This window comes from Thalassophryne amazonica, chromosome 9, assembly GCF_902500255.1.
Source record: "Thalassophryne amazonica chromosome 9, fThaAma1.1, whole genome shotgun sequence".
NCBI classification, from domain to species: Eukaryota; Metazoa; Chordata; class Actinopteri; order Batrachoidiformes; family Batrachoididae; genus Thalassophryne; species Thalassophryne amazonica.
This window is the reverse complement of record NC_047111.1, coordinates 81,994,677-82,283,034: the sequence shown is the minus strand read 5'-3', so window position 1 is coordinate 82,283,034 and position 288,358 is coordinate 81,994,677. Positions and strand designations below refer to the sequence as shown.

The 288,358-nt window shown below is 41.8% G+C and overlaps 2 protein-coding genes and 2 long non-coding RNA genes across 8 annotated transcripts in view; 1 reads left to right on the top strand and 3 right to left on the bottom strand.

The window, feature by feature from the left end:
* The first annotated feature begins 43,034 nt into the window (after window positions 1-43,034).
* LOC117517523 lies at window positions 43,035-56,650 on the top strand. The gene is made up of 3 exons (XR_004562750.1): window positions 43,035-43,045; window positions 48,389-48,394; window positions 56,572-56,650. It is a non-coding gene; the product is annotated as an uncharacterized LOC117517523 (long non-coding RNA).
* Window positions 56,651-67,865: 11,215 nt separating this feature from the next.
* Window positions 67,866-229,789, bottom strand: ltbp3 (latent transforming growth factor beta binding protein 3). 5 transcript variants are annotated; one of them, XM_034178557.1, is made up of 29 exons: window positions 229,244-229,789; window positions 154,750-155,016; window positions 154,482-154,645; window positions 154,283-154,388; window positions 141,461-141,547; window positions 141,190-141,306; window positions 140,898-141,047; window positions 136,958-137,071; window positions 136,818-136,831; window positions 132,519-132,585; window positions 132,229-132,306; window positions 128,335-128,463; window positions 127,851-127,982; window positions 127,635-127,763; window positions 125,262-125,381; window positions 95,051-95,173; window positions 93,882-94,004; window positions 93,459-93,578; window positions 89,421-89,549; window positions 85,586-85,762; window positions 82,056-82,136; window positions 81,736-81,864; window positions 81,506-81,643; window positions 81,284-81,424; window positions 77,589-77,717; window positions 73,428-73,589; window positions 73,255-73,344; window positions 70,504-70,632; window positions 67,866-70,365 (listed from the first exon to the last, which is right to left on the bottom strand). In XM_034178557.1, the coding sequence occupies exons 1-29, from the start codon at window positions 229,479-229,481 to the stop codon at window positions 70,214-70,216; spliced, it is 3,735 nt and encodes a 1,244-aa protein (XP_034034448.1). In that variant the 5' UTR covers window positions 229,482-229,789; the 3' UTR covers window positions 67,866-70,213. The 5 variants fall into 5 exon arrangements, with proteins under 5 accessions (XP_034034448.1, XP_034034449.1, XP_034034453.1 ...); XM_034178558.1 differs by having other exon boundaries at window positions 128,335-128,460; XM_034178562.1 differs by lacking the exon at window positions 77,589-77,717.
* LOC117517520 lies at window positions 194,589-216,325 on the bottom strand. The gene is made up of 4 exons (XR_004562747.1): window positions 216,205-216,325; window positions 201,668-201,677; window positions 199,087-199,091; window positions 194,589-194,599 (listed from the first exon to the last, which is right to left on the bottom strand). It is a non-coding gene; the product is annotated as an uncharacterized LOC117517520 (long non-coding RNA).
* Window positions 229,790-284,583: 54,794 nt separating the features above from the next.
* si:ch1073-224n8.1 (zinc finger protein with KRAB and SCAN domains 8) overlaps window positions 284,584-288,358 on the bottom strand; it is an 18,645-nt gene continuing 14,870 nt past the window's right edge. Inside the window, exon 3 of the transcript XR_004562746.1 lies at window positions 284,584-284,596. The gene's annotated coding sequence lies outside the window, so the exon portion shown is untranslated. The remainder of the gene's footprint in view (window positions 284,597-288,358) is intronic.

Genomic DNA, 288,358 nt, shown 5'->3' with positions numbered 1-288,358 from the left:
TGAATTACAATAGTCCAGCCTAGAGGAAATAAATGCATGAATTAGTTTTTCAGCATCACTCTGAGACAAGACCTTTCTGATTTTAGAGATATTGCGTAAATGCAAAAAAGCAGTCCTACATATTTGTTTAATATGCGCTTTGAATGACATATCCTGATCAAAAATGACTCCAAGATTTCTCACAGTATTACTAGAGGTCAGGGTAATGCCATCCAGAGTAAGGATCTGGTTAGACACCATGTTTCTAAGATTTGTGGGGCCAAGTACAATAACTTCAGTTTTATCTGAGTTTAAAAGCAGGAAATTAGAGGTCATCCATGTCTTTATGTCTGTAAGACATCCTGCAGTTTAGCTAATTGGTGTGTGTCGTCTGGCTTCATGGATAGATAAAGCTGGGTATCATCTGCGTAACAATGAAAATTTAAGCAATACCGTCTAATAATACTGCCTAAGGGAAGCATATATAAAGTGAATAAAATTGGTCCTAGCACAGAACCTTGTGGAACTCCATAATTAACTTTAGTCTGTGAAGAAGATTCCCCATTTACATGAACAAATTGTAATCTATTAGACAAATATGATTCAAACCACCGCAGCGCAGTGCCTTTAATACCTATGGCATGCTCTAATCTCTGTAATAAAATTTTATGGTCAACAGTATCAAAAGCAGCACTGAGGTCTAACAGAACAAGCACAGAGATGAGTCCACTGTCCGAGGCCATAAGAAGATCATTTGTACCTTCACTAATGCTGTTTTCTGTACTATGATGAATTCTAAAACCTGACTGAAACTCTTCAAATAGACCATTCCTCTGCAGATGATCAGTTAGCTGTTTTACAACTACCCTTCAAGAATTTTGAGAGAAAAGGAAGGTTGGAGATTGGCCTATAATTAGCTAAGATAGCTGGGTCAGTGATGGCTTTTTAAGTAATGGTTTAATTACTGCCACCTTAAAAGCCTGTGGTACATAGCCAACTAACAAAGATAGATTGATCATAGTTAAGATCGAAGCATTAAATAATGGTAGGGCTTCCTTGAGCAGCCTGGTAGGAATGGGGTCTAATAAACATGTTGATGGGTTTGGATGAAGTAACTATGAAAATAACTCAGACAGAACAATCGGAGAGAAAGAGTCTAACCAAATACCGGCATCACTGAAAGCAGCCAAAGATAACGATACGTCTTTGGGATGGTTATGAGTAATTTTTTACTCATACTCTTGGGCTCCAAGAACCATCACAGGAACCACTACGAATGTTGTCACGTTCTATTAAGGATCAATACTCATCAAGACGGATCAATACGCTCAGTTGCGACCTCCACGACGTGAGACGAAATGAGGATGGTGTGTGACATTCGTGGAAGATTTTTTGACAGGCAAAAACATGCTCAATGAATATCAAGAATATCACGCACCAACACGCACTATTAAGAAACCTATTCAGATGTGTTAAGTCACATTAAGAATGTCAGGAATGTGTCACGAATGACAGAAAAATGACATTCGTAACATGTCTTGCTTATGTGTAAACGCACCTTAAGGCTGGGTTTCAACTCTTTCACAAAGAATGCCTCCTTGACCCCTCTCTCAAACCATTTCTTCTCTCTGGCTAAGCTTTTAACTTCCTTGTCCTCAAACATGTGGTTAGTGTCTTTAAGGTGGAGATGAACTGTAGACTGAGGTCCACTGGCGCCCTCTCTGCAGTGCTGGTATAGCCTATTGTGTAAAGGTTGCTTAGTCTCACCTATTTAGTGTTCGTTACAGTTTTCCTGACATCTGATAGATGGATAGGAAAACTGTCTCAGCTCAGTCTCTCCAGTAACTGGACCAAACTATAGACCGTATATACAGTGGGGTAAAAAAGTATTTAGTCAGTCCCTGATTGTGTAAGTTCTCCTACTTAGAAAGGATGAGAGAGGTCTGTAATTTTCATCTTAGGTACACTTCAACTATGAGAGACAAAATGAGTCAAAAAAATCCAGGAAATCAAATTGTAGAATTTTTAAAGAATTTATTTGTAAATTATGGTGGAAAATAAGTATTTGGTCACCCACAAACAAGATTTCTGGCTCTCACAGACCTGTAACTTCTTCTTTAAGAAGCTCTTCTGTCTTCCACCTGTTACCTGTATTAATGGCATCTGTTGGAACTCGTTACCTGTACAAAAGACACCTATCCACAGCCTCAAACAGTCAAACTCCAAACTCAACCACAGCCAAGACCAAAGAGCTGTCGAAGGACACCAGGAAGAAAATTGTAGATGCGCACCAGGCTGGGAAGAGTGAATCTACAATAGTCAAGCAGGTTGGTGTGAATAAATCAACTGTGGGAGCAATTGTAAGAAAATAGAAGACATAGAAGACCACTGATAATCTTCCTCGATTTGGGGCTCCACGCAAGATGTCATCCCGTGGGGTCAAAATGATCATGAGAACGTTGAACAAAAACCCCAGAACTACACGGAGGGACCTGATGGATGACCTGCAGAGAGCTGGGACCAAAGTAACAAAGGTTACACACTATGCTGAGAGCAACTCATGCCATGCAGTGCCAGGCGTGTCCCCCTCATTAAGCCAGTATGTGTCCAGGTCCATCTGAAGTGTGCCAGAGAGCATATGGATGATCCAGAAGAGGATTGGGAGAATATCATGCGGTCAGATAAAACCAAAATAAAACATTTTAGTAAAAACTCAACTCGTTGTGTTTGGAGGAAGAAGAATGCTGAGTTGCATCCCAAGAACCCCATACCCACTGTGAAGCATGGGGTGGAAACATCATGCTTTGGGACTGTTCTTCTGCAAAGGGAACAGGGGCGACTGATCTGTGTTAAGGGAAGAATGAACGGGGCCATGTATCATGCACACACCGCTCGGGCAAACGAAGGAGTGGCTCTGTAAAAGCATTTCAAGGTCCTGGAGTGGCCAAGAAGTTCGAAGAACCCCCCCCCCAGGTGAAGGTGTCATGACATCTATCTATAGAGGCCAAAAACAGTTTTTTTGTACCAGGCTGTACTGTTTTATTTATTTATTTATTTACTTCCTCTAAGTACAATATTTTAACAGGAAATGTGCTCACTTTGGAGCCAAACTCAAATGACCAGTCAAGGAACTGCAGCTTTTTCTTCTTCTGGGTATGCCTCATTTGAGACCATAGTAGCTTTAGAACCACTTGGCTCAAACAAACAATTGCCTGACCTACGACAATACAACCTACCATACTTCCTCCCACATATAACAGTGTGGCATGAAATCACAATGCAGGGGAGCTGACATGAACCAATGCATCCAAAACATTCCTCACACATGCATCCAATACACCCACTCAGGATGTAACCATGGAGTCTGCCAGTGATCAGCACAGAAAGGGTCGATTCAACACCCACAATCAACCTGAGTGATACAATTTTTCTTTCCCTTAGTTCAAAAAGAAATTCAGCCATAAACGAGAGGAAAAAAAAAAATTATAGAGTACAAAGGCATAAGAACACCAAGTATTTTCACAAGGAGAAATCTTCTGAAGACATTAAATGTCTGGTACAAAGCTACTGCAATGCAACTTCCAGCTATATATCAAACATAGGAAAAAAGAAGCAAGCAGAGACACAGTTGTGTGCATACAGTGGGGTGCATGCAAAGAGCTTCATGAAAGAATATCCCCCCTTTCATGATAATCCACAAATACGTAGCAAAGGAAACACATTAATGTAATGAAAGAATAGGATTCTCTCATGCTTCCTTTATATTTCAACATACCTGTGAAAAAACTGTTCTTTTGAATACTATATCAAAGTGAATGACTTGTGTTATAAATCACTGCAAAAACTGTGGAACTCAAATCAATCCTACTGGACTCATGATGAGTGTAGTAAAAACTAGACTTACAGAAACTGTATTGATGCAACAGTGCTGCAAATAATGACTGTTTTCATGTTGATCAACTAACTGGTTAATGGACTAATAACTGGGCAGCGTAGTCTCGGTTGAGGGCAGGCGCTAAAGGGGTAAAATATGACGCATATGCACTCTGCTTCCGGGGACAAAAACACACCATTTTCTCTGAGTTTTTGGGCAAACTACATGCAAACAAAGTGAAAATGCAAAGACAAGGTGACAATGCAGTGGGAAAGTGGACATGTGTTGCAGTTTGTTTTAGGGATGCACCAATCCATAATTTTTCACTTCGGATCCGATTCCGATAACTGAATTTGGATATCTGTCGATATGTCGTTCTCCTATTCAATACCAGAGCTCTATTTGCTTTAATATTATTTTATCATTATTGTTGATTTTATATGAGGATTTTCTTAAAAAGGAGACCTGAAAGTTCAGCTATAATTTGCCAGAAGGTGCATCTAAGATGAAAGACTAGATTTGATGTTTTGGTGAAAGAATTAAGTTTTTTTCTTTTACTTTTTTAAAAGACTTTTATGGCCTTATTTTTATAGACTTACAGAGAAAAGACAGCACTCTGTCTCTCCTTCTCATTTTTCAATTTCAATGGAGCTTTACTGATATGGGAGACATGTTTACATTGTCAAAGCAAGTGTTACAGAGTAAAAATTAAGTCATCTGTCTGCCTGTCTGTCTCCCTCTTTCTCATGTGCTCTCTCTCTCTCTCTCTCTCTCTCTGTTTCTCATTTGCTCTCTCTCTCTTTCTCTCTCTCACTCGCTTTTGCTCTCCCTCCTTCTCTCTCTCTCTCTCTCTCTCTCTATGTATTCGTGCTGCGTGAACTTTTGGAAACACAAAGGCTTTCAACTGTAAAATTAGTGTATCATCATCGACGCTCACAAGCAGGATTTTAATGGAGATTTTTTCCCTGTCAGCGGACAGAATCTCTGTTCAGCTCCTCCTCGGCTGCACACTGAGCTGGCTTTTCAAAAAAAAAAAAAAAAAAAAAAAAGGACAATATATATTTTGACATTCATTACTTCATCCAATCAAATCGTTTGTTACTTCTATGACTTTTTTATTGCATAAAAAAATTGGTGTTTTGGGACCTGTCAGATTTCATTCATTTTCAGCCACATCTTGGTAAGTACATTAATATTATGTTAAATAAGAGGTAAATGTACTAATTTGGATTTCTACATAAATAGTAATTTGCCAAATTATGCAATTTCCCTTCACATGGAAACATGAGTTTTATGAGCTAGCAAACATAGCTGATCTCATGCTAACACACCTAGCCCTGTTAATGGTACTCTGCCACAAGAACAAAGGTTGTCAGCTACACATATTAAGCATTTTGTTATTCATTTAACATTGATATTTCGATGAATGCATCATAAATTGTTCTGTGGAGCTGATTAATTTAAAAATGAACTTTTTTTCATACGTGGGCTTAAATGGTACATTCCATCAAAATGCATGCAAACTACAGTGAGCCATTTTAACATTAACATTGAACAAATTTTCAAAAATTCATAAACATTTCTTTCATATTTGAGAGCATTCTGTGGGATGGTATCCTTTATCGACTGATCGGTGTCTCAGGCTAAACGGTCCCCCTAAAAATTGGTCCGCCCTGCCTTCACTGCGCATGCATTATTTGGAACCACAGCAGCTCGTCTGAGACAGAATCTCTACACCCAAAGCGATCAAAGGGAATAATGTGATTATTAACCATCAGATGACAAGGTAAAACCTCTTAAATAATTCTAAAATCAGTTTTAAGCAGAAATGAAGCCGTTTTAAGCAGAAACGAGGCGATAATCGGTGAGATGCTACTGATGCTTTGAAATGACAGAGGCGCAGTGAACGGCGTTCTGATCGCTTCTTCCATCTTTCATGAAGAAATAATGCTGAATTTATGTGGAAATGATTGTTATACAAAAGCTTCAGATATCTGTCGCTGAGCTAGATGATGACTGGAGTGTAGTTTTAAGCAGAAACAAGGTGATAATCGGCAAAATGCTGGTGATGCTCAGAAATGACGCATGCGCAGTGAAGGCGGGGCTGACCAATTTTTAAGGGGGACCGTTGGGTCAGAAACACCAGATCTGATCCGGATTACAGATTTTGTGGCTATTTAAATTTAACACTGGAAACCTCATTTAATGTATATTTTACATTTTATTTTAATGAAACATCCCCGAATCACTCTCATATTTGAAAGTGAGGTGCAGACTGGCACTCACTATAGCCTGACAAAGTTTGATCTGGAATGTGAATTTGTGGACTGAAAAGCCCATTGGTGTACATTTTGCATTACATCTCAATCAAAAGTGCCTCACTCTCATTTTTCTGTTATGGATTAACCTACACCCCCCAAATTAGATGGAGGGTCCAATTTTATGCCTGTTTGCCTATCTTCCAGTTATTAGTTGGAAACCAAGTGCCAAAAAAGCAACAACAAATTGTACAGAGCAGAGACAACCAATGTTCTGTGAAAATTATCTGAAAAAATTCAGAAACCAAAAAAGTCGGAAAAAAAAAAAACCTGACAACATCACAAACAAACTGATTCAAGTGCATAAACAAAATATATACTCCTGACATTTGACCACATCTAATTTAGCTTATGAAAAGTCACTTCTAATAGGACTTTCACCTTGAATTTTTTTCAAAGTACAATTTTGTGTAATTGGAAACTAGTGTTGGCGGAAGGTTGTGGTCTATGAGCGCGGTGCTCTAGTCCTTGAGATGTTTCTACAGCTTAATTGGAGTCCACCTATACATATAAGGTCCCACCGTTGACAGTACATGTCAGAGCACAAACCAAGCATGAAGTCAAAGGAATTGTCTGTAGGCCTCAGAGACAGTATCGTCTCAAGGCACAAATCTGGGGAAGGGTACAGAAACAGTTCTGCTGCTTTGAAGGTCCCCTGAGCACAGTGACCTCCATCATCACATAAAAGAAAGAAATTCAGATCCACCAGGACTCTTCCTAGAGCTGGCCGCCCGTCTAAACTGAATGATCAGGAGAGAAGGTCCTTAGTCAGGGAGGTGACCAGGAATCATCTTGGATGAAAACCTGCTCCAGAGCGCTCTTGACCTCAGACTGGGGCGACAGTTCATCTTTGTGTGCTTAGGGACAATAACCCCAAGCACATGTAGCCAAGATATCAAAGGAGTGGCTTCAGGACAACTCTGTGAATGTCCTGGAGTGTGTTATGTGTCGGACGCAGGACGGAGAACCGACCAGCGTTTGAAGGACCCAGTATGAAATAAGCAGAGCACGGTACAAAGGATAACTGAATTTAATAACATAACAGTGATGTGATAAATACAACAAATGAGTGCGCGGTCTGGTGAGGTGGTAATACGGTGCGCTCCAGGCAGCACAAACGGTCCGGAGCCAGAAATAGTTCGGACCCAAGGACCCCGCCGACACCCCCCAGGTGGCCGCGACAACCGAGTCTGTGAAAGAAGAAACCATCATGTGAGTCCACACTCCACACACAGAGAGACCACTCAAAGGTGTACATAAACAGCAAACACTTCCTGGCTTAATCATTAATCAGCTTCCCACCCTGCAGGCATGGAACACCCAGTTCACATTCTCAACTGCAGTGGAAGCTGATTAAACGACTAACATAACAGCTCAATATAATAAGGTGTGAGGGACACCAGATTTACTGACTGTACTAATGTTAGTCACAAAACCTAATGTACCTCAGGAAGTGTGCTGATGAGCGTGAGACCTCACCCCCTCCTCTTTCACAGACCATAGCTTCAAACCTGGACGGTCTCTGCATCCATGATGATGAGATGGCTCTCAAGACGACGATCTCACCCGTGTGGTCACAAGGTCGAGTCTCTGGCAAATACACACTGTGTACTCCAGACTTAAATGCCACCATGCCCCAATCCATGTAGATGCACCACAGCTGTGAGTCCTGACGAGCTGCACATGACCAGCCTCAGGTGATCAGGGTGAGGTCCTGATAGCTCAGCCACACAGCCACTCAGTCCTGAATGCAAGCCACCTGGAAGGAAAAACAAAAGACAGAAACAAAAGGCAGCCAGGCACCCCCAGCCATACAACAGAGTGGCCCAGCCAGACCTGCATCCCACTGAACGTCTCTGGAGAGATCTGAAATGTCCTGGAGTGGCCTAGCCAGACCTGCATCCCACTGAACATATCTAGAGAGATCTGAAAATGGCTGTGCACCGATGCTCCCCATCCGACCTGATTGAGCTTGAGAGGTTCTGCAAAGAGGAATGGACAAAACTGCCCAAAGATAGGTGCACCACGATTGTGGCATCATATTCAAGAAAACGTGAAGCTGAAATTGCTGCCAAAGGTGCATCAACAAAGTACTGAGCAAAGGGTGTGAATACTTATGTACGTGTGATTTCAATTCAATTTAATTTTTTTTATTTTATTTTCCTTTATATAGCGCCAAATCACAACAGAGTTGCCTCAAGGCGCTTCACACAGGTAAGGTCTAACCTTACCAACCCCCAGAGCAACAGTGGTAAGGAAAAACTCCCTCTGAGGAAGAAACCTCAAACAGACCAGACTCAAAGGGGTGACCCTCTGCTTGGGCCATGCTACAAACATAAATTACAGTACAATTCACAGAACAATTCACGGACAAATATACAAGAATTGCTGTTGGTGCACAGGACAGGAGGGTCGCCAACACAAATACAACTCCCATCTCTGGATGGAGCTGAACCTTAAACAGAGAAAAAACAGAATCAGGCATCAGAAAGACAAAAAGTACGGTATAATTTGCCAGCATTAATCAACAAGAAAAACAGAAGAAATACTAAGGGGATTGCCGGCCGCTAGCCCTAAGCTTCACTAAAAGACACAGACTTTAGGTAAAGTTGAGGCCGCGGCCCGCTGCAATTACTAATAACATGAATTAAAAAATTAAAAAGCGTAAAACAAAACTGTACCAGTATGCTAGCCATATGAAAGGGAAAAGAAGTGTGTCTTAAGTCTGGACTTGAAAGTCTCCACAGAATCTGATTGTTTTATTGAGGCAGGGAGACCATTCCACAGAACAGGGGCACGATAAGAGAAAGCTCTGTGACCCGCAGACTTCTTATTCACCCTAGGAACACAAAGTAGTCCTGCACCCTAAGAGCATAAAGCCCGGGCCGGTACGTAAGGTTTAATTAGGTCAGCTGGGTAGGGAGGTGCCAGCCCATGAATAATTTTATAGGTTAGTAGCAGAACCTTAAAATCTGATCTCACTGGGACAGGAAGCCAGTAAAGAGACACCAAAATGGGTGTAATGTGGTTGAACTTTCTGCTTTGTGTCAAAAGTCTGGCTGCAGCATTTTGAATCAATTGGAGAGCCCTAATGCTAGACTGCGGTAAACCAGAAAATAGAACATTGCAGTAGTCCAATCTAGAAGAGATGAACGCATGGATCAGGGTCTCAGCATCAGCTATAGACAGGATGGGACGAATCTTCACTATATTTTGCAGATGGAAGAAAGCAGTCCTAGTAATATTTCTAATATGGAGGCCAAAGGACAATGAAGGATCAAAAATTACCCCAAGGTTCCTCACTTTGTCAGTGTGATGTATGACACACAAGCCTAGGCTGAGTGTTAACTGGTCAAATTGATGCCGATGTCTCACTGGACCAAGAACCATCATTTCAGTGTTATCAGAGTTTAAAAGTAGGAAGTTCCTAGACATCCAACTTCTCACTGCTGCAAGGCAATCTTCTAAGGATTTTATGTGAACTAAGATTTCTTAGTTTTTTTTATTTTTAATAAATTAGCAAAAATTTCAAAAAGAAAACTTTTTTCATGTTGTCATTATCGGGTGTTGTGAGGAGAATTTTGAAAGAAAAAATGAATTTACTTCATTTTGGAATAAGGCTGTAACATAAAATGTGGAAAAGCTGAAGCACTGTGAATACTTTCTGGATACACAGTACACCTTGCAGATGGTGATGGATGCAGATCACACAATAAAGCAATTCTCCATCTCATAAAATAGACCCCACATACCTTGGTGATTCAAAATATCTCAATTGTTATTTCCATAAGAGCCACGTAAAGAAAAGAATGGCAGAGAAAAACTGTAAACAAGCCAGTGTACTGAGTTTGTGTACTGTTAATCCAGGCAGTCTGCTCCCTGGAGTGACGTTACGCACTTGCTGACCTACGCTGCACCAACTGCTGGTAAGCAGAGAGCAGGCGGTACTTTTAAAATGTTTCCCAACAGGTAACAATGCTTTATCTGTGTTTTTATCTCCTTGCATCCTCAAAGAAAAGCATTAGTATTTTTTTAAACACTGCAGGTGTGTTGCTCTGTTTTTCACTGCTGCCATTTTAGCCATGCTAATACAGCCAGAGGACAAGCAGACTTTGAAAGAATCAAGCAATATTTAATTAATTTAATCAGCTTATAATGCGCCAAATCACAGCAAAAGCCGTCTCAAGGTGCCTTACATTAAACAAGTCAACATAAAATTGAATAAATAATTAAAAATGAATAAAAAAAAATTCAAATACATAAATAAAAACAGAAGTAAAAGAATAAAACAAATAAAAATAAAACTATCCATAAGAAAAAGAATAAAAATAGGTTTTGAGTCTTGACTTAAAAATGTCCATGGACTCAGACTGCCTCACGGTCGCAGGAAGACTGTTCCACAGGGTGGGTGCATGATATGAAAAGGCTCTTTGACCTGCTGACTTCTTCACCCTGGGAACACAGAGAAGTCCCGCATCCTGCAACCGCAAAGCCTGGGCCGGCACGTGCAGTTCCACCAGATCAGCCAGATAAGATGGCGCCAGTCCATGAACAACCTTATAAGTCAATAACAAAACCTTAAAATCTGCTCTCACAGAGACAGGGAGCCAGTGGAAAGATGCCAAAATGGGTGTGATATGTTCAGATCTTCTGCTACGTGTCAGAAGTCTGGCGGCAGCGTTCTGAAGCAGCTGAAGACCCCTAATGCTGGACTGTGGTAACCCTGAAAATATAACATTACAATAATCTAGTCTAGAAGAAACAAAAGCATGAATCAGGAATTTTACAAACAATATGTTTGTAAAATTCAGAGTGGATGTTGGGTGTTTGTTTCATTGCCACCACACTGAGACACAGAGAAAGGACACAAACAGTTTTTTCCAACTCTGAGATGCTGCACAAAACAGCGGACTAACGGCTCATAACATAAAGCGCAGATATATCGGAAATACCAGTACATGTACTAAATGACTTATACCACTATTTCAATAATACTGTGATCCCTAATGCTCACAAGTTAATCAAACCTAATGAAACAGTGGGAACAAATTATATGTCGCGCCCACACAATAGCATGTTGAGTGCTATAGGTTTTTCCTATGTTTTCAGGGTGCAACAAAGCTTAAGAAGGTATGGGTGAAGTACTCAATCCACAGGTTATCTCAGTGTGGTATTACTCTCTTTACTCACTAGTCCTGACAATTTCCAAATTTCTCAATCAAATAAAAGACAAAGTAAATTATAATTCAATTCAATGAATTTATATAGCACTAAATCACAACACACGAGGTCTGTCAATAAAGTATAGGTCCTTTTTATTTTTTTCCAAACCTATATGGCTTTCATTCATATGTTTTTACGTCAGACATGCTTGAACCCTCGTGCGCATGCGTGAGTTTTTCCACACCTGTCGGTGACGTCATTCGTCTGTGAGCACTCCTTGTGGGAGGAGTCGTCCAGCCCCTCGTTGGAATTCCTTTGTCTGAGAAGTTGCTGAGAGACTGGCGCTTTGTTTGATCAAAATTTTTTCTAAACCTGTGAGACACATCGAAGTGGACATGGTTCGAAAAATTAAGCTGGTTTTCGGTAAAAATTTTAACAGCTGATGAGAGATTTTGAGGTGATACTGTCGCTTTAAGGACTTCCCACGGTGCGAGACGTCGCACAACGCTCTCAGGCGCCGTCGTCAGCCTGTTTCAAGCTTAAAACCTCCACATTTCAGGCTCTATTGATCCAGGACGTCGTGAGAGAACAGAGAAGTTTCAGAAGAAGTCGGTTTCAGCATTTTATCCGGATATTCCACTGTTAAAGGAGATTTCTTTTAATGAAAGATGTGCGGACGGGTCCGCGCGTCGGGATGCAACCGACGTGGTGCGGCGGCACAGGAAAAACACCTCCGTGTTGATAACCATTTGTAAAATCCAGGCGGCCTTTGATGGCTTTCAGTGGAGTGAGTATATGAGAAATTGTTTAACAGCTGGACATGTTCCAACTTGTCCTTAAGGCTTCCAACAGAGGTGTTTTTCCTGTGGCGGAGCGTCGCAGCGGCTGCGAGCCGACGCTGCAATCTGCCCGCATGTCTTTCATTAAAAAAATCTCCTTTAACAGTGGAATATCCGGATAAAATGCTGAAACCGACTTCTTCTGAAACTTCTCTGTTCTCTCACGACGTCCTGGATCAATAGAGCCTGAAATGTGGAGGTTTTAAGCTTGAAACAGGCTGACGATGGCGCCTGAGAGCGCTGCACGACGTCTCGCACCGTGGGAAGTCCTTAAAGCGACAGTATCACCTCAAAATCTCTCATCAGCTGTTAAAATTTTTACCGAAAACCAGCTTAATTTTTCGAACCATGTCCACTTCGATGTGTCTCACAGGTTTAGAAAAAATTTTGATCAAACAAAGCGCCAGTCTCTCAGCAACTTCTCAGACAAAGGAATTCCGACGAGGGGCTGGACGACTCCTCCCACAAGGAGTGCTCACAGGTGAATGACGTCACCGACAGGCGTGGAAAAACTCACGCATGCGCACGAGGGTTCAAGCATGTCTGACGTAAAAACATATGAATGAAATCCATATAGTTTTTGAAAAAAAATAAAAAGGACCTATACTTTATGGACAGCCCTCGTACTTCAGGTTTCATAACTGTTCACATTTAACCAGGATTCCATTTTGCAGGTCCATGATGCATATCTATTGACACAGCAGATATGTGTCCTTTCCACATACGGCAACATTATATATTTTTCAAACTCCAAAATGGAAAGTAAGCATGATGGTTGAGAATAGCCCCAACTAAAGTAGTAATATATGCAGGGGACAGAAGAATACCTTTAAGCTAAATCTCATGTAGTGTCTGACAGAGCATCAACACGAGGCCATCACTCACAATATAGACAGCAGCATGTAAGGAGGGCAAAGCCAGCAGCATGACAGCCAGAGCCACCACCTCCTCGTCTCATTCTCCTCCCATCCTTCCTTCCCTCACACCCAGTTGGTCTATTTTTTACTATACCAGCTCATCAGAGAGAGACACAGAGAGAGAGAGAGCCCACAATTGTTCCCCACAGGGAATTAGGCTTGTGCACATTAGACAGCCACTGCACACAGGGAAATGGGTTACAATCACCCATATACACCACTTACTAGAAGACTAGACAAAGAACATATTAGATATCTACTGCTTCCACCCAAAGCAGTCACAAAAAAACTGGCTACCTTTTGTAAGTATAAAACAGTAAATAATTAAAACTAAATCTGTTTTTCTCTTTCTTCTGCAAATCATCTGTGGAAGAGTGGTAAAGAAAGTCAACATTGCTTGACTTCACGTCATCACCACTTCTAATTTGTGCTTAAATTTGTAAAAACATAAAAGCCCTTCACTGTATTATATTTGCCAGGGTGACATTAACATGGCAACTTAATGATGCCTCAAAGTCGGTTTATTCGGATGAGCCAGGGGACAGGGGAGTGGGGAGTGGGGAGTGAGACCACAAAAGGCAGCGCATAAAGCGTGCTGCTCCAAACTGGCTGTGTACAATGGAGGAGTCAGGGGACAGATGGGGCCATCAGTGGGAGCCTTTCCTGTTTGCACAGATGAGGCAGCCAGTGGGACATATGCATCAGAGGCCTGTCGGTGGGCTGCTGATCCTGGCCTGAATGCTCTGCTGAATAGGACAGCAGAGGTCCTTTGTTGACCTGTAGCATCCCATTCATCAAACACTTATGCGATGTATATGCCCGTCGCACATACAGTATATAGACATGGAACATCAATTTTGGGCAATTCGATACTCAAAGCAATGTTAGAATAAAGATTAACTATAAGAATAATTTAATCTAATTTCAAACTGAGATACAGTACAATACTAAATGCATAATTTTAATCTGTTTATTAATTTTTTTCCGTAACCAAGAAATGCAATTGCACCACAGTTGAATATCATATGTGAATTAAAATTAGTAAGTATTTGTGGTACATTTACCGTACTTTCCAGGGGTTGCACTGTAGTATAAGTCCCACCTTTTTCTTTATTATATCAACTCTTTAATTTGGGATTTTCGTACATTGGTGTAGTGTACTTATTATTGGCATTTATTCTTTTATTATGGGAGTTTATTTTGTTTAGTGCTTTGATTCTTGTGAAAGTCATATAAATACTTACTATAATTATTATTATGAATAACAATCATGATTTTTCAGTATATAAGTCACACAAGAGTAAAAGTTGCAGTGCCTCCCAAAGTAGTTAAAAAAAACAGCAACTTATCTGTGAGCAAGTTCACAAAATCGATTCACCCCCACACTCTATGCCATACTAATTTGCTTGCTATATATATATATATATATATATATATATATATATATATACACACGAGGTCTATTAGAAAAGTAGCCGACCTTATTATTTTTTTCAAAAACCATATGGATTTGAATCACGTGATTACATCAGACACCCTTGAACCCTCGTGGGCATGCAAGAGTTTTTTCACGCCTGTCGGTTACGTCATTCGCCAGTGGGTGAGGAGTGGCCCACCCTCTCGTCGATTTTTTCAATGTTTAGGAATGGCTCAGAGACTGCTGCTTTGTTTGATCAAAATTTTTTCAAAAATGTAAGGCACAACTGAGTGGACACCATTCGATAAATTCAGCTGGTTTTCGGTAAAAATTTTAACGGCTGATGAGAGATTTTGGTCTGGTAGTGTCGCTTTAAGGACGGCCCACGGCGCCTGATGGCGATCTGCACTTCGAGGCGGCAGCGTCTCGCCGTTTCAAGTTGAAAGCTTCCACATTTCAGGCTCTGTTGACCCAGTAAGTCGTCAGAGAACTTTCAGAAGAAGTCGGCATGAGGAGTTTATTCGGACATTCCACTGTTAATGGACATTCTGTATATATATATATATATATATATATATATATATATATATATATATATATACACACACAGCCAGTTTGAGCAACGGAACTAAAGTTGTCTGAACTGAGTAATAAAATATGACATAGTACACCCCTGAACAGTTAATATTTATCAGCTAATGGTTAGTTTAGCCTTTAGCTGCCAAATCACTCAGTCAAGCTAAGTGAATGTTTTATATATGTAAATTGTTTGATCTATTTTTACTTTTACCAAATAAATCCACACAATAGTTTTTCTTATATTGTTACTGATGTGACGACAAGAACAGTTTCAACTGTATATAACTGACTTCAAAAAATACATAAAAAATCTGTCTAGTAATCAGACCTTAAAGAAAACAGCAGAGTGCTGTTTTATGTTTCTTTATATTTTAAGAAATATATTTCTTTACTTGTCCCACATCAGGAACATTTCAACATTTGCTGTGCAGAGAACCTTGTAAATACAGAAGCACTTCAAATACTTCCAGTAATGGAGCTGAACACCAAAACCTGACATCCAGAAGGAACAAAAGAACATCTCTGCTCTTCAAAATGTGAGGAAGTTGTCTCCAAAACTCCACCAAGAGAGGCTGCAGAGGAGAACACAAAATTGGTTTGGTAAGCTCAATGACCCTTGACCTCCTTACACAGCTGAATCCAATCATGAGAAAGGGTACAATCCCAATTCCAATGAAGTTGGGACGTTGTGTAAAATGTAAATAAAAACAGAATACAATGATTTGCAAATCCTCTTCAACCTATTTTCAATTGAATACACCACAAAGACAAGATATTTAATGTTCAAACTGACAAACTTTATTGTTTTTGTGCAAATATTTGCTCATTTTGAAATGGATGCCTGCAACACATTTCAAAAAAGCTGGGACAGTGGTATGTTTACCACTGTGTTACATCACCTTTCCTTCTAACAACACTCAAGCGTTGGGGAACTGAGGACATTAATTGTTAAAGCTTTGTAGGTGGAATTCTTTCCTATTCTTGCTTGATGTACGACTTCAGTTGTTCAAATTCAGATTCAGTGGGCTCACAGAACCCCTCCTTTTAAGCCAAAGCCAGATGACTGACCCAGGGCAATAGTGGTAAATTTTCTGGAATTTGAAATGAAAGAAAGGATTCTGAAGAAAGCCTGGGAGAAGAAAATCTATATGGCCGACAAGTCAATTTTCTTTGATCACGACTACCCCACGGAAATAGTACAGAAACAACGCTCCTATACTGCCATTAAGAAAGTGCTGAAAGAGATGGCCATTTGGTTCAAGACCCCCTACACCAGGATGCAGATTGTTTGGAGCAACAGCACCCAAATCTACAACAGTGCCACGGAGGCTGCACTAGATTTGAGAGCGAGGGACTACGACGTGAGCCTACTGGAGGAGATGGACGGAGGCATTAAAACAACAACAGGATGGCAGCGAGCAAGCGGTGGAGGACCCGGCGCGCACGGAAGAAGTTACATGAATACCAGAGATCTTAATAAGAGTTATCCCTTTTGACTTCTAAGGTAATGTGCCTCCTATGGGAGAACCCCTTGAAAAGGGAATTAATTTGGGCTAATAGATATATTCAGCGTTAATTTTTATCTTACATTATAACGAGGGATATTGCCACTAACAGGCCAATGTAAACATAAATGCCGACATGGGGAGTGACAGAGAATATATGTTGAACATTTCTAGACCAATGAACCCGGGAGGAGGAGGGTTTGACATGTCTAGAGGCGGGCCCTCACTAACTGTGGGAACTACCTGCCCACCCACCAACGGGGGGAACAGGAGTGGCTCAGAAACATCTCCATTTTGGAAGTCACATGCTCACTGTTCGGTTTGTTCAATTTTTCATGTTCTGTTTTTTGTACAGGTTATGCTGGGTACACAACAATTTATTCAATTTCAATTATATGCCTGCTTTAAACATTGTTTCACTGAATGTGAATGGCCTAACCACCCCAAGAAAGAGAGGGAAAGTAATTCAAAAAATAAAAAGAAAAAATTTATTTGGCTTTATTACAAGAGACACTTAAAAAATTGGGATTCAGAAATACTTACTACAGTTCATTTAAACAAGGATGGAAGAGACGTCTGGCAATTTTGGTTTCTAACGTTACTAAGTTCGACATCAAAAAGGAAATTAAAGAAAAAGAGGGCTGATATGTGATTGTAAAGGGATGGAGGATGAGATGATTACAATAGTGAATGTTTATGCCCCCCCCATGCAAGTGACAAACAATTTTTTTAAATCCATGTTTAGTGTTATAGCAACTGAAACAGAAGGAACATTAATATGCGGAGAGGACTTTAACATAGTTTTGAACCATAAATTAGACACAAGTACTCAACAAAATAAAAAGCTTTTAGCCAGATTTGTGAAGTTGTCATTGGAAGAACTTGGCCTAATAGACATATACCATTTAAGAAGGACTTCACCCACTATTCCTCCAGTCATAATGTTCGCTCATGGATAGATTATTTCTTTATAACCAAATTGGATGTACATAAAGTAAATGAATGTAAAATTGGTTGTGCAGATGTGTCAGATTACAAAGCGGTATACTTAAAAATGGACATTTCTACTAAGAAAAACTATAACCTATGGAAATTAAATGTGGGGATTTTGAACAATGAAGCAATCGTACATGACATTAAAGAAGAAATCAAACATTATATTGACCAAAATGATAATAGTGAGGCAAACGGCAACAGTAGCGTGGGATGCTCTCAAAGCAGTTATATGAGGAAAATTGATATCTAAAACAACCTGGTTGAGGAAAAATAAAATAAAAACATACAAGGACTATTCTGGAAAACTTAAAAAATTAGAGCAGCAATTCTTGGAAACAAAATTTCAGGAATTCATCAGCACTTGGTGACAGTGGGAAGGAAAAACTCCCTTTTAACAGGAAGAAACCTCCAGCAGAACCAGGCTCAGGGAGGGGCAGTCTTTTGCTGGGACTGGTTGGGGCTGAGGGAGAAAACCAGGAAAAAGACATGCTGTGGAGGGGAGCAGAGCTCAATCACTAATGATTAAATGCAGTGCATACAGAGCAAAAAGAGAAAGAAACACTCAGTGCATCATGGGAACCCCCCAGCAGTCTAAGTCTATAGCAGCATAACTAAGGGATGGTTCAGGGACCTGATTATTCAAAACCTTATAAGTAAGAAGAAGAATTTTAAATTCTATTCTAGAATTAACAGGAAGCCAATGAAGAGAGGCCAATATGGGTGAGATATGCTCTCTCCTTCTAGTCCCTGTCAGCACTCTAGCTGCAGCATTTTGAATTAACTGAAGGCTTTTCAGGGAACTTTTAGGACAACCTGATAATAATGAATTACAATAGTCCAGCCTAGAGGAAATAAATGCATGAATTAGTTTTTCAGCATCACTCTGAGACAAGACTTTTCTAATTTTAGAGATATTGCGCAAATGCAAAAAAGCAGTCCTACATATTTGTTTAATATGCGCACTGAATGACATATCCTGATCAAAAATGACTCCAAGATTTCTCACAGTATTACTAGAGCTCAGGGTAATGCCATCCAGAGTAAGGATCTGGTTAGACACCATGTTTCTAAGATTTGTGGGGCCAAGTACAATAACTTCAGTTTTATCTGAGTTTAAAAGCAGGAAAATAGAGGTCATCCATGTCTTTATGTCTGTAAGACAATTCAGCAGTTTAGCTAATTGGTGTGTGTCCTCTGGCTTCATGGATAGATAAAGCTGGGTATCATCTGCGTAACAATGAAAATTTAAGCAATGCTGTCTAATAATACTGCCTAAGGGAAACATGTATAAAGTGAATAAAATTGGTCCTAGCACAGAACCTTGTGGAACTCCATAATTAACCTTAGTCTGTGAAGAAGATTCCCCATTTACATGAACAAATTGTAATCTATTAGATAAATATGATTCAAACCACCGCAGCACAGTGCCTTTAATACCTATGGCATGCTCTAATCTCTGTAATAAAATTTTATGGTCAACAGTATCAAAAGCAGCACTGAGGTCTAACAGAACAAGCACAGAGATGAGTCCACTGTCTGAGGCCATAAGAAGATCATTTGTAACCTTCACTAATGCTGTTTCTGTACTATGATGAATTCTAAACCCTGACTGAAACTCTTCAAATAGACCATTCCTCTGCAGATGATCAGTTAGCTGTTTTACAACTACCCTTTCAAGAATTTTTGAGAGAAAAGGAAGGTTGGAGATTGGCCTATAATTAGCTAAGACAGCTGGGTCAAGTGATGGCTTTTTAAGTAATGGTTTAATTACTGCCACCTTAAAAGCCTGTGGTACATAGCCAACTAATAAAGATAGATTGATCATATTTAAGATCGAAGCATTAATTAATGGTAGGGCTTCCTTGAGCAGCCTGGTAGGAATGGGGTCTAATAGACATGTTGATGGTTTGGAGGAAGTAACTAATGAAAATAACTCAGACAGAACAATCTGAGAGAAAGAGTCTAACCAAATACCGGCAGCAATGAAAGCAGCCAAAGAGAACGATATGTCTTTGGGATGGTTATGAGTAATTTTTTCTCTAATAGTTAAAATTTTATTAGCAAAGAAACTCATGAAGCCATTACTAGTTAAAGGAATACTCGGCTCAATAGAGCTCTGACTCTTTGTCAGCCTGGCTACAGTGCTGAAAAGAAACCTGGCGTTGTTCTTATTTTCTTCAATTAGTGATGAGTAGTAAGATGTCCTAGCTTTACGGAGGGCTTTTTTTATAGAGGAACAGACTCTTTTTCCAGGCTAAGTGAAGATCTTCTAAATTAGTGAGACGCCATTTCCTCTCCAGCTTACGGGTTATCTGCTTTAAGCTGCGAGTTTGTGAGTTATACCACGGAGTCAGGCACTTCTGATTTAAGGCTCTCTTTTTCAGAGGAGCTACAGCATCCAAAGTTGTCCTCAATGAGGATATAAAACTACTGACGAGATAATCTATCTCACTCACAGAGTTTAGGTAGCTACTCTGCCCTGTGTTGGTATATGGCATTGGAGAACATAAAGAAGGAATCATATCCTTAAACCTAGTTACAGCGCTTTCTGAAAGACTTCTACTGTAATGAAACTTATTCTCCACTGCTGGGTAGTCCATCAGAGTAAATGTAAATGTTATTAAGAAATGATCAGACAGAAGGGGGTTTTCAGAGAATACTGTTAAGTCTTCAATTTCCATACCATAAGTCAGAACAAGATCTAAGGTATGATTAAAGTGGTGGGTGGACTGATTTACATTTTGAGAAAAGCCAATCGAGTCTAACAATAGATTAAATGCAGTGTTGAGGCTGTTATTCTCAGCATTTGTGTGGATGTTAAAATCGCCCACTATAATTATCTTATCTGAGCTAAGCAATAAGTCAGACAAAAGGTCCAAAAATTCACAGAGAAACTCACAGTAATAACAAGGTGGACGATAGATAACAACAAATAAAACTGGTTTTTGGGACTTCCAATTTGGATGGACAAGACTAAGAGTCAAGCTTTCAAATGAATTAAAGCTCTGTCTGGGTTTTTGATTAATTAATAAGATGGAGTGGAAGATTGCTGCTAATCCTCCGCCTCGACCCGTGCTACGACCGTTCTGGCAGTTAGTGTGACTCGGGGGTGTTGACTCATTTAAACTAACATATTCATCCTGCTGTAACCAGGTTTCTGTAAGGCAGAATAAATCAATATGTTGATCAATTATTATATCATTTACTAACAGGGACTTAGAAGAGAGAGATCTAATGTTTAATAGACCACATTTAACTGTTTTAGTCTGTGGTGCAGTTGAAGGTGCTATATTATTTTTTCTTTTTGGATTTTTATCCTTAAATAGATTTTTGCTGGTTGTTGGTGGTCTGGGAGCAGGAACCGTCTCTACGGGGATGGGGTAATGAGGGGATGACAGGGGGAGAGAAGCTGCAGAGAGGTGTGTAAGACTACAACTCTGCTTCCTGGTCCCAACCCTGGATAGTCATGGTTTGGAGCATTTAAGAAAATTGGCCAGATTTCTAGAAATGAGAGCTGCTCCATCCAAAGTGGGATGGATGCCGTCTCTCCTAACAAGACCAGGTTTTCCCCAGAAGCTTTGCCAATTATCTATGAAGCCAACCTCATTTTTTGGACACCACTCAGACAGCCAGCAATTCAGGGAGAACATACGGCTAAACATGTCACTTCTGGACCGATTGGGGAGGGGCCCAGAGAAAACTACAGAGTCCGACATTGTTTTTTGCAAAGTTACACACCGATTCAATGTTAATTTTAGTGACCTCAGATTGGCGTAACAGGGTGTCATTACTGCCGATGTGAATTACAATCTTACCAAATTTACACTTAGCCTTAGCCAGCAGTTTCAAATTTCCTTCAATGTCGCCTGCTCTGGCCCCCGGAAGACAACTGACTATGGTTGCTGGGGTCGCTAACTTCACATTTCTCAAAACAGAGTCGCCAATAACCAGAGTTTGTTCCTCGGCGGGTGTGTCACCGAGTGGGGAAAAACGGTTAGAGATGTGAACGGGTTGGCGGTGTACATGGGGCTTCTGTTTAGGACTACGCTTCCTCCTCACAGTCACCCAGTCGGCCTGCTTTCCCGGCTGCTCAGGATCTACCGGAGGGGAACTAACGGCGGCTAAGCTACCTTGGTCCGCACCGACTACAGGGGCCTGGCTAGCTGTAGGATTTTCCAAGGTGCGAAGCCGAGTCTCCAATTCGCCCAGCCTGGCCTCCAAAGCTACGAATAAGCTACACTTATTACAAGCACCATTACTGCTAAAGGAGGCCGAGGAATAACTAAACATTTCACACCCAGAGCAGAGAAGTGCGGGAGAGACAGGAGAAGCCGCCATGCTAAACCGGCTAAGAGCTAGTAGCTGCGCTAAGCTAGCGGATTCCTAAAAACACACAAAGTGAATAATGTGTAAATAATTTAGAGGTGATTCAGCAGAGGGAGTGCTTTAGTTAAGGCACGTGAAGATTACACTGTGAAACAAATCGTTATCTAGTTAACTAGATCAATCTAACTGCGCAGATTAAACAGCTAACAGATACAGCGAAACACGGCTGTGCTGCGGAACAGGAAGTGATACAATACCGCAGTGAGAGCCAACCACCAGTAGGCCAGTCAAGCCAGGTCTCAAATATAAAATAATAAAGAATAAAACAGTTTATAATAAAGAACAAAAATAATTATTCCAAATGGCATTGCTTTATCAAAGTGCTGAGTTGCAACATTGAAACATATAAATGTTGTAAAATATATGGTGAAAAAAAAGAGGTATTTTTGTTGCTGCAAATGAGCAATTAGCATAACCAGTTAACTATAAAACCTAAATCAAAAACTGTAGCCTGACTCATTATATGTTCAACATTCTCTGTATAACTTGTAAACTATGTGGTCATTTCACAATGACACACGTGACTCGTGTCTCTTTCTCTAAAATTGTACTGTAGTATTATTAGTTATTATTACTATTATTATTGTTGCTATTATTAATATATAAATAAAAATAAATTAAAAAATATTATAATTTGTAATACATTTGACTCTTTTACAATAAACGCTGAGCCATTAATTATTATACAGAAAACAAATGCACAAACATGCTGAAATGCCAGCAGCTAAATGCTAACTTTAACATTGAAAATGCCATAGACACGCTAACGCGTTAGCATAAAATACATCTATCAACTGTTTCAGAAGACCATAACAGGTCAGTTTAACATAAAAAAGGTAAATATTCCTCACAGACATATGCTCTTTAGAGCTTTAGTGGGGAAAAATTAAGATTAAGCGAAATAAAACAAATAACGACGCAGCAACGAAGCAGCAGCTTGAAGCACTCCTTCATTGGTTCAAGATTCAAAGCAAAGCTCGGTTGATGATATGGAAGAAAAATTTGCGGTAAAACAATGTTATTTAGCAACTAATCGATGACTAAATTAATTGACAACTATTTTAATAATCGATTAACTCGATTAGTTGTTTCAGCTCTACAGTGAACATGATACTGAACAGCGCAGGTGCTAATACACAGCCCTGTTTTACACCATTTGTGACAGGAAAAGAATCAGACAATGTGTCATTGTCCTGTACCTGGGCCTGCATTCCATCATGGAACGGTTTTATCAGGGCAATGAACTTCTGAGGGCATCCATATTTGGCCATGATCTGCCAAAGACCTTCCCTACACAAGGAATCAAATGCCTTGATCAGATCAACATATGTAGAGAACAAGGCAGCGTTCTGCTCCTGACACTTTTCTTGCAGCTGTCTGGCAGCAAAGATCATGTCAGTGGTTCCTCTGTCTTTCCTAAAGCCACACTGACTTTCTGGTAACAGTCCTTGGTCGAGATGTGCTATAAGGCGTTTAAGAAGAATCCTGGCAAGTATCTCACCCGCTACAGAGAGAAGAGATATGCCTCTATGGTTGTTGCAATCCTGTCATTTGCCTTTGCGCTTGCACAGATGTATGACTGTTGCATCTTTAAAAGTCCTGAGGAATTGTCTCTTGTTCGCACATGATGGTGAACAGTTGATGAAGCTTATCAGTCACAGCTGTACCACCTTCCTTGTAGACCTCGGCAGGAATAGAGTCCTGACCGGGTGCTTTCCCACTTGAGAGCTGGCTTATGGCCTTTTGTGTCTCTAATAGAATTGGAGGAGCTGCAAGATTCTCATTGATGGGCGCTTGAGGTAGGCGATCTATTGCTTCTTCATTAATTGATGAGGAACGATTTAAAACATTGTTAAAGTGTTCCACCCATCGCTTCAACATATCTTCCTTATCATAGATTAATGTGCTTCCATTGGCACTAAGGAGAGGGGACAGACCTATTGATGAGGGTCCATAGCTTTCTTTCAAACCATCATAAAATTTCTTCAGATCGTGTTTGTCTGCATAGCCCTGGATTTCATCTGCTTTGTTCCTCAGCCATGTGTCTTGCATCTCTCGCAGCTTTCCCTGTACTGTATTTCATATGGTAGTATACGCATCTTTCTTGGATGTATCACTTGGATCACCAATATACAGTAGTGTTCAGAATAATAGTAGTGCTATGTGACTAAAAAGATTAATCCAGGTTTTGAGTATATTTCTTATTGTTACATGGGAAACAAGCTACCAGTAGATTCAGTAGATTCTCACAAATCCAACAAGACCAAGCATTCATGATATGCATACTCTTAAGGCTATAAAATTGGGCTATTAGTAAAAAAAACAAAAAGTAGAAAAGGGGGTGTTCACAATAATAGTAGTGTGGCATTCAGTCAGTGAGTTTGTCAATTTTGTGGAACAAACAGGTGTGAATCAGGTGTCCCCTATTTAAGGATGAAGCCAGCACTTGTTGAACATGCTTTTCTCTATGAAAGCCTGAGGAAAATGGGACGTTCAAGGCATTGTTCAGAAGAACAGCGTAGTTTGATTAAAAAGTTGATTGGAGAGGGGAAAACTTATACGCAGGTGCAAGAAATTATAGGCTGTTCATCTACAATGATCTCCAATGTTTTAAAATGGACAAAAAAACAGAAGAGTGGAAGAAAATGGAAAACAACCATCAAAATGGATAGAAGAATAACCAGAATGGCAAAGGCTCACCCATTGATCAGCTCCAGGATGATCAAAGATAGTCTGGAGTTACCTGTAAGTGCTGTGACAGTTAGAAGACGCCTGTGTGAAGCTAATTGAAGTGAAAAATGAAGCAAGAATCCCCCGCAAAGTCCCTCTGTTAAATAAAAGATGTGCAGAAGAGGTTACAATTTGCCAAAGAACACATCAACTGGCCTAAAGAGAAATGGAGGAATATTTTGTGGACTGATGAGACTAAAATTGTTCTTTTTGGGTCCAAGGGCTGCAGACAGTTTGTGAGATGACCCCCAAACTCTGAATTCAAGCCAAAGTTCACAGTGAAGACAGTGAAGCATGGTGGTGCAAGCATCATGATGTGGGCATGTTTCTCCTACTATGGTGTTGGGCCTATATATCGCATACCAGGTATCATGGATCAGTTTGGATATGTCAAAATACTTGAAGAGGTCATGTTGCCTTATGCTGAAGAGGACATGCCCTTGAAATGGGTGTTTCAACAAGACAATGACCCCAAGCACACTAGTAAACGAGCAAAATCTTGGTTCCAAACCAACAAAATTAATGCCTCACAGATGTGAAGAAATCATGAAAAGCTGTGGTTATACAAATAAATACTAGTTTAGTGATTCACAGGATTGCTAAAAAAGCAGTTTGAACATAATAGTTTTGAGTTTGTAGTGTCAACAGCAGATGCTACTATTAATGTGAACACCCTCTTTTCTACTTTTTTTTTTTTTTTACTAATAGCACAATTTCATAGCCTTAAGAGTGTGCATATCATGAATGCTTGGTCTTGTTGGATTTGTGAGAATCTACTGAATCTACTGGTACCTTGTTTCCCATGTAACAATAAGAAATATACTCAAAACCTGGATTAATCTTTTTAGTCACATAGCACTACTATTATTCTGAACAGTACTGTATGCTCTATGCAGTCTGTGTTTCTCATTTAACATCTGTTGGATCTCGTCGCAGTTTTCATCAAACCAATCCTTATGGTTTCTGCATGCTGGTCCCAGAGTTTCCACAGCAGTGCTATGGATGACACTTCGGAATATTTCCCAGCTGGATTCTACATTTTTGTCATCAAGTGAGGTGGAACAGCGGTGATGACAGAGTTAAGATTCTCATAGAATTCATCTTTCACTGCATCTGGGTTAGTCATGGTTGGGGCATAAGCACTCACACTAGTGATGTTAGCGCTCACGGCCAAACCCTTCCCGGATATTAGAGGGCGTTTCAATGTCATCAGCCTGTTGTTTACACCTTTTGGGAGACCTGCTAGCTTTCCTACCAAAGTTGTTTTCACAGCAAAGCCTACTCTTGCCTCACGTCTCTCTTCACTATCTCTTCCACTCCAGAAGAAGGTGTAGCCAGAACCCCTTTCACAAAGCTCTCCTCCTCCAGCTCGTCATGTCTCACTGAGTGCTGCAATATCAATATTGTAGCGGTCAAGTTCCTTTCCAATGAGAGCTGTCCTTCTTTGGGGTCTATCCGAGTCCTCTTTATCCAGTAGTGTACGAACATTCCATGCACCAAGAATAAGTGGAACAGTCCTTGTTTTCTTTTTCATTGTGCTTCGACCACTAGGATAGGGTTCCCTCCAGCCGCGACTTGCTGGTTGGGATTGTATGGAGCAGGCAATTTTTAGTGCACCTTTTCTAGCCCCTTCCTCAGGCTTCAGAGGTGAGCAGTGCTGTCCTGAAAAGGGCTGCTCAGACACCCAGACGGCTGCCGAATTCCACATCTGCTCCATTTCTGTGAAAAGCGACCACAAGGTCTGGGCTGCCCGTGTGCAGGTCTGCCGCTATGGCTTCCAGTGCACCCACACCTGCCATTTTGCGCTCGCCCATCGCCACGGGTACTTTACAGACATTGAAACAAATGGATGACAAAGCGACTTGCGCAGCAGGACTTGGTTTATAGTGTGGAGGAGTTGCACATGTCATCGACCACACTCTCTCGTCCGAAAACCATCTTTGTCCAGTAGCAAGACAATGTCAAGATGGCTGGAGACGGAGTCGGATGCAGTGGTTGGCCATGAGTTCCTTTTGTGTCTCATCATGCCCTATGCACTCCAAAGTGCATTGCTGGATCTCGCCTTCATGCCCACTGAGCCAACATATGACTTCATCCGCGCATTCTGCCAAAGACCAGACTTCACACGCTGGGACAGACATATCACTGTTTCACCGGGAGGTTGACAACCCACCCGGCTACCCTCACCCAGCTCGCCTGCCAAGGCGGTTGCCCGGGGTGAGGCCGCTGCGCATGCTACAGCTTCTAGGACCACAGGTGAGAGCTGGGTATAAAGTGGGAGCCAAAGCAGGATGAGCTACCCTACGGGCTAATGTTATTACCCAGTAGGGCATGGCAAGCCCCCCCATGCAGAGGTACTGACCCTACTTAACACCCCATACACCATATTCATATGGTCTGTCTACATATTCATTGTTGACAGAGTTATTATGAAATGGGCCCAAGATCAACAAAAGTTTTAGCTAAAAGGTTAAGAAACAACAAGCATTAAATACGATCCTTAAAATTAGAGATCCACAAATGAGAGTTACGAATGTAACTACGGTTCTATGAATTCCGGATGACCGCCAGAGGGCGGTGCTTTAGCACCTGGATAACTACATGTGCGCAGCACAGAGGTCGAGAATATATACCAACAAAGTCACGCCATTGGATGTGATCTGGGTGATGTCACTGGTTGGCTTTATATGCCAGACGCACCCAGCGCTTGCTTCTTTTCGGAATGAACTTGCAAGACTCTGAGTGACAAGCAACTCTGGCGGTCATCCGGAATTCACAGAACCGTAGTTACATTTGTAACTCTCATTCTATTTCATTCCTCCTAACCGCCAGAGGGTGGTGCTTTAATACCAACAAGGTCACGAAGAGTCACACTCACCTCGCATCAGCAGTGGGGAGTGGAGGCAGACAACACCACCGAAGTCACCGCAGGAGAAGTCACATTCAGTCTGTAATAGCAGGCGAAGGTACAGGACGAAGCCCACATAGCACCAGCACAAATATCACTCAAAGGGACACCTCTCAGTGCAGGCCAGGAGGTGGACACCCCTCTGGTGGAATGGCACGTAACCTTAGGAGGCTGAAGACCTCTGGACCTGTATACTTGTAAAATGGCATCCACGACCCAATGCGAGAGTCGCTGCTTTGAGACAGCACAGCCTCTTTTGTGATCACCATAACACACAAACAGGGCATCCGTTTTCCGGATCCCGGCAGTCGCACTAATGTACTGCTTCAACATTCGGACATGACACAGGGAACCTGAAACAGATAATCCTGGATCAGAATGCGGGGCATACACAGCCAAGGAAACTGGCTGGTTAACATGAAAGGTTGAAATTCTCTTGGGTAAAAAGGACAGATTAGGCCACAGCGTAACCCCAGGGCCATCAGAATTCCATTGCAAACAGTCCCCAGAGACTGATAGGGCATGGAGCTCTCCCACCTGCTTAGCTGAAGACAGTGCAAGTAGAAAGGCAGTCTTCACTGACACCCATTTAAGATCAGCACTTTCAACTGGTTCGAAAGGGGATAAGATTAAACCCTCCAGGACTAGAGGAAGGTCCCATGAAGGTACGCGTGCAAGCCTTGGAGGCCGCAAACATAGAGCACCTTTCAGAAAAACGACACACTAAGAGATGTGAACCCACTGACCGGCCATCAACTGTAGACGTGCCGGGCAGAGATTGCAGCAACATAAACCTTCAAGGTAGCGACAGAAAGTCCTTTCTCCAGCAGTTCTTGTAAATATTTGAGGAGAATAGGCACAGGGCAATGCTCCGGGTCTAACTTTTGGTTCTCACACTACCGCACAAACAGCTTCCATCTATTGTCATACAAAGCCCTGGTAGGAGCAGCATGTGACTTAAAGATAGTCTGAACAACAGCCTGGTCACAAGAACTTAACATGGAGTCCGGCCCCTCAATGGCCACACATACATTTGAAGGCGTTCTGGGTGAGGGTGCCAAATCCTCCCCTGTAGCTGTGACAACAAATCCTTCCTCTCCGGGAGAGCCCAAGGTTCCCCCTCGAGGAGTCTGTAAATCATGGGAAACCAAACCCTCCCCGGCCAGAACGGAGCAACCAGCAGCACCCTGTGGCTGCTCTGGTCTATCCTGTGCAGTGTCAACATTAGCAGCGGGAGAGGAGGGAAGGCATAAAGGAGGCAATCCGGCCACGGGTGAGTCAATGTATCCTGCCCCAGCGAAATGTCTGGTTCTGAGAGGGAGTACCACCGTGGGCAATGTGTCCAGGTGCTTGAAGTGAAAAGGTCCACTTCTGCTACACCATACTTCTGCCAGATCATCTGGACCACAATCGGGTTCAGTCTCCACTGTCCTGGTGGTGGTTTCTGTCTGGAGAGTAAATCCGCAGCACTGTTCGACATCTGAACTGAATTCTGGAACCCTCGAACAAGGCTGAAATAACCCATGGGTCTTGAACTTGGCAGATGAACTGCTCTGACACTTTGAAGGCAAGGCAATACCCATAAGAGAAGCCTCCGAGTTTCTGCCAATGAGTGATTGGACCTGGTGCCCCCGTGATGGTTTATGTGATAGACTGTTGACGTGTTGTCCGACCAGACAAGAACATGTCTTCCTCTCAGGGCCGGGAGGAAATGCTTGAGAGCCAGTTGCACAGCGCAAAGCTCCAGCACGTTTATGTGTTGGAGTCTCTCCTGAGGACTCCAGACACCCCTCACCATCCTGTGATTCCACACGCCCCCCCAACCTTTGAGTGATGCATCTGTAGCAACCACCTCTCGGTGAGAAGGGACGGAGCCTAGAGGGACACCCTTGCAGATGAAGTCCACGTTCCCCCAGGGTCTGAGGTGCAGAAGGCACTGGTTGGAGAGTCGTACAAGCCTGTGCTAATGCAACTCTGAGTTGAGGCCGAGGTTGTTGATCCAAATCTGTAGGGGACGTAAGACCAGAAGTCCCAAAGGTACCACTAGCGACACTGCAGTCAATTTGCCCATCAACTGGAGCAGCAAACCAAAAGGCAGCGTCACAGCCCGTTGAATGTGTGACGAGACGAATTACATCGTCCACTCTCTGCGAGGATGGCGATGCAGTCATAGTCAGGGAGTTGATGGCAATGCCGATGAAGGTCTTTTTTTGACTGGGAACAAGAGAACTGTTTGCAAAGTTCACTGTGAGTCCTAACAGAGACATAGTTTGGTAGGAGAGCTGTGGCATTGTGCGCCTGCTCCTGAGTCGGAGCGCAGACAAGCCAATCATCTAAGTAGGGTAGGATTCTTAATCCAAGAGCTTGCAGTGGGGCTAGTGCTGCAGCCATACATCTGGTAAATGTATGAGGGGTGAGAGAGAGGCAAAAAGGAAGCACCCTGAACTGGTAGAAAAAACAAGCTCTGCGTGTGTGTGCAACTGGGCACAGCTGACATTTGCCGTTTGGTATGCTTTTGTATTTTGGGGCAAGGATGAATGGCGCCAAAACAGAACATTGATGGGACTAATATTTTTGGAGAAACTATAGATATTAGCTAATGTTGATAATTACATTATGGACTAACACACCATTCCAGCAGGAGACAGTAAATCATCTTTATATTAAAAGCATGAGTGAGTGTATGCATGCGATTTTATTTAGTAAATTCAATGTAAGTACATAATATAATAGTAAATATGTTAAAAATACATGGATGACAAGAAAATTTTAAAACATATTTCCACTGTGGTCCATTTAAAAATCAAATGACAAAATAGATGTAATAATAATAATAGTGTGTATATGACATCAAGAACCTAAACAATTTATAAAATCATTAATATAGTAAATTAACATAAAAAACTGACATAATTAACAATAAATAAAAGAGCTGATTTCTCTTTCTAAAAACTGTTGAGGTCTAAGGTTCTAAAAACATTCTGGACTCACACGCCATTCCAACTCATTATAGAAATTTTGCTTAATTTATTACCACCCTTGAAAAATGTCAGCTACCTATTTTATAAACAATCCTGAAGATCATGGGTTCAAATCCCCGCCTGACTGGAAAATCACTAAGGGCCTTTAATCCCCTATTGCTCCTGGTATGTATTGAGCGCCTTGTATGGCAGCACCCAGACATCGGTGTGAATGTGAGGCATAATTGTAAAGCGCTTTGAGCATCTGATGCAGATGGCAAAGCGCTATATAAATGCAGTCCATTTACTACCCAATCTAGAGCCGTGGATCCCCACGGGCAACACGCTAGTTGATTTTAACAGTTTAAAGGCAACACATTATTTAAAAAAAAAAAAAAAAAAGGAAAGAAAGAAAAAAAAAAAAAACACAGGCATCACTGTTAGAGGCACACAAACCAATGGCTTTGCCTTCAAATTTGCAATAAACCAAAGTAACCACTAATACTACACTGTGCACTGTACACTGAGATACTCCAAACCTAGCAGGAAATGTTAAATGAACAGCAGAGAGCAGTGGCAGTTACACAAGCCATAAGCTGGGTTAATGATATGGTTCACTGCAGCACAATGACAGCATGAATGGCAGGGACTGAAAAGAAAGCTTGTTTGGAAGGTATTTTGAGAATCAGCACTACAGGGGGGGCATATTCAAACTCCTATGCCATTGTTAAATGCTGTTAATCTCTGCAGCATTTATCAGCAAAGCAACCATTCTTCCTCTGTGTATCCCTGCAACCCATTTGTGTCACCAACAGGGGGTTGTGCAGCCAGTTATTTTAACCCCTCAGTTGGAAACATCAAAACTAGGTATGAGGTCACAAGGATATTTTGAGGAGAATTACAAGGAGTAAATATCTTTAAATATCTACAGCATTAAAAGTCCATCCATCTGTTATTCAAAATTGCTAATTCCACTTAATGGTCATGGTGGAGTGAGGCTATTCCAGCAGTCATCGGGCGACAAGCGAGGTACAGCCTCGACAGGATGCCAGTCTATTGCAAAGCCAACACATGGCTAAAGTGCCATTTCCTATTTTAATTCAATGAAAACATAAATGTCATCAAACATTGCATAATGACAGCAAAATACAGCAATACACAACTTCACTCACATAGAGCGATAGAGTTAGTGCTAATAAGTAACTGAAAAAAAAGACATTCCAGTATTCACTGCTATACATACAGAAACCAGTTTCAAAGTTCTATCGAGTATATCTTCACAAAGCATTTTCAATCAATCAATCAATCAATTTTATTTATATAGCGCCAAATCACAACAAACACTTGCCCCAAGGCGCTTTATATTGTAAGGGAAGGCCATACAATAATTACGTAAAAACCCCAATGGTCAAAACGACCCCCTGTGAGCAAGCACTTGGCGACAGTGGGAAGGAAAAACTCCCTTTTAACAGGAAGAAACCTCCAGCAGAACCAGGCTCAGGGAGGGGCAGTCTTCTGCTGGAACTGGTTGGGGCTGAGGGAGAGAACCAGGAAAAAGACATGCTGTGGAGGGGAGCAGAGATCAATCACTAATGATTAAATGCAGAGTGGTGCATACAGAGCAAAAAGAGAAAGAAACACTCAGTGCATTATGGGAACCCCCCAGCAGTCTAAGTCTATAGCAGCATAACTAAGGGATGGTTCAGGGTCACCTGATCCAGCCCTAACTATAAGCTTTAGCAAAAAGGAAAGTTTTAAGCCTAATCTTAAAAGTAGAGAGGGTGTCTGTCTCCCTGATCCGAATTGGGAGCTGGTTCCACAGGAGAGGAGCCTGAAAGCTGAAGGCTCTGCCTCCCATTCTACTCTTACAAACCCTAGGAACTACAAGTAAGCCTGCAGTCAGAGAGAAGCGCTCTATTGGGCTGATATGGTACTATGAGGTCCCTAAAATAAGAAGGGACCTGATTATTCAAAACCTTATAAGTAAGAAGAATAATTTTAAATTCTATTCTAGAATTAACAGGAAGCCAATGAAAAGAGGCCAATATGGGTGAGATATGCTCTCTCCTTCTAGTCCCCGTCAGTACTCTAGCTGCAGCATTTTGAATTAACTGAAGGCTTTTCAGGGAACGTTTAGGACAACCTGATAATAATGAATTACAATAGTCCAGCCTAGAGGAAATAAATGCATGAATTAGTTTTTCAGCATCACTCTGAGACAAGACCTTTCTAATTTTAGAGATATTGCGTAAATGCAAAAAAGCAGTCTTACATATTTGTTTAATATGCACTTTGAATGACATATCCTGATCAAAATGAGTCCAAGATTTCTCACAGTATTACTAGAGGTCAGGGTAATGCCATCCAGAGTAAGGATCTGGTTAGACACCATGTTTCTAAGATTTGTGGGGCCAAGTACAATAACTTCAGTTTTATCTGAGTTTAAAAGCAGGAAATTAGAGGTCATCCATGTCCTTATGTCTGTAAGACAATCCTGCAGTTTAGCTAATTGGTGTGTGTCCTCTGGCTTCATGGATAGATAAAGCTGGGTATCATCTGCGTAACAATGAAAATTTAAGCAATGCCGTCTAATAATACTGCCTAAGGCAGTGATTTTCAACCTTTTTTGAGCCACGGCACCCTTTTTATATTTACAAAATCCTGCGGCACACCACTGTCATGTGTCACGCACCACTAACTCGACTGTCTCTACACGGTGCGTTAGCACGTTAGCAACACGTGCGGTACAGATATGACATAACATAGTATACTATAGTCATGGAGCTGTATATAAGAACTAGAGAGCGCAGTCCCAATGCTGCACACTAAACGAAAAGGTCCCTTCATGGACAGCGACATGACGCCTCCTAACCGGGCAAAATATTGATGAAGTACCCGGATGTTAATGCATTTTCATTGGAGATTCGCGACTGAACACACTCAGAAAAATGCTCGCAAAATACGTGTTAAAATGCCATTTTGTCCTGGATATCGAGCCAGTAAAATTAAATTACATTATATTATGTCAGGAAAGTATTAAACTTACTCTGACACACACACACACACATTCACAAATATTAGTGTTGAAAGTTACACGGATCTGCGCTGATAAGCTGAGCTGCTGCTGTGTTCAACGCAGCGCGGCTCCTAAAACCATTACATTTATACACTCAACAAAAATATAAACGCAACACTTTTGGTTTTGATCCCATTTTGTATGAGATGAACTCAAAGATCTAAAACTTTTTCCACATACACAATATCACCATTTCCCTCAAATATTGTTCACAAACCAGTCTAAATCTGTGATAGTGAGCACTTCTCCTTTGCTGAGATAATCCATCCCACCTCACAGGTGTGCCATATCAAGATGCTGATTAGACACCATGATTAGTGCACAGGTGTGCCTTAGACTGCCCACAATAAAAGGCCACTCAGAAAGGTGCAGTTTTATCACACAGCACAATGCCACAGATGTCGCAAGATTTGAGGGAGCGTGCAATTGGCATGCTGACAGCAGGAACGTCAGCCAGAGCTGTTGCTCGTGTATTGAATGTTCATTTCTCTACCATAAGCCATCTCCAAAGGCGTTTCAGAGAATTTGGCAGTACATCCAACCAGCCTCACAACCGCAGACCACGTGTAACCACTCCAGCCCAGGACCTCCACATCCAGCATGTTCACCTCCAAGATCGTCTGAGACCAGCCACTCGGACAGCTGCTGAAACAATCGGTTTGCATAACCAAAGAATTTCTGCACAAACTGTCAGAAACCGTCTCAGGGAAGCTCATCTGCATGCTCGTCGTCCTTATCGGGGTCTTGACCTGACTCCAGTTTGTCGTCGTAACCGACTTGAGTGGGCAAATGCTCACATTCGCTGGTGTTTGGCATGTTGGAGAGGTGTTCTCTTCATGGATGAATCCCGGTTCACACTGTTCAGGGCAGATGGCAGACAGCGTGTGTGGCGTTGTGTGGGTGAGCGGTTTTCTGATGTCAATGTTGTGGATCGAGTGGCCCATGGTGGCGGTGGGGTTATGGTATGGGCAGGCGTCTGTTATGGATGAAGAACACAGGTGCATTTTATTGATTGCATTTTTAATGCACAGAGATACCGTGACGAGATCCTGAGGCCCATTGTTGTGCCATACATCCAAGAACATCACCTCATGTTGCAGCAGGATAATGCACGTTGCAAGGATCTGTACACAATTCTTGGAAGCTGAAAATGTCCCAGTTCTTGCATGGCCGGCATACTCACCGGACATGTCACCCATTGACCATGTTTGGGATGCTCTGGACCGGCGTATACGACAGCGTGTACAAGTTCCTGCCAATATCCAGCAACTTCGCACAGCCATTGAAGAGGAGTGGACCAACATTCCACAGGCCACAACTGACAACCTGATCAACTCTATGCGAAGGAGATGTGTTGCACTGCATGAGGCAAATGGTGGTCACACCAGATACTGACTGGTATCCCCCCCCAATAAAACAAAACTGCACCTTTCAGAGTGGCCTTTTATTGTGGACAGTCTAAGGCACACCTGTGCACTAATCAGCATCTTGATATGGCACACCTGTGAGGTGGGATGGATTATCTCAGCAAAGGAGAAGTGCTCACTATCACAGATTTAGACTGGTTTGTGAACAATATTTGAGGGAAATGGTGATATTGTGTATGTGGAAAAATTTTTAGATCTTTGAGTTCATCTCATACAAAATGGGAGAAAAACCAAAAGTGTTGCGTTTATGTTTTTGTTGAGTGTATATATTATATTTTTACACAATTATCCTTTATTGACCGAGTTTCATTCATGAAGTCAGCGGTGTGTGTGTGCACATCTCTGTGTGTGGCAGCACAGCGCGGGTCATTAATCTCATTATTTTAAGGTGCAAAAAAAAAAAAAAAACTCCCCAGTCTTGTCGAACAATTTTTAGTCACTAACGACAAGTATTTTAACTAGAAATTGGTCTAGCAGTGGAAAATATCAACTAGACATAAGTGAAATTAATGATCCGTGTCATCGGGTGACACAGGTACGGCAGGAGACATACAGCTGTTTTATCATCCAAATATCACGGTCAAAGTGACAACAATAACCAAAACCACTTACTTATGGAAGGAAATATTGTCTCCCTTGTTCCTCCGTTTGTGACTTTGCCAACATGCGCAGTATTCCGGCATATTCCACCTGTTTCTTGACGAGACTAAGTGAACTTCTATGCACACAAATCACTAACTTGCCCGGAATTAAAATGGCGATCACGCCTCCTTGTCAGCACACGGCTCAGCGCTACTGCGCGCTTTGCTGCCATCTACTGGAATAAAAGAGCATTACACCATTTGCCACACTATTACAGCACATACACCCGATAATGGTGATATTTGATAATTGCCCACGGTACCCCTGGCGATCAATCACGGCACCCTAGGGTGCCGCGGCACCCCGGTTGAGAATCACTGGCCTAAGGGAAGCATGTATAAAGTGAATAAAATTGGTCCTAGCACAGAACCTTGTGGAACTCCATAATTAACCTTAGTCTGTGAAGAAGATTCCCCATTTACATGAACAAATTGTAATCTATTAGATAAATATGATTCAAACCACCGCAGCGCAGTGCCTTTAATACCCATGGCATGCTCTAATCTCTGTAATAAAGTTTTATGGTCAACAGTATCAAAAGCAGCACTGAGGTCTAACAGAACAAGCACAGAGATGAGTCCACTGTCTGAGGCCATAAGAAGATCATTTGTAACCTTCACTAATGCTGTTTCTGTACTATGATGAATTCTAAAACCTGACTGAAACTCTTCAAATAGACCATTCCTCTGCAGATGATCAGTTAGCTGTTTTACAACTACCCTTTCAAGAATTTTTGAGAGAAAAGGAAGGTTGGAGATTGGCCTATAATTAGCTAATATAGCTGGGTCAAGTGATGGCTTTTTAAGTAATAGTTTAATTACTGCCACCTTAAAAGCCTGTGGTACATAGCCAACTAATAAAGATAGATTGATCATATTTAAGATCGAAGCATTAAATAATGGTAGGGCTTCCTTGAGCAGCCTGGTAGGAATGGGATCTAATAGACATGTTGATGGTTTGGAGGAAGTAACTAATGAAAATAACTCAGACAGAACAATCGGAGAGAAAGAGTCTAACCAAATACCGGTTTAAATTTTAACCCATAAACTAAAACTGTTTACGTGTTGACATGTATGACTGTGTATATGTTTATTCAGTTTCAAGCTTGTGAGTTTGACAACAAAAATCTCCAGGAAAACTAAATTCACAGTTGCGTTTTGTGTTCATGTTTAAATTAGTAGAAAATGAATATACAGTACAACTCACATATACCGAAATTTCCAGACTATAGCGTGCACCTGAATATTAGCCGCAGCCACCAATTTAAAAAGAGAAAAGAAATTGTACATAAATAAGCCGCACTTGTCTATAAGTCGCGGGTCTCCACATTGTAACATGAGATATTTACACAGAAAGATGTTAGAAAGATTTTTTAAATTTTAATTAAATATGTACCTTAAACGCTTTTTTCCCTGAAGTGTTACACGTAAGTATAGACGCACACATCATTCAGCGCTTGCGCACGTCTCCGCTTCACATGGAGAACTGAGTAATCTTAAGATTTCATCGCATGCAGCCGGGATCGGATGGAGTCTGTGGTAAATGAGACGTTAATGAGGCACTGTGACTTTTTCGACTTGTTGCGCCGACAGAGAACCGGTCTGGAAGGGTGGGGGAGAAGGCTTCGCTCCACTAACTGATCTGACGGCGTAACTTGGACACAAAGTGCAGGAGAGGGACTTTTCTTCACTAAAACAAACAGGTAAGACCTTATATTTACACTGTGTGTGAATTTACACCGCATGAGGCGCGCAGCTTTCAGGAAATCAACTGACGGCATCAACTGACGTATTTCAACTTGTGAAAAAGCCTGTAAAATCCATAAATTAGCCACATTATTGTAAAAGCTGCAGTGTTCAAAATGTGTGAAAAAAGTAGTGGCTTATAGTCCGGAAATTACGGTAATAGATTCAGGTGGACCACTGAATTTTGTCCGTTATAATCGAAATCCGCTATATGTATGTAACAGGTGAGTTACAGTCAGGAGGCACCGAACAATCTCAAATCGTTGTTGCCGCTACCGTTTCTGTATGACAACGTTGCTTTTTGTGCCACACATGGACGAGTCATCAGCAATACAAGGACGTTACGTGCAGCTCGTCAGAGCTTTAGTTATTGATCCGTTCAGATATCGTCAACGTTCGTGCAAGACGTCAGACTTGGGAAGTTGGACAAAGTTGGACGACAGTCAAACACAATGCTGATGTTGCGGGAACTATGCAAATGATGAGGATCCGTCAAGACAGAAAGCAAAATGAAATACGGACGAATTGAGGTTGTCGTTGGGATTCTTCATATTTTTTAACAGTTTAAAAACTCTGTTGAAGCGTCAGTTACAGGAACAAAGAACCAGCTACAGGAACGAAGCTGGATGACGGTTAAACAATTTATTTCGTTTTGGCTTCAGTGTCCTTCATTAAGGCCCCTTCACATATAGTGCGAATTTGGTCAAATTACGGCGAAACAGCGCAAAACAATTCGAATAAGCGCACCACGAAATATCACGCTGACGGGTAGGCATGCACTATCCTGGGGCACCGGTTTGCGCACGCGACTGTCTTTCAAGCAGGAACACAGTGCAAGCTGCTGCAGCTGCTCGCGCTGTGGGACGAGCTGCACCTCATCGCACTGCTGATGTGGAGGAAAATAAAAATAAAAACCAGCTGTATAGTTAGTGAATATGAGATCTGTTACAAAAGTATCGGACCTTTTAATTTTTTGCAAAAACCTGTTGGATTTGAATCACGTGTGCTTGCATGAGCAAACCTTGAACCTTCGTGTGCATGTGTGAACTTTTTCACGCCTGTCGATTGCATCATTTGCTGGTAAGCAGCCTTTGTGTGAGGACATGTGCAGCGCGCTCGGTGGATTTTCATTTCAAGGAAAAAGACGGAACGACTGGAGCAGTGCCGCATCAAATTTTGCCAGAAACTGGGCGACAGCCAGGTGGAAACCATTCGGATGATTCACACGGCTTGAGGTGAGTTTTCAGTCGGAAGAGTGGAAGAGGTGGGCATGTCACAGCATGTCCCGTGAGACTTCAACAGGAAGGCGCTTTTCTCCGCCGTCAGAAGCAGCATGAATTTCACAGCCACTCTTTTCATGGCCAAATCTTCTGTCTTCTACAGTGGAAATCTTCTACAGTGGAATGTACTGAAAAAGTGCTGATGTCCACCTCTTCCGCAATTTCTCGGACAGTCACACGACGGCCCTGCATCACCACAGCGTTCACTTTGAAATGATCTGGTCATTTCAGCATGTTGATGGCCGACCGGAGAGTGGCTCGCTCTCCACCGTTGTGCGGACGTCTTTAAACCGGTTGTACCACTCCTTAATCTCTGTGATGTCCATAGCATCGTCACCGAAAGCCAAATTTCAAAAAGGAAAAGTCGCTTTCCTGTAATTTCACTATTATTTTGAAAAGATCAGCTCAGAAGTTCTCTTAAAACTTCAAAAGACTTGACGCACCTTAAAGCGTCAGGTTAAAACTTTGTTAGGTTTTTCGAAGAATAAAGGATGAATGAATGAAGCCACGTGGTAGCTTTAGCTAGCTTAGCTTAGCATGGGGCCTTATTGACCCAAAAATAAAAATTAAGCGTTTAAGAAAGGAAGAGAGAAGAGGAAGCTGGAAGAGCCAAAAGAGAAGAGGAGAGGCATGAGAGCGGAACAGCACTCTGTTCTAACTTTTTAAGGGGGACTGACGTCATCAAACTCTGCCCATTTAGGGTGTGTAATCTCACAGAAACTTCACGTGTTCAGAGGGCAGACCCAAATGATTCAACTATTTAAACACATTCACTATTTTGGTATAATATTGTTCTAAGACACTCGAATGGATACACATTATTAATCGTCACTTAAACACATCCTTTGGATAAACAGAATAATTCACCATCAACATAGTGATAATGCAGAAAGATCACATTTAAACACACATCAGTTACAGGAACACATGACAATAAAATGGAATGATTATATGCAAAGCATTTTGTTTGATTAATCAATATAAACACCATTAGAAGTCTTTATATATGTGAATCAAAGAATACTGATACAATTATTTTATTTTAAAAGAATGTTTTTCTTCACTTGGACCTACAGATAATAGCTATTATCAAGACAAAGGTTTATGGTCATGTGCTGTGGAAGGGATATCGTCTTGCAGTCTTGAGAGGGTCTGGCCTTGGCGTGAGGTCATAAAATTTGGGTTCTCCTGGCCTGGAGAAGGTCAGATTCTGACGTGAAGCCATTACAATGTCATGTAATTCATAATGACCGAAAATTCACTGATAAAAAGGCAAGGGGTCCCCTTTGAAGAACTTTGAATTACAGTTTTGTTTTGCTGTGAATCACAGTGTTGGCCCATGGGGCTTGTCTCCAAGCTTATCTTAAGTTCACGAGATGACTTAAGAATTTCTCAACTGAGAGTGAGGGCACCGTCTCTGTCTGCAGTTCAAAACTCAGGTTTTTGTGGAGACAGCATTAATGTATTTATTTAATTGGGACAAATCGAGGCCATGCGCTACATTACAGTGCATGCAGCAAGCAGACTTTTGTTAATAACCGCCAGCCTTGAATTGCAGCCTGCCTCATTCAGGCACTGGGTCTGAGCATAGTTTGAAAAAATAAATGCCCAGCTTTTTTTAAATCAAGGAAATACAGTACCCACTTTCCTTGGCGAGTGTCAGTGCTGAACTTCATTTCATACCTCGGTTATTGGGCACGTCCAGACTGCTCTGTCTTGTATAGAGTGGGGCCAAAAAGTATTTAGTCAGCCCCTGATTGTGCAAGTTCTTAGAAAGATGAGAGAGGTCTGTAATTTTCATCATAGGTACACTTCAATTATGAGAGACAAAATGAGAAAAAAAAATTCAAATTGTAGGATTTTTAAAGAATTTATTTGTAAATTATGGTGGAAAATAAGTATTTGGTCACCCATAAACAAACAAGATTTCTGGCTCTCACAGACCTGCAGCTTCTTCTTTAAGAAGCTCTTCTGTCCTCCACCTGTTACCTGTATTAATGGCACCTGTTTGAACTCATTATCTATATAAAAGACACCTGCCCACAGCCTCAAACAGTCAGATTCCAAACTCAACCATGGCCAAGACCAAAGCTGTTGAAGGACACCAGGAAGAAAACTGTAGATGTGCACCAGGATGGGAAGAGTGAATCTACAATAGTCAAGCAGGTTGGTGTGAATAAATCGACTGTGGCAGCAACTGTAAGAAAATAGAAGACATACAAGACCATTGATAATCTCCCCTGATCTGGGGCTCCATGCAAGATGTCATCCTGTGTGGTCAAAATGATTATGAGAGCGATGAATAAAAATCCCAGAACTACATGGAGGGACCTGATGAATGACCCGCAGAGAGCTGGATCCAAAGCAACAAAGGCTATACACTACACACAGAGGGACTCAAATCTTGCAGCGCCAGGCGTGTCCCCCTGCTTAAGACAGTACGTATCCAGGCCCGTCTGAAGTTTGCCAGAAAGCATATGGATGATCCAGATGAGGATTGGGAGAATATGATGTGAATATCATGAATATCATGAAACCAAAATAGAACATTTTGGTAAAAACTCAACTCGTTGTGTCTGGAGGAAGAAGAATGCTGAGTTGCATTCCAAGAACACCATATCTACTGTGAAGCATGGGGGTGGAAACATCATGCTTTGGGGCTGTTTTTATGCAAAGGGGACAGGACAACTGATGTGTGTTAAGGGAAGAATGAATGTAGCCATGTATCATGAGATTTTAAGCCAAAACCTCCTTCAATCAGTGACAGCATAGAAGATGCAACGTGGCTGGGTCTTCCAGCATGACAACACACCACTCAGGCAATGAAGGAGTGGCTCAGTAAAAAGCATTTCAAGGTCCTGGAGTGGCTTAGCCAGTCTCCAGAGCTCAACCTCAAAGAAAATTTGTGGAAGGAGTTGAAAGTCCGTGTTGCCCAGCGACAGCCCCAAAACATTACTGGTCTAGAGGAGATCTGCATGGAGGAATGGGCCAAAATACCAGCTACAGTGTGTGAAGACTTACAGGAAATGTTTGACCTCTGTCATTGGGGAAAAAAGATTATGTTACAAAGTACTGAGTTTAATTTTTGTTATTGACCAAAAACTTATTTTCCACCATAATTTACAAAGAAATTCTTTAAAAATCCTACAATGCGATTTCCTGGATTTTTTTTTCTCATTTTGTCTCTCATAGTTGAAGTGTACCGATGATTAAAATTATGGACCTCTCTCATCTTTCTAAGTAGGAGAACTTGTACAATCAGGGGCTGACTGAATACTTTTTTACCCCACTATATGTGAGGGGTTTTTAAATGAAATTCATTGTGATGGGACAGGACGTTTTGTCTGATGTGAGTGAAAAGCCGTTATACAAAATCTGGTATATACAGTGTTTATTACATGAAAAACCATACAAAATCTTTGGGACTTTTGCTTTTGTCCGGTGAGCACAAATATCCGGTTTATACAAGGATGGTTAAGGCGAGTTACACTGTATAAGCAAAAAGCCAATTTCGACTTTATTCAGATAATTTCTGAAACAATATTGCTGAGCAAAGAAGACAAAAACTACACATTGGTAAAAGTTACAGTGCTAAAAATAATAAGTCCATCAAAAATGTTTTGATGTGAATTCTTTTCTGTTATTTTTCTTATGAAATTAACTCAGCCATATAGGGTATGCAGCCAGTACATTCTGAGTGCTGGGTCCAAGCCCGGATAAATGAGGAGGGCAGAAGGAGGAAGGGCATTAATCTTAAAGTTTGTCAAATCTCAGTCACGTTACTACAATGAGTAGGGTTGTGTCAGGAACGGCATCTGGCATGAAACAAGCCAAAATAAAGATACAGAGCATAAATCCACACCAGAGTACAAATCAAATTTCCATATTGGATCGGCCGAGGCCCGGGTCAACAACGACTGGTACCGTTGCCCAACACAGTGCTGGTGGAAATTGGGCTGCTGCTGGGCAAAGAAGAAGAAGAAGAGGAGGAGAACATATCCTGAGACAACGGGACAAGAGGAAATCTAGAAAGGTGGAAGTGAGAGACAGAACTTTGAATTGGCAGTATGACTGGTAAAGGGAGAGAGGTAGCTAACATAATGCAGAGGAGAAAGGTAGACACATTGTGGGTGAAGAGATCAAGTAGAAGGGAAGTAAGCACATGAGCAAGTGGGTTCAACTTGATGTATCATGGTGAGGATAGGAAGAGAAATGGTGTTGGGGTCATCTTAAAGGAAGAGTATGTTAAGAGTGTGTTGGAGGTTAAGGGAGTGTCTGTCAGGGCCCCTTCACACATAACATGAGTGAGGCAGAATGGCACACGAAGGAGGATACGAATGGCAGCTGTGGAAAATCAGAGGCGCACTCAAACGCTTCATACAGCAGTCGCCACATCCATTCGGGCACAGCACATACACTCTACATTCGCGTGCTGCTCGCGCCGGAAACCTATTCAAACGGCAACACAGGAACGTGGCCAAATTGCACAATTGAGGCAGCCTTCACACCAGCAGCCAAATGTCAGTGAATACCAGACGACTTGCCATTTAACCCACTCTCAGCCAGAGTCGGCCAGAGTCCAGGTACCACCCACAAACATCCAACACCACTCACGGAGCACTTAGAAAAGGCGGGGCCATTCGTGCTGTCAGCACGAAAATAGAGAGCAAGCGACCGCTTTCGAGCTGGCTGTGCAAATGGCCCCACGAGTGTGTTACCAAGCAACACAAATGGCATGCAAGTGTGTGTGTGCTCCCCCCACCATCACAAATGGCATGCGAGTGTGCAGTCTGTGTCCCCCCCAACAAAAATGGGATGCGCGTGTGCGGTGTGCCTCCCCCCCCCCCCCCCCCGCAACACAAATGGCGTGAAAATGTGTTGCCCCCCCACACACACACCATGATGTACTCACAACTCACAGCTGGAGAACACATATCGTTCCATGGCCCTCTACACTCCATGCAATGCACATTTGTGGGCAAGCTCTCATGCTTTCATGACATGCTGATAATTACATACAGACAAGATCACATGAGGACCAGCCAGCCACATCTCAGCACGCATGTCACGGTGTTAAGTTTGCCATCAGCCGGCCGGCCAGACTAGTGTATGTCACTTCCACCACGTAAATTGTAGTCCACATGACAGACAGAAAGAGTGTAAAATAAGTAAAAACATATATACAATAAGGGGAAAGGTGTGATCTCATTCATGTGTGATCACTTTGCTCATACCGCTATGGACACAGTGGGCGTGTCAGTTGACTGAAGGCCAGCAACTCACTGACAGCTGGAACTGACAGAGTGCACACAACGTGTTAAATTAAAACACAGAGAACAGAGAGAAGGAGGGCAAATAAAAACATACTACAATAACTACATACATATTTACATAACAAATATAAAATAAATTAGCACAGAACAAAGGGACAGATGGTGAGACTTTTTCTGTGAGCTATGAGTTGGTCCAGTCAGGTGGGCGTGTCAGCGGCTGCAGCAGCTGCTCAGTGCTGTGTCCTCACAACTCACAGCTGGGGAACACATACAGTGTCATGACCACCAGCACCTCTCAACACCCCACCCCCACCCCATGTGTCAGCATGCTATCCTCAAGTGGTAATAAATAAAAACACATATCATCTTTGCAACGCAGTCAGCAGCAAGCGCATCTCTTTGATATCAGTCTAATCGTGTGGGCTGCAAATTTTATTCCTTTATTGTTATTGTCCAATATAAGGTCAGCTTTTCAAAGATGGGCTAATTTACCAGTGTCTCTTTTAGGTAGGATTAATAGAGTGAAAATGAATGTCTTGCCAAAGGCTTATACCTTTTTCAGTGTATTCAGTGTATTCCTCTATTCTTGCCTAATCCTTTTTTGAAATCTATTGATCAAATGATTTCCTCATTTATAAGTAAATCATTATTATGAAAATGTCAGCATAGTGGAGCTCTATCACTGGGAAGCTAACATTCAAAAATACATTTACTGGTTGAAAGATCCCCATACAACTAGGTGTCAGTTAGAAGCTCAGTAGTGTTTATCTACCTCTCTCCCAGCCTTATTATTATTCAACTTCACTTCAAATGTGTTTCTGCTTCTGCTCTTGGTCCTCTATGTATAATCACCTCTTTCCTCCTTCCTTCTTAGACACTGCATTTCATTTATGGGGTAAGAGCAGTAAATGTTTGTGATCTTTTTAAGAATAATACTTTTCTTAATTTTAAAGATATGTCATGAGAGCACCTGACTGAGGTGCTCCACTGAGAGATTGAAGAACTCTTTTGTCCCTCATGCCATCAGGCTGTATGATGCAGCCACTTCAGGCAGGAACAGGAGAAGTGAGCTGGAAATGTCCCAAACAGACTTTCCCTAATTCAATTTAAAAGTAGTATATAGGCTGCATTTATCAAAGTCAAAGTTATCCAAAATTTATCCTAATATTTCTGATCTGAGTGATACATACAACTCCTCTCCCTGTGATTTAAGTCATGTTTTTTTTTTTGCCCCAAACTTCAACCAAGTGGATTTCATCTTTTGATGTTATTGCTCATGTTCTTGGATTCACGCTCGAGCCTTGTCCGCTGAGCGCTATTTTTGGAATTCCTGGAATGTGCGTAAAAAGTTACAGTAGCTGACAAATCATTCTTGCCACTGTTGTTTCTGTATGACAACATTGCTTTTCGTCCTTTACTAAGTCACAGGTGGATATAATTGCCTTTACCCCACTGCTAGTACAACACAGAATATTATTATCCTGGAAAGCTCCACATCCCCCCATCCATTTGGTTATGGTTGGAATATCTCATTAAAACTTGAAAAAAAAAATCAAGTTTAAACTCAGGGCTGATGGGTTTCTAAAACTGTGGCAACCTTGTATTTCTTATCTTAGATTGTTGAAACCTTTTGGACCTGATTGTCATGGGTGTGCTGCAAGGGTGTGGGGGGCTTTTTTATTATTAGTGTATTATTATTATTAACTCAGCCACATGGGGTGTGCAGCCAGTACATTCTGAGTGCCAGTTCCAAGCCTGGATAAATGAGGAGGGTTGCGTCAGGAAGGGCATCCGGCGTAAAACAAGCCAACCCAATTTTGCAGACTAAGAATCGATACCGGATCGGTCAAGGCCCGGGTTAACAACGTCTGTCACCGGTGCTGTTACCCAACAGGGTGCCGGTGGAAATTGGGCTACTGCTAAGAGAAGACGACAAAGAAGAGGAGGAGAATGTTTCCACAAACCGCGGGAGAAGAAGAAAACTAGAAGGGTGGAAATGAGAGTGGGGACTTTGAATGTTGGTAGTATGACTGGTAAAGGAAGAGAGCTGGCTGATATGATGGACAGGAGAAAGGTAGACATATTGGGCCTCATGTATCAACGTGCGTACGGTGATATTTGAGCGTACATGGGGTGTACACCAAAACGGCCGCGTCACTTGGCATTTATCAATGTGGTCGTTGGTGTACGCTGTGCTGAAAATATACACCAGGTCGAGAGGTGGTGTAAATTATACGCCAAATGAACCAGCACTGGAATCCACATAAAAATGAATATGATCGGCCTGATAAACAGTGCCATTATACAAATCAATGCATATGTTACATAAATAACACTTTCCTGATTATACTACATAATAATCAATACAAATCCCGCTTTTGCGGGATTGCTGGTCTATCGAGCACAATCCGTGGCCACAGCGCTGACTGCAAAGAAAGCGCTGCGCGCCTTTTTCTCCAGACTTCAAGCCTGGAGCCAGAGCAGCGCTGAGCTTAACTTTATGTGGTGTGATCGTTTTAGACAATGAAATTGATAATTACAACTGTAGTGTTGTCATTCCCTTTGCCCATGCTGCAATCAGGTTGTGTCATCTCCATTCGTTTGTCACAATAAAATAAAGAAATACATTTTAAGAATAAAGAAATCTGAAAAATTAGGCGTCTTATTAATTGAGTGAGCAAATATCCACATGTCAAGAATTATTGACATGTGAAAAGAGAATACAGTGGTCCCTCGCTATAACGCGGTTCACCTTTCGCGGCCTCGTTGTTTCGCGGAGTTTTTAGTCCAATTTTGCATGCCTTTTTTTTTTTTTTTTTACAGTGCATTGTGGTCTGCGTGTCTGTTTATAAGAATCTTCTCGCCCAGAAGAAAAAAGAGCGCCAGCAACTACTCATAACTGTGTTTGTTACTCGGAAACAGACACCTGCAGCCAGGTGAGAGTGGAAAAAGGCGCGGCATCAGGACGCAGAGGTGCGATCTGTGAAATACTGGTCAGTCACTATTAATAATTTCTTGTGTCCAACCTCGTAGGTTGATCGTTAAAATTAAATTCGTTAGTTCTAAAAGCCATCATAATTATTTATAGGAAAACGTTCTATTTTTATTTCTCAAACAAATGTTTGGGCCTGAAAACAGTTTGGTCTTATTTTTCTACTAAGGTTTGAACTTTGAGAGTGTTTACACACGAGAGAAAAGTGAGAAAATGTTCATGCCTGATTGAGAAAGTGTATAAAGTGGTTTTACAGGGTTTTTACAGCTTTAAAACGTCTATAATAATTGTAAAAAATAATGCTGACTACGTTGCGGTTTCGCGTATTACGGGCTATTTTTAGAACGTAACTCCCGCGATAAACGAGGGACCACTGTAACACTTTTTTGATTATACTACAAAACAATTAATACGACGGCCGCTTTTGACGCTCTATTGGCACGCGTCATGATTGGTGGAGTTCTTTTTCTTTGCCGTCTTCCTGGCTTCCATGTCGTAAAATGAGGGTGTGTCTGAAGCAGAGTCTGAATATTTATGGGCGTGTTTATTATAATTACGATTGTTTTCACCCGCCGCATTTATCAAGGTCACGTCAGGCGTACGCCGGAAATAGGCAGGTGCGCACTGCTTGATACATGTCACGGCAACTTTGGTGTACTTCAAATTTACACCGTAAATGTATGCCACAAGTGCGCAACTTTGATACATGAGGCCCATTGTGTGTGCAAGAGACCAAGTGGAAGGGAAGTAAGAGCAGGAGCATCGGTGGTGGGTACAAGTTGTTGTATAATGGTGAGGACAGGAAGAAAAATGGTGGGGTCATTTTAAAGGAAAAGCATGTTAAAAGTGTGTTGGAGTGTTAAGCGAGTGTCTGACAGGGTGATGAGTTCCAGTACGGAAGGTTCCCGGTTCAAGGCTACACCTATCTGTTCTCCATGTAGTGTGGCGTTGCATCAGAAAGGGCATCCGACGTAAAACTTACACTAAATCAACATGCAGATCCCCCTCGGATCTGCTCCGGAAAATGTGGTAATCATCTTTGCGTCACAGTCGGGTGAAATGTGGTCATCCGCTTTGGCTTCTTGAGCCGCTGTGGTCCTCAACACCAAGGCACCTGCAAGCTAGATCATGCCCAAGGAACCTCCTCACGTTGCAAAAATGTCATTGCTGACATCTATTTACACTAATCAAAGTTTTTTCAGTAATTAATATAAATGAACACTGCAGAATGTAAATTTTAAGGGTAATTATATTAAAATCTGCTGAACGGTGTGAAAATGAAAGCACTTTTGTGTGTGGAAATAAAAGTAATTGGACAATTAACGACTGAGCTATTTTATGAGTAGATTGTGTGACTCCTTCATTTCATTTACAACTAACAGAAAAAGGTCCAGTGTTAAATACTGATTTCAAATAATCTCTGCATTGTTTCACAAATACATTTATAAATTACTGTTACAAGCAGGCAGGTGTGTGTTTTAAAGACTTCATTCATAAAATTATTTTTCCCAACTATGCAATTTTTAGGGGCAGACCATTCGGTCTGCAACACCGGCATCCATTCTTAGCGGGCAAATGCTGTCATGGTGAATTACTGTTATCTCATCAGTCAGACAAAGAGACAGACCTGCATTATTACAGACTACCCTAGGTGATAAGGAATCGGGGCAAAGTTTTGAAAAAGAAAGTAAATGGTGACATTCCACAATATGACATCTTTAATAGGGATGGGTATCACGAACCGGTTCCTTTCGGGTATCGTTAAGAAATGATTCGATCCACCGACATCAATAAGCTTTGTGCTTAACAATTCTGTTATCGGTCCTTCAGGGTGGCCGTTGTTTTTGGGGGTGTTTGTCAGGAAAATGATCATTTCTCTACATTGATTACAGACCTTGCAGTGGGTCCGTAATCAACTTTTCTGCAGCGCGGCTTTGCTTTGAACCTTGAACCAATCGAAGCAGTGGTTCGCAGATTGAAGCAATGCTTTGATCTATTGCTTCGTTTATTCTTTCTTTCTTTCGCTTAATTTTCCCCTGCTAAAACCCTAAAGAGCATACGTCTGAGTATTATTTACCTTTTCTATGTTAAACCGACCTATTATGGTCTTCTGAAACAGTTGATAGGTGTATTTTATAACTTAAAAACGGGAGCGATGCTAACGCGTTAGCACGTCTATGGCTTTTTCAATGTTAAAAGTTAGCATTAAGCAGTTACAGCTGTCATCACGTTCAGGTGCATTTGTTTTCAAATTGTAATATTTCTTAATTTTTTTTTTGTTTATATATTAATAATCTAATGATTATTATATACAATTTTAAAGAAAGAGACAAAAAGAACCCGAATAGAAACACAACAGAAAATATAAAAGCAACTAACAATGAACATAAATAAATAAATAAATACATACAGAAATAAATAAGTGTTTCCTGTGAACACCTAGTGACTCTTACACCTCCATTTCATCCCTGTCTTATTTAAGTTTAATGACAATTTGTTTTGGTCAAACCATATTTTCAATATGTTAATTTCTTCAGTGATTCAGTGAACCAGCTCCCAATTCGGATCAGGGAGACAGACACCCTCTCTACTTTTAAGATTAAGCTTAAAACTTTCCTTTTTGCTAAAGCTTATAGTTAGGGCTGGATCAGGTGACCCTGAACCATCCCTTAGTTATGCTGCTATAGACTTAGACTGCTGGGGGCTCCCATGATGCACTGAGTGTTTCTTTTTATTCACCTCTTTTTCCTCTGTATGCACCACTCTGCATTTAATCATTAGTGATTAATCTCTGCTCTCTTCCACAGCATGTCTTTTTCCTGATTCTCTCCCCTCAGCCCCAACCAGTCCCAGCAGAAGACCGCCCCTCCTTGAGCCTGGTTCTGCTGGAGGTTTCTTCCTGTTAAAAGGGAGTTTTTCCTTCCCACTGTCACCAAGTGCTTGCTCATAGGGGGTCGTTTTGTCCGTTGGGGTTTTTCTGTAATTATTGTATGGCTTTTGCCTTACAATATAAAGCGCCTTGGGGCAACTGTTGTGATTTTGCGCTATATAAATAAAATTGATTTGATTTGATTTCCTCCAGAACTATCTGCCAAACTAGAAAACTGCTGCATCCTAGTAAGAGTAGAATACTACTGGAATGAATTTGAATAAGGAAAGTTTTTTTTTTCTCACCTAAATGGATGCTGCACTCACTCCAGTTTATCATCTGGAATAGTCCCAGATTGCATTTCAGAGCTTCTAGAATTCAAACATTTTCGTGCGGATAGTGCTGGGTGGTAATTTTGGGTTTTAGCTTTTTTTGTTTTTCACCACTTTCATCCCTGAATATGTCAATCATGAGTCACGTTTGTGCGGATTAAAGTCACTAACTGGGACTCCTGTCTTGTGAGAAAGAAACAAGAATCGTCCTCCGTTCTGTTCACACAGATCCAAACGCTGCGCGGCTCTCTGACAAGTCAAGTTAGAACGATAGAATCCAGTCTGAATTAATAACTTCAAAGTGAAACACCGTTTTGTTTATTTTTATTTACGTCCAGAGATCAAGGGTACAGTGACCAATTTCATATTTACTTTAAGACTCAATGAAATACATAGAAAACCTGTAAAGCCTACTTTTAGTACAAAATTCATGAGGTATCGATAAGGGAATTGATAAGGAATCGGATCGATAAGCAGAATCGATAATGGCATTGACAGATAAAATCTTATCAATACCCAGCCCCACTCTTTAATAATTATCTTATTAGATCCAAGATCATTTCATTTTTAAATCTGTCCATTAACATTAAAACCTAATTAAAAACACCATGAATCAAACGTTTTTAAACTGTTTTAAACCTGTCGGCACTCCATTACACTGTTAATTAATCTTTAAAGCCAAACAGAGTGTGACTGTCAGTAAAGCACAAATCCCCACATGAGATTTAACAATGACAGTTATTAAAGCAAGTTAACTTTATTATGAAAATAATTTCTCATGTATCTTACCTGCATGTGTCTCAGAGCAGCACGAAACATTACAACAACAATGATAATCCGAACACTGTGGATGTGCTGGTAGCATTAATTTTCCACTTGTCCTTCATGATCAGTGACATTTTCTCTCAGACCCCAGCCACAAACAAACTGGTTATAGACATCCAAGTTTTTGTAGTTTTTCCAAGTTCTCTAACTGGGCTAGGTGAAAATAATAAATAAGTCAACATATCTATTTATGCAAGTGAACTCACTCTCTGACCAGCAGATGATGGAAATTCACATAGATCTTCATCACCAATTAATTTCATCTTCATCTCATAGCGTGATCGAGCTTCACTGCTGAGACCATCTCTATATCTCACGGCTCACAATTTTTTTTGCAAACTTTCGCCATCAGAGAGTGTAACATACGTTTCTGCTATTTCTTTTTACTCACCAATGCCGCCAAAACGGCTGGCACACCCATAACTCTGACATCAGTGAAAACACTCTATTAAGCACTGTTTTCCCAACTCATCATCTTTGTTAGCATCTTGTTGTTACTGTCATTGTCCGTTTTGAATTTGGCAATTGTATTTAGTGTTTGTTTAGCTCTGTCTTCCTTTATATTGTAATTGTGTCTTGTAATGTGGGCTAGGCACCTTGTAGTACGTGACAGTTTGGGGGAGGGGGGGTTGAAAGATCAATCACTGTTTGGCTAATGGTTCTTTTGTGTGTTACCTCCTTAATTCATGAGGAAACAAGTTTGCAGTAAATCACTGCTGCAGCACTAAAATGATATATCCATATATCCCTAATGGTATAAGCCAGCTGTGACCGACATATGCAGACGAGGAGGAAAAATATCTTCCCAAAATACTTTGGAGTGCCACTGTTCAAAAAACTAAACTGATATATCTCTAGACTGTTTCAGACACATCCACAATACAGAAGATTAAGGCATATTGCGTAAACACTTTTAATTTGGAGGAATGCAAGATGACAGCATTATTTTTTTTTTTTGGAGTCATCCTGTTAAACTCGAGGGGATGGACTCATTCATCCATCTGTTTTTATCCGTCTACCCATTCATTTACTCACATTGAAGGTTACATGTCTACACTTTGGAAAAGCCTTGGAATAATCACGTGTTAGCCGGCATCCACAGTTTAAAATTTCAAACAGCCCTAAGTTTATGATGTTTGCTACATTATTAGGCACACTGGGATTTTTTTAAAGGCTGTTTATTTTTCTGGGCTCTGAAAACAGTTTTTTCTGCACGTGGCGTCTTCAGTCTCAGTTTAATGTCACATTTTCACCTGAAGCACGCAAAGTACAAACCAAACAGGCAATGAATCTCAGTCCTGTCAAAACACAAACCCACAACGTCGAAAACAAACATAGTTAATAAGATGTCAGCAGTAGACTGTGTAATAAGGTGTCTGGTGTGGAGACAATGAAGCCGCTGAGGTTCTAGTAAATCGGTGCTTATTGTCCACAACACGCAGATAAAATGTGGCTGCGTTTCTTGACACCGACTCAAACAAAGACAACACACATTCAGTGGTCCAGACGCTGCAGTCACACACACATTTCTCCGCCCTGCATCTCACACACAACACAATTACATCTTTTAATCGAGTAAAACAGCCCGACAAACGGAATTAGCTGCCGTTCAGTATACATTGTTAGCTTGGCGGGCTAGCGAGGGTAAGCTAACACCTGAATAACTGAGCCGCTCATTAGCTTTGTTGTTGAAGCTACTGGACATAAAGAAAGGAAAAACAAAAACATAGGCTTACCTCTTATTTCCAAAAGAAGCTATCGCTATATATCTGGCGGTCCGCTACGTGACTGAGCTCATTCAAATATTAACGGTATTAAAAACAGAATTAAAAAATCCCAGGTGGCACTGATATCTTTCCCTTTAAATCCGCATCCTCCGAACCGATTTTTCTTCTTTCTTCCAGTGCAGCGTGTTATGAAACCAAGTTTTTTTTTTTTTTTTCTTTATCGTCCTATCAGCAACGAAAAGAGCTCGTTGTTGCTGTTGTTTTCCTTCAAGCAGGCAGCAGACGGACATCCGCAGCAGCTGAGCATCCAGAGGGCTGAAGCTCTCTGTGTCCAGCAGGGGGGAGGGGGAGGGGAGGTGTTGTGGTTGGGAGTGGGTGTTCGCGTGGGTGGCTGCTGCTGCTGACCCTTTCATCCACAGCAGACACGCTGTGGAGCACAATAACAATGCATTGTGTCTGGTGCTGTCCCTGGTGCTAAAACTCAAAGTCAGTCATTATTTGTTTCTTCTGTGTCAATTTAGGCTGTTTAAAATGAATGTATTTATTTATTTAGATTTTTTAAAATGTATTTAGTCTGTATTTATTTTTATATTGTTAATTTTTATGTAGGGGCAGCACGGTGCCTTAGTGGTTAGCACTGTTGCCTCACAGCAAGAAGGTCATGGGTTCAATTCTCACCTGTGGCCTTTCTGTGTGGAGTTTGCATGTTCTCCCCGTGTTTGAGTGGGTTTCCTCCGGGTGCTCCGGTTTCCTCCCACATCCAAAGACATGCGGGTTAGGTGGAATGGAATCTTTAAAATTGTCCGTAGGTGTGTGTGTGTGGGTGTGTCTGTGTTTGTTTGTCTATTTGTGGCCCTGCGACAGACTGGCATTCTGTCCTGGGTGTACCCCGCCTCGCGCTCTATGACTGCTGGGATAGGCTCCAGCCCCCACAACCCGTAATTGGACAAAGCGGTAGAAGATGAATGAATGAATTTTTATGTATTTATTTAGCCTGTATTGCATTCATTCATTCATTTTGTCTGCATTTGTATTTATTTATCTATTTTTTTTCTACCTGCAACATATTTATGGTTATGTAATCTATTTATTTTTTATTTTGTCATTTTATCTGCATTTATTTAACCAGCTTTTATTTTACAAATACATTAATTTTGTCTGTATTTGTATTTAGTTATGTATTTATTTATTTCTGCAATTATATTTGTGTTTATTTAGTTTGTATTTGTTATTTATTATGCTTTTCTTTTTTCTTTTTACTTAGCCACATGAGGTGTATAGCCAGTGCCTTCTGTTTGCCCATCACAAGCATGGGTAAATGAGGAGAGTACCCGGAAATTATTTACAACGCTTCACTTTTTACACATTTTATGTTACAGCCTTATTCCAAAATGGAGTAAATTAATTTTATTCCCTCAAAATTCTACACACAACACCCCATAATGATAACATAAAAAAGTTTTTTGTAATTTTTTGCAAATTTACTAAAAATAAAAACTACAAAATCACACGTGCATAAGTATTCACAAACTTTGCTTACTTTGCTGATGCACCTATGCCAGCAATTATAGCCTCAAGTCTTCTTGAATATGTTGCCACAAGCTTGGCGCACTTATCTTTGGGCAGTTTTGCCCATTTCTCTTTGCAGCACCTCTCAAGCTCCGTCAGGTTGGACGGGGAGTGTTGGTGCACAGCCATTTTCAGATCTCTCCAGAGGATTCAGGTCTGGGCTCTGGCTGGGCCAATCAAGGACATTCACAGAGTTGTGCTGAAGCCACTCCTTTGATATCTTGGCTGTGTGCTTAGGGTCATTGTCCTGCTGAAAGATGAACCGTTGCCCCAGTCTGAGGTCAAGAGCGCTCTGGAACAGGTTTTCATCCAGGATGTCTCTGTACATTGCTCCATTCATATTTCTCTCAATTCTGACTAGTCTCCCAATTCCCACTGCTGAAAAACATCCCTATAGCGTGATGCTGCCACCACCATGCTTTGCTGTAGGGATGGTGCCTGGTTTCCTCCAAACATGACGCCTGGCATTCACACCAAAGAGTTCAATCTTTATGTCATCAGACCAGAGAATTTTGTTTCTCATGGTCTGAAAGCACTTCAGGTGTCTTTCAGAAAACTCCAGGCGGCTGCCATGTGCCTTTTACTAAGGAGTAGCTTCTGTCTGGCCACTCTGCAGCAGTCCACTAACCAGGCCTGTATAGTAGAGGTGGTTGTCCTTCTGGAAGATGTTCCTCTATCCGCAGATGAATGCTGGCACCCTGAGAGAGTGACCATCGTGTTCTTGGTCACCTCCCCGACTAAGGCCCTTCTCCCCTGATTGCTCAGTTTAGACTGGCGGCTAGCTCAAGAAAGAGTCCTGGTGGATCAGAACGTCTTCCATTTACGGATAATGGAGGCCATCTGTGCTCACTGGGATCTTCAAAGCGGCAGAAATGTTTCTGTACCCTTCCCCAGATTTGTGCCTCAAGACAATCCTGTCTTGGAGGTCGACAGATAATTCCTTTGACTTCATGTTTGGTTTGTGCTCTGACATGCACTGTCAACTGTGGGACTTTATATGTAGACAAGTGTGTACCTTTCCAAATGATGTTCAGTCACTGAATTTACCACAGGTGGACTCTGATTAAGCTGTGGAAACATCTCAGAGATGATCAGTGGAAACATGATGCATCTGAGCTCAAGTTTGAGCTTCATGGAAAAGCCCATGAATATTTACGTATATGTGATTTCTCAGTTTTTTTATTTTTAATAAATTTGCAAAAATCTCAAAACACTTTTTTCACACTGTCATTATAGGGTATTATATGTATTGTATGTAGAATTTTGAGGAAAAAATGAATTTCATCCATTTTGGAATAAGGCTTTAACATGTGGAAAGAGTGAAGTGTGAATACTTTCCGGATGCACCGTACATCATATGTTAGCCAAGAGTGCTGGTGGAAACTGAGCAACTTGTGCAAAGAAGAAGTGAGAATGTGTCTGGTGGCAGCAGGAGATGAGGAAAGTTAGAAGGGCCGAAGTGAGAGTGCGGCCTTTGAATGGTGGTAGTATGACTGGTAAAGGGAGAGAGTTAGTTGATATGATGGAGAAAAGAAAGGTAGATGCACTATGTGCACAAGAGACCAAGTGGAAGGGAAGTAAGGGCAGGAGCATGTGAGATGTGTTGGTGGTTAAGCAAGTGTCTGACAGGGTGATGAATGTGAAGTTGGAAATTGAAGGGGTGATGATGAATGTCATCAGCATATAGGCCCTACAGGTAGGTTGTAAGATGGAGAGAGAAGATTTATGGAGTGGGATAGATGAAATGGTCGAGAGTCTGCCCCAATCACTACCCTTGTGGTAACTGGGGTGCACTACAATGGGCATGTTGGTGAAGCGAACAGAGGTAATGAGGAAGTAATGGGTAGACATGGTATCAAGGAGAGGAATGTGGAAGTACAGATATTGGAAGATTTTTAAAATAATGAAGGAGGAGTAGTGGAGGAAAGTGCACATAGGTAGACTACATTCTGTGTAGGAGATCTAACCTTAAAAAATTGGATACTGTAAGGTGGTGATGGGAGAGAGTGTAGCCACACACCATTGGATAGTGGTTTGCAGGATGAAGGAGGAAGACTATCATGTGAAATTTATTGAGGTGGTAAGACAAGCCCTGGATGAATGTGAAGTGATTTTAGACAACTGGACAAAGGAAGACAAAGAGGCGTTGAAGATGTTCAGGAAGGTGTAAGCAGAAAGAGATTGGTGTAAAAGAATTGGGATAGTCAGAGAGAGATGATGCAAGTGTACAAGAGCACAACGAGATGTGGCAAAGGCTAAGGAAAGGGTATATAGTGAGCTGTACATGAAGCTGAACACTAACGAAGGAGAAAAGGACATATACTGTTTAACCAGTCAGACAAAGGGACTGAGGTAGAAAGGATGTACAGCAGGTGGCAAGTGAAAAGACTGTGTTGAGAATGTGGAGGGAGTATGCTGAGGTATGTTCAATAAAGAGAATCAGATTGAGAAAAAGATGGATGATAAAAAGAGAGCAAATTGGGCACTGGAAGTCATTCGTAAGGATGAAGTGAGGGCAGCTATGAAGAGGATGAAGAGTGAAAAAGGAATTGTTCCAGATGACATACCAGACAAAATGTTTAGGGGAGATGGCAGTGAAGTTTTAAACAGACTGTTTCATAAAATTTCGAAAGAAGATGTGTTCTGGCTCAGATTTTTAGGAATAAGGGTGATCTGCAGAGCTGCAGTGACTATAGAGGCATAAAGTTGATCGATCAGAGCATGACGTTATGGGAAAGAGGAGTTGAAGCTAGGCTTAGAAAACAGGCAAAGATCTGCAAGACGCAATATAGTTTCATGCTGAGAAAGAGCACCACAGATGCAATGTTTGCTCTGAGAGTGCTGATGGAGAAGTATAGGGAAGGCCAAAAGGAAATCAGTTTTTTATGTTGGTAAGAACCAAATAATTTGCAGTTTACCAAGATTTAAAAAAAAAACTTGATTTAGAAAAATTAGATTTAGAAGCGTTAGATAATTTCTGATTTTACATGTTTGAATGCTTCTTTCTAGATTTAACTAACTTAATTCAAGACGTCTTATCAAGTGAAATTATCTGTCCATGCAGCAAGATAATTTCCCTCAGATTTAGTGTTTTTATCTTGTTTTTAGACACCATCACCAAACATCAATTTATCAATTTCCAGGGACCTCCTCAGCTTATATGGTTTCTATAGCCGCAAACTGGCCAATCACGCTATCATGTTAACTGTTAAAAAACAAAACAAAAAAAAAACAGAAACATTCTGGCAGCTGTAGTTACCAGGAGAATTCTGCAAAAATTACGATGAATATGGAAATGGTTTTTTTTTTTTTAACATAAAATGTGTCAATTTTACAGTGTAAACCTGTTGTCATTTTATTGCCTATTTAGAAAATAGAATCTCTGCAAAACGGTCACCTTATGTTTAATTATCCTCAAAATGTAGTTTCAACAGACATATCACCTCTTTTTCCAAACCTGTAATCATCAGTATTTTCCTGTATTTGTGAAAATTCTCATCTGTAAAATCTAACTGTATTGTACAGTTTTTGGTATTAGGGTTTTTCTGAGTTTAAACTAGTCATTTGTAAATTCTACAATGATATATGATTATCTTAACATATTTGTACTGTTAAATTCACAGTTCAGTTTCGTTCCACATTTTACACATTACTGCTGTAAATTGAAGATTACGTCATTATTTTTTCCAGTTTTTTAATGTCGTGATTTCACAGGATTTCACAGTTAATTTCAGACTTTTCTTACCGTGTTTGTCACAACTGGTGTATTTCATTTTGAATATAAGTAACCTTTTAATGTTACAGCAGACATGCGTGTGTGTGTGTGTGTGTTTGTGGTAGAAACTTGTAGAGGTTGAAGTTCAGTGTCCCTCCCATCTTATTTGACCTTGCTTGCAGAAAAGCCGGCACTGTTTGAAGGGAACTACGTGAGCTCCTGTTTAATGACCAATAAAAGTCTCAGTCAGTTGTCATCATTTGGAGGGTTTTTGTTATCTTTACTGATTGACTGACAAAGGTTTAGAGCTACAGAAGCTGTGAGAGCGGGCGTATTTTTGTCTTTGTGGAGAAACTGTTGAAGGAAATTTGCCACACTGATTAATAGAAAGCCGTAGAAGCATATTTGGACCCATCATTATTGCATTTTGTTCCTGAGAAGCTGTGACCCAGTCGGTCGCTGTGCACAGAGAAGTGGCACGCAGTCAGACACTGAAGAAGACAAACTCCAAAGCACAGACAAATGGACCACATAACCAAAGTGATAATGTAGCTGATCTTCCTTCACAATGCAGTGCAAGTGATAGTTCTTATCTGATTCTTCTCAGTGGAGGGGTGCAGTCCACACGCTGTTCACCATGAGATCAAGGCGTGAATCAACACGGACCAAGGAGTCTAACGTGCACGTGAGTTGAGTGGTGGCGCGAACCCTGTGGCGCAATGAAAGTGAGGGCCAGCGTGTGCCGGCTGAGGTGGGATCCCGGTGGGAGGGGAGCCGTCTCAGCGGATCCCAACCACCGGCCCGTCTCACCCGCGCTGTTGAGGAGGTGGAGCATGAGTGCGTGTGATAGGACCTGAAAGATGGTGAACTATGCTTGGGCAGGGCGAAGCCAGAGGAAACTCTGGTGGAGGCCCGCAGCAGTCCTGATGTGTAAATCGGTCATCCAAACTGGGAAATGGGACGAAAGACTCAAACCATCTCATAGCTGGTTCCCTCCAAAGTTTCCTTTAAGATAGCTGGCACTCCCACTCGCAGTTTTATCGGGTAAAGCAAATGACTAGAGGTCTTGGGGCCAAAACGATCTCAGCCTATTCTCAAACTTGAAATGGGTAAGAAGCTTGGCTCGCTGTCTTGGAGCCTGGTGTGGAATGCAAGCTGCCTAGTAGACCACTTTTGGTGAGCAGAACAGGCACTGTGGGATAAACTGATTAAGGCAGACGGGACGAGTTCATCAATGAAATCACCTGGTGGAGTTGGTGGTTACAAAAAACGGCACTCTCTTTGCCCTTTCTGGAGTCAGGTTGACACCTATGAAAGTGTACAGGCACTTTCTCATATTGACACTGGTAATTTTGTTGTGTATTATCAAGGACACTATTTTCACCTTCGGTCACTGGTTAGCGTCTGAGTCTCACAACCATACAGTAAGACAGGAAGCACCAGCACCCTAAAGACATTCTTTCGTTCTGGAAATTTATCAGCATCACCAAACACCTCTGTTCAGTGACCTCATGACTCCATGAGCTCTTAGCAGGTGCCTCTCAAGCTCAAAGACAGAGGTCCCACAGACATCATTGTCCCTACAGAGATCAATGAATGTCTCTTGAAGTGTGATCATTTCATACAGATACACGTCTGATCAGCAAGTCCAGGAAGCCATTGTAAGCCTGGATTTTCATCTTGATCCATGAAACCCAGACCCTCTGACTCCTCACTCAGCTTCTCAAGTGTGTCAATCAGGGCATCCATTGATCCTCCAAGGATCACCGTGTGTTTTCCAAGGATTGATTGTGAATTCAAAGCCAGTAAAGTTTTCTTTTAAGACACTCTTAAACCACTGAACCTATTTTTTCCCTTATTAAATGATGTCACAAGATCCTATGTTAATTCAGATGAACATGTGGAAGTGTTAAAAAAAATTAAACACTACTATAGACCATAGATTTGATATCTGCTTGGACCCCCGAGGTAGAATGACTCCTACCATGAACAGTTGAAATTCCTGGATGTGCACAGGTTCTGCCCAGTATGGGAAGGTGGGCCAAACTGGAAAATTACGTGCTTCCAACACAGGCTGGCACTTCTGGAAGAATGCTGCACTCTTCTGGATTTTGCACACAGCTCTAAAGTGATGTCTCATTCTTTCGAATGGTTTATGTTTAGATTCAACATTCAGGTTTTATTTCTCTGATATCCATCAAAAGTTAGGACATTTGAACAACAGTTCAGCGGAATTACAATATGGTCAAGGCCCTTCTGGAAGTTCCCACCATCCCATATTGTGTGGATCACTTTGTGATTAATTTCTGCATTTGCTCTGTTTCCCGTTCGATATTTACGAATATTTCCTGTTATTCCAGAAGCTACGTTAGTGAATCTGTCCACTGTTCCCCAAGTGTTCTCACCCGGCCCTGTCACGTGACCTTCATATTATTCTGCTGATTACCCCACAGACTGACAGTTCTAGCGATTGCAGCCTCACCTCATTAGTAGCGTGCACGGCTGTTCCTCAGTTTTATTCCTGCTTCACAGCTGCATCTGGTTCAGTGTTTCACTTCTGAATCATGTCTTTTTTTTTTATTTGTACAGCACGTCACATTTACTTCACTATCCAAGTTGGGTGCATATATAAGTATGTCAGTATTGACTGCACACACATAGAACCTGTTTACGCCCTGTCCTCTCCCCCATGAGCAGACCTGCTCCCCAGCGGAGGGTTCAACACAATCCACTGTGACAAAGGGAAAGGCTGAGTGCAGGATATAAAGCTGCCAGACCGAGTCCAACACACTGCTTTCTGCAGATTGCAGCAGTTTGTGATGAACCCCTCTCTGTCTGCTCGCTATTGATGGGACCTGGGCTTGTGCTGGTTTTGGGGAGGTCAACATTAGTACATCCAGCAACCATAGCAGGGATAGGGTGTTTTGAGTGGCAAACAAGGTGTGGCCTTTTCTATGACCAAAATTCACAAAATCTACTGCCGTCTTAGAAGAGTGTCTGCGCCTCCGCCAGAGGAAACCAGTTTACTTTGCGCAGTGCCAAATGCAAACAGGTGGCCTGGAATTTAGCTTTGCACTGGTATGATTTGGCCTCTTTGGATTGTTGACATGAAATGTTCATCTTTACATCGATCTTGTTTGTCGCTCTCACATGAATCACATTTTTATGCCCCCACTTTTTGCATTTATTAACAACAATGCTGATGCCTCTAAAGTCTTTAAATGATCACAAAATAAGGCTACAGTTGTTTGTGCCTGTATTTGTTGAGGCAGGGCATATAGCATCCGGGTTGTCTGCCCGTCCGTCTGTCCGGCCACAATTCGTTCCCCGCAACGTAGCTTGGCACCTACTGCTCGCAGAAACTTCATATTTGCTGGGTGCATGCCTTGGAGGAGAACTTCGCATGGGTTCGAAGGCCAGTGACCTTGACCTGCTTTTCAAGGTCACCGATGGCCACAAGTGTCCAATCGTTTGCCACAACGTAGCTCGGCACCTTTTGCTTGTAGAAACTTCATACTTGGTGGGTACATGCCTTGGAGGAGTACTTTGCATGGGTTTGAAGGCCGGTGACCTTGACCTACTTTTCAAGGTCACCAATGGTCACAACTGTCAAATCCTTTGCCACAACGTAGCTTGGCACCTTTTGCTCGTAGAAACTTCATACTTGGTGGGTACATGCTTTGGAGGAGTACTTCACGTGTTCGAAGGCCGGTGACCTGGACCTCCATTTCAAGGTCACCAGTGGTTGCATTTTTTTTGAAGGCTGGCGACCGTGACCGACTTTTTATGGTCACTGTTTGTCACATCCTCTAAATAAATATTATGCCAATCTCCACTTTTTTTCATTGTATATCCCATTTTACATCAAACACATAAAGCTTCAACCAAATACCCACCCCATACAAGTACATGGGTGATTCTTAGACTACGGGCACTTATGTCCTTTGATCATATTATATGAAAAACAGAAAAAAAGCGGAAATTTCACACTTTTATAGTTATCTTTACAATGAAAGTGTTTTAAGAAATTTGTTCTAGTAGTCTATGATGACTTTTCACCTTTTTTCAGCATCATTATATGCAAATATTACCATTTTGTGCTTGTCCCACACCCAGACCTTTGATCTTCAATGATAAAAATGAATGGTAAAAAAACATTTTTTCTAATGTTTTAAAATATCTCTGAATAAAATATAAGTAAAATAATCAAAACATAATTGGGGTATTCAATGTCATACAACTGCTGTGATTTTTTTAAACAAAATGTAGTTGTCCCGCACTATTGCCGTAATTTCCACCACAACACTGTAATGTCCCTTTAAACAGTTTGTATGAAAGAAGGTTTGGGTTGTTTCTATGGAGATAAAGTGACATCAGAGCACATGTATATAGCGCCAAATCACAACAAACAGTTGCCCCAAGGCGCTTTATATTGTAAGGCAATGGTGTGGTGGAAATTACAAGGCCAATAGTGCCCGTAGTTAAAGAATCACCCACATATTACTGCACTTTGCATGGAAAATAATACTGCACGCGGGGCATTTTGTGATAAATGTCTAGTTTTTTTTTCCTGCAGTTTGAATTTTCCCCAGTTGATCCATTTCACTTGAATGGTGAAAACTAAAAATAAAAACAAACCTTTTGTAGCCTCAGGGCAGATGATGGCTTGTCTGTCTGGGTGTAACCAGTGTTTTTCCAGGCCGTATTTCCTGTACTGTGACATGTACAGATTCCAAACTCTGTCTGGATACTTTCTGGGATAGTGTCATTTTAGACCTCTTCATAGAAATCACCCATGAGGGTCATGCTTCATTTTTGTAAGGCTGCAAATGTTACCCTGTCATATTATTTCAGGGTTAATCTCATAACAAGAGGGCTACAAATAAATGGGAACAATTACTGATAAGTTTGACAATTCACAGAATACAAACATTAAAACCTTTTTGTGTCAGGGAAGAGTTGCTTCAATTCTGAGAGTTACATATCTCCTTCAAAATATTTTAACTTTTCCCCGTATTTAAAAAAAAAAAAAAAAAAAAAAAAAAAAAAAAAAAAAAAAAAACTGGACTTATGATATCTACTTATGTCACAAAGACCTACAGGATCAGGTGTAAAACTCTTCTGATATAACAATAACAGGTGGTCATTATTTAGCAAAGGTACATAATCTAGTTCACATCTTTCAAGATTTTTGTGAACCAGCCTTTAGTTATTTGTACCATGTTTATCACATGATTTTCACTACTTCTTGTAGTCAGTTTTACAGCTTTAGCAGGTTCCATCCCTTTGTTTTGCATTTCAGTTGACAGGCTTGATATATGTATCTTGGACTGTCATGTTACGAATCAAACTGTGCAATGACATCACACCCTGCACTGCTAAGTGTTGGACTTGGGCAGCAAAAATACAAGAGTGGGTTAGTCCAGTCCAGTCAGATGATAACTCAAACATTATATTGTCTTGTAACTCACCAAATTCAAAAGGATGACCTGATTAGTTCCTAGTTAATTCTGATGCACCAGATTAATCCAAAAGCAACCTATTTTTGCCATAGATGTGTTTCCAAAGCCTTGCACGTCGGCATCAGTTAACGAGTGGAGTTAAACTAGCAGCCACTAGCAAAACATGATGATCTGGAGCTGGCCAAATTCAAGACAAAATATACAACAGAACAGGAAAGTAAATCCGGAATTAAAGAAGAGAGAGAATGTGCATTTTGTTGTTACTGCAAATAACAGGGTACATTGTTTCAAATTACTTTGAAACCTTTGAAACACCTGTGTTTTGAACATTTTTCCAAAGTCTGCAAGACAAAACAAACCATAAGGGGAAAGCAAAAATTGCAATTATGTACATTAACGCTGTGTTGTTCTGTGTTACTGATGATACACTTCCTCTGTACAGAACCCACTTTTTGCATTTATTAACAACAATGCAGATGCCTCTGAAGTCTTTAAATGATCACAAAATAAGGCTACAATTGTTTGTGCCTCTATTTGTTGAATAATGATTATTATAGGTATATACAGTAGTATTTGGTTGGCCATCATATTCCCAAAGTCTGTCTTTATACTCGCCCTATTACCACTTCAAGCTGCAGTTTTTCTCCATCAAGGATTGTATTGAAAAGCTGAAATAAACAAGGCATATTGCTGATTATGTAATGCTAAAAAAATAAAATAAAATAATAGCAGGCTGCATGGGATACCAGCTGATATGGCATCAATGAGCACAGCGTCATTAGTAGTCAGGATTATGTGACCCAGGATTGGCTGACATCTGTTCACACCTGCTGAAGCTGAATGTCACTAAAAGAGCAAAGCTTGAAAACTTCAGTGTTCAGGCACCAGCAGCCGGTCAGGGCGACCTACTAAAATCTATTTATACTCACTCACCACTCTATGAGAGTCGTCTACCAAGGTCAGCTCTGCTATTTCTGTCGTGGTTCTTGCTCATACTGAGTCCCTCCTGTTCCGTTTCTTATCTCTCTTGTGCTATAAACTAGTTGCTAGGGGGTCACCCTGCTGCTCCATTTTAAAATTCTATAATATTGGACAGAATGAAACCAGGACAGTGAAGAGCGATGGAGCAACAGCAACATGACTCATCAAGCTCACAGGCTGAGGACAACAGTTCTGATCAGAGAATCGTCTCAGAGGAAGATGCAGATTTGTAAGATGCAACACTTTTGTGTTTATCTGCAAATTAGCTGATGATGTTCTCAACAGATACAGTGGGGCAAAAAAGTATTTAGTCAGTCCTTGACTGTGTAAGTTCTCCTACTTAAAAAGATGAGAGAGGTCTGTAATTTTCATCATAGGTACACTTCAGCTGTGAGAGACAAAATGAGAAAAAAAATCCAGAAAATCACATTGTAGGATTTTTAAAGAATTTATTTGTATGTTATGGTGGAAAATAAGTATTTGGTTATCCACAAACAAGATATCTGGCTTTCACAGACCTGTAACTTCTTTAAGAAGCTCTTCTGTCCTCCACCTGTTACCTGTATTAATGGCATCTGTTGGAACTCGTTATCTGTATAAAAGACACCTGTCCACAGCCTCAGACAGTCAGACTCCAAACTCAACCACAGCCAAGACCAAAGAACTGTCAAAGGACACCACGAAGAACATTGTAGACCTACATCAGACTGGGAAGAGTGAGTCTACAATAGTCAAGCAAGTCAATTGTAAGAAAATGGAAGACATACAAGACCATTGATTATCTCCTTCGATCTGGGGCTCCACGCAAGATGTCATCCTGTGGGGTCAAAATGATCATGAGAACGGTGAGCAAAAATCCCAGAACTACACGGGACCAAAGCTGGGACCAAAGTAACAAAGGCTACACACTACACACAGAGGGACTCAAATTCTGCAGTGCCAAGTGTGTCCCCCTGCTTAAGTCAGTACATGTCCAGGCCCGTCTGAAGTTTGCCAGAGAGCATATGGATGATCCAGAAGAGGATTGAGAGAATATCATGTGGTCAGACGAAACCATAACAGAACATTTTGGTAAAAACTCAACTCGTTGTGTTCGGAGGAAGAAGAATGCTGAGTTGCATTCCAAGAACACCATACTTACTGTGAAGCATGGGGGTGGAAACATCATGCTTTGGAGCTGTTTTTCTGCAAAGGGGACAGGACAACTGATCTGTGTTAAGGGAAGAATGAACAGAGCCATGTATCGTGAGATTTTAAGCCAAAACCTCCCTTCCATCATTGAGAGCATCAAAGAGGCAACGTGTCTGGGTCTTCCAGCATGACAATGATCCCAAACACACCGCTCAGGCAATTAAGGAGTGGCTCTGTAAAAAGCATTTCAAGGTCCTGGAGTGGCCTAGCCAGTCTCCAGACCTCAACCCCATAGAAAATTTGTGGAGGGAGTTGAAAGTCCATGTTGCCCAGCAACAGCCGAAAAACATCACTGCTCTAGAGGAGATCTGCATGAAGGAATGGGCCAAAATACCAGCTAGTGTGTGCAAACCTGCTGAAGACTTACAGGAAACGTTTGACCTCTGTCATTGCCAACAAAGATTATGTTACAAAATATTGAGCTGAACTTTTGTTATTGACCAAATACTTATTTTCTTATTTAACAATTCTACAATTTGATTTAATGGATTTTTTTCTCATTTTGTCTCTCATAGTTTAAATGTACCTATGTTGAAAATTACAGACCTCTCTCATCTTTCTAAGTAGGAGAACTTGCACCATCAGGGACTAAATAGTTCTTTGCTCCACTGTATCAACCAACACATTTTTTTACATCTGTATGTTGGTATGTACATCCTACAAGCATTTCCATTCCTGACTTTACCAGAAAAGAGTGTGTGGCTGATAATCACAGACATCTGGAGTCCAAAACACATGGTCAAGTCTGGGAGTATGTACTGGTGTTGCTATCTTGGTTCCTGGATGTCAACCTTCCAGACAGACAACTGGACCATCTACATGACTCCATCAGTCTGAAAAGTGGGTCTCCCCTTGGCCTTCTCCTGGTGCTGGGGTCCTGAATATTGAGGAACCTACTTCCTCAATCATGCCCAGAAAAATGGCAACATGGGTCTTATGGCCAAAATGTCATAGATGGCATTCCTTCAAAATGCAAGTCTCAAGTGGACTGTTTGTTTGGCACAGTTATTCCAGTGGTGCCCAAAAGTTTAAGAAAATATTGCGTATTTGCACGCACATTCACAATGTGAGATTTTAACACCAAATATCTTGAAAATACAATTAAGACAAAGCTACAGATTTTTCAAAAACTTGTTTGAAGTTATATTTCATGGGGTCACCATCTTTTCTGCAAGTTAATAAAAACAGATAATGTATTAAAGTTTGCAGCAAAATAAATAAATAAAAATAAAAACACAAGAACAGATGATGATCCTAAAATTACTCTGCTTTCAATTCTCTAAGAAATTACTACTATAATAATAATTACAATATATATATATATATATATATATATATATATATATATATATATATATATATATATATACACACACACACACACATTTATTATTTACATTAATTATTAAGATGTTATTGTCTTACATACAATTTGCAGCCTGCAGTTTAGCTTGTGTTTCGACGTTTCAGTGAGACGACAGATTTATTGGTGGATAATGTATGTACTTTTCCCCCCAAATAAATAAGGACAGCCATCATTATTAGAAGCAATTAGTTTTCTGGGGAATGTTTTGTTTTGGCATTTTTGAGTTCACAATGCACTGCTATTGTAGTGTTTCTAGTTTTCTGAAACACTGGATTATTTTTTGAAGTAGTCTTTTGGTTATGTTGGATAGTGGTGGTCTGTAGGCTTGACCCCAGAGGATCCTAAATTCTACTCCATGACAGACAGGACACTCAGTTAGGTGTTAGGAGTAAGGTTCTTAATATCCTAGTTGCTCCCGTTGTGCAGTTTAGTGCCTTGCAAAGCAGCACGTTGATAGTATGAATGGGTGAATGTGAGGCATCATTGTAAAGCACTCTGGTCATTTGCATCAGATGGAAAAGTGCAACAGAAATGCAATTTCTCATGTCCAAGAGGCTATTTGATTTCATACAGTGTAAATTTTGACCTGAGGAATGTCCTTAAAGGGGTTTGCCTTTAATACCTTTTGTGACTCTCAGTACTGTCATTTCACAGAATGAAATGCCAATTGCTGAAGTTCCATAACATGCCACACGAGGGCGATATCTGACACATAAATCCTATGTATTACCAGTTTTCAGGAAATGCTTTACTACAACTAGGGCTACATGGTAATCAACATTTTTGTTCCCATGATGCCATCATACACAACAACAAGAGTGACATCTTTAAAAAAAATTTATTATTAAAATCTTTTTCTCAACAGCATCTTTGGTTTTGTAAATACTTGATTGCAGCAGTTAGGGTAATAGACGCTGAATGCTGTTGATTTTCTGGAAATGCTACATTTATCAAATATTGCTGCTATATTCACTGCTAAGTGTGTGACCTTTTTAATCTAACTTAAAGTCCACTTAGGTGAGCATGTCAACTTATTTGGGTTTTTAATAATATCCAACAAGCTGAAACACAGGCATCAATCTTTCAGAACACATTACTTCACTGAACAAACTGTACAACAAAATTATCTTGGTTACTTTAAAAAAATCCACATCAACGCAAACTTAAATAGAAATTTTACGGCCAATGCTGTCAAATTTCAAGGTTTTTAGTGCAGTGTCCAGCCCTGTTGGAATGGGATAAGATTCATATGGGGAGGTGGAGTAATGCAATTATTACCAAAGATTCTCAGTGACTGTTCATGTCAGTTACAAATCTGGCAACTTTTGTAAACAACCTCGTGGATAATGATCTGTACAAATACTTGTAATTCACAATTCAGTGCACCACCTATCAGTTGGTACTGACAAGTGAAAATACGTAGAACATTAAGGGTGTGAATATGAGAATCCACCATGTTGCTGTGTTTACTGTGTACAGAAAAGGTAAACAACTCACCACACTTACAGATAAGCAAAGACATGATGACAAGTCACTCATGTCCCCATTTTCTTTCTCAATTTGCCAGCGTTTCCTTTCTGATTCTTTGTGGTCACGGTGTTCAGTTTCCTTAGTTGTCTCATGTGTTCTGTACCAATTCTACCTTTCCTCCACAAAGCATACCAGGATCATTAATATTTTTTTTAATGCATCTATTTGCATTTATTGCTCATCTACTCTCTCTATCTGTGCAACCCATGCTAATTTCGATGTCAACACAGGAAGTGGGAAATTTACCTCCCACATGCAACTGCTAGCTGTGAATTATATTGTGAATACAGAAAATTACTTCAGATTATATTAATCCAATGTGAATGCATATGTCAGTATCTTCCATCACATCCAGTGGAAAAGGACTTTTACACTGTGTGTATGTAAGATGGAGATGCTTGAAGAGGCATTTGGAAAACAGCCTAGCAAAAGCATCGATTTGACATTCACACTTCAATCGTATTTACATTGAATTTTTGTATCAATCTGTTGTCATGTCGGTGAAACCGCTCTGATATCTGTGCATCTGCAAATGCAGATTAAAAATATACAGACACATTAAATACAAAATCAGCGAGATGGGACATGTTTGCTTTATGCTTGTATGAAAGGTCTTCTGACCACAGGCTCTACTTTGACACAGACAGCACCTATCCATAGTGCGCACACAGGCAAAACAACTTACAACAGGTGAGGCCAACACATAGTTTATGATTATAGTGTGCTTGTCAAGGTGCATCCATTCTGTCCCAAAAAAGGAAAATGCAAAGAAGCCTGGTAATTTTCTTTCTACTGTTCTGAGAGATGATGGCAGTGCATCAGGCTTGTTTATAGAGTAGCCACTCCTATCACCATCATTTATACAAAGATTCCTGAACCCCTGCGAATCAGCAATAAATATTGCAGATGTCGTGTGGTAAAATTCCATTAATCCACCTCTGCATATAAAGCAAATCGTGGCCGAATATGTCTTAATAAATATTTAAAAAGACTTGTTTCAGACAATTTAAAAACAGAGAAGAAATACTCAGTTTGATAGCCTAATGTAGAGCAATTTAGAGTAGATATGGCATTTAAGTCCCATTTAGGAAATAATCAAAACATTTTCAGATATTACAAACCTTCTCAACTGAATCAGCAATGATCCTTCAGCGCTGATGAAATCTGATTTCTATCTGGTGGTAACAGAGAACTTTACATTTTAGAATTCTCTGTGTTCTACCTTTACGACTTCTAAAGTCAAGTTTGAAATGTTTACAAACAACGGAACTACCGGACAAATGTGTAAATCCGTGTGCTACTTTTAAAAATACATATTTCCTCCTTAAAACAATGATGAAAGACTGAAAGATCATTGCAGCAGCAATGGCAATAATACCACAAAATGCACATTATAATATTAACAACAACAAAATAATAATTACAAACAAACAAACCCACACTCAACAAGCAAAACTATCACTGCTTGTCATGACTGATCTTTTAAATGAAGGATGATGTGTGGACATTTCCCGAGCTATTCCTGTCACTCGGCTCTCAGCACAAACTTGTGTTTCTTTAATTATGATGCATGGTATATGTACAGCATGTGCGTGCACGTTTGTGTGAGCTGCATAGATAAACAAAGAGGCACACAGAGGTTACCGAGCTCTGCGGCGGACACACATATTTGGCCTGCGTGCAGCCACAAAGCCGGGTTTGCAGAAGCACTTGTATGAGCCAATGGTGTTCACGCAACGAGCGTTCTTGCACGGACTAAGACGAACTCCTAGTTCAGCACATTCATCAATGTCTGTGAAAACACACAAAGAACAGGCAATAGTATGATGGTTCAGTGATAAATACGAATCCTACGGTACTTGATAAAATGTAAGAATTACAATAAAAAACAGTATCAAATTTATTAAGAGACACGTGCGTAACAACTAACCTGTACAGCGGGTGCGGGTGTGGTCCAGTCTAAACCCTGGGTTGCATTCGCACATCGTGCCCAGGTAGGAGCGGACGCAACGGCCGTTTGCACAGGTACATTCATCCGAATCCTCCTCTGAACTGTCACCTTTGAAGGACAAACAAGAGCAGCACAAAAAACATTTAGACAGATAAAACAAAAGTGGGAGGAAACTGAAATAAACTCAAGTCAAGTGGTGTGGATGACTTTCCAACACCTGATTAAAAAAAAAAAAAATCTCAAATTGAATACCTGCTCAAATATCCTGGAGTGACTGAAGTTGCCAGCTGAGGTGGTTTGGGCATCCAGGGAGGATGCCACCTGGTTGTCTCCCTAGGGAGGTTTTCCAGGCATGTCCAACTGGGAGGAGGCCCTGGGGAAGTCCCAGGACATGCTATATTTCCCAGATTGCTTGGGAATGCCTGGGATCCCTCTTTCAGAGTTAGAGGACCTGACCAAGGTTAAGCAACTGTGGGATGAGCTGCTTGGTCAAATGCCACCGTGACGTGGCAGATAAGTGGACCCAGAGAAATGAATGAATGTGTTGTATGTATAATCATCTGGTTTTTGGTTTGTGTTTTCAGTCCTTTGTATTTTACTTTGTGACATAATTTTTGGTTTGCATTGCCTCCGGTGGTCGTGTGTGTGGATGTATGCTGTTCTCATGTCCCTGACGCGTGTGGACGTGTCCTCTTTCGTCTCGTGTGGGTGCCCTCTTAGGGTCTTGTGTATGTGGGTGTGTGTTGGCTTTGTGCCTCTGTTTTGTGTGGGTGTTCATCCCTTGTCTATTATGTGTGTATCCCCACTCAGTGTCTTGTGTGTGTGTTTGTGCGTATTATATTTTGCTACCTATGTTCTGCCCATTATGCCCTGTCACTGCTGAGATCCTGTATTTGTTCTTTGCCATTTCATGCGCACTAAGTATCCCTTATTCCTCACTGCCTTGTGGATGTAGTTTGTATTCACTGTTTAACTCTAATACTCTTTTGTGTTCGGATCACCATCTGATTTTGTTCTTGGTTACTGTGTTTGTTTCTACCCTGTTGCTTACTTTCACTCCCAAGGTTCACGTTTCTTTCTGTATTATCATTTCTCCTCTTCTGTGGTTATGTTTGGTTCTTGGTATTATTTATTTTCCACTCACCCTTGATGTCCATTATGTTATGCTTCTGGCAGTTGTCTTATTAGTTTTTGCTACCTTGTATTCTGTTCCTTTCCACGTGCATTGTTGTTTCCCATTCTCATTTCCGCGCGCCTGTTATGATTTGCATTTAAGCACTCGCCCCTCCCCTGCTCAATGCCAGTCGCTTCCATCTCTCGTGTGGTTCATCCGTGAGTATGTTCGTGAGTTCTGATATTGTTTCGTCATTTTGTTGTTCGTGTGTTGATCATTTATGTTTCACCCTACCAGTTAGTGTCCCTTATTGATTATTCACTGGAGTTTGCTTTTTCGGGTCACATTCACATTGTCGGCTGTTTTGGAACTTTGGGATTTTTTGGGAAGTTCAACAAATCACCTTGTTTTTGAACCTCCCATCAGCTTCTGTTTCCGCTTGCATTATTGGGTTTAACAGTGACAAATGAATTTTCCAGAGGATGACAAGACATGAAAAATATGGGTTTTAGCATGAAAGCGATCTTATGTTATTGCACCAGAATTTGTAGTTGACACTTCGTATCAGGTAAGACAGAAGGTTTCTAAGGCAAGAGGTGAGATGTAGTTTGGCATTAATGATACAGAAAATTAGTGCAGTGCCACACGAGTGGCAGGAGTATTGGTGTACAAACAACACCCTGGCACTTAATGACCAAAACATTCACTCTTTCATTTTCTTAGTCCAGCTTCTAAATATCAATTACATGTGCTGGTTATTACAAAGAATGTTCCAGGGACAGAGGTGTGTGGTGATGTCGATATCTCCACAGGAGAACGAAGGATCTATGTTGCTGCATCCATCACACCATGGAACCATCTTGGATCCTGGATGGCAACCACCAAGGCAAGACAACAGATCCATCCCCCACCTCTCAAAAGTAACCATCCATCTGCAGAAGCCAGTTGAAATGTGGGGGTCATCTCGGTCTTCTCCAGCCATTTGGTGCCTCAACACTGAGGCACCTACATTCTGGATAATGCACATAAAAACATGCACAGTGTCACAGCTGATGCTCCCTCAAATTGTGAGCCTCCCAAAGTCATTCCAGTGGTATCCAAGGATCCCCCAAGGAGACGGTACCAAAAACATCCAGTCTGCACTTTATGTCACTCATTAGCCATCAAGCAACCTCATGATTTCTTAAGCTCTTCCAAGATGTTTCTCGATTTCAAACACTGAGCACCCAGAGATGTGAATGTGACTGCTGATAGCTGAATGTTTCTACAAATTCAGCATGATGAAATGTCCTCACTATACTCAGCCCAGTCTCACGTTTTTGTTTTCGTGCTCCCGTCACGAAATGAGTCGAATTTTCATGACGGGGCTTTTTTTTTAAACTCACTATTACTAACCCTACTCCTACCCCTAACCATAACCATAACCTAACCCTACTCCTTCCCCCACCCTAACCATAACCACCCTCGACACCCCCCACATGGCATCATGTGACAACAAAACCAAAACTATACAGCTTGTCCAGAATTCTTCTTCAGAGGTGGTATAGAATGTAATGGGTCAAACTCACACACCACAGGAACATCTGGTGAGTGGTGGGCACAGTGTGGAGTTTTACCTGGGTTGTAGTTGGCAAAACTTGCCCGTATATCTTGCTCCCCATCAGATTCAGTTTCCAGATGCAGCTCACACAGACGAGTGAACATCTCTGACAACAACGAGGAATTAACAGACTGTCAGCTAAAAACACAGTCAGAGGCTGCTGTGCAAACTGAGGGGTGTGTTTGTCACCTGAGTTTCTCGGGGGACAGGTGTTACACTCGGGTCCCCAGCCACGGCCGTAGTGACAGCAGCACTCCGAGTAGGTGACCACAATGTCATTCCTGGGCTCGCTACAGATCAAACCTTCATGTACTTGCAGGAAACACACGTCCCTGTGGGCAGCGGTGCGATCTGGGTGACAAAAAAAAAAAAAGAGTAAGAGAGACAGGTGTGATACCCACTACACTTCAATGATTAACAGTGAAAGGGCATATCTAGCATCATGGTTTCAAATCAAATCCCTCCCTCAACATCAAATTCCTCCCTTTGCTATATTGCATTCATTCAAGTAAATTATTTTTTTAATAACTGAGCCTCGCACACTATAACAGTTGTGTTTTGCATTTGACTTTAAGGAAAATCGTAGAGAAGCTTGAATCTTTGACTGGACTGGGTTGCTTGATGCGAGGACGTTTTGCTTCAAATCGCAGAAGTTTCCTCAGCTAAAATTCTTGCTCTTATGGAGAAGAATAAACACCCTAAGGGCAGGATCCCTAGTTGCAAACAGAGCAATGTAGTGTATTCTATCAGATGTCAGGAAAACTGTAACGAACACTACATAGGTGAGACTAAGCAACCTTTACACAAAAGGCTATACCAGCACCGCAGAGAGGGCACCAGTGGACCTCAGTCTGCAGTTCATCTCCACCTTAAAGACACTAACCACACATCTGAGGACAAGGAAGTTAAAATCTTAGCCAGAGAGAAGAAATGGTTTGAGAGGGGGGTCAAGGAGGCATTCTATGTGAAACAGTTGAAACCCAGCCTTAACCGGGGAGGGGGTCTGAGACACGCTTTGTCCCCTGTTTACAATGGGGTACTCAGGTCAAAGCAGTTTCAGTCTTTTGTTCATGGTAATGAGTCATTCACGTCATCAGGAGAGTCATCAAGGGAGCCATCAGGAGAGGCGTCTGTCCCATCATTAGGAGGGACAGCTGCCCTGTCATTAGGAGGGTGCTAACTAGAGCACAATAGGTGCTAATTAGAGCTACTGTTTAGTCACTAGCCTACAGCAGTCTGCCTCTCGGTGGGAGGGGTCTGGTTAGATTTAAAACTCCAGCTTTTGTGGCTTCTGTTTATTCTTTTATACAAGAGTCAAGACAGAAGTCAGACTACCAGAGCAAGAATTTTAGCTGAGGAAGCTTCTGCGATTTGAAGTGAAACATCCTCGCGTCAAGCAACCCAGTCCAGTCGAAGATTCAAGCTTCTCTACTATGGAAACCACCTGGACAACTGAGAGCCTTCATAGAAACTTTAAGGAAAATCATTACTTTGCCTTTTCAGCAGGAGGGAATAACTGGGTGTACTGTAGCTCAATAACTTTAATGTCATGAAATAAAATTCTAATACATTTCCATGGAAATGTATAGTTACAAATAAATTAGAAAAACACAAACATAAAAGATGTATAAAAAAAAGGTGTGTCGGATCAAAAGAGAGACATATCATAACCAAAAATCCACGAAACCTGAACACTCCCATGCAAAAAGCTGGCACACCTGCATATGTACTGAAACTTATTACTGATTCCCATCACCTGGCAAACAATCTAATAAGAAAATAAAAAGATAAAAAATCTTGTGGTTATCAGTTGGAAACCATCATATAGTATTATAATGTTATCTGGATATTGATCATATACAAGTATTTCTAGAAGCGATGCAATGAGCACCACAGCCAAACTACCTACAATGATAAAACCACAATTATAAAAATCATAAAAAACACAATTATAAAATGGTGTATGTCAGAGCACAACCCAAGCATGAAGTCAAAGCAATTGTCTGTAGACCTCTGAGACATGACTGTCATAGGCACAAATCTGGGGAAGTGTACAGAAAGATTTCTGCTGCTTTGAAGGTCCCAATGAGTACAGTGGCCTCAATCATCTGTAAATGGAAGAAGACTGGACCCACCAGGACTCCAGCCTTCCTCTGTGGAGAGAGGAGAACCTTCCAGGAGAACAACCATCACTGCAGCAATCCACCAATCAGGCCTGTATGGTAAAGTGGCCAGATGGAAGCCACTCCTTAAGGTGCGTTTACACATAACGACAACAAGTCATGAATGCCACAAAGTACACATTCTTGGTCGCTGATCACGAATGTGATGATTCGGGGCAGAGGTGTCAGGTGTCCTCAGGAACGGCTGCAACCTGTTACCACGCGTTATGATTAATGGCATGTGCTGCTGGAGAATTATTAGGAACCATTACGCACAGTCAAGAATAAGTTTCCGCGTTGTTGTGCGCGGTTGCGCGCCATCACACGTAACAGCGCATTGTTAAGTTCTGTCACGTTGTGAATGAGGCGAATTGTCTCCACACACACTCCACAGCAGAAGAACTTTGTGACTGCATGCTTAGTTGGGCTCTGTGCCATTGAGTGGCGCAGAGAGGAGGAGGTGACGGACAGAACCAGAAGTGTGGCTTCACGCAACTCTCGTCTCACTCATTTTCCCAAACATCAGACACATACAGCAGGTGGCACACCTGCAGGAGCACGCTGAGGAGCATTGGAACGAAACTTTTAGCCGACTTGGCATCACTGTACTCCTTCAGTATACTGCAGCAATGAAACTGAATGCGGTGCAGCAGGGTTTGATTGTGTGCACATCAGAGAAGAACGCTGTCACGCTCTAATAAGGATCACCACTCATCAAGACAAATCAATACGCTCAGTTGCGACCTCCATGACATGAGGCAAATGATGGTGGTGCGTGACATTCGTGGAAGATTTTTTTGACAGCCAAAAACATGCTCCACGAAAATCACGCACCAACACAAACTATTAACAAACCTATTCAGATGCATTACATCATGTTAAGAATGTTAGGAAAGTGCCAAGAATGACGCAAATATGACATTTGTAAAGTGTCTTGTCTATGTGTAAATGCAGCATTAGTAAAAGGCACATGGCAGTCTCAGACCAAGATTGAACTCTTTGGTGTGAATGCCAGGCGTTGCGTTTGGAGGAAACCAGGCACCATCCCTACAATGAAGCATGGTGGTGGCAGAATCATGCTGTGGAGATGTTTTTCAGTGGCAGGAACTGGGAGACTAGTCAGGATTGAGGGAAAGATGAATGCAGCAATGTACAGAGACATCCAAGATGAAAACCTGCTCCAGAGGTTTTCTGAGGTTTCTCCAGATCTCTCCTGAACATATCTGGAGAGATCTGAAATGGCTGTGCACCGACACTCCCCATCTAACCTGATGGAGCTTGAGAGGTGCTGTAAAGAGGAATGGGCAAAACTGCGCAAAGATAGGCGCACCAAGCTTGTGGCGACAGGCTGTAATTGGTGCCAAAGGTGCATCAACAAAGTATTGAGCAAAGGGTGTGAATACTTATGTACGTGTGATTTCTTAGTTTTTTTTTATATGTAATAAATTTACAAAAATATAAAAAATAAAACTTGTTTCATGCTGTTATTATGGGGTATTGTGAGTACAATTTCGAAGACAAAAATTAATTTACTCCATTTTGGCATAAGGCTGTAACATAAAATGTGGAAAAATGAAGCACTGGGAATACTTTCTGGTTGCACTGTAAATTAGAGCCTCTGTGGTGGTTTTATCTCGTGTCAACACTTGGAATTATTTGCTGTATAATGCGATGCAAAAATCAATAGTTGTGATATCTAACAGAACAGAATAATTGTATGTGTACTTAATGTGTTGATACATAATCAAATGTCAGTCCACTGCCATTAAATAGCTGATCCACAAAATAATAACTGCCTGTGGATTAGTGCGATCACTTTAACACACAGTACGTGTGTCTGGTATAGTGGCAATAAAATCACTACCTGTCTGTGAAATACAAGCCTTTTAAACTATCACTGAACTGTGTACTATATATTCCAAAAAGATGTCACTTTAAATTTCCTTGAAAATAAAAAAGATAAAACAGTGTGCATGAATATATACAATGAATGTGTATCCATAGTAACTATACAAAGTGGTGAGATTCTCAGAATGGCAAACTGCATAAAATGGGTAAGAGGGAGAAGTGTGATGGGACACAAACTGGGAGGACCTAGTAAGAGCAACATGAGTGGCAGATGTGGAGGTAAGCCAAATCTCATTTTGACAGGTCAGGCTCAGGTGAGCTGACGCACATTTTTACCCACCGTCATAGACGCACTGTTTGAGCGCTGCACTGAAGGTGAGGGGAGGGTCGCAAAAACAGTGAAAGGAGCCGGGCGTGTTCTCACACCTCCCATTCTTACAGTACAAGGGGTCCTGGCACTCATCCACATCTGAAAAGGGCACCACAGACACTGGTTACAGTATGAACTTCTGCTTGGGGCCAGCTCTTATCTACATGTGGCGAGCATAGTAGCAAGCGCACTCGTGCAACAATTTAACATTCCTGCAATGAATAGTCTGTGTACGAAGCTTGCAATGTAGCCATGAACCCATGAAGCCTAAAGTACAACATTATCATCCACAAACAACAGCAATGCCACAGAAAGTGAAACCAACCCGGATAATCTCCAGACCTCAACTCAGACCTGATCCGTGATCACAACTACCTAGAGAGGTGACAAGGTGCATCTTTGTTGGGGCACACTGAAACTTGATTGAGTGCAACAACAGTTAACCAGTTCTGACTTGGGAGTACACATACAAAATATGACCACAATATTAACAAGAGAAGGATTTAGTACAACAGACCAAATCTAGGCTCTAGTCTCCGATGTACCTGCTGCAAACATTAATCAAAATTTCACAACTTTATGAAAACCCTTCTCTGTTCCATGCTACCATGAAGCTGTGTAACTGGTGATGCAACAAAAAAAGCTGCACTGTGCAGCTTCTCCAATCACAACCACAGAAGCCTACAATTCCTTTGTGGTTGTTGTGGATGTTTTGGTGGCTTCCTTCAGTCTACTTCCTACATGGTCACTCAGTTTTTGAGAACTGCCTGCTCCAGACAGATTTACCATCCTGTATGTATTTCATGTCTAATGTGTATATATAGTCCAAGACATATTTAGTGACTTTGAGATGTTCATGTATCCATCCCGTGATTTGTCTGAAGTCAACTGGCTGTAAATGTGGTGATTTGTATGAAAAGTACTGTTTATATTGAAAAAGTACAGGTTGTGTATAACAAGAGACTCGTGGGCAAGCCCACAACATAATGGCGCCACAGTACTAGTAGCTTGCATGTATTATGTGCGTAGCAGTCAGTGGTATTAAATCTTAAACTGATCAACCTCTGTACATGTTATTGACAAAGATCATCCAACTATGACGACAGACCATAAATGTAGATGTCAGACCATAAATATTTGCTTTCATACACATCTTCACATGGTGTGCTACCACACAAGGAATGGGCAGGGGTGGCCTTGAACCGGGAACCTTCTGCATGGGAAACAAGTGCACTTAACCACTTGGTCACCACCCCCCACCCATTCAGGCTAATAATAAGAATTTATATTTTATTAATTCCCTTAGGGAACTTGTGTCTGCATTTATCCCTTCCTAATCACAGACATTTTTCAAAGCAATCTGCTCACACTAGGAGCAGTGGACAGCCACTGAGTGGGGCCCAAGGACCAACTCCATGTCTTCACACACTTTATCAAGTCAGGTGAAGAGACATGACCTCTACTGCTTCATAACAGCGCCACAATGCACATTTTAAAAACGATTTGTTAGTCTCCTCTAAATAAGCAACAAACCTTTTGACAAGAAGCAGAAAGTCTACACCGAATTTGGCCTCCCTTCATTGGCTTCCTGTCTCTGTGAGATCTGATTTTATTCATGGGTTAGCACAGGGGTGGGCAATCATGTGCCATGAAGGGCCAAGACACTGCAGGTTTTCCTTGTAACCAATCACCTCAGCAGGTGCTTTAATTAATGATCAGGTGTCTCAGCGGAGGATTTCATTGATGATCAGGTGTTTATGATCAGGGGAGAAGCTCACCAGCAACCCACATCCTGAGGTGACTGGTTGCAAGGTCAACCTGCAGTGTCTCCGCCCTCACTGCCCACTCCTGGGTTCGCACCTCCCTATTTAGCTGACCTAATTAAATCCTACATACCAACCCGAGCTCTGCGTTCCCAGGGCGCAGGACTACTGTGTTTCCCTAAGGTGACTACAAAGTCTGCAGGCCACAGAGCTTTCGCTTATCGTGTCCCTGTTTTGTGGAATGATCTCCCTACGGAGATAAAACAGATTGACTGATTTCATAGAAACATTCAAGTCCAGACTAAAGATGCATCTTTTCTCCCTCTCGTATGGCTACTATACTGGCATAGTATGGAACTATGCTTCCTCTCCTTTTAATTCATCTTATAAGCAATGGAACAGGTCGTAGCCTCACTTCATCTAAATTCTGGGTCTGTTAGTGAAGCTTAGGGGCTAGCAGCCGGTGATCACCTTAGTATTCTCTCTGCTTCCCTGTTCAATTAATGTTGGTGAACTCATGCCTTAGGTGCAGTTATTTCAGAATGACTGATTCTGCTCTTTTTCTCTCTGTCCGAGGCACTGATGAGACGTCCTGCAGATGATGACTATGCACTCCAGGATCCTGGACTGACCACAAGATGCCCTGGCTGAAGTTGATGCAGCGGTCATGGACCACCTTGCTGAGGGTGACCTCTCTGAGCCTTTGCAGTCTGCATTTGAAATACAGTCTTCCATGAAGACAGCTTTTACTCCCTAAGCAGTGGGTCACTCCTCTGAATCTGGTCTGCTTGAGGTTTCTTCCTCAGTATCATTAGAGGAGGTTTTTCATTAGCACTGTCACCTGTGTGCTTGCACAGAGGGGTTGGTAAGGTTAGACCTTACTCATGTAAAGCACCTTGAGGCAGCTTTATTGGGATTTGGCACTGTATAAATAAATTTAATTGAAACCTAATTTTTTACTCACACAGATCAGCATTGTGTGTCAGTCTCCCTCTGATGAACACAAAGCGGTTAAGAGATGGCACTCACAGTTGACACAGAGAGTTTCATAACATATTTCACATAATTTCAAATACACACCAAGTCTGTTTCTGGTGAACAGTACGTGTGGCATAATCTTCCTCATGGTCAGTCGGGTAGTGATTTCCTCACAATAATAAACGAGTTGTTCCCATTCCTCATTGTTGAAGGTGAGTAGATAGGACTGCTCAGAGTGTTCCAGTTTTACTATTACCAAATCTGTTTACTTAATAAATAAATTAATACAAACATTAAGGAGCAGCTTGGACTGAATGTGTTTTTTTATTCTTAATACATGGTGGAGCTGTAAAGTGAGTGTAATTGTAATATTGAGGAAAATACAAATATCAGATCGGGACTCGGTATCTGCAGATACTCAGTATTAAATAACTCAGAAAAGGATTGAGGGGGGAAAAAGTCTTGATCGTGACATTCATACCAAAAGCAGTTGTAGACACAGAGATGATGCATTTTCAGATGTAAGAAACAACTTGTTTCTTTAAATGTTGCTTTAACTGGAAAGAAGTTGCTGTGATGCCTTCAGAAAGAAGGCATCTCTCTTCCTCCCCCAGATTATGTGGCTATGTCACACGGGTCACAGAGCAAACAGGAATCCAGTGAATTTAGACACTGACTTTTTTGGAGGGTGGCGGGGTGTCTATGAAAAGCTACAGACTTGTGGGACATTCAAATGAAACACCAACCATACTGAATGCAGAGACATATATATATATTTTTTTTACATTATAAGCACTTCATGCAAACAAAAAAACAAAAAACAAAACAAAACATAAAAACCATGTGATTTCTTAATTTCCCTTCTTACAAACTAAAGTACTGCTGGATACTAATACCTTGTGAATTTGCGTCTGCTGTACTCACCGGCCTGCTCCTCAGGAGTCACACAACTGTTACGGTCTGTGGCCAGAGCCCAGGGTGGGGAGCAGATGCAGTAATATGATCCTGGTGTGTCCACACAGTGGCCGTTCTTACAGTTGGCTGGGTCCTGACACTCGTTCACATCTGTACAAGGACAAAGACAGAATAATATGCAGGAGCCTTCTCTTCCCCCTGCAGCTCAGGACAGACTGTATTTCTGTTCACCTGCTACAGTTGTCATCACACATTTCTTCTTGTTGGCATCTGGAGTCCATGGTGGGTTACAGCTGCAGAAGAAGGAGCCTTCTGTGTTGAAGCATCGACCGTTAGTACAAAGAGACTCGTCGTGACACTCGTTCACGTCTGAAGGAGGACATATCGGTTATGAAGAAGCGTCAACAGAAACAATGCAGGGTCACGTGTTGCAGTAATTTCTGTTGAGTGTCCGTAGATACCGATGCACTCGAGGAGGTTGCTGTCATAGTAGAAGCCTTGCTGGCAGTAGCACTCGTAGCCTGGCAGCGTGTTTGCACAGCGGCCTTTCTTGCAGATTTCATCAGCAAACAAAGAACATTCATCAATATCTGCAGGCAGGGATAAAAAGGTTTTCTCAGTAATAGACAAAAGGATGCAGAATAATTGAAACATGCTGTGATATACGTTTCACGAAAAGTCCACTGTAACTATTTTATAACACAGGATGGGAGATTTTGCATACATACTACAGTAGTTCTAACTTGTGAGTTCATAATCAGTCAGTTTCCATTATATCTACCATGGAAGGCTGGCAGGCTGTACTGGAGACCTTCTTCATAGTAGAGACCTTGACCATTTGGACACAGGGAGTGGAACTCAGCTGGGTGGAGAAAACAGGGTATTGTTTAAACCAACAATGAACAGGATGTTATGGAGATGATATAGGATATGACTGTGTTTCTACAACCCCTGGCAAAAATTATGGAATCACCGGCCTCAGAGGATGTTCATTCAGTTGTTTAATTTTGTAGAAAAAAAGCAGATCACAGACATGACACAAAACTAAAGTCATTTCAAATGGCAACTTTCTGGCTTTAAGAAACACTATAAGAAATCAAGAAAAAAAGATTGTGGCAGTCAGTAACGGTTACTTTTTTAGACCAAGCAGAGGAAAAAAAATATGGAATCACTCAATTCTGAGGAAAAAATTATGGAATCACCCTGTAAATTTTCATCCCCAAAACTAACACCTGCATCATATCAGATCTGCTTGTTAGTCTGCATCTAAAAAGGAGTGAACACACCTTGGAGCGCTGTTGCACCAAGTGGACTGACATGAATCATGGCTCCAACACGAGAGATGTCAATTGAAACAAAGGAGAGTATTATCAAACTCTTAAGAGAGAGTAAATCATCACGCAATGTTGCAAAAGATGTTGGTTGTTCACAGTCAGCTGTGTCTAAACTCTGGACCAAATACAAACAACATGGGAAGGTTGTTAAAGGCAAACATACTGGTAGAGCAAGGAAGACATCAAAGCGTCAAGACAGAAAACTTAAAGCAATATGTCTCAAAAATTGAAAAATGTACAACAAAACAAATGAGGAGCGAATGGGAGGAAACTGGAGTCAACGTCTGTGACCAACTGTAAGAAACCGCCTAAAGGAAATGGGATTTACATACAGAAAAGCTAAACGAAAGCCATTATTAACACCTAAACAGAAAAAAACAAGGTTACAATGGGCTAAGGAAAAGCAATTGTGGACTGTGGATGACTGGATGAAAGTCATATTCAGTGATGAATCTCAAATCTGCATTGGGCAAGGTGATGATGCTGGAACTTTTGTTTGGTGCCTTTCCAATGAGATTTATAAAGATGACTGCCTGAAGAGAACATGTAAATTTCCACAGTCATTGATGATATGGGGCTGTATGTCAGGTAAAGGCACTGGGGAGATGGCTGTCATTACATCATCAATAAATGCACAAGTTTATGTTGATATTTTGGACAATTGAAAGGATGTTTGGGGATGATGAAATCATTTATCAAGATGATAATGCATCTTGCCATAGAGCAAAAACTGCAAAAACATTCCTTGCAAAAAGACACATAGGGTCAATGTCATGGCATAGGGTCAATGTCAATGAGCAGATCTGATTTGATGCAGGTGTTAATTTGGGGGATGAAAATTTACAGGGTGATTCCATATTTTTTTCCTCTGCTTGGTCTAAAAAAGTAACCGTTACTGACTGCCACAATTTTTTTTCCTGATTTCTTATAGTGTTTCTTAAAGCCAGAAAGTTGCCATTTGAAATGACTTTAGTTTTGTGTCATGTCTGTGATCTGCTTTTTTTCTACAAAATTAAACAACTGAATGAACATCCTCTGAGGCCGGTGATTCCATAATTTTTGCCAGGGGTTGTATGTAGTGCACAATTTTAACCAAATACACGTGTTTATCGCCTGTAAAAAACAGGAACTGAACCTCCTCCAGCATTCAGTGAAACAACACAAGAAATAACATGTAGATACATGTTATTCCTTGTGTTGTTTAGATTAGTGTTGAGGACCCCAGTGGCTGGACAAGGCCAAGAGGACTGCTACATTTCACTTGAATGTGGCAGACAGATGGCTACTGTTGAGAAGCAGGAATGGGCCTTTTGTCTGCCTGGGTGGTTGCCATCCAGCAAATGATGTGGTTCTGCGGTGTTGCTGATGTGGCGAGATTAGCGGATGCTCCCAGGCTTTACGTCACTGAATTTTAAGAAATAAGATGAAACAAAAAATTAAAGGACTGTTGCACTCTCATTTATAATAATAATAATGACTTGGATTTACAGAGCGCTTTTCAAGACACCCAAAGCGCTTTACAAGTTGCATTATTCATTCACTCACACAGTCACACATTGGTGGTGGTAAGTTACTAATGTAGTCACAGCTGCCCTGTCATGCCAGAAGCGTGGCTGCCATTCTGCACCTACAGCCCCTCCGTCCACCACCTCATTCATACACAAGCAAAGTGGGTTAAGTAAGGACACAACGGCAATATGCAGATTTTTATGCAGATGCAGATTTGTGCAGATTTTTACACAATATGCAGATATTTGACTGGTTGGGAGCTGGACTTGAACCACTGACCATTCGGTAATAAGACGGCTCGCTCCACCAACTGAGCTATTGCCACCCACTTCTACCTTACACTCCGTTTACACCAAGTCCACGACGAAGGTGCGGTTGAAAAATGGCCTCTGCTCGCTGTCACTCTCACTGACTCCCACTGGGGTTGCAGGTTGGTCACAATGGGGTGTCCATGGTCGGAAAAAAGGTCGCATTTGGTCGCAATCACTCCCCATCGGTCTCCAACAGGTGCGCGACTGTACTGAACTGTTTAAAAACACTCGCACAAGTTGTGCGACCAGTTAACAGATACATGGGTCTCATAATTGGTCTTGATAAACTCTCACATGGCACAACTCACTCTCAGCATGATCCTATGGGTGGTAATAGACTCTCAACGGCCTCTACATGGGGTTGCATCAATGATCGCGGATAAAGATATTTTTCGCTCACAAAATGACGCAATGCAGGCCTGGTGTACACGCAAATAACAGATCACAACGGAGACCAGCCAACAACTGTGAGAGTCAACAAAATGTCATTATCTTGTAGGTCTTATATAGGTCTCAGTCTGGTGTAAACAGGGTGTCACAGACCGAACGGTCGCCCCTAAAAATTGGTCCGCCCTGCCTCCACTGCACATGCGTGAGTTCAGAGCTCAGCAGCTCGTCTGAGTCTGACTCTTTTCACCCAAAGCGATCATATGGATTAATGTGATTATTAACCATCAGATGACAAAGTAAAACCTCTTAAGTCATTCTAAAGCCAGTTTTAAGCAGAAACAAGGCCGTTTTAAGCAGAAACGAGGCAATAATCAGTGACACTTTGAAATGACGGAGGCGCACAGAACGCAGCAGGTAGGAGCTCATGTAGGTGCGGCGCTCTGATCGCTTCCTCCTATCTTTTATAATGAAATAATGTTGAATTTATGTTTAAATGATTGTTGTACAAAAGCTTCAGATATCGGTTGCTGAGATAAATGATGACTGGAGTGCAGTTTTAAGCAGAAACAAGGTGATAATCGGTGAACCACGGCTAATGACGCATGTGCAGTGAGGGCAGGGTGGACCAATTTTAGGGGTGGCCACTCGGTCGCCGACAGGGGCATTAGCAACATGCTGTATTCAGCACACAAAGCTACTGACCTACCAGTAACCCATGTGCATGGATGGTTTGGCTCAATGTGAGTGTACATGCACTATAAACGTACCTGAATGTGAGACAGGACAGGGATAAATCTCACAGTGATCTCCCCATCCAACCCCAATGGAGCAGCAGCACTCCTGCTTGGTGACGTTGGTGGCCAAGACGCTGTCGCAGAACACAGTATCATCCAGGTTCAGGTAGCACTCCTTTTTCTCGTCCATCCAACCGACAATCCGAACTGCTGCAAGAACAAACAAGGTTAACATTAGGAATCACAGGATTTGGAGAACAAACATATTGCATCTTGAATGGGATTGTAAAACTGTTTTCAGCTTTCGTTTCATGCTCTCTGTCTGAAGTTCAAACTATATGCAGTAACCTACAAATACAGTTGTATGGAAAAGTTTGGGCACCCCTGACAATTTCCATGATTTTCCTTTATAAATCATTGGTTGTCTGGATCAGAAATTTCAGTTAAATATATCATATTGCACATTGCACACATTGCACATTGCACACATTGCACATTGCACACATTGACATTTGATAAGTGAAATGAAGTTTCTAGTACAACCCCTGGCAAAAATTATGGAATCACCGGCCTCAGAGGATGTTCATTCAGTTGTTTAATTTTGTAGAAAAAAAGCAGATCACAGACATGACACAAAACTAAAGTCATTTCAAATGGCAACTTTCTGGCTTTAAGAAACACTATAAGAAATCAAGAAAAAAAAGATTGTGGCAGTCAGTAACGGTTCCTTTTTTTAGACCAAGCAGAGGAAAAAAATATCGAATCCCCAACCATCCTTTCAATTGTCCAAAATATCAACATAAACTTGTGCATTTATTGATGATGTAATGACAGCCATCTCCCCAGTGCCTTTACCTGACATGCAGCCCTATATCATCAATGACTGGAAATTTACATGTTCTCTTCAGGCAGTCATCTTTATAAATCTCATTGGAAAGGCACCAAACAAAAGTTCCAGCATCATCACCTTGCCCAATGCAGATTCGAGATTCATCACTGAATATGACTTTCATCCAGTCATCCACAGTCCACAATTGCTTTTCCTTAGCCCACTGTAACCTTGTTTTTTTCTGTTTAGGTGTTAATGATGCCTTTCGTTTAGCTTTTCTGTATGTAAATCCCATTTCCTTTAGGCGGTTTCTTACAGTTCGGTCACAGACGTTGACTCCAGTTTCCTCCCATTCGTTCCTCATTTGTTTTGTTGTACATTTTTCGATTTTTGAGACATATTGCTTTAAGTTTTCTGTCTTGACGCTTTGATGTCTTCCTTGGTCTACCAGTATGTTTGCCTTTAACAACCTTCCCATGTTGTTTGTATTTGGTCCAGAGTTTAGACACAGCTGACTGTGAACAACCAACATCTTTTGCAACATTGCGTGATGATTTACTCTCTTTTAAGAGTTTGATAATCCTCTCCTTTGTTTCAACTGACATCTCTCATGTTGGAGCCATGATTCATGTCAGTCCACTTGGTGCAAACAGCTCTCCAAGGTGTGTTCACTCCTTTTTAGATGCAGACTAACAAGCAGATCTGATATGATGCAGGTGTTAGTTTTGGGGATGAAAATTTACAGGGTGGTTCCATAATTTTTTCCTCAGAATTGAGTGATTCCATATTTTTTTCCTCTGCTTGGTCTAAAAAAGTAACCGTTACTGACTGCCACAATCTTTTTTTCTTGATTTCTTATAGTGTTTCTTAAAGCCAGAAAGTTGCCATTTGAAATGACTTTAGTTTTGTGTCATGTGTGTGATCTGCTTTTTTTCTACAAAATTAAACAACTGAATGAACATCCTCCGAGGCCGGTGATTCCATAATTTTTGCCAGGGGTTGTATTTACAGAAAGTGTGCAATAATTATTTAAACAAAATTGGGCAGGTGCATAAATGTGGGCACCCTTGTCATTTTATTGATTTGAATACATTTAGCACTAATTATTGGAACACAAAATTGGTTTGGTAAGTTCACTGACCCTTGACCTCCTTACACAGGTGAATCCAATCATGAGAAAGGGTATTGAAGGTGGCTATTTGCAAATGTTTCCCCTCTTTGCATCTCTTCTAATGAGTAGCAACATGGGAGCCTCTAAACAACTCTGAAATGACCTGAGAACAAAGACTGTTCAACTTCATGGTTTAGGCGAAGGATACAAAAAGCTATCTCAGAGATTTCAGCTGTCAGTTTCCACTGTGAGGAACATAGTGAGGAAATGGAAGTGTTTCTGTGCATCGTTCAACTATACAGCGCACTTTGCACAAAGAGATGCTGTATGATGCTGTAATGCAGAGAAAGTCTTTTCTACATACACACCACAAACAGAGTCGCTTGAGGTATGCTAAAACACATTTGGATAAGCCAGCTTCATTTCAGAATAAGGTGCTGTGGACTGATGAAACTAAAACTGAGTTATGTGGACATAACAAGGGGCAGTATGCATGACTAAGAAATAACACAGCATTCCAAGAAAAACACTTGCTATCCGCAGTACAATTTGGAGGTAGTTCCATCATGCTGTGGGGCTGTGTGACCAGTGCAGGTACTGGGAATCTTGTTAAAGTTGGGGGTCACATGGATTTCAGTCAATATTCGCAGATTCTTGAGAACAATGTTCATGAATCAGTGACAAAGTTGAAGCTGCGGTGGGGCTGGATCTTTCAACAAGACAACGACCATAAACACTGCTCAAAATCTACTAAGGCATTCATGTAGAAGAACAAGTACAATGTTCTGGAATGGCCATCTCAGTCCCCAGACCTGAATATTTTGGAAACTACGGAGCTCGCCTAGGGACATGGTGGTTAATTTTTTTGGCCCATATTATTGCATTCCTTCGCAATAGTTTTTACGTTCCCTCGCAATAACCTAATATCATATTAAAGGTCATGCCTATCAGAGCACACAGTGAGTGGAATCAGGTGGGGGGAGACTAAACGCATATGCATGCACACACACACACACACACACAGCAACAGGATTCACGAGAAAATGTATAACTCGGTAGCCATGCAGGCTTCCAGAGCCTTGGAGTTCCCCTCGAATAAAGTGTACGACATCTTATAATGCATCATATCTCCGCTGAAACAGACCGTTTTTCTTTAAAATACGCTTCACAGTCTTCATGCACATAATCACATTGTGTCTCACAGACAAAGCCTCCAGTATATTGTTGTATGTGAGCCCCAGGTTAAAGTAAAACTTAATCAAGTTCTGGTTATCCATGATGTGCAATTCATCCAAACGATTCAACAGACCTGTTGCCAAGCTGGAAATATGGACTCAAAAGTTATTGCGAGGGAACGCAATAATATTGCTAGGGAACCCAAAAGTATTGCGAGGGAACACAATAATCTGGGCCAAAAAATATTAACCACCATGTCCCTAGGCGGCTCCGTAGGAAGCTATAGGAAGTGTTTAGAGGCTGTTATTTCTGCAAAAGGAGGATCTACTAAATACTGATGTATTTTTTCTGTTGGGGTGCCCAAATTTATGCACCTGCTTAATTTTGTTTAAAGAATTATTGCACACTTTCTGTAAATCCTATAAACTTCATTTCACTTCTCAAATATCACTGTGTTTGTCTGCTATATGATATATTTAACTGAAATTGCTGATCCAAACAACCAACGATTTATAAAGGTAAACCATGGAAATTATCAGGGGTGCCCAAACTTTTACATACAATTGTACTTGCAAAATGTTATTTATGACATAATTGGCTTTCAGGGTCTCAGATTAGTTTTGGGTTTGGAATGAAATGTTGTGGTTGTGGGCTTGGCATGGATTACTTTGGCAAGCCTGGATAAATCTCTCCAGATAAATCTGGTTCAACAAGGGTCTAGAGTAAAGCAGGAGGTATCAGAGGAGGCTTACCCTCACAGCTGTGTTTGTCCTCCGACAGGACATAACCATGATTGCAGTCGCAGACATATGAGCCTGGTCTGTTTTCACATGAGCCGTACGGCTGGCAAAGACTCCTGTCTACAGCACACTCGTCTATATCTGGAAGGAGCGCAAACACAGGCTGCTTTAAGGAATTAGCTTAAAACCAAGCACCATCTGACACGTGCATAAATTGATTTTTAATTATCTTTTTTTGGAACCAAAACACTGCCATTAAAAATCACACACAATATAACTAAACCTACCTCACTTCATAAGATCTTTCCAGTCATGCAAACATGTTACACACACACACAAAAAAAACTGTCCCTCTTTCTCAATCTTCACAATTTTAGTCTTTAACAGGAGTACATTATGCCAGTTACCATATTTTCCAGCGTATAAGTTGTACTAGAGTATGAGTTACATCTGTAAAAAAATTCATTTTGAAGAGGAAAAAACAAACAAACATATAAGTCACATTTTTTTTCTGTATTTGGAACTCACTTTGTAACACAGGGTTTCCCTAAGGACAAGTTTAACAACCTACAGGAACTCAGTGTACCAAATTACACAAAAACCAGCACAAAGGAGAAGCGGAAGCTGATCCAAGAGGAGGTACGTGCTGAGGTGGAGGAAGCTCGCTTGAGCAGAATGGTGGGCATGTCTAAGCAGGGGGCCTGGACCAAATGGGAGCATTCAGCTGGCCAGAAAATCACATGGGCAGAACTCTGGAAGATGGAGTCACATGACTTCAAGTTCCTAGTCCAGCCAGCGTATGACGTCCTCCTGAGCCCTGTCAACCTGTTCACCTGGGGCCTGGTGGCCTCACCGACCTGCCAACTCTGCCAGAAAAGGGCATGAGTAAAGCACATCCTCAGCTGCTGCTCAAAGTCCATGGGTCATTATCATTGGCGCCAAGACCAGGTTCTGCAGGCAATAGCAGACACCATCTGCAGTGGCATTATCAACAGCAAGCGGCAACATTCCTCCAAGTGTGCCATCACCTTTGTTTGTGTAGGCGAGAAGCCCCAGCCCCCCAAAAAGACCCAGGGGGGCCTGCTTGCTAAAGCAAGGGACTGGCAACTACTGGTTGACCCTGGGAGACAGCTGAGGTTCCCGGGCATCATTGCGGCAACACCACTACAGCCAGACATGGTGTTGATGTCCGGGGCAAGCAAGCAGCTGGTGCAACTGGAGCTAACTGTCCCCTGGGAAGATGGGATGGAGGAAGTTCAGGAGCGGAGGAGGGCCAAGTATGCTGACCTCATGGCTGAGTGTCGTAGGAATAGATGGAAGGCCCACTGCGAGCCCACTGAAGTGGGTTGCAAGGGCTTTGCAGGCCAGTATCAACATCGGGTCCTGGATCTGTGGACTGCATAGGCAAGGAGCCTTGAAAGACATCATGGAAGCAGCTAAAAAGGCTTCACATTGGATCTGGCTGAGGGGAAGGGATGCGTGGCATAGTGCACTACCTGAACACAAGTCGGGGCTGGGTCACCCGGGTGCGGGTGTCTGATGTAAGACTCGAAACACCTGGTGACCCCAGCTACATCACTGAAGATGTGTCCAGGTTGCATAACAAGGTGTACCTCAGTACTAGCACATGTGCAAATCATACCCTGTGCTATTACTTAACATGGAAATTCAAAAATAAGCAATATTATATAACGGCTGAGTGGATCCTTGTCATTTGATTGGTGCTTTGTATGTCACATGACATGGATTAATTCATCCCATTTGTGTTTCATTGCATTTAGAGTGCGGCTTTGTTCCATTTAGAGTGCAAATTTGGTTCCATACGTTTAGTACCATTGCACTCTACACATGCATGTGCACATGTCCTCGTGCACACGCAGCCTTGTGCACACATGCTCATGCACGCGCGCCCACACGTGCATGTGCGCGCACAAAATAAATCCACTGTGCTGCCTGGAGGTTGTGTAGTGCAGCAGATACAAGAATATTTAGAGCAGAATCCTGCAAATGGTGATAAAAGCATCAAATTAGTCAGAAATAGTCTTCAGACAATCCTCTTTTGAAAAAAACAATTGGTCACTTGAATTTTCAGTTGGTGTTCAGGTAGAGGTCAATTGAAGAATTACACAGGAGTCAAAATTAAAAGATGCTCCAATCATATTGAAACCTCTACCACATTATTTGCCTGATCATAAAGGTTCCAAAAATGTATGGTTTGGACGGCCTGTAACTGAATTCTATGGAGTTATGGGATAAAAACAGCAAGAATGGTGACAAAGGTCAGTGTCGGTTTGTACAGGGGTCAAAAGTTAAAGTTGCTCCAATTTTGGTAAAAAGTGATGCAAATTACTAGTTAACACGGTTTTAAAAAGGAATAGTTTGGACCATGTATCATCCTTACTTATGTTACGGGGTAACATATGTCACATGCCATAGAATCCAATAGACGTAGACCTTGTTTGACCTTTACTTTGGAGACCAAGCATTCAACACTGTCAAAACTATTCCATTTATTAATCCTATTAGCTCAACCAATAATTTGCATCACTTTTTACCAAAATTGGAGCAACTTTAACTTTTGACCCATGTACAGAATGAAACTGAGCTTTGTCACCATTCTTGCTGTTTTTATCCCATAACTCCATAGAATTCATTCACAGATAGTCCAAACTATACCTTTTTGGAATCTTTATGATCAGGCAAATAATGTGGAATATTTTTCAATATGATTGGAGCATCTTTTATTTTTGACCTCTGTGTAATTCTTCAATTGACCCCTACCTGACCACCGACTGAAAAGTCAAGTGGCCAATCGGTTTTTTCAAAAGAGGAGTGTCTAAGGAGTATTTCTACTGAATTTGATGCTTTTATCACCATTTGCATGATTGTTTCAGTTATCTGCTGCACTAATGAGCAGGAAGAGAGAGGAAAAAAAAGCTGGACTAATTTCTGACGTGATTTTTATTTTTTGCTGCACTGAGGACGTACGCAGTCTTTCTTTGGGAGTGCACGCACAAGCGCCGACCAGGCTGCATGTGTGTGCACGCGCACTGGGGGCAACGACACGATGATATGATTGAGCTAACTGACGCTGCCACACACACACACACACACACACACACACACACACACACACACACACACACACACACACACACACACACACACACACACACACACACACACACACACACACACACACACACACACACAAAAATCCACTCCGCTGTAAGCCGTCTGGATGCATGAAGACCTGTTCACATGAAACACTGATGTGATTTTGGCTGGACTGAGGAACTACACAAAGTCTTTTTTTTTAATGGAAGTCCGAAGCAAGTGCACAGCATCACTGGACTACACATTACAATTTGGACTTTAGCAGCAGTGGAACACCAAAATGTAAGTCACTTTTCTGTTGTTTATAAATTAATAAAATATCAAATGACAAGGATCTATTTTAGCCCTTTTATAAAAAAAAATAATGAATGTTTTTACATTCTTTCAATGGAATGAATATTTAATTCGGTGAAAGCTGGAACATACCATTGAACTCGGCTTCACCTCATTGAATGGTATGTTCCAGCTTTCACCTCATGAAATATTCATACCATTGAACTCACAAACATTCATTATTTATATATTGACAAATAAATGTGTGATGGACAACACAATGGTGGTTATTTGGACAAAAACATTCTGTAGACACCTGGCTCAGTGTTGGAAACTACAATAAAAATGCGAGTATTTGATTTTTTTTAACCAGCTCTTTAATTTAGGTTTTTTGTGCCTTGTTGTAGTGTACTTTTATTATTGGCATTTATTCTTTTATTACCAGAGTTTCTTTTGTTTAGTGCTTTGATTCCTGGGAAAACTCTATATAAATGCATATTTTTAATAATGATCATGTGATTTTTTTGGTCTACAGTACAAACTGCACCACACTAAAAGACACAGAACCTCCCAAACTAGGAAGAAAGGAACAAACAAACATGACTTCTACTCCGGAAAATAAGGTAATCGTTAGATCTGGTTTGTGATCAGCACACTGACCTTGGCATCTCCTGCCTCCAACCAGCATGTAGCCCTTCTGACACTCACATTGGTATGAGCCCATGTTATTGATACAGCGCCCCCTTTGACAATTTGATGGCCTTTCACACTCATTTATATCTGAAGAGAAGTGAAAAGACAAGTAGCTGAATGCTTAAACATGTGTGTGCTTTTTAAATTCATCTCTGAACAGCTCACAAACAAAACTTTTATTTTGAAAATCGCTACTGACTCTAATTGATTGAAATACGTTGATGTGCAACATGTACTGAAGGGGCTTCTCATTTCACTCATTTCATTTGTTTTCTCAATCATCAGCACAGGTGAATCACCAGTGCCTTCATGGAATTTGAGTGGCCACCAAAAAAAGTCTCATTTGACTGAACACAAAACACACTTTCTGTCATGTGGAATGTATCCTGCCTTCACAGTGGCTGCCCTCCTGTGTCCGCTGGTATCCCGGGTAACACTGGCAGTGGAAGGAGCCGTCTGTATTGATGCAGTGGCCGTAGGCGCACAGCCTGTCATCCTCACACTCATCAATGTCTGTTTGGAAGAAACGGCATGCAGTCTGGGTACATCTGCAAAATCCACCTGCATCACTAACACCTTAAAGTTGACATTATACTACTTTTCAGCAAGCAATACACTGTAGGCCACCATGTGTCTTCAAAACTGATGTAAAAGTGTGTAGTCAACACCTTCCACCTCTATTTCCTGCAGCAGATAAACAATCCTTCAAATGGTGATACAAGCACCAAATTCAGCACAAATACTCCTTAGACATTACACCTTTGAAAAAAACCTCATTGGCTACTTTAATTTTCAATAAGCGGCCACGGAGGGGTCGATTGAAGAATTACACGGGTCAAAATTAAAAGATTCCCCAAGCATATTGAAAAATATACCACAGTATTTGTTTGATCATAAATATCCCCAAAAGATATAGTTTGGAATATCCGTGACTGAATGTTTTGGAGTTATGGGGTGAAAATAGCAAGAATGGTGACAAATTCAGTTTGGACACACACACACACAAAAAAAAAAAAAAATTCAGTTTGTACAGGGGTCAAAAGTTAAAGTTGCTCAATTTTGGTAAAAAGTGATGCAAATTATTGGTTGAGTTAACAGGATTTTAAAAAGGAATAGTTTGCACCATGTGTCATGCTTAGTTATCACGTGACGGGGCAACATATGTCACATGTCATAGAATTCAATGGATGTTGACAATGTTTGACCTTTACATTGGAGACCAAACATTCAACACAGTCAAAACTATTCCATTTATTAATCATATTAGCTCAACCTATAATTTGCACCATGTTTTACCAAAATTGAAGCAACTTTAATTTTTGGTCAAGTGGGCAATTGGTTTTTTTCAAAGAGTAATATCTTAAGAGTATTTGTGGTGAATTTGGTACTTGTATCAACATTTGCAGGATTCCTTTGTAAATATTCTGTTATCTGCTGCACTCATTAAGAGGGAATTCACTCACACAGTGGTGACCTCATTAAACACTACATGGTCAGTGATTCAACATGCCATAATGTCATTAAATTCACCCATGTAAAGGAAATGTTTGCTTACTAACCGCTGCAGCCTTTGCTGTCTGCAGTAGGAATAAAGCCCTCATTGCACAGGCAGCGGTAGGTACCAGGTAGGTTCTCACAGCGCCCATTAGGACACACACCAGGCTTCTGACACTCATTGATGTCTGGGTAAACACATACATAGACACATTTAAATCAAGCAATGAAATGACTTGTTTGGAGGCAATACACACAAAATACATACAACTACAAAATAAAGATATTTTGAGGATTAAACAAGAATTAATGCCATTTGTTGTTAGAGACACAAATGACAAATTGACATTTGTTATTGAAATCGTAATTTCTTTGGTAATTTGATACCAATTCTGAATGTTTAGTGGCTCATTAAGCCATAACTTAAGTAGTGTATTATGCAGAAATATAGAGTGGTGCTTTGTGCAGTTAGTCAAGTAGTATATATAGTGCCCTAAGTGAAAAAGGTGTATTATGAAGTGCAGGTAAATTACACAGTGTATTATAAGTACAGGTAAATTACATGGTGCATTATGAAGTACAGGTAAATTACACGGTATATTATGAATTACATGTAAGTTACATGGTGTATTATGAAGTACAGGTAAATTACACAGTATATTATGAAGTACAGGTAAGTTACATGGTGTATTATGAAGTACAGGTAAATTACACAGTGTATTATGAAGTACAGGTAAATTACACTGTATTATGAAGTACAGGTAAGTTACACGGTGTATTATTAAGTAGAGGTAAGTTACACGGTGTATTATGAAGTACAGGTAAATTACACAGTATTATGAAGTACAGGTAAGTTACATGGTATATTATGAAGTACATGTAAATTACACGGTGTATTATGAAGTACAGGTAAATTACAGAGTATATTATGAAGTACAGTTAAATTACACAGTATATTATGAAGTACAGTTAAGTTACATGGTGTATTATGAAGTACAGGTAAGTTACATGGTGTATTATGAAGTACAGGTAAATTACATGGTGTATTATGAAGTACTGGTAAGTTACACGCTGTATTATAAAGTACTGGTAAGTTACACGCTGTATTATGAAGTACAGCTAAGTTCCACGGTGTATTATGAAGTACAGGTAAATTACACGGTGTATTACAAAGTACTGGGAAGTCACATGGTGCATTATGCAGTAAGCTAAGCAGTGCATTATGACATAAGTTCAAAAGGCACTTTTATGTCACAGATCACATCTGTGGTGTTTTTAGTGCGTTTTCTCAGTTACTGTTTCTTGTGAATGATCTTCTGTCCCAGTTTCTTTGGTGTTTGAGCACCTAGTAAATTCTCTTTTAAGCAGGGGTGAAAGTAAGATTAAATCCTTGCAGGAACTGTGCTACTCAAAAAAATTTTTGGGGGGTTGCTCGCTTCGCATTAAAGGACATCCTTGAGTGCGTGATGTATGTAATGTAATTTATTTATATTCAGGTAAAGTGTAAACATCATTATTTTGGAAAATAACATCAGAACAACAACAGAACAACTTCAACATCATTACACAATACAAACAATCTGTTCTTTTTTCTGAAAATAACAAAGGGAAAATGCACTGCCACCTGCTGGTGGCACAGAGTAATGCTATTGCAGGCTTTTTGATTGCTTCTAGGGTCCCGCTGATGCTTTTTATCTGAACACCAGTCCCGCCGTCAACAGGGGGCATGAGGGGGTGTAGTATGTTGTATTTTTTTAAATTATTATTTGTTTGCGGTCTACAATGTGTTAAAAACAACAGAAAACTTCCCTGACTTCTTCAAACCAAAATGCAGAGTTGTGCAGATCCAAATTTCCGAGTTTCCAGTTGTCCTTGAACCATCACGCAGTTTACGTTATGTCGTCAGCCGTCAGTGCGTCATCAAGAGGAAAAAAACAACAAAGTAGGCGGAATCTAGCAGCTGAATTTTAATTGAGAAAAATGTACATTCACAAATGGCTGAAAAAGCCAGGCAGCAGCAGCAGCTCCGGATAACCTGAGGAGCACCTGTCAAGGAGGCCAAATTTGGAGGAGGAGCAGCAGGTTCAGCTGCGCAGTGAGGAGAGTGAACCGCCCGCCAGCACGCCGGCACCCTCAGCCTCTGAGCCGGGTTCACCGGGAGCAGAGAGCCCGCCATCGCACTCGCAGCAGCAGTGTGGATTACCAGGGGAGCTCAGAGTTGACAAGCCAGTTCAAGTTTGTCTCAAGCAGTTTCCAAAGAAACAACAGCATAATAGTGACTGTAAATGGTCGTTTTTGGCCAGCTGGTATGAGAGAGACTGGCTTGAATATTCGCAACAAGCAGATGCAGCCTTTTGTTTTCCTTGCAGGAAGTTTGGAGGTAGTGACTCTGTTTTCACAAGAACTGAGTGTACTAATTGGAACCATGCTAACGATAAGGTGAAAGGATTTAGCAGGCATAGTAACAGCAAAAAGCATCAAGCTTGCATGGCTAGCTGGAAAGAGAAGGAAATGCGATGCAACACAGACAGTGAAATTTCAACCATGGTCAACATTCATCAGCTTGCACAAAACCACCTGTATGTGTCTGCAGTTGTAGACATAATTGAATTTCTTGTCTCAAGCGAACTGCCACTGTGGGGTGAAGTGGATTCAGTTGATATCAGAGATGAAGCAGGCAGCGGCCTGTTTCTCTCTGTGGGAACCACAGTAAGTAGATGTGAATATGTGAACAGATGTGTGAATAGAGGACACCCCTCATTTTCATACCACTCATTTTCATTTGTTATTTTGTCACCCTCATTTCGCATTTATTTTTATTGTGACGATGTAATATTTACTGTCACTTATTGTCTGTTGGTGCACGTTGGCAGCAGCTTTCTGATGTATTTTCGGGTAGGCATGATAGTTGCCATAAGTTAATGAGACAGGCACCTGAAGGGCAGCTGAGAGTGCGGCAGAGAAGGGTCCTGCGGAGAGAAGCGAGAAGCGCAGCAGCAAGTGTTACAAAGAAATAAAGTTTTGTTGTTTTGAAAAACCAACGCACGCTTGAAAAGTCCCATTTATTTGGTCCAAGTGTGCAACAAACTTGGAGGCACTGCTGGGATGATTAACGTCGGGCTCTGTGTGACTTCAGTGCGGACGGGCACTGCTTTTGATTGACAGCGGGGACGCGGCTACAACACACACAATGGATTTGGAAGAGTTAGCGGAGACTGTATTTCAGAGACTTTGGCTTCTGCAACTGGCTCAACTGAAGGAGGTGTGTGTTGAAGCTAATGGCCCAGTCACACAGCACACGACGATTCCTGAACGAAGGGAAAAAGTATAAAACGTCACAATTCGTTGAGAAAAGGTGGACGAAAGAGCTTCTATCATCGAACAGTCTGCGAAGCAAGAACGCAAAAGGCACGAAAGAGGAAATTAACAAAACTGAAGCTCACGATCTCGTCGAAACGCACCTGGAGCCACAGCTGCAGCAGTGTGTGTCTGCATCTCTGCATTCCAGGACTCAACACTGGGACAGAGCTCAGAGCGCTTGAGTCCTGGAGAAACTGCAAAAAGAAGCTGTGAAGATCTGTGCGCATGGTGGACCACCTGTTCTAGTTCCTCGTCCAGAACAAAAGAGGGATCATCTCCATCATTATAAGAATCCTCACTGTCTGCCGACACGCTGCGCGCTCCGTCTTCCTCCAATTAAAAAAAAAAAAGTGTGCTGTGGTCACTGCTGTATCGTAGTATTATGTTCTAAGCCATATATATTGATTTATTTATAACAGAAAACTGTCAAAAGGGAGAATAAATATAAGTATAAGTGTAAAGATGATTAAATATATCAGAGCAGTAAATTAATGTGCGTGAACGCGCGCATTAACTCACATGTGTCATTGTCATTCCTACGCTCATATTGTTATATATAATACAAAATAATAAGCGCACGCAGCAGCTGCTGCTGCCGCTGATGCTGCATTCAAGTACCGTCGGAAATTACACTACTTTTTAGTTGTTTCAAATTCAACAGTTGCTTGTGGCAAAATAATTAATTATATCCACACAAAAGATTAATTCTGGCCTATGTAAGGTGCATGAGCTCATTGAAGCTGTCCCCCCACACAGATAAAAAAAATCCAAGCAAGCAGGCTGAGTTTGCCCTGTAATTTCCAACGATACATGAAGCAGCAGCATCCTCCGTGCTCACAAACCGGTTTCTGCACTGTGTGAAAACATTCAGCTGCTCCAACAAAGTCAAATTAAACAATAACGTGAGAAAAACTAAACAAACAATTAAAAACGTCAAGAACAACAGCAAAACGAAACACAGACGAATTGAGGTTTTCGTTGCCCTTCGTTCAAATTTTTCAACAGTTTAAAAATCCTGACGTAGCGCCAGCTGCAGGAACGAGGCTGCGCGAAAGTTAAACGATGTCAGTGACAGTCAACGAAAGTTCAGATTTTTTTGTTTTGTCAGGGCCTCGCCACCCTTCGTTAAGTGCCGTGTGACTGGGCCTTAAGATCCAACCGGGAAATGTCACAACAAGACGAGCGTTAATCAGAATAATTACTGAATCTATTGACAGTGTGATTAGTGATGAAGAGCAGGACGTTGCATCACATCATCAGAGGACAATGTTGAAATTGGTGGAGCGAATCACAGAAAAGACTGGAAACACATGTAATGTGGAGCCAGCAGGGAACACAGCACAATCCAGTCCAAACACGGCTGAAGAGATGAGCTTAGCTGAAAAATACTCACAGTTACAGCAAAACAGTCAAGCTCTGCAGGATGAAGTCAGGAGGCTGAGTGAAAGAGTGAACAGTACAGCTCTAAGTCACGCCTCAGCTCCTCAAAATGTGCTGCCTACAGCTGTGAACAGGCTCCCAGAAGTGACAATAAGGAGAGAATTTAAGACTTGCGGTCAGATTGGGGAAAGGGGACAGAAGGACAAACTCTCATACACAAACCTGATGCACCAGATTGACAGGGGCCTGAGAAGGGGTCACAGTGAGGCCGAAGTTGTAGAAGCAGTGGTGAGGTCAATTAGTCCAGGTTTGGATATTTGTGATATGCTTGAGATAAAACGTTACCTTACCCTTTCCCAGCTGAAGACAGTATTAAAGGGGCATTTCAAAGAGGACAGTTCTACTGATCTGTACCACAGGCTTGTTAATGTAACACAAGACAGTCATGAGTCCCCTCAAAACCTCCTCTTTAGAGCAACTGAGTTAAAGGAAAGGCTTTTACTTGCTTCTAGAGAAGTAGGGTCAGATGAGCAGTACAGTCCTGAACTCATTCAGAAAAATTTTTTGAGGTCAGTTAGTACTCAAGTTCCAGCTTAAGCCTTATCTCCATGATCAGAGAGTGACAGATGAAGTACTCATCGACAGGATGAATGAAGCAGCTAGTGTCGAGTCGCAGAGACAGTCCAAGAAGAGAAAGAACAGAGTACCAAAAGTAAATGAACTACAGACAGAAATGCAGATCAGCCATCAGGGTCAGGGGTCATCTGAAGCCAGGGTGGGTGTTCAGGAGCAGTCAGCTCAAGTGGTTAAGCCTAAGAGTCGTAAGACACCTGTGACCACTAGCTCAAAAGATTCAGAGCTTTACGAAGTAGTCAGGCTGCTAAGAAGAGATGGCAGAGATTAGGAAAACCATAACCAATCCAGCAGGGTCCACCCGCCAGTTAAAAATGAGTGTCAGGAGAGGATGTAAAGCATGTCAGGAGCAGGATATAGATGAACAGTGTGAACACTGTTTCAAGTGTGGACAGACAGGGCATTTCTCTAGGGGCTGTAGAGGGCAGAGAAAGGTTGCAGGGAAGTCTGATGGCATTAAGACCACAATTCAGACAGTTGTATCCCCAAAATCACTAGCTCCAAGCCAAGCTGAACCAGATGACATGCATGAGACCCTTTGTCAAAGAATTAAGCAGCTGGAGGCAGAGTTGGAGAGTGGGAAGGTTGAACAGACTGTGGGTGCTACATGTGCCAGCCACCTCTCTCTGTGTCATCAAGCCCAGTTGAAAGCTCTCATCGGGAAGAAATGCATAGTGGATTGCTTCTTTGAGGGAGTAGCAACACAAGCACTATGGGACACAGGCTCACAGGTCACCATTATCAATGAAAACTGGAGGAAATCTTACCTCCCACAGATTCGGTTGAGAAGCACGAGTGAATTCCTGGAAGAGAATGAGACCATCACCGGTGAGGCAGCAAACCAGACACCTATACCGTTTGCAGGCTGGGTTGAACTGAGATTCAAGCTACGATCAAGTAAAGGCTCACAACCAGAGATACTTGTCTCTAAGGAGCCAGGAGTAGCAGAACCACCAATCATTGGCTACAATGTGATTGAGCGGCTGGTAATGAATGGGATGGAACAGAACCCAGAAATTACAAACACCGTGGTAAAGGATGCTTTCTCTATTGACTGTAAAAAGGCAAACATACTGATCCACATAGTACAGAGCAGTGACACAGATGAGAAAGAGGGTGTGGTCAAAGTAGGAAAATTAAAAACTGCGATTCCAGCAGGACAAACTAGAAATGTTAAGTGTAGTGTGAGAACAGGTCCCATCACCGCAAGACAAGAAGTCCTTTTTGAACTGTACGAGATACCAAAGTGGCCAGAGGGGCTGACCATTTCTGAAACAGTCATCTGTCTGCAAAAGGGAAATTGGTCTAAGGCAGGGGTCGGGAACCTATGGCTCGCGAGCCACATGTGGCTCTTTTGGAAACTGCATCTGGCTCGCGGACAAACCTGACATTTGTTTACACAATAAGTCATGAATAATTTTGGTACTGTATCAAAGTAAAAATAGACCTACTGAAATCAAAATGTTAAAATAATGTTCGAAATATAAAATATGATCACGTATTTTAATCCATCCCAGATCGCAATGCGTCAGATCAGCCAATCACAGCCCTTCGGTGTACTGTACAGAAGGGTGACTCCAGGTCAGACATGAAAAACGCGGTTTTTATTGGACAATGCCGTGCCCGTGGGGTCATGTGAGGTAACATTCCATCCGCTAATGCTTTACTTAAAAATTTCAGCTAGCTAGCTGTTGTATGCAGAACAAAGAAAATGGCGAGAGGGGAGAGAGGAGGCTCTGCTGTGTGTCTCATATGCAATGACAAAATCGCATTGATGAAACGGTCGAATATAAAGCGCCACTTTGAGACAGGACACACTGCGTTTGCAACCAAATATCCAGCGGGGGACAGCAGAAAGAAAGCGTGCGAAGCGCTCCAGAGGAAAGTCCAGGCTAGTCAGCAGCAACTCCGTGTATGGACCAGACAAGGTGACTTTAATTCGGCTAGCTTTGCTGGCTCTTTAGCAATCGTGAGGAACGGAAAGCCTTTCACTGATGGCGAGTATGCCAAAACATTCATGCTTGATGTGGCTAATGAACTTTTTGATGACTTCACGGATAAAGAGAAGATAATCAAACGCATACAAGACATGCCTCTGTCAGCAAGAACCGTTCACGATCATGCCATTATGATGGCAAATCAAGTGGAGGAAACACAAGTGAGGGACATAAATGCAGCGCTGTACTTCTCCCTCGCTTTGGATGAATCAACTAAATGTAAGTCATGTATCCCAGTTCAGTGTGACTGCGAGATATGTTGCCGGTGACACGCTGCGTGAGGAAAGTCTTGCTGTTTTGCCAATGAAGGGATCAACGAGAAGTGAGGATTTATTCAAGGTGTTCATGGAGTTCACCAAGGAAAAAAAAAAATCTACCAATGGATAAACTTATTTCGGTGTGTACCGATGGTGCTCCATGTGTGGTGGGGAAAAAGAGAGGATTTGTGGCGCTTCTTCGTCAACATGAGAACAGACCTATCCTCAGCCTTCACTGCGTTCTACATCAGGAGGCGCTTTGTGCGCAAATGTGTGGCGAGCAACTTGGTGAGGTGATGTCGCTGATCATTCGGGTGGTCAACTTCATTGTTGCTAGAGCTTTACATGATCGCCAGTTCAAAACACTGCTGGATGAAGTTGGGAATACTTACCCTGGTCTGGTTCTGCACAGCAATGTCCGGTGGCTGTCAAGAGGGAAGGTGCTCAGCCGGTTCGCGGCTTGCCTGAGCGAAATCCGGACTTTTCTGGAAATGAAAGGTGTCGAGCATCCTGAGCTAGCCAACACTGAGTGGCTTCTGAAGTTTTACTACCTTGTAGACATGACTGCACATCTAAACCAACTCAATGTGAAAATCATTGGAAATACAGTCGCATCCCTTCAACAAGCAGTGTTCGCATTTGAGAACAAGCTGGAGCTCTTCATTGCGGATATTGAAACGGGCCGTTTACTGCACTTTGAAAAACTGAGGGAGTTTAAAGATGCCTGCACAGCAAGTGACATGTTGATATTCAGCAGCTAGCTGGCATGACATCTAATCTCCTGCAGTCGTTCAAAGCACGTTTTGGACATTTTCGTGAGCACAGTCGTCTTTTTCAATTCATCACTCATCCACACGAGTGCATACTGGACGCAGCGGAGCTGAGTTACATTCCTGGTGTGTCTATCGGAGAGTTTGAGCTTGAGGTTGCTGATCTGAAGGCCTCAGACGTGGGTGAATAAGTTCAAGTCACCGACAGAAGATTTGGAAAGACTTGCACGACAACAAGCAGAGCTGGCCAGCCAACACAAGTGGACAGAAATGAAAAATCTTCCACACGCAGACAAGCTGATTGTCAAAACATGGAACACACTTCTAGTCACATACCGCACACTGCAGCGAGTGAGCATTGCTGTATTGACCATGTTTGGATCTACGTATACATGTGAGAAGTCCTTCTCTCATCTAAAACACATCAAGACCAACCTAAGATCACGTTTGACTGATGAAAGCCTCAACGCCTGCATGAAGCTTAACCTCACCGCGTATCAACCAGACTACAAAGCCATCAGCAAAACGATGCAGCACCAGAAGTCTCATTAATGGTGAGAAGTGTTTGTTTTTTTGTAAGCTTCAAAATAACAACGTGGGAGGGTGGGAGAGAGGTGCTTGGTTCTCTGTACTGGACCAGGGAAAAGCGTATCATCATCAGGGCTTTCTGGAGGAGAGCAGCAGACCACTCACAGCCTTTATAACACCGTGGGGTTTGTATGAGTGGGTGCGGATCCCCTTCGGCCTATCCTCAGCTCCAGCAGAGTTTCAGCGCAGCATGGAGGAGTGTCTGGTGGGTTTGAGGGATGAAACATGTCAGCTGTATTTGGATGACAATCTTGCCCACAGTAAGTCTTTTGAAGACCATCTGCATGATATGAGAGAGGTGTTATGCTGCTACCAAGCACATGGTGTAAAGCTGACACCAAAAAAGTGTGAAGTGTTCAAAGACAAGGTGAAATTTTTGGGGAAGATTGTGTCCAAAAATGGCCCATTGCATGGATCCTGCTGAGATCGCACCAGTACAAGCACTCAAAGAGAAATCTGAGATTGTGGGAGCCCTAAGGAGCATGCTAGGATTCCTGTCCTACTACCGTCCATACATTCCAAATTTCTCTCGCATTGCAAAGCCTTTGTATGCTTTGTTATCTACTGAGAAAACACAAGGAAGTGAAGTCCAAGGGTCCAATGTAAATAAGGGCAAGGGGAAACGCAGGAAATCAAACCAGTTATCCTCCAGCCAGCTGATCATGTGGACAGAACAACACCAGCAAGTGCTCTGCCAGCTCATAGAACATCTGCTACATCCACCAGTCCTGGGTTATCCTGACTTTGACAAGCTGTTTGTGTTGCACTGCGATGCCTCGCAGGAGGGTCTTGGCGCAGTACTGTACCAGAGACAGCAAGACCAGTTGGTTGTCATTGGTTATGGGTCGAGAACATTAACTGCTCCAGAAAAGAACTACCACCTTCATTCTGGGAAGTTGGAGTTCTTGGCAATGAAGTGGGCAATCTGTGAGAGGTTTCGTGAGTTTTTGTATTATGCACCTGCATTCACAGTCTACACGGATGGCGCTCGGCATGGAACAGCACATGCACACATGCTCACAGGAAATGGATCCAGAGGTAATCACAGCTGTCACACAGACACACCAACTTCAATCTCAGGAACAGGAGCCCTGGATGTGTCCAATCACTATCGCTGCAGCTTGTGCTGATGTAGAACAAGAACGAGTGACATCCCCAGTGCCACAAATCGCCACAGACAACTTAAAGAAAGCACAAAAAGATGATCCAGTCATTGGCAAAGTTTGTGAATATGTCATGTCAGGACAGTGGCCCCAAATAAGAGGAAAAGATCGTGGTGATTATTATGTCTCTCCTAGCAAGGGAGAAAAACAAGCTAGGTCTGTAGAAAACTATCCGACTTTTTTATTTTTTGCAAAAACCATATGGATTTGAATTACGTGTGATTGCATCAGCCAAGCTTGAACCTTCATGCGCATGCGTGAGTTTTTTTCACGCCTGTCGGTTGCGTCATTCGCCTGTGAGCACGCTTTGTGGGAGGAGTGGTCCAGCCCCCTCGGTGGATTTTCATTGTCAGGAAAATGGCTGAGCGATTGCCGCTTTGCTGCATCAAAATTTTTTCAGAAACTGTGAGAGACAGCCAGGTGGAAACCATTCGGAAAATTCAGATGGCTTTCGGTGAAGATCTTATGGGCATCACGCAGATTAAGGAGCATTACAACCGGATTAAAGACGGCCCACAGTGGCTGAGGGCGCGCCGCGCTTTGAGCGGCCATCAACAGGCTGAAACGACCAGATCATTTCCAAAGTGAAGGCTGTGTTGATCCGGGACGTCGTCTGACTACCAGAGAAATGGCAAGAGAGGTGGACATAGCACTTTTTCAGCACATTACACTGTTACAGGAGATTTTGTAATGAAAGACGTGCGGCGGAATTCGCGCGTCAGGATGGGAGCTGCGTAATGGCGCAGAACAAAAAGCACCTCCGTGTTGGAAGTCTCACGGGACATGCCCAGCTCTTCCACCACTCGGAAGATTTAGACGGCTTTGGGTGGCTTTTCAGTCGAGTGAGTATCTGAGAAATTGTCGAAGATCTGGGCATGCCACAACATGTCCTGTGAGACCAACACGGAGGTGCTTTCATTCTGCGCCATTAGCGGCTCCGTGGCGAATTCCTCCGCTCCTGTTTTCATGACAAAATCTTCTTTAACAGTGGAATGTCCCGGAAAAATGCTATGTCCACCTTTTCTTTTTTTTTGTGAATATGAATATTTTTTTTTTCTCTGGACCCCTCCCCAATCGGACCGGGAGTGACATGTTTAGCCGCATGTTCTCCTTGAATTGCTGGCTGTCTGAGTGGTGTCCAAAAAAATGAGGTGGGCTTCATAGATAATTGGCAAAGCTTCTGGGGAAAACCTGGTCTTGTTAGGAGAGACGGCATCCATCCCACTTTGGATGGAGCAGCTCTCATTTCTAGAAATCTGGCCAATTTTCTTAAATCCTCCAAACCGTGACTATCCAGGGTTGGGACCAGGAAGCAGAGTTGTAGTCTTACACACCTCTCTGCAGCTTCTCTCCCCCTGCCATCCCCTCATTACCCCATCCCCGTAGAGACGGTGCCTGCTCCCAGACTACCAATAACCAGCAAAAATCTATTTAAGCATAAAAATTCAAAAAGAAAAAATAATATAGCACCTTCAACTGCACCACAGACTAAAACAGTTAAATGTGGTCTATTAAACATTAGGTCTCTCTCTTCTAAGTCCCTGTTGGTAAATGATATAATAATTGATCAACATATTGATTTATTCTGCCTAACAGAAACCTGGTTACAGCAGGATGAATATGTTAGTTTAAATGAGTCAACACCCCCGAGTCACACTAACTGTCAGAATGCTCGTAGCACGGGCCGGGGCGGAGGATTAGCAGCAATCTTCCATTCCAGCTTATTAATTAATCAAAAACCCAGACAGAGCTTTAATTCATTTGAAAGCTTGTCTCTTAGTCTTGTCCATCCAAATTGGAAGTCCCCAAAACCAGTTTTATTTGTTATTATCTATCGTCCACCTGGTCGTTACTGTGAGTTTCTCTGTGAATTTTCAGACCTTTTGTCTGACTTAGTGCTTAGCTCAGATAAGATAATTATAGTGGGCGATTTTAACATCCACACAGATGCTGAGAATGACAGCCTCAACACTGCATTTAATCTATTATTAGACTCTATTGGCTTTGCTCAAAAAGTAAACGAGTCCACCCACCACTTTAATCATATCTTAGATCTTGTTCTGACTTATGGTATGGAAATAGAAGACTTAACAGTATTCCCTGAAAACTCCCTTCTGTCTGATCATTTCTTAATAACATTTACATTTACTCTGATAGACTACCCAGCAGTGGGGAATAAGTTTCATTACACTAGAAGTCTTTCAGAAAGCGCTGTAACTAGGTTTAAGGATATGATTCCTTCTTTATGTTCTCTAATGCCATATACCAACACAGTGCAGAGTAGCTACCTAAACTCTGTAAGGGAGATAGAGTATCTCGTCAATAGTTTTACATCCTCATTGAAGACAACTTTGGATGCTGTAGCTCCTCTGAAAAAGAGAGCTTTAAATCAGAAGTGTCTGACTCCGTGGTATAACTCACAAACTCGTAGCTTAAAGCAGATAACCCGTAAGTTGGAGAGGAAATGGCGTCTCACTAATTTAGAAGATCTTCACTTAGCCTGGAAAAAGAGTCTGTTGCTCTATAAAAAAGCCCTCCGTAAAGCTAGGACATCTTTCTACTCATCACTAATTGAAGAAAATAAGAACAACCCCAGGTTTCTTTTCAGCACTGTAGCCAGGCTGACAAAGAGTCAGAGCTCTATTGAGCTGAGTATTCCATTAACTTTAACTAGTAATGACTTCATGACTTTCTTTGCTAACAAAATTTTAACTATTAGAGAAAAAATTACTCATAACCATCCCAAAGACGTATCGTTATCTTTGGCTGCTTTCAGTGATGCCGGTATTTGGTTAGACTCTTTCTCTCCGATTGTTCTGTCTGAGTTATTTTCATTAGTTACTTCATCCAAACCATCAACATGTTTATTAGACCCCATTCCTACCAGGCTGCTCAAGGAAGCCCTACCATTATTTAATGCTTCGATCTTAAATATGATCAATCTATCTTTGTTAGTTGGCTATGTACCACAGGCTTTTAAGGTGGCAGTAATTAAACCATTACTTAAAAAGCCATCACTTGACCCAGCTATCTTAGCTAATTATAGGCCAATCTCCAACCTTCCTTTTCTCTCAAAAATTCTTGAAAGGGTAGTTGTAAAACAGCTAACTGATCATCTGCAGAGGAATGGTCTATTTGAAGAGTTTCAGTCAGGTTTTAGAATTCATCATAGTACAGAAACAGCATTAGTGAAGGTTACAAATTATCTTCTTATGGCCTCGGACAGTGGACTCATCTCTGTGCTTGTTCTGTTAGACCTCAGTGCTGCTTTTGATACTGTTGACCATAAAATTTTATTACAGAGATTAGAGCATGCCATAGGTATTAAAGGCACTGCGCTGCGGTGGTTTGAATCATATTTGTCTAATAGATTACAATTTGTTCATGTAAATGGGGAATCTTCTTCACAGACTAAAGTTAATTATGGAGTTCCACAAGGTTCTGTGCTAGGACCAATTTTATTCACTTTATACATGCTTCCCTTAGGCAGTATTATTAGACGGTATCGCTTAAATTTTCATTGTTACGCAGATGATACCCAGCTTTATCTATCCATGAAGCCAGAGGACACACACCAATTAGCTAAACTGCAGGATTGTCTTACAGACATAAAGACATGGATGACCTCTAATTTCCTGCTTTTAAACTCAGATAAAACTGAAGTTATTGTACTTGGCCCCACAAATCTTAGAAACATGGTGTCTAACCAGATCCTTACTCTGGATGGCATTACCCTGACCTCTAGTAATACTGTGAGAAATCTTGGAGTCATTTTTGATCAGGATATGTCATTCAAAGCGCATATTAAACAAATATGTAGGACTGCTTTTTTGCATTTACGCAATATCTCTAAAATCAGAAAGGTCTTGTCTCAGAGTGATGCTGAAAAACTAATTCATGCATTTATTTCCTCTAGGCTGGACTATTGTAATTCATTATTATCAGGTTGTCCTAAAAGTTCCCTAAAAAGCCTTCAGTTAATTCAAAATGCTGCAGCTAGAGTGCTGACGGGGACTAGAAGGAGAGAGCATATCTCACCCATATTGGCCTCTCTTCATTGGCTTCCTGTTAATTCTAGAATAGAATTTAAAATTCTTCTTCTTACTTATAAGGTTTTGAATAATCAGGTCCCATCTTATCTTAGGGACCTCGTAGTACCATATCACCCCAATAGAGCGCTTCGCTCTCAGACTGCAGGCTTACTTGTAGTTCCTAGGGTTTGTAAGAGTAGAATGGGAGGCAGAGCCTTCAGCTTTCAGGCTCCTCTCCTGTGGAACCAGCTCCCAATTCAGATCAGGGAGACAGACACCCTCTCTACTTTTAAGATTAGGCTTAAAACTTTCCTTTTTGCTAAAGCTTATAGTTAGGGCTGGATCAGGTGACCCTGAACCATCCCTTAGTTATGCTGCTATAGACGTAGACTGCTGGGGGGTTCCCATGATGCACTGTTTCTTTCTCTTTTTGCTCTGTATGCACCACTCTGCATTTAATCATTAGTGATCGATCTCTGCTCCCCTCCACAGCATGTCTGTTTCCTGGTTCTCTCCCTCAGCCCCAACCAGTCCCAGCAGAAGACTGCCCCTCCCTGAGCCTGGTTCTGCTGGAGGTTTCTTCCTGTTGAAAGGGAGTTTTTCCTTCCCACTGTAGCCAAGTGCTTGCTCACAGGGGGTCGTTTTGACCGTTGGGGTTTTACATAATTATTGTATGGCCTTGCCTTACAATATAAGGCGCCTTGGGGCAACTGTTTGTTGTGATTTGGCGCTATATAAAAAAAATTGATTGATTGATTGATTTCTGCCATTTCTCTGTTAGTCGGACGACGTCCCGGATCAACACAGCATTCAGTTTGAAAATGATCTGGTCGTTTCAGCCTGTGGATCGCCGCTCGGAGTGCGGCACGTCCTCCGCCATTGTGCGCCGTCTTTAAACCAGCTGTAATCTGTGTAATGCCCAAAAAATCGTCCCTGAAAGCCATCTGAATTTTCCGAATGGTGTCCACTTGGCTGTCTCTCACAGTTTCTGGAAAAATTTGATGCATTGCTGCTCCAGCCGTTCAGACATTTTCCTTACAATGAAAATCCGACGAGGGGGGAGGACCAGTGCTCACTCAAAGCCTGCTCACAGGCGAATGACGCAACCGACAGGCATGAAAAAACTCACGCATGCACACGAAGGTTCAAGCTTGGCTGATGCAATCACACGTGATTCAAATCCATATGGTTTTTGCAAAAAATAAAAAGGTTGGATAGTCTAACAGACCTCATATGTCAATAAAGAGGGTGCCCTGTACAGGAAAACAGCAGTTCAGGATCAGTTAGTATTACCAAAAACATTTCATCAGCTCATCTTCAGGGAGTTACATGATGAGATGGGACATCTGGGAGTTGAGCGGACACTCAGCTTGATTCGTGATCGATTCTATGATTCTATTGGCCTCATATGCAAAAGGATGTGGACAACTATGTAACAAAGAGTGCAGCTGTCTGAAACGAGAGCAGCCAAACAAGCCGACCAAGGCACCACTAGTTAATACAGTCACCACATACCCGTTTGAGATGGTGTCGATCGACTTCCTACACCTAGAAAGCTGCAAAGGAGGATATGAGTATATTCTAGTGGTCATGGATCACTTCACTCGCTTTGCTCAGGCGTATGCATGTACCAACAAGTCAGCAAAAACAGCTGCTGAAAAGATCTTTGGAGACTTTGTGCTAAGCTTTGGCTTTCCTGCTAAGTTGCATCATGACCAAGGCATGAAAAGGTTCGAAAACAAGCTGTTTTCCAGGCTGGAACAGTATTCTGGGATCCAGGGGTCACATACAACACCCTATCATGCAGCTGGAAACGGTCAGGTTGAGAGATTTAATCGTACCCTCCTGTCAATGCTGAGAAGCCTGACACAGGAAGCCAAGTCAGATTGGAAGAGCTCTTTAGTCAAAGTTGTGCATGCATACAACTGTACGCGCAGTGAAGCAACCGGTTATGCCCCATACTACCTTCTCTATGGCAGAAACCCCCAACTACCTGTAGATCTTATGTTCAGCCTGACACCAAGTGAAGAAAGTACTTCACATAGTGAGTACGCAATCAAGTGGAGAAAGTGTATGCAAGAGGCATACAGGTTGGCATCAGAGACTGCTCAAAGAGAGCAAAAGCGAGTAAAGAAGCACTATGACCAAAAGACCTATGGAGCTGAACTACAGCCAGGGTGCAGAGTGTTGGTACGAAATGTCAGGGACAAGGGAGGACCAGGGAAGCTCAGGTCCTACTGGGAGGAGCAAATTCACATTGTACCTGAGAGAAAATACAAAGACGGTCCTGTCTATGTGGTACGACCTGAGAGGGGCCCAGGAAAGACCAGAGTCCTGCACAGGAACCTGTTACTGCCCTGTGACTTCTTGCCTATATGGAAGAGGAAATACAAGTGACAAAGACAACTGTAATGAGAAAGCCTGCCACAGACAGGAAGAGGAGAAGGCAGGAAAAACACAAAGAAAGAGACTCAGAGTAGTTCAGAGGATGAAAGTGATTGGAGGTTCATCACCACACGACCAGCAGAGTCATTCAACCAGGTCAACAGCCGGGTGAGAGTGGAAGCAGAGGAATTCAGACCCCAAGCAGCTGACAGACACCTGGAGCGAGGAAGTGACAAAGAGGAGTGTCCGGAGCAAGGCGAATGGAACCAGAAGTGGAGGATGACGAAACAGCAGAGGATGAGCAGGAGACGTCTGATGAAGCAGACAAGAGGCAGCCTGAGGCGCAGTCATCTGACACAAGAATGTATCCTTTCCGACAAAGAAATCCACCCAAAACACTCACATACAACACCTTAGGTCAACCATCATTCATGTACAGACACAAGTAATGGTTACAACTAAAGTTGAAGATATGAGTTCATAGTCACATGTTGAATGTATTGTTGTGACTTTAACAAAGAGGAAAAAAATGAGTTCATAGTTCATAACATCTTAGATTTGTTTTAAAAGGCAAAGTTAAGCATGACAAATGCTTTCATTTTTTTGTTAATGAGGAGAGTACCAGAATTCAGACCACTGACACATTGAACTGTACTGGGACACGTGGCACATGCAGTATTATTTGTGGGTCTGTAGACAGAGTTAAGGGGCAGAATTAGGGTCAAACCTTTCAGTCTGAGACACTTAGCCCGCTAAAGGAGCGGAGTATCACCTCAGATATCGCCTGGCCAGTGGTGTCTGTTGCAGGCACATGACATAAAGAGGGAGATAGATGTCATGTCAAAAACTGTTGGTACAGAGGAAGTATCTCAAAGACCGACTCCCAAACACCTTGCACCTTTAATTCACAGGTTGAAGACATGACCTGTCGGGGAAATCCGTAATGTCGGGACGACATTTATTTTGGAGGGGAGAGTGTGGGAACCACAGTAGATGTGAATATGTGAACAGATATGTGAATAGAGGACACCCCTCATTTTCATACCGTGAATACAGGACACCCCTCATTTTCATACCGTGAATAGAGGACACCCCTCATTTTCATACCGTGAATAGAGGACACCCCTCATTTTCATACCGTGAATACAGGACACCCCTCATTTTCATACCACTCATTTTCATTTGTTATTTTGTCACCCTCATTTCTCATTTACTTTTACTGCGATGATGTAATATTTACTGTCACTTATTGTCTGTTGGTGCATGTTGGCAGCAGCTTTCTGATGTATTTTTGGGTAGGCATGATAGTTGCCATAAGTTAATGAGACAGGCACCTGAAGGGCAGCTGAGAGCGCGGCAGAGAAGGGTCCTGCGGAGAGAAGCGAGAAGCGCAGCAGCAAGTGTTACGAAGAAATAAAGTTTTGTTGTTTTTAAAAACCAGCGCACGCTTGAAAAGTCCCGTTTATTTGGTCCAAGTGTGCAACATCTCACTGTTTGACTACACGCTGAGGCAAAACCAAGAGCTTGCAAATGCTTTTAGTACAATTCCAAAAAAACGCAACTTACACATCACATGATACTCAAAATCACATCACTGAACTGATGAGCATGACGGTAATGGAGCAAATTGTTAAAGATGTTGGGGAGTCATGGTTTACACTCAAGGTGGATGGAACTAAAGACCCAACAGGCAGTGAAAATGTATCTGTCGTTGTGCGTTACGTGGACAAGGACTATAAAATACAAGAGAGGCTGTTATCAATGCAGACAACAGACAAGTGTGATGCCCAGTCACTCATTAATGTTGTGCTTGATGAACTGTTTAAAGCTTGTCTTGACGCAAACAAAATTCTTAGTGTTATGACGGAGCAAGCGTCATGTCGGGAAGAGAGGGAGGCATGCAAAAGCTTATTCAAGAGAAGTTAAACCTTACAGTGGCTTGCAAAAGTATTCAGCCCCTTGATATTTCACACATTTTAATTTGTTTATGGCATTTCAAATGCAAAAAGTAAATCAGGCTTCTCAATATAAAACATTTTAAAATTATCTTCCTTAGACTCAAACTGAAAGTAAATTGAAGTGGTGTAGAGGAGGATTTTATTAAAAAGAAGACCTGAAACTTCAGCTACAATTTGCCATTAGGTACATCTGAGATGTAAGCCTAGATCTGATGTTTTGGTGAAAGAAAACCCACCTCTGTCCCACTTTATCATGAAGCTGTATAACTGGGGATACAAAATACAAACCATGCACTATACAAAATTTCTCCAATCACAGCAACAGAAGCCTGTAACTTCTTCTGGGTTGTCTGGATGTCTTGGTGGCTTTCCTCACTCTTCTCCTTCTTGCAGTCACTCAGTTTTTGAGAACTGTCTCCTCCACACAGATTTACCAAAGAGTGCCATATTGTTTGTATTTCTTCATAACAGATGTAAATAAAGTTCAAGACATATTCAGTGACTTCGAAATGTTCATGTATACATCCCCTGAATTGTCTGAAGAAAACTGGCAATTAAACTGATTATTTACAGGTATTATACCAAAGGACCTGATTACTTATGCAACCCATCATCTTGGCTTTTATATTTTTACTTAATTTATATCAACTTGTAGAGACATACTTTCAGTTTGAGTCTAAGGAAGATCATTTTTGAAATTTTTGTATATTGAGAAGCCTGATTAACCTTTTGTATCTGAAATGCCATAAACAAATTAAACTGCATGGAATACCAAGGGGCTGAATACTTTTGCAAGCCACTGTAAGATGCTTTTATTATGTACCACCTAGGGATGGGTATTGCTAAGATTTTATCGATATCGATGCCATTATCGATTATTCTTATCGATCCGATTCCTTAGCGATTCCCTTATCGATACCTCTTGTGGATTTTCTGTAGACTAAAAGTAGGCGTTACAGGTTTTCTATGTCAATAACATTTTATTGAGTCTTAAAGTAAATAAATATGAAATTGGTCACTGGATCCTTGATCTCTGGACATAAATAGAAATAAACAAAATCTGTAGTTTGTCAAAAGCATTAACTTTCAGACGGCTGCTGGAGTCTGCAGGTCTGCAGTCATACTGTCTTGGGCTGCTGCACGTCAGTGCAGGACGTCTCATTTTGGGAGGAAAAACTTTTTTTTTTTATTTATTGTTTGCATTACAGTGTTTGGAACGAGGTTTCAATTGATTTAAATGGTGATTCGCTTTGAAGTTTTTAATTCTGAGTGGACTCTATCTTTCTAACTTGACTCAGTAGAGAGCGGCGCAGCATTTGGGGCAAGACAGGAGTCCCAGTTAGTCACTTGAATCTGCACAAAAGTGACTCACGATTGACATATTTTAATGGCTTTGAGAGGGGTTAAGAAGCGGGGTCGCTGCTTCTGAAGAGAAGCGAAACAAAGAACCAACAAAGCAGGGGATCAGAGCACTGCTACATTGGTTCAAGGTTCAAAGCAGATCCGTGCTGCAGAAACGGTTGATTACAGACCCGCTGCAGGGTCTGTAATCAACGTAGAAAAATGATCATTTTCCCGACAAACACCCTCAAAAACAACGGCCGCTCTGAAGGACTGATAAGGTAATCGTTAAGCAAAAAGGCTACCGATGTTGGTGGATCGAATCATTTCTTATGGCCCAGTCACACGGCACTTAACGAATGGCAACGAAGCCCTGACAAAACAAGAAATCTGGACTTTCGTTGACTGTCGGCATCATTTTACCTTCGCGCAGCTTCGTTCCTGCAGCTGGCGCTTCGTCACGATTTTTAAACTGTTGAAAAATTTGAACAAAGGGCAATGAAAACCTCAATTCGTCTGTGTTTCGTTTTGCTGTCGTTCTTGACATTTTTTAATCGTTCGTTTAGTTTTTGTAACGTTATTGTTTAATTTGACTTCGTTGGAGCAGCTGAATGTTTTCACACAGTGCAGAAGCCGGTTTGTGAGCGCTGAGGCTGCTGCTGCTTCATGTACTTTCGGAAATTACAGGGCAAACTCAGCCTGCTTGCTTGGATTTTTTTTTTATCTGTGTGGTGGTTCAGCTTCAATGGGCTCAGGCACCTCACATAGGACAGAATTAATTTTTTGTGTGGATATAATTAATTATTTTGCCACAAGCAACTGATGAATTTGAAACAACAAAAAAGTTGTGTAATTTCCGACGGTACATGAATGCAGCATTAGCAGCAGCAGAAGCTGCTGCGTGCGCTTATTATTTTGTATTAAATATAACAATATGAGAGTAGAAATGATAATCCAGTCCTTCTGTACATGTGACAACAGGTAGATGAATCAAAATGATTATATAAAGAGCTGTTCTGGAAGACAGAATTCACGTTGTGGATCAGTGATCAGCTGGTGGAATAACGCACGTGAGTCAATGCGCGCGTTCACACGCACTGATTAATTTACTGCTCTGATATATTCAATCATCTTTACACTTATATTTATTTCCCCTTTTGACAGTTTTCTGTTATAAATCAATATATATGGCTTAGAACATAATACAGTGATACAGCAGTGACCACAGCACACTTTTTTTTTTTTAAATTGGAGCAAGACGGAGCGCGCAGCGTGTCAACAGACAGTGAGGATTCTGATGATGATGGAGATGATCCCTCTTTTGTTCTGGATGAGGAACCAGAGCAGGTGGTCCACCAACGTGCGCACAGATCTCCACAGATTCTGTTTGCAGTTTCTCCAGGACTCAGCGCCGAGTCCTGGAACTCATAGATGCAGACACACACTGCTCCAGCTGTGGCTCCAGGCGCGTTTCGCTTAAAGCAGCGAGATCGTGAGCTTCGAGTTTGTTAATTTCCTCTTTTGTCCCTTTTGCGCTCTTGCTTCGCAGGCTGTTCGGTAATAAAGGTAATAAAGCTCTTTCGTCCACCACCTCAATGAATTGTGAATTTTTTTTTTACTTTTTCCCTTCGTTCAGGAATCGTCGTGTGCCGTGTGACTGGGCCATTAACGATACTCAAAAAGAACGGGTTCTTGATACCCAACCCTAGTAACACCTAAGTCTTATTTGTTTTTTTACCTTTACTTTGTATTCATGGGCACTCAGGTTTCTACTTCACGTGCGTGCTCATGTCCCGGTTTAGTGTATCATGCACTATTTAACAGCACTTAGCCTGACACTCCAGCGCCAGAACATCTAGTTCCCGTAGTAGACTTCTCATGCTTATTTTCCATGTTTGACCTCCTGTTGCCAACTCTTCTGCTTTCCTCGTGTTTAATAATTTTTGCCTGTCAGTGTTGGATTCTGTTACATGGTGTGTTTGCCATCTGTGTTTGGACTCTGCTTTATTTCTTGGACTGCCTCTCTGCTCATTCCCACAAGGACACTTTTGCCCTGTAGACTGCTTTAGTTGGGTACTCAGACCTATCACCTACTTTACTAGATGACTCACTTGCTCCTGTGGACTGATCTTTTGCAGTTTAGCATTTATCTCCAGTAGTCAGGGCTTAATTTGAGGGGGAGCAAGCCGGAGCGCGCTCCGGAACCTCTGACGTTGGCTCCGCCAGCTTTTTATACTGGATCCGGTGATCTGCCACCTCTCTTGACTAACAAAATATATATATATATATATATATATATATATATATATATATATATATATATATATATATATATATATATATATATATAAAATCACTGCGATTGCTCTCACTGCCACTCATACCGCCCTCCTGTCTGCTGTGCGGAATTGCGCCAAATCTGGCAACAGGTCCAGAGGCTACACTCACTGTTTTGATCCAGATGTCGACCGTAGCCGCAGAGCTCCGTGGCCACCGAGAGATGGATTGGATCCGTACCCCCGGAGGCAGTGAGCGAAGGGAGAGCCGCGCATTGTGTTCTGCATGTGTCTGTTTATAATCTTCACGCACAGAAGAAAAAAGAGAGTGTTTACACAAGAGAGAAAAGTGAGAAAATGTGACGGATTTCGTTTATCGCGGGTTATTTTTAGAACGTAACTCCCACGATAAACGAGGGACCACTGTACATCATTAAACAGGAATTTGTACTCTATCCGGATTTGGTGTGACTAGTGTTATTAGGCCTACAATACATGCCCAGTTTATTTTTGGTGTGGCGCAAAGCGTTGTTCGCAAGCCCACCCCCGCCCTTCTTTTTTTTTCTGCACCGGAGCCACCCATCCTCTGCACTCCGGGACCTCCCACTTTACAAATTAAGCACTGCCAGTAGTGTAAATAAAGACTTTGAATTTTACATACTGGTGCTGTTCTCTGCAGTGGGGTCTCCTGCTGTGCTATTGTCTTCACAATTATGCAGTAAATTGAACTGTATATTCAGCAGTAATTTACAGTGTTGCAATATGCAGTTGTCAGGCTTTGGGTTCTGTTTGTTGCTTTCTTGGTTTTGGTTTCATTGTTCTGTTTTATTTTATTGCTTACTGGGGTTTTTCCTGCTTGGGCCTGTCTATCTCTTTCTATCTTGTCTGTCTCTGTTGCCTCTTGGTGGTGGGTGTTTCCTTCTTTCTGGCCACGCCCTCTTTCTGGAGCATTCCAAGCACACCTGCTCACATCATCACCGGGGTGTTTATAAGCTCTTCTGTTTACACCGGTTCTTCGCCAGATTGATGCGCCTAGTGCCTTCACTCCAGCTCTGTATTGTGTATTCTCGACCTGCCTGCCTCACGTGTGTTATGACTACCTGCCTGTATCCTCGACCATGCCTTCTGCCTGATGTTTCTGATTTTATTACTCTTGTTGGACTGCCTTTCGGTGTACTGCACCTCGTTTACTGTCTCAGTAAACTGCTTTTACTTACAGAGCTTGTTGTCTGAGTCCTGCATTTGCATCCTGCCAAATCTGTCATTCAGACCTGACAGCAGTAAGTTAAGTAGTACACTATTACATAAGATAAGAAAGATGCACTGTGAAGTACAGTTAAGTTACATGGTGTTTTAATGAGTAATTTACAGTGGTGCATTATGCAGTAAGTCAAGTAGCGCATTATGCCATAAGTTAAATACCATACATGCATATTGAAGTAAAGTACGCAGTGTATTATATAGTAATGTCATCCAGTGAGTTAAGTATTGCATTACGTATCGTGTTAAAATTGTGCATTAAGTAGTAATGCAGAACTCAGCAACATGGGGTGTCCAGCCAATACATTCTGAGTGCTGGTCCCAAGCCTCGATAAATGAGGCGCGTGTTTGCTGTAAATTTTGTGAAATCTCCACTACATGGGGTGTACAGCCAGTACATTCTGAGTGCCGGTCCCAAGCCTGTATAAATGCAGATCAAAAGTCAAATTTCCATCCTGGATTGGTTGAAGTCTGGGTTAATAATAACTGCTACCACTGCTGTTGTCCAACAGGGTGCCAGCAGAAACTGGGCAACTGTTGGGTGAAGAACAAGAAGTGGTGGGGAACTTGTCCAGAGGCAATGAAAGAGGAGGAAAGTCAGAAGTGTGGAAGTAAGAGTTGGGACTTTGAATGCTGGCAGTGGCTGATATGATAGAGAGAAGAAAGGTAGATACACAGTACAAGAAACCAAGTGGAAGGAAAGTGAGGCCAGGAGCATGTGAGGTGGGTTTGAACTTGTAATATGGTGTGTATTGGAGGAGAAATGGTGTTGGGTCATTAAAAGTGTGTTGGAGGTTAAGTCTGACAGGGTGATGAGTGTGAAGATGGAAAGTGAAAGGGTGATGGATGAATATGCTCCACAGATACACTGTGAGATGAAGAAGATTTCTCCTGCGAGTAAGATGAGGTGGCAAAGAGTGGACCGCATTACAAAAGAGTGGTGTTTGGAGTGATCAATAGGCATGTTGGTAAAAGATGGACGAGGCTGCCTTGGATTCTTATTTTTAAGAAGGAGGAGCACAGGGCGATATATGAGTGGAGGAAGGTGCACACAGGTGGACTACATTGTTGTATGGCTGGGGGGCCTGGCTGCCTTTTTGTTTCTGTCTTTTGTTTTTCCTTCCAGGTGGCTTGCATTTGGAACTGAGTGGCTGTGTTGCTGAGTTTATCAGGACCTCACCCTGATCACCTGAGGCTGATCACCTGCGGCTCATCAGGACTCACAGCTGTGGTGCATCTGCATGGATTGGAACATGGTGGCATTTAAGACTGGAGTGCACAGTGTGTATTTGCCAGAGACTCGACCTTGTGACCAGACGGGTGAGATTGTCGTCTCGGGAGCCATCTCATCATCAGTGGATGCAGAGAACGTCCAGGTTTGATGCACGGTCTGTGAAAGAGGAGGGGGTGAGGTCTCACGCTCGTCAGCACACTTCCTGAGGTACGTTAGATTTTGTGACTAACATTTATACAGTCAGTAAATGTGGTGTCCCTCACACCTTTTTATATTGAGCTGTATGTTAGTCATGTATCGGCTTCCACTGCAGTGGAGTTTTGTGAACTGGATGTTCCATGCCTGCAGGTTGGGAAGTTGATTAGTAATCAAGCCAGGAAGTGTTTGCTGTTTGTACACCTTTAAGTGTTCTCTCTGTGTGTAGAGTGTGGACTCACATAATGGTTCCTTCTTTCACAGACTCGGTTTGTTGCGGCCACCTGGGGGGTGTCGGCGGGGTCCTTGGGTCCGAACAGCTTCTGGCTCCGGACCGTTAGCGCTGCTGGGAGCGCACCACGCCAGACCGCACTTTGTTATTTTTGTATCACTGTTATGTATTAAATTCAGTTAGCCTTTGTACCGTGCTCTGCTTATTTCATACTGGGTCCTTCAAACGCTGGTCGGTTCTCCGAGCTGCGTCCGACACATAACACTACATTCTATGTCAGAGATTCAAACTCAGAAAACTGGAGACTGTAAGGTGGTGGCAGGGGAGAGTGTCACTACACACCATCAGATTGTGGTTTGCAGAATAACTTTGCAGGTGAAGAAGAGGACGACAATGAGAGCTGAAGCAATGATCAGATGGTGGAAGATGAAGGAGGAAGACTGTTGTGAGAAATTCAGAAAGGAAGTGAGACAGGGACTGGAAGAAGGTGAAGTGATTTTGAACAACTGGAAAATACTCCAGATGCGGTAAAGGAAACAGCTAGGAAGGTGCTGGGTGTGACATCTGCACAGAGGATGAAAGATAAGGAGATTTTGTGGTGGGATGAAGATGTTCAGGAAAGTATAATTAAGAGGTTGGCAAAAACAACCGGGATAGTCCAAGAGAAACCTAGATTTGAAGAATATTCTCTCACTATTAGGCTATGAGTGTCAGGATAGGTGATCACATGGCACAGAAGGTGGGTGGACACAAATTCCAACTCTCAGACAATGTGTAGGAGGTAAAAGAAGCTTTATCTTATAATCAGGCCAGCGTCCAGTACACAGCAAGGCAGGCAGCGTGGCAAAGGTACAGATAAGTATAAGGCAAAAATGCAAGGTCAAAAAAAGGCTGGGATCAAAAAGGCACAGAGAGACACGATTTCATGGGCTGAGGTAAAAGGCAAAATCCAAGTAAACAGAGCGAGGTCAAAACACTGAGGCAAACAAGACAAAAGGAAGGCTGGAATGAGAATGGAAAGATCATAGTGAGGAAAGTGAAGGGTTTAAATAATAGGTGATGTAATTAGTGTAACAGGACACAGGTGTTAGCGATGGTTCTGGAAGGAGGTGTAGTCTGGTGAAGCAAAGAAGCATGAAGAGAGGCAGGAAAGTGAGTAAGTAAACAACAAAGCAGAACAAAAGCAAGAGGAGTCAGTGACAGAAAAAAAAACAGTGAAAATATAACGTGCCCAAAGACCAACAAAAGGAAACGTGAACAAAATAAAAGTACAAACTAGGAAGTAGAGTGACAGACCTAAAAGGAGAACAAGAACAATAGAAGGCTACAACCAAAACTGGAACAGAACATGACTGAAGTATAAATATTATAACAAATTCAGAAAATAAAATAGAAAAGACTAAAACCAAAGCTAGAACAGAACTGAACATGACTGAAGTATAAATGCTATAACAAACTCAGAAAATAAAATAGCAAAACATACTATGGATTGACCAGAAAATGACGAACAGAAACAAAACCAGAGCCTACAGTAAAACATGAAATGCAATAATGACCAAACACAAGATAAACGATAACTAAGAACAACACAAATGATAACAGGAACATAACCAGCTAATAAAATATTAAAGATAAACAAAACCAGAGAATAACATAACACAACCCTCTCAAAACCAATGGGCCAAAAGAGGGGCATAGAAAGGGAGACAGATAAAAATGGGGGATGAATCCATAAAGTGGACCTGGGCGGGGCAAAACCTGACAATGATTGATGATGCAAAATGCAAAATTGCTCTCTGCACATTGCACAATTTCTCCAGTCACAGCCACAGAACCCTATAACTCTTCAAGGCTGTCTGTGTCTTTGTGGCTTTCCTCACTCATGTCCTTCTTGTACGGTTCCCTAGTTTTTGAGAATTGATTTACCATGGAGTACCATACTGTTTGTATTTATTCATAACTGATGTAAATAAAACCCAAGACCTAATCAGTGTCTTGGAAATGTTCATACATCCATCCCCAGACTTGTTGGAAGAGTGGATGTAAAAGTGATGGTGTATATGTGCTATACTAAAGAGTGCACTTAAAATCAAGCATGTAAAAGCTCAAGGTTGCAGAAACCTTTTCACAGCACTGTAGCCAGAGTCAAAAGGCAATTAGGCCAGATGACATTCCAGTGGATGCATGGCAATGTTAAGAGATATGACATCAGAGTTTTTAACCAGATTGCTCAACAAAACCTTGGAAAGCGAGAGGATGCCTGAGTAGTGGAGAACAAGTGTGGTATTCTGAATTTTAAGAGCAAGGGTGAAGTGTAGAGTTGCAGTAACTACAGAGGCATAAAGTTGATCAGCCACAGCATGAAGTTATGGGAAAGAGTAGTGAAAGCTAGGCTTTGAAAACAGACAGGTGAAGATCTAAGAGCAACAATATGAGTTCATGTTGAGAAAGAGCACTACAGATGCAATGTTTGCTCTGAGAGTACTGATGGAGAACTATAGAGAAGGCCAGAAGGAGTTACACTGTTTGTGGATTTAGGGAAAGCTTATGACAGGGTGCTAAGAGAAGAGGTAAGGATCTTGAGTGGCAAAGAAGTGCAGTATGTGAGGGTGGGGCAGGATATGCACAAGGACAGTGTGACAGCAGTGAGATGTGCAGTAGGAATGATAGACTCTTTCAAGGTGGAGGTGGGATTAAATCAAGAATTGGTTCTGAACCACTTCTTGTTTGCAATAGTGGGTGACAGATGAGATCGAACAGGAGTCTCCATGGACTATAACATGCGCTAATGACAATATGATCTGTAGTGAGAGAAGAGAGCAGGTTGAGACTAACCTGGAGAGGTAGAGATACACTCTGGTAAGAAGGGGAATGAAACTCCGTGAGAGCAAGACCAAGTACATGTGTTTGAATAAGAGGGAACCCAGTGGAATAGTGCAGTTACAAGTAGTAGGGTGATGAAGGTAGATTAGTTTAAATACTTTAGGTCAATTATCTAATTTAATGGAGAGTGTTGCACAACCTCAATTCCGATGAAATTGGGACATTGTGTAAAATGTAAATAAAAAAGAATACAACTAGAAGCACTCAGAGTGTGAAAACCTCCGCCAAGGCCATGGGGTCACTGATGCCATAACATCTACACGCCGTGGAATCACTGAACCTAAAAAAGTCTAACGATGTTTGCTCAGTAGTAAAAAAGTTTCATCTGCTGTGACTGGATAGCATATATCCTTAGCGCTTGGCATCACAGTTTATTGCAACTTGCACCTTTCCCAGAAGCTACTGTCATCTGAGCACTGATATTGATATTGCATGTGCTTATAGACAAAAACAAATGAGACAAAAATTCAATTTATTATTCAACTAAACTACAAATATATGAATTTTTTAACATTTATGAAACACTTCTCTAAACAAGGCCATAGGGTCACTGACCCTAAAGAGATTCCCTCCTTGGCACAGTGATCTATTTCTTTTTGTCTCTTTCTCTAAAATTGTATATAATAATCATTAGATTATTAATATATAAACAAAAATAAATTTAAGAAATATTACAATTTGAAAACAAATGCACCCGAACGTGATGACAGCTGCAACTGCTTAATGCTAACTTTTAACATTGAAAATGCCATAGACACGCTAACGCGTTAGCATCAGGATCCGGCTCGTGATCCGGATCACCACTAAAATTTAATCACTTGTTCCTCTTGTAATTTCCAACCACTCCACAAAATTTCATCAAAATCCGTTCAAAACCTTTTGAGTTATCCTGCTGACAAACAGACAGACAAACAAACAAACAAACGCGACCGAAAACATAACCTCCTTGGCGGAGGTAATGATTTTCAAACCCTCTTCAACCTATATTCAATTGAATACACCACAAACACAAGATATTTATTGTTCAAACTGATAAACATTGTTTTTGTGCAAATATTTGCTCATTTTGAAATGGATGCCTGCAACACATTTCAAAAAAGCTGGGACAGTGGTATGTTTACCACTGTGTTACATCACCTTTCCTTCTCTGAGCTTGGGCCCAGAGAAGGCGGCGGCATTTCTGGATGTTGTTGATCTATGGCTTTCACTTTGCATGAGAGAGTTTTAACTTGTACTTGTAGATTTAGCGACAAACTGTGTAAACTGACAATGGTTTTCTGAAGTGTTCCTGAGCCCACGCAGTATGCTGTCAGTTTTTAATGCAGTGCCACCTGAGTGATCGAAGTTCTCAGGCATTCAATGTTGGTTTTCAACCTTGCCGCTTACGTGTAGAAAGTTCTCCAGATTCTCTGAATCTTCTGATTATATTATGGACTGTAGATGATGGAATCGCTAAATTCCTTGCAACTGAACATTGAGAAACATTGTTCTTAAACTGTTATTTTTCACGCAGTTGTTCACAAAGTGGTGATCCTCGCCCCATCTTTGCTTGCAAACGGCTGAGCCTTTTGTGGATGTTCCTTTTATACTCAATCATGCACTCACCTGTTTCCAATCAGGTGTTCTTTGAGCATTCATCAACTTTTCCAGTCTTTTATTATTGAATATAGGTTGAAGAGGATATGCAAATCATTGTATTCTGTTTTTATTTACATTTTACACAACTTCCCAACTTCATTGGAATTGGGGTTGTAGAAAGGACAAGAAGAGTTTGCAGTCAGGGTGTAGTGGTTGAAGAAATGTGGCAGGAGTGATTTGTGACTGAAGGATAGCTACAAGAGTGAAATGAGTTTACAAGATGGTAATGAGACCAGCTATGTTGTACGGTTAGAGGCAGTGGTACTAACAAAAAGACAGGAAGCAGAACTGGAGGTGGCAGGGTTGAAGATGCTAGGACTGAAAGGATTAGGAATGAACATATTGTGACAGCACAGGCAGGACAGTTTGGTGGTAAAGTCAGACAGGTGAGACTGAGATGGTATGGAGACATGTGAGACTGAGATGGTTTGGACATCTGCAGAGAAGGGACCCAGGGTATAGATTGAGAAAGATGCTGAGCATGGAAACACCAGGCAGGAGGAGAAGAGGGAGGCCAAAGGGGAGGTTTATGTATGTTGTGAGGGAGGACATGGAGGTGGTTGGTGTTTGATGTGACAGAGGAAGATACAGAGGACAGGGTGAGATGGAAATGGATGATCTGCTGTGACGACCTCTAATGCTCCCATTAGCCGAAAGAAGAAGATGATTGTGTAATAATACAGAGTTGCTCTCACCGTAGCAGATGCCAGAACGGGCCTCATGACCAGGCAAGCAAGGAACACACTCATAGGAGCCTAGTGTGTTTTCACATTGCTCATTGGGGCATGTTTCAGGATTCAAGCACTCATTTATGTCTGGAACACAGGAGAAAAACTTTTACACCCTCAGATTTTGGAGATTTGAGGAAAAGACTCAATCTAGACTGGAGCAGAGGCAATGTTATTTTGGGGGCAGAGCCCAGCAAGGGCTATAATCTAACTATTACCCTTCTTTTTAAAACTATTTATAATTAACTGGTAATTGCCAATGAAGTGGATAGGGAAAGTGACTTGAATCTTCTTGCGTGTAAAAGAACAATCCAGCATGGAGACATTTTATCCAACTTAGTAAAGGAAAAGGTGAATGGCTGGATTTGACCAGAGCAGTCTAGCTTCGTGCCCAAGATGTCATGGTAATCACACGGTGGTACTTCTTTTGCAAAGTGTTGTTTGAACCACTACATGGGACATCCTGAGCTTCACCCTGGAAGCTTTGCAAAATCTCAGTTTTCAGTGAACTAAAATGCAATGCGCCTGCAGACAAAGGGCCAAAATGCATAGAAAAAACTAATGGTGTATAATAGTTTTAATAACTTCTTGGATTTAGCCATCAGATGTGTATCTGTATGTGGTGAAAGTGTTGAACATGTTGAGAGATTTACTAATCTCAGCAGTGGCATGCATCATTCATATTTATAGGACCCGTGCCTCTGAGGACAAGAATCACTTGGGAAGTGATTATGGAGTCATAAGGTCTCTAGATAGAGGTGTCTGGTGACGCCGCTATCATTGCAGGAGAAGAAAAGTTCAAGTGTTTGGGGTCGTGATGCTTCCTGTCTTACTGTATAGCTGTGATACCAGTAACCAAAGGCAGTGACAGAAGATTTTTGGTCCTATAGAGCTGTGGCCAGAGGGTGAAAAAAAGTGGTCTACTCCTCCCCATCTTATAACTATATGAAACCTGTTTTGTTTGATGCATTTATATGCCTACTAATAGAAAATTATGTTTGTATGTTTTTTAAATGTGCACAAATAGTGAATTAACCCCTTCATTGCACTACATCTGAAAATTGTGAAATCAGTACAGAAGCCATATTCTATGATTTTCTGAGCTTAAAGGAACAAAATGGATATCTAATCCATGATATTTGTAGAAAATACACATTAGCATGATATTTGCAGTCACCTCTGTGGAAAAAGTATGATCCTGTGATAATCTTAACCCTTTGTTCCTGTAATTTTGTGCAATTTTTGTTAGGGACAGATTTGCAAAATTTGCTTTCTAGGAGAGCTTTCTTGAAGCAGGGAATATCCTGCTTGGAATACTAAGGACCGATTGGGAAGCAGACTTTCTGCTAGACTTGGATGCTGTGATGGAAACAGTTCCTTTTTTGATACTTGCAGGACGAGTGAACTACGCTCGGTATACACCAGTGTATATCGCTGAAACAAAAGAGCTGAAAGCTAGCCATCCAGCTGCTAAACTGCTAAGTGAAGTGCTAAGCAGTTTGTATGGGTCTGTAAATGCCAATAAAGCCAGTTAACAAAACAAAGGTGGATAGTTGATGACAACAATTAACACTACAGTGTTTGCTTTAAACAAAACTGTAAACAAAACTGTCCCGCGTTGGAGCCATCTCTTGGCAACAGTACACACAAGGCCGTTATGCCCGTGAAAACTGACGACTCATGTAAGACGGCCAGTCTACAAGTTTAGCCATCAATGAGAAAAGGTGCTTAGACGGATAATGTTGGGCAACTAACTACAGTTGACTAAGTAAGTTTAGTAGCCTGAAAGATTAGACTACTTTATAGAACTGGGCCCTGGTTGTGACAGACAGATGTTTACTTTCAGAGTGTGCAGAGTGACTGCATAGGTTGTTCTGTTGTACATTTTCAGGTGATTCTCTGTGTACATATAACATGCTTTAAAGGTTTTCATTATTTCTTCCAACGCATCATTTTCCAAAATCATGCATATTAACGTATAGCTCAACAAAATGTGATTAGTCCACTGTCCCACATTTGTTTAAGCACTAAGCTGATGAAGAGCCCTTGAATGCTTAAACTATGAATTCCTATTTTTTTTTTTTGTAAATGATGATTAATTCCCTTGTGGTATTCTATACATAAGTTTCCCCAGTTCTCATTCTCTATTATATTATTTCACCCCAACCTAAATCCTGCTGGATTTTCTGTCATGTCTAATAACGACCTGTGCATGATTTGTGTAGGAGACAATAATAAAATGTTTTTCACTCGATCTTGCTACTGACATATTTTACATCTCAATGAAAAAGATTTCCACCGATATTTGTGTTGCGACAGTTGCAAGTGTTGCTGTTGTACCTTCACAGGCTGGATTACGATATAACTTGCTCCTGAAGCCGGTGTGACATTCACATTTATAAGAGCCAGGCAGGTTCACACACTGACCTCCTACACCGCAGATGTCTTGCTTAGAGCACTCGTTCATATCTGCCAAACATAACATTTGCACACAAATAAAGAGCTGACAAACATTCAGAAAACAAGTTTTTTAACTTGCCAATTACTCTAACTCACCTACACATTTGAGCCTTCCATGCTGCACCAAGTGTTTATAGCCTTGACGACACAGGCATTGGTAGGATCCTTCTGTGTTGATGCAAATGCCTCTGCCGTAGGCACACGGGTCTGACTCACATTCATTGTCATCTGAGGAGTGAAGATGAGGAAATAAATGCGTATACATGATAAACATCTGTTTACACAGGATCGCAGAGCTGAAGGGACACAGTTTAGCAGTTCACTCAGAGCTCCATCAAGTTTCACATAATCTAAATCATGCATGTAATTCATGCATTAACTGTATAGTTGTATTGTAGCTGCAGCTACACTCACATGCAGGGCATTCCTGCAAATGTTAATGGAAACATGACTGTAGACGTGCCATGTATAAAATGAAGTAAATGTGCTCCTGAACCACAGTTACTGTAGTTTCCACTCAAACCTGAATTTTGTTATCATTCACGCCATCATTCATGCACCTCATGCACCTGTGTCTTACCCTCACACATGTTCTTCTGTGGGTTGAGATGGTAACCAGAGAAACAGTGACAGATGTGGCCGTTCAGGATATTTTCACACTCTCCACGGCCGCAAATGTTCCGGCTTTGTCTGCATTTATCTGTCTCTACTTGAAGAGGGAACACAGACCATTCACGTGGTCATGATGGACATACATGAGCTACAGCAGTGATGAGACTGAGCAAATCAGCAGCAGCTTGTATTGACAAATTCTCCATATTGCATATAGGCAAAAATAAATCAAAATTGCAGTTCATCTGCATTCGGTGTTTCTTTTTTGTTACCTCCATCAATGAAGTTGGGTAGTTGTTATGTTTTCGCTCCTGTTTGTTTGATTCTGAACAGTCTGGAGCCCACAATTTTTCATATATTGTTATGAAATTTTTTTACAGAGGATCTGTCCTAATAGGCAAGAACTGATTAAATTTTCAAGGTCATAGGTCAAAATCAGGAAAAACCCCTAACTTTAACATTTAATGAATCTTTAAAAAATTATACCTCTGTCAAAAAAGATCAAATTTCTTTCATATTTGGCAGTGTTATGCAGGATGGTATCCTTTATCCCTGACAAAGTTTGATCCAGATCTGATCCAGATTACAGATTTTGTGGCCATTTAAATTTAACATTGAAAACCCCATTTAATGTATATTTTACATTATATCGTAATCAAATCTTTATCTTTATCCAACCCACCACCAGTCTTGATGTCTCTTTGGGATCATTGTCCTGTTGGAACACCCAATTGTAGCCATGTTTCAACTGTCTAGCTGTTGATTTGATGCGACACTGAAGAATTTGGAAGTAGTCCTCTTTCTTCATTATTCCGTTCACTTTGTGCAATGCACAAGTACCACTGTGGATGCTGGTGTTCCAGCAGTTTCCAGTTCATGGCAGACCTGAGCCTCGGTGGTTCCTTGGTGGTTACTAAACATCCTAACCAATTTAATCTCATCTGAGGGTGACAGTTTGGGCCTTCATCCAGACTTTTGCAAAGTGGTGATACATTCGACTAACTTGTAATTATGTACAATTGTGATGATCTTGGAATATGCAGTTGTTTAGAAATGGCTCCAAGAGACCTTTCCAACTTGTATAAATCTGCAGTTCTTCTCCTTATCTCTTCCCTGTGTTCCTTGGACTTCGCCATTGTTCTGAGTATTGGTCAGTCCAATGAGTGCTGTCAAACACATCCTCTTATGCTGGCAAAGAGAAACTATTAGTTGTTGTCAATCATGATCACGAACGAGGAGTTAATAGGCAAATAAGTATTTGAACACCCTGCGATTTTGCAAGATCTCCCACTTAGAAATCATGGAGGGGTCTGAAATTTTCATCTTAGGTGCACATCCACTGTGAGAGACATAATCTAAAAAAAAAAAAAATAAAAAAAAAAATCCGGAAATCACAATGTATGATTTTTTAAATAATTTATTTATATGTTACTGCTGCAAATAAGTATTTCAACACCTGTGAAAATCAATGTTAATATTTGCTACAGTAGCCTTTGTTTGCAATTACAGAGCTCAAATGTTTCCTGTAGTTTTTCCACCAGGTTTGCACACACTGCAGAAGGGATTTTGGCCCATTCCTCCACACAGATCTTCTCTAGATCAACCAGGTTATTGGGCTGTCCCTGAGAAACACGGAGTTTGAGCTCCCTCCAAAGATTTTCTATTGGGTTTAGGTCTGGAGACTGGCTAGGCCACTCCAGAACCTTGATATGCTTCTTACAGAGCCACTCCTTGGTTATTCTGGCTGTGTGCTTCGGGTCATTGTCATGTTGGAAGACACATTCAGGACCCATCTTCAATGCTCTAACTGAGGGAAGGAGGTTGTTCCCCAAAATCTTGCAATACGTGGCCTTAATACAGTGCAGTCGTCCTGTCCCATGTGGAGAAAAACACCCCCAAATCATGATGCTTCCACCCCCATGCTTCACATTAGGGATGGTGTTTTTGGGATGGTACTCAGCATTCTTCTTCCTCCAAATACGGCGAGTGGAATTAAGACCAAAAAGTTCTATTTTGGTCTCATTTGACCACATAACTTTGTCCCATGACTCCTCTGGATCATCCAAATGGTCATGGGCAAACTTAAGAGGGGCCTGGACATGTGCTGATTTAAGCAGGGGAACCTTCCGTGCCATGCATGATTATAACCCATGACGTCTTAGTGTATTACCCACAGTAACCTTGGAAACAGTGGTGCCAGCTCTCTTCAGGTCATTGACCAGCTCCTCCTGTGCAGTTCTGGGCTGATTCCTCACCTTTCTTAGGATCACTGATATGCCACGGGGTGGGATCTTGCATGGAGCCCCAGTCCAAGGGAGACTGACAGTCATGTTTAGCTTCTTCCATTTTCTAATAATTGCTCCAACAGTTGATCTTTTTTCACCAAGCTGCTTGGCAATTGCCCTGTAGCCCTTTCCAGCCCTGTGGAGGTCTACAATTTTGTCTCTGGTGTCTTTGGACAGCTCTTTGGTCTTAGCCATGTTAGTAGTTGGAGTCTTATTGATTGTGTGGGGTGGACAGGTGTCTTTATGCAGCTAACGACCTCAAATAGTTGCTTGTAATTTGGAATAATAAGTGGAGTGGAGGTGGACTTTTTAGAGGCGGACTAACAGGTCTTTGAGGGCCAGAATTTTTCCTGATTGGCAGGTGTTCAAATACTTATTTGCAGCAGTAACATGCAAATAAATTATAAAAAAAAAAATCATAAATTGCGATTTCCGGATTGTTTTTTTTTGGGATTATGTCTCTCACAGTGGACATATATATATATATATATATATATATATATACATACATATATATATATATACATATATATATATATATACACACATATATATATACATATACACACATATATATATACATATATATATATACACACACACACACATATATAGCCTGTGTGGATTTGAGAAAATCCAAAATAAATTCAAACTTGTGCATCCAATTCTTGTTTTTTTTAAAGTCATTAATGATGTATACTGTATAATCATTCCACCCTGATAAAAGAACACTTCAAGGGCATCATTTACAGCCCAAAATTACCATGACATTCATGTCCATGTACACTTCCGACCACAACTGTATTTTTAACATTGTGCCTATCGAGTATGGCTGAGTGTAATTCTCAGCAAAATAAGGCAATAATAATAATAGTGTGCTCCCTAGGGTGGCTTGTAGGTGACTATATGCAATAGGGAGAAGTGCAAGATTGCACTGGACACAGAAGTATATACTGTGTACATATGATGAGGTACACAGATGCCATGTTCACAGTGACTCAGATTATGACAGAAAATCTTCCACAAGCCAGAATGAAAATCAGAAAGCGATAATGACAGAAAGTCATTCTTCAGTGTCTGTATGCATCAACAGGCCAATTTTAGACCGTCTCCAACAGATTTATTTTCAAAATGCTGCTTTTACTCATAATTAAACATGCATCATCTGAATTCTTATGTATAATAGTGTGAACATGGCCTCATAACTGGTTCATGCTTCATGGTTAAATCAACACAACACAAACTATTCAAGCCACTAATTTACTGTTGAAGAGACATGAATCTAAACAAATTTAGCCAAGCGGTCTAATCCCTCACTGTAGGTGCCAGGCACTCGTCGTTGAAGAGCTGAAATTGCTTTCACTTGATGTAGTAGTTGGTGAAACACATGGAGAAAGTCAACATGTCATTTGTGAGTGATGGATCCAAAGCTCACCACAATGTTTGCTCTTACTGGAGAATGTGGAGAGTCGCATTTTCCCATTTTAAGTGAAAAGAAGCATGAACCAGCTTGAGAGTTTCTAAGGTTAATGGGGAAAGGATGTTTAACCCAGTTTATGGCCTGAAGGAGAACTCACTTGGGACTTTAGTCTGTATTTCCAAGGGGTCATTGCCTGGGGGCACTCTGATGACTACCGGAGGGGTGGGTTTAACAACTGTGGATCCAACAGGAAAGAGATGCAGTGGACAGACTTCAGAAGGGATCATGACATGCTGAACTTTAGTCCTGATATTTTTATGTTCATAGCAATTAAAATGAAATTTGGTCCTTATTTCGAAAGCAGGAGAACACAACTTGTCAAACTAACACAATGTTTCAATGTTTTGTATTACTGGAGTGTGAATAGTATTTGTAAAATAAATTTACCAGGCACTCGAGGACCGTCGGTGATGACATAAGCCTGGTGCACAGCCGTCGTCTCTGGCGGCCTCTCCTGGTTAAAACATATTATTGTATTTTACAAAAGATACAGTGGCTGTGAAACCACGTGCACACACACTTTTATGTCATCAAATAAACAGTCAGTATTCTTGATACAAAGTTTTAAGCTTATGTTCGTTAACCTTAAAGTGAAACGAAACAGATCGCTGTGATTCAAACTGAATAAAGAACTAAAGTATAAACTAATGAAGTGGTCAGCCCTTTAAAATAACACACGCTCACATGCAACTGTTATTACATAGAGCATGTTAGTATGTCACAATAAATGCTATTCTGGGGTCTTAGTCTTTGTTTAATTTAGATCATTTTGTAGAACAGCATACAGGTGTCCCAGTACTGAGGAGCCGAGTGGCTGCTGATCTCTGAGCTGAAACATGTTGTCCCCATGCTTCACCTGGCTGTGGCAGATTGAGGATTACTTTGGTGAGTCTGGGATGGGCCAGTTGTCTGCCTGAGTGGTTGTAATCCAGGTCACCCGATACAGTTCCATGGTGTGGTGGATGCAACCACATGCAGCACCAGCGCACACTCCCAGACCGGACCTGTCCAGCAGTGGTTACCAACCTTTTCTAAACAGCTTAACTCTCATCTTAGATTAAAAACAAAGTTGGATTTTTAGCCCCCCTGCCTCCGGTCCTGTGCTTTTGATCTGATGCTCCCACTTGATGTTTACTCACTGCAACTGGCACAAAACTACAACCCCTGGCAATAATTATGGAATCACCGGCCTCGGAGGATGTTCATTCAGTTTACAGGGTGATTCCATAATTTATTCCTCAGAATTGAGTGATTCCATATTTTTTTCCCCTCTGCTTAGTCTAAAAAGGTAACCGTTACTGACTGCCACAAATTTTTTTCCTGATTTCTTATAGTGTTTCTTAAAGCCAGAAAGTTGCCATTTGAAATGACTTTAGTTTTGTGTCATGTCTGTGATCTGCTTTTTTTCTACAAAATTAAACAACTGAATGAACATCCTCCGAGGCCGGTGATTCCATAATTTTTGCCAGGGGTTGTACACGGGCACTGAACTTCTAATGTTTACTACAGAGCATGGTTTGAGTTACGGAGGGGTACTGGGTGGGTGGTGACCAGGTGGTTAGTGCACTGTGTGCATGAGGTTCCCGGTTCAAACCCCACCCCTGCTACATTTCTTCATGTAATGTGGAGTTGCGTCAGGAAGGGCACTGGGCATAAAACCTGTGCCAATTGAACATGCAAACCCACCTTGGATCTGCTGTCATGACCCAGAGTGAAAACATGGAGCAGCTGAAGGGACTTGTGCTGCGTTTACACATAGGCAGGAGGACGCATTACGAATGTCATACTTGCGTCATTCTTGGCACATTCCTGACATTCTTAACATGACTTAACGCATCTGAATAGGTTTCTTAATAGTGCGTGTTGTTGCGTGATATTCGTGATTTTCATGATTTTTTTTGGCTGTCAAAAAATCTTCTATGAATGTCACACACCACCCTCATTTCGCCTCATGTCGTGGAGCATGCAACTGAGCGTGTTGATCCAACTTGATTAGTGAAGATCCTTAATAGAACGTGACAGCGTTCTTCTCTGACGTGCACACAATTAAACCCTGCTGCATCGCATTCAGTTTCATTACTGCAGTATGCTGAAGGAGGACAGTGATGCCAAGTTGGCTAAAAATTTCATTCCAATGCTCATCAGCGTGCTCCTGCAGGTGTTCCACCTGCTGCTGGTGTGCATGATGTTTGGAAAAACGAGCGAGACGAGAGCCGTGTGGAGCCACACATCTGGCTCTCTCCGTCTCCTCCTCCTCTCTGTGCCATTCCATGGCACAGAGCCCAACTAAGCATGCAGTCACAAAGTTCTTCTGCTGTGGATTAATCTAGATTTTGAAGAACAAACTGGAGCCATCTGACTTGTTCAGCAGCTGATGGAAGGATGAATATGGGTGTGTGTGTGTGGAGACAATTCGCCTCATTCACAACGTGACAGAACGTAACGATGCGCTGTTATGCGCAGTAGCGCTGAACATTATACTTGACCGTGCGTAATGGTTCCTGATAATTCGCCAGCAACACATGCCATTAATCATAACACGTGGTAACACGTTGCAACAGTTCCTGAGGACACCTGACTGTATACTTCGTGGCATTCGTGACTTGTCGTCGTTATGTGTAAATGCAGCATAATTTTTACTGGGTGAGGGGTGGTTCTGACCTCCCCTAATTAAGACTATTAAAAAAAGTTTTACAATATACTTCCCATACTCATTTTGTAATACAAATTCAGACACTTCGAAAGTGGACTATACCATTTCCTCACGCTTACTGAACATCTGATCTGTCTTTCTCACTCCCATCATTGCAGTGATTTACTTCAGTCTGAGGTCCAGTGTGTGATGCAATCCAAAGAATACTGCAGTACATTAATGTATTCTACTTAATACACTTTACTTTCTGACCTTCAGACATTCTGAATTAAACTGGGTCAAATGTACAGTCTACAAATGAATACGGGGTCTGTCAATAAAGTAATGGTCCTTTTTATTTTTTTCAAAAACTATATGGATTTCTTTCATATGTTTTTACGTCAGACATGCTTGAACCCTCGTGCACATGCGTGAGTTTTTCCACGCCTGTCGGTGACGTCATTCGCCTGTGAGCACGCCTTGGGAAGGAGTGGTCCCGCCCCCTCGTCGGATTTTCATTGTCTGGAAATGGCGGAATGAAAAGGACTTTTTTTCCCCCATCAGAATTTTTTCAGAAGCTGTTAGAGACTGGCACCTGGAAACCATTCGAAAAATTTATCTGGCTTTCGGTGAAAATTTTATGGGCTTCACAGAGAATAAGGACTGTTATTACAGCTTTAAGGACCCCTTTAAGGACGCTCGGCGCGCCACGCTCCGAGCTGCGACGTCGCGGCACAAGCCACCGGACCATTTCTAAACGGATGGCTCTGTGGATACGAGACCGTCGTGTGCTCTTTCTCTGGTTATCACAAGAGCTGGACATCAGCCATTTTCCGGCAGATTTCACTTTTATCAAGAGATTTTGTCATGGAAAGCCGCGCGGAGGCAAGCGAGACAAAGGAACACCTCCGTTTCGGCGTGTCAGAGGACAAGTTTGGACATGTCCAGCTCTCCACAATTTCACTAATACTTACTGGACTGGTAAGCATTGAAAGCTGAGATAGACATGTCCAAACTTGTCCTCTGACACGCCGAAACGGAGGTGTTCCTTTGTCTCGCTTCCAAAGCGAATCGGTCGTGACGCGCGAAGCCTCCGCGTGGCTTTCCATGACAAAATCTCTTGTTAAAAGTGAAATCTGCCGGAAAATGGCTGATGTCCAGCTCTTGTGATAACCAGAGAAAGAGCACATGACAGTCTCGTATCCACAGAGCCATCCGTTTAGAAATGGTCCGGTGGCTTGTGCCGCGCCATCGCAGGTCGGAGCGTGGCGCGCCGAGCGTCCTTAAAGGGTTCCTTAAAGCTGTAATAACAGTCCTTATTCTCTGTGAAGGCCGTAAAATTTTCGCTGAAAGCCAGATAAATTTTTCAAATGGTTTCCAGGTGCCAGTCTCTAACAGCTTCTGAAAAAATTCTGATGGAAAAAAAGTCATTTTCATTCCGCCATTTCCAGACAACGAAAATTCGACGAGGGGACGAGACCACTCCTTCCCAAGGCGTGCTCACAGGCGAATGACGTCACCGACAGGCGTGGAAAAACTCACGCATGCGCACGAGGGTTCAAGCATGTCTGTCGTAAAAACATATGAAATCAATATAGTTTTTGAAAAAAATAAAAAGGACCGTTACTTTATTGACAGACCTCGTACTAACGTTAGCTAGTTTCTAACTTTTGCCTGAAATAACAGTTTCAAAAATGTTAGCAAGCTAAAGCTAACATTTGCGTGACCCAACATTAGCTCAGTAATGTTCGGTAAGAAATTTGCACTCTGTAACAGAGCGCTGATTGGTGAAAAATTCAGTGGAACCATTTTAAATGTTTAAAAGTTCAGTTCAATGGTGATAAAGATCTGTCAAGTCAAAATCAATGGGGTTGTAGCTTGTATTCCACATATTTGTTATTAACTTTTAATTCCAAGAGCGTCATTTTTAAAAGTTTGCATGAAGGAATAAAATTTTTATTTAGATTTTACATATTTTAGAAAAGGTGTGTGTACTTTTTATAGCCACTGTAAACAACTAGCTATTAATGTATTTGGTAAAAATAATGCCTTACCGGTCTCTTGGTTTCTGAAAAGAGAACAAACAGAAAGACACCACTACTGTGAATTCACATGATCCTCCGAAAGAAGTCACACAGAAATGTTTGATCCTTTTCAGAAACCCTGAGGTGTGAACAGTTTTTTCCTCACTTACCTGCCTGGTGTGGTTTGTCAGGCTTGCGTGGAAGGAAGGGAGGGAAGGTCACAATTTCTCTGACATTTTGGAGAATGTAGCCTATACCAGCAGGACAGATCTTACTGAAAGCCGCTGAGCACCACAAGGAGAAAAGACAGGAATTTATTGCTAATTTATGTCAAAAAAAAAAAAAAAACCCAAACAAACAAACAAACAAAAAAAAAAAACACATCTTATAAATGCATGTACCTATGAGTCGTAATTACATATATACAGAAATCCTAACTATTTATTTTCCACACCTGAATTGTTTCATTTTTTTGTATGTGCTAATGTGTTCATTGTGTTTTCCAAATCATCCTGCAGGTGGCGTATTCTACTGATTAGACCCTTAAATACCAACCAGAAAAACTCTGCCAGCTTTTTTGTCTGAAAGCTGCGCTCCAGACTGCTCAAGAGTTGAAACTTTACAACCTCCAACTTGGAAAACTACAATGAAATAGTACTTGTTTTCACAGCAAAATCCAGCTCCCTAAGTTCCCCAAGGGCCAATTAACTGCTCCAAAGTCACTCAACGCACCAACACCCACGGAGGTGAACACAGTCAATGGAAATATCCAGCTAACAGCCCCATAGATGCCTTTTCTAGCATGACAGTGAAATATAATCATAGAACAAGAAAGGCACACACCTTTGCATTACATTTTGCAGTTTTGCAGCCACAGTCACTACCTATCTCACCAGTGTTTCCTCGACATACGCTGCAAAATTACTGCCCACGGAGCATTTTGCTGTTAAATGAAATGGACTGCATTTATATAGCGCTTTTCCATCTGCATCAGACGCTCAAAGCGCTTTACAATTATGCCTCACATTCACCCCGATGTCAGGGTGCTGCCATACAAGGTGCTCACTACACACCGGGAGCAATAGGGGATTAAAGGCCTTGCCCAAGGGCCCTTAGTGATTTTCCAGTGAGGCGGGGATTTGAACCCATGATCTTCTGGACTCAAGCCCAACACCTTAACCACTAGACCATCACCTCCCCTGGTGATTGTCCCTTGTGTTATTATCTTATCCAGCCCATACCGCCTGTTGCCTAGTAATCTTGACAGTTGCACCTGACAAGCTAGCACAGTGGGCGTAACCTTTAGTTTAGTAATACCGAATCCCCGCGCTGGAACACCTGCTGTCATGCATCTGCCCACCCCCGTTTTAATGAAAGTTGGTTAAACACCCTCCCTAAACTAAATTCATTTTTTTTTAATTAAAACTGATTAGCCACCCACCCTAAAAGTAATTAATTTTGTGACGTCAACACATTGTAAAAAGAAAAAATAATGACTTTTCGCAATTTGTTTTTTTGTCTCTTCCACATCTTACCTGTGACGACATCATCAGTGTGCGCTCGTAGTAGTTGCATGACAATAACATCAATTTGAGAGTTTTCAGTATGAGAGTTGTGTACAAGCTGAAACAGGCGCTAAATGGGTGAGTTATTTGTGATTTATTTTTTATTTGCAATGAAATCAGACATTTTATTGAAATAAATGGAGGGGTGGGCGTTCTGACAAATGCGATATCGGCTGCGCTCGTGCATCAGTGGGGAGTGGGGGGTAACTCTTCATGTAGAATTTTGAACAGAATGCCGAGGGCTTTATACTTTACTTTGCCCTTTGTTTTTATTAAATCATTTACCAACCATTCTGTCTTAAAATAAACATATAATAAATAAATAAAATTGTGCCATAACTCCTGGGATTGTTTGGGTTGTGAAGGATGCTCCTATTGTATCCTATGTTTCTGGGGGAAAGAAGGCTGCATTCGTCAGCCTCATTCCAAGTAGCCTTCAAAATTAGACAGCTGAATGGTGCCACTATGACATATGTGATCGACGAATGAAGGATGTGGCTCCTGAATTAGGACAAAGCCACAGACTCTCTCATAACAGTGGCACTACATCTGCCCTCAAACATTTGCAGGACCCACCTCTAGGTGTGTCCAACAGTTCCAGTCTGAAACCACATATCCAATTAGTTTCTCAAATGTTCATGATAGAGATGTCACAGAACACAGTTCGGTTCACGCTGTGGTTTAGACATCACAGTTTGGTACAAGTTTGGTTTTTGAAAATTCTTCAAGTCTTTATACAACCCCAATGCTATTTAAGTTGGGACGTTGTGTAAAATGTAAATAAAAACAGAATACAATGATTTGCAAATCCTCTTCAACCTATATTCAGTTGAATACACCACAAAGACAAGATATTTAATGTTCAAACTGATACTGTTTTGTTTTTGTGCAAATATTTGCTAATTTTGAAATGGATGCCTGCAACACATTTCAATAAAGGTGGGACAGGGCAACAAAAGACTTGAAAAGTTGATGAATGCTCAAAGAACAGCTAATTAGAAACAGGTGAGTGTCATGATTGGGTATAAAAGGAGCATCCCCAAAAACCACTGCCAGTTAACACAGTCGCTACATCTACAAGTGCAAGTTAAAACTCTACCATGCAAAGCAAAAGCTATACGTCAACAACATTCAGAAACGCCGCTGCCTTCTCTGGGCCCAAGCTCATTTGAAATGGACAGATGCAAAGTGGAAAGGTGTGCTGTGGTCTGATGAGTCCACATTTCAAATTGTTTTTGGAAATCATGGATGTCGTGTCCTCCAGACAAAAGAGGAAAAAGACCATCCAGATTGTTACCAGTGTAAAGTTCAAAAGCCAGCATCTGTGATGGTATGGGGGTGTGTTAGTGCCCATGGCATGGGCAACTTACACATCTGTGATGGCACCATCAATGCTGAAAGGTACATCCAGGTTTTGGAGCAACACATGCTGCCATCTAAGCAACGTCTTTTTCAGGGACGTCCCTGCTTATTTCAGCAAGACAATGTCAAACCACATTCTGCATGTGTTACAACAGCGTGGCTTCGTAGTAAAAGAGTGCAGATACTAGACTGACCTGCCTACAGTCCAGACCTGTCACCCACTGAAAATGTGTGGCGCATTATGAAGCGCAAAATACAACAACGGAGACCCCGGACTGTTGAACAACTGAAGTCGTACATCAAGCAAGAATGGGAAAGAATTCCACCTACAAAGCTTCAACAATTAGTGTTCTCAGTTCCCAGATGCTTATTGAGTGTTGTTAGAAGGAAAGGTGATGTAACACAGTGGTAAACATACCACAGCAGAGAGCTGCCGTCAGCTACTACTTACATGACTTACTTATGTCAATGGAAACTTTCTTTTTTCATTAAACATTTATGAACTGGATTACGTGTCATCATTCACGTAGGGATGAATTTACTGTGCAGCACTATTTGCTTTGTTTTTTTGTTTGTTTTTATGCCATGCAACGTGTCGAGTCAGACCGGCCTCAACATTTTGTCCATTTTAAGCTTGTTTGATTGATTGTTTGACACAAATGTGGATTGGTACACTTTTGCTTTTAGGTTCATATTTCGGAAGAAAAATTTCAAAAGTTTCTGAATGGAATAATGATGTCATTAGATTCAACGGTTTCCTGTATTTGACTCTGAGAGAGCAGGTTGAGGTCACTGACCACACCTCCTGCATAGAGCATGAAACTAGAGTGATACAGTCTGCGGACATAAGCAGCACGTCACTGAAATGTCAGTGACTTACCGAAACAAATCCACACGTGTGAATAATAATACTGTACTGTGTATTCTGCATACAGTTCTGTGCACCGCACTTTCGAGTGTGTAACGTATGGTTCAATAGAAATAAGTGTATTGTGATACTCCAAGTTCATGAACATTCCACTATTTCACAAATGTATTCCAGAATGTTACAATAAAAACACAAAATATGGTTCTGTTCCTTTCAACACACATTTACTTTATGCTAGTAAGTCCTTGAGTATCTCAATTAAAATGTGAACACCATAAAAATTTAAACAGCATTTTCCCTGTGTCTGACATTCACCTGTGCCAACCTGAGGACACCTTTCACAGTTTTGGCCCCAGGCTTTGCCCACGGTGCAGCAGCACATCTCCTGGGTGAGGTGGGTGGACAGGGCGTGCTCACACCCTCTGGCCTCAGACGCCATCAGGAAACACTGAGCCTGCTCAGACTCTGACAGACACACATCAGGCTTTTGTTTTCATATAATCAAACTTGACGAAGCAAATGAGCATCTCAGAATGTAAAATAAAACTGATGCATCATTCAGAAGATGACGGAGTCGTACTAAAAACCAGAGAGGTCTCCAACTCACCAACGCATCTATTCCTCTCCAGCACAAATCCGGCTTTACAGGAACACGTGAAGCTGCCCAGCGTGTTGAGACAGAGTCCATTCTGACAGATGCCCTGCATGGAGCACTCATTGATATCTTCAATGACAGAACATAAAAAAAGTGATTTTCATGTCAGGGATGACAGCTGTAAAAAAAAAACTGGCACTGAAGCTTCACCACATGGGAACTGCAGATTTGGTAAGTGCAATAAAACCAGAAAAAATAAATAAATAAAAACGTTTTCTGTTACCGTGACAGTGAGTGCTGTTAAATCGTTTATAGCCCTGTGGACAGGTAGAGCCATAGTCCTCCACGATTGTCTGCTTGACTGATGCATCTGACAGAGCAGAATACATGGTTATATGGTAGGTGTAAGGTGATAAACACAAGAGCATAAAGTGTCACGTAAGAAGGAAGAGGTGTAAAAAGTTTTATACCTGGAACAAAGTAGCAGTTGTAGATGAAATAGCAACAACCATTAAGTGTAAACATCTAAAAGTAGAAAATCCTCAACTCCAGTACTTGGGAATTAAGACTGGATTACTAACTGTGTAAAGCGATCAGAATTTCCAGGGTCTCTTACCTTCAGATTCCCCTGAACACCCAGGTTCAGTGTAAAATAGCAACTTGGGGACCTTGCCCAAGGGCCCCTAGTGATTTTCAGGTGTTTCAGTGTTTTGAACCGAGGATCCTCTGCTCACAAACCCACCACTACCTCTGCCAACATACTTAACTGTGACCAGAACACTACAGGTTGACAAAGATCTAAAGAGGCCTCAACGTCGTCAAAATGGACCTTCTCCAGCTCAAGCTCACTCTAGAGCAAGCCATCATACTAGCTGAGGACTGTGGTGCCTGGAGGGAACTGGTGGGGCATGTACCCATGTAAGATGTTCCACTAGCCAAGTGCTCTATGTTGTTTAGAATTATCTCTTTGGTTTTCAATTTATTTATACAATAGTGAAACAGCATTCCCACTTTATCCCCACATGTGCTTCAATACTGTTAAAAGGAGTAATAGTGTACAATTTTCCAACAAGCTAATACAGATCATTGTGCCTCCTAGTTTAGTTAGTTTAGTTTATTGACATTTGACATTTCTATCTGGATCGCTTGGTCACACTGGCACAGTTGGTTTTCAAGTGGGATATGTGACCACCGTCCCGTCTCTATTCAGAGAAAGTGAGCTCCAAGTTGGAGACAAGTGGTAGCAATACGGTCGTGCTCCTGTACCTCAGGCTAGCTTGTGGTGAGGATTGGTTTCAGCATTAACATTGGGTTTTTTGTTTGGTACGTAATCCGTCTACTGCTGCTTGAGGTGAGCACAACTTAAAGATTCCCAGTAAAAGCAGTAGATTGGGACTATATCATCTGGATAATCTGGCGCTTTCTTTTTCCCATATGGCTTTTGGTGTATGTGGCTAATTTAAGGACCTGGTTAAGATGTGGTTGATTTTGAGATATCAGTTTGTTTAGAAACGTTCTCTATCGGTCGATGATCATGCTTTTGATGTTGCTCACTTCTGCCTCGAGGTAAACAATATCATTGTATGTGGTTCCGTGAACTCTGTGCATCTGCTTTAGGGTACTGTTATACGACGTGTTCACGGCTTGCAAATCACTAGTGAGCTACATTAAGATGTACAAGATTACACCCAAAAAATACCCTGCAAACTACAGCGGGGCATCAAATCAAAATAAAAGTAATAAGCAAACAAAAACATAATCTGGTCTCTAAGAAATGACTGTTGCTTCCAACTGCTTCTATGCCTTTTGAGAGGAGATGTTAGTCTCTCTCACAGGCTGGCTCAGTGCAGACTTGTTCATTGGGTGTGTCTCAAAAATTAAAGGATAAATTTGCCTTGTCACAACACAAGACATTTGACCTTTGAGAGTTCCCCTCACCTTTGAGGATTGTCTCATTTGGGAGGCACCTGTTTTGAGCAATTAATTCAGGGAATAATCTATACATGAACAGGGAAGTCGTACCAGATCAGGTCAAGCAGCATGTGCTGGTGCTGCAAGTCCCCACACTACAGAGTTATCAGGGATCCTAGATGGCAACCACCCAGATCCTCAACAATAAGCCATGTGCGTGCTGGATCATGCCCAGAGAAATGCTTAACATGGCCAAAATATCACAGCTGACATTCCTTCATAATGCAAGTTGTATGTCTCATCTGAGTTTCCCTAAGTAAGCACTCAATTGACACAAGGTCCATCTCAGTGGTATCCAGAGAAGCCTAGAAAAAGTCATCCAGTCATCTCCTGAGGTCACTGGTTAGCATCTAAGTTTCACAACCATCCAGGAAGACACCTTAGTCTTGATCCAGGACAATCACAAACACTCCAACTCCTCACTCAGCTTCTCAAGTGCTGCAATCAGGGCATCCATTGATACAGCAAAGAATACAGCATCATTTGTGAAGTCAAGGTCAGAACACTAGTCCTTGCCAACAAAGGCACTGAAGCCAATAGTCTTCTTACCCCTACCCAACACCGCACTCAGCAGCAGAGATACTCTCATGGTGTACAGAAACAAGAGATCGTCCTTTCTGATGTCAAGCTTTGTGATGTGTCTTGCAGTGGCTGAAGTGCCAATCCTGCCACTAACCTCTTAGAAAGGGGTTATCTGTACACCTACAGTGCCAGGATACAGATTAACATCATGCATCAAATCAGTGCTAACCTAATAAAATTTTAAAATGAAGCACTGAGCCAGCTGGAGTGAGAATTAAAAAATCCAACACTAAGGGCCCCGTTACACTTAGCAAGAATCAAGCCGACCCAGGCAGAATGTCAAAAAACAAAACAAACAAATAAATAAATAAATAAAATTATACCACATCTGGAAGGGAATAAGGATTGTGGAAGACAGCCATCCGATCACCCAAATGATTCGTGCACACGCCATGCACATTAAGCCTCCAAATGCAGTACAAATGTATGTGGAACACATTAGCCTTACCCAGACAGCTGTCAGAATACAGTCAGATTACGACGAATGCACTTACATCGCCCTGTGAGTGAGGTCCGATTGCGGATAGAGAAAATCTACTCCAGCAGCACACGTGCTGCACTTGTGATGCATTCAGGCACAGTTGGGACATTCACTGCTTGGCGAATCATGTCGAACTGCCCCACGAACGCAATCAGATTGCTTTGAATGCCGTTTTCATGCCGTACAAATATTCAGATTGCACTCCGACCGCCATTCAATATATTTCCACCTCGACTGTTTTGCACGTGGGCAAAAAATTCGAGGCGGCCACAGAATGTTGGCCGACTGTTTCGACGGCTCTCAGACTGCTGCCTGACGTCCATGAATACACCATTCAGATAACATTCGGCCTCTAGTGTGACGGGAGTATAAGAAATGAAATGCTGTATTTACTTAATGTCAAATAATACAAAGAAAGACAAAAAGAATTTAATAATATCATATCATCAGATTTTAAGAAAATGTAAAATGCAAGAATGTGTTAGTAACTAAATTGTGCATTTTTTAAGGTTTGGAAAAAGGAGGTTTGAGTTTGAGTTCTGCTATAGTTGCCATATCTATGGCCGTGTATTTCCTTTTCAGCAGTTTGTGGAAAAAGAGACTTCTCTCATATGTAATTGTTGTAAGTACAGCTCTCAGAGGCTGGATCGCTAACAATGTTCTATTAAGAAGGCTTATAACCTAAAAGAACAGACAAACGAAGGATGGTTGCATCTTGACAGATGTATGCCTGCTCTGAGTCCCAAGTATTTTTGTAGATATCCTCAGTCTAAAAGAGGCTAATGAAAAAGTTACATTTTCCACAATGTAATAAAAACATGTTTTATTAGGGCAAAGGCAAGGCTGCACTCTCACAAACATAAAGAGGACACAATGAAATAATGGGCAAAAGCTCAGGTTAAATTTGGCTTTTTCATTAAAAAAGCAGCTCATAAATGGATATGAATATAACACAACAGACAGCACTCCAGGCAAAGACCCAGATGTTTAAAGACTCAACAGAAGAACAGTATCTGGTTTTGTCAAAGGCAGCATTGTCTGGGTCAGAACTGAGACAGAATAATAGCCGAGTGGAAAAATGTGAGTAGCCAAGATTTTCTTGAAATTCAATCCCGAGTGAAGTGATGACAGTCCTGCAGTGGGCAGGGCCGCAGGAACATGCTTAACTGAAGGCTTATTTTCCATATTCTTTTTTTCTTTCTGTGTGCACTTCTCGTAATTTCTTCCGTTTTTCCTTCACCGCATTTTTATACAGTCCCTTCCGTACCTCCCCTCTGACTTTTATGTACATATTCAAACAAGCTTTTATAGAGGTATAACGTGATTATTCCTTTGCAAGGTCATAATTTCATGAGGTGGAAGGAATAAATTGTTGGGAATGCTTGACATTTTTTGAGTCAATAAACAATAATTTATTCCTTGGATACAAGATGTAGCTTGGATAGAAATCTAAAAAGCTTTGCTTTATGAAGCAATCTGACAATCTTTACAACAATATACACACAAAATGTGTGTACATTTAATAACTTAAAATTTTAAGACTTAGAGTTTACTCAACTTTAGGACGTAAAGTGGTTCAACTTAGGTTAACATGTTTATTTATTATTTTTTGATTTTGTCTGACAATCTTAAAATTTTGATGAATTAAATTATTTTACAATCTAAGAAAACAATCATTGGTTTTAATCCATAAGTACACCTGTAGGTCTGAGTGTCCTTGAGCAATACACTGAACTCCAAATTACTGCCAGTTCAAATCACATAAAAAATGGACATGGTAAGTGTGAGTTGTTACTTAAATTAATACAAAACACCATTCAACTTCATTTTTAATCTTGAGTATAGGTTTGGGGCCCTGCGATGGACTGGCATCCTGTGTACCCCACCTCATGCCCTAGGACTGCTGGGATAGGCTCCAGCCCCTTCCCCTCACCATGACCCTTAACCAGAGTAAGCGAATATAGAAAATAAATGGAATGGATGGTTGAGGGGATGTGAGAAGGGTTGTGGACACTAACCAGTCAGGCACCTTTATTGGCGACTGTGGTTAACTTTCTGGATGTTGCTGTGATCTTTGGAGAATCTATGAATGCCCTGATTGTAACACTTTAGAAGCTGAGTGAAGGTGCCTTGACACTTGCACCAATTTGATCCCTGCACTGGCATGCAATCTGGCATGAAATGTTCAAAACTTCTGGCATGCATTAATTTCATGAACTAGTCATGAACTAGAACATTGTGCAACTTATTTTACACAGGGTATCTGAATGATTATGACAAGATGTTACAACTATAATAACATAACTTTACAGATACATTATCTAACTCATGAGAAAGAATAAAAATGCAACTGTTTTACCAATCCATTACAATATATTATAAATAATTACCTTTGAGACAAGATTCCAAATGCGTTCTGCACCGCACGACACACCCTGCAGCTGTAGATAATTTCTCTGTGATTTTTGGAGCAATGAGAAACAGTTTCATCAGCCACGTTCTGAGAGCAAATGCGTCACTGGCTAAGAAATGATTATTTTATATAGCATGGCTTCAAGCCGGACAAAGTGTGGCATTAAGCGGGAAAAAGCGGGACACACTGGCACGAAGAATTGCACAGCAATGCAGGGATCAAATCTGTGCAAGTATCAAGGTGCCTTGAGGAATCAGAGAGTCTGTGTTTGCAATTATCCTGGATGAAAACTAAAATCCAGACTTTAATGACTTCCTGGACTCAGCCATCAGAAGTGTATCTGTATTGTGTGGAAATCTTGAACTTATGGAGACATTCACTTATCTCGGGAGTGACATTCATGTCTCTGGGTTCTTGGCTTTTGAGATCAAGATACATCTTGGAAGAGTTTATACAGTCATGAGATGGCTGGACAGTGATGTTTGGTGATGTTGATATCTTTGCAATGAAAGGTCCAGGTCTTCAGGGTCCTAGCGCATCCTATCGTTCTGTACAGTTCTGAGACTTCAATGCTAACTAGTGACTTTGTGCAAAATGAGTAGTTAGTTAGGAAGACTCAAGTTGAGGACGATCACTTGCACTGTCAGGGAGCGTCAGCTAAGAAATTTTGGCCATGTGGTGCTTTTTATCTGATCACGATCCAGCATGGAGGTACTTCACTGTTGAGTACTCCAGTACCCAGAGAAGACCAAGGGACTCCCATGTTTTACCAGGCTGAGGAAGACAGACAGTTACTTTCAAGAGGTAGGGATGAACTGGCTTTTTTCCTGGGTGGTTGCCAATCCTGGACCAAATTTAGTTCTGTGGTATGGAGGATGAGACAGCATGCAGCATATGCTCCCAGACCTGACTTGGTTTATGAGCACATATTTTCAAGTTTCAAGTCAGAATTATTGGCATCACTGAATTGTAACCCCCTTGTGGTCTAAGGACATTTTCTTGATTTTATCATACCTTAAGAAATCCCCCTTTTCAGCATCTTGCATATAGTATAATGCCCAAAATTTTAAGAACAATCTTGTTATGAATTTGAGACACACATTCGCCTGGAACACTAGATAAAAGATATAATTTGGCTCTAAACCTGACAATATCTTTTTATTAGAAATTCTACAAATCTTGAGAGAATATTCATTTTTATCAATGTGGATGCATTTACATTTACCCTGTTGGACTACCCTGCAGTGGGGAATAAGTTTCATTACACTAGAAGTCTATCAGAAAGCGCTGTAACTAGGTTTAAGGATATGATTCCTTCTTTATGTTCTCTAATGTCATATACCAACACAGAGCAGAGTAGCTACCTAAACTCTGTAAGGGAGTTAGAGTATCTCGTCAATAGTTTTACATCCTCATTGAAGACAACTTTGGATGCTGTAGCTCCTCTGAAAAAGAGAGCTTTAAATCAGAAGTGTCTGACTCCGTGGTATAACTCACAAACTCGTAGATTAAAGCAGATAACCCGTAAGTTGGAGAGGAAATGGCGTCTCACTAATTTAGAAGATCTTCACTTAGCCTGGAAAAAGAGTTTGTTGCTCTATAAAAAAGCCCTCCGTAAAGCTAGGACATCTTTCTACTCATCACTAATTGAAGAAAATAAGAACAACCCCAGGTTTCTTTTCAGCACTGTAGCCAGGCTGACAAAGAGTCAGAGCTCTATTGAGCTGAGTATTCCATTAACTTTAACTAGTAATGACTTCATGACTTTCTTTGCTAACAAAATTTTGACTATTAGAGAAAAAATTACTCATAACCATCCCAAAGATGTATCGTTATCTTTGGCTGCTTTCAGTGATGCCGGTATTTGGTTAGACTCTTTCTCTCCGATTGTTCTGTCTGAGTTATTTTCATTAGTTACTTCATCCAAACCATCAACATGTTTATTAGACCCCATTCCTGCCAGGCTGCTCAAGGAAGTCCTACCATTATTTAATGCTTCAGTCTTAAATATGATCAATCTATCTTTGTTAGTTGGTTATGTACCACAGGCCTTTAAGGTGGCAGTAATTAAACCATTACTTAAAAAGCCATCACTTGACCCAGCTATCTTAGCTAATTATAGGCCAATCTCCAACCTTCCTTTTCTCTCAAAGATTCTTGAGAGGGTAGTTGTAAAACAGCTAACTGATCACCTGCAGAGGAATGGTCTATTTGAAGAGTTTCAGTCAGGTTTTAGAATTCATCATAGTACAGAAACAGCATTAGTGAAGGTTACAAATGATCTTCTTATGGCTTCGGACAGTGGACTTATCTCTGTGCTTGTTCTGTTGGACCTCAGTGCTGCTTTTGATACTGTTGACCATAAAATTTTATTACAGAGATTAGAGCATGTCATAGGTAATAAGGGCACTGCGCTGCGGTGGTTTGAATCATATTTGTCTAATAGATTACAGTTTGTTCATGTAAATGGGGAATCTTCTTCACAGACTAAAGTTAATTATGGAGTTCCACAAGGGTCTGTGCTAGGACCAATTTTATTCACTTTATACATGCTTCCCTTAGGCAGTATTATTAGACGGTATTGCTTAAATTTTCATTGTTACGCAGATGATACCCAGCTTTATCTATCCATGAAGCCAGAGGATACACACCAATTAGCTAAACTGCAGGATTGTCTTACAGACATAAAGACATGGATGACCTCTAATTTCCTGCTTTTAAACTCAGATAAAACTGAAGTTATTGTACTTGGCCCCACAAATCTTAGAAGCATGGTGTCTAACCAGATCGTTACTCTGGATGGCATTTCCCTGATCTCTAGTAATACTGTGAGAAATCTTGGAGTCATTTTTGATCAGGATATGTCATTCAAAGCGCATATTAAACAAATATGTAGGACTGCCTTTTTGCATTTACACAATATCTCTAAAATCAGAAAGGTCTTGTCTCAGAGTGATGCTGAAAAACTAATTCATGCATGTATTTCCTCTAGGCTGGACTATTGTAATTCATTATTATCAGGTTGTCCTAAAAGTTCCCTAAAAAGCCTTCAGTTGGTTCAGAATGCTGCAGCTAGAGTACTGACGGGGACTAGCAGGAGAGAGCATATCTCACCCGTGTTGGCCTCTCTTCATTGGCTTCCTGTTAATTCTAGAATAGAATTTAAAATTCTTCTTCTTACTTATAAGGTTTTGAATAATCAGGTCCCATCTTATCTTAGGGACCTCGTAGTACCATATTACCCCATTAGAGCGCTTCGCTCTCAGACTGCGGGCTTACTTGTGGTTCCTAGGGTTTGTAAGAGTAGAATGGGAGGCAGAGCCTTCAGCTTTCAGGCTCCTCTCCTGTGGAACCAGCTCCCAATTCAGATCAGGGAGACAGATACCCTCTCTACTTTTAAGATTAGGCTTAAAACTTTCCTTTTCGCTAAGGCTTATAGTTAGGGCTGGATCAGGTGACCCTGGACCATCCCTTGGTTATGTTGCTTTAGACGTAGACTGTGGGGGGGTTCCCATGATGCACTGTTTCTTTCTCTTTTTGCTCCGTATGCATCACTCTGCATTTAATCATTAGTGATCAATCTCTGCCCCCCTTCTCGGCATGTCCTTTTCCTGGTTCTTTCCCTCAGCCCCAACCAGTCTCAGCAGAAGACTGCCCCTCCCTGAGCCTGGTTCTGCTGGAGGTTTCTTCCTGTTAAAAGGGAGTTTTTCCTTCCCACTGTGGCCAAGTGCTTGCTCATAGGGGGTCGTTTTGACCGTTGGGGTTTTTCATAATTATTGTATGGCCTTGCCTTACAATATGGAGCGCCTTGGGGCAACTGTTTGTTGTGATTTGGCGCTATATAAGAAAAAAGTTGAAGTTGAAGTTGACTGTTTTGGTGTTTGAAATGGATTTACCAAAGTCTTTAGGTGACAAACGTAGTGTAATATATGAAAAAGATTTTAAAACATTGTATAATAAATAATGTGCAGCAAAATGTCTCTGGATGCAACTGTATAGGCTGACAAACCAATCATAATAATGAAACGTGTAAAAAGCTCATTCATAATGTAAGCTAATTAGCTCACAGTAAATTACTTTAGATAAGCTAAAAAGCTGCTACTTCCATTGATAACATAACTTAGTTAATACAACAAAGGCGTGAATTGTAGCTTGATGCTTTGTTTGCATTGTCATTATTATAACATTGTGAAAACAGCACAACTACTTGCAAGTTGGCTTACACAGCTACAGCTAGGTTAGATGGCTAGCTACATAGCTAGCGGCTTGTAATGCAACATATTATGCCAACCACTGGTATTACATTATTTAGCAGCTAACTCTCATGATTTGTACAAAAGGCTAGCTTGATCTATGGCATTCCTGATAAGGTCTTCTTGGAAAACCAAGGAGGCGAACATGTCTCTCCACTTGTACACTGTAAATATAACGCAATGCTAAAATACCCTCGGCTGTATGAGCATTGTGCTCTTTGCAGTTGTTTAATTAATTATTACGATTCTATTGTCTTACATTCAACATGTACATGTTCAATAAAGCCCCTCTATCAATCATTCGATCAAAAACAATATTTACGTTTTTAAAGGCATCTGCAGGAGGCTTTGCATGAGCTTTTGACATTAGCGGAAGTTGTGCAAGTCAAGGAATATTTGTAGATCACCCTCTGTGCATTTGCAGGTATTAATTAGACAAATTAAATCCATAGGAAGTTAGCTAACATCCATTAAATGTCTTATAAATCACTTCAGAGGTGTTATTAGGCTCCAAAAACAGCCTTAGAAGTGTTTATTTCTTGCTAGCTTTTACATTATATATGACAAAGAGGATATATTTACACACAAACAAAACAGAGTTTGCAGTTAGCTACCAGCCAGTGACGTCACCATGCTAACGTCTGCAAAATAAGTTCAGAGGTGTTATTAGATTCCAAAAATGGTGTTTTCAGTTTTGGAAGTGTTTATTTCTCCTTAGCTTTTACATAATATATGAGAAATATGCATATAAACACAAAGCAAAGTGGTTTTGAAGAGAGATCAGCCACCGGACTCACGGTGCAGCTCTACTCTGACTGGCTGTCATCCCCCGCCACTCAAAAACAAAGCAGAACAGATTCAAATAGAATGTGACTTTTTAACCTCTTAAAATATGTCAAGGTTATCCATCTTTGAAGGTCTGTGCCCCAAGAATGTTCCCTGTGAATTTGAAGACTGTGGCAGTAATAGAACTGGACTTGTGTTGTACACAGATAGACAGACAGACGGACAGATGACACGTCTTCGCAATACCCGATGGCCATATGTTGGTCTTGGGTAAAAATGATCAGGATGGTTCAACTTAAAAACTTAAGTTCCATTGCTGCCTTAAAAACATAAATAAACTCAATTTCAAGAAAAGCTTTTATTCAACTTATATAATTTACCTTCCTGAGGGTCCAGGTTACCAATAAATAACAGCTAGCAGTGTTCACTGTTGATTACCCCATTGTGCACCTTAAGCTGCATGGTAGTGATTTCCAGTTTGGCCACTTCCCTGAACTGATCCCAACTGGTGAACCAATATGCTGCCCAGGTTGTTTCATAAAGACACAATAATGGACTGAATAGAACATTTCACATTAGCAGCAGCACTGTTGGTTGTTCACAAGACTGCTTCAGCTCTGCTGTCACTCATCTTATAAAGGCGGCCTGATATCAGATAAACAGCTGTGATTTGGCTTGGTGGGAGGAAATCTGTTTCATTAGGATGGTGGTCAGATGGCTCTGCCAGAACAAATGAAATATGAGCTCTCACATTCTTCTGGTTCCCAGGCTATTAAAATGAGCCATGCAGACCTAAACTTTGCTTGCAGCAGGAGAATTTCTATATGTATAGTCATAAAATTGTGGGACATTGTCGTTGCTTAACATGAAACCCCAACCATACCAGTGTTGTATAGTAACGAAGTAAAAATACTTCACTACTGTACTTAAGTATGTTTTGGGAGACTTTGTACTTTACTTGAGTTTTTTTTATTCAGCTTACTTTCACTTTTACTTCACTACATTTCCGACCTTAATTGCATACTTCTACTCAACCCTCTACCCAGAGACACCACTGATTACTAGTGACTACAACGAAATCAGGCTGATTTGTCATGAGGCATGTCCGGTAGGCTTTTTTACAGTTGCGCACTTGGGGGGTGTTTGTCAGGAAAACGATCATTTCTCTACACTGATTACAGAACTGCAGCGGGTCTGTAATCAACTTTTCTGCAGCGCGGCTTTGCTTTGAACCTTGAATCAATCGAAGCAGTGGTTCACAGGTCGAAGCACTGCTTCGATATAAGATTTATTTCGCTTTATCCTAATTTTTCCCCGCTAAAACCCTGAAGAGCATATGTCTGTGAGTAATATTTAATATTCTTATGTTAAACCGACCTGTTATGGTCTTCTGAAACAGGTAATAGATGTATTTTATAACTTAAAAATGGGACAGATGCTAACGTGTTAGCATGTCTATGGCGTTTTCAATGTTAAAGTTAGCATTAAGCTGTTCGCATCAGCACGTTTGTGTTGATTTTTTTTCTGTATAATTAATGGCTCAGCGTTTGTTGTCATAAAAGAGTCAAATTGTAATTTTTTTAATTTATTTTTATTCATATATTATAACAACAACAATAACAGTCTACATAATAGACAATAATAATAGACTAATAATGTTACAATACAATTTTAGAGAAAGAGACAAAAAGAACCTAATGAAACAAAACAACAGAAAAGATAAAACCATGTAACAATGAAAATAAATAAATACATATAGAAATAAATAACTGTTTCCTGTGAACACCTAGTGAGTAGCCTACTCTCATTTAAGTTTTGAAACCTTGTTTCTAAAGTGTTTTTGTGTGATGTGCACAATTTTCAGTATTGTGACTAATACTACCAGTCATTTACAAGCCTAGTAATATAATAATAATAAAAAAAAAATCAATCCATTTTTGATTATTAACATTTACTTGTACTTGAGTACATTTAGTTGTACATTACTTGTCATACTTAAGTACAATAAATACTAGATACTTTAAGACTTTTACTTGAGTAGCATTTCAATCAGTGACTTGAACTTCTACCAAAGTCATTTTTTTAATGGGTATCTGTACTTTTAATTAAGTGTGATTTTCTGGTACTTTATACAACACTGAACCATACTGAAAGCTCCAGTGTGTAACATGTAGTGTCATCTAGTGGTGAGGTTACAGACTGCATTATGTTGTCATCGGTTACAATTTTGCTTCCCCGTCACATTTTCAGTTCTTTGGTGACAGGGACTCCCTGTCACCTTGGCTCCCTTGCTTTCTTTTGGGAAAAGCAATATTAATAATCGCCTGGTTTACAAAAATGAGGGTTCTTTATGAAAACACACCACTTGATTGTTGCAAGTAATTAAACACAAATAAACAGATGGTTATGAATGGCATATGCCTTTTATAATAATAAATCCACCTAAATTGTAGACTGTAGCTTTAACTATAAAAAGTAGTTTCAAAACATTTTGTGCAAAATGAATCCTTGAACTTGCTCTGTTTTCTTTTTTAGTATTGACAAGTGAAAAAATACCAGATGCCTGGATGATACATAAAACCAAAATAAAAATGGTGAAATTAAAGAAATGTAACTTACTTGGCAGTTTAGGACACTGATAGCACTTGTTTTGTCCCCATGAGTTACCCACGCTGCCACAGCAATCCTCCTGATTGGTTAGAACAGGGAGCGGGGTGCTGTTGCACTAAATTAGTGAGAAGGTACAAAGGTAATCGACCCCAAACAAACAAAAACCATGACATAAATGTGATTTACTGGACAATGTGACTGAACTTACAGCTTGCTTTGGCGTAGTCTCCTGGAAGCACCGGCCCTTGGGTTTATGTCTCGTTGAAATAAACCGTGTCTCTGTTTTGTGAGAGGGCTTGATCTCCGATTGATCGAGAGGATGAATGACTACAGATGTGTCTGGTGTGTGATGAACGCGTACATCAAACTGCACTGAAACACAGAGGTGGTAGAGAAAAGGTAGAGATGAAAGAATAAAATGAATTTAAAGATACATTTCCACTCCCGCTCAAAGCTCAGCATCACATGACAGATACCTTCTGATGAGTGGTGCCCGCCTTGTGGTAAGGGTAGGGAAAACAATGATTGTGTCTGTATGAGCTGGGTATGCCCTACGCTTGATTGCTCTCCGTCTGGCTTCAAAGATATGGGGTAGACAGGCTGTCTGTTGCCTCGTGCTGCCTGAGCTTGCTGCGTCTGCTGGAGTGGAAACTGGCACTGCCGACCGGTGAAGCCGGGCGGGCACAGGCAGTGCTTCCTCGAGCTGCAGACTCCTCCATTCAAACATGTCAGGGGGCACACAACTGGACAGAGACAGGAGAAGAACTGTCATGCCAAAATGGAATGAGACTCAGATGGAAACATTTCACAGCAGGACAACGCGATTGTGAATCACAGGAGGGAAAAATTATGAAAATGTGGGCAACATAACCACATACCATATTTTCTGGACTATAAATTGCATTTTTCTATTTAAAAAAAATTGTTCAGGAGGTCTTGAGACTTGGCCACAACATGGCATTTTGCACAGTGCTATAATTCAAACAGGAAGCCCTTGCTCTGATAGCTTAGATTAGATATAACTTTATTGATCCCTTGGGAAAACTCCCTCAGGGAAATTGAGGTTCCAGCAGTACTGTATAGCAGCACACAGGGTAAGAAGCACACAGAGAATCAAAAGTGAAACTAAAAAAGAAAAACAGTTTGCAATACAAATACACAATACAAATTGTACCAGACATACTGATCAATACTGATTTAGTGGGTATAACTGTTACTCTCATTCCAGGCCTCTGTCTTCCTGTTACTCCTCCTCAGTTTTAAAAAGTTTACTTTTTTTCCATAGAAGGAGAGACTGGAATGCCAAATCAAGATGTCATTCCACTGAGTTCTATTTGTGAGCTTGCAACTGTTGTGTGGGCCGCTGAAGAGGAGGTACTGCTGGCCCACCACCACCAGAGGGCGCCCTGTCTGGAGTGCGGGCTCCAGGCACCAGAGGGCGCTGCCGCCTCACAGGAGCAGCCGGGGTGACAGCTGTCACTTATCGCCTACGACAGCTGTCACCAATCATCTGATCAGCAGTGGTATATCAGCAAGATGACATCTCCACCTCTTTGCCGAGATATCGCTCTACCTAGGAGGTACAGTACTCAGCCGACTGTGTTGTCTTTTTGACATTAACACTTTGTTACTTTTGTGCGTTAAATAGCAGACATTCTTCCGACGAGAGGTAGAGGTGGTTTTCCCGCCATACGGGTTGCTGGGTGCAAACGCACCCACATTTAACTGTTTTTGTTCCTCGCCAGCAGTACCAGATCCGACACGCGGAGGCAGTGGCCACCTGGGAGTTCGGGACTTGGCGGCTCCAGTATTCCCGGGGTTCGGTGGCGGAGGAAATCGTGTGGTTCCGGTTCTGCTTTGGACAGACGTCTCTTATCTTCGAGCCTGCCCACGTGACACATTTTGTGAATTGCCTTCTTTGTCTATTGTTGTAATCTGTTGTGTTTGTTGTGCTTATTCACAACAGTAAAGTGTTGTTATTTGACTTCCTCCATTGTCCGTTCATTTGCGCCCCCTATTGTGGGTCCGTGTTCCTACACTTTCCCAACAGGATATCTCGGCCAGCGTCATGGACTCCGAGGAGCGTCACCCGGCTGTTGAACGACCAATGGGAGAGCAGGGAGCGCAGGCGTCTGCAGGAGACGTGATTGGTGAGCTGCAGCACATTCTCACCGCCTTTACGGCTCGGTTGGATCAAATGACTGAGCAAAACATCCTCCTGAACCGCAGGGTGGAGGCTCTCTCCGCACAGATGGCGGCGAGCGCTCAGGGCGCTGCTGCAGCTCGTCCTCCTGCCGACCCTGTGCAGAATATGAACGTTCCAGTGGTGGTTCAACAACCCCTCCCACCACCCCCTGAAGCATACATAAGCCCTCCTGAGCCGTACGGAGGTTGTGAGGAGACGTGCGCGGACTTTCTTATGCAGTGTTCGCTCGTCTTCGCACAACGTCCCGTCATGTACGCGTCAGATGCTAGTAAAATAGCTTATGTGATTGCTCTGCTTCGGGGTAAAGCACGCGCCTGGGCTACGGCGCTCTGGGAACAGAACTCACGGTTGTTATCAGCATACACTGGGTTTGTGGGGGAGTTCAGAACAGTGTTTGATCAACCTAACAGAGGAGAGACCGCTTCAACTGTGCTGCTGTCAATGAGACAGGGACGCGAGAGCGCAGCCGCTTATGCAGTCAACTTCCGCATCGCGGCTGCGAGGTCCGGCTGGAATAACGTTGCGCTCCGCGCCGCCTTCGTAAATGGACTGTCGTTGGTTCTGAAGGAGCAGCTGGTAGCTAAGGAGGAACCGCGGGATTTAGATGGGCTTATCGATCTCGTTATACGGTTAGACAATCGGTTGGAGGAACGCCGTCGGGAGCGAGGCGAAGGACGTGACCGGATACGCGCCGCCCCTCTCCCTTCCGGGTTCGATAAGGGGCCGCCCTCCCCACGCTCCACAGCCGCAGCGCTTTGTGGGGCAACAGCTCCCCCTGCTGACGTTGTTAGGGAAACGCACAGGGCCAAAATGGGGAGGCTGATCCGTGGAGAGTGTTTTCTCTGCAGCTCAACTGAGCACACACAGAGAAACTGCCCCAAACGGCCAAAACGACAACACTCGCCCTTAGAGACTGGGCTATGGGGGGGTCAAAACATTCAAGTGAGACACACACAAATTGCCACACGACTCCCAGTCACAATCCTGAGCGGGGATTTAACCCTTCAAGCCCGAGCACTGGTGGACACGGGGTCAGAAGGGAATCTGCTAGACAGCAGATGGGCAAGGGAGGTAGGGCTCCCTCTGGTGGCGCTTCCTTCGCCGTTGCAGGTGCGGGCACTAGATGGCACCCTCCTCCCTTTACTCACACACAAGACACAACCAGTAACTCTGGTGGTGTCTGGAAACCACCGGGAGGTGATTGAGTTTTTTGTAACTCCTACCTCCCGCGTGATTTTGGGCATCCCATGGATGTTGAAGCACAATCCCCGGATTGATTGGCCGTCTGGGGTGGTGGTTCAGTGGAGCGAAACCTGCCATCGGGGGTGTTTAGGATCGTCGGTTCCTCCCGGTTCACAGGCTAAGGAGGAGGTCAAAGTCCCTCCCAATCTGACGGCAGTGCCGGTTGAGTACCACAATCTTGCTGACGTCTTCAGTAAGGATCTGGCACTCACCCTTCCCCCGCACCGTCCGTACGATTGTGCCATTGATTTGGTTCCAGGCGCTGAGTTCCCGTCCAGCAGGCTGTACAACCTCTCACGACCTGAGCGCGAATCAATGGAGACCTACATCCGGGACTCATTAGCTGCCGGGCTGATCCGGCACTCCACCTCCCCGATGGGGGCAGGTTTCTTTTTTGTGGGCAAGAAAGATGGCGGACTTCGTCCATGTATTGATTACAGGGGGCTGAATGAGATTACGGTTCGCAACCGATACCCGTTGCCATTATTAGATTCCGTGTTCACCCCCCTGCATGGAGCCAAAATCTTTACTAAGCTGGATCTTAGAAATGCGTATCACCTGGTTCGGATCCGGAAGGGAGACGAATGGAAGACGGCATTTAACACCCCATTAGGTCACTTTGAGTACCTGGTCATGCCGTTCGGCCTCACCAACGCCCCTGCGACGTTCCAAGCCTTGGTTAACGACGTCTTGCGGGACTTCCTGCACCGATTCGTCTTCGTATATCTGGACGATATTCTCATCTTTTCTCCGGATCCTGAGACCCATGTCCAGCATGTACGTCAGGTCCTGCAGCGGTTGTTAGAGAACCGACTGTTTGTGAAAGGCGAGAAGTGCGAGTTTCACCGCACGTCTTTGTCCTTCCTGGGGTTTATCATCTCCTCTAACTCCGTCGCCCCTGATCCGGCCAAGGTTGCGGCGGTGAGAGATTGGCCCCAACCAACAAGCCGTAGGAAGCTGCAACAGTTCCTCGGCTTCGCTAATTTCTATAGGAGGTTCATTAAGGGCTACAGTCAGGTAGTTAGCCCCCTGACAGCCCTGACCTCTCCAAAAGTCCCCTTCACCTGGTCGGATTGGTGCGAAGCCGCGTTCAAGGAGTTGAAACGACGGTTCTCTACTGCGCCAGTTTTGGTGCAGCCCGACCCTAGCCGCCAGTTCATGGTTGAAGTGGACGCCTCTGACTCAGGGATAGGAGCCGTGCTGTCCCAGAGCGGAGAGACCGATAAGGTACTTCACCGTGTGCCTACGTTTCATGCAGGTTAACCCCGGCTGAACGGAACTATGACGTCGGCAATCGAGAACTCCTTGCGGTGAAAGAGGCTCTTGAAGAGTGGAGACATCTGTTGGCGGGAACGTCCATGCCATTCACGGTTTTCACTGACCACCGGAACCTGGAGTATATCAAGACCGCCAAGCGGCTGAACCCCAGGCAAGCCTGCTGGTCACTGTTCTTCGGCCGTTTTGACTTCCGGATCACCTACCACCCCGAGACCAAAAACCAGAGATCGGATGCCTTGTACAGGGTGCATGAAGACGAAGTCAAAACGGAGTTGTCGGATCCACCGGAACCCATCATCCCGGAGTCCGCTATCGTGGCCACCCTCACCTGGGACGTAGAGAAAACCGTCCGGGAGGCACTGGCACGGAGCACGGATCCCGGATCCCGGAACTGGGCCGAAGAACAAACTTTACGTCCCACCAGAGGCCAGGGCTGCAGTCCTGGACTTCTGTCACGGCTCCAAGTTCTCCTGTCATCCAGGGGTGCGTAGGACCGTGGCAGTTGTCCGGCAGCGCTTCTGGTGGGCGTCCCTGGAGGCCGACGTCCGGGATTATATCCAGGCCTGCACCACCTGCGCCAAGGGCAAGGCTGACCACCGCAGGGCATCGGGACTGCTCCAGCCGCTGCCTGTGCCTCATCACCCCTGGTCCCACATCGGCCTGGATTTTGTCACGGGCCTTCCACCGTCCCAGGGCAACACCACCATCCTCACGATAGTGGACCGATTCTCCAAGGCGGCCCACTTCATGGCCCTCCCGAAGCTCCCGACTGCCCAGGAGACAGCGGACCTCCTGGTCCACCACGTCGTCCGGCTGCATGGGATTCCAACAGACATCGTCTCCGACCGCGGTCCCCAGTTCTCCTCGCAAGTCTGGAGGAGCTTCTGCCGGGAACTGGGGGCCACGGTGAGTCTCTCGTCCGGGTATCATCCTCAGACCAACGGGCAAGCAGAACGGGTCAATCAGGAGGTGGAACAGGCTCTGCACTGCGTGACGGCCGCGCACCCGGCGGCCTGGAGTACCCATTTGGCCTGGATCGAGTATGCCCATAACAGCCAGGTGTCTTCAGCCACCGGCCTCTCCCCTTTTGAGGTGTGTCTGGGGTATCAGCCCCCGTTGTTTCCAGTGGTTGAGGGAGAGGTCGGTGTGCCCTCGGTCCAGGCCCACCTGCGGAAGTGCCGTTGGGTGTGGCGCGCCGCCCGTTCTGCTTTGCTAAAGGCCCGGACGAGGGCAAAAGCCCATGCAGACCGTCGGCGGACCCCGGCCCCTGCGTATCGGCCAGGGCAGGAAGTGTGGTTGTCCACAAAGGACATTCCCCTGAAAGTGGACTCCCCTAAACAACAGGACCGTTACATCGGTCCCTTCAGAATCCTTAAGGTCATCAGTCCAGCCGCAGTGAGGCTTCAGCTTCCGGCCTCACTGCGGATCCATCCTGTTTTCCATGTGTCCCGGATAAAGCCGCATCACACCTCACCCCTCTGTGCTCCGGGTCCGGCGCCGCCTCCTGCCCGGATCATCGATGGCGAGCCGGCTTGGACTGTGCGCCGGCTCTTGGATGTCCGTAGGATGGGCCGGGGCTTCCAGTATTTGGTGAACTGGGAGGGGTACGGACCCGAAGAACGCTCCTGGGTGAAGAGGAGCTTCATCCTGGACCCGGCCCTCCTGGCCGATTTCTACCGCCGCCACCCGGACAAGCTTGGTCGGGCGCCAGGAGGCGCCCGTTGAGGGGGGGGGTCCTGTTGTGTGGGCCGCTGAAGAGGAGGTACTGCTGGCCCACCACCACCAGAGGGCGCCCTGTCTGGAGTGCGGGCTCCAGGCACCAGAGGGCGCTGCCACCTCACAGGAGCAGCCGGGGTGACAGCTGTCACTTATCGCCTACGACAGCTGTCACCAATCATCTGATCAGCAGTGGTATATCAGCAAGACGACATCTCCACCTCTTTGCCGAGATATCGCTCTACCTAGGAGGTACAGTACTCAGCCGACTGTGTTGTCTTTTTGACATTAACACTTTGTTACTTTTGTGCGTTAAATAGCAGACATTCTTCCGACGAGAGGTGGAGGTGGTTTTCCCGCCATACGGGTTGCTGGGTGCAAACGCACCCACATTTAACTGTTTTTGTTCCTCGCCAGCAGTACCAGATCCGACACGCGGAGGCAGTGGCCACCTGGGAGTTCGGGACTTGGCGGCTCCAGTATTCCCGGGGTTCGGTGGCGGAGGAAATCGTGTGGTTCCGGTTCTGCTTTGGACAGACGTCTCTTATCTTCGAGCCTGCCCACGTGACACATTTTGTGAATTGACTTCTTTGTCTATTGTTGTAATCTGTTGTGTTTGTTGTGCTTATTCACAACAGTAAAGTGTTGTTATTTGACTTCCTCCATTGTCCGTTCATTTGCGCCCCCTGTTGTGGGTCCGTGTTCCTACACTTTCCCAACAGCAACCCCAAGATTTCAGCCACTCAGCTGCGACAGTTGGGGGTAATTCACTTCCGGTAGTCTGCCAGCAATAACACCAGATGCACTTTTAAAACAGTTTCTGTGTGTTTTCTTGCGTTTTCGGCCATGGCTTCAGCAAGTTATCCCCTCGAAGTTTGTTCAAAGTGTAGCCTGAATGAAGTTCTTGTTGATTTTAAATCGTATTCAGGACAAAATGTGCTAATATTATTAATAAGAGCATGCAGACTGTCAGCAACCGTGGTGGAAAATCACGGTCAATAATCTTTAGTCATCCATAAAACGTGTATAAAAACACAATAAAAGCACACGATTCGTCATTTAAAAAGCATCATAGTAAAACACGTAAATATAACCGTATAAAAATAGCATACTAAGACTTGCATAGTAAAAGTCATCAAACACCATAAAAAAAGGTCTGTTACTTTTTGGACAGACCTCGTGTATATATATATATATATATACACTCAACAAAAATATAAACGCAACACTTTTGGTTTTGCTCCCATTTTGTATGAGATGAACTCAAAGATCTAAAACTTTTTCCACATACACAATATCACCATTTCCCTCAAATATTGTTCACAAACCAGTCTAAATCTGTGATAGTGAGCACTTCACCTTTGCTGAGATAATCCATCCCACCTCACAGGTGTGCCATACCAAGATGCTGATTAGACACCATGATTAGTGCACAGGTGTGCCTTAGACTGTCCACAATAAAAGGCCACTCTGAAAGGTGCAGTTTTGTTTTATTTGGGGGGGGGGGCTACCAGTCAGTATCTGGTGTGACCACCATTTGCCTCATGCAGTGCAACACATCTCCTTCGCATAGAGTTGATCAGGTTGTCAATTGTGGCCTGTGGAATGTTGGTCCACTCCTCTTCAATGGCTGTGTGAAGTTGCTGGATATTGGCAGGAACTGGTACACGCTGTCATATACGCCGGTCAAGAGCATCCCAAACATGCTCAGTGGGTGACATGTCCGGTGAGTATGCCGGCCATGCAAGAACTGGGACATTTTCAGCTTCCAAGAATTGTGTACAGATCCTTGCAACATGGGGCCGTGCATTATCCTGCTGCAACATGAGGTGATGTTCTTGGATGTATGGCACAACAATGGGCCTCAGGATCTCGTCACGGTATCTCTGTGCATTCAAAATGCCATCAATAAAATGCACCTGTGTTCTTCGTCCATAACAGATGCCTGCCCATACCATAACCCCACCGCCACCATGGGCCACTCGATCCACAACACTGACATCAGAAAACCGCTCACCCACACGACGCCACACACGCTGTCTGCCATCTGCCCTAACAGTGTGAACCGGGATTCATCCGTGAAGAGAACACCTCTCCAACGTGCCAAACGCCAGCAAATGTGAGCATCTGCCCACTCAAGTCGGTTACGACGACGAACTGGAGTCAGGTCGAGACCCCGATGAGGACGACGAGCATGCAGATGAGCTTCCCTGAGACGGTTTGTGCAGAAATTCTTTGGTTATGCAAACCGATTGTTTCAGCAGCTGTCCGAGTGGCTGGTCTCAGACGATCTTGGAGGTGAACATGCTGGATGTGGAGGTCCTGGGCTGGTGTGGTTACATGTGGTCTGCGGTTGTGAGGCTGGTTGGATGTACTGCCAAATTCTCTGAAACGCCTTTGGAGACGGCTTATGGTAGAGAAATGAACATTTAATACACGAGCAACAGCTCTGGTTGACATTCCTGCTGTCAGCATGCCAATTGCACGCTCCCTCAAATCTTGCAACATCTGTGGCATTGTGCTGTGTGATCAAATTGCACCTTCCAGAGTGGCCTTTTATTGTGGACAGTCTAAGGCACACCTGTGCACTAATCATGGTGTCTAATCAGCATCTTGATATGGCACACCTGTGAGGTGGGATGGATTATCTCAGCAAAGGAGAAGTGGTCACTATCACAGATTTAGACTGGTTTGTGAACAATATTTGAGGGAAATGGTGATAATGTGTATGTGGAAAAAGTTTTAGATCTTTGAGTTCATCTCATACAAAATGGGAGCAAAACCAAAAGTGTTGCGTTTATATTTTTGTTGAGTGTATATATATATATATATATATATATATATATATATATATATACAGTGAGGAAAATAAGTATTTGAACACCCTGCGATTTTGCAAGTTCTCCCACTTAGAAATCATGGAGGGGTCTGAAATTTTCATCTTAGGTGCATGTCTACTGTGAGAGACAATCTAAAAAAACAAAAACAAAAAAAAAAATCCAGAAATCACAATGTATGATTTTTTAATAATCTATTTGTATGTTACTGCTGCAAATAAGTATTTGAACACCTACCAACCAGCAAGAATTCTGGCTCACACAGACCTGTTCATTTTTCTTTAAGAAGCCCTCTTATTCTGCACTCTTTACCTGTATTAACTGCACCTGTTTCAATTTGTTACCTGTATAAAAGACACCTGTTCACACACTCAATCAATCACACTCCAACCTGTCCACCATAGCCAAAACCAAAGAGCTGTCTAAGGACACCAGGGACAAAACTGTAGACCTGCACAAGGCTGGGATGGACTACAGGACAACAGGCAAGCAGCTTGGTAGAAGACAACAACTGTTATGATTATTTATTAGAAAGTGGAAGAAACACAAGATGACTGTCAGTCTCCCTCAGTCTGGGATTCCATGCAAGATCTCACTTTGTGGGTTAAGGATGATTCTGAGAAAGCTCAGAACTACACAGGAGGACTTGCTCAATGACCTGAAGAGAGCTGGGACCACAGTCACAAAGATTACATTAGTAACACATGATGTTGTCATGGTTTAAAATCCTGCAGGGCAGCAAGGTCCCCCTGCTCAAGCCAGCACATGTCCAGGCCCGTTTGAAGTTCACCAGTGACCATCTGGATGATCCAGAGGAGGCATGGGAGAAGGTCATGTGGTCAGATGAGACCAGAATAGAGCTTTTTGGAATCAACTCCACTTACCATGTTTAGAGGATGAGAACAACCCCAAGGAAACCATCCCAACCGTGAAGCACGGGGGTGGAAACATCATACTCTGGGGGTGCTCTTCTGCAAAGGGGACAGGATGACTGCACCATATTGAAGGGAGGATGGATGGGGTCATGTATTGTGAGATTTTGGCAAACAACCTCCTTCCCTCAGTAAGAGCATTGAAGATGGGTCATGGCTGGGTCTTCCAGCATGACAATGACCCCAAACACACAGCCAGGGCAACTAAGGAGGGGCTCCGTAAGAAGCATTTCAAGGTCCTGGAGTGTCCTGGCCAGTCTCCAGACTTCAACTCAATAGAAAATCTTTGGAGGGAGCTGAAACTCCAAACCTGAAAGATCTAGAGAAGATCTGTATGGTGGGGTGGACCAAAATCCCTGCTGCAGTGTGTGTAAACCTGGTGAGAAACTATAGGAAACATTTGACCTCTGTAACTGTAAACAAAGGCTACTGTACCAAATATTAACATTGATTTTCACAGGTGTTGAAATACTTATTTGCAGCAGTAACATACAAATAAATTATTAAAAAAAAAAAATCATACATTGTGATTTCTGGATTTTTTTTTTTCTTAGATTATGTCTCTCACAGTGGACATGCACCTAAGATGAAAATTTCAGACCGCTCCATGATTTCTAAGTGGGAGAATTTGCAAAATCGCAGGGTGTTCAAATACTTATTTTCCTTACTGTATATATACTTCACTTTATTTGTGTCCCCCATGGGGCAATTAGTTTTGCAGCTTGAGAATACATTAAAAACACATGACACACAGAACACATATCAGTACCATGGTGCAGCATCACAAACAATTACACAGTCCAAACATTAAAAAATACAGTCCATTAAAATGCTTCCACAGTTTTAACTCCTTCCTTGGTCTGTGTTCAGAACAGTAATGGCTGCAGGAACAAAATAGAACTTAAATCTGTTACCCTTGGAAACCTGAGCCGTGAGCCAGAAGGTAAATATTGAAAGTCACTAAAAAGAGGATGAGCAGAGTTCGACAGTATACTCAATGCTTTCCTCTTTACTTGTCTGTAGTATAGGTCAGACAACGTACTCTGTGGTACTCCCAGTACCTTTCCACAGGCCTTCACTATTTTAACCAGTGAATTTTTAGCCTTAAGACTGAGATTCCCATACCAGCACAACATAGAAAAAGTTAAAACAGACTCGATACAAGATTTGTAAAAAATAATCATAATAGTCTTATCCACTTAAAAATACGACAATTTACGAAGACAGAACAGATATTGTTGACCCTTTTTACACAACATGTCAGTATTAACATTAAAATTTAGCTTGTGGTCAATTATAGTCCCCAGATACTATACTATACTATATATATTCAGGGCGTGGGGATTTTAGTCAGTCCAACGGCAACAGGCAGAGGTGTGTGCGATATCAGAAGGTTGCCGGCTTCACTGCAGCAATTTCTGTTTTTTTCCCCCCAGGATTTCAAAGAAATATTGGCTGGGATCAGTCTTGAAAACCCTCATATTGTTCCAGAAGAACCATGTTCTTTTGCTGAACAACAAAACTCACTGTTAAGAACAATTCACATTTTTAGTCAAAAATTATTAAGATATCACTGAGGTATCACACAGTCAATACAATGAAATATGTATAATTTATTTCAGTCCAGACAAATCAAAACAAGAGAGGCATCATCAAGCTGCCAAAACTGGAAAAATTACCAGCAAGCCCAGTGGGTTTGTATGATCTTACAAAACTACATGAAAATTTTGTAGTTTTGGAACTGTGCACATTGCTAGTTCTTGCATCATGAAGACGTCCAGGATATCTGGACGTCTTCATGATAAAATGCCGCCTGTGAGGCCTCACAGGCGGCATTCTACCCGATGGCAGCTGACAGGATGACGCAGGTGACCACAGACCACCAGCTGACTCTTGGATGCTGAGTCGAGCAGTTCTCAGTCTGGCAACATGGACAGCCTTGTTCCCTCAGATAAAATAGTATTTAGAGCAAAACAAATCATCAGTAGTTACAGAATTGACTGAGTTAATTTTGTAAAATCAATATAAATACAGAAAGGTGAATACATCAATGATACACAGATGATGCAATAAACAAACATATTTACATTATTACATTATAATCTCATCAATTAATGAAAGTAGCAATAACTATAGCTTATATATATATACAATTTACACTGGAATATCAAAATAAAATAAATAGCAACTGTATCCCTGTAGAAGTGTAGACAACAAATTTAGCACCACATTTTGGACAAGAAAATAATGGACTAGAAGATAAGCTGGTCTTTTGGACCAGAAATCACATTAAAAAATAAAAATAAACAAAAAGGTGGCATGATCCTCTTCCCTTAGCTGACTGAATAAACTTAACTTTAACTGTCTTTTAAAACTTGCCTTGTTGCTAATCGACTGCAAGGTCTATATTTTATATAAGATATATTTTAGCTGAATAATTCCCCTTTCAACGTAAGAGGTTGTTTCCAAACCTTCGCAGCAATAACAGCGTGGCACCGATGCGTTTTTATTTAGAGAGCAGCGTGACTTTGTGAGGGATAGTCGGGGCAGCTACAAAATGTAAGGCTCAGTAAAACATTCAGATTATTTGGTCAAAACCTTTAACCTTATTTTGTGATGTTTGATATCGTTGAGTAAAAGACCGGAAGTGAAGAACCTAAATTCCTCTCGCGCGTGCAGGCACAACCTCAGCCCCAGAGATCAGGAGTTGGCATTCCATCTCTCTGCTTTTATGCTTTTTTCTAAAGTTATAGATTATTTCCTCTCTGTAATATCAACAAATGATCTTTATTTAGTCATAATCATAACCAGGTGACTCACTGCAGTTAAATAATCCATCTCTCACTGTCCAACTTTCCTCCTCGTTAAAAATAAAACATCCGGTGTGTCCTTTTCACTGCAGTAAGAGGCAAAATTTGACAATTTTTATCCTTTGACAGCAAGTACCATCATGATTTCCACACTCAGCCAGAAATGGTGTAATTTATCAGTCAATCTCATCCTAAAAACAATGGAACATTTCTTGTGTGAGATATATATATATAATGTGTGTGTGTGTGTTCAGAATAATAGTAGTGCTATGTGACTAAAAACATTAATCCAGGTTTTGAGTACATTTCTTATTGTTACATGGGAAACAAGGTACCAGTAGATTCAGTAGATTCTCACAAATCCAACAAGACCAAGCATTCATGATATGCACACTCTTGGTTGTGTGGGCCGCCAGAAGAGGAGGTACTGCTGGCCCACCACCAGAGGGCGCCCTGTCTGAAGTGCAGGCTTCAGGCACGAGGGGGCGCTGCCGCCTTACAGGAACAGCTGAGGTGACAGCTGTCACTCATCAACTATGACAGCTGTCACCGATCATCTGCACTTCTCCCCGGATAAAAGCAGGATGACACCTCCACCACGTCGCCGAGATATCGTACTTCTTTGAGAGGTAACTTTCTCTGCCTACGTACTATACTGATTGATTCCAAGAGCTATTGTGTTGCAGCTGTCTACCCAGGGGACCGGCGTGGGTCGCGGCTGTTTCGTCCTACTTCCCAACAGATAAGTGGTACTCAGACGCTGCACGAGTGTGTGTTAGAGGTGGAGGTGGAATTCCCACCGTTATTGTTGAGGGGTGTACACACACCCACACTTGACTGTCTTTGTTCTCTGCCAGCAGTACCAGATCCGACACGCTGAGACGGTGGCCACCTGGGGACTTCGGGACTTGGCGGCTCCAGTATCCTTCGGGTTCGGTGGCGGTGGAAATCGTGTGGTTCCGGTTCATCTCCAGACGGACGTCTCCTATCGTCGAGCCTGCCCACACGACACCTTCATTCATTGACTTGTATTTATTCTATAATCTGCTGTGTGTGGTTGTGACATTCACAACAGTAAAGTGTTCACATTTAACTTCCTCTATTGTCCGTTCATTTACGCCCCCTGTTGTGGGTCCGTGTCACTACACTTTCCCAACACTCTTAAGGCTATGAAACTGGGCTATTAGTAAAAAAAGTAGAAAAGGGGGTGTTCACAATAATAGTAGCATCTGCTGTTGACGCTACAAACTCAAAACTATTATGTTCAACTGCTTTTTTAGCAACCCTGTGAATCACTAAACTAGTATTTAGTTGTATAACCACAGTTTTTCATGATTTCTTCACATCTGCGAGGCATTAATTTTGTTGGTTTGGAACCAAGATTTTGCTCGTTTACTAGTCTGCTTGGGGTCATTGTCTTGTTGAAACACCCATTTCAAGGGCATGTCCTCTTCAGCATAAGACAACAATATATAGGCCCAACACCATAGTAGGAGAAACATGCCCATATCATGATGCTTACACCACCATGCTTCACTGTCTTCACTGTGAACTGTGGCTTGAATTCAGAATGTGGGGGTCGTCTCACAAACTGTCTGCGGCCCTTGGACCCAAAAAGAACTATTTTACTCTCATCAGTCCACAAAATATTCCTCCATTTCTCTTTAGGCCAGTTGATGTGTTCTTTGGCAAATTGTAACCTCTTCTGCACATGTCTTTTATTTAACAGAGGGACTTTGCGGGGGATTCTTGCAAATAAATTAGCTTCACACAGGTGTCTTCTAACTGTCACAGCACTTACAGGTAACGCCAGACTGTCTCTGATCATCCTGGAGCTGATCAATGGGTGAGCCTTTGCCATTCTGGTTATTCTTCTATCCATTTTGATGGTTGTTTTCCATTTTCTTCCACGCATCTCTGGTTTTTTGTCCATTTTAAAGCATTGTAGATCATTGTAGATGAACAGCCTATAATGTTTTGCACCTGCGTATCAGATTTCCCCTCTCCAATCAACTTTTTAATCAAACTACGCTGCTCTTCATACCAATGTCTTGAACATCCCATTGTCCTCAGGCTTTCAAAGAGAAAAGCATGTTCAACAGGTGCTGGCTTCATCCTTAAATGGGGGACACCTGATTCACACCTGTTTGTTCCACAAAACTGACGAACACTCCCTTTTCTACTTTTTTTTTTTTTTTTTTTTACTAATAGCCCAATTTCATAGCCTTAAGAGTGTGCATATCATGAATGCTTGGTGTTGTTGGATTTGTGAGAATCTACTGAATCTACTAGGACCTTGTTTTCCATGTAACAATAAGAAATATACTCAAAACCTGGATTAATCTTTTTAGTCACATAGCACTACTATTATTCTGAACACTACTGAATATACATACACATTATTTGCGTTCTGTTAAGTTGACAACTTAAAAAAAAATGTTGAACTGTGTCCTTTCATTTCAGTCTAAGCAAAAAACATTTCCAGTCATTTTCAGGAACAATGTTCAATTGCAGCAAATAGAAACTTGGGCTTTGGATTGAACAACATCACTTGCACCATCAGCTATGGCATTTTTGTCATGTGGTGCATTTCTCCGGACAGCATGGTGATGACATGGCATTGAGGACACCAGTGGCTGAAGGAGGCCAAGGGGGCACCCACATTTCACCTGAATGAGGCAGTTAGATGGTTACTCTCAAGAGATGGAGCTGCACCGGTTGTCTGGGTGGTTACCATCAAGAGCAAAAGATGGTTGCACAGTGTGGTTGATGCAGTGGCACACAACACAAGTGGCATGCTTCCAGTCATAACCTGACCTGCCACCAACAGGTACAGAAAAGTAAGAAGCGAATATTAATGTGAATACAACTATAGAGTGGAAATCCTGGTTTAGAATAAGTTTTTGTCTGTATCAAACTGAAGTTCAAATTCATAATATTAAAGATTCTATTGTTTTAAGAAAATTTTATTTATATAATGTATCTAAATGGCTGTAATCCCTTAATAAATGTTATATTTTTGTTAAACCCTGTGAATGAAAGTTGAAGGGCTACACCAAGAACACATCTTTAATGTTGCATTTCTATTCCATTGTTCTGGTGTACGGCAGCAAAATGACAAAATATGGCACTGTTCAACTACTTATGCACCTGAATGTACCTGTCTGGGTTATAATGAGTGACTCTACTAGGTTCTATGACACATAATTCAAAGACCATGTGCCTTATTCTTTCCAACATCCACATTTCAAACACCGACAAACTATTTTCATCTATGACACTTAAAAAAGTCATAAATATGGCTCAACAGAACAGCTTGTGGTCTGAATGAGTGTGTGTGAAAGTTTCACTTTCATTGCAGTAAAAGTCCCATCAGCTTTATGGATCTCACCATCCAGACTGCAGCTGTGTGGACGGGAGTGCAGGTACAGATCTGTTTAACAGCTTCATTCACGCAAATGGGAAATAGCTGAAAATCCATAGGAAATATCCCGGCTAGACCAGACCTGGGCCACATCCAGCCCTTTGGCTGTCTCTGACATGCACGCTGTGTTCAAAACATTTAAAAATCTATTTTTACGACCAGTTTCGTAGCAGAAAGTAGGAACCTAAAGGCCAACACGTACTGAACCATGTTTGACTGCATGGTTAAGAAGTAGGCATGTGGAGATTAATCGATACAAACTGATATCTAGGTACAAACATGCGCGATGCGAGTGCATCAATTCATTCAGTGTGCATCAATTCAACTGATGGGCGAAATCACGATGCATCGCTCGCTGCGTGTTTGCATTGATTTTTTTTTCCAAATGCACCATCACTGCTTTGCGTTGTGTTTTGAACAGATGAAGCCAGAAAGCACATTTCTACCACAACAAACATGGAGGTCATGCGAGAACAGCAGCAAGCAGTTGGAAGAGGTTTCTGATGCACCTAAAACATTTAAATCAGGTGTTTGGAAATACTTTGGCTTTTTAAAAAAAGATGGGCAACTTGACAAGACGCAGGTCATTTGTAAAGAACGCCGTGCTGCTAAACCATACGGCCGCTGCTGCTCCACTCGGAATCCTCAGATTGTAAACCCAGCTCCAGCAAAACTCTTGTGAGAAAAGTATCTCAAATTACTTTTGCCAAGGCGGTACTCTGTCAGTGAGTGACCACCTTTAAGTCGTTAAGTCACTCATTGAGAGTGATGTCGTCTTACTGTTTACTGTTTAAGTTCTGACAGTGTGATCAAACAGCTTCCACATATGAGGGAACAGTTTCTTCTTCCTTCAGTTGAATCTGGTAAATTTGCTGCTCATAAGGAGTAAAACAAATCATCTGCCTCTAGTAGAATCAGAATAGAATACCATAGTATCATACTGAATTGAAGTTTATTTTCTATTTAAATTTTTAGTATAATTTCTTTGCATCATGTTGAATCGCATTGTATCACACCAAACTGCATCGTATCAATATTGTGAGGAATTGAATCGCCATCAAACATATCAAATCGCATCGAATCAGAAACAGGGGTGAATCATATCGCATCACATCATCAGTATCGTCATGTATTGCTATATGTTATCGTATTGCTGGTAGTGTATCGAGGTGCGGATCGAATCATTGTCAGTGATGAGATTCACATGCCTATTAAGAAGACAACGCCACTTATTAAATTACACGTCACGTGACTCGTCAGACTAAATTATATGAATGACAAACTTTAAGAAAAGAAAATTTTGCCTTTACACGCTGTCTCGTGGTGTTAAAGGGTCTGATGCAGCTCTGCTGTTCAGATTAAAGATACCATGTGTAGATTTGTGAAAATGGCAGCAAATAAAAGCTTGCAAAAGTTTATTTTATTTCACCTCAAAGATTTTAATTTGTATTGAATTAAGTAAAAGCTCTGGAAAAGCTGTCCCCTTAAAATGTGTTTATCCTGAAGAATTTAAATAATGTGAAGGTTAAAGTCTTTGAACAAAGGTGGTGACCAAGTGATTAGTGCACTTGGTTTCAGTGCAGAAGGTTTCCAGTTCAAACTCCATCCCAGGGGTGAGGTGGATGGGCATCCGGTGTAAAATATTTGCCAAATCAACATGCAGGTTCACCTTGGATCTGCTGTGGTGACCCCAAATGAAAACAAGGAAGCAGCTGAAGGGCCTTACTACAGGTTAAAGCAGTGGCGTCTAAAGTGTTCCAGAAAGGGCCTAATTACCCACTCCTGGATTAGAACCAAGTTATTCATATTTTCAGTAATCACAGATTTATTGGGTCTCCCATTGTGTTTATTTTAAGTATAATTGCATCAGAAATTCATACAGAACAATCAGAGGAAAGAGAGCAGAGCCATTAGGGAAAAAGGCAAGCAAGGAATATATAAGGGGTGTCGGGAAAAATCGATTCACGTCCGAATCGCGATTCTTATTTATTACGATTCTGAATCAATCCAAAATGTCCAAGAATCGATTTTTAAAAAGCATTTTTTTTTTTTAAACATTTTCTTGCTTACTCGCTGTGTGTACTGTTTGTCAGGCAATGGCTTCCGTACTACAGCGTCCCCGCGAGGGGAGGGTGTGACGTGCTTCAAACATTCGTGAGCTGCAGCTTAGCATGGCGGTTCAGCCAGCACCGTCTTTGCTGAAGGCAAATGTTTGGGCGCATTTTGGATTTTATTATTTGCTGCGTAAGAAGGAGCTTGACATGACTTATGCAGTGTGCAAAATCTGCAAAATGAAAGTCAAGTACTTCAGAAACACTTCAAATCCACAAGCCCACATGCTACGGCGGTATCTGCCAACTACTGACCAGCGCTTGGCTAAACTGCCAGCCAACTCCGAACAAGCAAAGCAGATAAGTAAATTTACATCTAGAATCAATTGATTAACCTTGTAAAGCTGCATTTTCTTAAACATAAACATTTTTGAAGTAATATAACCATTTCTCAGAGCTCTTTGAATCGAAAATCAATTCTGAATCGAATCGTCACCCCAAGAATCTGAATCGAATTGAATCGTGAGTTGTTGTACGATTCACATCCCTAACACACACACACACACACACACACACACACACACACACACACACACACACACACACACACACACACACACAGAGGGATAACTGTGGCACTAATGCAACAAATACTAGAGAACTACTACAACCCCTGGCAAAAATTATGGAATCACCGGCCTCGGAGGATGTTCATTCAGTTGTTTAATTTTGTAGAAAAAAAGCAGATCACAGACATGACACAAAACTAAAGTCATTTCAAATGGCAACTTTCTGGCTTTAAGAAACACTATAAGAAATCAGGAAAAAAAAATTGTGGCAGTCAGTAACGGTTACTTTTTTAGACCAAGCAGAGGGAAAAAAATATGGACTCACTCAATTCTGAGGAAAAAAATTATGGAATCACCCTGTAAATTTTCATCCCCAAAACTAACACCTGCTTCAAATCAGATCTGCTCGTTTGTCTGCATCTAAAAAGGAGTGATCACACCTTGGAGAGCTGTTGCACCAAGTGGACTGATATGAATCATGGCTCCAACACGAGAGATGTCAATTGAAACAAAGGAGAGGATTATCAAACTCTTAAAAGAGGGTAAATCATCACACAATGTTGCAAAAGATGTTGGTTGTTCACAGTCAGCTGTGTCTAAACTCTGGACCAAATACAAACAACATGGGAAGGTTGTTAAAGGTAAACATACTGGTAGACCAGGGGTGGGCAATCGTGCCATAAAGGGCCGAGACACTGCAGGTTTTCTGTGCAACCAATCACCTCAGCAGGTGATTTCATTAATGATCATGTGTCTCAGCAGGTGATTTCATTGACAACCAGGTGTTTATGTTCACGCAGAAGCTCATCACCAACCCACCTGCTGAGGTGATTGGTTTCACGGAAAACCTGCAGTGTCTCGGCCCTCGATGCCCACCCCTGTGGTAGACATCAAAGCGTCAAGACAGAAAACTTAAAGCAATATGTCTCAAAAATCAAAAATGCACAACAAAACAAATGAGGAACGAATGGGAGGAAACTGGAGTCAACGTCTGTGACCGAACTTTTAGAAACCGCCTAAAGGAAATGGGATTTACATACAGCTAAAAGCTAAGCGAAAGCCATCATTAACACCTAAACAGAAAAAAACAAGGTTACAATGGGCTAAGGAAAAGCAATCGTGGACTGTGGATGACTGGATGAAAGTCATATTCAGTGATGAATCTCGAATGTGCATTGGGCAAGGTGATGATGCTGGAACTTTTGTTTGGTGCCGTTCCAACGAGATTTATAAAGATGACTGCCTGAAGAGAACATGTAAAGTTCCACAGTCATTGATGATATGGGGCTGCATGTCAGGTAAAGGCACTGGGGAGATGGCTGTCATTACATCATCAATAAATGCACAAGTTTATGTTGTTATTTTGGACACTTTTCTTATCCCATCAATTGAAAGGATGTTTGGGGATGATGAAATCATTTTTCAAGATGATAATGCATCTTGTCATAGAGCAAAAACTGTGAAAACATTCCTTGCAAAAAGACACATAGGGTCAATGTCATGGCCTGCAAATAGTCCAGATCTTAATCCAATTGAAAATCTTTGGTGGAAGTTGAAGAAAATGGTCCATGACAAGGCTCCAACCTGCAAAGCTGATCTGGCAACAGCAATCAGAGAAAGCTGAAGCCAGATTGATGAAGAGTACTGTTTGTCACTCATTAAGTCGATGCCTCAGAGACTGCAAGCTGTTATAAAAGCCAGAGGTGGTGCAACAAAATACTAGTGATGTGTTGGAGCGTTCTTTTGTTTTTCATGATTCCATATTTTTTTCCCTCAGAATTGAGTGATTCCATATTTTTTCCCTCTGCTTGGTCTAAAAAAGTAACCGTTACTGACTGCCAATTTTTTTTTCCTGATTTCTTATAGTGTTTCTTAAAGCCAGAAAGTTGCCATTTGAAATGACTTGAGTTTTGTGTCATGTCTGTGATCTGCTTTTTTTCTACAAAATTAAACTGAATGAACATCCTCCGAGGCCGGTGATGGCACTGTCTTGACGCTTTGATGTCTTCCTTGGTCTACCAGTATGTTTGCCTTTAACAACCTTCCCATGTTGTTTGTATTTGGTCCAGAGTTTAGACACAGCTGACTGTGAACAACCAACATCTTTTGCAACATTGCGTGATGATTTACCCTCTTTTAAGAGTTTGATAATCCTCTCCTTTGTTTCAATTGACATCTCTCGTGTTGGAGCCATGATTCATGTCAGTCCACTTGGTGCAACAGCTCTCCAAGGTGTGATCACTCCTTTTTAGATGCAGACTAATGAGCAGATCTGATCTGATGCAGGTGTTAGTTTTGGGGATGAAAATTTACAGGGTAATTCCATAATTTATTCCTCAGAATTGAATGATTCCATATTTTTTTCCCTCTGCTTGGTCTAAAAAAGTAACCGTTACTGACTGCCACAATTTTTTTTTCCTGATTTCTTATAGTGTTTCTTAAAGCCAGAAAGTTGCCATTTGAAATGACTTTAGTTTTTTGTCATGTCTGTGATCTGCTTTTTATCTACAAAATTAAACAACTGAATGAACATCCTCCGAGGCCGGTGATTCCATAATTTTTGCCAGGGATTGTAGAATACACTGGGCATCTGGTAGCAACTTTATTCTTGCAACATCTTCACATGTGCAATATCCTGTGTCCTTTATTTATTTATTGTATATTGTGTATATACAGATACAGAGACAGTTATCAACCTTTTATTTCAAACCCCATTCATCACTATCACACACCTTGGACTTTTATTCTGTGCTTTTATTCCACGTTTTTATCTATTTGTGCAGTGCATCGATATTCCATTCTATGACAGCCTCTGTGATGTTTTTTACTGAATGACAATAGAAACAAGTCTAAGTCTTAAGGTGTCTTAAGGTTGAGGAGAAAATATGGCCATGCAGGGGGCAGGAACAATGCTGAAATTAAGAGCTGTGACTGCAGCAAATATTGTCTCCACTAACAAAACTCACCTCTGGACTGGTGGGATTGTAGCAGGAACACACAAACTACTAGAACCAAAAGACTCCATTGTTGCGTATTGACAGGGCTGGTGGGGGTGGAACTATTGCAGCAAGAAAATTAGCGGGCTCTTGCACGTCAGTGACAGGATCTGGCGTACCACCACATGAACAGGATCAGGACAGGTAAATCCAATTGCCTCAAAAACAGGACTAGGCTACTGATAGGTTCATCTTAACCTCCACCTGATGTTACAACCTTCAGGCAGGTGAGCCGTAGCTCTCCATCACCATAGGTGATACGATCAACATAGGTGAACTTAAAGTCTGGGTGATAGCCAAATGGGGTGGGACTGAACCTCTGCAGAGGACCAGCTGGAAAGACTGTAACCATAGTACTGAACAGACTGACCATGACAGTGGCACTGTGTGGATTAGACTAGTGGTTCCCAATCCCAACATTTTTCATCTTTGCCTGCTCTGCCAAAAACTGATCAGCTCATTCAGGTGTGCTCAGCCAAATAAGACCTTACAGACACCTAACCATGCCAATCATCTGTGTTTACAGCAGGCAGACATAAAAAAAACTTTCATCTTAAGGGTCCCTGAGGACCAGAGAAGGAAACACTGGACAAGAGAGGTGGTCTTCTGGACTAGGATGGATGGACTGGATTGGGATTCAGAATCTCAGACTGAATATGACTTCAGAATCTGTTGATGGTCATGGGGCTGGGAAATAAAGGGTCTGGGAAAAAGAAAACCAGACTCTGAAGGTGCATAACAGCATGGCGAAGCTCTCCCAGTCTTCATGACATCACTTTCACGCTGTCATCAAATCCATCTTCTCCAAATCAATCATCAACACTCCTTTAATTAAAATTTCTCAAACATGGTTTAAATTAAAACCAAAGCAATTTGTTACATCAATACATCAATAAACTACTGCTACTACCAATGTACAAAAACAACCTGCTACTACTACAACAAAAACATTACATGTACAGCTCCATCTGCTACTTGCAAGCAAACAGTGAGTTCCGGAGAAAATGTCCAGCTCACTTATGTTTGATCCTTTTCATCTATTGTTGGAACATTCCGGTAAATGCCTCACAGACAGTAAAATGTGAATCACTGCTTGGAGCCACCAAAACTGTGACGTCAACTCACTGAGCTTCAACAAGGGTTTGATGCTTTTCTTTAGAGTCATTCTGAAAGTAAAATTCAAGCTCAAGTTTGGAAATTATCCAGTGGTTTGAGAAAAGAATAGCAGAGGAGGCCTCTTTGTGTTGGTGAGCCAAGTGCACACATGGAAGTCATTGGGCGTGGACAGCCATGGAGTCTGGGCCATGACGTACATAGGAGACAAGATCACTTTAAACACAGCGGGGACATCTTAACTTTATGTACACACACACACACACACACATATATATATATATATATATATACACACATATATATATGTGTGTGTGTGTGTGTGTGTATAAAATTTCAAGCAAGATGGTGTGTTCTGATGTAGCATTTTACTATGATGTGATAGGAATCTGTCATCCACATTAAAAGGCCCAAAGATGGTAAAAAGACTAGTCAGCCCTGTCACACTTCGACCATTTTCCGTGGGTTCAGATTTTGTTTCAGAAATGGATATAGAGAGTGGGAGAGCTGAGGGTTGCAAAATTGCAATTGCAGACACAAAAACACAGGAAAAGAGCTGCTTTCCAAATGTGATTGCACAACCTTTGCCACAGAAACCGGAGAGACGATACAGAGAAATTCTGGACTGAGTGCTGCTGCTCCGGCTGGGAAGGTATCTGAGTGTGTGCTCTGATGTAGCACAGTCAGAGTCATAGTAATAAAACAGAAAAATGGAAGGAATCACATTCAGGATTTGGGGTCATATTTCTTTGGCTGGTGGGTGGAGAGGCAGGGGTTGTGTGAATGTTGTGAAATTAAATCAGTTTCACGCCACATAACACAGTACTGCTCTGCCGGCAAAATTCTCTTCACTGAAATCAGCCTGGAAACGTTAATCTATATATCTGTGTTGGCATGACACTTTCAAGTCTAATCTGAGTGCATGCCCTTGCTACACACTGCCACATCCACCACACCACAGAACCCACTGTGGGTTCTGGATGGCAACCACCCAGGCAGGGAACCAATCCATCCCCAATTCTTGAAAGAAACCATCTATCTGCTGCAACCAGGTGAAAAGTGGGTGTCCCCTTGGCCTTCTCCAGCTGCTGGCAACCTCAGCACTGAGGGACCTGTGTGTTGGATCATGCACAGAGAAATGCACCACATCTATAATGAGGCTCCCTCGCAAAGCAAGTGATACCCCTCACCCAGTGGTGGGCACAGTTCCGCTAATCTGCTAACCGCTAATTAGCAAAGCTAACTTTTTTGTCAGCTGATTAGCTTTTCAGCTAACTTTGAAAAACTTCCGCTAAATTTGGTTCCGATAACTTTTTAACCGCTGACATATTTTTGCAGGCATAGTGAATAAAGCTTAACAGTTAAAAACATTTGTAAAGCCCGAAATCATAGGTTTTAGTACCTGCCTGTTACATGTTTTGTAGCAGACAGACAACTATGAGCGGTAGAGCTCAATATTCTGCAGGCAGAGGAGAGCTGACTACCAGGGAGAAAGGAAGAGGAAGGGGAATAAAGATCATTTATTTTCAGACCATACAGACTTGCAGGCGTATCACAGGAGTCATGCACAGGCAGACAGTTTTGACTTATGGTTAAAATTTTAAACAAACTAATTCCGGACAAGTTTTGAAATTAACGCCGCGTCTGTCATTTTACAAAGTCAGAATATTACCTATAGGGTTAAAAAGTGAGTGGCAGTACTACACAAGTAATGATGACGTGTGAGTGAGTCAGTATTCATACATTCAATTCCACTTAACCCTCTGGGGCCGACGACTGATAAGACCAAGCTTTACTAAATTATAAATACCTTTTTAATGATATGAGATAGAAACGTTTTTTTTTGCTGAAAAGTTAACTCCACGGACTTTCGAGCGAGCCATCGGCCATCTTTGTACTCCTCATGGAAGCTGTGTGATGACGTGCGCAATGTGAGTGTCGGAATTGGTTCACCGTCACATGGTTTTCCAAAATCCAATCGTAGAGCAGGTTTACCTCACGTGAAAAGCCAAAGATCGTTTTCAGAAGTGATATGTTACTCGTTGGCCCGTTTGAATAGCCCCCTGGGTGCTCCAATGAGTACATACTATTAGTACATACTCAGTGTGCCCTGCGCCATTACGCACAGCTAAAGTGAAAGCAGACTTTGCAGACGGAGAGCCTATGATGACAATCTCACATGCTCAAACAAAGAGTGTGTAACTATCAGGATTGCTCCACTAGTTTGCATGTGAATGTTACTGGATAACTCTGTTGCTTTCTCTGCGTAAAGCACTGTTTACCATATCGGACAACAAAACGCACAAACCATTTTGTATATATTGTTCAAAATGTGCATTTGTGTTTATTGTTTGAACCTTTTTGTTGTACAGTTTTTCACACAAGACCTCAAATTACCTTTATAAAATGTCAAAACAGTTTATTATAGTTTGCTGTGTGTTTTGAATAAATGTGTGTAGAAAATTTTTTTTGCTTTATATTTTCCTTGCCTATTTGTGATTGTAAGCCTTTATTACACTTATAAAACACAACAAAAACACATATTCTGAAAGCACAGGTTATCCTGAAAAAGAAAAAAAAAAAAATCAAACAAACATAAACAGACATAAAACTTGATTGTGGGATGCAGGGAGAGCTGTTAACAGCAATAATAAAACATTTATGCCAGGCGAGTGAACTGTCCAAAAAATGCCCATGGACCCCAGAGGGTTATAACGCACATTACAGACATGTACTGTATCACAAATAAAAATATATACTGAATAATCACACTTGTGTTATTATAATAGAAGATACAGTACAACAATGCACAAAAATCCCAAATTAAAGTGCTGATAATACTGAAAAAGGGGCGACTTATACCCCAGTGCGACCCATATATATGGGATATTTTGCATGGACTCAATGTAAAGATATCAGCATACATATTATGTGAATGCCACGCGGCTCTCTCATGGATGCCACTTGGGGCTGAAATGATGACAGGTTTTCACACAAAGTGTTCAGTTTATACTGTTATTATCCTGCAATTCTACAAAAAGACATAGCCAGGAAGGCACAGCCCTGTAAATATTAATAAAATAAAATAAATAAAGAATAAATTAATAATAATAATGATAACGATAATAAAAAGCCAAGCGTAGCTCCACTGAGGGTAGAAAAAACAAACAACAGGAACATACAGTGTGGACAGCACCCTCACAGACTTGCAGAATGATGTCCCTGTTGGATCCACTGTCCTGTCCACCATGACCAGTATACAATCTCCACTTATATGATCCTATTGTCCTCTGCCCCTGAGATCCACATGCAGCACTTGTCCATGCACTGGACCAGCCTCTTCTCTGTGATGCAGCGATGTCCAGCAGCACTTCAGGGGTGTGCGCTCTTTGATTTTGATTTATTTGGAAATAACAGATTAAGTCCCTTCGGCTGTTCTGTTGTTTTTTTTCCACTCAAGTCGCCACAGCAGATCCAAGGTGGATCTGCATGATGATTTGGCAGGGATCATGCACAATGTCCTCCTCCTCTGCCTTCCTCCTGCGTTTTAGCTCTGATGGGCAGATGACGTCACATTTCCACGGCAGCACAGACAGCTGAATTTCGCAGAAGGATTTTCTCATTTTACAGACATATGCCCTGCACTGGAGCTTTGTCCTGCCCACAAGCCCAGAATGAACCTCTGCAGAGCAGAATTTTCAACTCAACTTCCATTGTGCTCCTCAATAAAACAAACAAACAAAAAACAACCCGATTGCAGCAGCTACGTCTTTGTGGATTTACACAGCCGGACCACCACTGACTGGCAGGTATGTCGCTTTCTGCCACATATAATACTTTGGGTTTACGTGACGTATTTGTTATGCATTCACAGATTGTCCGCAAATCAGCTGCAAAGCAGGTGTAATAAAAACGCTTTATTCGTGGCCAATTTGTATGCATTCGCTACAACATATTTTAGTTTGTGATGTGGATGTGATAGGCACGATATATATCTGTTTTACACACTGTCCCAGTCCGCTGCCAAGCCGCAAATCCCCGTCATTTGCGGATATCAGCGGTTAACGGCAGATATACAGTGCATAGAGTGAGTATGTATTGAGTATGTATGGAGTATTTAAGGCGGATGTCATCCGCAGCCAAATTTTGTGCAGCTCAAAAATCCTGGCAATGGAAAAACGTGCCTCTGCAGATAATTGCGGACGTGTGCGGGTGTCGGCCGACTCATACAAGCATGTTTCTCACACATTGCAGATGTTAAGCGAATATGAGCCAATTTTGTGTGCAATCCATACGCAAATCCTCCTAAACGCCAGTGGGACAGGGCCCTTAGACCAAGAAAGACTCCATTAAATTTTGGAGGTAATTCGGATCCGGACTGGCGGATGTCAGAAATCAGATTGCTTTTGTTTTATAACTGCAGCGGCGTTACCTTCCTTTTTTTTTTTTGGTCCTTTATGTCCTTGTATGCCTCCATGAGGACTTCCACCTCCGCCGGGGAGAAGTACACCACTCTGGTTGCCATGGTGCATCGGTGAATCTGTGATTGATGGCGGGGTCTGTTTGAGGAATCCACGTGTGCACACTGATTCTGGATTGGTGTCACCTGGCTTGTAGTGTCCGTGTCTGCTCATCCTGACTTGGTCTCTGAGCAACCGATTAAGTCTGAATGCTCCTGTTTTGGATTCGCTGAACTCAGTCATTTATCCTGGATCTGGCGTTTTGTGCAATGGGGCCGTGGTGCTGCTCTAGTTGAAGCTCCACACTTGCAGTGCATGTACTAATGGTTTTTGCAGAACTTGTACATACATGAGCATGTTTGTCTGTGTGTGCAAGTGTTATTAAGCATGGCGTAGTGCGCCGTCTCCAGGAAACCCCTGCGGTTAGGCAACTGTACCACATTACATTCTGAAGCCAGCACAAGAGTTTGAAGTGGAGATCACAACAGATTTTATTTTCCAGTGAACTTTCACTTAAAATAATCACCTCAGAGTTCATTAGCAGACTTTACAACGCGTAGTCGCTCAACGCCTCGCCATTTATCTTAGCCTCGTTTTAATCATGCCTTTATGGATCTAAGACATTCCTCAGACTAGATGTGGTGTGTTATTAAAAATCAAACACGTGAAGTTATTTGGTGGTCTGAGTGAATGTGAAGCATGAACAGCATCAGGTGGGTGGTGCTGGTGGGCGTGAACGTGAAACTGTTAACTTGTCAGGCTGTTGTTTTACAGATGGTTGACTCAAAAAAAGCTGGAAAAGTTCTAGAAGGATACAGGAGTTCACACAAAGATTAACACTTCTGTAAATGTGTGTATAGACCTATAGCCGCTACACTGACCTCCAACATAAAGACACCATCTGGCTTCAATTAAACTGACAAGCATTCAAAGTTGACTCTATTTCTGCTTTGGAAACCTAATTTAATATTTCAAATAGCCCAGCGTGTACCTTCCAAAACAGTCAGCAAGCGTATAATCTTCTCCATACGGCACTGGGTCCTACTGAGAAAGTGAACTCAACAGGGAGTGAAGAGAATATTTCATGTGACTTAAGAGTGTGCGCTCCTTCCTCATGATTCAGACCTAAAACTGTGCTCCTGGAAAGTGAGGCACAAAGGCCTGAAAGGTGCAAATCATTCAAAAAGTATGCAGGTTCAGCAGCATGATTGTGATTCCTAGACTTTTTTTCAACTTTTAAAGAAAACATACTGTTCCTCAACTGGTAAGTAGACTGAACGTAATTATGAGAACACAAAAAACACCATGCAAGTCTATATTATGGCCCAGTCAAACGGCACACGACGATTCCTGAATGAAGGGAAAAAGTAAAACGTCACAATTCGTTGAGAAAAGGTGGACGAAAGAGCTATTATCACCTAACAGTCTGCGAAGCAAGAGCGCAAAAGGGACGAAAGAGGAAATTAACAAAACCGAAGCTCACGATCTTGACGAAACGCACCTGGAGCCACAGCTGGAGCAGTGTGTGTCTGCGTCTCTGCGTTCCAGGACTCGGCGCTGGGACAGAGCTCATAGCGCCTGAGTCCTGGAGAAACTGCAAACAGAATCTGTGGAGATCTGTGTGCACATCGGTGGACCACCTGCTCTGGTTCCTCGTCCAGAACAAAAGAGTGATCATGTACATCATTATCAGAATCCACACTGTCTGTTGACACGCTGCGCGTTCCATCTTCCTCCAATTAAAAAAAAAAAAAAGTGCGCTGTGGTCACTGCTGTATCACAGTATTATGTTCTAAGCCATATATATTTATTTATAACAGAAAACTGTCAAAAGGGAGAATAAATATAAATACGAGGTCTGTTAGAAAACTATCCGACCGTTTTATTTTTTGCAAAAAGCATATGGATTTGAATCACGTGTGATTGCATCAGCCAAGCTTGAACCTTCGTGCGCATGCGTGTTTTTTCACGCCTGTCGGTTGCGTCATTCACCTGTGAGCAGGCTTTGTGTGAGCAGTGGTCCACCCTTCTCGTCGGATTTTTATTGCGAATAAAATGTCTGAACGATTTGGAGCTTTGCTGCATCAAATTTTTTCCAGAAACTGTGAGAGACCTCCAGGTGGACACCATTCGGAAAATTCAGATGGCTTTCAGGGACGATTTTATGGGGATTACACAGATTAAGGAGTGCTCCAGCCGGTTTAAAGACCGCCCACAGCAGCTGAGAGCACGGTGCACTCCGAGCGCCGATCGACAGGCTGAAACCCCGCTGAAACAACCAGATCATTTCCAAAGTGAAGGCTTTGTTGATCCGGGATGTCGTCTGACTTCCACAGAAATGGCAGAAGACGTGGACATCAGCACTTTTTCAGCACATTCCACTGTTACAGGAGTTTTTGTCATGGAACGAGAAGCGGAGGGATGCGCCACGGAGCCGCACATGGCATAGGACAAAAGCACCTCCGTGTTGGTCTCACAGGACATGTTGTAACATGCCCAGCTCTTGCACCATTCAGAAGATTCAAACGGCTTTCAGTCGTGTGACTATCCGAGAAATTGTGGACGAGCTGGACATGCCACAACATGTCCTGTGAGGCTTCATCACGGCGTTGCTTTTTGTCCCGCACCATTAGTGGCTCCGTGGCGAATTCCTCCGCTCCTCTTTCCATGACAAAAACTCCTGTAACAGTGGAATGTGCCAAAAAAGTGCTATGTCCACATCTTCTGCCATTCCTCTGGTAGTCAGACGATGTCCCGGATCAACACAGCGTTCACTTTGGAAATTATCTGGTCGTTTCAGCCTGTCGATCGCCACTCGGAGCGCGGCGCGCCCTCTGCCATTGTGCGCCGTCTTTAAACCGGCTGTAACACTCCTTAATCTGTGTGATCCCCATAGAAACGTCCCTGAAAGGCGTCTGAATCTTCCAAATGGTTTCCACCTGGCTGTCTCTCAGTTTCTGGAAAAAATTTGATGCAGCAAATGCTCCGCTGTGCTCCGGACTTCCTGTTCCGGAGCACAGCGGTGTTCTGCTGTATCTGTTAGCTGTTTGAACTGAGCTGTTTGAGTTATTTGAATTAACAGTCTTTTTCAAGACTTTTTTACTTTTTTTTTTTACTTTTTCACCGTGCTCCAACGCCTAAAGAAGACCTCTAACGGTCGAAACATCGCGACGGAGCACTTTTATCAGCTAACTTTCATCAGCGTTGGCAAGCTAACTAGCTTGCTAACGCTTTCGTTTTTATTTTTATTTTATTTTTTAGCACTGTTGTCGTGCTGCTCCACAGCCTGTCTAGTGGATTTTTATTTTATTTTAGCGCTGTTGTCGTGCGTTACCTGTGCTGCTCCACAGCCTGTCTAGTGGATTTTTATTTTATTTTAGCGCTGTTGTCGTGCGTTACCTGTGCTGCTCCACAGCCTGTCCAGTGGATTTTTATTTTATTTTAGCGCTGTTGTCGTGCGTTACCTGTGCTGCTCCACAGCCTGCCCAGTGGATTTTTATTTTATTTTTTAGCACTGTTGTCGTGCGTTACCTGTGCTGCTCCACAGCCTGTCCAGTGGATTTTTATTTTATTTTTTAGCACTGTTGTCGTGCGTTACCTGTGCTGCTCCACAGCCTGTCCAGTGGATTTTTATTTTATTTTTTAGCACTGTTGTCGTGTGTTACCTGTGCTGCTCCACAGCCTGTCCAGTGGATTTTTATTTTATTTTTTAGCACTGTTGTCGTGTGTTACCTGTGCTGCTCCACAGCCTGTCTAGTGGATTTTTATTTTATTTTTTAGCACTGTTGTCGTGTGTTACCTGTGCTGCTCCACAGCCTGTCCAGTGGATTTTTATTTTATTTTTTAGCACTGTTGTCGTGTGTTACCTGTGCTGCTCCACAGCCTGCCCAGTGGATTTTTATTTTATTTTTTAGCACTGTTGTCGTGCGTTACCTGTGCTGCTCCACAGCCTGTTCAGTGGATTTTTATTTTATTTTTTAGCACTGTTGTCGTGCGTTACCTGTGCTGCTCCACAGCCTGCCTAGTGGATTTTATTTTATTTTTTAGCACTGTTGTCGTGTGTTACCTGTGCTGCTCCACAGCCTGTCCAATGGATTTTATTTTATTTTTTAGCACTGTTGTCGTACCTGTGCTGCTCCACAGCCTGTCCAGTGGATTTTTATTTTATTTTAGCACCGTTGTCGTGTGTTACCTGTGCTGCTCCACAGCCTGTCTAGTGGATTTTTATTTTATTTTTTACCACTGTTGTCGTGCGTTACCTGTGCTGCTCCACAGCCTGTCTAGTGGATTTTTATTTTATTTTTTACCACTGTTGTCGTGCGTTACCTGTGCTGCTCCACAGCCTGTCTAGTGGATTTTTATTTTATTTTTTACCACTGAAGTCGTGCGTTACCTGTGCTGCTCCGCAGCCTGTCTAGTGGATTTTTATTTTTTTTTTTTTTTTTACCACCGTTGTCGTGCGTTACCTGTGCTGCTCCGCAGCCTGTCTAGTGGATTTTTATTTTATTTTTTACCACTGTTGTCGTGCGTTACCTGTGCTGCTCCACAGCCTGTCTAGTGGATTTTTATTTTGTTTTTTGCCACCGTTGTCGTGCGTTACCTGTGCTGCTCCACAGCCTGTCTAGTGGATTTTTATTTTGTTTTTTGCCACCGTTGTCGTGCGTTACCTGTGCTGCTCCACAGCCTGTCTAGTGGATTTTTATTTTATTTTTTACCACCGTTGTCGTGCGTTACCTGTGCTGCTCCACAGCCTGTCTAGTGGATTTTTATTTTGTTTTTTGCCACCGTTGTCGTGCGTTACCTGTGCTGCTCCACAGCCTGTCTAGTGGATTTTTATTTTATTTTTGCACCGTTGTCGTGCGTTCGCTGTTGCCGTGCGTTACTTGTGCTGCTTCATGGCCTGTCTGGTGCCTTAACTAAAGCACTCCTTCTGCTGAATCACCTCTAAATTATTTACACATTATTCACTTTGCGTGTTTTTAGGAATCCACTAGGTTGCGTAGCTACTAGCTTATAGCCGATTTAGCATGGCGGCTTCTCCTGTCTCTCCCGCACTTTTCTGCTCTGGTTGTGAAATGTTTAGTTGTTCCTCGGCTTCCTTTAGCAGTAACGGTACTTGTAATAAGTGCAGCTTATTCGTAGCTTTGGAGGCCAGGCTGGGCGAATTGGAGACTCGGCTCCGCACCGTGGAAAATTCTACAGCTAGCCAGGCCCCTGTAGTCGGTGCGGACCAAGGTAGCTTAGCCGCCGTTAGTTCCCTCCTGGCAGATCCCGTGCAGTCGGGAAAGCAGGCCGACTGGGTGACTGTGAGGAGGAAGCGTAGCCCTAAACAGAAGCCCCGTGTACACCGTCAACCCGTGCACATCTCTAACCGTTTTTCCCCACTCGACGACACACTCGCCGAGGATCAAACTCTGGTTATTGGCGACTCTGTTTTGAGAAATGTGAAGTTAGCGACACCAGCAACCATTGTCAATTGTCTTCCGGGGGCCAGAGCAGGCGACATTGAAGGAAATTTGAAATTGCTGGCTAAGGCTAAGCGTAAATTTGGTAAGATTGTAATTCACGTCGGCAGTAATGACACTCGGTTACGCCAATCGGAGGTCACTAAAATTAACATTAAGTCGGTGTGTAACTTTGCAAAAACAATGTCGGACTCTGTTGTTTTCTCTGGGCCCCTCCCCAATCAGACCGGGAGTGACATGTTTAGCCGCATGTTCTCCTTGAATTGCTGGCTGTCTGAGTGGTGTCCAAAAAATGAGGTGGGCTTCATTGATAATTGGCAAAGCTTCTGGGGAAAACCTGGTCTTGTTAGGAGAGACGGCATCCATCCCACTTTAGATGGAGCAGCTCTCATTTCTAGAAATCTGGCAAATTTTCTTGGATCCTCCAAACTGTGACTGTCTAGCGTTGGGACCAGGAGGCAGAGCTGTGGTCTTATACACCTTTCTGCAGCTTCTCTCCCCCTGCCATCCCCTCATTACCCCATCCCCGTAGAGACGGTGCCTGCTTCCAGACCACCAATAACCAGCAAAAATCTATTTAAGCAAAAAAATTCAAAAAGAAAAAATAATATAGCACCTTCAACTGCACCACAGACTAAAACGGTTAAATGTGGTCTATTAAACATTAGGTCTCTCTCTTCTAAGTCCCTGTTGGTAAATGATATAATAATTGATCAACGTATTGATTTATTCTGCCTAACAGAAACCTGGTTACAGCAGGATGAATATGTTAGTTTAAATGAGTCAACACCCCTGAGTCACACTAACTGTCAGAATGCTCGTAGTACGGGCCGGGGCGGAGGATTAGCAGCAATCTTCCATTCCAGCTTATTAATTAATCAAAAACCTAGACAGAGCTTTAATTCATTTGAAAGCTTGTCTCTTAGTCTTTTCCATCCAAATTGGAAGTCCCAAAAACCAGTTTTATTTGTTATTATCTATCGTCCACCTGGTCGTTACTGTGAGTTTCTCTGTGAATTTTCAGACCTTCTGTCTGACTTAGTGCTTAGCTCAGATAAGATACTTATAGTGGGCGATTTTAACATCCACACAGATGCTGAGAATGACAGCCTCAACACTGCATTTAATCTATTATTAGACTCTATTGGCTTTGCTCAAAAAGTAAATGAGTCCACCCACCACTTTAATCATATCTTAGATCTTGTTTTGACTTATGGTATGGAAATAGAAGACTTAACAGTATTCCCTGAAAACTCCCTTCTGTCTGATCATTTTTTAATAACATTTACATTTACCCTGATGGACTACCCTGCAGTGGGGAATAAGTTTCATTACACTAGAAGTCTTTCAGAAAGCGCTGTAACTAGGTTTAAGGATATGATTCCTTCTTTATGTTCTCTATTGTCATATACCAACACAGAGCAGAGTAGCTACCTAAACTCTGTAAGAGAGTTAGAGTATCTCGTCAATAGTTTTACATCCTCATTGAAGACAACTTTGGATGCTGTAGCTCCTCTGAAAAAGAGAGCTTTAAATCAGAAGTGTCTGACTCCGTGGTATAACTCACAAACTCGTAGCTTAAAGCAGATAACCCGTAAGTTGGAGAGGAAATGGCGTCTCACTAATTTAGAAGATCTTCACTTAGCCTGGAAAAAGAGTTTGTTGCTCTATAAAAAAGCCCTCCGTAAAGCTAGGACATCTTTCTACTCATCACTAATTGAAGAAAATAAGAACAACCTCAGGTTTCTTTTCAGCACTGTAGCCAGGCTGACAAAGAGTCAGAGCTCTATTGAGCTGAGTATTCCATTAACTTTAACTAGTAATGACTTCATGACTTTCTTTGCTAACAAAATTTTGACTATTAGAGAAAAAATTACTCATAACCATCCCAAAGATGTATCGTTATCTTTGGCTGCTTTCAGTGATGCCGGTATTTGGTTAGACTCTTTCTCTCCGATTGTTCTGTCTGAGTTATTTTCATTAGTTACTTCATCCAAACCATCAACATGTTTATTAGACCCCATTCCTGCCAGGCTGCTTAAGGAAGTCCTACCATTATTTAATGCTTCAATCTTAAATATGATCAACTTATCTTTGTTAGTTGGCTATGTACCACAGGCTTTTAAGGTGGCAGTAATTAAACCATTACTTAAAAAGCCATCACTTGACCCAGCTATTTTAGCTAATTATAGGCCAATCTCCAACCTTCCTTTTCTCTCAAAGATTCTTGAGAGGGTAGTTGTAAAACAGCTAACTGATCACCTGCAGAGGAATGGTCTATTTGAAGAGGTTCAGTCAGGTTTTAGAATTCATCATAGTACAGAAACAGCATTAGTGAAGGTTACAAATGATCTTCTTATGGCTTCGGACAGTGGACTTATCTCTGTGCTTGTTCTGTTGGACCTCAGTGCTGCTTTTGATACTGTTGACCATAAAATTTTATTACAGAGATTAGAGCATGTCATAGGTATTAAAGGCACTGCGCTGCGGTGGTTTGAATCATATTTGTCTAATAGATTACAGTTTGTTCATGTAAATGGGGAATCTTCTTCACAGACTAAAGTTAATTATGGAGTTCCACAAGGTTCTGTGCTAGGACCAATTTTATTCACTTTATACATGCTTCCCTTAGGCAGTATTATTAGACGGTATTGCTTAAATTTTCATTGTTACGCAGATGATACCCAGCTTTATCTATCCATGAAGCCAGAGGACACACACCAATTAGCTAAACTGCAGGATTGTCTTACAGACATAAAGACATGGATGACCTCTAATTTCCTGCTTTTAAACTCAGATAAAACTGAAGTTATTGTACTTGGCCCCACAAATCTTAGAAGCATGGTGTCTAACCAGATCTTTACTCTGGATGGCATTTCCCTGACCTCTAGTAATACTGTGAGAAATCTTGGAGTCATTTTTGATCAGGATATGTCATTCAAAGCGCATATTAAACAAATATGTAGGACTGCCTTTCTGCATTTACGCAATATCTCTAAAATCAGAAAGGTCTTGTCTCAGAGTGATGCTGAAAAACTAATTCATGCATTTATTTCCTCTAGGCTGGACTATTGTAATTCTTTATTATCAGGTTGTCCTAAAAGTTCCCTAAAAAGCCTTCAGTTAATTCAAAATGCTGCAGCTAGAGTACTGACGGGGACTAGCAGGAGAGAGCATATCTCACCCGTGTTGGCCTCTCTTCATTGGCTTCCTGTTAATTCTAGAATAGAATTTAAAATTCTTCTTCTTACTTATAAGGTTTTGAATAATCAGGTCCCATCTTATCTTAGGGACCTCGTAGTAACATATCACCCTAATAGAGCGCTTCGCTCTCAGACTGCAGGCTTACTTGTAGTTCCTAGGGTTTGTAAGAGTAGAATGGGAGGCAGAGCCTTCAGCTTTCAGGCTCCTCTCCTGTGAAACCAGCTCCCAATTCAGATCAGGGAGACAGATACCCTCTCTACTTTTAAGATTAGGCTTAAAACTTTCCTTTTCGCTAAGGCTTATAGTTAGGGCTGGATCGGGTGACCCTGGACTATCCCTTGGTTATGCTGCTTTAGACGTAGACTGTGGGGGGGTTCCCATGATGCACTGTTTCTTTCTCTTTTTGCTCTGTATGCATCACTCCGCATTTAATCATTAGTGATCGATCTCTGCCCCCCTCCACAGCATGTCTTTTTCCTGGTTCTTTCCCTCAGCCCCAACCAGTCTCAGCAGAAGACTGCCCCTCCCTGAGCCTGGTTCTGCTGGAGGTTTCTTCCTGTTAAGAGGGAGTTTTTCCTTCCCACTGTTGCCAAGTGCTTGCTCACAGGGGGTCGTTTTGACCGTTGGGGTTTTTCATAATTATTGTATGGCCTTGCCTTACAATATAAAGCGCCTTGGGGCAACTGTTTGTTGTGATTTGGCGCTATATAAAAAAAAAGTTGAGTTGAGTTGAGTTGAGCAAAGCTCCAAATCGTTCAGACATTTTCCTCACAATGAAAATCTGACGAGGGGGGTGGACCACTGCTCACTCAAAGCGTGCTCACAGGCAAATGACGCAACTGACAGGCGTGAAAAACTCACACATGCGCACGAAGGTTCAAGCTTGGCTGATGCAAGCGCACATGATTCAAATCCATATAGTTTTTGCAAAAAATAAAAAGGTCGGATAGTTTTCTAACAGACCTTGTAATTACTTAAATCTGGAATTCAAGAGCAAATACCACTCCCACATACAAATGTATCTCTATGGTAAAATGCGCTGACAGTCGCAGAGTTTCACACCAGCGATGGACCCGACGCGGAAGTAAACTGGCAGTGATGTGGCCGCGACCAAGTCAATAGACAAAAGCATCAAATAATTATAAAAGTAAACAGATTAATCAGCACTGAAGAAAGAAAGAAAGAAAGAAAGAAAGAAAGAAAGAAAGAAGAAAGAAAGAAAGAAAGAAAGAAAGAAAGAAAGAAAGAAAGAAAGAAAGATACATCTAGTTAGATAGCTAACTAGCTAGCTACAGTGGTATGCAAAAGTTTGGCACCCCTGATGATTTCCATGATTTTCCATTATCAATCATTGGTTGTTTGGATCAGCAATTTCAGTTAAATATATCATAAAACCTGGATGAGCCAAAACCTCCTCAAACTTAACAACAATAAAACGGAAATCATCACCTTCGGCCCAAAATCCATCCTCCACACCTCCCAGAATTTCTCACTCTCCATCGATGGTCACTCTGTTTCCCCCTTGGAACCCTGGAATTTACATGGACTCTGCACTCTCAAGTCACACATAAACTACATCACCAAAACATCTTTTTTCCACCTCCGCAACATAGCACGCCTTAGACCCACCCTTTCGCCCTCAGCTGCTTAAACACTAATTCATGCTTTTATCACCTCCAGACTCGACTATTGCAATAGCATCTTGTATGGCCTCCCCTCAAATGTTCTTCAAAAACTGCAATATGTCCAAAACTCTGCTGCCCGCTTACCCGCTCCCCCTCCAGAGAACACATCACCCCTATCCTCCGTCAACTCCACTGGCTTCCCATAAAACAGCGTATACATTTCAAAATTCTCATCACTTACAAAGCCCTAAATAACCTCGCCCCCCCGTATCTCACCGATCTCCTACACTGCCACTCTCCTCCTCGCCGTCTACGCTCCTCGGATGCCAACCTCCTCACCCCCACCATCAAGACCAAGTACTGCACCCTGGGTGACAGAGCCTTCTCCATCGCCGCCCCCACCCTCTGGAACTCTCTTCCCCTGGCCATCAGAGAGTCTTACTCACTGCCATCCTTCAAATGCCATCTTAAGACCCACCTTTTCCAGACCACGTATAACACCTAAGGCTTGCTTCTCCAGTTCCATCAACCACCACCATCTCCTCCCTCCAGATCTGTTGTTGTTGTTGCCCTTTGTTGTCTGTCATTGTACTGTTGTTTCTCCCTACCTCTGTCCTGCCTATCCTTATATTGTGTGTTTGTACTGTCTACAAGTTTTTCACGTGTAAAGCGTTTGAGTGTCATGAAAAGCGCTATATAAAACTTACGAAGGTAGGCTGAAAAGTTCTAAGGCTCACTATAATGCAGTTAATGCATTACTCCTTCATGGGAGCCTTAGAACTTTTCAGCCTACCCTCGTATGTATTATCATTATTATTATACGAGGTCTATTAGATAATAAACCGACCCTTTTATTTATTTTTTTAACTATATGGGTTTGAATGACGTGCGATTACACCAATCATGCTTGAACCCTCGTGCGCATGCGTGAGTTTTTTCACGTATGTCGGTGACGTCATTTCCCTGTGGGCAGGCCTTGAGTGAGATGTGGTCCCGCCCTCTCGGCTGAATTCCTTTGTTTCACACGCTGCTCGAGACGGCACGCATTGCTTTATCAAAAATTTTTCTGGACCTGTGAGGAATATCCGAGTGGACAATATTCGAGAAATTAAGCTGGTTCTCGGTGAAAAGTTTAACGGCTGATGAGAGATTATGGGGTGTTTCTGTCGGTGTAAGGACTTCCCACGGGGCGGGACGTCGTGCAGCGCTTCCAGGCGCCTTCGTCGGCCTGTTTCGACCTGAAAACATCCTAATTCCAGTCAATATCAGCAGATTCTTGAGAACAATGTTCATGAATCACTGACAAAGTTGAAGTTGTGCCGAGGCTGGATCATTCAACAAGACAACAACCCTAAACACTGCTCAAAATCTAAGGCATTCATGCAGAGGAACAAGTACAACGTTCTGGAATGTCCATCTCAGTCCCCAAACCTGAATATTATTGAAAATCTGTGGTGTGATTTTAAGCGGGCTGTCCATGCTCGGAAACCAACAAACCTAACTGAACTGAACTGATGTTTTGTAAAGAAGAATGATCCAAAATACCTTCAACCAGAATCCAGACTATAAAGAAGTGTTTAGAGGAGGATCTACTAAATATTGATGTATTTTTTTCTTTTGGGGTGCCCAAATTTATGCACCTGCCTAATTTTGTTTAAATAATTATTGCACACTTTCTGTAAATACTAGGAACTTCATTTCGTTTCTCAAATATCAGTGAGTTCATCTGCTATATGACATATTTAACTGAAATTGCTGATCCAAAGAACCAATGATTTATAAACGAAAACCATGGAAATCATCAGGGGTGACCAAACGTTTATATACAACTGTATCTATCTTTAAAAGAAAGAAAGAAAGAACTGCCCTCTGGTTGCCCTGTGACCACCCACCCACTCACTCCTGTCTGTCTGGAGATGACGCATCGTCACCCCCTCCTGCCACAGCCATCCTTACAGCCGCACCCAGCACAAAAACAACAAATTACAGCCCTTAAAACCACAGTTCAAAAGCTTGCAAGCTCAACTGTGAACAAGAGTAGATATCATCTTGAACCATACTGATTACACAAAGACGTGAGCGCTCGCTCTCTTCAAATACAGTAATACATTGGCTGAATTACCAATAACTTATTCGACTTTCCAAAAATCAGACAAACTTCAGTAATGATGCCCAGTGAGTCAGTTTCACAGTGATTCAGCTTTTGTAACTCAGTCTAGCCTGAATCAACTCAGATTTAAAAATGGACAGTATTAGTCTTTTGATATATATCATATACCTCATATCATGCTACACAGTAAAATCACCAGTGTGAAATCAACACTGGCAGTGTTAGTTTTACACTGGTGATTTTACTGTGTACCTACTACAGAGAAGTTGCCAATTCAGCCACCATTTTCTTAACTCATTCATTCCAACTAAAGCTCACAGGGAAGTTGTAGCCTATTCCAGGGGTCATTGGGTGAGATGCAAGTTATACTGTGTACAGGGTCGACACATATAGACCAACAAAAACAACATGAAGCGCAGAGGCGACTGTCCAGGAATGCAGAACAGCAACGTGCAAAAGAGCGATTTTGCAGACATTAACAGACAAACACAAAGTTAAAAGTTGGATCACGGTGTCAAAATGACCTTACAAGCCACGGAAGAAATAAAACCAGTGAGAATCAGCACAGAGGCGGCTGTCCAGGAACCCGTGGTTCAGTTCTAGTCTGGTCTGGTGCATTTAATGACTCTGGAACACAGGTGAACAGCAGCCTGGTGCACAGATGCGCACACCGGCTGGACTGTACTGGAGCGTCTATTTTTGGACTGCGTTTAAAAAATGTGACAACATCTTGAATGGATGCTGTTAATTGAAAACCCACACTTTAAAGGAACCAAGTGTGGGAGGGCTGGAGGTTTGGACCAAGCCCATACCTAAGCGGCCCCAACGTCGTGTTACATGGCGCTACATGGCTGTGGCTTGACATGGATTATATGTGGGGACACAAGCCATTCAAGGCTGGATGGAGCTCAAGTGACAGGTCGGTCGTGGCTCACTAGAGGTTGATACCTGGCACATGTGAAGCACATAGAGGTGCCTTAGTAGCGGATACGTGATTGCTTAAAACGTGGATCATTCTTTGAATAATCGCTGACACACCCATGTGTGGCTCATTATTCATGGCTTATTATTCGAGGGGACAGAGGCTTAAGGAATTAATGTTGTGTATGGAAGGGTGGGGGCGTGTGGCATCAGGCTGGTGACCACACTATGATGTCGGTCACCCATTTCCGAACGACAATGGAATCATCTACCTGCTTAACCCAAGTTTGAAACAATATATTTCCATGCTAACATTACCTTTTTTCTATTAATGATTTTCAAGTAGGCATCATGGGTTCTTCAAGTCAAACTATTAACAAAACCTGTGAAGTGTAATCAGGTGGGCTATTTTTTGCTCAACATCATGGATAGGTGGGCAAAGCCAGGAAACAGTTGGACTCTTTTACTAACGAATCCCTTATTGCAGCATGTGAATAACCCATGGCTAATCTAAACTGCACCCTGAAGAGGGAAAGCACAGAACAGACGTCATCATGTGACGCGTTTGCTCTCGTCGTCACTTGCTAAGCAGGAAACCACATACCCAAATACGTCTGGTGTGGACGGGCACTGTGAAACCATATACCACACGGAGTGAGGGAGAGCGACGTATGAAGTGGCTCAGACTGCTGCAGCTGAGCCAGACATTGTGAGTAAATGACATAATCACATCCTTCTGAAACCTATGCACACATTCCTCGTCCCCCTACAGACGTCTCTGGACTTTGTCAACACTGGAAACACTGAGCGGACGTGGCTACACAAACACGGGCTCACTGGTCGTCGACAACTGCCTCAGACAACATGGTCCATCTGTTACGCTCAAGGCTACACTTAGTTCACTTTACAAGATTTGGATGACCAGCAGAGCTATCCTAACCCTAATGTAACAGTCATCACCTTGATGACAATGTCTGACCTGACTGAAAAAAAAAAGTTCATATTCGTCCAAATTTAAATCAAATTGGCTTTACACAATGTGATTTTCACGTGTCATGGAAGTATGTGGTGCAGTTTCCTCAGCTCTTGGGTGGGCAGGAATCCAGCGTTGCCCTGTCATTCCCCCCTAGCAGAGATGTTTGTGGAAAGGCAGCCAAAGAGTCAGACAGGATCTTGGCAGCCGATGTAGATGATGTCATCTAATGACCGTTTAAAAAACTATAGGGACGGGAAGGCAGGCAGGTAGAGGAGTGCTGACATCGCTGTGCTGGGATTATATCAGATACCTGCCCTAAGGGACACCCGGCACTCAGCATGGCAGCTCATGTCTGCAGACTGCCGAGTCTCCGGCCGTGGCAGCAGCCCTGGAACGGGCCGTGTTACTCTGTTTACCCTGGCTAATCGCTACAGCTACAGGGTCCGGCACGGAGTGGTTGCAGTCCCTAGTGCTCGCATTCCTCTGTACAGCTTTAAATAACTACTTCATTTCTTCCCCAAGCTAAGCAAATGGGAGGAGAGTGTTAAAGATGGCAAAGAAGGCTGTTTGTTTGAGCTGGGTTCAGCATGTTGCTCCTGAATGCTTCAGGTGAGAATGTACGCACTGTTCCCTTGTGACCCCACCGCCCCCAAATCTAATTGCTGTGTGGTTTTCTAAATGTCATTTGCTTTGATCATTTACACAACCTGTGCAGCAGTTGTGGCTTTATTACACTCGCTGATGACATGGAGTTTTGATTTCTGTGGAAAATCCTGTTGGATCAGGTGCATTTTTGCTCTGATTACTCCTAATTCCCTCTCCCTTGACCCAAGGCCTGCATAAACTTCACTGATATACAATCAGGCATTTTAGAGACACAAATGACATGGAAATCAGTGGGAAACATTCTTGATTTGCAACTTTAGATTTTTTTTTTACAATTTAAGTTAAACTATTTTATTTAGGGCTGAACCGATTACTCGAATACAGTGGTCCCTCGTTTATCGCGGGAGTTACGTTCTAACAATAGCCCGCAATAGGCGAAATCCGTGAAGTAGTCAGCGTTATTTTTTACAATTATTATAGATGTTTTAAGGCTGTAAAACACCTCACTACACACTTTATACACTTTTCTCAAACAGGCATTAACATTTTCTCACTTTTCTCTCGTGTGTAAACACTCTCCAACTTCAAACCTTAGTATAAAAATAAGACCAACCTGTTTTCAGGCCCAAACATTTGTTTGAGAAATAAAAATAGAACGTTTTCCTATAAATAATTATGATGGCTTTTAGAACTAACGAATTTAATTTTAACGATCAACCTACAAGGTTGGACAGATAAGAAATTATTAATAGTGACTCACCAGTATTTCTGAGTGACACCTCAGTGCAGGTGTCTTTTTTTGAGTGAAGAACAGAGTTATGGGTAGTTGTTGGCGCTCTTTTTTCTTCTGGGCGAAAAGATTCTTATAAACAGACACGCAGAACACAATGCACGTGCTCTCCCTTCGCGGTGCCGCGACAGGCCTGCTTGATGAGGACGCAGAACACAAAGTGCTGTAAAAAAAAAAAGCATGCAAAATTAGACTAAAAAATCCGCGAAACTGCGAGGCTGCGAAAGGTGAACCGCGTTATAGGGAGGGACCACTGTAATTCCATTACAAAAAATGATCAAAGCAAATTCTGTGCCTCAAAGCTTCGTTTAACATTGTAGTACATATGCTCGACGTGGTGAGTGACGGTCGGGTACTCGCAGTAGAAGCCGGCTGCTGACGGTTTTTTTCAGATTCGCACTGAGTGTTTCGCTTTTTAATTTTTGCTTTTCTTGGTCAACACACAATGCTTCACAAACACAGTTACTTAAAAAAAACAGTGACTGGGAGGCTTGCATGTTCAACCTCCAGCTGAACTGCATCTGCTGAATCGCAGAGAAAGAGGGATAAAAAAAAAAAAATCACATAGGGACCCAGTCCACCAGCCTTTAAAATAATAATAAAAACCTCAAAATGGTTAAATTTTACAAGTTGGGAAAAAAACAGAACAGAAAGCCACATCCCATCGCCATTTCAGCAAAATATTCAAGACTTTGGCATAGCGACATTGTGCCATTGCTTAGGGAGAGCCCTGGACTATTGATGTTTAAAAAGGCAAAAGTAATGTTGGGAAAGTGTAGTGACACGGACCCACAACAGGGGGCGCAAATGAACGGTCAATAGATGAGCCAAAAAGTAACAATTTAATGTTGTAAATGTGCACAACGAACATACAGACAATCACAGAATATCATAACAGTCAATACACAGAGGTGACGTGTGGGCAGGCTCGAGGATAGAAGACGTCTGTCCTGAGAAGAGCCGGAACCACACGATTTCCGCCGCCCCAGAACCTGGTGAATACTGGAGCCGCCAAGTCCCGAATTCCCAGGTGATCACCGTCCCCGACTGTCGGATCTGGTACTGCTGGCGAAGAACAAAGACAGTCAAGTGTGGGTGTGTGTACACCCAGTAACAACAACGGTGGGAATGCCACCTCCACCTCTCATTCAATATGTTGCAGCGGTCTCAGCTGAAAAGGAGCGCCGTCTTGCACAGCCTCCTCACAAACGACCGGTTCTACTGCAAATTCTCACAATAACAGAGTTACAAATCTCACAAAAAGGCTGAGAGTATTACCTCCTATGAAGTATGATATCTCGGCAACGAGGTGGAGATGACGTCTGGTCTTTATGGAATGAGATGATGTTGAGTAGATGGGTGACAGCTGTCAAGAGGTAATGAGCGACAGCTGTCACCCCCGGCTGTGTCCATGGCGGCGCCCTCCCGTGCCTGAAGCCCGCACTTCAGGCAGGGCGCCCTCTGGTGGTGGGCCAGCAGTACCTCCTCTTCTGGCGGCCCACACAACAAGTAATCTTTATCCGATTACCGGTACTCGATTAATTGCCAGAATAATAATAATCGATTACTAAAATAATCGATAGCTGCAGCCCTAATTTTATTCAACATTCTAATTCTATTCCATAGTATTCAAATATAGGATTAACAATCTATGCAGTACACTGAAAATGCACCTTGTCTGGAAAAACATTTGAATTTTGAACCATGCAGGTTAAAATAGCTGCAGCAGGACACCATAATTGTACCTGAATACTTAGCATGTGCTTAAAGTTGGTTAGTTTTCATATACATCCGCTATTTTCTTTGCATTTTCCTGGGACGTTCTTTACCAGGCTCCAACTGCAACATGGGATAGCATAGTCCATTTGCAGACTGTTGAGGTAGTAGCTCATCCAGGTACTATTTGACAATGACTAAATCTGGGCATTTGGACACCCTATGGATTGTGACCTATACTTGTAGCTACTATATAATACTGCTAGTGTGCATATTCAGATGCAGAGCAAGACACACTGGGAAACTCAGTTTCCCACCATGCCGTTTGGGGGTCATCAGTTACTGCTATGCTACATGCTAGTGTTAGCGTCAAAAGGGTTGAAGAAACATGCTTGATCTATCTCAGCCTAAAGCAAAGCTAGAAAGACCACAATGAACACAGCTAATAAACACAGGCCACCAGTTATCGTGTTAGGAAGAACTCTGGATAAAATCTGGACAGATTTCACACAAGTGTTTTACCTCATATATGCTATACAGTACTCAGGTTAATTACATTTATGACTATTTGGTTTGCGGAAATGAGTCAGTAGAGACACTGACATTTCATCAAAACTTTATTAGATGTATTTTTCCTTGTATTAAGTCAGAAATTACAAGTTCTCAATTTCCATAGATTGCAACATTAAATCAAAACTTGCATGTGCACCTCCAACTTCATGTCATCTGCAAGATCTCACAGTTTGAACTCACCTCATTTGCCACAGAATTACCACAAAATAAATACTTTACTAGAAATAAGATTTGTGGCAAATTTGTAATATACCACAATGTACTTCATAATAACTACATTTCAACATACATGAAGCAAATGTGATAAAAAATAAAATAAAAAAAAATCAGCTTTGGACATACAAGGAGTAAAAAATTTGAAAATTTTCTTTGATTAATCATTACCTCCTTCACAGAAGTACCTGCCACTTAAGACAAAATAGTTATCTACTGCTTTTTTGCTTGAGCTCCCACATACACCATAATGGCTGCGTAACTGCCGGAAAACCGGCCTAAACCCGGCACAAGAAGATTTGTGCTTGCCTCTACTACTTGCCTCACTTCCTGTTCCGGAGAACAGCGGTGTTTTTCTGTATCTGTTAGCTGTTTACTCTGCGCAGTTAGATTGATCTAGTTATCTAGATTACGATTTGTTTCCCAGTGTAATCTTTACGTGCCTTAACTAAAGCACTCCTTCTGCTGAATCACCTCTAAATTATTTACACATTATTCACTTTGCGTGTTTTTAGGAATCCGCTAGCTTAGCGTAGCTACTAGCTCTTAGCCAATTTAGCATGGCGGCTTCTCCTGTCTCTCCCGCACTTTTCTGCTCTGGGTGTGAAATGTTTAGTTATTCCTCGGCCTCCTTTAGCAGTAACGGTACTTGTAATAAGTGTAGCTTATTCGTAGCTTTGGAGGCCAGGCTGGGCGAATTGGAGACTCGGCTCCGCACCGTGGAAAATTCTACAGCTAGCCAGGCCCCTGTAGTCGGTGCGGACCAAGGTAGCTTAGCCGCCGTTAGTTACCCCCTGGCAGATCCCGAGCAGCCGGGAAAGCAGGCTGACTGGGTGACTGTGAGGAGGAAGCGTAGCCCTAAACAGAAGCCCCGTGTACACCGCCAACCCGTTCACATCTCTAACCGTTTTTCCCCACTCGACGACACACCCGCCGAGGATCAAACTCTGGTTATTGGCGACTCTGTTTTGCGAAATGTGAAGTTAGCGACACCAGCAACCATAGTCAATTGTCTTCCGGGGGCCAGAGCAGGCGACATTGAAGGAAATTTGAAACTGCTGGCTAAGGCTAAGCGTAAATTTGGTAAGATTGTAATTCACGTCGGCAGTAATGACACCCGGTTACGCCAATCGGAGGTCACTAAAATTAACATTAAATCGGTGTGTAACTTTGCAAAAACAATGTCGGACTCTGTAGTTTTCTCTGGGCCCCTCCCCAATCAGACCGGGAGTGACATGTTTAGCCGCATGTTCTCCTTGAATTGCTGGCTGTCTGAGTGGTGTCCAAAAAATGAGGTGGGCTTCATAGATAATTGGCAAAGCTTCTGGGGAAAACCGGGTCTTGTTAGGAGAGACGGCATCCATCCCACTTTGGATGGAGCAGCTCTCATTTCTAGAAATCTGGCCAATTTTCTTAAATCCTCCAAACCGTGACTATCCAGGGCTGGGACCAGGAAGCAGAGTTGTAGTCTTACACACCTCTCTGCAGCTTCTCTCCCCCTGCCATCCCCTCATTACCCCATCCCCGTAGAGACGGTGCCTGCTCCCAGACTACCAATAACCAGCAAAAATCTATTTAAGCATAAAAATTCAAAAAGAAATAATAATATAGCACCTTCAACTGCACCACAGACTAAAACAGTTAAATGTGGTCTATTAAACATTAGGTCTCTGTTGGTAAATGATATAATAATTGATCAACATATTGATTTATTCTGCTTTACAGAAACCTGGTTACAGCAGGATGAATATGTTAGTTTAAATGAGTCAACACCCCCGAGTCACACTAACTGTCAGAATGCTCGTAGCACGGGCCGGGGCGGAGGATTAGCAGCAATCTTCCATTCCAGCTTATTAATTAATCAAAAACCCAGACAGAGCTTTAATTCATTTGAAAGCTTGACTCTTAGTCTTGTCCATCCAAATTGGAAGTCCCAAAAACCAGTTTTATTTGTTATTATCTATCGTCCACCTGGTCGTTACTGGGAGTTTCTCTGTGAATTTTCAGACCTTTTGTCTGACTTAGTGCTTAGCTCAGATAAGATAATTATAGTGGGCGATTTTAACATCCACACAGATGCTGAGAATGACAGCCTCAACACTGCATTTAATCTATTATTAGACTCTATTGGCTTTGCTCAAAAAGTAAATGAGTCCACCCACCACTTTAATCATATCTTAGATCTTGTTCTGACTTATGGTATGGAAATAGAAGACTTAACAGTATTCCCTGAAAACTCCCTTCTGTCTGATCATTTCTTAATAACATTTACATTTACTCTGATGGACTACCCAGCAGTGGGAAATAAGTTTCATTACACTAGAAGTCTTTCAGAAAGCGCTGTAACTAGGTTTAAGGATATGATTCCTTCTTTATGTTCTCTAATGCCATATACCAACACAGTGCAGAGTAGCTACCTAAACTCTGTAAGTGAGATAGAGTATCTCGTCAATAGTTTTACATCCTCATTGAAGACAACTTTGGATGCTGTAGCTCCTCTAAAAAAGAGAGCTTTAAATCAGAAGTGCCTGACTCCGTGGTATAACTCACAAACTCGTAGCTTAAAGCAGATAACCCGTAAGTTGGAGAGGAAATGGCGTCTCACTAATTTAGAAGATCTTCACTTAGCCTGGAAAAAGAGTCTGTTGCTCTATAAAAAAGCCCTCCGTAAAGCTAGGACATCTTTCTACTCATCACTAATTGAAGAAAATAAGAACAACCCCAGGTTTCTTTTCAGCACTGTAGCCAGGCTGACAAAGAGTCAGAGCTCTATTGAGCTGAGTATTCCATTAACTTTAACTAGTAATGACTTCATGACTTTCTTTGCTAACAAAATTTTAACTATTAGAGAAAAAATTACTCATAACCATCCCAAAGACGTATCGTTATCTTTGGCTGCTTTCAGTGATGCCGGTATTTGGTTAGACTCTTTCTCTCCGATTGTTCTGTCTGAGTTATTTTCATTAGTTACTTCATCCAAACCATCAACATGTTTATTAGACCCCATTCCTACCAGGCTGCTCAAGGAAGCCCTACCATTATTTAATGCTTTGATCTTAAATATGATCAATCTATCTTTGTTAGTTGGCTATGTACCACAGGCTTTTAAGGTGGCAGTAATTAAACCATTACTTAAAAAGCCATCACTTGACCCAGCTATCTTAGCTAATTATAGGCCAATCTCCAACCTTCCTTTTCTCTCAAAAATTCTTGAAAGGGTAGTTGTAAAACAGCTAACTGATCATCTGCAGAGGAATGGTCTATTTGAAGAGTTTCAGTCAGGTTTTAGAATTCATCATAGTACAGAAACAGCATTAGTGAAGGTTACAAATGATCTTCTTATGGCCTCGGACAGTGGACTCATCTCTGTGCTTGTTCTGTTAGACCTCAGTGCTGCTTTTGATACTGTTGACCATAAAATTTTATTACAGAGATTAGAGCATGCCATAGGTATTAAAGGCACTGCGGTGGTTTGAATCATATTTGTCTAATAGATTACAATTTGTTCATGTAAATGGGGAATCTTCTTCACAGACTAAAGTTAATTATGGAGTTCCTCAAGGTTCTGTGCTAGGACCAATTTTATTCACTTTATACATGCTTCCCTTAGGCAGTATTATTAGACGGTATTGCTTAAATTTTCATTGTTACGCAGATGATACCCAGCTTTATCTATCCATGAAGCCAGAGGACACACACCAATTAGCTAAACTGCAGGATTGTCTTACAGACATAAAGACATGGATGACCTCTAATTTCCTGCTTTTAAACTCAGATAAAACTGAAGTTATTGTACTTGGCCCCACAAATCTTAGAAACATGGTGTCTAACCAGATCCTTACTCTGGATGGCATTACCCTGACCTCTAGTAATACTGTGAGAAATCTTGGAGTCATTTTTGATCAGGATATGTCATTCAAAGCGCATATTAAACAAATATGTAGGACTGCTTTTTTGCATTTACGCAATATCTCTAAAATCAGAAAGGTCTTGTCTCAGAGTGATGCTGAAAAACTAATTCATGCATTTATTTCGTCTAGGCTGGACTATTGTAATTCATTATTATCAGGTTGTCCTAAAAGTTCCCTAAAAAGCCTTCAGTTAATTCAAAATGCTGCAGCTAGAGTACTGACGGGGACTAGAAGGAGAGAGCATATCTCACCCATATTGGCCTCTCTTCATTGGCTTCCTGTTAATTCTAGAATAGAATTTAAAATTCTTCTTCTTACTTATAAGGTTTTGAATAATCAGGTCCCATCTTATCTTAGGGACCTCGTAGTAACATATCACCCCAATAGAGTGCTTCGCTCTCAGACTGCAGGCTTACTTGTAGTTCCTAGGGTTTGTAAGAGTAGAATGGGAGGCAGAGCCTTCAGCTTTCAGGCTCCTCTCCTGTGGAACCAGCTCCCAATTCAGATCAGGGAGACAGACACCCTCTCTACTTTTAAGATTAGGCTTAAAACTTTCCTTTTTGCTAAAGCTTATAGTTAGGGTTGGATCAGGTGACCCTGAACCATCCCTTAGTTATGCTGCTATAGACGTAGACTGCTGGGGGGTTCCCATGATGCACTGTTTCTTTCTCTTTTTGCTCTGTATGCACCACTCTGCATTTAATCATTAGTGATCGATCTCTGCTCCCCTCCACAGCATGTCTTTTTCCTGGTTCTCTCCCTCAGCCCCAACCAGTCCCAGCAGAAGACTGCCCCTCCCTGAGCCTGGTTCTGCTGGAGGTTTCTTCCTGTTAAAAGGGAGTTTTTCCTTCCCACTGTAGCCAAGTGCTTGCTCACAGGGGGTCGTTTTGACCGTTGGGGTTTTACATAATTATTGTATGGCCTTGCCTTACAATATAAAGCGCCTTGGGGCAACTGTTTGTTGTGATTTGGCGCTATATAAAAAAATTGATTGATTGATTGATTGATTGATTATGCATAGCATGACATCTATCTTCATGCACAAACTAATTTGAAATTCTATCGCCAAAATGAGGACTGATATATTAAATATATATAACACCTTATTTGTTAAATCCTTCACAGCTACACACAAGGATGGAAGAAAGTATATACCCTTGGCTGGCTGGAAAAATGTGATGATGCTACGCTATGTTATGCCACATAATTTATAAGGGTTTCAAGTTTATCAACTATTACCAACTAGCATGCAGTAAAATCAACAATATTTAAAATATAGCAACTGGAGCAGTGTGACTGCAGACAAAATTATTCGCCCTATTGACATTTCAAATCCTGCAAAACTTCGGAGAGTTTGCCGCGCTGCGAGATCTCAGTAACACTGAGAACTGCATTGAGACACTCTGATCAAGCTGCACTTTAACCACTGCACACGGACAACAGCATTAGCATCGCAACATAAAACTATTTTTATATTGTGCCTAAAACTCTCATGAATATATTCGCTGGGTTTATAGACGTTGATATTACGTTTGTTTTATGTAAACGTGAGAATCACAGGCTGTCTCTCCGTTATTTTCAATGGGAGCTACTGTTGTGTGGGCCGCTGAAGAGGAGGTACTGCTGGCCCACCACCACCAGAGGGCACCCTGCCTGGAGTGCGGGCTCCATGTACCAGAGGGCGCTGCCGCCTCACAGGAGCAGCCGGGGTGACAGCTGTCACTTATCACCTATGACAGCTGTCCCAAATCATCTGATCATCAGTGGTATATCAGCAAGACGACATCTCCACCTCTTCGCCGAGATATCGCTCTACCGAGGAGGTAACGTTCTCAGCCGACTATATTGTCTTCCTGACAGGAATACCTGTTGCTTTGTGTGTTTGGATAACAGATATTGTGTTGTTTTCTTCCGACGAGAGGTGGAGGTGTTTTCCCACCATACGTGTTACTGGGTGCAAACGCACCCACATCTAACTGTTTTTGTTCCTCGCCAGCAGTACCAGATCCGACAAGCGGAGGCAGTGGCCACCTGGGAGTTCGGGACTTGGCGGCTCCAGTATTCCCGGGGTTCGGTGGCGGAGGAAATCGTGTGGTTCCGGTTCTGCTTTGGACAGACGTCTCTTATCTTCGAGCCTGCCCACGTGACACATTTTGTGAATTGACTTCTTTTCTATTATTGTAATTCGCCGTGTTTGTTGTGCTTATTCACAACAGTAAAGAGTTGTTATTTGACTTCCTCCATTGTCCGTTCATTTGCGCCCCCTGTTGTGGGTCCGTGTTCCTACACTTTCACAACAGCTACGCTCACTTCCTGATCATGTCGTTCTGGGGGAAAGTGAAGTTTGCTCTTTAACGTCTTGATTATTGTTCTTTACAACACTGTTTGTCCTCTTTGTTCCAGACTAATATATAATATGTCTGAAATTCGGTTTGCGTTTATTAAATTCCACGCAGATTAAACGTAGCAGACACGGATTATTTGTTAGAATTGTTTTAGCAAATTTTCAGGGTATCATGCAGCAGTTTCTTATTAACGTGACGAAAAGCATAAAAAAAATACATTTTTGTAGTATAATATTAATTTACAATTGTCATTATGGGGATTATCTATGTTGTTTGACTGCAGTGTCTCTCTGGCGCCCAAGGGATTATGGGATACGTCAACAGGGCAAATTCCATTCCAGGGATCCTGTCATCTAGACTAACCCATGTATTCATTAGTTATGCTATGTACAAGAAGCCTTCCAGTATCTAATAAAACACTTTATTAGGTTACTGCTTTGGAAATAAGGCTGTATTATGTGATACATGTACTTTCTAGAGCTCCTACAATGACTCACACAAATTTTTCTGACATTTTTCTGTTGTCTTACATTATAGACTTCAGTAAAAGTTATCTTATTGCTTCTTCATCTATTTTGTTTATTTTGCCATTAAGGTAATCCAAAAGTAATAAAAAGTAAGCTACATTGTTTAATACTGGGATACTTTTTTGGGATGTTATTCTTTTTTTTTGACAGGTCATCAGTAACGGTATTGGAACACATTTCTATAGTAACCCTTCCAACCCTGGTTGCGGTGCAGTCTTACCAAACATAAACACCGCAGGTTTAATTAAAGTGGCAGACCTCAAATAACCCCATGTATTATTTTGCCGGCACACACAAATAGACAGGGAGTGCTGACAGGACGCGACTTCTTAAATATTAAAGCCCGAGCGCAACAGTGGGCTGGTGATCTGACTCCAAATGCACATTTAAGTCATTTGTTTTCACCATTAATCAGCTGGAGATAAAAGTGGATGATGCTCTCGGATATGCATGCATATTTATGTTAGTGTGAGCATGGGAAGGGTTCCCAGCTTCACCTCTGAGTGCACTCCAACCTGCGGCTAAATTCAAAAGTATACTACAGGTTTTTGGTTGCCCACGTCATCCCGCCTGTTCCCAGGCGAGTGTGGGGGAAAGCAGACGGCTTCAAAAACTAAAATAAACACTTCTTAATTAAATAAAGGGGAAAAAACCCAGCACCATTTATTTGACAGGCTTGTCTTCGTTTCTCGCTCCCATGGACCTCTGACCCATGCTTGGGGAAAACTTAAACAAACCACAGGGTTACTACTGCTGCATTACTCTGAATATAGAACCACAGGGGATGTCCTGAAATAGCTGTATACACTTCTCATGTTGCCCATCTTTGGGGAGACCAGCACAGGGCAACATGTACAACATGAGGGACTGTTATTCCAGAAAATGCCAAGAATCTGGAGCAGCCAGAAGGCCTGAAAAGTCAAAATGGTGCTGATGAAGAGGGCAAACGAAGCTGACCAGCCTGAACCATGAGATGCTTCCGAGCCAGATGCAACACACACAAAAAAATGTTTACTTCAGTTAGTCTGTGGGAAAACTATCTTTAAAAAAAGCCATGTTGTGAAAAAGAAAATGTTTTGTATGTACTTTTTAGAATTAAAAGTGCTTGAGAAGTCTCACAATTGTATAAATGTGTATGTAGAAACTTTGCCATAAGCAGAAATGATTCATCTTAAACTTGTTTGACATATGTCACAGAATTCTATGTCTACAGGTTTGTGTGCATTAAGACCAGTGGTGGGCACAGTTAGCTTCGATAGCCGCAAATCCATTAACTGAAAAGTTAACTTTTAGAACGTTAAACCACTAAACTGCTAAAAACGTTAGCAGAAGTTACTGCTCACCGCTAACTGCTACCTTTTGGTATTGACTCAGTACAGCTACTAATAAGCAAATTTCAAGTTTAAGCACCACAGGGGCCTCTGAGTAAAATAAAAGGCGATCACAAACCCAAAATGAACAATGAGAGATTTTTTGTCTTTACGTGCCCTGCCCGCTGCTGCTGCTGTCTCTTACTTTTCACACACAACACAGATAGTGGCAGAAGAGCTCAAACACAAGGCACTTTTCACTCATTTATAAACAAAACTAATTCCGGACAGTTTATCGACATTAACGGGAACACTGATTTTTACAAAGTGAAAGTATCACACATATCTTTTGAAGTAATGCACTAATTCTGAACGTTTTGGCGTTAACGGACACACACGCCAAAAGGCATTATGGGAAATGAGTCTCCTCTTATCAATACCCCCTCCCCATCAAAATGTATAGAATACTGCCATCTATGGGATGGGAATGTGAATAGCGACCAACATATTTGTGAATGTCAAATTCAGTTTTGCGCTCAGAATGTCTTAATATTGTGTAAGTGCAAAGCCATGAATGCGTGTGATTGCTGAATCACACGTCACAAACAGAATTTTCAGTTTTGCAAATGCCCTTTTTTTACAAATGGAAAAAATGGCATATTTACAAATACAAATTAATTTATAAAAACCAACACACTAGTTACAAATCGGAAATTTGTATTTGTGGATCTCAAAACACGTGTGCAAATCAAGAACTATTTGCAGATCATTCTCTGTGCAATTATATGTATAAAAAAAAAAAAAAAAAAAAAAAACTAAAACTACAAAAAACCTAAGAAACCACATGTACATAAGTATTCACAGCCTTTGCCATGAAGCACAAAATTGAGCTCAGGTACATCCTGTTTCCACTGATCATCCTTGTGATGTTTCTACAGCTTAACTGGAGTCCACCTGAGGTAAATTCATTTGATTGTAATGTCCTACTGTAAGTGCAAAAAGTTAAATTTTGAGATGGGTAAGAAGGTGCAAAGCCAATAATAGCCTTAAAAACAAACACTAAAATCTTAAAATCAATTCTAAAACAAACTGAATAGAACAGAAACTTTATTGTCATTACACATATATACATACATACATACAATGAAACTTGTCCTCTGCATTTAACCCATCCTAATTACAGTTAGACACAATCCAGCCACAGTCCAGTGCCCGGGGACCAACTCCACATGTAGACGCTACCTTGGTCAGGGGCAGAGAGAGGAGCAGACCCTAAATATGCATGTTAAACCAGAGTGTCCGGAGGAAACCCACAGAGGCATGGGGAGAACATGCAAACTCCACACAGAAAGGCCGGGAATCGATCCCACAACCTTCTTGCTGTGAAGCGCCAGTGCTAACGAATAAGCCGCTGTGCTTAGTCAGGCGTAATATGCTCATGTCTACAAGTGTTAGATAAAAGATGAGCAGCAGCATTCTGCGCCAGTTGGAGGCGTGCAAGAGATGACTGGTTAATACCAGTATGAAGTGAATAATAATAATCAAGCCTGGAGCCCATGAAAGCATGAATGGCTGTCTCAAGATCAAGTGTACTGATAAAGGGCTTTACTTTTTTCAGAAGACAAAGCTAGAAAAAAAACTTTGACAACAGAGTTTATCTGTTGATCAAACCTCAATAAGCTGTCAAATATCGCTCCCAAATTCTTGACAGTTGGTTTTACATAATTAGCCAGAGCACCAAAGTTTTATGGTACTACATTCGGCATGACAGAACATCCAAACACAGTGGTCTCTGTTTTACTATCTAGTTTTGGGACAGCCACTGCTTTACATCATGATTACAATGAAATAATGATGAGAAAGCGTCGTTCCCATTAGTCCTCATAGGCAGATAGAGCTGCAGATCATCTGCATAGCAATGAAAGGACAGGTTGTGTTGGGCTATAATTGATCCCAATGCTAAAATGTACAAACAAAATAGAATAGGCCCAAGAATAGAACCCTGTGGCACTCAACACAGGGGAGCAGTTGATGAGGAGAGGTCACTAATCACAATAGAAAAACTCCTTTCAGACAAATACAATTTAAACCACTTAATAGCAGTACCTTGAATGCCAATAAGATGTTCTAACAAGGAAACAAGTACTGAGTGATCCACAGTATCAAAGGCTGCTGTGAGATCCAACAGCACCATCACAGCAGGATTCCCTGTATCCACAGATAGAGTGTTGTAATTATGTACTTTTAAAAGTGTTGACTCATTGCTGTGTCACAACCTAAATCCAGATTGGAATTTTTCAAAGATGTGATTATCTTCTAAAAATGACTAACTGCATAGAAAGAACCTTTTCTAAAAACTTGGAAATTGGATTCAATTGACAAGTCAAGGTGAGGTTTTTTTTAAGAAGGGTTTGACTCACAGCATGTTTATAAACAGCTGGAAAAGACCCTGAACAAAGACAAGAGTTAATAAAAGTTTGGCCACCTGCCCCAACAGTATTAAAAACCTCTTTCAGCACCTCAGCTGGAACAACATCTAAAGAACAACTTGTATGTTTTGTGTGTTTCACTACCTCACTAAGGGATGAAAAAGAAATGGACTCAAACTGCTCGAGCACAGCAGAATGTGCACGAGTAACAGACAGCTCAACATTAAATTCATGGTCAGCATTCTGTCTGACTGATGACACTTTGCCAATGGAAAACTGAAGAAACTGCTCACAGGTCGTGGTTGTAGTGTCTGTCAAAACAGAGTGACATGCGTTTACAACCGAGTTTATAGTCTGAAACAACACTTTGGGATGATGACAACTGCTGTAAATAATGAGACAGATACGGAGATTTTGCCTCCTTCACAGCCTTCTGGTAGTCAGATAGACTGTCCCTCAGAATACCCAGAGACACCTGTAGTTTGTCCTTTTTCCACCTTCTCTCTGTCTGTCTGTCTGCAGCGTTGCCTGAGGAAACGTGTTGTGGCATTTAAGCAGGGGTCGGACCTTGATTTAATGGATTTGCAGCAAATAGGGGCAACAGAGTCCAGAATCACTACGCATGTGGAGTGGAAAGAAGAGAGGCTGTTTTCTGGAAGTAAAGGAGACAGCAGTCCATTTGTGGCATAAAACTGAGTGTCCATGAAGGCAGCAACAAATTCCCCTATCGTCGAAGAGGTGGCCATACGGTGGCAAGAGGCAGGAACGAGTGGTTTACCAGCAGATGAAGGAGCGGTAAATTCAAAAATAACACGGAAGTGATCTGAAATTGCAGTATCTGATACGAATATCATGAAGGGAAACAGAGTCCATGACAGACAACCAGGTCCAAAGTGTGTCCAAGACAATGTGTTGGTCCATCCACTGATTGCGTTCATCCAATAGACGTAAAATCATCAGCCAGCTGATTAGACGGACAACAAACATGAATATTATAATCACCATAGATTAAAAGTTTGCCATATTTTGTGATGAAATCTGCCAAAAACTCAGAGAACTCCTGAATAAAATCCTTATTAAGGGCTCCTTCACACATTTCGTACAGTTTTGTACGATTAAGTACAAATAAAAGTACAAGTCTGGGCGACTCACGGCGGAACAGCTCGTATGAGCGAACCAGCCGATGGGCAGCTGACGGGTAGGCGTGCACGATCCTGGTGCAACGGTGTCATGCACGCGACGGTGTCGTGCAAGCAGGAACACAGTGTAAGCAGCTGGGACGAGGTGCACCATGTCACGCTGCTGATGTGGAGGAAAATAAAAACCAGCTGTATTTAGTGAATGTCAATGGGTTGATATAAATAATAAATAAAAGGGGATGCAATACAGAACCCCGCAGTTAAATAACCCTGGTTAATTAAAAAAAAATGTCACTCACGGGATTCAAACCTGTAAGCTCTGATTACCAGACGGAAACTTTACCACTGCGCTACCATCACTGGCCTGTAATCGGAGTGGAAAAATGCCTGAAATCAACAAGGACATGAAGGAGGTGCTGTGTCTGGTCGCTGCAGCCCGGCGCAAAGGCGAAAGATGTTTTATATATTTCCACATGAGCACAGCAGGCAGAGACACACGCCTCAGAGAGGAATGTTGTGTGTTCATGTCCTTCCAAACACGGAATGTGTTCTCCAGCTGTGGCCGACACCTGCCACGAGAGGGATCGATGGGCTCTCACAGCGCACGCTCTGTCTTTCAGCCACTAGTGTGCGCAAATACTTGTAGAAACAGGTGAACGACGCGTTCAAGGCAGCTATAATTTTACACGTATTGCATGTGATTCCTGCTTCATGCACACTTCATGCGCAATTCAACCAAATTCGCACTATATGTGAAGGAGCCCTGAATTTTGATGGATGATAAACAACAGCACAGAGCACAGGACAGGCAAACCCCACCACAAACAGATGGAGTTCAAAAGTGGAGTAATCATTTGGAAATAATATTCGGCATTTAAAGTTCTCCTTGAATACAGCAGCCACCACCTCGTCCTGATGCTCACGGGGAGCTGAAGAATGAACAGCCAGAGCAGAGGAGCTCAGAAAAGACGCTATTTTCACCTGGTTTCAGGTATAGAGGAGGGTTTTATTAAAAAGAAGACGTGAAGGTTCAGCTACAATTTGCCAGAAGGTACATCTGAGATGCAAGCCTGAATTTAATGTTTTGGTGAAATAAAACCCTTCTCTATACCACTTCATCGTGAAGCTGTATAACTGGGGATACAAAATGCAAAACATGCACTATACACAATTTCTCCAATCACAGCCACAGAAGCCTTTAACATCTTCTGGGTTGTCTGGGTGTCTTGGTGGCTTTCCTCACTCTTCTCCTTCTTGCACAGTCACTCAGTTTTTGAGAACTATCTACTCCACACAGATTTACCATAGAGTGCCATACTGTTTGTATTTATTCAGAACTGATGTAAATAAAGTTCAAGACATATTCAGTGACTTGGAGATGTTCATGTATCCATCTCCTGACTTGTCTGAAGAAAACTGGCAATTAAACTGATTATTTACAGGTATTATACCAAAGGACCTGATTACTTATGCAACCCATCATCTTGGCTTTAATATTTTTAATTAATTTATAGCAAGTTGTAGAGATTTACTTTCAGTGTGAGTCTAAGGAAGATAATTTTAGATTTTTTTTTATATTGAGAAGCCTGGTTTACTTTTTGTATTTGAAATACCATAAACAAATTAAAATGTGTGAAATACCAAGGGGCTGAATACTTTTGCAAGCCACTGTATACACATATAAAGAGAGAATGAGAGAGAGACACCCACCCACACACTTTCCACAGGGCAGGGTAAACCAAAATAAGTCTTTTGGTTTTTGTAAGCCAAACACAGAGATAATTATATATATAAAGATAGTCTTCACCTGCTGAAGAGAGGGTCAACAGAGAAACAGATGATGGCACACATGCAACATTTTACAAAGCTGTGATTTATAAATCCAACTTACAGGTTTCTCACATATCTCTTCTTCTTCTGTATCTCATTTGTCTTACTATAAGGTGTAATAAAATCAGAAAATCAAAACAAGACTATGAAATTTATTGTAAATTCAAGAAATACTCGTCCATTTTTTCTGGTCGCTGACATAAGGAGAACCAGTATTCCTGTGCTATAATTCCTCCCTTCAGTGGATGTGGATGCCATGACGATACATGCTGTTTGAACATCAGCTTCTCTCTGCCTGCCAAAATACCTGTGATGGTTGAAAGTTCCAGGATTTCATCATTTTTTTTCAGAGGCTACAGTGAGATACACATTTAATAATGAAATGTGAATTTTTTGGCACATTCACTGTGGTGTGGTTCAAGACGTTGGAGGCTACCAGAGATGAGAGCTGGTGTATGAGCAGAGGTCAGGGAAGATTTTGGATTGAAGCCTACATGGTAAACTGTGTGTGTTCTAAAGACATGGAACCTAGGCTACAGTTTACCCAGAAGAAACATATGTAATGAACTCCAACACAATCAGATGGAAAACTAAAATACCCAAACCTTTGTCAGTATCCAAACACATGTAGATCCAACTGTATAAATTTACATATTTTGTTGCTGCATCAAGTACAGCCAATGGAAACCCCTCTGTCTGCTTTTTTTGTGTGGTCGGGCACAAAACTGATGCATTGAAATCATATGACAGTGTATTATAGCTAGTGTGTGTGGGGGGGATTAGAATGGTAACAGAAGTGGTAACAGAAGGACAAGTAAAACATGATAAATATTATATTAATATGCAAGCAAGGGTGGTGGCCAAGCGGTTAGTGTGTTCGTGTCCAGTGTGTAAGGTTCCCGGATCAAACCCCAACCCTGCCCATTCTCTAATATGGACTTGCATCAGGAAGGGCATCCAGCATAAAACTTGCACCAAACCAACATGCAGATCCACCTCAGATCTGCTGTGGTGACCCCGAGTGAAAACAAGGGAGATGTCAAAAGAACTTAGAATATGTTTGTATGCAGCCATGTGTAAAGCTGTTGTATCTGTTGCACCTTGCTGATGTGCACATCTGACATTAGCATCTGTGATGTGAGGTTGTAAAGTGGAGAGATCACTCTTGGAATGGTACAGAACTTCTGCTTCACCTCAGGGAGCTTTTGTGCCCATTGTGCACTCTGACTGACTGACTCTGGTGTTAATCCATTTACTCACCAGAAACCACTTGCATCCACTTTTTCAACACCATGGCACTGTGCGCCTGACACACTCCGGTTTTAAGGGAAGGACAGGTGCCACTCTGATTGGTGGATAATATGGTCAGACTAGAACATGTTAATGCCTAATGAACATGGTAAATCCCAACCCCTTTGCAACCACTGACCGGCTTTGTGCCGGTATTTCCCACCTCTGAAATAGCAATGTGCATTTGGACAGGCTTTAAATGGATTTGTGCTAACTGCCAAATGATTTGTTTCTTTTGTTGTTTTTCATCAAGATAAGGCCCCAATAATCACTGAGACAAGCCAGGTCAAGGTCACTCAGCATATCCTATCAGGACAAAGTGGAAAAGAGCTTTGTTCTTTGGTGTTGCATTAAAACAAATATATTTATATTTTTTCCCTTTTATGTGTTTGAGGTTATATGGTACTTTCACCATCCCTTTTCGTAACACTATTGTTTAGCATCTTCATCTGTTAAACAAAAGGAAAACATTATTCCTTCTACAATTCAATTAAAGTCTGCTTCTCACTCTAACCATTTCATTTTAGGATTTGGTTTCATCCTTCCCACACATGATGTTGGACCAGTGTGCTAAAATGTAAAATGAACAGTTACCAGCTGTGTGTTCAGCCACCGTGACACTTGCACGAGTTTGATCCCCATACTGGCTTGCAATTCATCATGCCAATGCGTGTCATTAGATGGTACATTTGAAAAGCCACCTTAACATTTGCACAAATTTGATCCCCACACTGGCACGCAATCTTGCATGCCAAAGAGTAAGCTCTTGCTAAACTGTTGTAAACCGTAACCGTGTGTAAACTGTGCGAGGACCTGCGCACAATGACACGCAGTGTTTGCGAATAGGTTGCGCAATGTTCACAAGTAGTTCATGCAAGTGGCACGAAATTTATGCGTGCCAGAAATTTTGAACATTTCAAAATTTTCTTTGCACAATGGCATGCAGCCTCGCACAGTTTACGACGAGTTTAGTCGTTGACGTGCAAGATTGCATGTCAGTGCTGGGATCAAATTCGTGCAAATGTCAAGGTGGCTTTAGAATTTCAGCAGCCCTCTTTCTCTGTCCGAGTTTCCTGTCGCTCTTTACTGTGAAAAACTAGCAAAAGCCTTTAAAACACAAAAAGGGTTTTGTATCTGTTAAGTTCAAGAATAAAATAATTGTACCCATGCTGTCAGAAATCCAGTGCTGAATCATCATGACAACCTGTTTCCATTTGCAACAAAATTCAGATAAATTATGACAATAACTTTTGTGACTCCTTAAATGATTGCAACAGGTTAAAAAAGCAAACATGCACATCCACGCAATCTGTATACAGGCTGTTTAACAGTCAGGGTACACAAGTATGTGTCACTGGTACCAAAAAAATCAAAGTGGTTACTTTGGTCAGGTTTTTCATCCATATCTAACTGCTGAGTGGAGTACTTAAATGCCCAAAAGTTTCGGACCTGTCAGATGTTTGTATATATGAGGTCAGAGATATGATCTGCTACACTTTCTGGAGAGGACTTTTTTTTACTAAGATAATTGTTGTGTAAACTATACTGACTACAGTGCAATCTAACCATATATACTATCTACTAAAAATGGTTGTAAGTATGTACTCAAATAGTGATGGGCTATAAGCATTTCTGGAGAGGACAGTTTTTGACAGACAGAGAGTTACACCCAAATATTAAAGACATTTGAGCAAATTATCCTTTTGTGGCTTCACAGACCTCTTACAAACAAAAAAATTATTCACATAACACTGATGCTTGAGTCTGATCCTTTTCCATTTTTGTCAGACAAGACATTTTATTTTTGAATGCCTCTTCCAAGTTATTTCCCATTGGGCAATGATGCTGGGAGTTAGACTGTTGTACAGGCTTTGATAGGGAAATTATTCCATTCAGTGGTTACCTATTAAAAAAAATAATAGTTCTGGCAGCCCATCAAAATTAGACATCATGAAAATGACAGATATTTTGGTAAAAATATATTTTTACATATTTTTATATATTATATATTTTTATATATTTTGGTAAAAATATTTGGTAAAAAGAGAATAGTTGAACCAACTTTTAAAAAAAGTGTTGCAATTGGTAAAACCTGAATGAATTAAGTTGTTTGAACTTAAGTTTGTAAACTTACAAACTTAAGTTCAAACAGCTTAATTCATTCAGGTTCCTCCAACTGTAACACCTTTTTTAAGTTGGTTCTTTTTTCAGTATGGTATAATTAGAGTTCTGCTGGTAAACAAATGGAGATATCAAACCAAATAACCGCTGTTGCTGATAGACCAGAAGCAGTTATTCATGTATGGCAAACTAAACTGGGTTGGCCATTTCCACCTTGTTATTATATCAAACTTCATCTTTAAAATCCACTTATGTACCCTAATTGTAAAACAGTCCATACCTACTTACTCCAATCAAGGGTCAAAGCGTCATAGGGTATAAGGCACAGTACACTCCAGACAGGACACCAGTCTGTCACAGAGCCACATACAGACAAACAAACAAAATCACACCTACAGCCAATGTAAAGTTTCCAGTTCACCTAACCTGCATGCCTTTGGATATGGGAGGAAGCCATAGCATCTGGAGAGAACATGCAAATTCCACATAGGAAGGCCACAGGGGGAAGTGACCCCACAGCCTTCTTGCTGTGAGGCAACAGTGCTAACCACTAAGCCACCCTGCTGCCCTCAACAAAATCAGATAATGTAAAAATGAGACCCACAAAAAAAAAAAAAAAGTTTTCTCAGCCTGAGGCACAAAATGAAGGACCGACATCCCACCATGCAAATATGGAAAAGTATTCAAATTGTAGCCGCTATTGCGTCTGCTGACAAATTTCCACTTGTTCGCACCACATTCCACTCATCACACGGAACAACGCATTTCTCCTCAGAGCTGAAGCCAAAGCCTGTATCCACTGTCGGAAAATTTCAGGATAATTGGCCGTGGTGATATCATGGCTACCTTGACTGTGAGACCTCTGAGACAGTTGACTGTGGAGCCATTTCTTTGTCCTCCCTAAATGAGGAGCTACATGAAGTATTTATGGAATTTAAAATGCTTCACTTGAGTTATTTGACACAGAAGCTCCAAAATGTGGCAGGCCACAAGGAAAAGTTGAAAGGGGAGGATGGAGAACAATGACCTGGATCAAGCAGATTTCACTTAATTGGGATTAAATCCAGCCTACTATACTTACTTTCACAAAGCATGTAGAGATTAGGTCTATGTATGTGAAAATACTACTACAGTCTCACTGCACTGCATGTAAAACATGCAATAGCCTGCAGTTATTGACTCCCGACTTCCTACACTGGCACAAAGAATAAAAGACATTGCTTAAAATCTCAAGCTTTTTTTTTTAAATCCTGACCTGAAAACATGTTTTTACTCTCAATATTTGAGTCAGATTCCACTGTCAGAAAAAATTAACAACTCTATATATATAACAGCTCTTATTAAACAACTAGAATGTTGCCCGTGGGGATCCATGGGCTCTAGATTGGGTAGTATTTATAAAATAGCTAGCTGACATTTTTAAAGGGTGGTAATAAATTATGGAAGTTTCTATAAAGATTTTAACTGAAAGTGCAGGAAATTAAAATGAGAAAGTTTTGTGAAAAATTGTATTTATTATCTGGCACATTTCGTTGATGTCATGTTTTACAACTAGCAAAGTTCAGATTGTTCCTTTGTTTAGAGCGTGTCTGGTTATCAGGGATTGATTAATGGTGATATCAACATCCATTGTTCACTGCTGTTACCCAACATCCCTAATTTCTCCAAAAATATTAGTTCTATCAACATTCCATTTTGGCAGCATTCATCCTTGACCCAAAACACATAAGCAGACAAAAAGGCAAATGTTGTACTTCATTGGGACCAAACCGGAACTGGACATGGATACTGATGGATTAAAGATCCAAATTGGACTCCTTTTTTCTTTAGTTCCAATTAGATTAGATAGAACTTTATTGATCCCTTGGGAAGAATTAAGGACTCTGTTTGTGTTGCTCTTGTTTTTTTTTTCCCTGTTTCTTCTGCTCGTTACAAAATTCTTGTAAAAACCTTGTAGCTGTTAGAATGGCCTAAGCCAGTGGTGTCCAAAGCATTCCAGAAAGGGCCGAGTGCAAGCTTTCATTGTAGCCACTGACTTCAGCAGGTGATTTCACTGATTACCCTCACTTTGAGCAGGTGGGATGAGTTCATCAGTAAAATCACTTGCTGGAGTCAGTGGCTGCAAAGGAAACCTGCACCCTCTCCGCCCTTTCTGGAACACTTTGGACACCACTGGCCTAAGCAATGGGTCACCCCTCTGAGTCTGGTCTGCTTGAGGTTTCTTCCGTATTATCACTAGAACTTACTCATGTGAAACACCTTAAGGCAGCATTGTGATTTGGAGCTATACAAATAAAATAAATTGAATTTAATAGAAATGCCCATGTTTCACCTGACTGTGGCAGAAGGATGGTAATGAGAAATGAAGCTGGACTGGTCTGCAAGCTGGGTTGCCATCTGCGACCCAGGTCCATGGTGTGGCAGACGTGATGAAACACTAGGGTGCTTATGACTTTTGTACAGTACATCTGAGTTAAACCAGTTTAATATATGTCCAAAGTACTTTAATATAGTCTTTTTTTCTGGTGAACAATTTGAAGTTGGTCAAAGTAGATTACATTAAATAAACAATGAAATGAGTAAATCCTTCATATTTAGGATGTGGGAACCAGACAAAACGGCATTTTTCTTAAAAATCACTAAAACAATTAAATTATTATCAGATGAAAGGCATTGGAGGGGTGATGCCTCCCCAGCATAACCATGCACGGCTGTGCTGCGAAACATTTTCAGACATGTTGTCATAATGTCACTCATAGAAATGATTCACTGATGAATATGAGCATTGTCTCATTTGTCCTGTTGGTTACAGAGATATCCTGGACTGTATTTGTGACAATGTTGAGTTTCACCAAAAAATTAATCATTTGGAGAAACTCACTCAAGGACTATTCCTGCCACATTTGCACACTGATTTCCAAGTTATTTTGTACACAGTCATGTATGAACATTTACAATCCTGTGCACTATAATGCCGGATATTTTTTTAGTTGATAAGCTAATTGATTCATTTCTTCAGATTTAAAGAAAAAAGACTCCTATAAACATCCTGTTGGAAGACCACCTCAGTCAGATATGTTACAATTCATGGGTAGAAAGCCAAGAATGAAGAAATGTGAAGATGTTGCACCACATTATGTTGACTCAAAAATGCTGTTATCCAACCTTCATTAACTAATGAATAATAAAAACTGTCTCCTGATATATGGAGCCGTTGCTCATGGATCAAGACCTTATTTATGGTTTACTCAGTTTGTGATTAAGCGTCTCTGATTAACCACATCACATAATGTCATAGCTGACAGAATATCTCTGTGGGAGTCGGTGAAATGAAGCTGTGGGTGAAGCTGACGTAGACTGTGAGGCTCCACGTCTCACCACAGCTGATCTGATACGGTGCAGAAAGGCTCCACTCATGCCAACCAGACGCTGAAGACGAGGGGAGAAAGTATACATTTAAGAGTATATTTATATGGTATGTAATGAGTCGTGCCTCGGTAATTGAAGTGTAATATGGCAGTGTTTTGCAGCAGTGCAGTGGCGGGTAAACCCCGCTTACACAACGCTTTATTTGCTCAGTAGTTTATTGACTTGATGTAAATGACTTCAACACAAGAATATCATTTGCTGGTATCAAGCTCATGAAAGTTAGATTGTTTTAAGCTCTTTAAAGCCCCATTCAGACAGGATTAGTCTGACACGAGAGGTGGAGCATAATGTAATTTTACCACAAAACCTCTGTAATTTTCAAGGCCGATTCAAACAGGATAAGGAATCTTGGTATAAATCACAGAGATGAGAGTTACTCCACTGTAAAAAAAAAAATGCCGTGAAATTTACATAAAAACAATGTAAAATCACTACAGAAAAGTATTGTAAACCCAAAAACACTTTTTGTTTCAGTCACAGTGGACTTTTGGAAACTATTAAACAGAATGTTTTTATTAGATGTACAACAACAATATATGATTCTAATCAAACGTATTTTTTGAAACTACAACTATTTGTAACAAAAACTGAGAAATAGTCAGTTGTTTTTAAAAATACAAGAATTATATGTAAGTCACTTTACAAGTTTATGCTGTAGCCTAAGTTTAACGTGATTGATGAAACAATGCAAATATGGGTAGGTCTATAGGTTACAGGTAGGCTATTTCCAGCTTGTAGAGTAGGCCTGTAAGAAATTATTATCGCTAGTCTAAGTACTTCTGTTCAGTCATAATCCTTGCATGCTTTGTTTCTTTTAATTTTAATGTGATATGATACTCAGACTCGGCTCTCTTTTTTGTAGATTTAACAGTTTTTTAATGTGAGTCAGCTGTGGTTCATTCACTGTAAATCCATTTACATATTATGTCTGTAAAGTTATCTATTGTGCTGCTGTATTTTTTACAGGAATTCCCTGGTAACCACAGCTGCCAGCGTTTTCCTGTAAAAAAAAAACAGTTTTTTTCTTTTAAGTGTACTCCAATTTACTTCTACCACACCTTTTCTTTTTAAGAGCCTAAACTTTGCATGTACTGACCATAACTACAAAGCATGGAACTGAGCAAAGGCAAGAAGATGCACAACTGGTTGAGGGCATAAATTTAATGTTTTTATGTCAGCTTGGTGGAAGAGCGTTTTCATTGTCATTCGTTTAGCATCAAATGTTTCTCCAGGAATCATGTGACCCATAAGGCCCCATTCACACTGGGCCACCGTAGAGTTGTGTAATGCGGCGTACCGACTACACTGAGCTATGCAGCTCGACGCCGAGGTTAAGCCGCTCTGTGCTGTGTTTTTGTTCCCCTACCTACCAGTATGCTGAGGGCTACGCGAGGTGGACACCAAAAATTAAACATGTTTAATTTTTTCGGCATAGAGCACTAGACGCAGAAAGTACGCAATTTTTAAGCAACACTACACAACACTCTGCAACTGTATGCAAATCTACACAACCCTATGCAACGTTAAAGATAGGGATTTTTCCAATTTTCCAATATTTTCCTGACTTTGCCCTTTGACCTATGACCTTGAAAATGGAATTAGTTCTTGCCTATCAGAATATGAATCTTCAGTAAAACTTTCATAACGATATATGAAAAATTGTGGGCTCTCGGCAGTTCACAAACAGACAAACAAACAAAGAAACAAGGGTGATAACATAATATCCTACAACTTCGTTGGTGGAGGTAATTAAGGCAGTACTAGCAAATGCAAAAAAAAAAAAAAAAAAACACGAACAGCACCTCAATCAATTCTACAGGTGGTATTTTCATTTAAAAAACATTCTGCACATGACAACATAACAGAAGTCCTAACAACACAAAAACAGGTTTCTGCTCGAAGGACTTTTACTGAGTTCTAGCTCAATATATTAGAAATATAATATGATTGGAGCGCCGCGGAGTGGCTTGCAGTGGTGCGCAGCTCGCTCTATGGTAGACGGAGGCACAAACAGGAAATGGCACAAAAAATCTCCCCAGTGGGGGGAAAAAGCCACAAACCGTTGTAAAAAGGCGTAAAAGCCACAAACGACCATAGACATTATAAAGAGGAGCAGACGACACACTGGTTGCTGAGGCTCAAGAAATGCGGCCGCCATCTTGGACCAGTCATCGTAGTGATATCACAAGGCACAGCGAAGGTTTGATTTCATAATATGTGTGAAATACCAAGTGTTCCAATACTTTTGGAGGGCACTGAATCCTAAGCTTATGATGAGTGCAACATGAGGTAGTATTACTGTTTTAAGAATGTTTAATTTTTAGTGTTGCTGCACTTTGTGTGAACTCAGTCATATCATATATCATCTTGATATGACAATATGGCCATATTGTAGGCAAAAAAGAAAACTTCCTTAAAAAGGAAGCTGAAAGGTTTTAGCCATGCTCATGCTCCACTGAAGCATTTACTATAAAAAAAAAGTCTGAAGGACCTAAATGACATGGTGAGATGCTGAAGAGCTTCGCTCGTCATGTCCGCGACATATACATATTAATAAAAAAAAAAAAAAAAAATCAAGCTAATTTACCAGTAAAGTAAATTAAATGAACTTACTCAGCTCAGTTCTGCAGAGCAGGTAGAAACAAAGACAACAGCAATGTGATGTACTGAATGATCCATCAGTTAAACTCCTCCAGATAGAAACTTCTTTTGGTGTTGCTGTTACTTCTGTTGTGTTGTGGCGCTATGCAGGATGTCTGTGTTTTTGCATGTGTTGTGTGATTCTGCAGCAGACACGTTATCAAATGAAACCGGTGCACGTGCTGGATGTTACATTTGTTGTGTTCTGTGTGTCTAGAAGCATTTTCTCAATTTGCAAGTCGTTTTTTCATGTAATTACCTGTTGTTGAATTGATATACAAGGGGTTCTTTTTGGATTTGGAAGCGTATTCGGCTTTTTTAATTGCTATTATGTCTGTTTTTGAAATGATGTGTCCTCTGTCAGCCACCATACACCAGGCTTCATCCGCCCATCAATAAAAAGTGAGTTTAAAATATCTTCGTCCACTGTTTCTCTTCAACTGTACAGCCGACGCTTCAACCACAGCATGACGGGAAACCACACAGAAGCTAGTGTGAACACAATACAGCAGACAGGCACAGGAGGACATGAGAGATTCCTTTTCAAGTGGCTCCATAGCTGAGAAAAAAGTGAGAAACTCCTTTTCCTATGACAGATATTAAGGTATTAAGCACGGTATTCCTATGAAACTCCCAGGACAGAATATTTACAGACACGTATATTCACATGAGTTTAAGACGACCTGAGTCATTTTTGTGGCTGATTTTACAGAAAGCCAAAGGAAATCAATTACACTTATGCATTTGTCAAAGGCTTTATTTAAATACAAAGTGACTCATACTACAGTGGCAGGAGTTTCCGTGCAAAGTGCCAACCCAAGCACGAGGAGAGCTTTGGACTTCAGTCTCTTACTCAAGAACATTGTGACATACAAAGGGGAATAACCAGGTTTCAGTCCCAGACAGTCTACTCTATCCCTAATGTGTCAAAGAGGAGAAAAAAGAAACACAAAGCTTTGACTTGTTATACATCAGGACAGGTCAGGTCTGGAGGTGAGGATGGACCAGTTGTGCATCTGGTCCATCCTCACCTCCTGGCAGTAGCCATCTACCTGCTACAGTCAGCAGATATGTGGGCATCTTCTTGGCCTTGTCCAATTGATGGGATCCTCAACACAAACCCACCTGCACACTGGATCAGGACCAGGGGCGCAGCGAGGGATTTTGGACCCCATGAAAACAAATCTTACTGGGCCACCCCCATATTATCTTGTCAGTGTTAAATTGTATTAGGGGCCTCTCTGGACCCCTGTCAATCACGGGCCCCTAGAATTCTTCTCCTTATTCTCCCCTTTTTGGCACCCCTGATCAGGACTGTAATGTTGTAGATGCCAGTCCCTTACGGCGTAAGCTGTATGCCTCATCTGAGTCTCCTGGAATAATTGTTTGCTTGATACATAGTTATTCCAGTGGTACTCAGGGATCCTCTGAAGACACCTAGCACCAAAGGCTTCCAGTTGTCACCTTCGGTAACTGGTTTGAGTCCAGGTCTCACAACCATACAGTAATGCTACAGAACAAGATCCTAAAAACCTGAACCTTTGTTCTCCTGCAAACATGTCATAATGGCTGGGCACCTCTGTCCCGTGACCTCATGACTCTATAAGTTCTTTCCAGGCATCTCTCAAACTTTCAAAGGCTGGGGACCCAGAGACATGAATGTCACTGCTGAGATAAGCGAATCTTTCTACAAGTTTGACAGTTTAACCACAAAGAGATATACCATTGACAACTGAATCTAGGAAGTCTTGATACAGGACAATCACAAACCCAGTCCTTAAACCATCCAAAATAATATACTAAACATCCCCACATACAGCTGAAGCTTTTTTCCTTTATGACGTCATGATGTCATCAGGGTTCTAGCTAGCGCAAACTTGCGTTACGGCCCATTAGGATATAATTTTGGAGCGTTACGCTTATTTTGGACCGTGTAATCAACCGTTTCTGCAGCGCGACTCCAGTTTGAAGCGTGAATCACTGAAGCAATGCTTCGATTCAATGGCTCGTGGCTCTTTGTTTCGCTGCTCTTCAGAAGCGGTTGTCCGCTTCTTAACCCCTCTCAAAGCCATTAAAATATCATGAGTCATTTTTGTATGTATTAAAGTTGCTAACTGGGACTCTTGTCTTGTTGCAGTCAAACAAGAATCGTCCTCCATTCCTTTGGCACACCTCCAAACATTGCGCGGCTCTTTGCTGAGACAGAGAATTAATAACTTCAAAACGAATTGCTGCTTTAAATAAAATGACACCTCTTACAAATGTTGCAATACAGACAAACTACAATCAACTAAAATGTTTTTTTCCTCCCAAAATGAGACGTCCTGCATTCTTTATGAACCTGACGTGCAGCGCAGCAAGCTGTAAGAGCTCAGCTCAGATATGGAAAGACATGCCAATAATGCCAATAATAATGTCTGAAAGGAAATGCTTTTGACAAAAACTAACAAATGTTATTTCTTGTTTATGTCCAGAGATCAAGGATCCACCATGTAGAGTTTATTATGTCCAGAATTTAAGGATCCAGTAAACAATTTCATATTTATTTACTTTAAGACTCAATAAAATGTTGTTCAATTTCAATTTAATCAGCTTATAAAGCGCCAAATTACAACAAAAGCTGTCTCAGGGTGCCTCACACAGAACAGCTCAACATAAAAAATGTGAAGAAATAAATAAAATAAAAAACTTCAAATACCTAATTAAAAACTGAAGTAAAAGAATAAAACATAAAATAAAAACTACTCATAAGAAAGAGAACAAAAATAGGCTTTAAGTCTTGACTTAAAAATGTCCACGGACTCTGACTGCCTCACTGAGGGCCATGTACTGGTAAACCCAGAATGAGATTGCCCACTCAACAAACTTCCCCAGCCTTCTGGACATGATGAAGGGACTTGGGCTATCGTACCTGGCTTTTCCCCTTTGGGTACCCCTAGAATGGCCAATTTTTAGCTTAAATTTTCAAGAGCTGCCCCCCCCCCCTTCCGCACCATCCCCCCCTCGGTTGCTTCGCTCCCTCGACATCACCACTACGCTAAAATTTTATCCTAGCTAGAACGCTGTGTCATAAATGTCACTGGTGACAAAAATAGCCTTGACCTCAGAAATACAATCTATATCAGTTTATCACTTGTTTTTTTTTAGTGCTGTCTTCACTGTAAGATAAAGAGGATCACATCAAATGGACATCATGTCAATTTGATGTCATGTAGTAAATATGTCCAACTCACATGTAACTTCCTCCCACTTCCAAAGACATGCAGGGTAGGTGAACTGGAAACTTTAATTTGCCCATAGGGGTCAGTGAGAGTGTGGACGAGTGCCCCCCCAACATCGCCTCTCACCCAATGGCTGCTGGGATAGACTCCAGCCCCCCCGACCCTTAATTGGAATAAGCAGTTATAGAAAATGAATGAATAAATATTTATCACAATAGTACGTATGATCGTGTAGGATTTAATGCAGATCCAGATTAAAGCGTGACTTCAGTGGAACAAAATGTGTATGTGTTGGGGTTAATTCAAGTAACCTGACAATGGTGCATGCACGCAAAATTCTAAAGCCACCTTGACACTTACATGAATTTGATCCCCGCACTAGCACATAGTCGTGTGTGCCAATGAGTAAACTTGTCGTAAACTGCGAGGCCCTGCATGCAATGACACGTAACACACGACACGCAGTGTTTGCAAATAGGTTGCGCAATGTTCACTAGTTCACACAAGTGGCACGAAATTAATGCGTGCCAGAAATGTTAACATTTCAAAATTTCTTTTGCGCACTGGCATGCAGCCTTGCATACTTTACGCACAACAGCTGAGTCGATGAGTTTACTCACTGGCACACAAGATTATGCGACAGAGTGGGAATCAAATTTGTGCAAGTGTCAAGGTGCCTTAAGAGTTCCAGTTTGCTGACATGCTCTTTACTCCAAGTTATGTGTGAATGTCAGGTTAGTTAGCTAGTTAACCGTTATTTAATCAGGTTTGTCCCATTGAGATCGAGACCTCTTTTGCAAGGGAGACCTGGACAATTATGAAGTTTCCAACTCACCTAACCTGCATGTCTTTAAATGTAGGAGGAAACCGCAGCACCCAGAGGAAACCCTCACAAACACAGGGAGATCATGCAAACTCCACACAGAAAGGCCACAGGTGGGAATTGAACCCATGACCTTCTTGCTGTGAGGCAACAGTGCTAACCACTAATCCACCGTGCTGCAGATGTGTGTGTTCTTTCCTTGTGTATTTAGCACTTACAATAGCCATATTCCTAAAAAATGTGAGTTTCAATTTATTATACAGCGCTAAACACAACAAAGCTGCCTTATGCCTCAATCTATGTAGACAGAAATATAAACTGTAACTCTTCAGTGATTATGCATGCCTTCGTTGCTGTATTGCCATATGTCACATGGGTCAAGAACAACACCAGCAGAGGGTAATTGGGCACCGTAGTCTTGTTTGAGGGTGGGTGATTAAGGGGTTAAATGAAAGGGCAAATGATGCAAAAATTGTACTTCCAGGGACAGCCCCATTATCATTATTCATATTAAATCTTGCTAAAACTTACCAACACAATCTCTCCCATTTGCCTCGTCTTCCCTTTTCCACTGGGAACCGAAAAAAACTGCACTTTTCACGACTGCTTCGGCAACTGCAGCCAAAAACAGCACACTATCTTTACGTGTGAAGTGATGCTGTGTTTGTGTTGTGCACTGGCAGGCTCACAGATTTACTAGATAATGTAGAGCTGTACAAAAGGCCTGCCCCGAGTTGATCGCGGCCCCGCCATCTTGGAAGGTTGAAGCGTTGCAGCGGTCTCGCGTTGTCAGTGGAAAATGCATGCTCTGCGCTTGCAATCACTGTCAACTCTCTGGCCAACTTCTCTGCCGTTATTTACATTTAAAACGTGAAAACTTGTGCTTAGGTGAATTCAGATATGTAGATTCGACTTCTGAAGTCAGATTTACCATAACTGCTGATCGTTTCTCCCTATAAGGCTGCGAATGGAGCGTAAAGTGGCATTCCTGTCAAGATGGGTAGCTCAGCGATCCAGGTCACGTGACCAAAATATGTTTATTATGGGATGTCTATGGGCAGGCTGTCCCCATAAGCAAGGTTGGGTAGGATTACTTTGAAAGAATACATGTGGATTACATGTATGTATGTACATACATTTGGATTACTTGTAATCATTACATTTCAAAGTAATCCTACCCAACCCTGCCCATAAGTGGTCAAATCCCACGACATCACGCATAGTAGGGAAGCTACGACCACTACCTTTGCAACCCCCCCACCAGGACTAAACCAAACCAACTTTTTTAGGTTCCATAGATGACCCCAAAACACAATCAGGATGTTCCCAAAATAAAAACTGGCCTCAAGCTAGTTATCCAAGATGGCCACCAAAATAAGGTTTTTCACTGAAACACCTTTTAACAACATATAAACAACTTAAATATCAGAGATTCAATGATAAGGGTCCATTGGCGGCCATTTTGGACGCCATTTTGAATCTTAAACCCATGAATAAATTTAGTTTAGGCACAAATGAGTTTGCTGTGACCTGCAGTGGTCTTCACATTGAATCTCTGTGATATTTAAGTTGTTTATATGTTGGATAAAGGTGTTTTAGTAAAAAACCTTATTTTGGTGGCCATCTTGGATAACTGGCTTGAGGACAGTTTCTATTTTTGGGAACATCCTGATTGTGTTTTGGAGTCATCTCAGGAACCTAAAACAGTTGGTTTGGTTTAGTCCTGGAAGGGGTGCAAAGGTAGTGGTCGTAGCTCCCCTAGGGTTCAAACCAGACTGCGCTGAGCCATTGGCCTTGACAGAGGTCTGCGCTCAGAGGTGCCTTCTAGCCTGTCGTGACATCAAATACTCAGTGTCAAACTTATTTCAGTACATCACATTACAAACAACTTATTTGTTAATATTTTTCCATTTGTTAGTATTTTTCCGTTTTTTTTCTTTTGAATTTAAAGAACAAACAAGACAGAATTGGGCATTCCATCGCGACAAGCAGCCAGATGAGAGTCGTTCTGCTTCTCTCGGTATTTGTTTCCAGATCCCGCCACAAACAGGGGAACCAAACACATTTTCCAGCTCCTGCGAGGAGAACCCAGCAGAGGAGGAGGAGGAGGCGGCCCACTCACCGACCCTGAAACCCTGTCCGATCAGCGTGTCGGCCGCCTGGCCGTTCTCGGCGATCAGCGTGGTGTTGTTGCCTTGCTCACAGGTATCCTGACACTGACCCTGCAGGCAGATCCGCTTGCAGATGAGAGGCGCGATGACCACCTTGAAGCGCTCCCGCGTGGAGGAGCGCTCCGTGCACCACGCCAGCCTGTGCACGCTCAGCCAGATGACAAGCAGATGGGAGATCAGACAGCGCATCGTGGCATCCTTCACTGCCCTGTGCACACACCCGGGGACGTCAGAACCGAACGCTGGAGCGGTCAGTCAGCCGAACGCACCATGCGGCGGAGAAACGCGCGCCCTGCCTCCCGCGATTTACCAAAAACTCAGATCACTTCCCTCTCATACCTCGAGCGTCCGTTTAACGAGAAATTCCAGCATCTTTAGGAATGTTTGTGTTTTGGGGGGCGAAAAAAGTTGCTGGAGTTCCTCGTCTCCGCTCGTGTCCGTCTTCCTGCTGCTTTTGGAGTGCGTGTCGTGTGAGAGTTTTAGGAGAGTGAGAAGGGAGGAGGAGGAGGAGGAGAGAGAGGAGAAGGGGAAGGAACCTGGCTGCGGGCCAGTCCAGGCGGTGCAGGAGAGAAGCTCAAAGTGGTTTCCTTGTTTGTTATTTCTCCTCTCCTCCTGCCCCCGTGCACGCCCCCCCACGCAAACCAAACACACAGCTGCGCGTGTCACTCTGTGGATCAAACGCACAAGTCGTTTATTGCTGTTTTTTGGACGTGCTGACCCATCCCCATGTGGGAAAGAACAATATGACTGATGGACACTGACGTCACCCGTTTCATTTTACTGTGCCTGGAGCTGCGTAGGGGAGACCGGGGACGTGTGACACACAAATAACACAAATAGACATTGTCCATATCTTGGAATAGTCCATGGGCCAAGCAGGCTTTTCGGTACCACTTAAGGGGGGGGAAAAAAACAACACTCAGTGTATCATGGCCTACACAAAAATGTATGATAGCCATCCCAGGGTACTGTAGCCAGGTAGGGATCAATGAAAAATTACACAGAGGTCAAACTTTAAAAATGCTCCAATCATGTTGAAAATCACATTACTTGTCTGATCATAACGATTCCAAAAAGGTATAGCTTGGACTATCTATGACGGAATGTTCTGGAGTTATGGGGTCAAAATAGCAAAAATGACCAGACTAGACAACCTCAAATCCTGCTGAAGCATGTTCCAGGCCGATGGACCAGAGTAGCAGAATGCTTTTTTGCCGAACTCAGTACGTATATGTAGAAGGAACACTGAAAGTGATCAAGTCATTGGAGCGAAGACTGTAATGTTGCTGTTTGCATGAAAAGTAACATGACAAATATGGTGGTACCGAGTGAAGGATGGATTTGTAAATGAATGCGTACCAATGTAGGAGTCTGCATGTGCGTAAAGAGGGCCACAAGGAGTAGAGGGTGCAGTGATGAGTGAGAGCTTTGCTATCTGTGATGAACCTGAGAGCTCCATGATACACAGCATCCAACATACGTAATAAGCTGGCAGAGGCGTTCATATACACAATATCTCCATAATCTAACAGGCTCATAAAGGTGGCAGAAACCAGCTGTTTCCTGGCATTATAAGAGAAACAGTGTTTATTTCGAAAAAAGAAGCCTAGTTTTAACTTAAGCTTTTTTAGTAGATTTTCAATGTGTGGCATAAAGGTTAAATTTTCATCTAAAATAATGCCAAGGTATTTTATATGATGATACAAAGTCAATTTGTAATCCCTGTGCTGTGATGCTAGTAGGGAGAGGTGAGGGCACTTTCTTTTTGTTCGAAAATAACATTATTTTTGTCTTACTTGCATTTAACATTAACTGAAGTTGTGAAAACTGAGACTGAATGATATTAAAAGCGGACTGCAGGTGCTCAAAAACAAGGGCAAAAATTATGGAATCATCAGCGTAAAAATGCACAGCCGCATCTGTGAGACCATGGGCCAAGTTGTTAATGTATATAGTAAAAAGAATAGGCCCTAAAATTGACCCTTGTGGGACCCCCCAAGTAATGTCTAAGTAGTCTGACGTCTGATCCATATACTGTACACACTGCTTACGACCAGTTAGATAATTTAAAACCAACCCATAGCCTGGTCAGTGAACCCTATGTCCAAAAGCCTTTGACATAAAATCCTATGATTAACCGTGTCAAAGGGTTTGGACAGATCTATAAAGAGGGTGGCACAATAGTCCTTGGCGTCAAGAGCTTGAACTACATCATTAAGAACTTTCAGAAAGGCCGTAACTGTTCCATGTTGCTTTCTAAAACCAGACTGATGAGGTGATAACATGTTCTTGGAATACAAATAATGTTTAATCTGTTCATTTATTATCTTTTCTAAAATTTTTTACTAAGACACACAGTTTTGAAATGGGTCTGTAATTATTTAATATTGTAGGATCTCCACCTTTTAATAGCGGTAAAACAAATGCAATTTTCCAGATGTTGGGAATAGAATTTTGTTGAATGGATAGATTAAAAATATGTGTCACAGGTTCAGCTATAATGTCAGCAGCTAAGTGTAGAAAGTAGGGGGGAAAGCTTATCAGGTTCTTTACAAACCTCATGGACAGACAATTTAGAAAAAGCAAAGATCTTACCAGAAAGTGGATTACTGTATGTATAGCTGGTAGACACTGATGTTAAAGAAGTGTCACAGGACAAGGAGTTTGAGGTCACAACGTGTTTGTTAAAACAATTAAGCATCTCCACCTTGTCTGACACTGGATTTAAGTCAACCACTAACAGAGGGAAGATCTCCTGAGTGGGAATTACCAGAAATAGATTTAATCGTTTTCCAAAACTTACGAGGGTCATTTAAATTATTTGTTGTTTCAGATAGATAATAGGTACTCTTTGCTTTTTTAATCAAGGCAGTACATTTATTTCGTAATTGACGAAAATGTAGCCAATCAACATCTAATCCAGACTTTTTTGCTTTTGCCCATAGCTGGTCCCTTTTATATAAAAGGGTTTTCAGCTCAGGAGTGAACCACGGACTGACTCGACTTTTAACCCTAAACACTTTAAAAGGGGCATGTTTATCAATAAAATCTTTAAAATTGTCATAAAAATAAAGCCAAGCACAATTTACATTATCAATTAAAAGGATACGTTCCCAGTTAAAATGATAGAGATCCTAAAGAAATGCCTGTTCACTAAAATTTTTAAGATTTCTTTTTATAATGACATTGGCCTTAGATTTTGGTAATTTTGTATCTCTAACTGCTCCAACTACACAATGATGACAAGTCATTAACAAATACCCCTGTGGCAGTATATTTATGTGGCATATTAGTTATTACCAGATCTAGAAGAGTTGATTTATCTAAATTTTTAGAATTTGGGTGAGTAGCAGCATTTATAATTTGAGTCAGATTCAAGGATAAACAAAGGGCTTTGAAATCATCTGACACAGGTGTCAACCAGTCCCAGTTTAAATCACCTAGTAACAAGATTTCCTTAAAATTCAATGTAGATAAAGTCTGAATTAATGAGTCCAGGGTGTCACTGATGGCAGATGGTGGCCTGTAACATCCGACCACAGTTAAAGACTGACCCCTTGGCAAACTGAGGTTTAATGCTAGAATCTCAAACTGTCTGGGCAATGACTTGGTTACCAAGACTTGGGTTACAAAGTGAGATTTTACATATATTGTCACTCCACCGCCTTTTTTTGGGCGGTCTGTACGAAAAATGCTAAACCCATTGATAGCCACATCTTTATCAGTTATGGACTTTGACAGCCAAGACTCAGAAATCACAATAATATCAGCGTCTGATGAATTTGCCCATATTTTAACCATGTCCAACTTTGAAAGCAAACTATGTGCATTTATGTGCAAAATGTGCAACCCTGACATATTCTTCAACTCATCTGGTGTATTACAATTTAGAGGACCAGGATTTGGTTGAATGCCAGACAACAATAAAAGCATAACAACTAAGCTTTTTCTTGTTATCTTTGTAATAGACAAATAGCGATAGTTATTCCAACGCACAGTCTGAGTTTCTGTTACCTGAGTAGACATATTGTCTTGGCCACAGCTGCAAATCTCTAGAACCCAAAAGCAATATAAATAACATTTACAGCTTGTGAGAACAACATTTGCATGATGTTAACATGGCATCACCCAAGAAAACGGAGAAACTTGAGGAAAATATAGAGGAGATAAAGACCTCAATAAACCAGATATTAAAAGACATGTCTAATTTAGACAAGCTGACGGTGGAGATTAAAGAACTCCAAAAACTGGTTAAAGAGAAGGACAAGATCATCAAGAAACTTGAACAACGTGTAGATGAACTTGAACAATTCACTAGAAAAGATGATGTTATAATATCTGGACTAGAAACAAGGCATCAGACATATGCAAGGGTGGTGGATTCTGGTGGAACCAGTGGGGAGAATGCACCACCTGAAGAACAACAATCATTGGAACAGCAAGTTACAAACTTTTTATATCAAAATGGTGTTGACATCCATTAAGACACAATATCAGACTGCTATACTGTTCCAACTAAAGATAGAAAAAATAAACTGTCTAACATTGTTATACGATTTACAAGCAGAAAATATAAAAATGAAGTATTAAGACAGGCAAAGAATTTGAAAGGAACAAGTGTCTATATAAATGAGCATTTAACAAAAAAAAAATGCAGATATTGCTAGGGAAGCAAGACTATTAAAAAAAACAGAAGCACATTGTTGCTACATGGGTCTGGAATTGTAGAGTGTGGATTAGAGTAAAAGAAGGAACAAACGGTATACAAATCAAAAACATGGAGGACCTTGCGAAATACAGACCTGAATAGACAATCAAATATGACGTCTGTTGGTAATTGGACCAACAAAAAAAATCTGATCAAACATGGAAATAGATGATAAAATATATGACAGACACTAATATTGATGAAAGTATATTTGACTTAAAAACGATTGGTTGTGAGTATTATACGGTAGAACAGCTAAATAGTGAAAAAATTGCAGAAGATACCCTGCCACTCTTACATATAAACAGTCGAAGCTTGTATTGTAAAATGTCGCAAATAAAAGATTATTTAAATCAGTTTAAAAATAGATTTAGTATTGTTGCAATCACTGAATCTTGGCTTAATGATGATCTCATGGCTGATGTTCAAATAGAGGGATATGAGCTGTATTTTGTGAACAGAAGAGATAAAAGGGGCGGTGGTGTTGCTCTGTACATAAAGGCAGATCTGATATGTACAATTGTAGAAGAAATTACAACTGTGGATGACATCATAGAAATTGTAACAGTGGAACTTGTACATGAAACATCTAAAAATATTTTAATCAGTTGTGTATACAGAGCACCAGACACTTGTGTTGTGAAATTTACAGATAGAATAATAGAGTTATTCCATCAAATTAAAAACAAAACGCTTTTTATATGTGGAGACTTTAACATTAACATAGAGAGCTCCAGTTGCCAAAGAATAAGTGATTTTGTGAATTCAATGTATAGTTTGGGGTTATTCCACTTGATAACAAAACCAACCAGAATCACATCGCAAAGTGCAACGGTAATCGACAATATATTTACAAATATAACAGATGAAATTATCAGGAATGGGATCTTGATGACAGATGTTAGTGATCATTTACCAGTCTTTTCAATATTTAAATATAAAAATAGGTACAAGAAAAAAACTGTTATAAACTTTAAAAGAGACAAGTCAGTAAAAGCCTTAGAGGCATTAAAATATGATCTTAAAAATCAAGATTGGGAAGAAGTTTATGTCAGTGATGTTAATGTAGCATATAACTCATTTATGAAAATATTGATGAAATCATATAATAAAAACTGTAAATTAATAGAAATTAATAAGAAAACAGTAAATAAACCATGGCTGACAAAGGGAATAAAAAATGCTTGTGCAAAGAAAAACTATTTATACAGGTACTTTTTAAAAATGCAAAGGAAACAGAACAGATATACAAAAAATATAAAAATAAACTATTGACAATAATTAGGAAACAAAAAAAAGATTATTATAGTGAACAATTAAATAAGAGTAAAGATAATATGAGGGCAACATGGGGAATTATAAAAAGTGTGATTGAAAGTGATGGAGCGAAAGCAACTTTTCCAAATTACTTTGTCAAAGAAAATAAAGAGATATATGACATAAAAGAAGTGGCAAATGGGTTTAATGATTATTTTTCAAATGTAGGATCAAGTCTGGTGGGAAATAAACCAATAGTAGAAGATACATTACATACACTTGTAAATACGGTCAATAGTATTTTCCTGGACAATGTGGAAAAAGATGAAATAAGAAATATTGTAAAAAAAACTGTGTAAGCAAAAGATCAACTGACCATGAAGATTTAGACATGATGACTGTAAAAAGTATAATAGAAACTGTTATTGAACCATTTACTTATATTTGCAATCTGTCTCTGTCAACAGGGATTTTTCCAGATGAAATGAAAATTGCCAAGGTAGTCCCATTATATAAAAATGGAGACAAACATAAATTCTCTAATTACAGGCCAGTATCATTGCTTCCACAGTTTTCTAAAATTATGGAAAAAGTTTTTGTGACAAGGTTGGATAAATTCACTGAGAAACATCATATTTTAAATAATGCTCAGTATGGATTCAGAACAAAACATTAGACAGCTATGGCAATTATGGAATTAATAGAGAAAATATCAACAACAATAGAAAATAAGGATTATTTTGTAAGTATTTTTATTGACTTGAAAAAAGCTTTTGATGTTATTGACCACTCAAGATTGCTTCACAAGTTACAACAATATGGAATAAGAGGTATTGCACATCAGTGGGTAAAAAGCTACTTAGAAAACAGAAAACAGTTTGTTCAGATAAGTAATATCAAATCAGAATTGTGTAATATTGCTTATGGAGTACCACAAGGATCAGTACTTGGACCCAAACTGTTTATTTTGTATATCAATGATTTTGTGAATGTATCTAATGTGCTTGGTAGCATTTTATTTGCTGATGATACAATGCTGTTTTACTCTGGATCAGATATACAGGAAGTAGCACAAGTGATAAAAACAGAATTGGAAAAGGTTAAGCATTGGTTTGATATAAACAGACTGTCACTAAATATTAAGACAAATTTCATATTGTTTAATGACAGAGCAAAAAAAAATAACGTGTCATTACAAATAGATGGAATGGATATACAAAGGGTAAAAGAAATGAAATTTTTAGGAGTCATAATTGATGAAGATCTTACATGGAAGTCACACATAAATTACATAAAAGGAAAAATAGCGAAAGCCATTGCTGTTTTGCATAAAATAAAATATTCATTAAACAGTTATGGTTTATTAACATTGTAAAATTCATTGATTTTCCCATATTTAACTTATTGTGTAGAAATCTGGGGATCAACATATACAACTTATATACAACCTTTGTTTATTCTGCAGAAAAGGGCTTTAAGGGTGATTAGCAACAGTGGTTTTAGAGATCCATCTAATCCATTGTTCATTAAGTACAGGGTACTTAAATTTCGTGATTTGGTCGATTTGAAAATATTACAAACAATGTACCAAGCTAATAAAAATGCTTTACCAACAAACATTCAAATTATTTAAAAAACGTATTAAACTAGATGTATTAAGTAAGTATGAAACTATAAAATAAGTTAGTGGGCTGTAAGGAAGTAAAAAAAAAAAAAAAAAAAAAAAAATGTAATTTGTTAATAATGCATAAAATGTTTTAAGTTTAAAAATGTAACCTGTCAGAGATGTAATCTATTTAATAATGGTCATAATTATGAAATAAGTCAGTGGTATGTGACAAGTTAAAGAAATACAATCTGTTAAATAATGTTGAAAAATGACGCTGGATATTGAAAGATTGTATTGTAAAAAGGGGCAGAAAATATAAGACTTGTTCTTCTCTCTGCTCCTTTTCATTCTGGTAATGGAGATGCTTTATTTCTGCTTTTCTGTTTTTGTTTTTTAAATGAATGAAATAAATAAATAAGTGAAATGAATGAAATGTACCAAACTGTCATATGGATGTATTGGTGCTGATGTTGCACAGTTTGGAGTTATTAACTGAGAGTTAATATTGTTATTGCAAACAGTATAACTACTAAAGCACCAAGTAAGGCAGAGAAAGGCAGAAACACAAGGAGAAAGACAGCTGAATGAGTAAATGCCCACTTGACCAACATATTTAGTCAGTAATCTCGTCCAATACTCGAAATCAAGCAAATACTTTCTTATACCAGATCTGCACACAGCTCAGATGGCGCTGTGGAGGCTAGCTGTGCTAGCTAGCTTAACGAGCTAACAATGGAGAGCGGTCCTCGTCGAGACGAACCGTAAACCAAAAAGCCGCCGCCAAGTTATTTCTTGCTACAATATTGCCGTCCGGCGTCAGAAAGGGTCACCAGAAAAAAAAAAGTTTGTGTGCTTCGTCAGAGAAAACTGCAGCCAACGGAATTTCTTTGCAATATTTTCTTTGCTATGTTGACCTTGTTTGACCTTTACTTTGGAGACAAAGTATTCAACACAGTCAAAACTATTCCATTTATTGATCCTTTTCATTCAACCAATAATTTGCATAATTTTTTGCTGAAATTGGAGCAGCTTTAACTTTTGACTCCTGTACAAACTGAAGTTGACCTTTGTCCCCATTTTTTCTGTTTTTACCCCATAACTCCAGAGCATTCCATCATATAGTCCAAACTATACCTTTTTGGAATCATTATGATCAGACAAATAATGTGATTATAGTTTGACATGATTGGAGCATTTTTAAAGTTTGACCTCTGTGTAATTCTTCATTGACCCCTACCTGGCTATAGCTACCACCCTGGGATGGCTATCATACATTTTTGTGTAGGCCAGAATACACTGAGGCTGGATTCTAAGTGTCATTTCTTCCCCTTAAGTGGTACAGATTAGGTCAAAATTCATGACTGGCTCATGGACTAGGAGCGGACCTGCTTCCAGGGAAAAAACAAAGCTAAGTTCACTTACTGCTGCTATATATTTCTACTTGTATGTGGGACTGAGTTGCCACTGCTCAACAGTGAGTAGAACATGTCAAAAATGTTAATATTGGCAACTTCTTTTGGGGCATTTCCACCTGCTGGGGCTGAAGGATACCATCTTGAGCGAGCCTTCCTACAATGGTGAGGATGAAAACTTGAGAACAACAGAAAGAATAAGAGTGCTCCGGGAGCACAATATCCCCTGCTGACAAATTCTGCTTTGGTACAAGTGTTTATTACTTTCTGATAACAGTTCAAGGCATGTGATAGTAGATTTCAGAATGCAGGCACCAACTCATGAAACTGGCAGCATCTTGTTTTGTTAATCAAGGGCCATAACTGCCAAAATGTGTCAATCTTATACAATATTACAATATGTACATTACCAACTTAAGGAATTGTCCCAAGTTTCCCAAAATTCCTACTAAAAATGTAAGAGGAGTTGATTTCAGAATGCAGGCACCCACATCCACCCTGCATGTTGTGTCACAGAAGTTTTGTTCGATATGCCAACGAATGTGACGAGTTGCACTGGAAGATGACAAACGTTTATTTACAGCTCTCACAACTGACTGGTCTCTTCGATCTATCTGCCTCCTACTTCTGTGATGCAAGCAGTTCGCAGTTACAGCCTTTTATATTGGCGCTCAGCTCCCCCGTAGGTAACTCCAGTTACTGCATCCTCAGAACCTTCCAGATACCACAGTCTGCCCCTGTAGACTTTAACTGCACTTGTCTCTTTTCTTTAAACATACATGTGCAGTTCTATTAACATAACCCAAGTACACAATTTATATTTACATTTCTATGGTCACATTTACAAGTCCAGGCATTGTGGAAGATGCACATTTCTTCTTGGACGCTCCACATGTTTTCCACAACTTGGTCCATTTCCACCAAAACCTGAGGAGCTTCATTCTGAGGGAAAATGGTTATTTGTTCACCTCTAGTGTCCTTTGACTCATTTTCTGAATCATTCAGCTCATTTTCAAAATCATAAGGACAATAATCACCAACATCCTGGACAATGCCTGGATTCACATTCTTTTTGTTTTCCTCCAACAATTGATTCACATATTTTTTGATACAAGTTTCATTTACAGACACGGCAGGGGTGGTGGCCAACTGGGTAGTACGCTTGGTTTCAGTGCAGAAGGTTCTCAGTTCGAATCCCACCCCTGACACATTTCTCCATGTAGTGTGGAGTTGCGTCAGGAAGGGCATCCAGCGTAAAACCTGTGCCTATTCAACATGCAGATCCACCTTGGATTTGCTGTAGCAACCCCAAGTGCAAACAAGGAAGCAGCTGAAGGGACTTAGTTTTTTCATTTACAGACACCATATACGAGGGCTGTCAATAAAGTAACGGTCCTTTTTATTTTTTTCAAAAACTATATGGATTTCATTCATATGTTTTTACGTCAGACATGCTTGAACCCTCGTGCGCATGCGTGAGTTTTTCCACGCCTGTCGGTGACATCATTCGCCTGTGAGCACTCCTTGTGGGAGGAGTCGTCCAGCCCCTCGTCGGAATTCCTTTGTCTGAGAAGTTGCTGAGAGACTGGCGCGTTGTTTGATCAAAATTTTTTCTAAACCTGTGAGACACATCGAAGTGGACACGGTTCGAAAAATTAAGCTGGTTTTCAGTGAAAATTTTAACGGCTGATGAGAGATTTTGAGGTGAGACTGTCGCTTTAAGGACTTTTCACGGTGCGAGACGTCGCGCAGCGCTCTCAGGCGGCGTCATCAGCCTGTTCAAGCTGAAAACCTCCACATTTCAGGCTCTATTGATCCAGGACGTCGTGAGAGAACAGAGAAGTTTCAGAAGAAGTCGGTTTCAGCATTTTATCCGGATATTCCACTGTTAAAGGAGATTTTTTTAATGAAAGACGTGCGGACGGGTCCGCGCGTCGGGACGCAGCCGACGCTACGCAGCCGACGCGACGCTCCGCCACAGGAAAAACACCTCTGTTGAAAGCCTTAAGGACAAGTTGGAACATGTCCTGCCTGTTAAACAATTGCTCATATAATCACTCCACTGAAAGCCATCAAAAGCCGCCTGGATTTTACAAATGGTTATCAACACGGAGGTGTTTTTCCTGTGCCGCCGCACCGCGTCTGCTGCGTCCCGACGCGCGGATCCGTCCACACGTCTTTCATTAAAAAAATCTCCTTTAACAGTGGAATATCCGGATAAAATGCTGAAACCGACTTCTTCTGAAACTTCTCTGTTCTCTCACGACGTCCTGGATCAATAGAGCCTGAAATGTGGAGGTTTTCAGCTTGAACAGGCTGATGACGCCGCCTGAGAGCGCTGCGCGACATCTCGCACCGTGAAAAGTCCTTAAAGCGACAGAATCACCTCAAAATCTCTCATCAGCCGTTAAAATTTTCACTGAAAACCAGCTTAATTTTTCGAACCGTGTCCACTTCGATGTGTCTCACAGGTTTAGAAAAAACTTTGATCAAACAAAGCGCCAGTCTCTCAGCAACTTCTCAGACAAAGGAATTCTGACGAGGGGCTGGACGACTCCTCCCACAAGGAGTGCTCACAGGCGAATGACGTCACCGACAGGCGTGGAAAAACTCACGCATGCGCACGAGGGTTCAAGCATGTCTGACGTAAAAACATATGAATGAAATCCATATAGTTTTTGAAAAAAATAAAAAGGACCGTTACTTTATTGACAGCCCTCGTACGTAACAAGACCCAAAATCTGGGTAATTTCACCATTCACCCATTTCTCTCCTCCCCTGTAGTTTCTTACAAGCCGGACCCGGCGCCACGAGGGGGCGTTTGGGGGCGACGCCCCCTCACATCATCAACCGGATGTGAGAGTTACCAAAAATAAAAATAAAAAAGAAAGAAAAAGAAATACTGGAAAATACAGCGCCTCGCAGTTTCACAGATTTTTTTAGTCCAATTTTGCATGCTTTTTTTTTTTTTTTTAAGACGCATTGTGCTCTGCGTCCTCATCAAGCAGGCTGGTGTTCTGTCGAGATGACGGGACACCTGTTGCGGCACCACGAAGGGAGAGTACGCGCATTGTGTTCTGCGTGTCTGTTTATAAGAATCTTCTCGCCCAGAAGAAAAAAGAGCGCCAACAACTACCCATAACTGTGTTCTTCACTCGGAAAAAGACACCTGCAGCGAGGCCTTCAGCGCAGCGCCACGATGACGAAGAGCAGCGATCAGAGGAACTGTGAAATACTGGTCAGTCACTATTAATAATTTCTTATGTGTCCAACCTCGTAGGTTGTTCGTTAAAATTAAATGTTAGTTCTAAAAGCCATCATAATTATTTATAGGAAAACGTTCTATTTTTATTTCTCAAACAAATGTTTGGGCCTGAAAACAGGTTGGTCTTATTTTTCTACTAAGATTTGAACTTTGAGAGTGTTTACACACGAGAGAAAAGTGAGAAAATGTTAATGCCTGTTTGAGAAGAGTGTATAAAGTGTGTAGTGAGGGGTTTTACAGCCTTAAAACATCTATAATTGTAAAAAATAACGCTGTCTACTTCGCGGATTTCGCCTACTGCGGGCTATTTTTAGAAGGTAACTCCCGCGATAAACGAGGGACCACTGTATATCTACATGAAAGGTTTATCTTTGACCCGTTGTGTGACTGTCATGCCCAACTGTGCTGTGTTTGCGCTTGTGATGGAGGGCTGTATGTGGGGTTAATCTACTGTCTCGTGTCGTTTCTCAGATCAGTTGTTGGTTTGGTTTTGTGGTATGCAGGAGATCACTTGACCAAGGGTCTATACGTTCAAATAATAAATAAAAAAAATACTGTCATCACTTACTCTTACTCAGTCAGTCTCTTACAACGGTGTAGCCTCAATACACGAGCTTTCTAGGAGCGCACCCAATTCATTACGCACGCTCAGAGGCAGGTACCCTCCGGTGCTCACTTTTTTTTGGGGGGGGGGGGGGACGACCCCGCCCCCTGTGATAAACTCATCGCCCCCTTAATATTTTTTTCTGCCGCCGGGCCTGTTACAAGCACTATCTGTTCCACAGAGAAACTCCTGAGTCTACCCTGTTTCTGAACATGTCGATCCTGCATAGATGGAGTCGTTTGGTTTCAACAAAGACAACCTGGTGCGGACCTGTCTTTTCAAAAACAGTTCTGTTGGTGTTTTTCCCAGTAGTCACGTGTGGCATATTTTGATAACCAAACAAGAAATTTCCAATACAGTGTTGCAACGACATAGCACCAAATGCTCTACTTTTGGCTAAGGACCTTTTAAAGTTTTGCACCAGCCAGAGTTTTGATATGCTTGACAGCATTCAGCTTCAGAGATGTCTCAAATTCACTTGCAATGAATTTAGGTCCATTATCAGTTACCACCTCTTTGGGCAAACCATAAGCTGTAAAAAAGCTTTCTCAAGACTTTCGATTGTTTTGAACGTGGTAGTAGTTTGCATATGGATAATTTCAAGCCATCGGGCATGTGCATCTATCATCACAATTAATATTTTCTTCCTGGAGCAGTGTTGTATAGTAACGAAGTAAAAATACTTCACTACTGTACTTAAGTACATTTTGGAAGACTTTGTACTTGAGTTTTTTTTTTAAATTCAGCTTACTTTCACTTTTACTTCACTACATTTCCAACCTTAATTGCATACTTCTACTCCGATACATTTTCTATGCACCATGTCCGTTACTCGTTACAAAAAAAAAAAAAAAAACACGAAAAAAGTCGTGTTTCAGCCAGAGACACCAGCGATTACTAGTGACTGCAATGAAGTCAGGCCAATTTGTCATGAGGCATGTCCGGTAGGCTTTTTTGCAGTTGTGCACTTGCGCACTTGTATGTCAGGAAAATTATAATTTCTCTACATTGATTACAGACCTGCAGCGGGTCTTTAATCAACTTTTCTGCAGCGCGGCTTTGCTTTGAACCTTGAACCAATCGAAGTAGTGATTTGCAGATCAAAGCAGTGATTCGCAGATCGAAGCACTGCTTCGATCTACGATTTGTGGGTTCATTATTTCGCTTTATCCTATCCTGAAGAGCATATGTCTGTGAGTAAGATTTAATATTTTTATGTTAAACCGACCTGTTATGGTCTTCTGAAACAGTTGATAGATGTATTTTATAACTTAAAAATGGGACCGATGCTAACACGTTAGCATGTCTATGGCGTTTTCAGTGTTAAAGTTAGCATTAAGCTGTTCGCATCAGCCCGTTTGTGTTGATTTGTTTTCTGTATAATTAATGGCTCAGCATTCGTTGTCGTAAAGAGTCAAATTGTAATTTTTTTAATTTATTTTTATTCATATATTAATAATAATAGTCTACATAACAGACAATAATGTCAATAATGTTACAATTTTAGAGAAAGACAAAAAGAACCTAATGAAACAAAACAACAGAAAAGATAAAACCATGTAACAATGAAAATAAATAAATACATATAGAAATAAATAACTGTTTACTGTGAACACCTAGTGAGTCGCCTACTCTCGTTTAGGTTTTGAAACCTTGTTTCTGAAGTGTTTTTGTGTGATGTGCACAATTTTCAGTACTTTGACTACTACCAGTCATTTACAAGCCTAGATAAACTTTGTATTAAAAAAAAACAAACAAATCAGTCCATTTTTGATTATTAACATTTACTTGTACTTTTACTTTCAATACTTGAGTACATTTAGTTGTACATTACTTGTCATACTTAAGTACAATAAATACTAGATACTTTAAGACTTTTACTTGAGTAGCATTTCAATCGGTGACTTGAACTTCTACCAAAGTCATTTTTTAATGGGTATCTGTACTTTTACTTAAGTGTGATTTTCCGGTACTTTATACAACACTGTCCTGGACTCTGCAAAATCGAAACGGAAGCAGCCGAATGAACAACATTCTCTCCCATGGACCCGAAGCCCATTTCCAAGTGTGCAATGGTGCTGTAACTGGAACACTATGGTGATGTTTGCAGATGTCACACTGATTTACCTAATTTTCAATGTCTTCATCCAACGAAGGCCACCACAATACGCTCCTAGCCAAGGACTTCATTTTTACCATGCCCCAGTGGCTGTCATGTAGCTCTGACAGTAACCAGTTTCTCAGACTCTCTGGAATGATTACTGTGAATCCACAAAGTAAACAATCATCTTCCACAGTCAGATCAAATTTTTGTCTCACATACGGCTGAATAGCCTCATCAGACACAGGTTTTGGCCAACCTGACAAAACATATTGTTTCATCATTGCCAGTGTGGGATCTCTCTCAGTTTCATGTGGAATCTGCTGAGCTGTGATAGGCAGACTGTCTACGTAGGTAAGAAACTTGAAATACTGGATTTGACCTTGGAAAATTTTCATCTGCTATTGGCAGTCTGGATAATGAAGGTTTCAGGGACCATCTCTGCATCATAGCTGCTGCTAATGGCGGTACTCCTGTTTTTGGACCTAAGTTTTTCAGTAGTGGTTTGTGTTCAGTGATCAGAGTGAACTTGCATCCAAACAAGTACTCGTTAAAAACTTCATTACTCCAAAAACTAGTTCTAATGCTTCTTTTTCAATTTATGAGTAGTTTTTCTCTGCTTTTGTGAATATTCTAGAAGCAAAAGCTGCCATGATTTCTGACACAAGAAGGCTGGACACAATTGCAGGACTCTGACACAAAAAGGTAGGTTCAAAAGGCTTTACTCGGTTTCCAGGCAGGGTTCAATACACAGGGCAGCACACGATGAGAAGCAACAGTGTCCAAAACATAAGACAGCAGGTGGGGTCAAAAAACAGGTGAGCAATCGGTACACAGCAGGACATGGACAAGGAAACAAGGACACTGTGGTAAAGAGCTGGAAATGCAGGCAAAAAGCACAAACGATCTGGCAGAGACAGAAGGGGAACATGAGGCTTAAATAACAGGAGTGATGATTAGACCATGAGACACAGGTGCGGGAGGACAACCAGGAAGAGGGCATGGCAAACAAAAGGAACACATACCCAGACCCAACCTCAAACAAAAGACACGCGTGTGCAAACAGAGAAACACCAACCGAAACCCCAAGAAAAAAAAAAAACAAAAAAAAAAAACAAGCAGTGTACAAAAACATGTCCAAACATCCAGAAATAACCCAAGAACTACCCCACAAGTCCAACTATGATAAAAGCAGTTGGTTTCTCACTTCTATCTGGCACTTGGTGAGAGATCACTGCACCGAAACCAACTGGTAAAGCATCACATGCTCGCATGAGTGGCAGATCTGGGTTGAAATCTACTAAGACTTTATTTGAAATCGGCTGTTTCTTGGCTTCCCCAAAAGCCCTTTGACATGATTCTTTCCACTCCCATTTGACATCTTTACGTAACAACCCAGTCATTGGTACAATCAATGTAGACAGAACTCAGTTACATTCCTTGGGATCGCAGTCTTCACAATAGCCTTACATTTCTTCTGCATGGGATGAATTCCCTCTGCATCAATCATGTGCCCTAAATAAGACACACTGTACTGGAAAAAGGTGCATTTATCTTTGTTTTCTCGAAGATCATGATTTTGATCAGCCTGTCTGCTCTGCGTAAACCTGATCCCGTCAGATCTCAGAAACTAAGCAGTGTGGTGCCTGGTTAGTACTTGGATGGGAGACCTCTTCGGAACACCGGGGACTGTGTGTTTCTCTCCAGGTGAAACTGGAGTTGTGTCAGGAAGGGCACCCAACGTAAAACTCATGCCAAATACCAATGTGGATCTGGCTGTATCCGCTATGGCGACCCCGAACAAAACGGGAACAGCCGATGGGACAACAACAACTTGAAGATTATGATTTTGCAGCCTTTTTAGAATTTCCTTCAATTTTTGTATATGCTGTTCTCTGTCCTGTACAGTAACCAAAATGTCATCTAGATAACATATTTCTCCATCTAAACCCTGTAGAACTTCAATTTTTGGAAGATTGCAGGTGCACTGGCCACCCCATGAGGAATTCTGTTCATTCTATATAGGCCCTTATAAGTGATGATTGTTTGTAGCAACTTCATACTTGGTGGGTACATGCCTTGGAGGAGTACTTTGCATGGGTTCAAAGGACAGTGACCTTGACCTCTGTTTCAAGGTCACCAGTGGTTGAACTTTTGTAAAGGCTGGCGACCGTGACTGACTTTTTGTCGGTCACGGTTTGTCACATCCTCTAAATAAATATTATGCCAATCTCAAATTTTTTCATTGTATATCCCAGTTTACATCAAACACATAAGGCTTCAACCAAATACCCACCCCATGCAAGTACATATTACTGCACTTTGCATGGAAAATAATATTGCGTGCAGGGCATTTCGTGATGAATGTCTCTAGTTTCTCATTTTGTGTCTCATAGCTGAAGTGTATCTATGATGAAAATTACATACCTCATCTTTCTAAGTAGGAGAACTTGCACAATCTGACTAAATACTTTTTTGCCCCACTATACTTGTACTTTCACTCAAGTTTGGGCGTCATTCTTGATAGCTCACTCTCCTTCACTTCTCACATCAACAGCATAACCCGTTCAGCCTATTTCCACCTTCGTAATATTAACCTCTTAAACCCTAGAGTCCCCAAATTTGGGGACTTGCCCTGTTTTGGAACATTTGAACACTCATAACTGACCAATGCTGACACCAACATACACTTATTATACATCAAAATGTCAAGCGAAGTCTCCTCTACAAAAGTATCCACTTCAATCACATATCAACTAACCACAGCTGAAATGCCAACCAAATAAAGATATGAATCGGAATTCATTTTTTGGGGGGGAAAAAAAACCTAATTTACTCCTACCAAGTATTATTAATTTAATTTTTTTTTGCATCCACAACATCCCCTAGGGCCTGTCTTTTAGCTGATGCAAACTTTTGCATTTTTGACCTTGTACAAGCTGAGAAATAAGTCATAATGTATGGGTATGTGATTTTGGTGAAATAGGCTCTAGGGCTTAAGGGGTTAACTGCCTTTGTCCTTCTCTCACGGCTCATGCTGCTGCTATTCTGGTTCAGTCTTGTCACTTCACAACTTGATTACTGCAATTCCCTTTTATTTGGCCTTCCCCAAAAATGTCTTCGGAAATGACAATTCAAAATTCTGCAGCACGCATCATCACCATGACTCCATTTACTGACCACATCACACCTGTACTCCAGCAGCTTCACTGGCTTCCCATCTCATACCATATACACTATAAAATACTGCTTTTGACATTTAAAGCCATTCACAACCTTACCCCTCCTTATTTGTCTGATTTAATTAAGATAAGATTAGATAAGACTTTACTGATCTCACAGTGGAGAAATTCACATACGTGAGCTCTTAAAAAACACACAAGATGGATGCGAGTAGAGGAAAATGTGCATCAAACAGCGTATGCAAGGATAAGCAAAAATAATACTTGTAGCAATACAATAAAATAAGAAAATGAGGTAGAAACAGAATATGTATGTGTGTATATATGTCCACTTCAAACGCAGACTGCAGTTTGCAGTCTGGCACCCTGTCTTCAGTAGCTGTCCTGCTATCCGTACCTCAGAGAGAGAGAAAAACAGCAGAATCAGTCTTCTGGAAAAACTACACCTAAGGTATAATTCATCAGCAGTACATTGACAGGAAAGCAGAAAAAATCCTAAGGTGATCGCTGGCCGCAGCCCTAAGCTTCATGAACAGACCCAGAATTTAGATAAAATTGAGGCTGAGACCTCAATCAATCAATCAACATTTATTTAAAAAGTGCTTTACAGCAGCCAGATCATCTCCAAAATGTGAGGCAAATGTTAAATTAAAAACACAGTCATAAAAATAAAACACACATACAACGTAAAAATAGCACATGAAAACAGAAGGTCACCTCCCGACTATGTGTTAAAAGCCAGCTTAAACAAATAAGTCTTTAACTTAGATTTAAAAAGTGCTAGGTCAGGAATAGTGTGTAAGTCAAGAGGTAGCTTATTCCACAGTCTGGGACCAGCTACCGCAAAAGCCCGATGACCCCAGAGTTTGAATTTCTACCCTTTCCTGTTGTCCATTCAGCTGTTCCTGTTTTGTACGGGGTCACCACAGCAGATACAGCATTGGTATTTGGCACAGGCTTTACACCGGATGCCCTTCCTGACGCAACTCCAGTGCAACCTAGAAAAACACACAGCTGCTGGTGTTCCAAAGAGGTCTCCCATCCAAGTACTAACCAGGTAATACTGCTCAGCTTCTGAGATCTGATGGGAACAGGCTCACACAGAGCAGATCGGCTGCTGTTCCATTGCTAATAAAATTTATTTAAAAGGATAGGAAGCATAGTACCATACTATGCCAATATGCTATCCATATGAAAGGGAGAATAAATGTGTCTTAAGTCTGGACTTGAAAGTCTCTGCAGAATCAGGCTGTTTTATCTCCATAGGGAGATAATTCCCCAAAACAGGTACAAGATAAGAGAAAGCTTTGTGGCCTGCAGACTTTTTATTGTCCCGAAAGACAAAGTAACCCTGCGCCCTGAGAACGCAGAACCTGGGCTGGTACGTATGGTTTAATTAGGTCAGTTAAATAGGGAGGTGCTAGTCCGTGAATAATTTTATAGGTTAATCTTAAAATCTGACCTCACAGAGACAGAAAGCCAGTGAAGAGATGCCAAAATGGGTGTAATGTGGTTGAACTTTTTGCTTCCTGTCAAGAGTGTGACAGGAGCATTTTGAACCAATTTGAGATCCCTAATGCTGGACTGTGGTAAACCAGAAAATAGAACAAGAGACAAATGCATGAATCAGGGTCTCTGCATCAGCCACAGACAGGATGGGACGAATCTTTGCTATATTTCACAGTTGGAAGAAAGCAGTCCTCATAATATATCTCTAATTGGAGGTCAAAGGACGATGTGGGATCAAAAATCACCCCAAGGTTCCACAATTTGTCAGTGTGATGTATGAAACACAAGCTTAGGTTATGAGTTAGCTGGTCAAACTGATGTCGATGTCTCACTGGACCAAGGATCATTTCAGTCTTGTCTGAGTTTAAAAGTAAGCTAGACATCCAGCTTCCTAAGACGGACCCCTGTGGAACCCCATATTTCATGTCACCAAAGTTAGAGGGGGGGTAAAGGGTACTATGTACCCAGGGCCCAGAGCATGGGGGGGGGCGCCACAAAAACCGGCATTAAATACATTTTTGTGTTGCATGTTATTAATGTCCATACAATTCATGTTGTAAAAGAATATAATTAGAATGAATTTATAAATGTTGCAAAATATAATTCTGCTCTAACAATAATATTGAAAGATCTCTGAGGGCCCTTCCCACCCCTGCACAGTTGTACAATGGTTTAGTCCAAGCTCACAGGCGACACTCAGCAGTGCTTCGATCGGGTGCTTTGTTGATTCAGTGTTTTATTTCGCTTAATCTTAATTTTTCCCCATTAAAACCCCAAAGAGCATATGTCTGTGAGTAACATTTACTTTTTTATGTTAATCTGACCTGTTATGGTCTTCTGAAACAGTTGATAGATGTATTTTATAACTTAAAAACAGGACCGATGCTAACGCGTTAGCATGTCTATGGCGTTTTCAATGCTGAAGTTAGCATTAAGCTGTTGCAGCTGTCAGCACATTTGTTTTCTGTATAATAATTCATGGCTCAGCGTTTGTTGTTGTAAAAGAGTCAAATGTATTATAAATTGTAATATTTTATTCATTTATTTTTATTTATATATCAATAATAATAATAAATAATAATAGAAACAACAACAATAATAGTAATAATCACTAATAATGCCACAATACAGTTTTAGAGAAACTGACAAAAAAAATCTGATAAAACAAAACAGAAAAGATTAAACCAACTAACATTGAACATAAATAAATATAGAAATAACTGTTTCCTGTGAACACATAGTGACTCTTAAACCTCCACTTCATCTCTGTTTTATTAAGTTTAATGACAATTTGTTTCGGTCAAACCACATCTCAGCTGTGTTTTTACACAAGAAAAAATAAAATGCAGTAAACTGCACAATTGTGTCTTTTTCATGAAAATATCTTATTAAATATAACATATTACACTTTCGTCAGACCTTTAAAATACTTTCGTGGACTCTTTGCTGTAATATGTTGTCAGTGGTTGAGATAGTTTCTGTAGGCATCTAAACCTGATTGAAATCTCTTTGTGGTGTGTCGGTGACGTATGTATGTGCAAAATAAAACACTACTCCAGGTATGTTTTTGATGAGAATATAACATAACTTTGTTACAAGGTCAAATGTTGATGTTGTGACAAAATAACTCAAAGAAATAATGGCAAAACTCACATGTAAGTTTAAAAAAATAAATAAATAAAAAAATTAATCGAAAAAATAATTGACCGATGAACTGATTAGTAAAATAATTGTTAGTTGCAGCCCTATTGTTTAGGCTGAAATAAAATGTGTCTTTCCTAAAAAAATCAAAGTCCGGATTTCAAAAAAGAAGAGAAAAAAGGACTGGGAAAGAAATCTAAATGAGGGAAAGCAGCTACTAACCAAATTCTAGCTATATTGAGTTGGGGAGTCTGGGGGACCAAACTGCACCATTTTCTAGAAAAATGGTGCAATTTGGTGCATTCCTGTGCATTTTAACAGATGGGAATGGTGCAATTTAGTGCATTCCTGTGCATTTTAACAGACGGGAATGCACGAAATTGCACCATTTTGCACCAATGAGTTCGACTGATCGGTGGATGACATTACCATTGTCTTTAATAGGAAGAATTAATGTTATAAAAATTAATATACTCCCCAAAATGTTATACCGTTTTTATAATGTGCCACTACCCCCACCTACAGATTTTTTTACAAAGATAAACAAAATATTAATTTCATTTATTTGGAAAAATAATAAAGCTCAAATTAGATTATCATTATTGCACCTACCATATAATCAGGGAGGTTTAAAGTGTCCAAATATAATTCTGTATTACTGGGCTATACAATTAAGATCACTCAAATTTTATTCTGAAACAAATAACGCCCCACAATGGAAAGAAATGGAAGCAGAAGGCTTAGATTTACCATTGCCTCAATACCTTTACTCAGATAAGATTACTAATCTAATCAAAAAAACAAATAATCCAATAGTAAAGCACACAATAAACATCTGGTGTAAAGTACGTAAATACATCAATGAGCCAAGTGGGTTATCTTTATACTCTCCAATTTGGGGAAACAAGTATTTTATCCCTGGAAGAGCAGACAGCATTTTTAAAGATTGGGCATCACGAGGGCTGAAATCATTGCAGGATTCATGTCGCATTCAGAATCCCTAATGTCTTTTGAGGAACTGGCACAAAAGTACAATATAGATCAAAAATATTTTTTTAAATTCCTTCAACTGAGGAGTTTTATTAGAACCAACCTGGATAGCAAAGATCACAAACCTAAAAAGACATTATTAGAAAAAATTATCTCTAAAAATAGTTTTAGCAAGGGTGCAGTGTCAGAGCTATATAATTTTTTGCTTTCTAATTCGAAGGAAAACTAACTCTAAGCTGAGGGCATGGATTGAAGATCTTGAAATAAACATATCAATGGAAGACTGGGAATCTGCATGTAACAAAGCACACAAACAATTACTCAATACTCCATTTATCCAATTCATATATGTGACACCATTTATTGGGGCTGGGTGGTATGGTGATGGAATTTAATTATGCTCTCAACTTTCTATTCTAGCTATATAGACAAATTGTGATTCCTTTTTTTCTCTCTCTTTTTATTCAGATACACTTAAAGTAACTAACAAATCCTAAAACGGATTAACTAACATTTATAAATGGAAAGAAGAGGAAAGAAAAGGGGGAGGAAGGAGAGAAGGGAAAAAAAAAAAAAAATCTGATCTATGTCTGGAAGAGCAATAGTGCTTAGTTTTCCGCCACTCCACCCACCCCCTTTATATATATATATATATATATATATATATATATATTTTTTTTTTTTTTTTATTATTATACCTTTTTTTTTTACGTGTATGGCTACTTAATTAGGCAAATATGTTGTCAATTCTAAGGTTGAACTGCTTCATGTATTTTTGTTTTGTTTGTTTGGGTTCTCTTCTTATATTTCATATATAATTCTGTTTAATGTGATAGTACTTTAACTGTTAAATAAAAATATTGTTAAAAAAAAAGGGTTCTGACTCCCAGGTGTGATCTAAAGTATACATGATTTAGATCTGGATGATGACATTAGAAATTTGGTGTTTGCGTTAATAAAAAAGAACAGTGGGGGGGGGGGGGGGGGGGGGGGGGGGTCTTCAAGACCTAACAGCAGCACAACCGTAGTGGTGTCCGAATCCATTGCAAGCAGGATTGTAGACTACTTTGGTCAGCGCTGTCTCAGTGGAATGATATTTTCTAAAAGCAGACTGCTGTGGCTCAAAGAGATTATTGTCAGTAAAGTGGACCACGAGCTGCCGTGAAAGCACTTTTTCCAGAATTTTAGAACAAAATGATAGATTTGATATCGGCCTAGAGTTTTTCAATACACTAGGGTCAAGATTAGATTTCTTTAGTAATGGTTTAATCACTGCAGATTTGAAACATTTAGGAGCAGATCCAGAGGTTAATGAGAGATTAATAATTTCCAGCGGCCCAAGAGTGGGACACAGGTCCTTAAAACAGTTTTGTTGGTATGGGATCAAATAAGCAGGTTGTGTTTTTAGTAGGTGTTACAAGTTTTGTCAGCACAGCCACTGAGATACAATCAAATTCGGCAAATCTAGGTAACTCTAATCTAGGTATCATTGACGGCATCCACCTCGATAACAGGGCACAGAGCCTGGATTAAGGCATGCTGGGATATATTTAACCTAATGTCATCTATTTTCTTAAAGTAATCCAAAAAACCTTGGGCTGTAAATGGAGAGCGACTTACAGGTGGTTGTCCTCAAATAATTGTTGCCACCGTGTCAAACAGGAACTCTGAATTATGCTTGTTTTTCTTGATCATATCAGAGTAGTAGGCCCGCTTTGTAGTCAGTGTCAGGAGTTGAGTTTTTGGTTGTCTGTTCTATTTTGTTCTGTTATTTTATGTATTTCGTTGGGCCTGGTTTGTTTATTCTCTTGCTGGGTTTTTCTCCTTGGGGTTGTCTGTCTCTGTCTCTCTCTCTGGCCATGCCCTGGTTCTGGTGCTTTCCTTGCACACCTGTTTCTGATTTGCTGATTGCCACCTGGGGTGATATATTTATAAGCTCATTGAGGTTGTTTGTCTCTCGCCAGTTTGTCGTGCCCTGTGCCTTCATTCCAGCTCTGTATCTGCATTCCATAGTCTTGCCTGCCTCCTTGTGTGTACCTGACCTCCTGCCTGTTACTTTGACCACACTTGCTTGCCTGATGATTTTTGTACTGTTGTTTTTTCTGGACTGCTTACTCGTGTACCGACCCCTGCTAACCACAATCATAAAGCTTTCTGAAAACCAGAGCTGTCTGCTTGGGCCATGCATTTGTGTCCTGCCATTCCTGACCATCCAGCCTGATAGCCAGTAGTGCATGCTTATAGTCTAGAATAGCATCATGCCACGTGAGTTGGAATACTTCTAGTTTTAAACTACGCCATTTTCTTCCTAGAACTCTAGCCTTGTACTTGAGGCCACTGAAGTGATCAGTGAATCAAGTCGACTGGTCCTTGGGGGCGGGGGAAAGCTTAAACATTTCCTAGGGATTGATTTTGATGTGAACCCATCAGACTCTTTGATAGATAAGACCATGATCAGGGTTGATAACCTTCCAACTGCGGCTGCACGGACTTCAGTGCTACTGGAGATTGATACAACTACATAATTGGGGCAGGAGAGATGCTACCCAAAAGAGGCAGAGAAGACCTCCCCAGAGATTTAATTTAATAAATCAAGTGTCTTGATTTGAGCTATTTCCTGTTCATTGTTATGTAGGCATTAAACTGTTTTCACATTGTCAGTATTCTCCTTAAGTAACCCCCCTCCCAAAAAAAACCCCCAAAAGAACATTCTTCAATTAAGAGGGGAGGAGTATCCTGTAGCAGCATGGTGGATTAGTGGTTAGCACTATTACTTCACAGCGAGAAGGTCATGGGTGTCATTTTTGCGTGGGTTTCCTCCCACATCCAAAGACATGCGGGTTAGATGGATTGGAATCTTTAAATTGTCCGTAAGTGTGCGAGTGGGTGTGAATGTGTTTGTCCGTTTGTGGCCCTGTGACAGACTGGCGTCCTGTCCTGGGTGTACCCCGCCTATGACTGTTATGATAGGCTCCAGCCCCCCGCAACCCTTAATTGGACTAAGTGGTTGAAGACTGTGTGTGAGTAAGGACTATTTTATGTGGGAACTAATATGTTCAAGCCACTGGGTGATCCTATGTGGAAGGTGATGGTCTAGTGCTTAAAGCGTTGGGCTTGAGACCAGAGAAGCCTCGGTTCAAATCCCAGCCTGACTGGAAAATCACTAAGGGCCCTAGTTGCACCCGGTGTGTAGTGAGTACCTTGTATGGCAGCACCCTCACATTGGGGTGAATGTGAGGCATTATTTGTAAAGTGCTTTGAGCACTTTAAATGCAGTCAGTTTATGTGTTGTTAGGCACTACACACTGATTGTATGTTCAGAGCAACATTCAGTAAGGGCCATGGAACACCTTGATGATGGAACACCTTGATAATTTACCCAGTGTAATGTTTGCTGACCATATTAAAAATGCTGGCATACGCGGGCGTACGTCAAATAACGTATGGCACTGTCACAACTTGATGATTAGTCCCGTTTCCACTGAGTGGTTTGGGTCAGTACTGCATGGTGTAGTGTGGGTCAGAACAGTTAAGTCTGGCTTGATTTGCACTTCTACCGCTGGCAGAACCCTTTTGTTTGGCAGGTGGAACATTGACAAGCACATCATCCAGTGTGCGGACGCTGTTGAGCAGCATCTCCACTCCACACGGGGGTAAAACGGAGTAATTACGTCCACTAAGACTGTAATAAAATCGTCAGCAGGTTTTTTATTTGTCTGTCTGTTAGCAGGATTACGTCAAAGCTACCGTACTGATTTTGACGAAATCTTCACCACAGGTACATATTAGGCCATGGAAGACTCCATTAAATTTTGGAGGTGATCTGGATCAAGTTTCACTTTATATAGGCTTTGAAGGATTACTGTTAGCAGGATTACGTCAAAACTACTGCACGGATTTTGAGGAAATTTTCAACTAAAGTATTTTCAGATGTCATTTTCCAAAATTAGGATGCTTTTATGCGGATAAGCTTTTGCCAGGCTGTGTTGATGAATCTGACTGAAATGAACAGGTAAGATTAAGAATTTATATTTACTCCATGCGTGAATGGTTTTAATATTTGAAACAGTCTGTTTGCATGAGGACTGCAGGTTTCAGCAAATCAATGCACAGCATTAATGGACATATTTTGACTTATGAGTAAATTACAAGAAACGTGTGAACAATAGCATAACTTAACTACAACTTATGTCCCGCATGTACAGGATGGATGAGTCATACGCTGGAATATGTTGAAAATTTTATGCATGCCCAAATTTTGAGGTGCTTGGCATATTACAACATATATCAGCATGCTTCAACGTGCTTTTAACTTATAAAAAACATACCCATAACTTATTAGACGTACACCCGCATATACCCAGCATTTTTTATATGGTCAGCTAAATCGTCAAGGTATGAAAAGAGAGCTGGGACCACCGTGACAAAGATTATATTAGTAACACATGATGCTGTCATGGTTTAAAATCCTGAAGGGCAGCAAGCCAGCACATGTCCTGGCCCATTTGAAGTTCACCAGTGACCATCTGGACGAGGCATGGGAGAAGGTCAGGTGGTCAAATGAGACCAAAATAGAGCTTTTTGGAATCAACTCCACTTACCATGTTTAGAGGATCAGAACAACCCCAAGAAAACCATCCCAACCGTGAAGCATGGGGGTGGAAGCATCATACTCAGGGGGTGCTCTTCTGCAAAGGGGACAGGACGACTGCACCGTATTGAAGGGAGGATGGATGGGGTCATGTATTGCGAAATTTTGGCAAACAACCTCCTACCCTTGGTAAGAGCATTGAAGATGGGTCATGGCTGGGTCTTCCAGCATGACAATGACCCCAAACACACAGCCAGGGCAACTAAGGAGGGGCTTTGTAAGAAGCATTTCAAGGTCCTGGAGTGGCCTGGCCAGTCTCCAGACCTGAACTCAATAGAAAATCTGTGGAGGGAGCTGAAACTCCAAACCTGAAAGATCTGGAGAAGATCTGTATGGATGAGTGGACCAAAATCCCTGCTGCAGTGTGTGCAAACCTGGTGAAAAACTACAGGAAACATTTGAACTCTAACTGCAAACAAAGGCTACTGTACCTCGTCTAACTTGGGCTAATATCTGTCATTTTGGGCGACTGGGCGTGAACGTCGGGCCTCTGAAAATGCATACCGCCCTCCAAACGCATGTTGTTGTATTTTTATTATCACTTTACTGGGGCATTGCTAGGCCGGTATCGTAGACTTACGTCGACGCTACCTGGCTATACCTGCCCGCTGTGCGTAAACAAATTACGTCATAGCGCGCGCGCAGCCCAAGAACTGTCCGCAGAGGGGGGGGAACTGTCCGCAGAGGAAAAGATGAAAAGGCGAGAAGTGTGTTTGGGTCCCAATATGGATATTCCGGATGATTTTCTCATGGATAGTACGACACTGAACAGCAGCTAAAGCAGCCAGCTTGATAAGGACGCACTGCCGAATTTGGAGAGCAGCGCGCATGCCAGCGACACGACAAAAGTTAAGTGAGCCAACTTTATATGTACGCGTTACGTGTTAGGTATCTCAGTAAAAGTGATAATAATACAAATAACATCCTGTTGTCGTGCGGTATGCATTTTCAGAGGCCTGACGTTCACACCCAGTCGCCCAAAATGACAGATATTCGCCCGAGTTAGATGAGGGCGAGTATCTATCATTTTGGGCGACTGGGCGTGAACGAGGGTGAATCTCTCATTTTGGGCGACTGGGCGTGAACGTCAGGCCTCTGAAAATGCATACCGCCCTCCAAAAGCATGTTATTGTATTATTATTTATCACTTATTTTGCTTTTCTTATTCGTGTTAATTATGCTTTATACCGGGGTTTTGCTTGCTCAGTGTTTATTCTTTGTTCACTAGTCACGCCCCTTCCAGAGTGTTCCGCATGTGCACCTCGTTAACACCACCTGTCCCTCATTAATCCACCTTCATTTAAACCCTCACAGTCCCTCCCAGATTGTTGTTGCTTCCAGCACACTCTCCAGCCTTCTTGTTTTCAGTCCTGATTAGTCTTGACGTGTACCACTACCTTGCTCAGTGTTTCTTGACCGCGCCTTTTTGCCTCAGCCTATATGCCAGTGTTTGCTCATGCCTCAGACCCCTGCCTTGAGATGACTGCGTTTTTGCCTCACCCTACTTGTACCTCTGCTCCATTTTCTGACAACCTGTGTACCGAACCTCTGATATAAACTTGATGACTACTTGTACCTCAAGGCCTGGTTTGAGAGTTTGTATTGTGGGTCCACCCGCCCCGGGTGACGGGCTCCCGCCCAATCTGACACATTTGTTGATCTCAAAATACAAGAATTTGATTGGAAAGGAAATTTAAAGCCATATTACATTTGAAGAGAAATAACAAACAAACAACAAAACAGCTCAGACTGTGTGTACTGTTGTAAGTCATGAAGTGAATACAGGTGGAGTGACCTTCAGACAGGTTAGAACTTCAGGTTACGTCACTTTTATGGCTAAAAATAGCTCTGAATCTATGTGTATTTTTCAGATGCTGTATGGCTAATTTTATTTTTATCAGCTACATCAGGGGCCTGTACTACGAAGCGGGGTTAACTTACTCAGATGTAACCCAGGGTCAACCTCTTAAAATGGGGTTGACAAAACCTGGCACTAATCGGCACTATGACGCTGAATAAGATGTTGATTTGTTGAACCTGTGTTAACCTAATTGGAGTTTGTGCGCGTTCACATAAAAGGGGCAGGTTGCAGCACACGTCACCATTTTCCAATGATGGTGCGGTCACCTTACTTTACCGAAGAAGAATGCACGATTATTATGAGGAGCTACGAGGAATTTAAATTAATGTTAAGGGGGAAATCGAACACATCGTCTGCCAATAAAGCAAGACAGGCTTGTTGGCAACGTATTGCTGATCGTGTAAATGCGTACGTACAATTCAATTGTTCCCCAAATCTGTTACAGATGATTAACCTGTGGAATGTCTAATATGTGTAAAAAAAAAAAAAAAAAAATGACCTTTCATTAATTATGCCCAGATGCAACACGATTCAGAGGTAGGCATAGGCCTACTAATAAATGTTAGGTTAATTTAATGTTTCCTAAATAGGCTACCTTGACTGTATGATTGCTATTCCTAATCCTGTCAATATTTCAGATGCAATAGCAGTGCCAAATGCACCTGGCAGCAGGTGAAGATGAAATATAAAAACATCCTTCAGAACGGTAGGTTTATATTCATAGCTTGATAAGCCCCACTTCGCCTAATTAACGGACATGCATTAGACCTATTTTGATATTAGTAATTACCCGCGATTGCATAAACCCGTCTTTGATTTGCATTGCGGATAAATGGCCAGGGTGTTGTGTGGGCCGCCAGAAGAGGAGGTACTGCTGGCCCACCACCAGAGGACACCCTGCCTGGAGTGCGGGCTCCAGGCACCAGAGGGCGCTGCCGCCTCACAAGCCAGGGTGACAGCTGTCACGCATCACCTGCAACAGCTGTTACCAATCAGCAGGGGTACATCAGCAGGACGACGTCTCCACCTCTTTGCCGAGATATCGTTCTACCTGGAAGGTAATATTCTCAGCTGACTGCTTGACAGTAACCTTTTGTGATTTTTGTGAGTGACAGCAGACTTTTTCTCCAACGAGAGGTGGCGGTAGCTTCCCTGCCGTGCAGGTTGCTGGGTGCAGACGCGCCCACGTTTAATTGTGTTTTTGTTCCTCGCCAGCAGTACCAGGTCCGACACGCGGAGGCAGTGGCCACCTGGGAGTTCGGGACTTGGCGGCTCCAGTATTCCCGGGGTCTGGTGGCGGAGGAAATCGTGTGGTTCCGGTTCCGCTTTGGACAGGCGTCTCCTATCTTCGAGCCTGCCCACACGACACCTTTGTGAATTGACTCTGGTCTATTGTTGTAATCTGTGGTATTTGTTGTGCACATTCACAACAGTAAAGTGTTGTTATTTGACCTGCTCCACTGTCCGTTCATTTGCGCCCCCTGTTGTGGGTCCGTGTACCTACACTTTCCCAACAGGATATCTCGGCCAACGTCATGGACCCCGTGGGGCGTCAACCGGCTGTTGAACGGCCAATGGAAGAGCAGGGCGCACAGGGGTCTGCAGGAGGAATGATCGGTGAGTTGCAGCGAATCCTCACCGCTTTTACGGCTCGGCTGGATCTGATGACCGAGCAGAACGTCCTCCTTAACCGCAGGGTGAAGGCTCTCGCCGCGCAGGTGGAAGCGCGCCCTCAGGGCGCTGCTGCGGCTCCCCCTCCTGTCGATCCTGTGCGCAACAGTGACGTTCCACAGGTCGTTCAACGACCCCTCCCACCTTCCCCTGAAGCATACATAAGCCCTCCGGAGCCGTACGGGGGTTGTGTGGAGACATGCGCGGACTTTCTTATGCAGTGTTCGCTCGTCTTCGCACAACGTCCCGTCATGTACGCGACTGATGCTAGTAAGATAGCTTATGTAATTAATCTGCTTCGCGGCAAGGCACGCGCTTGGGCTACAGCGCTTTGGGAGCAAAATTCACGGCTCCTTCTGATATATGATGGGTTTGTGAGGGAGTTCAGAACAGTGTTCAATCACCCAAATAGAGGAGAGACCGCTTCAGCCGTGCTGCTGTCAATGAGACAGGGGCGCCGGAGCGCAGCTGTTTATGCAGTCGACTTCCGCATCGCGGCTGCGAGGTCCGGCTGGAATAACACTGCCCTCCGTGCCGCCTTCGTAAACGGACTGTCGTTGGTCCTGAAGGAGCTCCTGGTGGCCAAGGACGAACCGCGGGATTTAGACGGGCTTATTGATCTCGTTATACGATTAGACAATCGGTTAGAGGAACGCCGTCGGGAGCGAGGCGAAGGACGTGACCGGATACGCGCCGCCCCTCTCCCTTCCGGGTTCGAAAAGGGGCAGCCCTCCCCACGCTCCACAGCCGCAGCGCTTTGTGGGGCAACAGCTCCCCCTGGTGACATTGTTAGGGAAACGCACAGGGCCAAAATTGGGAGGCTGATCCGTGGAGAGTGTTTTCTCTGCAGCTCAACAGAGCACACACAGAGAGACTGCCCCAAACGGCCAAAACGTCAACACTCACCCTTAGAGACTGGGCTAAGGGGGGGTCAAGACATTCAAGTGAGACACACACAAATTGCCACACGACTCCCAGTCACAATCCCGAGCGGGGATTTAACCCTTCAAGCCCGAGCACTGGTGGACACGGGGTCAGAAGGGAATCTGCTAGACAGCAGATGGGCAAAGGAGGTAGGGCTCCCTCTGGTGGCGCTTCCTTCGCCATTGCAGGTGTGGGCACTAGATGGCACCCTCCTCCCTTTACTCACACACAAGACACAACCAGTAACTCTGGTGGTGTCTGGAAACCACCGAGAGGAGATTGAGTTTTTTGTAACTCCTACCTCCCGCGTGATTTTGGGCATCCCATGGATGTTAAAGCACAATCCCCGGATCGTTTGGCCGTCTGGGGTGGTGGTTCAGTGGAGCGAAACCTGCCATCGGGTGTGTTTAGGATCCTCGGTTCCTCCCGGTTCCCAGGCTAAGGAGGAGGTCAAAGTCCCTCCCAATCTGACGGCAGTGCCGGTTGAGTACCACGATCTTGCTGACGTCTTCAGCAAGGATCTGGCACTCACCCTTCCCCCGCACCGTCCGTACGATTGTGCCATTGATTTGGTTCCAGGCGCTGAGTTCCCGTCCAGCAGGCTGTACAACCTCTCACGACCTGAGCGCGAATCAATGGAGACCTACATCCGGGACTCATTAGCTGCCGGGCTGATCCGGAACTCCACCTCCCCGATGGGGGCAGGTTTCTTTTTTGTGGGCAAGAAAGATGGCGGACTTCGTCCATGTATTGATTACAGGGGGCTGAATGAGATTACGGTTCGCAACCGATACCCGTTGCCATTATTAGATTCCGTGTTCACCCCCCTGCATGGAGCCAAAATCTTTACTAAGCTGGATCTTAGAAATGCGTATCACCTGGTTCGGATCCGGAAGGGAGACGAATGGAAGACGGCATTCAACACCCCATTAGGTCACTTTGAGTACCTGGTCATGCCGTTTGGCCTCACAAACGCCCCCGCGACGTTCCAAGCATTAGTTAATGATGTCTTGCGGGATTTCCTGCACCGATTCGTCTTCGTATATCTAGACGATATACTCATCTTTTCTCCGGATCCTGAGACTCATGTCCGGCATGTACGTCAGGTCCTGCAGCGGTTGTTGGAGAACCGGTTGTTTGTGAAGGGCGAGAAGTGTGAGTTTCACCGCACATCTTTGTCCTTCCTGGGGTTTATCATCTCCCCCAACTCCGTCGCTCCTGATCCGGCCAAGGTTGCGGCGGTGAGAGACTGGCCCCAACCCACTAGCAGTAGGAAGCTGCAACAGTTCCTCAGCTTTGCAAGTTTCTACAGGAGGTTCATTAAGGGCTACAGTCAGGTAGTTAGCCCCCTGACAGCCCTGACCTCACCAAAAATCCCCTTCACCTAGTCGGATCGTTGCGATGCCGCGTTCAAGGAGTTGAAACGGCGCTTCTCGTCTGCACCCGTTCTGGTGCAGCCCGATCCTAGTCGCCAGTTAGTGGTTGAAGTGGACGCCTCGGACTCAGGGATAGGAGCCGTGCTTTCCCAGAGCGGGAAGACCGATAAAGGTCCTTCACCCGTGTGCCTATTTTTCCCGCAGGTTGACCCCGGCCGAACGGAACTATGACGTCGGCAATCGAGAACTCCTTGCGGTGAAAGAGGCTCTTGAAGAGTGGAGACATCTGTTGGAGGGAACGTCCGTGCCATTCACGGTTTTCACTGACCACCGGAACCTGGAGTATATCAGGACCGCCAGGCGGCTGAACCCCAGGCAAGCCCGCTGGTCACTGTTCTTCGGCCGTTTTGACTTCCGGATCACCTACCGTCCCGGGATCAAGAACCAGAGATCGGATGCCTTGTCCCGGGTACATGAAGATGAAGTCAAAGCGGAGTTGTCGGATCCACCGGAACCCATCATCCCGGAGTCCACTATCGTGGCCACCCTCACCTGGGACGTAGAGAGAACCGTCCAGGAGGCCCTGGCACGAAGCCCGGACCCCGGAACTGGGCCGAAGAACAAACTATATGTCCCACCAGAAGCTAGGGCTGCAGTCCTGGACTTCTGTCACGGCTCCAAGCTCTCCTGTCATCCAGGGGTGCGAAGAACCGTGGCAGTTGTCCGGCAGCGCTTCTGGTGGGCGTCCCTAGAGGCCGACGTCCGGGATTATATCCAGGCCTGCACCACCTGCGCCAGGGGCAAGGCTGACCATCGCAGGGCATCAGGTCTACTCCAGCCGCTGCCTGTGCCTCATCGCCCCTGGTCCCACATCGGCCTGGATTTTGTCACGGGCCTCCCGCCGTCCCAGGGTAACACCACCATCCTCACGATAGTGGACCGATTCTCCAAGGCGGCCCACTTCGTGGCCCTCCCGAAGCTCCCAACAGCCCAGGAGACAGCGGACCTCCTGGTCCACCACGTCGTCCGGCTGCATGGGATTCCAACAGACATCGTCTCCGATCGCGGTCCCCAGTTCTCCTCGCAAGTCTGGAGGAGCTTCTGCCGGGAACTGGGGGCCACGGTGAGTCTCTCGTCCGGGTACCACCCTCAGACCAACGGGCAAGCAGAACGGGTAAACCAGGAGGTGGAGCAGGCCTTGCGCTGCGTGACTGCCGCACACCCGGCGGCCTGGAGTACCCATTTGGCCTGGATCGAGTATGCCCATAACAGCCAGGTGTCTTCAGCCACCGGCCTCTCCCCTTTTGAGGTATGTCTGGGGTATCAGCCCCCGTTGTTTCCGGTGCTTGAGGGAGAGGTCGGTGTGCCCTCGGTCCAGGCCCACCTACGGAAGTGCCGTCGGGTGTGGCGTGCCGCCCGTTCTGCTTTGCTAAAGGCCCAGACGAGGGCAAAAGCCCATGCCGACCGTCGGCGGACCCCGGCCCCTGCGTATCGGCCAGGGCAGGAGGTGTGGTTATCCACAAAGGACATCCCCCTCAAAGTGGTCTCCCCCAAGTTACAGGACCGTTACATCGGCCCATTCAAGATCCTGAAGGTCATCAGTCCAGCCGCAGTGAGGCCGGCAGCTGAAGCCTCACTGCGGATCCATCCTGTGTTTCATGTGTCCCGGATTAAACCTCATCACTCCTCACCCCTCTGTACTCCGGGTCCGGCGCCGCCTCCTGCCCGGATCATCGATGGCGAGCCGGCTTGGACTGTACGCCAGCTTTTGGATGTCCGTAGGATGGGCCGGGGCTTCCAGTATTTGGTGGACTGGGAGGGGTACGGCCCCGAAGAACGCTCCTGGGTGAAGAAGAGCTTCATCCTGGACCCGGCCCTCCTGGCCGATTTCTACTGCCGCCACCTGGACAAGCCTGGTCGGGCGCCAGGAGGCGCCCGTTGAGGGGGGGGTCCTGTTGTGTGGGCCGCCAGAAGAGGAGGTACTGCTGGCCCACCACCAGAGGGCGCCCTGCCTGGAGTGCGGGCTCCAGGCACCAGAGGGCGCAGCCGCCTCACAGGAGCAGCCAGGGTGACAGTTGTCACGCATCACCTGCAACAGCTGTTACCAATCAGCTGGGGTACATCAGCAGGACGACGTCTCCACCTCTTTGCCGAGATATCGTTCTACCTGGAAGGTAATATTCTCAGCTGACTGCTTGACAGTAACCTTTTGTGATTTTTGTGAGTGACAGCAGACTTTTTCTCCAACGAGAGGTGGAGGTAGCTTCCCTGCCGTGCAGGTTGCTGGGTGCAGACGCGCCTACGTTTAATTGTGTTTTTGTTCCTCGCCAGCAGTACCAGGTCCGACACGCGGAGGCAGTGGCCACCTGGGAGTTCGGGACTTGGCGGCTCCAGTATTCCCGGGGTCTGGTGGCGGAGGAAATCGTGTGGTTCCGGTTCCGCTTTGGACAGGCGTCTCCTATCTTCGAGCCTGCCCACACGACACCTTTGTGAATTGACTCTGGTCTATTGTTGTAATCTGTTGTATTTGTTGTGCACATTCACAACAGTAAAGTGTTGTTATTTGACCTGCTCCATTGTCCGTTCATTTGCGCCCCCTGTTGTGGGTCCGTGTACCTACACTTTCCCAACACAGGGAAAACGACAAATGCATCCAACAGTTTAGATAGAGCAAGTACTACCTTGCGAATCATACGACATACAGTATTCTTGCTCAGATGTTCAGCATCACCGATGGAATACATAAATTGTCCACTGGCAAAACAGACACAAGGCACATTATCTGCTTGATCGTCAGGGCATTGCTACACTGTAAAAAAAAAAAAGACTTTTGTACAGGAAAACGCTGGCAGCTGTGGTTACCAGGGAATTCCTGTAAAACATACAGCAGCACAGTAGATCAGTGATTTTCAACCTTTTTTGAGCCGCGGCACCCTTTTTATATTTACAAAATCCTGCGGCACACCACCAACCAAAATAATATTATAATTCTATTACCTCTGGTTTTGCGCAAAACCCAATTATCGCAATAGAAAATCGATACAGAAAACACCGCATTTCGAAAATCCTCAAGCATTTTGCGCTCTGATCTCAAGTAGGGCTGTCACGATTAGGAATTTCTGGAGATGATTAATTGTCAGACAAATAATTGCGATTGACGAATATATTGTCTATTTTTTTTTCTTTTTTCCCCCCCTTCTTTATATTCTACTATTGTAGTATAATTACACAATGCTGGAAGAACGTTTGGCTTCTGTGAGTGGAGAAACTGGGAACAGTGCAACATTTTTATTTTTATCTTCATTTTACATACAGTCCCAACTTTTTCTGAATTGTGGTTGTTTCTGTTGCATTTCTGAAATTGTTTCTCCTCATCAGTCACGTTTTGTGCTTAAACACTGCATTAAGTCCATACTGAACAAATAAATACCTTTGGAAAGTAACAGCTGTTAAAGTTCAGAGTTCTCACCTGCTTTTTGTGATCTGTGCATCTGAACATCACAGCTTCTCCATGTCAGGGTTTTTTTTTTTTTTTGTGGCTCAGTTCATTCATATATTCTCATTTTTTAAATATGTTTTTAAAGATATTTGACCGTTTATTTCATCTCATGATCTCATAAATTCAGCATACATCGCGCACATGGTGTGAATAGGATGGTAACGGCAGAATCACACCTTTAGAGAAAGTTCAGAGAGAAGTAAAAGCAGCTTCATGTTTTGGTTTTGTTAACATGTTTACTCAGGTTAAAATCCTCTCTCTGCTCCACGCTCGCTGCGCACTGATGGTTCTCAGACTGTAACGTGTCGCACCTGCATTCAGGAATCTCCCTCACGCACCCCCTCCCTCGCAGTCTGCAGCCTGTTGACTCAGCATGCGCACACACACAGCTCCGCATTTTAGACAGCTTTTGAAGAAGACAGCCACTGTTTTAATCGGCCGTCTTATCCAAACGGCAGGACGGATCGTTCCTCAGCCTCCATGTTATTGTCCCGCCTTAAAACGAGAGCGAGGCTGCAGCACAATGACGTCAGATTCTGAGTCGTTTTATGCTTTGTGGATAAAATAAATAATTCACGGTAATCGCGAATATGAAAAATAATCGCGATTGACAAATATTGTAATAATTGTGACAGCCCTAATCTCAAGTGTTTTTTTTTTTTAGACATGTCGACACTTTTATTCACAATAATCTGCCACTCTAATATTCACGGAGCGCAGAGGCTGCCTTCAGCGAACCCAGTTGTGAGCGAGAAGGCCAAAGTCTGACCACGGTAACATCAACGGAGGTCAGGCCGCCTTCCCCGCACACCTCCACAGCCAACGCGGTTTCTCCTTCCCCAGAGGGGTCATGCTCAGTGAGCAGCTGAGATTCACGCTGTAGTCAGCAACCCGTAACCATGGAAATGCACAACGCTATGTGCGCAAGTATGTCTATTATACTATAGTACAGCGCTTTGCTGCCATCTACTGGCATAAAAGAGCATTACATCATCTGCCACACTATTACAGCACATACACCCGATAATGGTGATATTTGATATTTGCCCACGGCACCCCTGACGATCGATCACGGCACCCCGGTTGAGAATCACTGCGTAGATAACATTACAGACATAATATGTATATGGATTTACAGTGAATGAACCACGGCTGACTCACATTAAAAGAACTGTTAAATCTACAAACAAGAGCTCTCTTTTTTTGTACATTTAACTGCTGTATTTTTTACAGGAATTCCCTGGTAACCACAGCTGCCAGTGTTTTCCTGTAAAAACAAGTCTTTTTTACAGTGTATGATGGGTGATGTTACAGACTTCTGGTCCGATCAGCTGACAAAGATAACGAATTCCCTTGGCTGAGAATCTATAGCTTTCATAGGGAATATCATCCAGGGTATGTCAGCAGATTCTGGCGGTCTTTAAAAACCCTTGCCCTGCGAAGAGAGCCCCTCACAATTTGTGCTCCAATATCAAACGGATCATCCAGGTAGGCCGGCATTGTCTTCGGAGTGATTGACGGTGGATGGACGGTACTTATAAAGGGAGTGGTTAAGCGAAAACCTCAAGCTAACCGAGAACATAACCTGCTCGGAGCAGGTTTGGCACACAGCATTAACTGCCATGGCAGCATACCTCGATCAAAACCTATCCACCTTTCGTAGTACGGGTTAACCGGGAAGTTACGCCACACGTCATCAACTTACTCCCGAAGTTACCCTGATAAGTCAGTAACCTGCTTCGTAGTACAGGCCCCAGGACTCACAAGTTAAAGAGTTGGAAGTAATGATTCCTCATCTGGTATATGTTTTTTTAAAAGATAGTGTTGAGTGGAGTGAGATATCCCCTTTAAATAAAAAATTTTTCATATTTATTTTCATCTACAAGCATTTAAAGTGTAGGTGACACAATGTTTTTTTTTGTATTTAAGACTAAAATAAACAAGAGTTTGAAATTAATCCTTTCCCGATGCACAGTTGCTGAAGAGATAAATATTCGGATTCTGAACTGTGTGCCCCTAATAACCAGGAACTTCCGAAAGAGTCACGACACTGGAGAAGAAGGGCGACGTGATGTAAGCAGGAGAACCATTGTTTTAGCAGTCCTACTTGTTTTGTCGGCTGTATTTCTGTTTGCAAGTGCTTCATTTCTTGAGTTATGACAACTAGATGTGTTGCAGGCTTTTGTTCGAACACTCATGCAGATGGAGTCAGTTTATTTGTTTCCTAAGGATCATGGATCCTTAGGAAATATAAGCATTGGATTCAGTGGATTAAACAAGTTAGCAGCACAAGAGCTAAGTGGTCATCCAGCGACTCGTCCATCCTGCGCTCTGTATGTTTTGAAGACAGCCGTTTCTCACTGTCCCATTGAGGAGACAATAGCTTGGTTTTGATTTACAGCATGTGGCAATTTAGACTGAAAATTGTCCTTGGTCCATATGTGAGGTCGACTTGTCCATCAGTATCTACGGTAGATATGGCAAGTTCATTAAATGACTCTTGATCTATTGTTTGCATAGTGTATGTTGGTGATTTGATGGAGATCGTAGAGGTTCTCGGTTGTGATGACCATGCAGGAGATGACAAGATTGAAGAGCAACTCAAGGGACTGCCATTGACCACTGACTTTGAAGGACCAGAGAAACGGGAGGCATCTCGAGTACACGTGTCTCAATTTCCAGCTGTGCAGATGAGGTTCCATACATGTGTAGTATTTTGCCTCCCATAAACTTGTGGACCACTGTGACCAAAATAGTTTTGTTCCATATTACACTGTGTAATGTATGTCAGCATCTGATGGAAGGCAAACAATGTCTGAGGAACAGACAGTAATACTGGTATACATTTAGAGACAAGACATTCATAACACTGTAATATGTCAATTACTTTATTGTTCTAACAAACAACACATTTACCCATGTCTTGTATAATATTGTGCAATTTTTGTGATACTGGCCAATGCCCAGTGGGTGTTAGTCACAGAAATATCTGCTTAATCTGCAACCTGAAACCCAGTGTTGTTTGGTGAAGGAAATGTTCTTCGGATCAGATTCACTAGACAAGATGGTAGTGGTACCTGGATTCTTCATACATTGTATTGCTTCCAGTTGAAAAATAAGACACAGCATCTTCCATCTGGATGCCAATACAGTGTTCCACGGTTTAACAAGATCAGACTGAAACATTCTTTTGTACATCAGTCCATACTTAAACTAAATAAGGAACTTAATCCCGCAAAACCTCAGAGGTTGCAGCGCTGTGAGATCACAGTAACATTGAGAACTGCATTGAGACTCTGTTCGGGCTGCACTTTAACCGCTGCACATGGACAACACCACTAACATCGCAACATAAAACTATTTTTATATTGTGCCTAAAACTCTTGTGAATATTTTCTCTGGGTTTTTAAACATTGTTATTGCATTTGTTTTATGTAAACATGCGAGAAAGTGAAGCTTGCTCTTTAACATCTTGATTGTTCTTTACAACACTGTTTGTCCTCTTTGTTACAGACTATGTCTGAAATTCGGTTTGCGTTTATTAAATTCCACGCAGATCAACCGTAGCAGACACGGATTATTTGTTATAATTGTTTTAGCAAGTTTTCAGGGTGTCATGCAGCAGTTTTTTATTAACGTGATGAAAAGCATAAAAAAATTACATTTTTGTAGTATAATATTCATTTACAATTGTCATCATGTGGATTCTCTATGTTGTTTTGACTGCAGCAACTCTCTGGCGCGAAAGGGATTATGGGATACATGAAAACCCTGAATAACAACACTATCAAGCCTGCAATGCGAGTAAATTTTTGTTGTATGGATTGTGAAATATCTGTGTCTTATTTGTGTTGTTTATGTATTGTGTTGTAATGGAGGTACTGAATATGTAAGACAAATTTCGGATCTCTGATCTGATAAAGTATTATCTTATATTCAGACCAGACGGTGTGAGACCTTTCCATGTACATATTTTTGATAGTGTTTTTGGCATTTAAATTGTCTTTCTGTAAGAGCAGTAATGATTGTAAGTTTGCAGTTTTTATTAATGTTATTTGCTAATACGAGATCTGAATAAATTGTAATATTTTGGTTTTCTGGCACTACAATTGTCTTGAGATGAAAAAGGGAGTATATTTGGAATTCACTTTACAATTTGATATTGTTTTATGTAAAAACACTTACTCATTCCCTGCTTCATCTCAGTAAATCTGTCTTGAAGTTAAGTCGGCTGTCCGCAGGACTTCTAAGTTCAGACCATTTGGAATCCCGGCTGTTCTGTGATGCCCTGCTCCTCATCTGGACCACCTAATCCTGTTCCCCACAGCATACACTCTTCAGGACAGTGGGCGTGGCCTTGCAGTGACCACAGGAACACCTACAAACACACCATTGTGATATCCATTTGTTCATGACTTTCGTGACCCCATTAGTGAGTCGTATAAGGTAAAGTGAGAGTTGCTGTTGCAGGTTTAACCACGTCATGGCATTCATTTCCAAAGGGTAAATTCTGGTGTATAAATTTATCTTTTAACAAATTTTTTAATTTTTGAGCGGTAATATGTTTTGCTTCCATGTGTGAAGGGGATTTGGTCAGTCAGATGAGTTTAATCTTTCTGGATGAAAGAGAATGTTTTATTTCACTGATATCTACCTGAATCAGACTGCAAAAAAATCTAATTTTTATTAATACATATGAACAAACTGTGCGACTGTTTAACCTTGATTTATTTTAAAAGACAGATTAATTCACTTAGGGCCCCTTCACACATAGCATGAATAAGTAGGAATCAGGGCGAATCACGGTGAAACAGCCCGCACAAAAACATCGAGCCTACGGGAGGGACACACAGTCGGGCAGAGGTGACCAAAACCATCGCAGCGGGAACACACTGCGAGCAGTTGGAGCATGGAACCACATCATGCAGCTGCTGTGAAAAAAAAAAAAAAATACATGCCACCCCCAGGATTCGAACCTGGAATTTACAGAAGCTCTGACTGACAGACAGAATCTTTACCACTCCACTACTATCACTGTCCTATAAAAGATGCGTAAAATGCCTGAAATCAACAAGGAGAAACGTATTTTTAAAAAACCCACATCATAAAAAACAGCATTTTATTTAATCCCTCTTATCGAGCGGACAATACAAGTATAAACTGTCTGTTCCTCTGTAGGTGACCCAGGGTCACAGACATACAGTCATGACATGAAGCAGTTTGTGTGCTCTTATAATGTTCACATCTGCTGGCGCGGCATGTACAGCTGGCCCCGCGCGTGTCCTGTGGACAGCCTGCCGCAGCACAGACACCACATCATGTGGAACAGAGCTCACGTGGTTGACGTGACATTCAGATTGCCCACTGCGTGTTATGTTCTGACGGTCTGTTTCACCTGGGACAGCCTGTCTGTTGTGTGGGCCGCCAGAAGAGGAGGTACTGCTGGCCCACCACCAGAGGGCGCCCTGCCTGAAGTGCGGGCTTCAGGCACGAGAGGGCGCTGCCGCCACGGACACAGCCGGGAGTGACAGCTGTCACTCATTAATTCCTGACAGCTGTCACTCATTAATTCCTGACAGCTGTCACTCATTAATTCCTGACAGCTGTCACTCATTAATTCCTGACAGCTGTCACTCATTAATTCCTGACAGCTGTCACTCATTAATTCCTGACAGCTGTCACTCATTCTTCATCATCGCACTCCATAAAACCCAGACGTCATCTCCACTTCATCGCCGAGATATCGTACTTCTTTGGAGGTAATAGACTCAGCCGTTTGTGTTTTACAATATAATCTGTATATTGTGAGTGTTTGCAGGAGTACCGGTCCCTCTGTCTGTGGAAGCTGAGTGAGTGCTGGACGGCACTCTTTTCCCCTGAGGAATCACTGCGGTACTCTGCAGAATATTGATTGAGAGGTGGAGGTGGCATTCCCACCGTTGTTGTTACGGGGTGTACACACACCCACACTTGACTGTCTTTGTTCTTCGCCAGCAGTACCAGATCCGACAGTCGGGGATGGTGATCACCCAGGAATTCGGGACTTGGCGGCTCCAGTATTCACCAGGTTCAGTGGCGGCGGAAACTGTGTGGTTCCGGCTCTTCTCAAGACAGACGTCTTCTATCCTCGAGCCTGCCCACACGTCACCTTTGTGGATTGACTGTAATCATATTCTGAGATTGTCTGTATGTTCGTTGTGCACCTTCACAACATTAAATTGTTACTTTTTGGCTCATCTATTGACCGTTCATTTGCGCCCCCTGTTGTGGGTCCGTGTCACTATACTTTCACAACACTGTCAATGTGTAAGCTGTGCGCTCGCTCGCTGCAGCCCGTCGCAACAGCGATGTTTTTATGGACAGTTGTTAGGTCATGTCCGTCAAAACATGGTACGTGTTCCCCAGCTGGGCCGACTAGAACCAGAGATCTCAACAGCTGTTGCTATCGGCGGACACGCACCTGTCAGTTCAGAGCACACACCAACGTGTCACGCTGTTTCTGTCTTATGTGCAAGGTTGGGTAGGATTACATGTATGTCTGTACATATGAGGTCTATTAGATAATAAACCGACCCTTTTATTATTTTTTTTTAACTATATGGATTTGAATGACGTGCGATTACACCAATCATGCTTGAACCCTCGTGCGCATGCGTGAGTTTTTTCACGCGTGTCGGTGACGTCATTTCCCTGTGGGCAGGCCTTGAGTGAGATGTGGTCCCGCCCTCTTGGCTGAATTCCTTTGTTTCACACGCTGCTCGAGACGGCACGCGTTGCTTTATCAAAATTTTTTCTGGACCTGTGAGGAATATCCGAGTGGACACTATTCGAGAAATTAAGCTGGTTTTCGGTGAAAAGTTTTAACGGCTGATGAGAGATTATGGGGTGTTTCTGTCGCTGTAAGGACTTCCCACGGAGCAGGATGTCGTGTAGCGCTTCCAGGCACCGTCGTCGGCCTGTTTCGACCTGAAAACTTCCTAATTTAAGGCTTAATTCACCCAGGACGTCGTGAGAGAACAGAGAAGATTCAGAAGAGGCCGGCATGAGGACTTTATGCGGACATTCCACTGTTTAAGGACATTTTTTAATGAAAGACGTGCGCGCAAATTCGCCGAGTCGTTTCCGTGACAACTCGGCGAATCTGTGTGCGCCGCGACAGGAAAAACACCTCCGTGTTGAAAACCATTTGTAAAATTCAGGCGGCTTTTGATGGCTTTCAACAAGTGAGTAACTGAGAAATTGTTTAACAGCTTGGGCATGTTCCAACTTGCCCGTTAAGGTTTCCAACGGAGGTGTTTTTCCTGTTGGGTCCGGCTCGACATGCGACTCTGCCCGTACGTTCTTTCATTACAAAATGTCCGTTAACAGTGGAATGTCCGAATAAACTCCTCATGCCGACTTCTTCTGAAAGTTCTCTGTTCTCTGACGACTTACTGGGTCAACAGAGCCTGAAATGTGGAGGTTTTCAACTTGAAACGGCGAGACGCTGCCGCCTCAAAGCACAGATCGCCGTCAGGCACCGTGGGCCGTCCTTACAGCGACACTACCAGACAAAAATCTCTCATAAGCCGTTAAAATTTTTACCGAAAACCAGCTGAATTTATCGAATGGTGTCCACTCAGTTGTGCCTTACAGTTTTGAAAAAATTTTGATCAAACAAAGCAGCAGTCTCTGAGCCATTCCTAAACAATGAAAAAATCGACGAGAGGGTGGGCGACTCCTCACTCAAAGACTGCCCACAGGCGAATGACGTAACCGACAGGCGTGAAAAAACTCTCGCATGCCCACAAGGGTTTAAGCATGTCTGATGTAATCACACGTGATTTAAATCCATATGGTTTTTGAAAAAAAATAAGGTCGGATACTTTTCTAATAGACCTCGTACATTTGGATAACTTTTAATCTGATTACTTTTGGATTACATTTCAAAGTAATCCTACCCAACCCTCCTATGTGATCATTTTATTTTAGTTACAAGCAGCTGACGGGGAACTGCTTCTTTCAACTAAGAAACATCTCTAAGCTCAGGAAAAAGGTGTCACGAAATGATTTAGAGCTTATTAATGAATTTAGAGCTTATTCATGCTTTTGTGTCAACACGTTTAGACTATTGTAACAGTTTGTTTTCATGTCTAAACAAGGAGTTGCGTCGACTGCAGTTGGTACAGAACTCTGCAGCGAGAATTCTGACACAAGCCAACAGGAGGATTCACATTTCCCCAATTTTAAAGCAGCTTCATTGGCTGCCAGTGTCCTACAGGATCAATTTTAAAATTTTAACATTCAGTCATAGATAGTCCAAACTATACCTTTTTGGTATCGTTGTGATCAGACAAATAATAATACAATAACATGCTTTTGGAGGGCGGTATGCATTTTCAGAGGCCCGACGTCCACGCCCAGTCGCCCAAAATGACAGCTATTCGCCCGAGTTAGACGAGGGCGAATAGCTGTCATTGCGGGCGACGGGATGGACAGAGGGACTCAGAAAAATGCATACCGCACGACAACAGCATGTTATTTGCATTATTATCACTTTTTATTGAGATACACAACACGTAACGCGTACATAAAAAGTTTGCTCACTTAACTTCTGCCTTGTCGCCTGGCGTGCGCTGCTGTTCAAATTCAGCAGTGCGTCCTCATCAAGCTGGCTGCTTTAGCTGCTGTTCATTGTCGTACTATCCATGAGAAAATCATCCGGAATATCCATATTGGGACCAAAACACACTTCTTGCCTTATCATCTTTCCTCTGCGGACAGTTTTTTTTTTTTTCCCCCCTCTGTGGACAGTACATGGGCTGCGCGTGCGCTATGACGTCATTTGTTTACGCACAGCGGGTGGGTATAGCCAGATACCGTCGACGTAAATCTATGATACCGGCCTAGCAACACCCCGGTAAAGTGATAATAATGTGGTATAGCTTTCAATATGATTGAAACATTTTTAAATTTTGACCCCTGTGTAATTCTTCAATTGACCCCTACCTGGCCGCCTACTGAAAATTCAAGTAGCTACTCAGTTTTTTCAAAAGAGTAATGTCTGAGGAGTATTTGTGCCAACTTTGGTGCTTCTTTCCAGGTTTGAAGGATTCCTCTGTAAATTTTCTGTTATCTGCTGCACTAATTCCAGATAATCTGTGTCTGCTATTCTGCTACATTTAAGATGCACTAGAGTTTAATGCTGTTGTCCGTGGAGCCTGATCAGAGTGTCTCAAATGCATTTCTCATGTCGTGAACATACTGAGATTACCCTATCATACCCATAATGCACCTGGCCACAGCATGTCTACACTAAAACCTTAAAAATTAGTGCATTACTTTAAAACTAAAACATATATCTGATATTTTCACTTTATAAAACTTCAGACGTGACATTAATTTAAATAACTTGTCCGAAATTAGTTTGGTTAAAATTTGAACCATAAGTTAAAAATGTATGCCTCTGGATGACTTGGGTGATATTACCCACGTATCAGTATGGGGTTAAAAGAAATTAGTTTTTGTGGGAGTTTTTTGTGACCAGTTCTCCTTTGCCTGTAGAGGATAGACCAGTTTCTTCTACATAGAAGCAGCTCTTCTCTGTTTGCAGAGGGTAGAACTACACATCTGCTACAAAACATTTAACAGGTAGGTGCTCAACTGATTTTAAATTTTATAAGAGTTTATAGCTGTTCAGCTTTGTTTACCACGTTAACGGTCTAAAAATTATCGGACAAAAATTTATTGGAAGGTAATTAGTCCAAAAACGGTTTTCAAAGTTATCTGAAAAGATAATCCGATAATGAAAACATTATCTTTGATAATTATCAGATTATTGGAAATGTGCCCACCACTGGTGTGCGGTAACAGTTCGTTGGAAGGAGCTCTGATTTTTCACGAATGGCATGCATTTCCTCCGTGCGCGAGTCAACTTAAATTGTGTTATGTGTGAAGGGGTCCTTATGGTTTGCTGCAATTTTAGAGAATACAAGGTTGTTCTTTTTTTGAGGGATTGTAATATGTCTGTGTTGTCGGGTACCAGGCAGCACACCTACAAAGGCATCAATCACATGAATAAATTATGATTTGTGACATTTATGAATATTTAGTTTCTTAAATGAGAACTAAAAAAAAAAAAAAATTACATTTTGTTTTGCTGGAGTAAGAAAGTCAGGATATTCAAACAAAAATCAAAGATTACAGAATTTGCAAAAGCAACTACTTTTTAAACACGCTGCCATTTCCTCAGTCTTGCCAACTCTTCTTCATTTCCCCCAAAAATTATTTTACAAATCTATGTATAATGATTTGCACAATTTATGCACATATTTTTTTTTCTATTCACCATTCTGTGTTCTGCAGCCTGTCCTTGTCATAACTGTGCTGTTCCTCCAACTGTGCTTGTCTCCTCATTGTTGTCTAAATAAGGCTCAAAACAATAAGGCTGTATCCCATACAGCTTCTTCAGAATCACCTTCAGACTGGACTTCACAAAAAAGCTTCACACTGGAAAAAGAATGGTCCGAAAACAGCTCTACTTCTGAAGTGTTTACAATTGATTTATGTTTTAATCAGCTACTCCAGTTCTCCCAATGACGTCAAAACAATATGGCCGCCGCTGAGGGCTGAAATAGAGAGCAGGCTTCAGATAGCTGTTTATTCTTCACCTGCGCACTTATCACTGACTTTTTTTTAAATATCAACATTTCAGCATTTTTAGTGATTATCTGTGCATATTTTTCTGTGTCACCTATTTACCTGCATTCAGAATGTTGCGCAGCCATCAAGGAAGACATGCAGCTGTATTTCCTGTAAGACTGCTGCCACTTTGTGGCTACAACATCATACTGCATGGAGCAAACATATCTTGTGGGGGAAAAGGCTTGATATCTGGTCCCATTTTTACGCATTCACTGGATAAAAAAAACAAAACAAATGACACCTGATTTTGTAATTACGTGTAACCCTTTTACCACCCGGCTCGTTACGGTAAGGGAGTAATTTCTTATTGTACACCCCTTTTCCTTGAATTCTATGGTAAGAGACATTCCGATGTATAAATAACTTTTGTCCAAGGTTAATTATGACTCTCACTTACACAACTAATAATAAGAGGTTCTCCCAGAAATAATAATCAGTGAATAAGTAATTGAGTACAGTAACTTACCAGGTAACTCAGGAATATAATCTCTAGAATGTACTGTTGAAACCAAAGAAATAATAGACACAATAAATGCAGTTTTAGGATTGTCTCCTTTTGTATTAATTAAATGAAAAAAATAATGTAAACACATTTAAATTGAAATGCGAAATAATGTTTTAACGCTATTAAATTGTCTTAGTCTTAAGAGTGCACTCAGTGTTTTATGCAAGCTTGCGAATTAGGACTGTTGGAGCTCATATCCTTTGGAAAGCAATAATCCTACCAATCTGGAGCAAATCCTCGTCTTCAAGACCCAGAGAGTGACCATGTGCATGCAGAAACTCCTTTCCCTGGTCCTCCACGCAGGTGAGGGTGGTTTCACTGGCAACAACACCGTCTCTCCTCTCGTTTGGCACTTAACGAGGTAATTACTTCAGCTGGGCACTGGCAACAACACAGTCTCTTCTCCCGACTCTTAACGAGGTAAAACTTCAAAGCAGCAGCGTTAGCTTCAGCGTTATCTTAGCCTAGCCTGCTCAGCTCTGTCCTGGGACTGCAGCTCAAACTCACTACTTTACAGTGCGGGTCGTTCAGAAAACTCCTCTGCAGTCCACGGATGTGAGTAACTGGTACCCACGCTCAAGGTAGTTCTGCTTTTAATTACTTTCATTCTCTTCAAAATGCCCGTCTCCTGCATGCACTTGCACAACACCTTCCGTCCTCCTCCGCCTCGCAACTCCCGCTGTTTCTCTTTCTCCTTCCGGTCTAATGTAAGGCACTCAAAGCATCACAACCAAAAAGATTAATAAAGAAATTAAATGGATCTGGAATTCAGCCTTTTTAGCTTACAAATGAACTATGAATTTCTTATGAATTCCTTAATATTTATCAATGTTTTTCAACATGAACCAAAGTGAATATTTTAACATTAAACCATAAAATAATGTAAGTTTTTCTATAAAGAGAAAACACACATTAGTGGAAATACCCTGGATTAGGTTCTTACACGTGGCATTGCTGTCACAAATATTGACGTCATGCCTCTTGCATCAGTGGTCTCTGATCATCACTCATTTATTAGGTTTACAGTTTCGCTGCCATGTTTAGTGGAACAACAACCTTACTTATTGCAGTGACACATCAACTCCTCAACTACGACTGAACTCAAAGCTAGACTGCCTGATATCTTAGCTTCACGTTTGGAAAATGCCCAATCAGTAGATAGTCTTGCGGATAGTTTAAACTCAGCGACATGATTGCGCCACCTTTATTAAGACCACGCCCCCGAAAACACAGTCACCTTGGTTCAGTGATTACTTGCGTGACCTCAAGGATAAGGCTAGAGGTCTAGAATGGAAATGGCATAGTTCAAAATTAGAAGTATTCCACCTCGCGTGGCGTGATGCTACCTTAGACTATAAGCATGCACTACTGGCTACAAAGTGGACCTATTACTCTGATTTGATCAACAACAACAAGCATAACTCAAAGTTCTTGTTTGACACAGTGGCAACACTTATTTATGGACAACCACCTGTAAATCACTCTCCTTTTACAACACAAGATCTCTTGGATTACTTCGAGAAGAAAATAAATGACATTGGTTAAAAATATCCCAGCATGCCTTAACCCAGCCACTGCACCCTGCTATTGAGGTGGGTGCCATTACTGAGGTTTTACCAAGATTTACAGAATTCGATAATATCTCACTAGGCGTGTTGACAAAACTCATAAGGACTACAAAAAGCACAACCTGCTGATTTAATCCTATACCAACAAAACTGTTTAAGGACCTTGGCCCACTGTTGGACCGACTGTGCTGGAAATTATTAATGTCTCATTAACCTCTGGATCTGTTCCTAAATGTTTTAAATCTGCAGTGATTAAACCATTACTTAAGAAACCTAATCTTGACCCTATAGTGTATTGAAAAACTATAGGCCAATATCAAATCTATCATCTCAAAAATTATAGAAAGGGTGGTTTCACAGCAGCTTGTGGACCACCTTACTGTTATTTTCCCTGGCTCTTTCTGTAACACTGTCCCTCACAAAGTCCAAACTCGAACTGTTCTGCACTTTTAAATGTATTCAAAGTCACAGTGAAAAAAATCAGTCCTGGATTCTAAAGAACTTCTCTCACAGATGAGATCTGCTCTTTCAGAACCCCGAACAATGGACACAAACAGTTTTTATAAAGCTCAACATATAGGCATGACAAAAAAAATCCTCCCCTTATATTGATCCCTGTGGGCATTCGAGGGGGTCCAATCCCCTTCCCATTTTTCTTTTTCTTTCGGCTGTTCCCATTAGAGGTCGCCTCAGCAGATCAATTTTTTCCATCTCGCTTTGTCCTCTGTATCTTCCTCTGTCACACCAACCACCTGCATGTCCTCCCTCAGCACATCCATAAACCTCCTCTTTGGCCTCCCTCTTCTCCCCCTGCCTGGTGGCTCCATCCTCCGTATCCTTCTCCCTATATACCCTGGGTCCCTCCTCTGCACATGTCCAAACCATCTCAATCTTGCCTCTCTGAATTTGTCTCCAAACCATCGCACCTGAGCTGTCCCTCTGATATGTTCATTCCTAATCTCAGAGCCAATCCTTGGTGTAATCCTACCTCCACCTGGAATGAGTCTGTCATTCCTACTGCGCATCTCACAGCAGTCACACTATCCTTGTATATGTCCTGCACTACCCTATCATACTTCTCTACCACTCCAGACTTCCTCATACAATACCACAGCTCTTCTCTTGGCACCCTATCACAAGTTTTTTCTAAGTCCACAAACACACAATGTAACTCTTTCTGGCCTTCTCTGTACTTCTCCAACAGTATTCTCAGAGCAAACATTGCATCTGTAGTGCTCTTTCTCAGCATGAAACCATATTGATGCTCACAGATTTTTCACCTGTTTTCTAAGCCTAGCTTCTACTACTCTTTGCCATAACTTCATGCTGTGGCTGATCAAAGTTATGCCTCTGTAGTTACTGCAGCTCTGCACATCACCCTTGTTCTTAAAAATAGGAACCAGCGCACTTCGTCTCCGCTCCTCAAACATCCTCTCACTTTCCAAGATTTTATTAAGCAATCTGGTTAGAAACTCCAGTGCCATCTCTTAGACATTTCCATGCCTCCACTAGAATATCATCTGGACCAACTGCTTTTCCGCTCTTCGTCCTCTTCATAGCTGCCCTCACTTCTTCCTTACTAATCTTTTGTACTTCCTTACTCTCACCACATCATCCAGCCTTTTCTATCTCTCATTTTCTTCATTCATCAGCTCCTCAAAATATTCCCTCCAACACACACTCCTTGCTTGTCAACACATTACCATGTGAATCTTTAACTACCCTAACCTCCTGCCTATCCTTTCCAGCTCTATCCCTTTGTCTGCCCAATCGGTACGTTATTTTCTCCTTCCTTATGATTCAACTTCTTGTGCAGCTCACAATATGCCTTTTCCTTATCTTCTGCCACTTCTCTTTTCGCCTTATGCTGCATCTCCGTGTACTGCTGTCTACTTTCTTCATTTCTCCAACTATCCCAAAATGTTTTGGCCAACCTCTTTCTCCTTATGCTTTCCTGGACCTCTTCGTCCACCACCGAGTCTCCTTGTCCTTCTTCCACTGTCCAGATGTCACACCCAGTACCTTCCTAGCTGTCTCCCTCACCACATCTGCAGTACTTTTCCAGTTGTCCAAAATTGCTTCCCCTCCATCCAGTGCTTCTCTCACCTGCTCACTAAATTTCACACAACAGTCTTCCTCCTTCAGCTTATGCCATCTGATCCTTTGTTGAGCTCTCACTCTCTTCTTCTTCTTTACCTCTAAAGTCATCCTACAAACAACCAGCCTATGCCATCTAACGACACTCTCTCCTGCCACCACCTTACAGTCTCTGATTTCTTTTAGCTTGCATCTTCTATAAAGAATGGAGTCCACCTGTGTGCACCTTATTCCACTCTTATGTGTTACCCTGTGCTCCTCCCTTTTCTTAAAGTAGGTATTCACCACAGCCATTCCCATCCTTTTTGCAAAATCAACTACCATCTGTCCTTCCACATTCCTATCCTTGATACCATATCTACCCATTTACTTCATCACGTCTGTTCCCTTCACCAACATGCCCATTGACGTCCGCTCCTATCACCACTCTTTCATGCTGGGGCACACTCTTCACCACCTTATCTAACACACTCCAGAGATCTTCTTTCTCCTTCATCTCACAACCTACCTGTGGGGCATATGCACTGATGATATTCATCATCACCCCTTCAATTTCCAACTTCACATTCATCACCCTGTCAGACACTCACTTAACCTCCAACACACTTTTAACATACTCTTCCTATAAAATGACCCCAACACCATTTCTCTTCCTGTCCTCACCATGGTACAACAACTTGAACTCACCACCAATGATCCTGCTCTTACTTCCTTTCCACTTGGTCTGTTGCACACACAATATGCCTACCTTTCTCCTCTCCATCATATCAACCGGCTCTCTCCCTTTACCAGTTATACTACCAACATTCAAAGTCCCCACTCTCATTTCCACCGTTCTACTTTTCCTCTTCTCCCGCTGTTTGTGGAAACATTCTCTTCCTCTTCTTCGTCTTCACCCAGCAGTAGCCAAATTTCCACCAGCACCGTGATGTTAACCCAGGCCTCGACCGATCCAGTATGGAAATTCGATTCTTAGTCTGCATAGTTGGGTTGGCTTGTTTTACGGCAGATGCCCTTCCTGACACAACCCTCCTCATTTATCCAGACTTGGGACCGGCTCTCAGAATGTACTGGCTGCACACCCCATGACCCGTGCAATAACAGGACATGTATGATTTATAATGTATGTATGATTTCACCAGTATGGTTCTGGTGCTGTTAGATCTTAGTGCTGCATTTGATACTGTGGATCACCATATTTTACTCGTACGCTGGAGAATCATTTTAGGATTACTGGGAATTCCCTTGCATGATTGACATCACACCTGATAAGTCGTTCTCACTGCGTTTTGTACAATAACACTACCTGTAACCTTCGTGGCATGAAATGTGGGGTTCCACAGGGGCCTGTCTTTGGCCTCCTGCTTTTCTCCCTTTATATATGGTTCTTGGTCCAGTGAGACATCGGCATCAATTTGACCAGTTAACGCTTAGCATAGGCTCGTGTGTCATACATCACACTGACAAAGTGAGGAACCTTGGGGTAATTATTGATCCTACGTTGTCCTTTGACCTCTGCATTACAAGATATACAAGGAATGCTTTCTTCCACCTGCGAAATATTGCAAAGATTCCTGTCTATGGCTGATGCTGAGACCCTGATTCATGCATTTGTTTCTTCTCAATCGGACTACTGCAATGTTCTGTTTTCTTGTTTACTGCAGTCCAGCATTAGGAGTCTCCAATTGGTTCAAAATGCTGCTGCCAGACTTTTGACAGGAAGCAGAAAGTTTGACCACATTACACCCATTTTGGCATCTCTTCACTGGATCCCTGTCCCTGTGAGATCAGATTTTAAGGTTCTGTTACTAACCTATAAAATTGTTCAGACTGGCACCTCCCTACTTAGCTGACCTACTTAAATTGTACTTACCGCCCTGTGCTTTGTGTTTTCAGGGTGCAGAACTACTTTGTCTCCCTAGGGTGAATAAAAACTCTGCAGGTCATAAAGCTTTCCCTTATTGTGCACCTTTGTGGAATGATCTCCCTGCATCAATACAGTCAGATTCTGTAGAGACGTTCAAGTCCAGACTTAAGCAGCACTTATTTTCCCTTTTGTATGGCTACCATACTGGCATAGTATGGTACTATGCTTTATACCGTGTTAAATTCATTTTATTTTTAAACAGAGCGGGCCGCTGTCTCAACTTTATCAAAAGTCTGGGTCTTTTAGTGAAGCTTAGGGCTAGTGGCTGGCGATCACCTTAGTATTTCTTCTGTTTTTCTTGTTGCTAAACGCTGATAAATTATACTGTATTTGTTGTCTTTCTGCCTCCTGATTGTGTTTTTTTTTTTGTTGTTGTTTGTTTGTTTTGTCTCTGTTTAAGGTGCAGCTCCATCCAGAGATGGGAGTGGGTGTTTTTCTTCTGCAGGCCTCCCATCTTGTGCACCAGCATGGACTCCCAAAATGTCCTGTCTAATTTCCTGTATTGTCTATTGTGTTGGTTGCATGGCCCAAGCAGAGGGTCACCCCTTTGAGTCTGGTCTGCTTGGGGTTTCTTCATCAAATCATCAGAGGGAGTCTTTCCTTACCACTGTCGCCTGTGTGCTTGCTCTAGGGGTTGGTAAGGTTAGACCTTACTTGTGTGAAGCACCTTGAGGCAACTTTGTTGTGATTTGGTGCTGTATAAATGAAAATAAATTGAAATTGAGGGCAACACTGTTTATATTTTTTAAGGACTGATGGAAATTAAGTCCAAGACATATTCCGGGACTTTGAAATATTCCTGTATTGTCTTGGAGACATTGAACACAGTTCTTGATCACTAGATGAGGTTCTAAGTGTTTTAACTGTGCTCAATTGTTCAAAAAGATGTCTTTAACGGTGACCAGAAAATTCAGAAAAAGATCAAAGTCTCAAAGCAAGTTTTATTTTTGCCTTTACACCAATAAAAACATCGGTGGATGTTACCATTTTTTGAGAAGTATCCAGGTTTGGTGAGATCACTTTTCTGTAAAGTATCCAGGTCTTGTGAGTTCAACTCTGGGTCAACTGGGAAAAAAAGAAAAAAAAAAAAAAAAAACTTTCAAATAGTGATGTAAGCACCAAATTTGACACAAATACACCTTAGACATTACCCTTTTTAAAAGGCAGGGTGTCCCCTTGAATATTCAACAGGCAGCCAAGTAGGGGTCAATTGAAGAATTACAGGGGTCTAAATTAAAAGATGCTCCAATCATATTGAAAACTATACCATATAGTTTGTCTGATCACAGAGATTTCAAAAAGGTATAGCTGGGACTGTCTGTGACTGAATATTATGGAGTTATGGGGTAAAAACAGCAAGAATGGTGACAATGGTCAATTCCAGTTTGTACAGGGGTCAAAAGTTAAAGGTGCTCTAACTTTTGAATAAATGAATGCAAATGACCAAAATTATTAATTGGCTATGCAGCCAGTGACACAGTGCCTACATAACACACAGAGTTCGCTGTGTTTTCACTTACAAAAAAACGGAGACCATGTTGCTATGCAGGTCACATGACCAATGGGTGTATCGTCAACTCACCATCTTCTCCCATCTCACCCACTTCCAAGTTGTCTTTTTATAAACTTGTCTGATATACTTCTATATATTTACATGCAATTGCCCACAAGGCCAGATCATTTGCCATAAAGAAGTGATTAATGGCAAGGTTCTCCCCAGACAATGGAATAACAGTGCCGCACTGTTATACTGTGGCATCATCTTGTGGTTTTTTTGATTTGACAATTTATTCATCAAACCCATTTAAAGATATCGTGACTCACTTTTCTGCTGATTAAAGTCACTAACCAACTACTAAGAGAAGGTTGTTTGCCCAAATCTCACAATACATGATGACCACCCATCCTCCCTTAAATATGGTACAGTCACATGTCCCCTTTGCAGAAAAGCACCTCCAAAAATGTTTCCACCCTCATACTTCACTGTTGGGATGGTGTTCTTGGGGTTGATACCAAAAAGCTCTATTTTGGTATCACCTGACCACATTAACTTCTCCCATGCCTCCTCTGGATCATCCAGATAGATGGTCACTTGTGAACTTCAAACAGGCCAGGACATGTGCTACGTGAGTAGAGGGATCTTGCTGCCCTGCAGGATTTTAAACCATGATGGCGTCGTGTGTTACTCATGTAATCTTTGCTACTGTGGTCCCAGCTCTCTTCAGGTCATTGACCAGGTCCTTGTGGTCTTTCTCAGAATCATCCTTACCCCACAAGGTGAGATCTTGCATGGAGGCCCAGACCGAGGAAGATTGATAGTCATTTTCCTCATCAAGCTGCTTGCCTATTGGCCTGTAGCCCCTCCCAGCCTTGTGCAGGTCTAGTGTTCTCTCTGATGTCCTTAGACAGCTCTTTGATCTTGGTCATGGCAGATAGGCTGGAGTGTGATTGATTGAGTGTGTGGACAGGTGTCTTTTATAAAGGTAATGAGTTCAAACAGGTGCAATTAATACAGGTAAAGAGTGCAGAATAGGAGGACTTCAAGAAAAATTAACAGGTCTGTGAGAGCCAGAATTCTTGCAGATTGGTAGGTGATCACATACTTATTTCATGCAATAAAATGCAAATTATTAAAAAAAAAAAATCATACAATGTGATTTTCTGATTTGTTTTTAGATTCTGTCTCTCATACACTCAACAAAAATATAAACGCAACACTTTTGGTTTTGCTCCCATTTTGTATGAGATGAACTCAAAGATCTAAAACTTTTTCCACATACACAGTATCACCATTTCCCTCAAATATTGTTCACAAACCAGTCTAAATCTGTGATAGTGAGCACTTCTCCTTTGCTGAGATAATCCATCCCACCTCACAGGTGTGCCATACCAAGATGCTGATTAGATACCATGATTAGTGCACAGGTGTGCCTTAGACTGTCCACAATAAAAGGCCACTCTGAAAGGTGCAGTTTTGTTTTATTGGGGGGAATACCAGTCAGTATCTGGTGTGACCACCATTTGCCTCATGCAGTGCAACACATCTCCTTCACATAGAGTTGATCAGGTTGTCAATTGTGGCCTGTGGAATGTTGGTCCACTCCTCTTCAATGGCTGTGCGAAGTTGCTGGATATTGGCAGGAACTGGTACACGTTGTCATATAACCAGGAAGCAGAGTTGTAGTCTTACACACCTCTCTGCAGCTTCTCTCCCCCTGCCATCCCCTCATTACCCCATCCCCGTAGAGACGGTGCCTGCTCCCAGACCGCCAATAACCAGCAAAAATCTATTTAAGCATAAAATTCTAAGTCCCTGTTAGTAAATGAAATAATAATTGATCAACTTATTGATTTATTCTGCCTTACAGAAACCTGGTTACAGCAAGATGAATATGTTAGTTTAAATGAGTCAACACCCCCGAGTCACACTAACTGCCAGAATGCTCGTAGCATGGGCTGAGGCGGAGGATTAGCAGCAATCTTCCATTCCAGCTTATTAATTAATCAAAAACCCAGACAGAGCTTTAATTCATTTGAAAGCTTGACTCTTAGTCTTGTCCATCCAAATTGGAAGTCCCAAAAAACAGTTTTATTTGTTATTATCTATCGTCCACCTGGTCGTTACTGTGAGTTTCTCTGTGAATTTTCAGACCTTTTGTCTGACTTAGTGCTTAGCTCAGATAATTATAGTGGGCGATTTTAATATCCACACAGATGCTGAGAATGACAGCCTCAACACTGCATTTAATCTATTATTAGACTCAATTGGCTTTGCTCAAAATGTAAATGAGTCCACCCACCACTTTAATCATATCTTAGATCTTGTTCTGACTTATGGTATGGAAATTGAAGACTTAACAGTATTCCCTGAAAACTCCCTTCTGTCTGATCATTTCTTAATAACATTCACATTTACTCTGATGGACTACCCAGCAGTGGGGAATAAGTTTCATTACACTAGAAGTCTTTCAGAAAGCACTGTAACTAGGTTTAAGGATATGATTCCTTCTTTATGTTCTCTAATGCCATATACCAACACAGTGCAGAGTAGCTACCTAAACTCTGTAAGTGAGATAGAGTATCTCATCAATAGTTTTACATCCTCATTGAAGACAACTTTGGATGCTGTAGCTCCTCTGAAAAAGAGAGTTTTAAATCAGAAGTGGCTGACTCTGTGGTATAACTCACAAACTCGCAGCTTAAAGCAGATAACCCGTAAGTTGGAGAGGAAATGGCGTCTCACTAATTTAGAAGATCTTCACTTAGCCTGGAAAAAGAGTCTGTTGCTCTATAAAAAAAAAAGCCCTCCGTAAAGCTAGGACATCTTACTACTCATCACTAATTGAAGAAAATAAGAACAACCCCAGGTTTCTTTTCAGCACTGTAGCCAGGCTGACAGAGTCAGAGCTCTATTGAGCTGAGTATTCCTTTAACTTTAACTAGTAATGACTTCATGACTTTCTTTGCTAATAAAATTTTAACTATTAGAGAAACAATTACTCATAACCATCCCAAAGACGTATCGTTATCTTTGGCTGCTTTCAGTGATGCCGGTATTTGGTTAGACTCTTTCTCTCCGATTGTTCTGTCTGAGTTATTTTCATTAGTTACTTCATCCAAACCATCAACATGTCTATTAGACCCCATTCCTACCAGGCTGCTCAAGGAAGCCCTACCATTATTTAATGCTTCGATCTTAAATATGATCAATCTATCTTTATTAGTTGGCTATGTACCACAGGCTTTTAAGGTGGCAGTAATTAAACCATTACTTAAAAAGCCATCACTTGACCCAGCTATCTTAGCTAATTATAGGCCAATCTCCAACCTTCCTTTTCTCTCAAAAATTCTTGAAAGGGTAGTTGTAAAACAGCTAACTGATCATCTGCAGAGGAATGGTCTATTTGAAGAGTTTCAGTCAGGTTTTAGAATTCATCATAGTACAGAAACAGCATTAGTGCAGGTTACAAATGATCTTCTTATGGCCTCAGACAGTGGACTCATCTCTGTGCTTGTTCTGTTAGACCTCAGTGCTGCTTTTGATACTGTTGACCATAAAATTTTATTACAGAGATTAGAGCATGCCATAGGTATTAAAGGCATTGCGCTGCGGTGGTTTGAATCATATTTATCTAATAGATTACAATTTGTTCATGTAAATGGGGAATCTTCTTCACAGACTAAGGTTAATTATGGAGTTCCACAAGGTTCTGTGCTAGGACCAATTTTATTCACTTTATACACGCTTCCCTTAGGCAGTATTATTAGACGGCATTGCTTAAATTTTCATTGTTACGCAGATGATACCCATCTATCCATGAAGCCAGAGGACACACACCAATTAGCTGAACTGCAGGATTGTCTTACAGACATAAAGACATGGATGACCTCTAATTTCCTGCTTTTAAACTCAGATAAAACTGAAGTTATTGTACTTGGCCCCACAAATCTTAGAAACACGGTGTCTAACCAGATCCTTACTCTGGATGGCATTACCCTGACCTCTAGTAATACTGTGAGAAATCTTGGAGTCATTTTTGATCAGGATATGTCATTCAATGCGCATATTAAACAAATATGTAGGACAGCTTTTTTGCATTTACGCAATATCTCCAAAATTAGAAAGGTCTTGTCTCAGAGTGATGCTGAAAAACTAATTCATGCATTTATTTCCTCTAGGCTGGACTATTGTAATTCATTATTATCAGGTTGTCCTAAAAGTTCCCTGAAAAGCCTTCAGTTAATTCAAAATGCTGCAGCTAGAATACTAACGGGGACTAGAAGGAGACAGCATATCTCACCCATATTGGCCTCTCTTCATTGGCTTCCTGTTAATTCTAGAATAGAATTTAAAATTCTTCTTCTTGCTTTTAAGGTTTTGAATAATCAGGTCCCATCTTATCTTAGGGACCTCATACTACCATATCACCCCAATAGAGCGCTTCGCTCTCAGACTGCAGGCTTACTTGTAGTTCCTAGGGTTTGTAAGAGTAGAATGGGAGGCAGAGCCTTCAGCTTTCAGGCTC

What these genes read in the sequence shown, in the direction of transcription:
- ltbp3 (XM_034178557.1), bottom strand. Translation starts at nt 229,481, where the DNA reads ATGCGCTGTCTGATCTCCCATCTGCTTGTCATCTGGCTGAGCGTGCAC. An exon ending in CAAACAGTGCGTCTATGACG is followed by an intron (nt 73,590 to 77,588) that starts GTGGGTAAAAAT and finishes TTTGTCACCCAG; the next exon opens with ATCGCACCGCTGCCCACAGG. An exon ending in CACCCGCACCCGCTGTACAG is followed by an intron (nt 70,366 to 70,503) that starts GTTAGTTGTTAC and finishes GTGTTTTCACAG; the next exon opens with ACATTGATGAATGTGCTGAA.